We start from the raw sequence: 288,358 nt of genomic DNA on the forward strand, positions 1-288,358 counted from the left end.
CAGATGACGAGTTGAAATACATTTAAATATCACCATATATGAAACTGGCATAACTGCTTAAATGCACAGATAGAAAACATAAGATATTTCATAAGATATTTTGAACTGGGTATAAAGATCACACCTGAGAAAATATCTATAATCATTTGTTGAAGATAATACCGTGCTTGATATTTCGTTATGTAATGCCACAGAGGTTTTTAAGCGTGTTGTAATCATCTTTTTAGGGCAGTGCATATGAGCCATCTTATTAAAGTTCCTGCAAGCCACTTACTGCCTTCTGGGTTATGACAGCTGCATACTGCACACAGTACCAGTTTTCAAAAGATTTAAAACAAGCACGAAATGTGCTACAAAAACTGCCAAATGAAGATCTACAATTAGAAGAATCACACCCCACTAAACACCCAGCACTGAAAGAGAAATATATCCAACAGTTGGCTCTGCGTGAAAAAGAGGTTTCAGATGGGCACAGCGTTTATGAGGGGGTACCTGCTGCTCCGTCATCTGCCAGATGGAAGTCTCCAGCAGTCAGGCATTCAAGGATCCACAAACTAGTCTTTGCAACAATGACAAAGTCACATAAAGTTCTTCATTAGAGTTTGTTTGTGGCCCACTTCAGGCAATCATTTATGCAAAATCCACAATATTTCGAACAAGCCTGTTGCGTTTTAAAAAGTGGGGAACATTTCAGAGAAGCATGCATCAAATCTTATTTTGATATTTCTATTATCTAATCCATTTGACATTTAGCTTTCAAATATAAAGAATTGTATGTAGTTGATAATAAAGTGTTATTGCTTTTACTGCTTAAAAAAGCTTGTCTGTGGTTTTGCTACACAAATTCTCATATTTTGAGAAATATTTTGAGGTCACTTTAAAAAGTGTCTGCTAAATAAGTAAAAGACTGCCAATTTATTAACTTTCTATACTTTTACTACAGGTCAGATTATTTATGTATGTATGTATGTAGATATGTATTTATTTGTTTGTTTGTTTGTTTGTTTATTTTGAGCTGTGGCATTAAATTTATTACAATTTTTGAGCTATTTTTTATTTTTTTATTAAAAATAACTAAATTAAAAAATAATAATTTTTAATATGTACATACACACACACACACACACACACACACACACACAGTATGCATAATCTGCACAGTTTGCAACGTTAATTGTCACACATTCCTCTTAAATTGTAAAAAAAAAATAAAAAAATAACTTAGTTTCCATCCATTTGTCTTGTAACAATATTTTTGCCAGTTCTATTTCCAGAGTTTTAGAAACGAAAAAAATTGAGTTCAAAGTGATTGAAGTTTGATTAAAAAAGGCAGTAACTGAAGCGTTAGTGGGTTAAAACTTCAGTTCTTAATTCGTGAATCTAAATGTCAACTTTTGCTGCCTGCAAACTTACTGAACTCATCCAAAACATATTAAAATGGAGATTTATTTAACATTTACTCTAAGTAAATATCATATCTATTCCACGTGTAGATACGCCACGCAGTGCTGAGCAGGAAATATTAAAGATCAGTCAGGAGATTATCCCTGGAGATTGAGATTGTATCTGCGCCAGGATTCCCAAACCTACTGGAAACAGAGGGAGGGGCAAAACTGAATTTGCCCTGCAGTTATTAGGTGTCATTCATATAGTTAGTGCCTCTGAAAGGTCGAGGTTGTCATTAGACGGGCCGAGGTGCAGACAGGCATGCAATGGTCTATTGATTTTCTCCAATGCGCTGTCAGAGGCTTAAACTTTAGGTCTGACAAAAGATGTCAAAATAGCAGGCTGGTCTAGCTTGAGTACTTTCAGCATTTGACACTGGAAAAACTGATTGAAAAAAAGTGGTAATTTAAAGAGGAGATACAGCATTGTGATCATGATATTGCATTTAAAGGCAACTTATGTTTTGTGTATATTAATATAATGGTATAGACAATCTGCACCCATAATGCTTGTACCTTAATCATCTGAAAGTTGATGTATGGTTTGTTAGGATCGGACAATATTTGGCCGAGATACAACTATTTGAAAATCTGGAATCTGAGGGTTCAAAAAAATAAATAAAAATATTGAGAAAATCGCCTTTAAAGTTGTCCAAATGAAGTTCTTAGCAATGCATATTACTAATCAAAAAAGGTTTTTATACATTTACGGTAATACATTTACAAAATATCTTCATGGAACATGATCTTTACTTAATATCCTAATGATTTTTGGCATGAAAGAAAAATTAATAATTTTGACCCATACAATGTATTTTTGGCTATTGCTACAAATATACCCCGTGCTACTTAAGACTGGTTTTGTGGTCCAGGGTCACATATGATGCACGGTGTCTAATGAAGTGGCTGGCAACAACAAAAAAGCAGCAAGTGTCATGCACAAAAGGTTTGGTTCAGCCAAAAATGAAAATTCTGTCATTAACTAAGAAATACTAAGCTACTCTTTATGAAAAGCATTCATTACTTTTTATCACCTGGGCTGAGCTAGTTTATGTGTTTTTTTTTTTAATAACTATATATATATATATATATATATATATATATATATATATATATTTTATATTATATTATATTAGATGGTTATATTTTTTTGGGCACTGTAAAAGCCCTTTCACGAGAAAAGTGAAATGAATAAACCTCAGGCTGAAGGAAGTGCCGATTTCTCTCAACACAGGACAGGAGAGATGTCAGTGAATAAATGGGAAAGTGAAGTACAGTAACTCACGTTATGCATTTGAAAAAGTTACTCAGATATTTTGTAGTAGATTTAAAAGTAACTATTTACTTAACAAAAGTAATCTGACTCCATAATTTGCGTTAATTGTAATGTGTTACCCCCAACACTGCCTCAAAATATACCTTGCAAAGAAGAAAAACTTGGGCCAATTTAATCTCAAGAATGTTACATTGATACAAAATAGTAAACTTCTTCATAAAGTATTCTTGGAAAATATTCTGGAACTTCACTCAAGTATACTGAATAAAATGAACAATATTTTTTCCGTTAAAAATATTATATATTTTTAATCAATACATTCTGGTTTTGAAGTAAAAAAGAACAATGCAGTGTATTTCTTTCCTTTGTAATTTAATATTTAATATTTAATGCATCAGATTGATAGAACACATATAACATCTTATAATATATATATATATATATAATACATATACATGGTTGTGCTTTTAAGCTCTTTAAAATAAGAAGATGTTTGTTTTTAATACCTTTCATCAAAAATTTAGTTTGATCAAACTTTGTTATTGAAACATCTTTGCTTGGTTTCTCACAGAGGTTTCCTTGTTCTCAAGAGTGATCTTCGCCTTCAGTTTCCAACATCCATTTTTCACAATCCAGTCAATTCCAGATATAAATAAAATAAAGTCCCCCACTATTCTTTTCTCCCATTAGATATCCAGATTCACAAACCGTTTAAGAATTCAGTTTCATGCTAACAGACTATATGCCATGTACTATATAACATCATTTGTGTGTTTTGAGTTAACATGAATAAATAATAATTAACGGATTACAATATGAGTAACGCTGTATGAATAACTTGTAATTACATGCCTCACTGGAGCTCAGTTGCAAAATGAATGAAAACCTAAAAACTGACTCGGATTCTACATTAAAACTGAAACAGGCAGGTCTATGATGATGAAAACGCTTCTTTGTGGAGCGCAAAAACATTGTTAAAATTGCAAAGTTTTGTGCACAGCCTTTGTGCAACCTCTCTCTAAAAATATAAATCATTTCTATTCACTTCGCAGACATCTTGATTCAACTCGTTTACAACAAATCAGTGCTATTTCATCTGCCAATCAAGATGCCAACAGCGAGCCCCACGAGCACCAGCTGTGTCAAAGACGTGCTTCTGTGCGAACCGACTGGCATGCTTAAAAAAGCCAAAAAAGCTCCCTAATATCCCAGGCTGGCAGCTGTCCATCAGAGAACTCAAATCTATAGCCCCCATAACTAACCCAGCCTCTCCCGCTTCCCCTGAACGCTACAGGCCTTGCATGGCCGATCAGTCATCGTAATGCCTGGCTAGACGGCCGTTGGAGACCGCGAGCCTGTGAGCCATTGATTTTCCTGTAAGTTTCTCCTCTCCCTCACCAGCTAATAAGGGTTCTTGAGTCTGGACTTTAGAAGACTTTAAGTGAAGGGTAAGCCAACGGTGTGCCTCCGGGTGTACAGACAGAGAGATTGATGCTTGAAGGAGAGTTAAGGTTCTCCCAGACATACTGTAGTAACTCACATCTCAGTCGTTCGTGGACAAACCTGAAGGAAATATGAAAGAAAATACAACAAGGAAATGTTCTTTTCTCTTAATGGAATAGTTCACCCAAAATGAAACTTCTGTTATCATTTACTTGAAGTTGTCATTTGCTGTTCCAAACCGGTATGATTTCATTTCTTCTTTGGAACACAAAGTTAAAAGGTAAAATATATTCCCTCAAATATGGTGCCATTGCAATTCTGAGACATGTTGGAATCAGTGCTGTTTGGTTCTGGGTTGGCTTCATTCACACAGCTGTATATGGTCATCATCAGTCCTGTATTCGAGTCCAAAATATGGTTAAATTCACTCATTTTATGGGAATAATGACCACATTCTATAATCAAACTCACACCAGTGCTCGTAACCGTATTTTCAGTGTATTTACATATTTACATCATACAGTGCACTAGAATCTGCTCAAATCCAAATTGTGAGATATAAAACTTGCATTTCTTAGAAAAAATAAATAAATATCTGAATTGTGAAATATAAATTCTCAATTTTGAGAAAAACATGGTTGAGACAAAATTAATTCAGAATAGTGAGATATAAATTCACAATTGCAGGAAAGTCAAAGTCAGCACATTAGAAAAAGTTTGAATTGTGAGATATAAACTTGCAATTCGGACGAAAAAAAAAAAAGGTTGTAGTCTAAGATTAAAAAACGCAATTTTGAATTTTTTTTTTTAAATTGTGAGAAAGTCACAACTGTGTTGTCTTGCAATTTTGGAAAACAAAATGCTGTTATGGTGAGATGTTAACTCAAAATTGCAAGAAATAAAGTTAGAACTATTATAAACTTGCAATTTATACGAAAAAAGTTTGAATTGTAAGATATAAACTTTCAATTTAAATTTTAAGGCAAAAAAAAAAAGGTTGAATTACAAGATGCAAAATGAACTCAAAATTGCGAGATATAAACAGGAAATTTTAGTCAGACTGAAAATAAAAATGCACAACTTTTTTTATTATTATTATTTGTAATTATTTTCTTTCTTTCTTTCTTTCTTCTTCTTTGTGGAAACAGGCTTTATAGAATCAAGCTGCATGCAGTCATTGTTTCCACTGAAGCTGCTTCCGTCAGATTTGTGGTTGGATATCTAGTGTAATATAAAAGCTGCTGTTGGTCAAGTTTTGACCAATGAACTCACATCTCAACTGGACTCTTGTTGAGTGAAATGTGATGAGACATTACAGTTTAATGGGGTCGACCATTTCTGATATTACTTTAGTAAACTGTCCCTATGGTTGCATGCGATAGTCAGGCTCGACTTCATGCAGACAATACTTCTTGTGAACAGGACATTTTAATACTCACACCTGTAAGTAAATGTGGTCGCCAATCCCAAATACTGACAGTCTGAATGTAGCTTGTAGTTCATTTCAGAGCCGACAGGAGATATTCGTCTCCTTACAAAAATCTCTTCTTTGGCTTCAGAAGACTTGTTATATAGCGCAAAACTTTTATTGTACTAACCTAACAGTGCTCTTGTTTTATTAGAAGAAAGGTCATGGGTTTTAATTTTTATTACTAATTTCTAAACTACTACTTTAACAGAATGGTATTTGCATAAACACAAATTACAGCCTATAAAAAACATATGAAGAAAAAAGTACCATGGACCATTTATATAAATTACTTCAGAGTGTTTTATGGTTTTATGGATGTTTTGCAGAGACACAGGATGCTTTAATTGAACGTTTCGAATGCCATCATCTGTAATCTTCTTCAACCTCATCTTCCAGTGTTAGCTCACAGTCAAAAGAAAACATTTATCAAGAGACTTTATCCACACTCTGTAATAGTCAGAAGGGTGGCTTATATTAGATCAGTGCTTCTCAAATGGGTCATGACCTAGTCTGAGGCTGACTGACGGCTGAAGGTCTGGAATCAGGGCGTTTCAGGGCGTGGAAATGTCACCACAATAACAGACCGGTGTGTAAAACTCTCGGATGTATGCCGTGAACTTTACACTTTTCACATACTTTTGAAAATCCAGCGTTTAGTTGATGCTGATAAGCGTTTGTCGTCACAGTTGTAAACATGGCGGCTTTCTACTTTCGTGAGCGGGTTTGGCATCACAGCATCTTTGTTTCCAGACGGAACATTAAAGAACGCGACACACGCGTCTCCCGGAAATCCTGTATAATTTAACCAATCCGATGACGACTTCGAAATTCCTGAAGTGTTTCCAGCTAAGTGTGCCGTAGCCTATGCATCAGACGTTTAGCCAACGGTCTGTGGGCGTGACGTCTGAGGTTGAGACCCAACTTTGGGTCGCAGGTCAGTTCTGTTCAAAAAACTCATGATACTGATACTTTTTTACATATTGCTAATATTTTACATTTTGGCAAATTGGTTGCAAATTCTTATAGCCTTACTCATACATTTTCATATGTTTTGCTTGCATCTATTGATAGTTGGGTTTAGGAGTGGACCTTCATGCTTACTGTTATTCAAAAGATTGAATCCATGCGAAATCGGTACCTTTTAAAATAGTTGAGTTTTCTCACAACTCGAGATGGTTCTGGTAGGGTCACGGTGATGAAAAATGCTAAATGCTACATTTTCCAACAAATTAAAGGGTTATTTCGGCCAAAGATGAAAATTCTGTCATTAATTACTCACCCTCATGTCGTTCCAAACCCGTAAGACCTTCATTCATCTTCAGAACACAAATTAAGATATTTTAGATGAATTCCGAGAGCACCCTATAGCGCCATTTTGGAGAGTATCACATATGTAAACAACGTATGCAACGTATGTACGTGGATACGTTGTTTTCGTTCAGATCAAAGTGTAAGCAATGTACATACATTGCATACATTGTTTACGTATGTGATACTCTCCAAAATGGCGCTATAGGGTGACGTAGAGGAGACAAATTGTTGAATAAAGTCATTATTTTTCTTTTCTTTGTGCACAAAAAGTATCCTCGTAGCTTCGTAAAGTTACGGTTGAACCACTGATGTCACATGGATTATTTTACCGATGTCCTTGCTACATTTCTGAGCCTTGATCATGTAAGGACCCTTGCTGTCTATGGAGGGTCAGAGAGCTCTCGGAATGCATCAAAAATATCTTAATCTGTGTTCTGAAGATGAACGAAGGTCTTACGGGTTTGGAACGACGTGAGGGTGACAGATTTATTTAAATTTTTGGGTGAACTATCCCTTTAATTTGTCTCTTGATAAAAGTTAGATAACATTGGTCAATATCCACAAATATCCCTATTTTGTAAAGGATTTTGGTATTGTGTTGGATCACCAATATAAAACCAGTTGAGAAATGCAACACAATCAATGATAGACATGAAAAAGACTGACAGGTTCTACTCATTGTGAAATGGTCACATTTAATGAACAACTTCTCATTTTATATACATCTATAAAAAGAACCCAGATACAGGTTACAAGAATCTAAAGCTAATACATACATTATTAAATAATAAACTTTTCTCATGTTAAAGATACATATCATAGTTTACAAAATATGATCAAGGAGAATTAAGCAATTATGAAGGTTTGAAAAGAAAGAGGAAGAAAAAAAGCAAACCACAAACAAATAAACAAAAAAGTTCTAAGGTTCTAAAATTATATTTTATTCAATGATAAACAAAAACAAAGCGAAACAATATTTCTTGAAGAAGGTAGTATTAAACTGTGATATTGACTAGAAAAGTCTGCAAATACAGATGGTGAAAGGCAAATAGGCAAAGAATGAAAAGATGTTTTCGAACGGTGCTTAATCTTCAGATGGTCTGACACGACACGTTGTTCTTCCGGTTACAAAAGGCGGTCCAGAACAGTCCAAACCAATTTGTTATTTACAGTTTCAACTTTGTGTTCAGGGGCCAAAAAAATGATAAAAGGAAAAGCAGTAAACAAAAAGAACACAATAGATATCAAATGATGGCCTTCAAAATAAATGTGTTACTCCTCAGTCTTTGAAGCTTGTGAAGATTTCGTACTGCCAGTTTCAATCCCTTACAGACACAGGCTTGGGGAAGCTAGGGATCATGGAAAAAGAAAAACAGTCCAAGTCTTTGGCATGATGAGTTAGCTGTATGTCGTGGAAATCGATGTTACACAAAATGAGCTTTTTCTGTCCTTGGAACAGTTTGAAGGATCGAAATGGGCTGACAAATCTTGTGACAAACGAAAATGAGGTGGATGCATTTTGTTTTGTTTGTTTGTTTGTTTTCTTCTTGTGCTGCCAGGCAGGTGAATCTCGTGTCCCCAAATATTTTGCTCCCCTGGGGTTCGCTTCCTGTGTCTGCATCTGGTCTGTCATCGTCAGAGATGTTGAAGTGTTTTATTGTTCTTTTGTCTTCCTTTTGTAAATGTCAGCGTTTATTAATCTTTCTAGGTCTTTCTTCTTTCGTGAGAAAAAGAACTTGAATTAAATTATCAATGCACGATATCTATTAACATGTGCAAAATAGAAATAGAAGACTCCTCATTTTTTTTCCACAGGAATGAAGCTTACACATCTGGAAAAAATGAAGAAAATAAAATATATGTTAGCTTTTTCATCTCATTCATATCTTTACCTGAAGGGCAAAAATACATCTGGCAAAAATGTTCAATGATAACCATAGAATCCTCCAAAATAACATTTATTTATTAAAACTGTGATAGCTAGCTGTAAGCATCATTTAAATAAATAATATTATAGAAAGTTTCGAATAAACTTTTTATTTGAAAAACTGTATGTATAACCAGTGCTGGGTAGTAAATGTAATCTGGATTATGTAATCAGATTCCAAAAAATAAGTACTTGTAGTTTGATTATATTACATTTTACAATGTATATAATCAGATGACAGTTACTTTTTTTATGGATTATGTGATTACATATTCACATAGGGGCACTATGCATAAAACAAATAATTTTGAAATGTATTATTGATTATGAATGGTAAATTTAAAACAAGTTCCATGAAAAATAATCTAAAAAGTAGTCAGAATACAGTACCTAAAATGAGTAACCTAGATTACGTTACTAACTAAAATCTTCATCTTGATTGTCATAATATTCCTATTTTAAAGTAATTTTAACTAATTTATTAATTTTTTTGTTTGCATAAATTATAGTCAATACAACAAACATGGTGTATAAATGACATACATTTTAAATAATACACCTTTTTCATGTTAACATAACGACAATTATATTTGTGGCATAACTGTAATGAAAAATGGAGTGGAGAAATATGTGCTTAATTGTCATGAAAATAATTGTTATAATACAAAAAGTAAGCTTCCTTTATGATTTGATGTGAAATACGACTTGGACATGAACTTGACAGATTTTGCATTTTGCATAACTTCTGAACCTTGGAATGGTTGCTAGATTTAGTCACCATGTTAGTGTATCTTCAAATAAATGACAGTCAACTCCTTAAACGAATTTGAAAACATTCCCCAACAGAGCACTTTTATACAGTGGTCAGCCTACTACAGTTTAAATTACCAACACAGTATTGCAAATGAGAACAAACAGGGGCCAATGAGAGCAATATCCAAATGGCTCCCACTTCATGCCAGTGGGAAGATGTAATTGGTGAGCAGCCACCCGTGATGTTGCCTTTAATTTTGTCTTGGCCTGTTACGGGCTGACCAATTAAATCTCGCTCAGAACGGCTGGCTGCGGCAGTATAAGGCGAAGGTATTTCTGCGTGTACGTGGCCGTCTCGGGAGGGCGAACACATCCTACCCCTGAGGCGCTATCATACACTTCCTCCTGCCTTTCAGCTCCATGCATGAGCTTGCTTTAATTAGAGATAGGCTCGTTATGCCATGTTGCTGAGTTGGAGATAACAGGCATGCTGTAAACATATGGCCCGAGTGCTAATGAATCTCAGGCTTGTTACTCGACTATCTCCTCCGGCTTTCTGACTCGTGCAGGGGATCGATGAGGTTTATTTGGCTGTAAGCACCAGTAACCGGGTCTGTCCCTCAGTTTCTCAGAGGTTCTGGGTGGATCGTGCCGGTCTAATGAGCCGATGGTCTCTGGTTGGGTGTCCTGTATTGTAACCGGCTGTCAACAATCTCTACAGTTTTTCAGGATGGAAGCCACACTGTAATGGTGTTCATTTCACATAATTACCAGAAAGCCCAACAGTCTTTGTTTTGAGAGGGAAACTCTTCCAGTAGTCTGCCGATATCTAGTCCATTAGGTGTAGTACTTATGACTGTCAAGAGCGATACAAAAATCACATTCTGGAAGTACTGTGAGCACTTGGAAGATGCATAAGTCTGAGTGGAGTTAAGACGACCACCACCTTCAAGACTCAAACCCAGATCCACTAAGACCTAAATAAAAACCAGACCCCCTGAGACTACGATCAATACCAGACTTCTTAAGACCCAGAACAATACCAGACCACTTAAATACCTATATCACTAGTACACCACCAATTACCCAGACCTCCTAAGATCCAGATCAATGGCAGAACCACTAAAGCCGAAAATATACTTGTTCGCGTTCTGCTCGGGCTCACGGACTGTTTGCATGACATAAATTTTGTCATCAGTTCTGTCTGTTGATGTCTGCGCACACATCCTAGTTTTTGCGTCCGTGTGGACTTGTGTAGAGACAACAGCGCATGTGGGAGTGATTTTAGCCCTTGAAAAGAATGGTCTACAAGATGGAGCTTAAAGACCCAGACCAGACCCCCTAATTCAATACCAGCCCACTGTGATCCAGATGAAAAGCAGAACCCTAAGATCCAAACCTAGACAAATACCAGACCCACTAAGATCCAGATCAATACCAGAACCAATAAGATCCAGATCTACACTAAGACTAGACCTCTCAACGTCTGCAACACGGTTTTCAACTAAAATTTTTATTTTTTATGCACTTTGTCTGTTCATTTACATAACAACAGCATTTTGGGGGCCTGAAAACGTAAACTTTTGAAGACGGCTTTCAAAGTGCAAGTTTTTGTAAAGGATACCATTATCGTCTCCATGTAAACTATGTAAACAATGATGCCATATGCATGCTTATTACGTATTCAGTCTATAGCAGGGATAGGCAGCTTCGGTCCTGGGGCCTCATTTACTCATTTATAAAGCGTGCGTACGCACAGATTTGATCGTAGAGTGTGCGTACGCTTAAATCCACGCCAACGCTCATATTTATAAAAACGGTCTTTGACGTGGAAAAGTGCTTAGCGTCACGTCAGGGTCCGAGCAGACATACGCACTTTTTATTGTCGGAGTAATGCAGAATTTTTCAAATGTAAGCTGTTCTTGCAGGTCGCTGTTCTAAATTATGATGATTGGTGATATTTTAATATGCAATATGTTAATGATATTAATTAGGAGTCGTTTACAAGGCAGAGAGCTGAAACCATTCAATTGCGCGCAAGTTCAACATAATTTGCAATTCATAGATTTCACATCTGAAATAGGCGCGTACGCTCGTTTTCTGTTTGTACGTTCATTCTATGAATCGCACGTACGCATTTCTGAGAAACGACCGTAAGATCAAATTTAGGACGGTTTCTGCGCAACATTTTATAAATGAGGCCCCAGGAGGGCCAGTGTTCTGCAGAGTTTAGCTCCAACCCTAATCAAACACACCTGAAGAAGCTAATCAATGTCTTTAAGATCACTAGAAAGTTACAGGCAGGTGTGTTTGATTAGGGTTGGAGCTAAACTCTGCAGGACACCGGCCCTCCAGGACCGAAGATGCCTATCCCTGGTCTATAGGAATGCATAAAATGCATATATGCACATAATGTTTCTTTACATCGCCAACTACTGGCCTGAAATGCATAATACAGCATTTTTACAACATTTTTATCGCAAACCATTTTGACAACATTGTTATCTGTATATGAAACTTTTCAAAAATGCAAAGATGAAACTTTTCAGTTTTTTAGTACATTGTTGTTGTGTAAACATACGTTAAAGGGATAGTTCACCCAGAAATGAAAATTGCATTGCTGTCTATGCAGGATCAGAAAGCTCTTGGATTTCATAAAAAAATATCTTAATTTGTGTTCCAAAGATGAACGAAGGTCTTACGAGTTTGGAACGACATGAGGGTCGTTAATGGAGTAATTAGGGAGTAATTAATGACAGAATTTTCTTTTTTGGTGAACTACTTTAAGACATGAGAAAAAAGTTGTCTATTTCAATGAACTGAATTGACAAATTCGTAAATGTATTGCAGCACTCATTTACTAATATAAAGACATTTTGTAAATGGGCTGCGTAGCCATTGTTCTGAATTCTTCATAAGGTATGGCAATACAGTGCCAAGTAGTGGCTGAGTTAATTATCACCATTAGTACCTTGGAAATAGATAATTGGAAATAGATAATTGTGTCTTGTCTGAGAGCCAGACCCCGACTAGAGGGGCCGTCACATTTACCTTTATAAACTGCAGTCATTTCAATTGAAATCCAAACAATTGCTCATTTTGCATGAAGGCGAAAGGTTTTCCCATTCAGATTTCACAACAGGTTCAAGTTGGTCATGTGAATTTGTTATGTTGACCAACAGAAACCTGCCTGTGTGATTTTTGTGTGAGCTGTGCTTCATGCCTCACTACACTACGGCGAAATTTTGCCAAAAATGTGACCACGACTTAAGCCTAATTGAACATTTATAAGTTAGGTGAACTTTCAGTGAACTACTTCAAGTTTTAAGACCCAAACCAAGACATTGAGTAATGAGACCCAGACCAAGGCATATTTTATGTGGTCTATAGAGGTCTGAAGACCAAAACCACAAAATCAAGACTCCAACTCTGATAATGAGGGGAACAAACATGACACTGCTTTGGTTACTCACTGTGTTACAGTATCTCTTTAATAAACTATATGTGCATAAGTTCTGACTATTAGGTAGTTATTGGTGTCTCAAGTGTAGTGTGAGCTTGTATTGTACATAATTAGTAAAAGTGTAGTCCAGCTGCATGAATAATGTGGTAAGCCTCTTATGATTTATAAATGCTATGTCAGAGATTATGCTCGTACATTGCTCATTGTTCACACCTCATGCATTGTTCGCATTGTTTCACTGAAAGCTCATGATCCTTTCTCACATAAGATCAGTGAATGAGATGCATGGAAATAGCATTGCAGTGAGGTCACGTACCACATGATGGACAGCAGGACGCAGGCCAGGAGCAGGTGGGTTGACCAGAGAAGGGTGGAGCAGGCTGCTGTGGGTTCACCCACTCGTGGTGCAGCTGAAGGTGGTCCAGGGGTGGTTTCTGCCAGGGGAGAAGAAAATGGTCATTATTTCTAAGTATTTTACCAGGTACGGGTTTGTAAATCCATGGTTCTTGTACAAAATATGGATGAATGACGAATGACAAAATTACATTTGATTAATTTGTTAATTCCTTCAAAAATACATTAAAAAGCAACACATTCAATGACTTGAATACAATGAGAATGCTTTTAAATGTGATTTTGATCTTTTTTTTTTTTTTTTTACTTTTTGGCTCTATATATATATATATATATATATATATATAAAGAAAGAGTCATGTGGTGCGACCACCAATAACTCCCAACAGACCCAAGTGTCAAGTTGAATAAGTCACTTAAAATATTGAATAATTTGATCTTTTTTTATGACTAGGCAAGGTAGTTTCAGGTTATTAAATGTCATATGGTGCAACCATGATGGTGCATCCAAAAAAATAAAAAATAAATAATAATAATATAATTTAAGTAATAAGATACAGTATATACATTCATTTATTTTCATAGTGTAAGAAAAATATCATATTGCTTTTTACTTTGATTATACCACTTTTGTTTGATGGTGTATAGATATCAAATGGTAAAAAAAGCCATTAAAAATGAATGGATAGATGTTGGAAAACAATAAAATATATTTACTCACCCCTAACAATACATAAAAAACAAAGTGAGCTGTGATTGGTCACTTTACATATCAGTTAGGCAGTCTCTTCCTGTGTAAGTGAGTGGGTCTTGGCCCAATTATTGGACCCGATTTTAAACCAAGAGTCAAAAGTCTGCTTACATGAGACATTCATTGTAATAAAATAAACTTTATATCTGTAACTCATAATACAATACCATTACAACAATATTTTGAGTTAACTAAACAACTGCTCCACTGCCATCTGAACATTTTCATGCTGTGCAGTTTTAAATGCAATTGACTTCACAACTGTAAGCAGATATTAGTTATTGTTTTTATATCACGTTTATTGTATTTTTTCATGCAGTGTGACAATGTGTGAAATGACTCCCTGAAAAACACTGCAGATAAAGTAGAAAGAGCTGTCTTGCGCAATGACTCATCTCAAATTAAGCAAACAAAATGCTGAAATAACAGGCAAAGGAGGAATTATTACAAGGACATTCTCCTGTTTTACCCAGGAGAAAAGAAAGAAAAGCTTTTAGAGAGAGTGTTTTGACACACATCTCACAAAACTAGCATGCAATTCTGCTGACTTTTTGATTCTTTCCTCCGTTCCAAGTATAGTGTGGATTAAATACGCTGAGTGCATGGAGGGGGTAGAAACTCAATACCGTCTACTGGATCAAACTGAGCAGGGCAGCCGTCACTAGATATTACTTCTAATAACAGTCATCAAGTTGTCAGTGCTATTTATAAAACAAAATGTACATAGGCTATTACTAGGGTTTTCAAGTCAAGATTCTCTTTGTCTGCCCTGAAAGGACCACAGTATCAGTACTCTTAAATCCCAAACTGGGATGCAGTGATACTAATATTGCATATAGGCCATCAGAACCTCAGCTTTATTTATTGTTTTCTCTTTTTGGCCACTGAATCACTCAAAATACGAGCATAAAGACAGTTTGTAAGCAAAACTGTACAAAAGCATACAGAAATTACTTACTGTTGATCTGCACACTGGGTAAACTAATGCTATGGAGTCCAAAAAAATTGCTTTCAATTTATTAATATAATTTTTTTAAAGAGTGTTTTTTTTTTTTTTTAATCTGTCCTCTCTAATGACATGATTTTGTTTGGCAGTAGTACATACACTGCGTCGTCGTCTTCCTTTTACCATCAAGGGCCAATGTTTGCTTCTCTGGAATTGATTTCCAGGAGCATGTTTTACCTTTGTATGTAAAATGTTTAATAATTACCTCCTTCTATGTATCTGTGTTGTCGTTTATGACAAACACTTAAATTTAATCAATTGATTCAATAGTCTTTTACTAATAAAATCGACAAAAAAACATCTTTACACTGCAAAGGTGCAAAAGTGACATATACTGTAATGTAGTCGATTATTCCCCTCAATATTATACTAATGATTATTAATGTATTAATGTTGATTAAAAGAATACATTTAAAAAAGTTTTTGTGTTTGGGGAAACAATGCATCATATTCTGGCTATGCAGGGAAAAAAGGCTAAGAACCGTTTATGAGTTTATTTATTTGGTAACACTTTAATTGGTCACACTTTATATTAGGTGGCCTCAATTACTATGTATGTACATAAAAAAAATAAGTACAATCTACTTATTGTGTTCATATTGTATTGTAAAACACATTTACTGCTATTGAGGTGGGATATGGGTAAGGTTAGGGACAGGTTAAGAGGTATGGGTAGGTTTAAGGATAGGTTAAGGTGTAAGGGATGGGTCAACAGTGTAATTATAAATGTAATTACAGAAATTAATTACAGATGTAATTACATAAAGGTATTATTAACAATATAAGTACAGTGTAAGAACGTGTATGTACACAATAAGTGCATTGTATCAAATGATTAATTTAAATGTAAGTACATAGTAGTTAAGGCCACCTAAGTGGGATAATTTCACATTGGTTATCTTAGCAGGATGAAAAATAAAATGTTTTTTTTTTTTAATTAATTATAAATTATATACTGAAACCATGCAAAGAACGTTCCTCATCACTGAAGCGGTCCATGACTTCAGTCTATCGCAAGTTACACACTCCTGCAAAAACTCTCATTATAATCTGTGATGTTTTCTACACAGAAAAATAAATATCTTTTTACATTTTATCTGCTCGGTTTATGATGAAAGAATTTGCAAGCGTGCAGAACTCAGTTGGAGAACACGCTTAACAAAATAATATAATTTGAATGATGGGGTAGCAGTACAGTTCATAAAATATGTTGTACAGTTGAGAACCTGCGCATTGATCGATAAACTGAAGAGACGTGACATTTAAGGATTCTGTGATTGAAGGGATGAAATAAATAAAATACAGTTTTCAAGATGAAGTAGGATTCGAAAACCATTTACTTCCATCATATGATGCATTTCAGGAAAACAGAATTGTCAGTGAGGGGGAAAAAAATGGAGAACAAAATATTGAAATTTTATTCCAGGAACTGTTTGGATGGTGAAAAGTGGCTGTAGAATGGAGTCAGAGCTGAATCCACATCTTTGCAGTGGATTGTGAAGGACAACTCTCAGTTCTCAGAAGGCTTTGTGACTGGAGGCCGAAGGCCAAGCTACCAAGAAAATCTCATTGTGTTTTCTTTTGGATAAATTAACTGAAGAACTGAGCACAACTTGACCAGGAACATGATTTGAGACTATACATGGCTATTTCTGGTGTCAGATTAAATATGGCATCTCCTTTATAATTTTCATCCTTAAACTCAACAGAACCTGATGTCAATTCCTCATTAACCTCAGAGTGCATCAACTATTCATTTGTTGTTGAACCTCTCTGACAGCAGAGGGCAGCGCGACTTTGAGATGCAGGGCTCCAGACGCCGTCTCTTCATTATCAGCCGCTATTATTGTTTTATGAGAGAACAGAGATCACGGGGGCAGACGGGACCGCCATTACAGTGAATAGGAGAGTAGTGTGCAAACGGTCGGCAGCTCATGCATACCTGGGATAATGTCGCTCTCAGTGGTGGAGGTGATGGGCTTGGGTTCCTCCATCCAGGGGGTGGCATGGACTGCCACGCTCCAGTCGCTCCAAGTGCCGATCTCCATGTCCTTGGCCGCCAGTTGGATGATGTACTCTTTCCCCGGGTAGGCGTCGGTGATGGTGTGGGAGGTGCTGTCAGAGAGCTCCACCTGTCAATCAATAACAAGAGAGCCAATCAGGGATATGGAACTTATGGGAAAGAAGCGTGTTGTTGAGATGATTACATACGAGATGCACAGCATGAAGAATGTTTCATTAGAGGTGTTTGTGGGGAAAGGGTTGATCAGCGGTTTTTGGGTGGGTGAGGGGGGCTTCTTGCCGTAGCTAACAGGAAATGATGGGTGCAGGGGTGGGTTGAGATCATGATGCAGGCTGGATTTGAATATGCATCTTCCACATAAACAAAATTCAATTTCAATAACTGGACTTCAGGAGATTACATGAAAGCAAACATTAATCTGGAATAAAAGACAGATCAATAAATAAATAAATATTTAATAATACATGTTTAATAAATAAATAAATAAGTAATTAAGTAAATAAATAAATAAATAAATATTTAAAATAAATAAATATTTAATAATACATATTTAAAAACAAATAAATAAGTAAACATAAATAAATATTTTAAAAATAAATATTTAAAATAAATAAATATTTATACTTTCACATTTTATAAAATTATCAGTACAGCAAATATCTATTAAAATTATATTTACATTATAATAATATTAAAATTATAATATATTAAATAAAACATTTATATCTTTTGTGATATTGCTGTATTGATCATTTATATATTTAATATAGATAATAATATTATATTTAATATAGATATATTTGTTTTGTATAATAATAATAATAATAATAATTGTATTTAAATAATTGGATGTTAAACTATTTGAATGAATTGACTTCAGTTAAGTATAAGAATTATTATCATTATTACTACGGTTTCTTACCACTAGATTTGCATTTGTACTTGGATTTGTATAATGACACTTTATAATTACATTAATATTTCAGTAAAAATGAAACTTTTTTGCTCATTCTCATAGAAAATCTCATAGAAAATGCAATATGACCAAACAACATGTCAGAGTCCTTAAATCTGTTGATAGTCCACTTCCTGTTTGTGTGCTGCAGTGGATTTGCACACACCTGAGGACCACCTGTGGACTCTTTGGTGCCTGTCGGTAATGAGGGTCACTTGACCACAACAGAGGAGGGGGCACAAAGAGGCTGGGAAGTCCCGTGCATGTCTTGGCCGCTTTGAGGAGGGGGAAATTTGACTAATGCACTGCAGCTGAGGCCTGTGGAGGGAGATGAGTGATGGTAGAGACAGCCCAGCGTCTATGACTCATCCCACGCATCCATCACTGGTCTGTCCTGCACTGCTGAAGCTCCGGTCTGGAACTCAACATCATGTGCGGCACTCAGTCGCAGTTGCTCAATCTGTGCTTTTCTCGCTCTTTATCTGTCACACAGCAGGACTGCGGAAAATTCTGAGCTTTCTTTTTCAATTTATGAGCTGGAATGTGGATTTAATTGGCATTGACCACAGAATGTTGAACTGGAATGACAGGAAGAGGAATTTTAAATTTAATTTAAGTCATAAATTTAAGAGTTGCATGAGTCCAACTATATATATATATATATATATATATATATTAGTGGTGGGCATAGATTAATTTTTTTAATCTAGATTAATCTCACTGTAATCTTGGAATTAATCTAGAGTAAAATGGCTCATTTGAATTCTGCCAACTAGATCAGAATAAGTTTACTACTAGTAGTAAACAACTAGCAGTCATCAAGAATTTAATATTGATAATAATACTGAAGACATTGTATGATTATTCCTTAAAGATAAGGTTTTAATAGTTTTAGTAGTAGTAGCCTATTACGTTCTGCCCAATGTCTTCAAGTGAAACCGAACTTTTATTTTGACGGGTTGCCGTGAGGATAGTTTTTCTCAAATGAAACGCTCGAATGCTCATGAAGTGACTCTCAGAGCAGTTCTGGAGATGTTGTTCATGTATTTATGTCCTCATTTAGTGAGACGACAGACGTTAATATCGCCGCAAGCGTCGCACGCTTCTGTATGAGTGAACAAACCCACGCGTCTGCGCCATACATTAACACAGAGAAGTCATATTTAAATAGACGTTTTGCGGCTTAATATTTACAAATAGGAGTGGGAGTGTGCTCACTTGTGTGTGCGCTTACGTTTGTTTGTGTGTGTGTGTGCGAACCGGGGCGGAACGCGATACAGAGAGTGCGACCATGTAACGTAGAGACAGAAATGACTTGCCGATTTCCATTGGGAAGCTTCTTAAAAATAAATTTTCCTGAAGCAAACCCGCGCTTCATAGCTGCATCCATGTTAGCACGCATACACACAGCTTCAAGACTCGCTCGCCCCTACAGTGCTATTCGCTAGGTATACATCCGCTAAAATATCGAGGTGAAAGTCATCATAGCTTGCGTAGTATAGACCCAGCTCCCAACCCAACTTTGAGAATAGATTAACGGCGATATTTTTTTATCGCCCGATAAGAGTCTCACATTAACGCAGCACGTTAACGCCGATAACGGCCCACCACTAATATATATATATAATATATATTTATTTATATATATATATATAATGTGACGGATCAGTGGCCCTCCCCTCATTATCATCACCACCCGTCCCTTATTCGCCGCCTTCACCAGGCTCCCGACTGGAGTGGGTGGATGAGAGGAGGCGTGGGATCAACGCGGCTGGCGGCGTGTGATGAGGCACAGCTGGACTGAATGAAGCCTCATCACCGCCGCTGTTAAATGCCCAGCGCCTCTCCTCGGGAGACCGGTCTCTTCCCCGCATGCACGCTGGTGTCCTCGTGGGTCCAGGAAGGGTGCGAGGGACATCGCGCCACCGAAGACGTGAGCTGCCGAACCCGCGGTCCGGACGAAAGCCGCACCCGTGACACGGCCGCCGGACCAGGATGTCGGGCCGCATAAGTCCTACCAAAGGCCGTGGACGACGTGTAAGAGCCGCCGCTGTGATGAAGCCGCCGCCTCGCGCCCGGACCCGAGTGGGAGCGTGCGGCCGCCGGACTCCGCCCCTTCCTGGACCCTTCCTCCTGGAACACTGCCCTCCTGCACAAGCCCCGCAGCACGACGAGGACACCAGACCCCCCTGTTTATTTTGGACACTTCTTTCCCTGGACACTTTATTTTGTTAATAAAAGCCTCTCCGAGGCCTGACGCCACACCCACTGTGTCTGTCGTTGGCTCCTCCCGTCACTATATATATATATATATATATATATATATTTTTTTTTTTTTTTTTTGACAGAATGTGACCAGTTTTCATTGTTTATTTTAACTAATTATGCCTTTTTTTTTTTTGTTTATCTGATGTATACATTTTATCAAGTGACAAGGCTTAGTAGTTGAATTGTTGTCAAAGCAATTAAAATGTATTTTTTTAACTCTAAAACATGAAATGTGGAGTTATCTGCTTTTGCTATATTACAAACTTTAATATGTAAAAAAAAAATATATATACAGTATATATACTTTCAATGAACTTTAATTTTGTAAATTACCTGTATTTGTTTAAGTTATTATTACTTAATCAAAATAACCCAACTGCAGTTTGATTAATATTACTTGGAATGCGCAATAAAAACTAAAATAAAATAAAATAACGTGATTTCTGAAAAAAAACAATAAAAAACGCAGTTATTGGTTTTTGCAAATGAACTCTTCATACACACACACACACACACACACACACACACACACACACACACACACACACACACATATATATATATATATATATATATATATATACACACATATCACACCTTCAGCAGTTTTTAAAATTCTGCACCTGTTTGCAAACTCCTTTGAAAATCATTTCAAATTGTGGAATTCAGTTAAAATGCAAAAGGCGTTCTCAGTTCAATTCTGAATGGAGCACAGACATCTCGCACACATGCCTGGTAGAGGTGAAACAGCAGAATGGGAGAGAATTACTTCGCCCACAAAGCGAGATCCCAGTGCAGTATACAAAGTGCAAAGCATATTTTCTGAAGAATTTACTAGTACTTCATTGGCTCCCAGGTCTCCTAAGTACAGCTGTACAACACAGAGAAAGAGTGAGCGGGAAAATTGGAGTGCGTATGCTGTGAGACTCAGAGAATACCTCATCTGCACCTGAACTGCTCACAACAAAGACCAAAAGAGCTTTTTTCTTCGGTGAATTTCCACTAGCAGCGTCTGCAAGTCTTTCCATCTAGCGTGCACAGACAAACACAGCATGTGTGGCGGTTAGTCTCCGCATTTACATTTTAATTGAACTTTATCTTTCATAATTGGAAAAGAGAGCATTGCTCATTTCCCTAGTGCTCCTCAAAACCCACAAAACAAAAGCTGCATCCTTTTCATTTCAGATTAAACCACGTTCTCCGCGCTCTCCCCACAGTGTCCACTGAGCACCTGGGCTGTCAAGTGTTTGATTCGATTATTATCATACTGCAATGTTTCGTCCATCTATTGTACTATATTTCCAGCTGAAATAAACTAAAATGGCTTTGAATTGTAAATGTGTGCTTTTCATTCTCAAATTCCCATTCACCTCAGTGACAGTTTTTCAGCTGGCGTGGCTATTTCTGGATGAATGTTATTGGAGAAAGAACGGTATAGATATGGCATTGACCATGGAATTGGCATTGACATTTTAACTGATACTTTTGAATGTTAGCGTCACATATGTATGGGTTTTCTAATGCAGTAGGTTTGCTCGATAACCCACCCGATACAGCGTTGCACTTGTGAGGAGAAGCACTCCTGTGAAAACTACAGTTCGACCAAACAGCTCAAACCTGCGTAGAAAGAAGTTAAAATAGCAGGGTTTCATCAGCCAGTGCGTTTTTTATGTCACTTTTGCATTCGTTAACACTATCGAGTAGGTTTAGGATTGGGTTTGGTGCTATTTTCCAACACAAAATAACCTTTTAGTGACACTCCCCAGACATTTGAATTATGAATCAGTGCAATACGTAGCTGAACAAACATAATAAAAAGGCTGTACCTTAAGCAACATACATAAAAGTGTGGCCACACTCATCGTTTTAGCGCCACTCACTGGTCATTTCATTTTGAAACTACTGTGAAACATGCAATAAGGTACATAATATCGGTGCTGCAGAAACATAACCACAAACACACATTTCCAATGAGCCTGGGCAGGAAACATGTCTGATAACAGCCATTATTTTTTCAGTTTAGTTTGTTCAGTTACATACATCAGCTGATTTTATTTACAAGGCTGTTTTGAAACAATAAGGAGATGAATGAAACAAATCAGATTTGCTGTAGCCATTCGGAGAAATGCCAACGGACATTGAATGTTTGGTTCCACCTGCAATTCTCCTCCACAAACCATTTCCCAATTACTGTCCTTTTGTGAAAGCTGTCAACACCAGAACTGGTAGTGGGAGTCAAAATGTCCTTCGTAAGCCCTGTAATTTTAGGATACATACTGTAAACCCTCAAATAAAACACAACACAACCATCAGTTAGAAATATCTAGCTGGTGGAAACCCCTAGCCAAAGATGAGCTTTAAAAGCTAGAAAAATCTTCAGCTTCCTGTTGTGCCGAGAAAGACAGAGAGTAAGACAGATATAAAGAGTCGAGACAAACAAGTATGCATCCGATGTCTGAGACGCACTATTAGAGAGAGCTATTTATATAGCCGTATCATTATGTACCAAACACGCTCTGACCCTCATACATGGCTACGCCTCGACAATCCCAGGCGCCTCGCTGCATCCTGGGCATTGTTCAGTGCGGCCAAAGCCCATAAATAAGATTAGGTGTAAGTCTTGTCATTGAAACAGCGAGGAGAGGATTTCTGTCCTATACTGCAGTGAGTGAAACAATGAAACAGCTGTACACAATATCACTGGGTCCTCATGAGACAAGAGCTGCCTTTTCCATGTAAATCTAAGCTTTTGTCCCAACCAGCTGATTGGTTTCTATTTCTGTAGTGTTACACCCATAATGACATTTTATTGGTTCAAAATCCATCTACATATAGCCATCCAAAATGTAGGTGACTTTTTTTTTTCTTTCAGTGGAACAGTTAAGAAGATTTTTAGCTGAAATGCAAATCAATGGCTACCGGCACTTTGAGAGTGCAAAAAAAAAAAAAAAAACTTATCAGGTAAAATTAATACCTGTGGCTCCTGAAGATATATCGAGGTCTTATGAAGTGAAAACGGAACATTATTTACAAAATTATTATGATTTTTGGGTGAACTGTCCCTTTAAGCAAGTTGTAATTGGCTATGATTTCTGTGTAGATTATTGATTTCAATTAAGCAGTGTTGTTATTGTTAGCTAAAAGTAAAACTTTGGGGAAAAAATAAAAAATAAAATAAAATCTGTAACTGAAATAAAGTTGAAATAAAATAAGCTATAAATATTAGATGAAAAAAAAATAGAAATGTTATCTTGGCAACTAAGTGAAATAAATATAAATATATTTGAATATTTGAATACTAAAATCTAAACCTGAAAAAAAAAAAAAAATAAATAAATAATAATAATAATAACTAAAGCTATGTAGAAATAGAAAAAAAAGCACATAAAATTACTAAAACGAAAATCAAAATGTAAAAATAAAATCTAGCTCTAGTATTATTAGATGCTACAATATTACAAATAATATTGTAATAACACTGCGATAAGGACAGGCAAATTACTTACCGTTGGAAATGTTGTGGTGTGGTTAATACACCACATTGTTTAAAAGTAAATGGGTAACCATTGTAATATATGAATTACTTTAAGATTTTAAATAAGACTTTATAATGCATTATAATGCAAGACATTTATAATAAATTACATATAAAGACTACACAGAAAATGTTACAGTATAGAGAAATCATCATTACTTACATGTTTAGGGATACAACTTTATTTTAAGGTCCAATTCTCGCTATAAACAAACCATTAACTATGATCTTTGCCTCAATAAACTCCTAATTTGCTGCTTATAAGAAGTCCATCCCTGTTGTCCTTCACATCGAAATTCACCAACATACTGTTGTTGTTTAGAGCTGTTTTGGACTGTTTTGACTTGTAAACATAAAGCAATATTATGGATGGAAGATAATATATAATTACTTGTGGATTATTGTGATGTTTTTATCAGCTGTTTGGACTCTCAATCTGACGGCACCCATTCACTGCAAAGGATCCATTGGTGAGAAAGTGATGTAATTCTACAATTCTCCAAATCTGATGAAGAAACAAACTCATCTAGATGCTGGATAGCCTGGAGGTTAGTACACCTTCAGCAAATTTTCATTTTTGGCTGAGCCATTCCTTTAATTTATCACAATTTCCAAACAATCAGTAATTTACACTGGAATAAAAAAATTAAAATATCCTTCCCGTTTGCTTTTAGCTATTACAGATATGGGAACAGATTATAAAATGTACCAAGCGGTCTTTCAAGTGCATTAATTTATATTAAAATACAATTATTTTAATTGAGCTTATAATGAAAATCTTTTAGAGTTATGTATGTTATGTAAATGTAAAAAATAGCACTGCATAATGAAACCAGACACAAAGTAAACAGACATTAGAATCTATTAAACAAACTCGTTTTTTGGTCTCTTTTTTTCTGCCCATTCAGGGGATGATATCAATTATTTATTTATTGAGATGCTATTCAGATCTCGTGCATATTTCATTAGTGCTCATATTGCATGAATAGTACAGACAAATGGGTCTCTGGGCTGGTATTTTGCCTGAATTTTGCAACTTGGAACTGTGGATTTGAACCTCAGAGGAAAGCTTGTGTTTACTCAGGGATTAAACTGAATTGGACCACATTAGCACTTCTTTTATTTGGCTAGTCTTAGCTGTTTTTTTAGCTTTTCGCTTGCCATCCCCTAATTCTTTGCTAATTCTTTGTTTACGGATTACATCCTTTATAGAAAACTGCATAGTCTTTATGTTCAGATCCAGTAGAAAAAACTTTTATCGAATGACTTTAATCAGTTAGTTAGTTTATTCCCATCTCTTCCTCTAAAATGCAGAACGCACCCGTGTGTATTCTTGGAACAACACAAACACTTCCCTCGGTGTGTATTTCAAACCATCACTCCATGTAATTCAGGTTAATGCGCATACTTGGTGAACCGCAAGTTCTAAATCGGTTACTTTGAGAATTAACTGTGTTTGTTTGCACTCTCGTCGTTTGCAGAAGATGGGCATGGGAGCTGTAAACCATCAGCTGGAATTAGTCGTCAATGATCTGTGATGCTAATTTTGAGCACTTCCTGTTCTGCTAGACTTCCTGTAGTAATAGGAACGGACACATCAAGAAAAAAGGAAGGTGAACTGACACAATGAGGAAGTTGTTAGTGCTAAGTGCAAATGAAATTAGTCCTGCAAATGTAAAGCTCAAGTGTCCAGATACAGTCACACATTTCCTTTTCAAGAGTTCAGCCTTTGAAGATAAAAAGCTGACTTAGAGTGCAGTAATGAGTCACAGCACACTGAATTTTTTTTATTTTTATTTATTTTTTTATAATCTGGTGCTATGGAGTTGATAGTATGTTTGAGAGCATATTTTTGTGAGTGTGAACTTGTTACACAGAACACTTGAATCACATCAAAAAGGCCACTTATACACTTTAAAGACTTAAATCTGGCACTACATGAATATTTTGGGCCACACACATCCAATACTTATTGTTAATATTATTAGCACCATTTTCCTTTATGCATTATCTGAGCTGAGACAATTTCCAAGTTATTAGAAAGACAATCAGCTGCAGTGTACTTACAAGAACATACCATAAATAAATAAAAGAATAAAGATATACAGTTTTTTAAATTGAATATAGAATGTCCATCCATTTAGATGAAACAGGTTGAACACACACGCACACACACACACACACACAAAACAAAACTGCTAATTTGTTAGTAAATAAATAAATAAATAAATAAATCCAGTATCAACAGGGTTAAAATATGGCTAGCCGTGGAACATGCAATATTCAATGCTGATGATTAATATGTAAACTTGTTTTTTTAGTACTATTACAGAAATCGTATTTGTTTCATTTATGTATAACTGACAAATATGCATCATATTTTTTTTGTACTGCAAATGTACAGACATTTTATATGAATTTCAAAAAATGTTGGTCTGAATATTTTGAGTGCATACTAATGTAAATACTTGTGAATACAGTTTTAGTCTCAAACATTCACGTCAGGGTTTCAAATGTTGGAAATAAATAACTGATGAAATCACATCAAAACATGAGAGATAAAAGAGAGTTAAAAGAATAGGAGAAGTTCCCACCCTGACCTACTGTAAGTCCATTGCACACAACTCTTTCGCAGTCATTTCCATTCCGTGTTCACAATGTACTGAAAGTCACTTTGAAAGAAAACTGTGCAAAATCCTGCTTACACCTGTTTGGCCTAGTCCTCTTTCACTGCTATATTATCAGCAGAAGCTGTTTACGGTCTTTCATGTTTGGTCAAGCAGGCATCAGGTGGGGTGAGCCGCACTCCACTGCCGGCAGCTTTAAGCACAGCTGGGCTGGAGGCATGAATGCGGGGAGGTGGGCAGAATTTAGAAAATATCACAGCATGGTGACAGTAATCAGCCAACAGTGACTGCTGGGAGTCTGGCAGCTCCATTTGCTGCTCAGTTGCCGACATGCAAGTCAGAAATCTTGAGTTATTTTCTGTATCTTTGTTGGAATAGCTTATATGTCAGTGTAGTTGTAGTGTCTTAGCAGACAGAAGGTCTAAAATATTCTGAAAAGCAATTTGTTTAGTGATTTATTTATTTTTCCATGTGTACTATGGCTCATAATAATATCCTAAGTATCTAATATTTAATATCCTAAATAGGTAACATTTTAGTATAGGGACCAAATCTCACTATTAACTAGTTGCTTATTAGCATGCCTGTTATTAACATATTAGCTGTTTATTAGTGCTTATAAAGCAGATATTCTGCATGACCATATTCTATATCCCTAATTCTACCCAATACTTAAATTTAACAACTACCGCACTAACTAACATTATTATGGATTATGGACTTTAAACCAGAAGCAATCTTAATGGTGGATTTGTTTCTTACAAACACACACACAGTTTTTCACTTCACAAGTCATTAATTGATGGACTGGAGTGGTGTGGATTACTTGTGGATTATTGTGATGTTTTTATCAGCTGTTTGGACACTCATTCTGACGGCACCCATTCACTGCAGAGCATCCACTGCTGAGCAAGTGATGCAATGCTACATTTCTCCAAAAGTCTTCCAATAAAGAAACAAACTCATCTACATCTTGGATAATTTTCTGTCAATTTCAGCAAAACTGTTCATCTAATATACATGCAGTTCACATTTAAAATAAATAAATAAATAAAAATTCTAATGTCTGTTTACTCTGTGTCTGGTTACATTAACCAATGCTACTTTTCATGTTTTCATGTATTTTTGCTCTGAAAGATTTTCACTATAAGTTTAATTAAAAATGTTTTTATCTGAATGCACTTGAAAGATAGGATGATAAATTGAGAAAGAAATGTTATAAATCTGTTCTCGCGTCTGTAGCTATACAGCACAGCTAAAAGCAGATGGAAAGGTTATTTTAAAATTGTATTTCAGTATTGTACACATTGATTCCATATGATGTTCTGTCTTCTGTGGAACACAAAAACAATATATGTTTGGAACAACATAAGGATGAGCAAATTATGACAGAATTTGGCACCCGTCCCTTTAAACTGACAGCCTTGTTGCAGTTACAGGTATTATGTTACTCCTCAAGCCTGGATAAAACCTGCCCTTGATAATTCACAGAGTATAACATAATCTCTTGATCTATTAATTGCATGTGATAGCTCCAGCTTTCAAGTTCCCCTCGGCATTGAAAGCTACACAATAGTACCTTCCTCATCTGTTGAGCTATATCAGCGGGGACATTATAAATTCATCCCATTTCTAAAAGGTGCCAAAAGGTGCTCAAAGCAGCGGCACTCAGATCTGCCGCTCATTGTGTATTATATCTACAGTCTGTATTTTCATCTTAGCATCAAAGATGACTGTTGAAAACAGCTTTGCCTATACCGTGAGCGGAGGGGAGGCCTGGAGGAATGGGAGATTTCTACATTCTTGAGAGATTACATAAGGGAGGGCATGGTGACCCCTTTCTCCCCTCAGTATCCTGTCCCATTTAGCTATAGCACCCTGTCCTGACTTAAGGCTTTTGGTATGGAAATCATGGCTTTAAGGGATGTGGATTCTTTTATCAGGGCCTTAAATTCTTGGGCTTTTTATTTGCTGTTGTGTATCCAAGGACAATTCCATATAAGTATCCTAGAAAGAAGGAAGGCAACTTTTATGTAGCTTTTTTTTTTTTTTTCATATTTAGAGTCAGTGTCGCAAGACTGTTCCCATAGAGTCAAAAACAGCAGGGGGAAAAATAATGCTAAAGCTAAATAATGAAAGACAACTAATGACAAATAATAAAATCGTGCATAGATAGGATTGCACAATGAATTGATTTATCAACTTGTAAAAAAAAAGGAGAAAATAATGGAAGCCTGTCTTCAACTTAGAGTGAAAAATAAAAACATCATTGTGGGAAAAAGTTTAAAAAAGGCACGATATAAAGTCATATGATGAGAAATAAAACCACATTGTAAAACACAAAGTCGCAGCTGTGATAAATAGTAGGATATAAAGTCACAATTGTGTTATATAAAGTTAGACTTAAAAAAAAAATAAATAAATAAAAAAAATATATATAGTCACATTGTAGGATTTAAAGTCAAATTACGACAGTCACTTGGTGAGATTTAACGTCACACCGTAGGATATAAATGTGCAAATACAAGGTATAAAATTACATTGTAGGATATAAAGTTACAGTTATGAGAGTTAAAGTCACACTACAAGAAATCACATTATGCGATACAAAGTCACATTGTAGTATATAAAGTTGTAAATACAAGATATAAAGTCACACTGTAGGATATAAAGTTAGAATTATAAAATATATAGTTACATTGTAGGTTATTAAGTCAGAATTATGATATATAAAGTCACATTGTAGGATATGAAGTTGCAGTTCTTAGATTTAAAGTCAAACTACAAGAAATCACATTATGAGATATAAAGTCACATATACAGTTACGATAGAAGGTCACGCTGTAGGATATAAAGTCGGAATGATAAGATGAAGTCACATTGTAGTATACAAGTCACAGTTATGAGATATAATGTGATTTCTTGTAGTGTGGCTTTATATATCACAACTGTGCCTTTATATCCTACACTGTGGTTGCCAGAATAATTTTGTGAAAAATACAGAAAAACTGTAAACACATTTACGGCCAAAACTTTTACAGTATAAAACTGTAATTTACAAACAAGAACATTTGAATGTAAACCAGTAAATTCAACAACGCACACTACTATTTAATCTGTTTTATACCTTTAACATACTGACAACCACCATAATAATGCAGGTGGTAAAAGAGAAAGCCACATGAAGAATCAAAGATCATCACAAGCTTCGCCACGAGCAGAAGTATATACTAATATATAGAAGGTGCACAGAGTCACTCACGCAAACACAAAACACCATCATGCTAGCACACATGATACTTAAATAATGCAATAAACTTTCATTAAACAACAGAAGATGTAACATAAAGCCCAAATGTACATAACCAATAACAAAAACTATAAAAAAACAAAAAAAAACATGATTATTTTAACAAAATACATTCGAATGTGGAGTGTCACGAAGGGAATTCTGGGAATATCAGTTTACAGTTTTTGACTGTAAATTATACATTGATTTGTTCTTTTTTACTTCTAAAAACTGTACAATTAACAGCATTTTACTGTAAAATGAAATGAAATGTCTGGTTAGATCTTTTACAGTTTTTCCCTGTATATAGTACGGGAACTTACTGTTAACCTATGAAACAGTTTTTTTCCCATAGCGTTTTTACAAAATTTTACAGTTAAAATTACAATTATTTTTAACAATGTGATTTTATATCTCATAATTGCAGCTCTATATCCTGCAATGTGACTTTATATCTCATAATGTTATTTATTGTAGTGTGACTGAGATACTGACTATGTGACTGAGTCACATTGTTAGATAAAAAATAAATAAATAAATTAACAATTATGAGATATAAAGCCACACTACACAAACTTGTGTTAAGAGATATAAAGTGACATTGTAGGATATAAAGGTGCAATTATGAGATATAAAATCATATTGTAGAATATAAAGTCGCAATTATGAGATATAGAGTCACATGGCAAGAAATCACATTGTGAGACATAAAATAATATTAAGAGATATGAAGTCACACTGTGAGAAGTGCCAAATATGAAGTCAGTGCAACACATAAAATCACATAGTTGCAACTGAGAAAAAAAAAAATTATACTGAGAAATAAATTTGCAATTGCACAAAATTGACTTTCATAGAAAAATACTTGCCATGTCTTCTGTTTTTGTTAGAAACCAAATTGGTCAACTTCCCTATGCAGTGTACTGTATGTGATGTTAATAATTTTGCATAATTTATGGGTTGCCACTTGATTTCCAATAAAAAAATCCTGGTCCTGAAGCAAAACCTACGATGGCTGAGAGAGCTCAACGCACTTCAAAAACACATGCAAATAGAAAAAGCACCAGCAAATCAAGAAAACATCTTCATCAATTTGACAGCAGGTGCTGCAAATGCTCACAACACAACCAAATAAAGAACTTTATTTGCAGCACATTTCTTTGTTTGGTTGTGTTGTGAGCATTTGCAGCGCTTGTGTTATCAAATTGACAAAGTTGTTTTCTCAATTTGAGGTGTTTTTTTTTCCTTTTGCAGCGTGTTGAGCTCTCTCGACCACTGTAAAAACCACTTGAGAAGCCCTTCTTTAGTCAAACATAAGTCACATGCACATGCACAGGACTATTAGCATACTTAAGGTTACAGCAGATAAGAAAGCTCTCATTTGAGGATATAGCTCTGTATACTCCTCCTCGCCCTCCCGTCAGGGAATCTAAATACGCCCAGTTGGAGAGCGTGTCTACTGTTGTGGAGAGAAAAAGCAATTAAGTGCCACTTCCAAAATTCACGTTTGACTTTCTACTGACGGGATAAAAGAAGCAGGCCAGCGCAGGTTCTGTCACTCAAGCTAATGAGAGCTATTCCCTCAGTCCCCCTTCTGTGAGATCGCTACTGCTGACCAACAGGTTTAATAGATAATTGTTCGTGGTTCCAGACCCCCTTTGATGCCCAGCCAACATCGGTGCAATTAATATCAAAGGTAGTGGGAACACCTTAGCGCTTATCACAGAGAACTGACTGAGTGAAACTAAAGGAATTCCTTCAGCGCTCCTGTGTTGAGTGCACGAACCGTTTTATGCTATTTAAGAGGAACCCATGCAAGCAGGCACTAATGAGATGTGTCTCAGTAATGGGTTGAAAATCAACAAAGAAGATGGACCGCCTTAGAAAAATACATACAGCTAAACACATACCGTGATATAAAGAAGAAAAAAAAAACAAAGAAACAAACAAAGAAAAAAAAGTAACAAATATTACATTAAATATTAATGTGTACATCATTTTTCAGATGAATTAGAATCTCAAGTGAAATCGGTCAGTTTAGATATTAAATGAACAATTTTGGTCAGAACATTTAGTCAGAAGTAATAATAACCCAAAATCCTATTAAGGAGCTGATTTTTGACTACTGCTTGCATAACAGTTTAATCTCAGTTTTTGTAACCATCATTACATTAACAGTTGTTTGGGATCTTTTCATTAGAGCTAAGCTAAAAAATAATAAAATAAAATAAAAATATTACTGAGCTGGAAATAGTTATACATAAAATATACACTAAACATGCTACTGTATTATTGAAATTATTACATCTTAAATTATGTTAAAAATTGTGTAAAAGTCGGTGTCAGTTCATTTTATTATTGACTGATTGTTTATGTGTCAAAATGTATTTAAAGACTAAATTACGTAGGGTTGTTAAATGGTAAAAAAATAAAAATAAAATGTGGTAGCAAAATATTAAATTAACTAATGATATGCTGGTTAATTAATCAAATTAATCACAATTAACTAAAGACACTACATTATTGTGATAATCTACCATAAGTAGATAAAGACTGCAGACTGAAATACTGAATAAATATTACATAAAATGTATTTCCATTTGATGGAACATGAATATTACTGGCCTGCAGTCCACAACAATTCATTTTGCAGTTTTTCTGAGGCAGGGTTATTATAGTTAACAAAAAAAAAAAATGCACACACACACACACACACAAAAACAAACAAACAAAAAAATAATTAATTAAAATTATGTTAAAATTATACAATTAAAATTATATTATATTAACAAAAATATACAGTAGGCCTATATTTAAAAAAAAAGTGGATTTCAGCTAGTTGTAAAACAAAACTAGTGCTAAAATAAACTCAAACTAGAAATAGACATACACAGACATATTAAAAAAATACATGAACAGGTTAACCCTAAAATGTTAACTAAAATTAAAATGAAAATATAATTATTATTAGATCAGCAACTAGTGATGTTATCTATAATAATCTACTATAGATTAATTACTTTTTCCAAATTACAGTTAGAACCCTATTATTAATAAATTATATTACAAATAAAATAATAAAAGATGTTTTTACATCTTTGATCACATTTGCCCCACACAATTGTGATAGGTGTTTTTATCTTTCCATTTGTGTCATCTAACACATTTTATTAACACACACACACACACACACACACACGTTTGTTTTGGTGAAAAGTGGGGACATCCCATAGGCGTAATGGTTTTTATACTGTACTGTATGTGCTATTGCCCTACACCAACCCTACACCTAAACCTACCCCTTACAGGAAACTTTGAGCTATTTCAGATTTTCAATACACTCCGTTCTGTGTGATTTATAAGCGTTTTGAAAAGTGGGGACATGGGGTAATGTCCTGAAAAGTCACCTTCTCCTTGTGATACCTGTGTCATACCCTTGCCATTATACAAATTTATGTCCTTATTTGTCACAAAAACACGCACGCACGCACACACACACACACACACACACACACAGTTATATAAATGTGTGTCCCACACACACTGATCCAGTGCTCCAGACAGATGCTCCCCTCGCTGTGCAGAGTCAGATCATAAGACACCAGCCCTTAGGGGGTTGCGACACTGAATAAGGCGTGTGAATACACAAACCTTTATCCATCGACATCTCAAGGATGCCCCTGCTGATCCCAGAATCAATATGGGCGGCAGAGACGGAGCCAAGGTGCATTTTTCAATCTCTACGCTCTGAGCGTCAAGAAACAGCTTACAGTGCCCGAGGAAAAATAACCTTAGAGCTGAACAAACTACTTCATCATACTGTTGAAGCTGTCAGAGGTGAATGTTAATGTCTAATGCACTATAATGCAGTAGGAGAGATGACTGAAGAGCTCAGATTCAGCCATTGGCTCATGCATGTGTGTGAATCGTTGACATGCAAGCATCTGATCAATCTGTAATATAGGTAACACTGTAAAATCCCGGTTATGAGTCATTCAGGGCTTTCGTTTATTATTAATGATCAAATCAATTTCTTAACCTAAGGCCTGCACTGAATCCCATAGGAATGACAAATCAAAAGTGTAATCTCTTTGATATCTCAATTTTTTTTCTCCTGGACAGAAATGAGATTAATGAAGAATAAAGAGAGGCCTTCATGCTTCTGAAGTGTCTTCCTTCTTTCCATCCTTCCTCACATGCTACATACATTTTCTGCACAATTTGTGATATGGGCATAAATGGTATGTCAATCCTGCAACAAGCAGTTGTGCTAATACTTTTCTACAAATCGTGTGAAAAATCATTTTTAGTGTAACACTGAAAGAGCTGGTTAAGAGCCTCAAAACAAAATAATAATAATAATAATAATTAGAATTATAAATAATTATAACAACAGCAAACAATGATAATAAGTTCAAAGATTTTTTTTTTTTGCAAAAACTTTGTAGCCAAATTATAATTATTATTGTCAACTATATTATTGTAGCATATTATTATTATTATTATTATTATTATTATTAATAGCCAAATATATTATTGTAGCATATTATTAGCCAAATATATTATTGTAGCATATTATTATCATCAACAACAACAACAACAATACTTTATATTGTACAAATTATTTTCTTCTACGTTGTAAACCTTTGTATAATTTTTAATAGAAGATAATCTACAAATAGGCGACAATAACAATTTCAACTTCAAAATGTTAACTTTCAACTGACTACACATTATCCTTTACTTGAATCATTTTTTTCAAAATTAAAACAAAATATAATAATAATAATAATAATAATAATAATAATATTAATAATAATTTGGCAACAATGTGATTTTTTTTGTAAAACAAATATTTGAACATTATCATTATTTGCTTTTGTTGTTATAATTATTTCTAATAGTTATTTATAATTATACATATTATTATTTATTATTGTTTATTTGTTTTGAGGGGCTTAACCAGCTATTAACCAGTAAATAATGTAAATGAAGTAATAAAGTATTTTCACAATTCTTTGAAGTAGCAATTTGATGTTCTCTCTGATAGAGGGGGGGGAAAGGTACAAGGAGAGGATATTTGTGGAGAGGGAATAATGGTTTTTGGCGCAAATGTATTAAACTCAGCATTGAGGAGAAACAGCTTGAGAGCCAGACCCATCAGCACTTACTCGTGTGTGTACACCAATGTGTGTCCATTTGCACGCTAGTGGCATCACCATCCTGATGACAGATAATGATGCGTAATATCACTTGTCTCTGAAATAATCAGAAGTCCAGCATCTCTGATGACAGGCCTGCAATGGGGCAATTACAGCCAAAGAGAAGAGCATCTGTTCAGCAGAGCCCAGAACGTAACGTGCACAATCCGTCTACACTGAGAGCAGCCACACCATACCTAAGATGATTACGCTAAATACATGAGAGAAAGACTCTGATGAGATACTGGATAAAACCTGATAAAGGTGAGTTTTTGAGGTGTGATTACAGTGAACTGGATTTCAGACAGCACACACTTAAATAAGCGGAATTTCAGATTTTGAAGCTTTTTGCACTCACATGGAATTCCAGATGAAATTTGTGAAAAATAGCCAAACTACTACTTGTCATTGGTGTGTATACATTTGTAAGATCTGATTCATATGAAAATTTTTGGACAAAAAAAGAAAAGAAAAAAAAGTATGCATGAAGGTCCACCCTAAACCTAAAAAAAGAGAGTCATAAACCCTAAAGAGTCATAAACAGATTGCTAAAAAAAAAAAGAGATATGAAAACAAAGTACCGTATTGACCCGAATATAAGACGACTCTGATTATAAGACGACCCCCCTTTTCAAGATGCATCATTTGGAAAAAGGCTTTTTGAAAACCAAATTTTCTTAAATTATTTTCATATTACATATTTTTCCTATTTAAATTTTTGTTTTGAAAGTATGGTAAATATTTGTAAAATGTACCACCAATCACAGTTTTAAATATGCACTTTTTGATAAACCATAAAAATAACAGGTAGCCCATCTGAATTATATAACAATTAGGCTATCCATCTCATAGTAGCCCAGCAAATTTTCATTAACAGAAGTGAAATCTTATTGTAGTCTTCAAATCTGCGTACTGTCTTATGTTTTAAAATCACTTACAGAGGACGTTTGGTCCCATCAGGCTAACATGACAGTCGCGACTCATGCCGCTATAATCTTTTCTTTTTCTTTTGTTTTCACTCGTGATGTTCTAACATTACAACACGCATAGGCTGCATCCGAAAACTTATGCAGCTGACTTTGCAGGCAGCGTTTTTGCACGAAGGCACCTCACGAAACTGATTTTGGACAGGCTTCTGAGGCAGCCTAACGGTTTAATGATCAACAAAAAATAGAACGAGTTTTGGTGATAACTAAACTAATATTTAATTACTATAATACTGATTTCTCACTAGAAATAACATCAAAAGTGCAAAAAGTTAATCAGAAGTATACATTTACACACAAACTAATGACCAAACGCAACTTTCAGATGCCATCTTTATTTTGTAGCTCAACCGTCATGGAATGGAACGCACAGGATTGTGGGATATCAGAGGCAGCGAAGGATACATCTATGCTGCCTTCAAAAATCGATCAGATGAAGGTATCTCATGAGACAGGAAGTGAAGCTAACTTTGGATTCGGACGTGCCTTGACGCCTTCCCACCTTGGAATGCTGCCTCCGAAGGCAGCATTTTTCAGTTTTCGGATACAGCCATACAGTACATACGTATTTCTTGGCACACTCGTTTTACGCGTATTTAGCGCCACCTATTGTTGTGGGTGTATTATTGACATGTCAAAGTATAGACCCTGAATATAAGACGATCACATTTTTTCAGATGCATTTCCAAGAAAAAACGTATCTTATATTCGGGTCAATACGGTACAGATGAGATAAGAATTCATACAAACTAGCTGTCGCTTTCCAAAATATAAAATTGTTATGAAATAATAAGATTGTGTTGGCCTGTCAGAGTGTTACAGCAAATAAAAATCAAAACATAACATAAATACAAATAAAAACATAACATAAAAAAAAAAAATGATAATAATAATTATATATATATATATATATATATATATATATATATATATATATATATTTGTTGTGCAGCACTGTTTGCCAAAAATAAAAGGGTTTAAATTTAATTTGATTAGGATAAATTAAATGAATGTTTTTTTATGTCTTCATCTGATTACCAGAAAAATTAAGAACATTTTATAGGGCCCTATTATTGTTTAAGAAAGGACCCTATACAAAAAAAAGAATAGGTTTAAAATACAGGCCTGTGGTTCTTAATGTCTTTTTATTTTTAAACTGATGTTTACTGTTCATTTTGTTAGAAATATCAATAGCTTTTGTATTAAAACTATATTCAATGAATGTAATAATAAATAAAAAAATCGAGAATCGAATCGAATCGAATCGAATCGAATCGGGACATCTGAATCGATACCCAGCCCTACTAGACAGGTTATTTACTTTTTCTTTTTCTTTTTTTTTTAAATAAGTATGTAAGCAGTATAAAGGAATTGCAGCAATTTTTACAATGTTCTATCAACACCTATCTATTAATAAAAATAATTAATTAAATGGTTTCACCATTGCACTTCGAGCGTCCCGAGTTTGAGACCCCCCCCCCCCCCTCACACTTTGCTTCCTGTTAAGCTACATATCCTACTGAAATAAACGCATAAAACGCCCCCCCCCCAAAAATAAAAATAAAATAAATAAATAATGAATGGTTTCTTTATTTGTTCAGCCAATGTTTTCAACTGTTTATTTCTATGGGTCAGGTGTTCAGTTATTATTTCGGACATCCAGCAGAAGTAAAACCCATAAACAATAATACCTTGAGTGACAAAATAACGTGAATTCCCCTCATTACTTGTACACTTGCGATGTAGCCCTGTGTATTCTAACAGAAGAGTTCTAGTCTTGTTGCGCAAAAAGAGCAGCAGCATGTAGAAGTGTTAATGTTTGTCCGGTGTGTATGTGGAGCAGACGGGGGCCGGCTGGGGTGGCGCACGGGACGCTCACCAAAGATGGCTGAATACCCCTCTTTCTCCCTCTAATTTCCTTTACCATGCTAATGGTGCTGCAATGCCGGTGCTATTGATTAATCTAAGTGCGGCTGGAGGATGAGAGGCTCTGCTGGCAGATGCACAAAAGGCCATTAAACGCAGGGCAGCCGGGGGAGACGAGGAACGACAAATCAAGGGCTGAACCAATCAAAGAAAGGAATGGTGGGGAAATAAACACATGGTAAGCGAGACGATGATGACGGCTGGTCCTTCTGCGTAAGAATGAATCTGACAATCGACAAATGTATTGAAACTTGTGCGAAAAACACAAAGCAGGCTTGAAGGGATCATTCACACAAAAATGTAAATTCAGTCATCGTTTATTCACCCGCATGTCGTTCTGAATCCCTACACCATTCTTCCTTCAGTGGAACATTAAAAAAAATAAATAAATAAATTAAAAAAAAAAATCACAATTTTGAGCTTCAGAAAGGACACAAAAGTAACATGAAAGTCTCATAAATGTAGTCCATCTGACTTGTGCACTACAGTCCAAGTTTTCTGAAGTCATATGATAGATCTTTGTCAAAAACAGACTGAAGGTTGTTATTCATTTATAATCTTGGCCTCCAGTGTGCAGTTAACTGTTTTGACCGGATCACTGAGCCTAATTCGTGTATGAATTGTGAATTAACCAATGAAGAAAAAGACGTGATTTAAAATTAGAACTTAGAATATAGTTCACACATCATATGGGACATTTCATGGTGTTTTTCGCATCTCTTTTGAAGTTAGAAAGCATGTTTATTGTCATTACATGGAAAGCAGAGACTAGCACATTCTTATGGTTGAAACCGCCACAGAATTTACGTGTTTCAAGGAAGCAACTTATGAATGGCACATTATTTTTATTATTTTTTGGTGATTATTGTCATTAGATTGTCATTATCTTTCTGGACATAATCTATTTTTACTTTTTATTACATATTATTTACATTACTGTTCAAAACTTTGGAGATATTTAAGATTTGTTTTATTTATTTTTATTGATCAATACTTTTATTTATCAAGGACACATTAAAGTAATCAGTGAAGACATGTATAATGTTACAAAAATATATTTCAAATAATTGCTGTTTGTCACGAATCCGGCCTATGAACCTCCGTTCACCCACCACCAGAGGTCCCTCGCTCACCACATTGTCTGTTGCACTACACTACTGTTGCACGACACCCACGGACTACATTACCCATCATCCATTGCACTGACGACACACACAGCTGATGGCACTAATCACAAGCACACCTGATCCTACTATTTAATCCGCCCTATTTAAACCCTGGACTTTCTTTCCCTCTTTGCTGAGTATTGTATGCACTTATCCCTCTCCTAGCGATAGCTACTAGGAGCCCACTTAGTTGTCTTAGTCTTGCCTGTTTTCTAGCCTGTGTTCCCTGGATTAACCCTTGCCTTGCTGTTTGGACACTGTTTGGACACTGTTTGCACCTCTCTTGGATTCTTGCTCGTGTACCTGGATTATCTCTCTGCCTTACCCCATTGGATACTGTTCGCCGATCGTTGACCCACGTTTGCCCTAGGATTACTCTGTCTTGTCCCTGCCATACCTGTTTGCCATTGTTTCGACCCTGCCTGTATTTATGACCATGCCTTTAAATAAAAGCTTGCACATGGATCCTCATGTATCGTCAGCCACGTTACAGAATACTCGGCCACATGAGGATCCAGCAGCTTTTCCAGCAATGGACCCTGGTCAGGTATGGATCCATTCAACCAGCTGCTCTATCTGCGACAGGGGAGTTCATCCATTGAAGAGTACGTCACTCAATTCTGTGAGCTAGCGTATGATTCCATTTGATGAGGTTGTATTAAGAGACATTTTCCGTTTTGGATTGAGCGAGCCAATCAAGTCATGTTTACCTGAGGGGAAATTTAATTGTAGTTTAAGGGATTTTATGAATTATGCTTTGCTGTGTGCTGGCTCTTTGTTTACTGTGGGTGTCGCGGAAGAGGAACACTACGTCGCGTCTGTGACTGAAATGGCAGACATACCAGAGTGCACTAACAAAATGGCAGCAACACCAGAGCCCGTTCACAAAATGGCGGCCATAACCACACCCTGTCACGTCATTGCTGCCATTCATGAGCTAAGTCACGTCATTGCTGCCATTCATGAGCTAAGTCACGTCACGGCTGCTCGTCCAGAGTCACGTCCGGGCTGACACACCCAGATCATCAAGGTCAGTCTTCCACTATCCCAGTTTGATGTCTAGTTTGAGAGATGTACCGCTGGTGTCTGCACGCGCGGCTGGTATCCCCAAACCAACTCGCTCTAACCCTCCTGTTCTTATGCATATTCCCCTGTACGAGGCACTTCCCCTGATGGGAATCGCTTTGTTGCGTTTGGGCTGCGTACACCACCGCAGAACTGCCCAAGGTGGCGGCGCCTGCTGTAGCTTCTCCAGAGGTGGCGGTCCACGCTGCAGAACCTCCAGAAGCGATGGGGCTCACGTCGGCCCCTTGTATGATGGTGGCACCCAGCAATGAACTCTCCCTGTGTCCTGAGTTTACCGCTGTAGAACCTCCAGAGGTGGCGGCAACCGCTGCAGAACCTCAAGAGGTGTCAGCGGTATACATCAACAAACTCTCGTCCTGTCACGGCTATGGAGGCCGTCAATGAACTCTCATCCTGCCCTGTCATGGCTATGGAGGCCGCCTTTGAACATTTGCCCTACTCTGAACCGGCCGAGGAGGCCATCTCTGAACTCTTGCCCTGTTCTGAACCAGCCATGGTGGCTTATTGGGAACTGCCTGCTTGCTCAGTTGCCACCAGAGCAAATGTTGAGAGACTTCCCATGTTCCCTACCTCAGTCCGTGTGTCTGTGCATGTTCTTTCTCCTCGTGTCTGTTTCCCCTAGGTCGCAGTCTCTGCTGTGGGTTCCTGATTCGTCATGGTGTGCTCCTGCTCTGCCGTGGAGGCCTCCGGTTCTGTCTACTCCGCTCTGGTGGTCTTCTGCTCCACCGTGGAGGTCTCCGGTTCCGTCTACTGCGTTCTGGTGGGTTCCTGTTCCATCCTCTGTCACGAATCCAGCCTATGAACTTCCGTTCACCCACCTCCAGAGGTCACTCGCTTACCACATTGTCTGCTGCACTACACTACTGTTGCATGGCGCCCACAGACTACATTACCCATCATCCATTGCACTGACGACACACACAGCTGATGACACTAATCACAAGCACACCTGATCCTACGCACACACTGACTACATGCGCCATTTAAACCCTGGACTTTCTTTCCCTCTCTGCTGAGTGTTGTATGAACTTATCCCTCTCCTAGCGATAGCTACAACGGAGCCCACTTAGTTGTCTTAGTCTTGCCTGTTTTCTAGCCCGTGTTCCCTGGATTTTGCCTTGCCGTTTGGACACTGTTTGCACCTCTCTTGGATTCTTGCTCGTGTACCTGGATTATCTCTCTGCCTTACCCCATTGGATACTGATCGTCGACCCACGCTTGCCCTAGGATTACTCTTTGTCTTGTCCCTGCCATACCTGTTTGCCATTGTTTTGACCCTGCCTGTATTTATGACCATGCCTTTAAATAAAAGCTTGCACATGGATCCGCACGTCTCACGTCTCGTCAGCCATGTTACACTGTTCTTAACATTTCTAAATTCATTAAAGAATAATGTATTTAATGTTTCCACAAAAACCTGCAGCAGTACAATGGGTTTTCAACATTGATAACAGGCTAATGTTTCCTGAGCATCAAATCCGTATATTAGAATGATTTCTGAAAGATCATGTGACACTAAAGACTGGAGTAATGATGCTGAAAATTCAGCTTTGATCCCAGCAATAAATTGCCTTTTTACAAAATATCAAAATGGAAAAGTTAATTTAATTTGTAATTCACAATATTACCATTTCATTGCATTTTAATCAAATGTAATCTTGGTAAGCAGAATTTTTTTTTTTTTTTTTTAAACCGTATTGCAAACAATATCAATCTACACAAGTAATATATCAATTGCGTTTTACAATAATGAGAAATGTGCATGATTGTCATGAAAATGTCAAAACACTTAAGGTCCAATTCTTAACTATGACTGTCTCAAACTCCTAATTTGCTGCTTATTGATAGTTGGTGAGGTCTTAATGGTCTCCAATGTACTTTATTCAGAATATATATAAAACATAAAATAAATAAAATGTCATCTAGTGCAAGATTCTCAATTTATTCAAATATGAAAGGTGACAGACAGGTTCAGACTGAGGTCTCCACTCAACAACACGGTAAACAGCAATTCAAACGACATTCAACAACTCTGTTGTATCTATTTCAACTGAGAACTGCAAAATAGCAGTTTGAAACAAATCAAACAAAAAGACAGAGCATAATGTCATAAGCTCCGCAGAAGTCAATGTTTTTGTTGGCATGAAGTAAACAGTGCTAGAAGTGCTTGTGTGTCTTCTAGGGAGCATCTTCAGGCTTTATAAACCTTGAATTCTGATGAGATCCATAAATAAGAAGGGGAATAGAGGCTGCGGCCAATGGGACCGTGAGAAGGGACAGGTCATGATAGTGTTCAAACAAAACGCCGGCCCCTGGGCCGCACCACAGCGTGACTGAGCATACTTTCATGAGACTTACACATCTCAGTCTCCAAACACGCACACATTTTGTATATGACCTTTTTTTCCCCTCCATACTGCTGGTTAATTTGCTGTAAGCCGTCTCTGCGCTGTTATTAACTGAGCCCTGAGCCACTATTAGCTACAGTGAGGTGTTTTGGAAGTTCATAATGGCCCCGCACACATACCTACGCACAACCAAACATGCAAAACAACCAAGCAGGCATCTGATTTCCCCCGGTTCACGGCCGTTTGATATCTGCAGCATGGACAGTCATAGATGATATCATAACTGTGACTGCTAACTGACATCACACGCTAATGGCTAATGGGTCCTATGAAACACAGTCTAGTAGTCAATAAATCAGCATAAGTGCACTGTTATTTGAACCTGTCTCTCCATTTAAAAAAAAAAAAAAAAAAAAAGAACAACAAAGGAAAACTAAGGACAAGGCAATTATTGTGCTATGCTGTTGTGCTTGCAGTTTCTTCATGAAATTAGATATTAAAGAAAAGGCTGTTTTGCAAACTGCATCAACTGCATTTTATTCATAAACGTAAACTAAAACATTTGAAATAAATGGGAAGATATAAACAGGAGGGTTATTCACACTATTTGAGGACACATGAATATTGAAGTGTGAAACCAAACAATGTTTTGTTTACAAGAAACCAGGCTGATCCAATGAGTGTTTCAACCATTTTTGTTTAGTAGCAGGTAAGCAATATTATTTTGTTAATGTCCACACAATAATAGTAAGTTATTAATTATGAATGGACAGAAATTCTTTGATGAATAGAAGTTCTTTTGTAACATTATAAATGTCTTTACTTTAGATAAATTTACTGAATTATTGTACAGTAAAATTTGTCAAACACATAAAAAAATAAAGTGTTTGTTTACATAATATATGTATGTGTACTGTTTATTTATTATGTATAAGTACACACATATACAGTATATATTTTGAAAACATTTACATGTATATACATTTACATATTTATAGTATTATATTTTATATAAATATATTTAATATATAAACATAACATATTTTTCTTAAATATATACATGCATTTGCATTTATATATACACATAATGACTATACACAGTACACACTCATACAACCTGAATTCTGGAAATGTTGGGACGTTTTTTTAAAAAATTTGAATAAAATGAAAACTAAAAGAATTTCAAATCACATGAGCCAATATTTTATTCACAACAGAACATGGATAACAAATGTTTAAACTGAGAAATTTTACAGTTTTATGCACAAAATGAGCTAATTTCAAATTTGATGCCTGCTACAGGTCTCAAAATAGTTGGGACAGGGGCATGTTTACCATGGTGTTGTCACGGTCTCTGTGCTGGGCACACACAAAAGTCTCACGACGATGAAGGTTGAAGAGAATAATCCAGTTAATTTAATCCAAAAATGAAGAAGTCCAACACACACACACACACACACACACACACACACACACACACACACACACACACACACACACACACACACACACACACACACACACACACACACACACACACACACACAGGGTAACATAAGCAATAACCAACAAACGAGAACTCAATGGACAGGAACTAATGTAGGGCAGATAACGAGGGGTAGACAGGTGAACACAATGAAGGTAATTAACTAATAATGACAACAGGAACATAACCAAATATGGGCACAGAGGGAGAAAACACAACAAACAGTCCACAGGGGTGTGACAGGTGTAGCATCTCCTCTTCTTTTCAAAACAGTTTGAAGACGTCTGGGCATCGAGGTTATGAGTTTCTGGAGTTCTGGTGTTGAAATTTGGTCCCATTCTTGCCTGATATAGGTTTCCAGCTGCTGAAGAGTTTGTGGTCATCTTTGATGTATTTTTTGTTTAATGATGCGCCAAATGTTCTCTATAGGAGAAAGATCTGGACTGCAGGCAGGTCAATTCAGCACCCGGACTCTTCTACTACGAAGCCATGCTGTTGTAATAGCTGCAGTATGTGGTTTAGCATTGTCCTGCTGAAATACACATTGTCTGGAGGGGAGCCTATTTTGCTCTAAAACCTTTATATACCTTTCAGCAAGCTGCAAGCTGCCCATACCGTTAGCTGCCATAAGCTAACCATTTTCCACTTTGAAACAGTCCATTTTAAATGAGCCTTATCCCACAGGATACGACGGCGGTTCTGGACCATGTTCACATACGGATTCCTTTTTGTATTATAGAGCTTTATTTGGCATCTGCAGATGGCACGGCTGACTGTGTTTACCGACGGTGGTTTCTGAAAGTATTCCTGAGCCCATTTAGTCATGTCAATGACAGAATCATGCCGATGAGTGATGCAGTGTCGTCTGAGGGCCCAACAAAGGTCTTCGGCCTTGTCCCTTATGCACAGAGATCTCGCCAGTTTCTCTGAATCTTTTGATGATGTTATGCACTGTAGATGATGAGATTTGCAAAGCCTTTGCAATTTAACTTTGAGGAACGTTGTTTTTAAAGTATTCCACAATCTTTTTATGCACTCTTTCACAGATTGGAGAGCCTCTGCCCATATTTACTTCTGAGAGACTCTGCCTCTCTAAGACATCCCTTTTATAGCTAATCATGTTACAGACCTGATGTGAATTAACTTAATTAGCTGCTAGATGTTCTCCCAGCTGAATCTTTTAAATTTTTTTTTTTTTGCTTTTTCAGCCATTTGTTGCCCCCATGCCAGCTTTTTTGAGACCTGTTGCAGGCATCACATTTGAAATGAGCTCATTTAGTGGATAAAAGTGTAAAATATCTCAGTTTAAACATTTGTTATGTTCTCTATGTTCTATTGTGAATAAAATATTGGCTCATGTGACTTGAAAGTCTTTTAGTTTTCATTTTATTCAAATTTAAAAAAACATCCCAACATTTCCGGAATTCAGGTTGTATATTATGTAAACAAAAACTTTCATTTTGGATGTGATTAATCGCGATTAACCGTTTGACAGCACTAATACAAAATAAACATCTGTGCACCACTTACTGTTCTAAAAACAATAAACAAAATACTTGTAATGCTACATCCACACTAACAGGTGTCAGTATAAAGATAAAAATACAATAAAATAAATTTAACATTTTACACTTTTAAGGGGCCTCCAAAAAAAACAGATGTTAAATATCTGCTATTGTATATAGTAAATCATTTTGAGTTCTAAAAACCAGACATCTACTAGCAGAGGTTTTAACAAGGCCATGCAAACCAACAAAACAAGCGACACTTGTGTAGAATGATCTACAATGTGGACCAGACTTTATGTTGACAGTCAAAATATTTGCTATCCTACTACACAATTTCAAAAAGAACATTCTAAATCTCATTCAAATTCCATTACTCTTTTAAAACTACTCCATTTTGGCATTGTGCACTCCTGTAGCTTTAATTTTGTCCATCATTGTGATTACCCGGAGCAACAGTGAGCCAAACCCCATTAGATCTACAGTCACATATCAGTCACCTGAAACTGGATGGAGCTCTGAAGCTTGGCCTCTAACACAGCACATTCATTCTGAGCAGCGACTCCCAAAAGCCCCCACTGGTCAAGAGCAGATTGTTTCTCATTTGGCTGAGTGGCACCACAGCGGCTTGTTAAAGCTTGAGTTTAAATACATCATTTCTGGGAATGAAAGGGGTGAAGAAGAAAAATGGCACAGCACACCATTTTTTCTCCTCCGCACCCCCAGCCTCCTTTCATTTTTTCACACTCCATGCTGCTGCTTTCCTGGACAAAAGACAGAGCGTGAAACATATGCAGTCATTTCACAGCTGTCTTGTGTCTTTTCGCCGCTCCCATCTATTTCAATCCATCATTCACATCTCTCTCCAGAATAACTTGCGATAAACAGGATTTCACCTGTTCTTTAAATGCATGTGCTAATGAAATGCATGTGCAACTTTAATACTGCAACTGTTTTTTATTTATTTATTAAGTTTAACAGTGGGAAAATGAAAAACATCTGCACTTTTTAGTCTGTGGTATTTACACACAAAAACCTGCCATTTATACAAACTAGGCACTAAATGCACAGATTTAACATGGTCAAAGTTTTGCTGGTTAGCATTGGCCTTAAGCCCCTGCTGTTGTAACTACACAATTTGTTAAAAATAATACAATTAAATAAAATAAATAAATAATTAAATACATACATACATACAATTAACATTTATTCCTTTATGAGCAACTTTTAGTTAAGGTTGCAACTTTTTTTTCTTTTAGCAATCAATTAATTTTTTTTCTTTTCTTTGATTAGTCTATTAATCTAAATTTTTTTTATTGCTAAACCCTCTGATAAATCTGTTGATTCTTTTCTGATTAGTCCATTGGTCCTTTGTTTAACTTTCCAAACAATAATAACCATAAAAAATTTTAATAATAATAATAAATAATAAAAAGTAAAAATAAAATAAATGGAAATGTATTTCTTCAGCAGCAACTTTTTAGCTAAGGCTGCAACTTTTTTTTAAATTTTAAATCAATTAATCTTTCGATTATTTTTTCATTTAATCTAATGATTATTCTCCCCAAACCATCTAATAAATCTATTGATTCTTTTCTGATTAGTCCATTAGTTCTTTGTTCAACTTACCAAAAAATAAACACCAGAACTTCTGCCATATATCCATGTTTCACTCAAACAATGTGAATTTGCAGAGAATGCAGTTGTGAGTACTGACAATTTCCATCATGCCCAAGATCTGGCATCATTAGGATGGACATAAAAAGTTGGATGTATTCGTGCAATCAATGCAAAACGATGCATTTACATAATTTACACTATTGATTAGGTTGACGCATCATTACGGCAATACTTTTATCCAAAGAGTAATAACATCATGAATAATGTGTCATTTTTCTCATACAGAATGATCACAGACAACACTAAAACAATTCATACGGAACATGCAAATACTAAAAACACTGCTATTTAATAACAACTGCCCTATTTATTCTTAGTGAATCTGGCACTCAAAATACTGATATTTTCAGCATAAATATTCCCACTTCAAACAAACGTCTTATAATCTCTTTTTCACACCTTCGAGCAAATGAAAAGTTTCAAAGTTCATCACTCAGTGGGTGTGAATGTATGCATATCTTTCTTATAATTACTCCACACTTCCGTTGCTCTTAGAGTCGTCTGTTAAATGTCAGTGCTTTTTAAAGCTCTGTTGCACCATATGTCTCTTCAGCTCAGCTCCATCAATTACAACTGAGCAGAAACATAAATCCATTGAATTTCTCAGTCCACTCATTTATCTGAGCCGCTCAACAAAAATGACATTTCTACTTTATAAACATGTATATGTCAATGTGAGGCCACACATTTTGCTTTTGACCAGGTTATTTCTAATGTTAGGTTTCAATAGTAAATCAAGACTGAGCTATTACTTATGGTACATATTTAACGTTTGTTTCTCTGATCTTGAAATATGCCTTTGATATAATAAAAGGAAAGTTCATCTTAAAATTGTAATGTCATTCCAAACGTGCATGCAGTGGGTTACACTTTAGTCCACTTTAGAAATTCTACTAACTATAAGTAACTTCGCAACTATGTCAATTAACGCTCATTAGTCTACCAATACCCCAATGACTGCTTGTTGACATGTAGTTGCAAAGTTACTTCTAGTTAGTAGAATTCCTAAAAGTGGAGTATCAAAATAAATGATTATTGTAACCAAAAAGTGATTTTGTCCATATAATGTTGTTTTGGACCCCATTGACTTACAATATATGTATTAAAACCATTGAAACAATCAATGCTTCAAAATATCTTCTTTTGTGTTCCACAGAAGAAAGTCATACAGGTTTGGAACAACTTAAGGGGGAATAAATGATGACAGAATGTCATCTTAAACAAATGAAAATTTCCAGTAAGCATTTGCGAAAGATTGCATTATTTGTGTCAAAACAGTTGCGAATGAATCAAAAATTAGTCTTAATTTAGTGGATTCACTGTGTTCTTTTAATGCATGATGTCCGAACAGATGGCTGACTGTTGAAAAAAAAAAAAAAAATTCTAAGTCCTAATTACCAGACTATGGATCCAAAATTAACTTATCATACTTTTGTATACGTGTCTATACGGTACTTTGAATTTGTGCCTGTCTGACTATCTATCGATCTGTCTACCCATTCCTCCATGACGAAAGGCCTCTAATAGTTCTGTCAAAATGTATTTTTGTGTTAGAATTGTAAATCTCAAAGAGAAAAAAAAAAAAGTGCGCTCCACAGAATAGAAAAATTGTGTCTATTTAGACAGTTCTGGGAACAGGAATCGGAGGTACTAATATCTGAGCCATGTTTGCATATCCGCACCTCAATTCAACTGGAATTGATGTTATTAATATTAAAAAAGCAAATATAAAACATGTCCACTTCTTAAACCCAGGGACACTGTTGGCTAGCCGCGAGTGCTTGATTGTTTCCATGCCACATTTTGCCGTCTGATCCCAGGCAGCTTTGAGGCATCCATCGCTCAGCGAGGACTGTTCCAGCTGCCATCCCCTCATTCCTCAGCAGAATGAATGGCTTCCCTACACCACGCTCCCCGTGCCGAGCTGGCTCTTTCATCTCTCTGAAGCCCTCTCGCCGTGATACACTACGTGAGTGCACATGTGAGGCGCAGCTGAAACGCGGCCCTGCCGAAGACTGATGAGGTTTCCACCTTGTCGTGATGGAGCTCAATATGGTCTTTGCTGCAAGCTGATATGAGCTTGTGTTCGGGCTGATATGGTTTGTTTCAGAGGAGTAGTGGTCTCAGAGAACTCAAATAGGATTCGTATGGCACTGAGTAATAGTTGTTTTGGAAATTTAGTTGGATTCTTTGTAAGGAGGGATGAGATGTGCTCTGTAGTGAAGTATGGCATCATGACTTCAGCTACATAACATTGGTGTTTGCACGTAGACTATAAGTTTAGTTGCTTTACTAAAAAGACATTATTTTCAGTGCACACATGCCATTTTATGCAAATAAGCCTTATTATAAAATGCAATATATTCACAAAACCTGTTGTTACTGTATTAGCCTGGTGCAGTTAACGTTGGCATGCAATGAGCATTTCTTTTGTAAAAGACTGTTGTAGATGTCATTGCGAACAATTCATACAGTATGATTTTTCTTAATCAACACTGTATCAAAATGTTGTAGCATGATCTTCCAACAGATTTCTCTCTAGTAACGCAAGCAGAAATTGTTTAATCATTTAGTCCACTTAAACCCCACCCCCTCTACAACTAACTGCAAGTTCACATAAATTTTTAATGCCTCGCCCATATCTCAAAATCCAATCAATAACCAGCTGATAGAACCAAGTCCCTGTCCTATTTTTTTTTTCTCGATAATCTACACTGATGTACATCACAATATTGAAGAAGAGATCTGTTGCTAGTAGTGTTGTCAAAAGTACCGACTTCGGTACCAGTTTTTTACTAAAAATAATTTAAAAAAATGTCCATTTCCCGCTAACATTTGAGCGCTGTTGAGCGGATTCTTAAACACCGCTGATTGGCCATTTTGTTCACGTGCTCAACAGATATGACTGTGAATGGCTGATAGATGTGGCTTTCAAACCTCCCGTGTGTTTCTGTGTGAGCGCTCGGTGAAGAGCATGAAGCGATGATCATTGTAGCCAATCAATCACCATCATATCTGTTGAGCGCGTGAACGCAATGGCCAATCAGCGTTGTTTAAGAATTCGCTCAAATGTTAGTGGGAAATGGACATTTTTTTTTTAAAATTTCAGTACCGACTGGTACCGAAGTTGGTACTTTTGACAACACTAGTTGCTAAAGTTGACAACTTTAATGTTGCATTTTTACGTTCCATTTTTTTCCCCCAAGAGTACTAGTGTTGCCAAAATTTTTTACTTTTTGATACATATCAGTGAATATTTGAAACAGCTTCAATACTCATTTTCACCAGTATCAATAAAATTATATCACCTGCACATTCAAAAGTTGAATTAAATGTGTATTTTAATTAAATAAGTATCTGTATAAGGCATTGCATCGAAGTTAGAAGTTCCAGTATCATGGCAAAACAACTCTATACTGCATTCGTCCAGAGCAGGTAGTCTAATTTAAAAATTCCCAAACAGATTTGAAGTATTTCTGAAACGCTTAATATTCTTAGTGCCAGGCAGTAACTAGATTATATAGTGAGATGTGCTCATCTACTTAAAGAGCTTAATGGAAATAACCATGACACAACATCTACTTTCAGCCTTGATATGTAAGAGGAATAAATTCAATAATCCCAAGAGGCTTCTTAAGAAATCTTCTCTGACTGACTGGCTGGTGCTCTCATTCAGTAGTATGGTGACGTATATGAGCTGAAACCATGGGATATAAATCACCCATTTTCAACTGTCCAAAACTCTGATTGACATATTGGTGAGCAAATCAGTTTCCAAAGAACTTGTCTGGTCTCATTCTGTAGAGCTGAGGGACACAATTGGACTCATGAGGAGAGCTGACAAAGGAACCAAATCACAGCAGCCCACTTTGACCCCTGTATTCTTGTACAAAATGAGACATGATTGAAACTCTATTTGAAACGCTGAAGAAATGACTAACATAGCTGGTTACCAGAATATGCCATGTTTTGTGCAATAGACAGTTGGGTTTATCCTCACAAGATTGCTGGGCCACAGACAACTGGCTTGTTGAAAAATTTCAAGCAGTTTGAGCTTGTTAGTTGACCAGCTGTTTGACCAACTTTGCCAAAAATACCTAGCTGGTTGGGTTTATGAAAATGGGCCATATAGCATATGCACTTTACATAAACGTTAAAGATGACAAGAAGTTAGAAAAGCAGTGATCCACACTTACGTGCTGCCACTGGTCTCGGATGAGCGGCCGGTAGCGCAGGAAGTACTTCAGCGGGAAGGTGTCCACATCGGGCCATGTACTGGGACTGTTCCAGGTCACCTCTAGTCTTCTTGCATTGTTGGCTACGGGTTTGGCCACCACCTTCTCAGGGGGGTCAGGTTTCACTGTTGGACCGAAGAGACTGCGATGTAAGCTCATGACCAATCACAGGTATCATATTCAAAGGAATAAATCCCTCCCAAATTAATTCTGTCATCAGAATTTCATTGCTTTCTTCTGTGGAAAACAGATGGAGAAAAGTCCTCAAATCGTATCCACACATGGCCATATTTAAATGGGTCACGTCAAAACACGTCTTGCCAGGTTTGACGTAATTGACATTAAATGGCATGTTTTCTCATGTATCTCATGTCTGGTAGTTTTGAATATCCCAAAAAAATTTAAAAAAGGGTTCTTGCACATTGTATGGCTTAAAAGCAAGATACTACAGGTAAATATGGTAATAAATAATAATAATAATAATAAGGTAACTCGCCATACTTTCCGTAGTTCATTAATCACAGTACTTTAAGACAATTGTTTTGTATTTAAAGTTTGCTAACATTTTGTTTAAATATGCAAATTATATATCATATATTTACATATTCATTAGTTTGCATACAAATCTAGAACATAAATATGAAAATTGGATTAAGCCAGGATCAAAATTCATGTTTTATTTTGCTGACATACAGTTTACATATTTTTTTTTATATCTTTTAAAATACTGAAAGATTTTGAAATATTATATATATATATATATATATATATATATATATAAACTATGTAAATTGTTATATAAATTGTTACATAAATTAGACAAATATAGAATAGACATGAGTAAAACTAAAACTTTCTAAAAATTTTAGGAATTTCAGCGCTACTGAAGTCTAGATTAGATTTCTTGCCAATAAGAAAATATGGTTTGTAATTGAAATCTACAGATGCAAATAGATAAAGTATCATAAAATAGACACTTAAATGTGTATTTTGGATGTTTTGTTTCAACTAACCTACAAGAAGACATGTTATTGAAGCAAAAATAGTCCAACATCTCAAAAGTTAAGATTTGACAAGTGCATGGAAAAACAAAGACTTTTGGGTTATCTTTAAGGTACTTTGTCTTTTTAAAGCTTGAAGCTTGCTTTCATTTGAAATTTGCTTTCACTATATGGAAAAGAGCAGCTTAAACATTCTTCAAAATTTCTCATTTTTTCTCAGAAAAAAAAAAAAAAAAAGCCATACAGGTTTAGTAATGTCATAATAGTCATGAGATACTGTATTTTTGGGTAAACTATTCCTCTAACATAGCTAGGAAGTATGAAAATACCCCGATAGTTGAGATGCTAACGGTATAGGAGTTGTGACAAGGCTCAGTACAAAAAGAACGCAGTTTTAGTGGCTACGTAGAAAGAATCACTCATGACAAATGCCACTAGCGAAAGACTATAATGGAAAAAGAGATGAATGATGAATAGTGCTGAGATCTCCTCTTTATGATCTGCAGCTCGTCCCTCTGAGCAGAAAATCAGTTTGACATAACACACACGTCTGCTAAAGAAGCCACACTGTGACATTTCTCGAGATGTCTTTTGAGCAGCGGCGTCTCCTGAATATTACGAAAGCCTTTTGGAGCTAAGGTTTATGGGAAATAAGCAGAGAGCAACAGAGTGGCCTTTCTCTTCTTCTCGAGCTGCGGTGTCCAAGGATCATTCTGTTTGCTCTGCGGTTTTAGCTTCACTCGCACACAAACACATACACACGAGGACAAAGAGATGTTTCTGAGCCCCGTTCCCTTTACTATTCATAGCAGACACATAGTGGCTTCAGGATTTATAGTTCAGGCCTTGACCTGGCTTGAGCGAAACACTCTTTACGACTTTCAAACACTGTTGATGTTGTTTAGATGTCGGCTATTCGGATGCTAATTTTTATGTCTGGGCATGCTGAGAGGAAGGGCTGGACTGCAAAAATTCATTTTCCTAATCAGTATTTTGGCTTTTTTTTTTTTTTTTCAGTGAAATATCTAAACATCCTGTAGACAAGACAAATTGCTCACTTTAAAAGCAAACTATTTTTTATACCTCATTGGAATATTGTTTTGACCTTGTTTTAAGCATAAACCTCTCTAAATTTGCTTAGATATCTGCTTAAAACAAGGGGGAAAAAGAGGTAAGAAAAATAAGTGTCATGCACTTCACTTTTTAATTAAATATTACAAAAATTCTGATAAAGAAAATTATTTTTGCATTTAGTGTTGCAAAAAAAAAAATAGACTTCATTTTAATTTAGAATATATAGATCCCATGCATCTTGAAATTGTGGTCAAAATGTAATAGTCTGCATGCTTTAGTTCCATTATAAGGCAATTTACTTCTTTGATGTACTTGATATGTTCCCTACTTGTCACTAAAATATATGCTAATCATAAATTGCTTTAAACAAAAAAAAAATAAAAATAAAAAAAAACAAAAAAAATCAAATAGCTGTTACATATGAAATGCATTTTAAAAGGAATCCATTTTCTATAAAATATACACTAGAACCAGAGAGAAAATATTTTGTTGTCAATCCAGTGATCCAGACTGCATTAGCATTTTTATTACTATCAAGTACACATGTAGCCATGCATGTAAGCATTCTATTTAGTTGCCAGAAGCCACTTCAACAACACCACCTCCATCAACCAGACGATACATTGGAAATATTTTCTTCACTTCTGTTTGCCAGCATGGGTTTTGTTCTTTCAAAAAAAGGAGATGATTGTAAGTTACAAGAGTGTCTGGCAAATATGAACTAGTTGTTTTTGCAAGGTCTATTTGCTCAACCCCAGTATATCATGCAAGGCTAATAATGAACAGGAATTTCTAAATGACTCTGGGAATGAGGCTTATTTTCACTTTTTTTTTTTCAAGGAATTCAATGTGTTCACATCAAAATTACCTGTAAATTATATTTTCTGTGTCTGCAATGAAGCCATATATATTATAGCCATATAGAATTTTTTTGCAGTATATTTTACAAGAAAATACTATTTCAGTTTTGCTACTTAAAAAATTCAAAATTACTTGGAGTTTCTTTGTAGTTATTTGTGAAATTTGATAGAAATTCATTAGTGAAAGTACTTTCCAATGTTTTTTTTTCTTGTTTTTTTTGTGTGTAGTATTTACACTGTACCTATTGAAGACTCCTCGAAGCTGATGGCGTTGGAAGCTCGACCCAGCGAGTTCACTGCCGTGACGTTGACCCGGTAAGGAAAGCTGGAGAAAAGTTCTGGAAACTTCACATGGCATCTGTTCTTATGGACTTCATCCTTCGTCACCTCCAAGGGCCTCTGGTTGTGTCTGAAGAAAAATTAAGAAAACTTTATCTTCTGAAGTATCATGTCATTAGTACTTTAATTTTTAACAGAATATTTAATCTAAAAATTAATTCTCTACTTTTCAATACCATGAAAAAGTAAAACACCACAGATTTTAAATTCTTGGATGAATTTGTCCTTATCGGCACGAGTGCAGAAACGGTACAGATGACGAGGAGCTTCAGTAGAATAGCAGTGAACTGCGGTCAGATGAGCTGTTGTCAGGCCATATGTCAGTAAAAACAAGACTTCCTGTCCTGTCAGCCGTTATACTGTGCTCATAGCGCGTGCTCTTCAATTGCATGCACAAATGTGCCGGCACGTGCTCTATTAGTCTACATTAAAGCACTGTATCATATTCAAACCCAAATGAAACTACAGGTATGCAATGTCATGAAGTTAAAAAAAAAAGTCAATTAAAGCTGCCTTAAAACTGTGCATGTAAGTATTTATTATTTATGAATCACATTTAAATCAGTATCAGATCCGTGTCAAGTTCAGCAGCGGCAGCTCTTAAAGTAGCAGCCAAAATAACCAGCTGCTGTGATGTCTGTTAATCAAAGAACAAAATAAAAAAGAGGAAATTATTAACTTCTGTAGTTTCAAGCTTTATCTTTATTTAATTTAGAATTTAGTGTTTGATAACTTTATTAAATTAGGCTATATTTTCTTGCTGAAGGGCACAGGTAGCTATATGTCATTTATTATAATGGGTTTATGTGAAGATTGTTTTAAGTTCAATTAAATTTGAAGTTATTTTTTTTTAAAGTCTAATACATTTTAAATAGATTGCTCTCAAATATACTGTAATGTTGAATGGCTATAGTCAATGGTGAAATATAAGGACAAAATTCATAGAGACATCAGTTGGTATCACTGATACTGGCCTTCAGTCATAAAAAAGACGGCATTAAACAAATATTAAAAATATACTTTCTTTATGTTGTTTCTACATTAATTTTAAGATTGAATTTAAATTTATTCCAATATAAAAGTATAATTAAGAACTTTAATGTTAGGTGGGATTAATCGCGATTAATCGCAATTAATTTCAGAAATAATATGCGATAAATTTTTTTTAATCGATTGACAGCACTAGTTAAAAGTAATCCAAAAGCAGTCTGATCACATTACCTGATCATAGTCTAATCATAAAATGTGTAATGTAATGGATTGCGTTACTAACTACAATTTTATGAGGTGATTTAGAATCAGTAACGGACTACATTTTGTAATCTACCCAGCACTGGCTATTGTTGTATGGAATAAATGTACTTAATTTCTGGAAGAAGCAAACATTATTACTCCATTCTGATGTTCTGCAGTGGTACCATGTGACATGAAAGCAGTAGAATTGTTAAATTAGGGGCTGCCATTTGCCTGCCTCAAGGGTACATCTGGGCCGAGGCCTTGAAGCTGACCTTTAAACCTCCTGATATCAGCTATGCGCGTGCACTGCAAAATCATTTATTAGGTTTTGATGAAGCTTTACTGGGGTTATACTTCAAACGCCTTGCGGCACATTTTCATACATAAATCACTTGTCATGTAGATAATGTCTAGTCCTGACATTATGCTCTTGTATAATTATGTATAATGACCTAAACTGCACAATGTACAACACTTAATGGATTATTAATTCTTCTAAAGTTGTTAAGAATAGAGGTTAATCAAAGTCAATGCTATTTGATTAAAGTCAACTTAATATATATATTTATACAAAAGTTTGTTCTGGTTCTCAAATCTGATTGGTTGAGAACCGTGAGATATTGTACTGGATCGCTACAGGAATGCCCTTTCACAATTTTGCATCACTCCGCTTGTTCTAGCTGGGTCTATCTATGTATCTATCTAGTGTCATGGTGGACTCCCAAATCCACTATAATTTAAAAATAATACTGTTTTGTGTCCCGGAATGTAGTTTTAAGGAATTTTTAAGTGAGAATGTGCTTGCTTGGACTTAAAATATACGGTTTGTTAATAAAGATAAGGTCAGTTCAGTGCTCATTACACCCGCAGAGAGCGCCTCACCGCGGCCAGATCTTCTGGAATTTACCGCTGGTTCTGATGTCTCTATAGTGGTTAAACACGAGATATAAATTCATGTTGGGTAAATCTCGCACAACCTGATATTGCCGAGTGCGACGTGGAACAACATTGTGATTAACCAATCAGATTTCAAGAACCAGTTTATAATTTTTGTGAAGTTTAGGATTACAATCAGTGTTTGGTGCCTGTACATCAGTGTAATTCATCTATCAGTTCCTCTGATTTTAGGGATTACTCATGGGTAAGGTTAGGTTTAGGTGTAGGAATATGGTTAAGATTATATTTTTGGATTAAAATGTTGTTCCAGGGTCAACAAAATATGTTGACCCAGGAACACGTGTAACTCGGCAATATCAGGACGTGCGGTAAATCTCACGGCCAGTCTTTGGCTTAAACTATTATTTGTTCCAGAGCAAATATTTTTGGCAAAATTTTATCATGTTTATGTAAATTCAATGCTGTATCGCGGTGCCTTTGCTTACGGTTGACTGAATTGCCTAGCAACTTTTATGATGGCTGTTGTTGTTGTTTATTAAATATTATTATTCAATTATTAGTATTTTATATAAATAATAATAGTATTTAATAGTGTTTAGTACTGAGACATGGTGTGTGTGTTCGTGATGGTGATTTTAGTTACATTGTTCCGCCATTAGATGGTGACAACAGACTGTTTTTATGAGTCAGCGCTGCAGTAAAGACTTTTACTTTGAAAAATAAACACTTTTCTAAACGGACGATATTTTTACTTACAACAACAGCTTGACCCAGCTAAAATGCACTGAGGAGCGCTGTCATCAGAAATCAATGAAAGGATATTGACGTTACGACAAAGATAACGCTTTCATCAGTGGACATTCAAACTCAATTGTAAGCAACGTTAGGAGAATGAGATGCCTGTATCGGATGCAGATAATCACAGTCGCTCAGTCCATCTCTCTCTCGTAATGCTTATTTTACATAATACAGCAAGCTTTTACTACAGTAATACAAAGCTTTCAATGAAGCAACTCAAAGTTCCTTCGTTACTAGCTCTAAAGTGATGATTTGGAATTAGTAACGGAGACCATCAGCTGTTAAACTTTAGATTTAAATCTGTGGCGGTAGAAAGTAGTTCTGCACAAAAGGGGGCTTTTAAAGATATTCCGTTGTTGTTTCTAAATTATTTAAACACTCGTGCCGTTGAACTGTTGTATAAACGCAATATCACACTCGTAGACGTGAGATATGACTGTATATCGCCACGGCTGTGATTACCTGCGGCCTCGTGCCTACGACATTATATATATATATATATATATATATATTAGGGGTGTGTAGATACAAAATAATTTGTATCTGTATTCGGATGGATCCGGAAGTGGGCGTGGCTTAGACAGGAAGTTCGTCAAATTACATGAACATACCATTTTAAATGCAAATCTGTTCGATTTGTAGTTTTCATTTTAACAAATATGCCTTGTATAACTAAAGAAAATATTATTTTTTATTATAATTATAACTTTGTAAATATCCTCTATTTAAAACTACAGAAAATATTGATCAAAAAAGAAAAATAAGTTTATTCTTCTTGTTTTCCAGTGAAACTTTGTGTACAGATTTGTCAAGAGACAAACATCCACAATCTTAAATAAGAGCACTAGAAGAAAAAAAAGAAGCTGAAAAAAATTTGAAATGGAAAGACAGTGTTCAATACTCATAGCATAATGACAATAAAGCTCGCTTGAACTTGAAGATCATGTGTCGCGGGAGTCTGTGATCATTTACGAGTATTTTATCAACAGAGCGCAACAAATCATTTGAACCCTCCAAAAGCCTTGATCAAACATCGCCATTCACGAAAATGGCTAATGTAATGCGTTTTTTACAGTTGAATTTCGAAAAGGTTTGAAGTTAGGACCGTTTTTAGGATATTTTTGTCGAGTTAGTTGATATAACTCCAGACAAAGCTCTGATTTCTGAGAGACGCGCATAGACCCCAACACGACTATTGATTTGCTCTCATTTCATTTTTATAGGTGATAGTTTACACTCATTCAATTTACACATCCAGGCCCAAAGCCAGCCATGTTCAAAAATAAAATTTGAAAACATATGAAAAATTATTTTAAATCATGTCGCTGAATAAATTCATGTGGCTGACTCGCAGCAGCTGCGAAACGCAGCAAGTACTGCTCACTGCAGAGCCAAATGGCCTCCAGCTCCCCCTCTCTGGATGTCCAGCTCCACCTCTGTGTGAACTAATGGGTGGAGTTATGTTTAGTGATAGGGTAAGGGGTAGGGTTAGGTGTCTATATCCACCCATTACCTCCACTCCGCCATGTTGCCAGATCTAGTTATTATAAGCGTTGCTGGACTTTACATTTACATTTACATTTATGCATTTAGCAGACGCTTTTATCCAAAGCAACTTACATTGCATTCAAGTTACAGTTTTTACATTTTATCAGCTCTTGCTTTCCCTGGGAATCGAACCCATGATCTTGGCGTTGCTAGCGCCATGCTCTACTATTTGAGCTACAGGAAAGACTTATTTTAACACTTAACGTAACAGCATTAATAAAGTAATTAGGGCATTAATGAAGTGGGAAGATGAAGGTTGAGGTTAGATATTCTGTATCTTATTTGGAAAACACAAGATTTAAACTTATTTTGGTGCATTTTTCAGAAGATTGGATGTGTTTGTTTTTTTGTAGCAATATCTGGCAACACTGCTTTGCCGACACTGACAGGCAGCGGACCGTGCAGATTACCGTGCAGATCGTTTTGAAGCCATTACCCGTGCCTTTCCAAATAAGGTATACGGGTTCGGGCACATCCCTAATATATATATACAGTATATTAGTCAACTAATTAGTTCCTTTGGAGCTATGGTTATTTGTAATATATTAAATAGACAAATTTGCCATTAAAAACTCATTTAAAAAAATGCATGCTGTGACATTGCCTGCTAATATTTTGAGCTGTGAGTGATTCTTTTTTTAACTCAAAAATACATATTTTTGTACGCGTCGTTATAAAATACATGTATTCAAGTATCTTACCGTTCAATCGCAAGTTTGGTATCTTTAAGACATTTGTCACTTCACATCTTTTATGTTCATGTTGCATTTATTTGATCAAAAATACAGTAAAAACACTAACATTTTTAGAGTTTAAGATTTCTTTTTTTATACTTTTAAAAATGCTTTTAAAAATGCAATTGAATTTGCATCAGTGTCACATGATCCTTCAGAAATCATTCTAATATACTGATTTGCTGCTCAAGAAAGATTTCTGATTATTATCAATATTGAAAACAGTTTCGCTGCTTCCTATTTTTTGTGGAAACTTTGGTGCATTTTTTTTAGGATTCTTTGATGAACAGGTTAAAAGACATTTAAACAGAAATAATTTAAAATTTATTTTTTTGTAAAATGTAAACAATGTAAAATTTCATGTGTTGGCAAGGCAAGTACAAATCTATACAAATATTATAGAACCCTGCAATACTATAATGTAAAATGCTTAATTAGGGTATTAAATATCTATTATAAATAATGATTTTATTAATATTTTATCCATCGCAGGGCTATAAGCTAGACTAAGCGGTCTCCTATCCAAGCCAAACCTTGCTTAGCTTCCAAAATGAGATCAAATGTGAACATGATTTTATGTAAATATACTAAATACTTGAAAAAAAAAAAAACATTTGCCTTTTTTTTTTTCAGTAAATTGCTTACACTGCTTTCATCTCACTTGTAAATTTTAGATTTTTGAGAGTGTGTGGGCTTTTTAAAAGTATTTTACTCTTTGGGGAACTTTTTTGGTCTACACACCTCAGTTGGATTGTTTTGATTTGAATTGATAACATGATTATATGGCCGTAATTGTGGAAGTATATCTTGCTGTCAAACGATTAATCACAATTAATAACATCCAAAATAAAAGTTTTTTTTTTTCTTTTTGCATAATATATGTATGTGCACTGTGTATATTTATTATATACATATAAATACACATACATGCATATATATTATTAAGAAAAATAGGTTATGTTTACATAATACATATATTTATATAACATACATATACATATATACATGTAAATATACAAGACAAGACATATACTGTATGTGTACTTTTATATACAGTATATATATATATATATATATATATATATATGTAAACAAAAACTTTTATTTTTGATGCGATTAATCGTTAATAATTAAACACTACTTCATACATTAGATTCAGATGAGCTATATGTTCATATATTACAATATCATATTTCATGTGCTCTAAAGTTCCATTTATTCATTGAATTAATGTCTTTAGCTATTTAACATGCAGCATTCAGTGTGATCGTGTTAGTGTTTGTAAGTACTAGTGCACAATCCAACGCTTCCATTTGGTGACTGATGAGGATAAAGCCACTCTACGGTTGTCCAGACAGATGTGGACAGATGAGGGATAGAGAGGAAGAGAGATGGAGCTCTAGTGCGTGCAGGGTTGCTCCGCAGGGGCTTTCGACGGAGAGTCCACTTATACTGCCTTGAGTTCCAGCACTCAGAGTCAGACAGGCCTAATCAGCTCTCAGCAGACAGCGTCTGACCGCACAGATCACTGATTCAGATGAGCTCAGTGTGTCTCAAAGTCTCCACCGAACACGAGAGGGCATGACATGACAGACGGAGCGAGAGGAGAGCAGAAGGAAGAGCGGGAAGCGAGACTTGACAGATGGAGTTGCAAATAAAGAGAAAAGCAGACAAGTAAACATCTTACTGGACGTCGACTTCGAAGTCTGTAGGGATGAACGTGGGATGCTGAAGGTGCCAACTGCAGTAGAAGCCTTTGGGATAGGTGTTTGATCGACACGTCACCTGCGGTTCCTTCGGAGGAACTGTGAAGAAAGCAGAAGGGTGGGAATGTAAGTACTTTGTCAGCAACAACACCATCGGAAATCCATCAGCGGCCCAAAATACAAGTCCCAGGAGGCTTTTTTTTTTTTTACGATATCCCCTGCTTCCGTGGCCGCGTAACCCCTTGAACCTCCCCATTCCAAGCATCAAGTGGGAAAGGAAATGTAATAACCGCCCATGCCCTCCTTCCAGATTAGGGTTCTTTCTTACAGCGCCACTGGACCGTGCCTACCGCTGCCAGAATTGAAACTGATGACTTGGACCGGTTGCCAGGGTTACGCATAATATTACCCCTTCCCATGTGTTCCTGTGTGTGAAATGGAGAGTGATTTAAGCTCCGTTGGCTGCCGAGCGCCGCCTTCTCCTTCCTCATCTCCATCGGCCCCTGGGGGCCTGACAAACTAGAGCCCGCAAGAAACAAAACCACTTCTAAAGCTCACCTCTGGGCTCCAACTTTGAGCTTTGACTGCGCTAAACTGCCAGCTTACACATGCTCTTTCCTTACGTGATTGCGATGAAACAGGCTTTGAGATTTTTGATGGAGATTTCGCCAAAGTATCTGTGCACTTGTGGGAACTCGCTGTGCTCTTAAGGCCTGATATAAAAGGCACAGACTAAAGAACATTTGAAAGTGACTTTAAGCCTTTTCTGAGCCATCTGAGTAGTGGTGATTGCTAAGGTAAACACCATTACTATGGCAAATAAACTAATTATGTGAAACTTTCTCCCTTTTTGTGTAAATTGACATAAATGATACCACAAATTATGTACTGTCACTATAGACAATCAACTTGGTGGACAATAAAACAGACAAAAAAAAGTCATATATACAGTCAAATATACAGAATAAAACTTGAGTGTCGGAACTTTAGACCAATCAGCAACCACCCTGAATAACCCGGCAACCCATGTTGCAACAGTCTAACAATCACCAAGAACACCCTTGCAACCAGATTTTGTCACCACAACTTTTACTATTATTTTTTAAATTTTATTTTATTTTAGATTAGTTTAGTTTATTTTGCAGTACGGTTTACAAATAAACAAGTGGGGGAAAAAAATATAATTCTAGATGATTCTAGAAATGATAAAAAACAAACAAAAAAAAACGAGCCTTGACATGTAAATAAATCATTTTTAGATTTTTTAATTATATAAAAAAAAATGTTTTACTATAAAGAATATTATTTTCTGAAGTGTAGAAACAAATATAACCTAATAACCCCTCCTCTGATAACCTCTCAATTGACCCCTCCACATTTTTACTTTAATTCTAATTATTTTATTTTATTTTATTTTACAGTGGTTAATGAATAAACAAGTGAAAAACAAAAGAAAATATGTGTTCTACAAGAAAAACAAAAAAAACAAACAAAAAAAACAATTGCATTCTAGATGATTCTAGAAATGATCAAAAATTGTTAAAAAAAATTTAAAATTTAAATTGTTAAAAAATAGTGTAGAAACAAATATAACCTAATAATCCCTCCTTCAATAACCTCTCAATTGACCCCTCCACATTTTTAAGTCCAATAAATTTAATTTAATTCATTTTATTTTACAGCAGAATAGAATTATAGAAAATAGCCTGCGGTGAAAACGTTATCCATTTGTTTAGCTTTTTTCAAATCACCCTGCGGTTACTTTGGAGAAACATCTTGTTCAATCTGTTACTCAGCAATGAAGAATCAGTTACCAATGCAATGGAGTTTTACTCTTCTGTTAGGAAATAAACAAGAATACTGATCAAAAAACGAGTAACTGCAAACCACACATTAACAGAATGTTCATTGCTAGACTAAAACAGTGAGATGAAATTAGCTGCGTGGGGAAACATGAATGCAAGAGATAGGAGAAGACTTTTTAGAGGAGAGGAGGAGTCCAGAGTGTGATGCGTTTGACCTGACATTCCATCCGTGAGCCGCGAGCTCAGAGCTTAGACAGTTTCTCCTCAGGAGGTGCATTCCTCCATAGAGTTGGGCCTGCAGGAGGCCTTCCTCACCCTCAGGCCAAATGGGCACACTGACAGCTCACGGACCCTCATCCCAGCTACTAACAACACCGGAACCCTCCCCTTTCACTTCCCCACCCTTCCCCAAAGAAAGTGCATGGCCATCCGCACAGTGGAAGATCTCAAAGACATTCTCCAAAGAAGCAAGAGCGGCAAAACAAAAGAAGGTTGCTTTTCGGAGAGAATTTGCAACCTAGCAACACCTCTATTGTTTCCTTTATGTTTTTTTTTTTTCTTTCTTTCTTTCCCCCCTTTTTTGTAGGACAGAATGTTGTTGAAGTGACAAAAGACATATCTCAGCGTTCTTCCTTACGAGTGATTTCATCCAAGCTACCGGTGCCAAAGGAACAGCGTTAGCCGGAGATGTGGAGAAGCTAAACAAAAGTGTCACTTAAGCCATTTTGATCACACAAGCATTGAAGGAAACGAATGGGAAAGTTATTCAAATAACTTAGTTAGGAGGGTGAATCTCACAAAGGAACATCTGGGTTATAGAGGATTTATTTTATTTTATTTTGCAGTGAAAAACAAAGGAAAATCTGTCAGTTCTACAAGAAAAATATAGATGATTCTAGAAATGATCAAAAAACAAGCCTTTGTTAACATAAATCATAAATCATGTTTAGATTGTTTTCATTGTACAAAATACATTTTCTAAAGTATATAAAAAATACAGTAATTTGAACACAATTTTAACTTAATAAACTTGAATAAACCAGCATAAATTAAATTAAAAAACAGTACTGACATAATTAATTATTTACAATTTGACTTAACATTATTCAATATTTATCATCAAGGTAATCATGTCACAATGACATGAAAAGATGGGATTTATATTCTTTATGCAAAACATAATTTCTAATTTCTCTCTCTTGATTTAGTGGTTGGTTATAAACTGGTTCTTTTCTTGACAATGTTTTATGAGGTTCCCTCTTTTCCCCCTCTCATTTCCTTGTTGGAATATTAAGTTCTCACACCCGAACTAAAACCAATAATGCTTTATGCAAAGTTAATAGTGTGGAACTGTTTGCCTCATTATTGTGAAATTCAGTTACATCATCTGCATTAATAAAGTGTGGATTGATTGATTTAGTGTGTGTGTGTGATTGCATTTGCATTGCACTTGAATGCAAGAAAGCGAAACAAAATAACGATGAGAGTAGCCCCCAAAAATGTCCCAACCTCTGTGATTTCAAAATGGTCAGCAAGACCTCACTTTACATAGCCATACGCCTTCAGAGTGCTGTCATAACTATTTGTAATAAAAGCTGATAATTGCAGAAGTCAATGAAGAGGTGCAATTTAGCTGTCAGACGAAGTACACTTACTGGTGAAAAAAAAAAAAGTCCTTCTCAGCCTTCCGGAGTCCTGTTTTTCTATATTGATGCAATTTAAACGAAACATACGAAAACATTTGCCTTTGACCTTGGCGGCTTATTCTTTAACCCCACTTTAAATCTGATTCCAACATGTCACTCAAGGTGCTAAAAAACATCATGTGTTTAGATTCTGACCAAGTCTTCTGACCTAGTCTTCGATCCCAGAGGCATCAGGTAAACTCTTTTCACACTTTCAACAAATCCAGCTGGTCATACAAAATACAAAAGATAAGGCTGCGCTACTGGCTCCCCTGTGTTGCCGGCTGTCTGCTCCCTAATCTGAGGCCATTAAAAGGCCAGCACAATGAAAGACGCGGTTTCAGGGGTCAGTTGACAAACGTCAAGCCGTCGGGCCACATGAAAGGCGAGCAAGCAAATCCCATGCGACCACCACTATCATCACTAACTGCTGATCTGTCAAAGCTGGGTCGGAGCCCCCCTCCATGACTCGTCTGGAATGTGGACTATGTGTTCAGCAATTGGAAGCAGCGCTGGGAGGGGAATGGGGGTCAAGTTGCATGGAAGGCCTCTACCTGCAGAAAAAGTGGAGATCAGTTGCAGGAAACACCTAATGTTGTTTGGACCGGCAGGCAGCTAATGCGCCGTCTGACACAGCTGACAAGTGTGTTCTTAATCTGGAAGCATGCTGTGGGCGTTTGAAAGCTTGTACAGCCATAATTATTTAATTTGAATACAATGCCTTGAAACAAATACGCGTGGTCTAATGCAGCTGCTTTTGCAATGATCACACATCATTTTTAAACATAGGGTTCTCTATACAACACCTGACCTGTGAAATCAATATGACACTTCCAAGATTCTAAATACATTCTGGTTCACTGGGCAGCAAAATCTAAACAAATCATGATATCTGGTCCATTTATAAGTTCATTTTTATATAAATTATTAAGAATCTTATTTGTGCATTATATTACTGTATTATTACCATGTTATAAAGCAATTATTACAACATTTGTTGTTTCTTTATGCATGTTACACTACAGTGTTTAACAGTGTTGGGGAGTAACTAGTTACATGTAATGGAATTACATAATTTAATTACCAAAAAATTTAACTATAATCTGTTACAGTTACTGATAAAACGTGTAATTAAATTACGGTTTCCTTTTTTCCCCTTTGACTGCTCTAAAATATGAGACACCAATGTTTCAGGCATTTAGGACACAGAATAGGACACATGCTTATTCGATAGCTGTTTTATTTACTATTTGGGTTTATGTATATACTTTTTTCTTTTTCTTTTTCCAAGGCATTGTTAGATGCCAGTGTTTTCTGCCAGAACTATGCAAAGATTTTATTTTAAAAAACATAGCTATCATAGCTATTAAACAGTTTCTTGTTATGATTTCAGATCTGTATTTAACCTCAGAATGATCTCAAAGTAAAAACAGGTGCTAAAGTTTTGTTGTGGCTGTGCTTTAAAATTAAATTAATATAATCTTAATTCAAGTGATGACGGATTTTGAAAGTCTGACAGTAATCAGTGTTGAGTACTACTGTAAGGTTAACCATGCCTGCTTTAAATGTTTGAAAATGATTAACAGTTAAAAACATTCAGTAGAAATTTAGAAAAGCAATCGAATGTAATCAGTTACATTACTTTAATAAAGTAATTGAAATACATTTTAAATAGGGAAACTTGTAATCTTTAGCCTATTACATTTCCAAAGTAAACTTCCCAACATTGCTGTTTAACAAAGAAAACTTTTTAACTGCTATATTCCCCTATTTTTGTAGGTTCTAAGGTTTTAAAGATGTGCTCACATTTAACTACAAAATCCTTTTTTTATATTCTTTTTTTTTTTTTTATTTGGTTACCCCAAATTGTGCTTTTATTATTGCATCTTGTCTAGAAGACCAGGGTTTGGGGAGTAGGGTCTTCAAACAGGCAAAACCATCATCATAAATTAGTCACAGTGCTTGTCCTGTGCAGAAAGTGCCTGGCTGGCATCTTTTCAAGGAGCAGCTTTGCTCCGTCTGTGCATGCATGCAAATTCATCTTATGCCTCGGATCCTAATCGAAAGTCCAATATAAAAAAAGCCCCATAAATCCTCGACAGAGGTGCATGAATCGGAGTGAGGGTGATTCTGGCCTATAGAAGAACACTGCTATAGACCAACTAAATGAATTGTACTCTCACAAGTGCCAATAAATCATCAATCTCCTCTGAGTATGTACTACGTCATGGATGTACAGAAACTGAGCACTAGCTGCAGAGTCTGTCCAGTTCCCCCATTCATGAACAAAAAAGGCGGCACTTTACTCACGCTGTGTTTTGTCGGTAAAACATCTCTCCTCTTGACCATATGTTTCGGCAAACTGTAGAGGCAGACCGAGCTGAGCAAATGGGATAGGAAAAAGCCAGTCAGCGATCTTTAACAAAACAATTTCAAAGCGTCGCATGAGCGAAATCCACCGCTGTATTGTGACAATAAATCTAAGAGTAATATACTGTGCAGCCTTAACAGTCCATGGCGTTAACAATCCGTTTAACAGTGAAGGCTGTAGAAAAACATGGTATATACTTTGTTTTTAAAAACCCTGGTCTCAATGGCTTTGACAGGGTAGGTGCTGTTGTTTTCACTCAACGTGTGTTCGGTCAGGGTGGTCTAGTAATGTAAACCAGCTCTCGACAGCTTCAGATCACTAGATTTATACCATTTTCTTACCTATGAAAAGAATTTAGCATGACATGTTCCCCTCCCTTTAAAGGCCAAATGTAGTAATTAAGTAATAAAGTTGCTACAGGTTAAATGTATAACAACAATCAATTAGTTCAATATTTAACATTACCCCCAGCTTTTTGAACAGGTTGCTATAATTGTCTCTTGTTAACAGCTGAGCTGTGTGATGCTGCTACAACCTTTCCAGACCAATCAGAGCATTCCCAGAAATCCACATCACATCTGGGTCGACATTATCACAAGTCATCCCTTTTAGCCCTCTGTGACCAATCCAGCCAGTATAAGATTATATCCACTTCACTGAAAATACTCCTTAATTCTCTGAGGTGAATTTCAAAGGTAGCAACACAAGCTGTACATATGCAGTGACTAGAGCAGAGGCCATCTGTAGAGGGGCGGAATACATGAATAATACTCCGAGACTGTAAACCTCAAGGCAGTAATTTTATATTGAAGCCATTAGCGTGCGGTGGAAAAAAATAGCAGTTCTGTTTCCACAGGCCCTCTCCTGCACTGTCCCTTAACCATCCGGTTATCATCGAGACAAAGGGATGTTTGAGAGATTTTGAGGACGTAAAAAGTTCTAGTCACTCCCGAGGGAATTCCTCGGATAGGGTTTGGTTCTGTGACCTAGCTCTAGAGTGAATCTCTTCTTTAGGAATACTTCACAGCGTAGTATTGTAAAATTAACAAAGTAGACTAGTTTATCCTGTGACCGCATCTTTACATTTGCAAGTCATGAACACAAAACATTTTTCAGCCACTGAATTTTACCAGTCAACATTTTAGACTTAAACAGCTGTAATCATGGTTTACATCCTTCTGGGTAGATTTGATTTTAAACGTATTATGAAATCTGTGTTTTCCTTAAAGGCAGGGGTGTTCAATCCTGCTCTTTAAGGCACCTTTCCTACAGAGTTGATCTCCAAGGAACCCGGAGACTTTGATTAGCTGGATCAGGTGTGTTTAATTAGGATTAGAGCAAAACTCTGCTGGAAGGTGGCCTTCGGGAACAGGACTGGACACCCCTGCTTAAATGGACTGTTGTGTAACTTTCTTCAATAGAATACAAAAGGAGAATTTATGGACAATATCCTGGCAGCTTAGGTAGGACCTGGGCTTTAAAATGAACCCAAAAAAGTAAAAAAATATCATATAAGTTATTCATACATTTTCTAAAATCATATGATAGCTTGTGTCAGGAACAGGCAGAAATGTAAGATATCATGCACTAAAAATCTTGGCATTCACTCGAGCTCTGCTTGGCGAGTTTATGTGAGAACTGTTCTTTTGAAACAAATCTTTTCAATAAATCAGTTGATCCAATATTTTCAGAGAAGGGGTCTGAATGATTTGTTCATGAACCAGACATGTTCTCAAGATCAACTCACTGACTTGATCCAGTTACATAGTATAATAGCCAAGTAAATGGGAAGACTCTTTGTGAATAATAACTTACTCTTTTGTTTTCATCATATAAAGCTATTGTATGATATTGTATGCTTGTATGAAAATAAGCTTGAATGAAAAGTTATCACATTATAGCACATTAGTTATTTTAACTATTCTTTGTGATATTTATGGTGATTGTGTTTTCTTAAACTTGAAGGTTTGCATCCCCTGAGATCCACAGAACTAGACCGGTAAATCTTTTTGTCTCTTCCACCCATTCAGTCACAAAGTTTAAATGAAATCACAAAGAACACAATGCTTCAGACAAATATCTGATGGGAACAGGGAGGGGGGTAAGTCATCAGGGGGAGTTAGCCTCTGAAGTGGGCCATCATGAGGGGCTAATTTGACAGAAATGCAGGGAGGAAGACTGATGACTGCTGAGCATGTGGTTGAAAAACAAAGAGGGAGGGGCTGATGGATGAAGGAGGGGGTGGGAGAGGTAAATGGACTGCCCTTGTAGACAACAGCATGGACGAAGTAAAGCCTGAACTGTGTTTGGGTGGTCTTAGAGCCACTGTGGACACCCATGTGAAAAGTGTCTCTTTCTGGGAGCTTTTCTCTGCTCTATCTTAACAATACCCTGAAAGACAAGGAAATTGTCCCTTACTGTATATGTAAGTGAGTGTGTGTGTCTATATTTTGTAGAGTTCAATCATTATCATGCATGCCTTACTGGGAAACAAGAGTGTCTGTATTCAGAATAGATGGGCCTTGACAGGGGTGTTATTAATCGAGAACACTGGGCAATGTGTTTGCACTTACTCATATTTATTAGTGAGTCAAATGCCAAACTTTAATGTCTCTGTGTCAAAAAAAAGTATTGCATATTATGCGAAAGCATGAAAGTTAACACTAATGAGAAGCTCTAACGTTCTCCATGTGGTGTAAAGGGCTACAATAGAGTCAATGGTGCAATTATAGAAATATCACATATGCATTTAACAAATTCCCATAAGATGAAGAAATTTAGCTTACACCAGCACATTTGTATTTGCGTGCCAGCTTGGCCAATCTTGTTATCAGATGGTTTGTCTGGTTTTTTAATCAGACCAAGCTGGTTATCAATCTAGGTCAACTCCCAATCTGGCTAAGTTATTATTCAACTGATTTTGCTGATTGGCCTGCCAAGCAATTGCCAAAAAAATACCCTCTAAAACCATCAAAAGTCGACCAGGCTGAGGGAGCGAAGACTTTTTCTTTTTAAGCAGGGAGAGAGGAAAGCATCAGGTTGTAGCTCACAGACCATATCATCTCCAATGTCTCACAGCTCTCCAATTAGTCAAGGATTAACTAGCAGTGAGGATGGACAGGCCTCAATGAAATATCAAGCTGTTCAACAATCCAATATTACCTCTAAATCCCCCAGAACGGTGCTTCAGTTTTTTTTATGAATGTCTGTGAACAGCTGGGAAGTTTGGTCCCGTCTACAGTAGGGTGTGTGATGGTGGACGGCCAGTCTAATATTCTACAGAGAGGCAGGGGATAAATGGTGTTCATTGTGTGGATGGAGCTCCCTGTCATTCCACAGTCATGCTAATGGCTCTAATCTGACAGTGGGCTCTGGCAGTCGGCTCTTTGCTCCTTGCCTTTTCCTGATGTCCCACCCCCCCTCCACCTCCAGCCCCTTCACATTCCTGTCCCCCGTGTCATCCGCAAGGAACGGGCGGCATTACATGCCTGTTTGTTCCCTTTGTCATACAGCCTTCCCAGCTATTAGGGTTTGAGTTAGGAGGGGCAGCGGTTGGGGGTTAAAGACTGAGAAGAGCGGGTGTTGTGAGGGGGAGGATGGTGGGTTTCTGCCTGAGACCACTAAGCTTGAACGCTGGCCCACATTCACTCTACCCCTGCTGATCACCATTGTTTCTGATCAGTCAGGAATTTGCTCATGCAAAGCCCTCTTTGACTGAAAAAGAGGAAGACAGTTCAATATGTAAGCTGGGGACTGGCGGTGGAAGTGCAGACCGTTGAGTTTGATCCATTGAAAATGACAGCAGCAATTTTTCTTTGACTCACTCTGGCCTTAGGGCGATGAACCCGCACATTTTTAGCCACCTAGGTCTGCAGTAGACACCTGCAGATGTGTACAGTGTGGCCGCTGCCTTCTTATTATGCGAGTAGCCTGAGCAATTGAGCTGAAAATTGGTACGCCAAGACAATCTGAAGCCATGTGGGTCGAGCAGGGATGAGAGTGAATCAGCTTAAAATACTAAGGTAATCTACTCTGGCAGGCCCAAACGCAATTGGAATTTAACGCCACATGGGTGCTTCGGGAGCCCATGGGTATGCAGGATTGTTTTCATCCTGTTGTGGTCCATCAGTCGGCTAGATAATGGAGAAGGTTGCTAAGATGTATCTTCAGTGAGGTGAGGTGAAGTAATGGCCTCTAATATGCGTGTCAGGAAAGTCATTTGGCCAAAACAAGCCCAAAGACACGTTGATATCTGTAGACAGCTCAGTTCCTGTCTGGCAAATTTAATCCTGGCACAAAGTTGGTCTCAGGATTTAGCATTCGGTGTTTAATTAGTGACTGTTAAAGTTTAAAGTTTAAACTGGGGATTAGAAGTCCTAGTGAGAGGATTAGTCCAAAATACCAGTCTGGGTTTCAGGAATAGATTTGAGGCTTTAAATGCATGGCAGAGTTTATCTCGATGTGGAAAACGAAAGCCAGAAAGGTGCCATTTCAGGCAATCAGTTTTGGCTGGGCGGTTCTTACGCATGTTGGCAAGTGCAAACCTCACGGCTGCATTTGTCAGGCAGATTCCTGACACAAGCATTGCCTGACAGCTTAATTTATCAATCTGTTAGATGAACACTGCTCCCCAAAGGTGGAATGCCTCGATTTCACCTAGAATTTTAATAGGCCTGACTGCTCCAGGGCTTTTGACCTGTGGGATAAAGATTCTATTACTTCAAGGACAACCCCAGAGTTGTGGTTTGCCTAAGAAAAACGGCTTCAACCGAGAAACACTTGCCAGATGAAAAGTAACACAAGGGTTAAAAAATGGGTGGAAATAGTTCTAATGGGGGCAGCAGGAGCACAAAGTGCTCTCTAATTTCAGTCTAATTTTCTTTGAGTGGAAAATGACAGGTTAAGTTGAATGGTTCCCCGTAATATTTACCGTTTCTCCTGACATTTTCCTCCGCGGTGTTCTTGTGAAAATATCAGGCAGATTAACATTTCTGATGGGTAAGCCAAGAATCCCTGCAGGAATCACATTGGGGACTTAATTTCTACACCGCAACGACAGCATAAACGATCCCTCTGCTTATAATTAGATATCGGGACTCTGTTGTAACTTTGGAACACGCTCGGGCCAAGTGAAAATTAGTCACAGTTCAACAGATGTCTGTAATTTCTGTAAAAAGGATATGAAGTTAAGTAAAGGTTTTCAAGCCAGCTTCAAACCCAACGTAAACATTCTCTCCCACAAAGGCCCAAAAGTGGAGGACACTGTGCTTAGTCTACATTCCCGATCGCAAAGAACTCCGGGGTTCGTCCCAAATGACAAATCACACACTTAGCCGGGAGACAGTGGCCATTTGGGAATGTGTTGCTCAGGGTTGCTCTGGGTGCTCCAGACATAAGAAAGAAGGAATTCCATTGATTCACTGGACCATGAATGGACTTCAGAGTGTTTTACCCCCACCACAGCCTCCTTGCACCCAAACTTCCCTTTGAGCTAAACACTCTTTCTTCCATGCACCTCGTCCCTTGTCCCTGTTTTTGCAGGGAAATTGCATTTTGTAAGACTGATGCAAACGGAAATGCTTTTAAGTAATGGCCGCAAACTGACATTACCACAAAAATGATTGAAAAATTTATCAAACAGTCATTTCAGAGGGGGCTAAAAACTATTTTTGAATATGAGGGGAAGCAAAGCAGTCACCCAGCAGTGACGTTCATAAGCTGAACATAAAATGTAGGGAACATGCTAAAGACATTAAAAAATTGATTATGGCATCTTGTATCTGTATTCGAGGCATGTTATCCTCACAAATACAGGCATTCTTATCCTGATGAGACCAAGAGGTTGCTGGGATCTTAAGGAGGAGAGGATGTTTTAGAAAAGTCCAAATGGTTTTTCTGTTCAATCTCTGCATTAAAATTGTACAGTGCAATTTGCTACACTCACAGAAATAAAGGTACAAAAGCTGTCACTGGGGCGGTACCTTTTCAAAAGGTACATGTTTGTAGCTAAAGGGTCCATTTTGGTACCTTAAAGGTACATATTAGTACTTAAAGTGTACATATTTGAACCTAATAGGTACAAAAGTGTACCTTTTGAAAAGGTACCGCCCCAGTGACAGCTTTTGTACCTTTATTTCTGAGAGTGGATACACTGTTACTTGTGTAAAATGGTGCATATTAGTTTTTATATTTCATTGTGAGTGCTATAGATTAAGGAAAATACTGTCTCAGTTTTATTTGTCAATATGGAAATTTGAAACTTCAACCCCTGAAGTCAAACAGATGTATACAAGCACAATCACTGGAATTTAAGGCTTCAACCAACAGCTCATTATCTGTATACATGCTCCAACACATTTCACTAAACACACTGCAGGTTGCACAAAGCTGCACAAAGCTCAGGATTGTCTGGATCAGCAAGGCATCATGCGATTTGGACAAAATATGCAATTCTCATTAGGGTCTGGAGTTATGGGCCAGCCAGACCCACAGTCTTCTGTCTCAATTAATGGAAGCAATGTCCGCAATGAGAACAAATCACCTGAGCTCTCCAGACAGTCGGCTTCTCCATCTCCAGAGAGTCGGACAGATTCACTTGCAGACATCTGGTCCATTTACAAATTGGAAAATGCAATTTAAGGAACGGGGAAGGAAGAAAAAAACAAAACAAAAAAAACATCAAGAGTGAATTCTGTGCAGACAGAAGATTCTGCAGGAATCAAACCGAATTTCCCACTGCACTTTTGTGTATCTGGCCCATAATTAATACAGTTTACCAAAAGCAAAAGAGGAAGACAGTAGGAAAAAAGCTATAAAATACAAGCTTATTTTGAGCTAAATTTAGCTTCTTTTATTAAATGTTGAATCTCTATTTCAATTACCCCTTCCCCATGTAACAAAGTTTTTTTTTTTCAAAGAGCTGCCTTTAATCTGAGAGTAAATAAAAACAGCCTTCACATAAAGCTGGACCATAAAGTTTTAAATTAATCAGGCTCTGGAGAGAAGACTAAACCATCTGTAACATCATAATTTAAGCTTCATAGATTTTCCCAATATTTGCCAATATGATTTTTGTTAATGCACATTTTTAGAGAGTCTTAGAGATCTGTCATTATTTAACTCACCCTCATGCCATTTCTGCAGAACACAAAAGAAATAATATATATTGAAAGTCAATTGGATCTAAATAAATAAATAAATACAAACATACATACATAACAGACATTTTTCAAAATATCTTCTCTTTAGGTCATACTGGTTTGAAACGAATATTACGCCGAAATATTATGGCAAAATTTTCATTTTTGGGTGAACTATCCCATTAAAGTCACCATGATTTTTAGTTTTAGTTTTTTTTAATAATGGAATGTTGCAGTGTTTATAATAAACTATTTACCCAACCAACTTTTTTTTTCATTCAAGAAGCCATTCATTTCAAATATTCATTTCATTAAAGTAATTACAGTCAAAAACACAACAGAAATGCCTTTAAAACTGTGGTATACTGAGATTATTGTTGGTGAAATAGCCAGTCAAAAACACACACACACACACAAAAAAACAAACAAACAAAAAAAACACCTAAATGTTACATCTCCCATCAAAACTGCTCTTTATTTTTAAGTACACTCACTACAACTGCTACAATTTCTATTATGTTGCCCTTAGGCTATGTACATTAGTTCATTGATCTTTATTGGTCTTCTGCGGTTCATAAAAGGTCAGACTAACAAAAACAGAGCTGTTTTTCCAGTCCTAAGATGTTGATTCTTGAACTAAACATCTAGAAACAGCTTCAGAGAAGCGGAACACCTCAGAAAAACAGTCTATTATTTGTTTCTGCACAAGCTCACAAAAAGAAAAGAACGAAAGGCTTGCTTCCGTTCCAGCGTTGTTGTGTCTCTGAACGGATTGGGTCTTGCGGGGGAATTACGTCGCTCCCCATAATGACTGTGTGTAATAATTAATGGGATTATAAGATTACATAGCGGTTCTTCCAATCTGCGCCCAAGGCCATACCGCCTGCACTATCTCTGCACTTATCTGATGGCATGATCTCAGCGCTGTGTGCCCATGTGTTACAGCAACGTCTTATTCTGGGCAACAGGCACCAGTCTTCAAATACAAGGAACTCTAACAGATGGGAAATAAGGGATAAACAATTCAGCAGAAATCATTACTCCCGTTTGTATAACCTTAACATATTTTTTTAGCATGATGTCTTACTGGAAAAACACATGGAGTCAATGTAAGAGCAGTAATTACACAGATGGAAAAAGATCATTGGTATTGGGGCAGATTGTGTTTTATTAATGCAGCTGCTAATCAGCTACTCAGAAAGCATTGATTTTCAATATGATTCAAGCAATTCCAAATATCTTGGACAGATGCAATAAGGGAAGCTTATAATAACTAGCAACTAGGACACATTCAATACGAGTGCATCATCTGGAAACCCATTCTGTACTGTTTTAAATGGATGTTCAGGGTTTAATATGAGTTAAGCTCTATCGACAGTACTTGTGGCATAAAGTCAATTTAGCAGAAATTATTGAAGCACTTGACCTCTTATTTAAAATGTGAAATATTTGAGCTGTGAACTTATAAAATGTCTAAATGTTCAGTTTTAGGCAGTCTGAACTTCAAGTTATTCATCAGCGACGGTATTTCTGTTTATTTTTTCTCCAATAAAAAAATTGTTTTCTGGCATTCTTTCATAAATCATGTGAAAGTTACTGAGATTACTGGATTTATATGGTCATGACAAGTGTGTGTGTGTGTGTTTGTGTTTAAAAAGAGCAAATTTGTATACATTATAATAAATTCTATACATGAACGTATTTATTTATTTAAAGGGATCCCCGGGTATTAAGACATGTATAGCTTAATATAATGTAAATGATGTCTCTTATTTAAATATGTAATAAAAAACCCATGAAAATGTATGTTATTTGAAAAAATCGACATCGTTTTGGACTATGGGGGGGCGCCATTATTTTATGTGCACAGTACATTCTGCGTCGACGACGTCAAATGGTTGCACTCAGTGAGCTACTGGCACTTTTTACCGCAACGCAACTCAGAAAATAAAATACTGATACGATACGATACCACATTGTGAGACTTTTGGTTGTAATTTTCAGTTGAAGGGCAACAAAAGAAGCGATGTAATGTAAGACTTAACTGCTTTCCTAGCGATAAGAAAAGGAGAAAAGAATGGGAAGATGCCTGTGGACGAATAAAACTTCCTAAAGACCCGCTTCTTTGTTCTCTCCACTTTAGCCCTGATGCCTTTGAGTCTTTTAGTAGACCACAGCTACTGTAAGAGCTTACAAACGGCTGAAATAAGAAACGCTAGATGCCATCTGTTAGGATGTAAACATGCCGACGCGCGGCCACTAGAGCAGTTTCTCAGCGCGGATTTCCCTCGAGATCCGGGGCGTTTACACTCCTTGTGGGGAAAAATCCATGGCACAGCATTTGGTTTAAACCTATACTTATATCCATCGCCACCTTTAAGCTCTTTCAGTAGCTGTGGACATCATATCAGTATTTTATTTTCCGAGTTGTCTATTCCGAGTTGTGCTGTGGTAAAAATAGCAACAGATAGCGCTCACGGAGTGCAACCATTTTACGTCATCAGAAAAATGGCACCCCCCATAGTTCAAAATATGTATAAAACGATGTGTTTTTTTAAAATAACACAAATCTTTAATGGGTTTTCTACTACATATTTCAGTAAGACACGTAATTTACGTTATATTAAGCCATACAAGTCTTAATACCCAGGGATCCCTTTAAGAAATTAATACTATTATTCAGCAAGTATACATTCAACTGATGACAGGTGACAGTAACTTCTACATTCCAAGAAAATTACATTTCAATACAGATAATAATCAGAATTGTTTCTTTAGCAGGAAATCAGCATATTAAAATGATTTCTAAAGGATCATGCGACACTGAAGAACTGAAGAGTAATTACATTGTCTATTGTGGTAGGCTAATGGTTAAAGGTCTACCAAATTAATAAAATAACTCATAATTTCCCATAGCTTGGTACACTGAATGAAACATTTCTGCTATTACTGATGGTTTTTAATTAATGCAGAGAGCTCTCAAATGTAAACCCCAGAGAATATGTTAAAAAGAAGTCAAGGACAAAAAAATACAGCCGTGAAAAAGCCAGTTTGTCGAAGTATTATGCACTAGCATGCTAATAGGCAGAGAAAGGGAGGAAAAAGTCTGTCTGAAAGCACTAAATGTAGCTGGACATCTCTTAAATGAATGAGGCACAAAGGGGATTACCTCACCACATTTCTTCTGTTACTTTTCCACACACATAAAAGCAACTTCTCAATGTGTGTTACTATTCTAATTTCGGCCAGGAAATGGAGGGAGGGTGAAGGAGGAATCAAAAGACGCCGCTCTGGTTTGTGGATAGCGATGGAATGTGACAATGCTAATTATTGCGTGCAAAGCTACATAAACCACAATTCCACCTGATAATGGAAGACTTTTTCCTTTTTCTTGTCTTCAGTGTGAAAATCACTCCCACATTCCTTTCACTGAATACTTCTTTCTTTGTTTGCAAAGCAAAAGTATTGTCTAAGCAGTGTCAAACATACAATAAGAATATGTTTAAAATGTTAGTCACGATGGCAGGTTAGTCCAATAATACTTTACAAAAATGAAAACAAAACAGTAAAAAGATATACTTGATATGTATTAAAATTGCAGTTTATGGTTGAGTACACTAGCTTCAGCGGATTCAATTTCTCGCCATGTTGTCCTCATGTATTTATTTATTTATCTTTAATCAGAAGGCTTGAAATAAGTGTTAATATAAATAGTGTCTATGTATGCATTTCCTTAAACTAAATATTCATTCATGTAACATTTCACCATTGAACACAATACAGAAATGCTTTTTTTTTTCTGTCAAGAGGAGATGTTTGTTAAACAATACACTAGCTTTAAAGACATTCAGATATTTGTATTTGATATTATTGCATTATATCTTCATAATAGGCATATTTAAAGATAACTGTGAAATAATATACAACTAATTAAACAACTGGAAAGCCAAACGGAGAGATATTAACAACCCAAGCTCTCTGGAAAAATGTAGCCTATCTGTGGTGAACGTTCTGCTAAAAATTATATTAAAGTTGCTTCTTTCATGTTTCATGTCACTTTCAAAATGAAATAATGTGAACAAAATGTGAAATAAAATAAAACTATGATTGCTGAAGCAATCATGTCATTTTAGCTTGCTTTTACAATCATTTGAGCACTTTTATCATGATTTGAGTTTCATAGGACTCGTAGCAGAGCGGTTTGTATCATAAGTGCAATGTACCAGGTGCGCTACCAAGCAAGTTTACTACATCATATGGAGCTGTATATGCGATGCAAACATCATAATGTATTAGTTTGCAAGTCATGTGCTAAATGCGTGAAAATAAGTCTTTGTTAATCTATAATCTGCCCCTATAATCATAATTTGTGTGAAAAAGAATAAAAATGCTTGTTGTTTTACTGTCACTAGTGGTCCTTTCAGCTAAAAACAGCAATGAATTGCATGTAGGTTCATTTTTGGAGTAGGTAGATTGCCTGTTTTTCCAATGAGACTGGGTTTGATATTAAGCAAAAGAAACAGCAAGAGAAAGGGTGACCAAAATAATCTTCTGAAAGAAACAAAAGTTTTTTGAAGGCTTCACAGTTGGAATGTACAGAAAGATACAGTGAGAAGGCTGAAAGAGCCACATCAATGGTGCCATATATACAAAGAGCAGCGAACAGAAAGAAAATGAGGTACAAGAGCAGAGGGAGATGATCACCAACATGTTGGAGAACTTCTACATGAAGCGAACTGATCTGTTGGGATAGAGTCATGAATGCTGTCCTGCAGAGCCAGATTTATTCACTCGCTGCTCTTCCATGCTGTGGCTCCTCTGGATGCTCTTCTTTTCATTTGACACTAAAAGACAGCCACTGACTGAAGCCTTTCAGCGCACATCACCATGCCTTTGTGGAGCATAATCAAAGGACATGAATGTGCACTACAGCCAGGAATCGCCATGATTTGCCCGAGCATTGAGTCTGAAAGGACAGGTTTTGCCACATAGTTGGCTACAATAACCACAAACGTTTTGGAAAGGCAATAGACTTGGAGCTTCAGAGATATTCATGTGTTCACACATGAAAATATTTATGTAAAAAAGAATAGTTCACCAAAAAATGAAATACTCTGGCATTATTCACTCAACCAAATGTCATTGTAATTCATATGCGGTTTTTTATTATTATTATTATTTTTATATATATATATATATATATAGTGACCATGTTTGCCACACAACAAACAAATGAACAAACAAACAAACTCAAATTTAAATAAAAATAAATACATTTGTTGAACCATTTCTTTTATTGCTTCCTATGATCATTGTAGCCACTGATGGCTGATTTTGCATGCTAAGCACAGAAACGACGTGCTTCAGTTTTACATAGACTTGTTTAATTAAAAAGGCCTGTGTCCTCATGTGACCTAACTGTATTCAAGACAACAAATACTTTGGTTTGCCAATTGGTGTTGTTAAGAGAATCTAGTTCCCTTGTTATTATACTAATTAAGTCATCCCAGGTTTAAATTAAAGCTTAAATTGAGGTCTTAAATTGATCGATGATAAAATACAACTTAAGCCGTTGGGACTTTATGAGTCATCTTTCATGCAGATGTTGCTATCTACTACCATCTTTCATCTCAAAAAATACTCTGTTTCCATATTCTGGGTTATTGCTGTGAGTGGGGTAACATTAGATCTTGAAAACGGAAGAAAAAAACAGCTTCTTATGAAATATTCATCATTCATGCGTTTGCCTGATGATATACACTGTGTATGCTTTCCACATGTGTGTGCATATATTTTGCTAAACACACCAGTAAAGACTTTGAAGATATATACAGCCTTGTTTAAAACAAAATAAAATTAACAGAGCAGCAAAACAGCATAAAATATTATTAAAACATTCTTTTCAGAGAATGTAATTAATAAATTAAGGTTAATTTTTAAGCATAAAATCAAAATTTTTGTGATATTTTGTGTAAAAACTATATAAAATATTTTGCTAAACACCCAAGTCTTTGAAGACATGTCTTGTATGACACCAGGTATTCTTAAGCCAAGATAAAATCACTTGAGCAGCATCCAATATAAAGACTTGCTTTCAGAGAAAAGTACAAGATATTTTGCTAAACACCCAAACAGACCCTTCAAATATACATAATTATATTCAGAATGCAATAAAGTGCATAAGTGCATGCAATAAAGTTTAATAAAAAAAAAAAAATCTTAATATTTTTGACTAGTATTACAACATCAAATATCAAGACTCGTTTTCAGAGAATATAACATTCTAAAAAATTAAGGTTTATTTTTAAGCATGTAATCCATTTATTTTTGTGATATTTGTTAACATATTTTGCTAAACACCCAATAAAGCCTTTGAAGACAGATACATACACACATAATGTAATTATGTGCATGCAATAAAGTGTAATACAGTTAGACTGCCAAAAAAGTCTTAATATTTTGTCTTGTATTGCAACATAAACAAGATAACAAGATAAAACAAGACAAAATTCCTCGAGCAGCATCCACTTTTAAGACTTATTTTCAGAGATTCTAATATATTAATAAAATAACACTAATAATAATAAGTTAATTTTAAAGCATAAAATTCACTAATTGTCATTATAATTAAGTATAAAAAATATGAAATGATAAAAATACTTCAACATTTCAATATCATAGTCATGTGTGTTCGAATCTTTTTAACGGAACAAAGAAACAAGGAAGGTTGTTTTTGCTCCTGCCCAAAGGTCAAGGGGAGGTTGTGAGCTAATAGTTTTAAATCGGCACTGCCAACACAACAGTTTCGAGTTTATCGACAATTACGTGATTCAGCGGTGAAGAATTATTGAAATCGCAATTCTGCTTTATTACCATCGAGCCGCCACTTAACCCCGGGAAACATTCCTTGATAGATGATACTGTCACTCCGGTTGAACAGCATTCGCTAAACAGCAAGTACCAAGGTCGCTACCCGACGAATTTTTGCAAGTGTGTGTGTGCTTTGTGTTTTGCATGATGATGTCATCAGCGTGATCAATACTTGAATGGCTTCCTCACTCCTCCATTGTCAAGGGTCTATTGCCATTTCCCTAATCACAGACATTATGAGCACAACGAACAATTTCCCCATTAAAGCACCATCAAGGATCTATTGAGAAAACAATCTGACCACATAATCATCACTCCTCTGCTAGATCACTGCCAAACCCTAATGAGAAACAGAATATACCCAATAGTGAGGGGTTACATCTGAATAAACATTAGTCTGAGCAATAGGATTTGTAATTAGGTTAAACTGAGAAATATTTGCTTATTTAATGGCCATGTGCTTTTGGATTAGATATAATTAGTATGTCAGTGCTTCCCAGAGAACTGATTTACACATCAAAAGTCATTTAATCGTAAAAGTGGTACAACTAGATAACCTCTCCTCAATTTATCTTAAAAGTGCCGAGCTTCAATGGAAACCGCGTCTAAACACATGCATTTCTGGCTTTCTTCTTTGCAACGTATGTGTTGTCTAAAAATAAAGGAATGATATTAAAACTCCTCCTAAACAGAGATAGAAACAGATTTTGTCAACATTTTCTCATCCTTGCGTCGTTCCAAACTCCTTTTATTTTCTTTTTTCTGTGAAAATGTAATGTTTAGGCAGAATGTTCAAGCTTTTTTCTCACAGCAAAAGTTGACAGTGGATTACAAAGGATAAAAAAGCATCACATCTAAAGTTGTAAATGATGAGAAAATTGTCATTTTCTGAATAGGTTATGGTCTATAGTTCTCAATACAACACAAAACATCAAGTATTACTTAAACAGGCAATTTGAGCAACATTAAAACTCATATTCAGTGCCTAGCAATTAAATCTTTACAGTCTGAGAAACTCAATCTTTTATTTCTAGCCTTGTCATTTACTTAACATGTCAAACCCTCTTTTTAGCCTAGAAACTTTCAAATGAAGTCAACCTTTATCTAGGATTTCAGTTAAACCACAACTCCTTGAAATCACAGAAGTAAATTAGGATCAAACCGAGGGCAGTCGAAGAGATAAAATCTCAATGAACTTCCAGTCGATTTGACTGACTTAATAAATTGTCACCAACTGCCGACAACATTGCATCGACTGGTCAATCTCAATAATTACTCTGTCTGTCAATATCAAAACGTGTGGCACATTAAGTTCTCATGCATTCAAAAGAGATGCTTATTTTCTGCAATTTTAAGCAGTATAATAAGTAAACTAACCTGGCTTCCGCTTACAATAACAAGATTTTTTACAAATCCAGTACAGTATATTTGATAATTTGGGTAAACAAAGACTCTATTTCAAGGTCCTTGCCTCATAATTGTATTCGTAATGAACTTTCACATAATGAATATTCATTCACTGCTTCACATTCTAGGATTGTCTTCTGGCTACAAGGCCACTAATTGAATTGCTCGTGTGCAGAGGACAGCCGACTGCTCTTCCGTTTTTTCTCCTTCACATAATTATGTTCTCGGCTGCCAATCAAACCTGCCAGTCCTGTTTGTTTAGACCGAGCCAATTTGTATCTTGTGTCACCTCATAGATCTAATTTACAGTTAGCTGTATATATATACAACCAAAATTTAGAGTAATTAAAAGCACACACACACAGCACTCACAGTTACAAATAACACTGAACCGTCACTGCCCTGTGTGTGCTTTACTTGCACACTAAACTTTAGCACACAGCCATGCATTGATGGATTTATTGATAGCAATTAATCAAATGTCCTACTGAGTCACTTGTGAATATCATGGAGTAGAGCGAGCTTGTGTTGGAGCTATAAAATCAATACGACGAGACACACATGAGAGAATATGTAACCTTGGAAAGGTAGTTTTCCAAAGATTCTTATGTATGTATATAAGTAATATAAATTATATTCATAAATTGTTGAAACCAAATGAGATCTGTCAAAATATTGAAACTGGAGTTTTATTATGGAGGTAAAAAAAAAACATAAAACAAAACATATAGGCACTTTTAAAATAAATAAATATATTGGAGATTTATGTAAACTTTTTGAATTCATGGGAATTGACTACTTGAATGCACTAAAATGAACCCCCCCCCCCCCAATAAATAAGCCAAACAAGCAATAAATAAACCAAAAAAAAAAAAAAACATTTTACATTTTACTCACTTGTTTTTAGTTAAATCAGGACCATATTACTTTTTATTTGCCACCAATATCTTAATTTACACACTCAAAAAAATAAATTAATTAATAAAAAAAAATTAATTGTGGGTCAATTCCGAAGAAAGAACACAAGGGTCTCAAGGCCTTTTAACTACTTGAATGCAGCAAAATGGATAGCAGGCTGCAGGCCGGTGTTTTATTTTTATTTTTTTGCAATGTCTATACTGTGTTGTTGTCTGCCACAAAAATGCAATGTTTTTCAGTTGTCTGCTAACTGATGAATCAATTGACTTGTTTTAAACGATTATGATTTTGAAAATTATATAGCTTAACGAAGTGCCCTAAGTATAGCAATTACAATAGTCCGGCTTCTCTGCTCTGAAAGAAAATAGTCTTGCTCTTGTATGGTGGTGGATTTCCGCACACGCTTTGTGGATATGGCGTGATTTCAGATAGATCACTTACACGTTGGCTCAGTCATGCGCTGCTCTGCGTTTATCATCTTTCATCCAGACCTGATTTGACTTCCATGCTGGTTTATGAGGTTGGATCACATGGAGCCAGACAGACGCAGGAAACATCTAACTACTTATTACTGCTTGTTCGGAGCTGCATACTGGTGTTTAGCATGAAAAATAACAAGCTGAAGACGTTTAACTACAGAGTGGGATGTTGGCGTAATTCTCTCAAAAGTTGAAGAGGGTGTCTGTACTTTGAACTCTGAGTTTTAAGAGCTCGGCCAATTCTGAACCCTCATTTTGGGCATCAAGTAGAAGCAACTCATCAAAATTGCCAATCTTGCGTTAAAGCTTTCCGTAAGCATATACAGTGAGCTTGTGTACGTCTGTGTGTCAGAAGAGAGGGAACTCTAACCTCATGCCGTTACTGTACACAAATTAGAGACACATTCTTTCCTCATTTTGCAAGCCTCTACCAAGAATTTCACTGGAAATCCAACTCCAACAAAGTAACCCAGACCTGTTAGGTCAAACCACAGAATGTGCAAATCTAGCTGCAAGGCATGGAAGTCTTGACATTGGAAAATGGCAACCATTGGGACAAACATCAAACATCAAACTCTTCCTGCACTTAAAATATTGCATAGATGCATACAGTATATACAATGCCATTCCAAAACCAAGAACCATCTTCAACCTAAATGGAACTTCAAATTAACGTGTGCCTCTCATATGACCTGATTAACAAGAATAGAGAATGTTCAAAATGCATGAGTTCATAAGTGCACCATTCAGTAAACAAGAATAATTCATGCTAAGAAATCAAAAGTTAACTGGCAATCCACTTTAAGTGCAGAAACGACCCAACCTCTGCACATTTCAAACACAATCAGAGCCAACACAGCTTATGCTAATAGCCATTCTATGGCATGTAGTGTAATTTTTGTAATTGCTCAGGGTTTTAATAATTCACAGTATGAGGCCAGCACTGCCCTCATTACAACTGAGGTGAAGGACCTCTAGGGGGAGTAGCGATAGACTGTACAGCATTATTCCTACATTATTTATACTCTTGGCTAAGATCCTAATCATAATGAACAGCATTTATTTTTCATCTCTAAATGAAGGCCCTTTTTTATCAGGATGAAAATAATGCCATCAAAACGCAAACGGCATTTGCATTGCTAGAGAGTGTAGTTATTACTAGGTTATCATTACTATGATGGCCCTTGGAAATGGCTTAAATCCAGATTTAGGATTTGTAGAGACTATATTTGTGGAAGGGTTTAGTATTCAGCACATGATTAATCTTTTGTGCGTGAATGAGGTGTTGTATAGCGAATCGCCAGAGTGTGACACTGCGTTCCATTATTCCATCTCTGATGAGGTGGTGAGGCGAGACGAGACAAGAGAGATTCCCAGTGGAAATGCTCTGAAATCATTTTTCCTTTTGGAAACGCAATAACACTAAGAGCCTTAGCTGCCACACCTGTACTTTTTTTTTTTTTTGGTGGGCAGCTTTAGTAATTGAATTATTCATAATTTAATCCAGCCGTTCTCCATATTCAGTGAAAGAGAAAGCCATTTTGGTACATTTTTTGAAAACAGAGAACCTCTGAACCTAGCTTTTGTCTGTTCGCTTTAACAGCGTCTATATGATGGTATATGGCTAAACACTAATAAAGCTAAAACAGGAAAATAAACCAAACGTATTGATGATTTAACTGACCACCCAGGTGCGTATGTCCAATGGCAGACTAATAGCATCTGCCCCAACTGTCTTAATAAAACTGACATCATAACAGGAAAAATATATATTCTTATTGTTTATTGGATCATTGTTTACTGAGGCATTTCATGGGGTCTTTAAAGATTTCAGTTGAAAAAGAAAAAGCAGTTCACACAGCTTGCTTTTATCTAGTTGAACTTCAAAAAGAATTTCAAGAGTGTTTCACAGCGTGGGAGTTGTTAGACCTTCCATATCTTATTATCAAACTTACTCCTCACACGCTTTACAGCTGTTTAATTCCCAATTTTGTGGAGAGGGCACACCCAAGGCATGTGCCATACTGCAGGGAACAGGAAATGAGTGTTGGCACACACATCTTGCTCAGAGTGAGTAGTTTCCTCTGTAGAGGCTGCATTCTGTTGTCAATTTTGATGCAAGCAGGTGGTGTGTGTTCAGGCTCTTTCTGAAATTCTTAATTAATCAGAGCAAAAATGTTGACAAGCGGCAGTCTCAAAGAAACTATGATCGAGGTAGAGGCGGCTGAATAATGAAAGGGCTTTTGAGTTATTTGGCTTAAGGTTCTGCTGGGTGTGAGAAAGGTTATCCCATGCCCATTCGTCACGGCTGAACAAGCTGCAATTCCAAGCAATTGCACAATGGCCTTTCTCAACTGAAGAACAAATAACATTTTAGAGAATGCAAGTATAGTTTGGGTGGGTGAGGCCATTAAGTAGTTTGGGTGTTTGGTAGGTTAAGTTAGGTTGGGTAGATAGAAGGATTTATGCATAAAGTGTGATGGCTGGTAGGAGGATGGTTATCTTAGGTAGATACAGTAGGTTAGATTGGTGGACTAGAGAAAGAAGAAGTGGGAGAGGTGTATAGTACAACCCAAATTCCAGAGAAGTTGGGACATTTTGTAAGAATGCAATAAAATCAAGAATCTGTGATTTGTTAATTCTCTTTAACTTATTTGACAAAAGTACAAAGAAAAGATTTCCAAAGTTTTCACTGACCAACATAAATGTATTTTGTAAATATTCTTTGCAAGAAAGCTATACATCTATGCAGCGATGCTGCCAGGTTCTCTGGGCCAGAGCTCATGTCAGATAGTCAAAAAGACAGTGAAAATGTGTGCTGCACTCAGATGAGTTCACATTTCAGCTTGTTTCTGGGAAAAATGGTCCCAAAGTCTCAAAGACCAAAGGGACCATCCAGACTTTCATAAGCGACAGAAGCAAAAGCAAATGTCTGTCATAGTATAGGGGTGCAGCAGAGCAAACGTCATGTGTGACTGGAATTGTGCGAAGGTACCATTGACACGGAGGCATACAGTTATGGCTAAAAATATCGGCACCCTTGGTAAATATGATCAAAGAAGGCTGTGAAAATTAAGCTGCATTGTTAATCCTTTTGATCTTTTATATAATACACATTGTCCACAATTAACGGCACCCTTTTATTCAATACTTTTTTAACCTTCATTTGCCAGTTTAACAGCTTTAAATGTTCTCCTATAATGCCTGATGAGGTTAGAGAACACCTGACAAGAGATCAGAGACCATTCCTTCATCCAGAATCACTCCAGACCCTTTAGATTCCCAGCTCCATGTTGGTGCTTCTTCTCTTCAGTTCACTCATTTTCTACAGGGTTCATGTCAGAGGACTGGAATGGCCAGCAGAAGCTTAGTTTTGAGCTCAGTGACCCATTTTTGTGTTGTTTTTGAGGTTTGTGTTTGGATTATTGTACGGTTGGAAAATCCAAACATGGCCCATTATAAGATTTCTAACAGAGTCAGTGACTTATTGATTTTTTTATCTGTTGGTATTTTATAGAATCCATGATGCCATGTGACTAAACAAGATGTCCAGGACCTCCAGCAGAAATATAGGCCCACAACTTCAAAAATACAGCAGTATATTTCATTGTACACATGGGGTACTTTTTATACCTGTGTTCACCAAACCCTTCTGGAGTGTTTGCTGCTAAAAAGCTCATTTTTTAGTTCCATCTGACCATAGAAGCCAGTCCCATTTGAAGTTCCAGTCGTGTCTGATAACTGAATATGCTGGAGTTTGTTTTTGGATGAGCTAGGATAAATTTTCTTGAAACCCTCCCAAACAACATGTGGTGATGTAGGTGCTGTTTGACAATTTTTTTAAAGGTTTTTTTTGACCCCAAACCTCAACTATTTTCTGCAATTCTCCAGCTGTGGTCCTTGGAGAGTCTTTAGCCACTCAAACTCTCCTCCTCACCGTGCATTAGGACGATATAGACACATGTCCTCTTCCAGGCAGTTTCCTAACATTTTATGTTGATTGGGAATTCATAATTATTTCCCTGATGGTGGAAATGGGAATTTTCACTGCTCTAGTTCTTTTCTTAAAGTCACTTCACTAATTTGTGAAGCTCAATTATCTTCTGCTGCACATCAGAAATATATTCCTTGGTTTTTCTCATTGTAATGGATGATTAAGGGAATTTGGGTTTTGTTTTCCCTCCTATTTATATTTCTGTGAAACAGGAAGCCATGGCTGGATAATTTCATGTTCATAATCTCCCTGCAGTGCTCAAAATTGTGAATATGAATGGGAATATACTTCAGAAATATTTTACTCATAAGAATTTATAGGGGTGCCAATAATTGTGTCCAACGTGTATTTGAGAAAAACATTTATTTCATAATGATATTTCCCCCCATTTTAAATTCTTATTATCCAATGCAAGTTTAGATTTTTATGATTATTTTTTAAATAAAAGATCAAAAGGATTAACAATGCAGATTCATTTTCACAGCCTTCTTTGATCATATTTACCAAGGGTGCCGATATTTTTGGCCATGACTGTATACTGCCATCAAGATGATGTCTGTCATGGGAAGTCCATGGTTATTATATCAAGACAATGCCAGCTCTCATTCTGCATGTGCTACAACAGCGTGGTTTCGTAGACAGAGTGAATGTGCTAGACTGGACAGCAGATCTGTCTCCTATTGAAAATGTGTGGCTCATCATGAAAAGGAGAATCAGACAACAACAATCACAGACTGCTGAGCTTCTAAAGTCTTGTATCAAGCGAGATTGGACAACAATTTTGCTTACATAACTTTAACAATTAGTATCCTCATTTCATAAACAATTAAATATTGTAATTAAAAGGACTGTTGATGTGACACAGTGTTAAATATGCCTCTGTCCCAACCTTTTTGGAGTGTGTTGCAGCCATCAAAATAAAAAAATTTTCATATTTACAAAATATATTTACGTTGGTCAGTGAAACTTTGTGAATCTTTTCTTTGTACTTTTGTCAATTAAATAAAAGTTAAAAGACAATGAACAAATCACAGATTCTTGATTTTATTGCATTTTACAAAATCTGGAATTGGGGTTGTATAGAAAGGTGGGTGGCAGGGTAGGGCAGATAGGTAGGTGGGTGATTGCATGGCTGAAAGTTAGGTTAAGTGTGTGTGGTAGGGTAGGTAGATGTGTGGATAGGTGGGGTGGGGACTGGATTAGGTTAGGCCATGTATGGTTGGTAGGTGGGTGAATCAGTAGGGTGGGTAGAAAGTGGAAGGATGAAGTGGAAGATGGTTTAACGTTGAGCAGGTAGATACGCTCTAAAAAATTCTGGGTTGTTTCAACCCAATATTGGGTCAAATATGGACTAGGTGTTGGGTTACATTTTTAAATAAAATTTTTAACCCCAAAATTGGGTTAGTCCATATTTGACCTGAAGTTGGGTTGAAACGACCAAACTTTTTTTTAGAGTGTAGATAGATACGTGGTTGGGTAGGGGGGTTTCTAGATTAAGTTAAAGGGCTAGTTCACCCAAAAATGAAAATTACCCCATGACTTACTCACCCTCAAGGCATCCTAGGTGTTTATGATTTTCTTCTTTCAGACGAATACAATACAAATACAATAAAATAATAATAATAAATAAAAAATAAATAAATAAAAAAAACAGCATCATTACTCCAGTCCTCAGTGATCATTCAGAAATCATTCTAATATGCTGATTTTCTGTTCAAGAATTATTATTATTATTATTATTATTATTAATATTAATAATATCATTATCATCGTCATCAATATTTAAAACAGCTGAGTACTTCTTCAATGAATAGAAAGATCCAAAGATCAGCATCTATCTGAAAGAATAAGCTTTTGTAACATTATACACTATAACATTCAACAGCTTGGAGTCAGTGTAATTTTATTATGATTTTTTTTTTTTTTTTGGGGGGTGTAAATTATAGAAATTAATACTTTTATTTAGCAAGGATGCTTTAAATTGATCAAAAGTGATGATAAAGACATTTATAATGTTACAATTTTTTTTAATTTCAGATAGAAGAAACCTGAACAATTCTACTCATCTATTTTATTAATAATAATAAAAATAATAATAATAATAATATCAATGATACAATTATTATTATTATTATTATTATACATGTTTTTTTGAGCAGTAAATCAGAATATTAGTATGAAGGATTATGTGATCAAAATATTTCAGAAGAGAAGGTGAGCAGAAGAGAGAACACCATTCACTGCCATTATAAAGCTTGGAGGAGCCAGGACCTTTTTTATTGTAGTCATCTGAAAGAAGAAGTCATATACACCTCGGATGGCTTGAGTAAAGGGGTAATTTTCATTTGTGGGTGAACTATATGTATGGGTGCATGGGTATGCATCACAGGTAGCTTGGTAGTTAGGGTAGACTAGGTAGGTAGATCGTTTAGTAGACATTAAATTAGGTTAGGTAGATCTGTGGATGGGTTGGGAAATTTAGCTTCTACACTGTAAAAAAAAAAAAAAAACTATAGTTTTTACAAAATAATTTTGGCAGCTGTGGTTGCCAGAATAATTTTGTAAAAAATACAGAAAAACTATAAACACTGTAATTTACAAACAAGAACATTTGAATGTAAACCAGTAAATTCAACAACAAATAATAATGCAGGTGATAAAAGAGAAAGCCACATGAAGACTCAAGGATCATCACAAGTAGCTTCGCCACAAGCAGAAGTATATACTAAGGTGCACAGAGTCATTCACGCAAACACAAAACACCATCATGGTAACACAATAAACATTCATTAAACAATAGAAGATGTAACATAAAGCCCAAATATACATAACTGATAACAAAAAATATTAAAAAACATGATTATTTAAACAAAAGAAGAGTGTCACGCAGGGAATTCTGGGAATATCAGTTTACAGTTTTTGACTGTAAATTATACATTGATTTGTTCTTTTTTACTTCTAAAAGCTGTACAATTAACAGCATTTTACTGTAAAATTACATGAAATGTCTGGTTAGATCTTTCACGGTTTTCCCTGTATATAGTACGGGAACTTACTGTTAACCTATTAAAAGTTTTTTTTTTTTTTTTTTTTACAAAGTTTTAGAGTTAAAATTACACTTATTTTTTACAGTGGTTTTCTTTGGCTTGCTCACTGGAGAATTTGTAAGACTCTATTTTCTATAAAGCTGTAAAGCTATTATGAAAAGCGCCAAGCAAATATAGTTTGATCCTGCTGGTATGTGTTTGTCCTGATGGCCTTTTGGAAACTGATGTCATTAATTTTGTAATAAATCAAGTTTTTCCTAAAAAGAACATGGTCAGCTTTGCTTTTCACTGGAATGAATGAGCTTTAGTATGTTTATTTACATTTCCTGGATGTTCAGCTGTGACAGGTGCCTAAGGTATCCGAAGCTTCCACTACATATAAACACACACATACATATATAACCCCAACCTGAGTGTGTTTGCATGCATGTGTGTGCGCTGTCTTCTGAAGTTAAGCCTTCACAGATAAACAGCTTCAGCAGGTTTTCAGCGTGATGAGCTAACTCAACGTGGGACACACTCCGTGCTGACGGTGGATGGAAAAAAGCGAGCGCCCACCACTTAGAATTTCCAATCGAGCCAAGATCAATAGCGATGTGTTATTCCGCAATAAAACAGGCTCATCGGAAAGAAGCCGCTCTTGTGTTTTGTCATGTTTGATTTATTTCATCTCGCCGGAGTACTTCTGCGTGGGTTCTGAGAGGCCGAGTTCTTGTTGTTTGTTTGGAGAGAAAGAGGGTATAAGTCCAACGGCTCCCATTGTTTCTCTGTTAAGATTACGCAGACCCTCTTAAAGCGGTTGCTAATCCGACATGGTTCATCTTGGTGGCACACGGGGTGCGTTATGTAATGTTTAAAGCTCAGCTACTGTTTTCGAGCCAGTCCTGAAAATGTTCTGATGGGTTGAGTGGATGCAGATGTTTCGGTGGAGGGCTTGCAGATGGTTGTCGAATTATTTTTGTCGCACTTTATGCCAGCTATGTATTTTGCAATGCATTACTCTATGAATTTCCTTAGACTTTCTGCCGCAATTCCCAAGTACTATGTTTTTAAAGCCTGATTAAAAACATAGATTCTGAATTTCAAGGTATACACAAATCTCCAGATGCCACGGCCATGTTTGGTCTGTATTGACATTGTCTACTTCAGCTATAAATAACAACGCTATTATGCTACTAGGGAATAAGGTTATGCCTGAGGAAATGAACCACAAAAAAATGTAAATTACTTATTGATTTTCTTGCTTTTCAGACCCACATCCATCTTAGGCTTGAAAATATGTTTGACAGTAACCATATTCAAGCTGAATAACATAGAAAAGCTTTGCTAGAAATTACCGCTGGTCTGGAATGGGTAAGTGTTTAGCAATGTGTTCTTTTTCCCTTTTCTTTCTGCATCTGTCTTTCTCTTTGAGAACACGCAGACAGTATGGAAAGAATGGGGAAAATTTGATTAGAGAGGAAATCCTGGAGAAAGCTTGTAAATTACAGCTAAAGTTCAGCAATCCTTCCTCCCAAAGGATGAGACAAGCTGCTAAACGCCATAAATCTGCTGCTGAGAACTTCAGCATGTCACGTCTCTATAATTCTCTTTCCTTTTCCTCTCACTCCTGCGCAGTATAACTGATCAGCATGGAACATTTCAGCTGCAAATCTGATAATGAAATGTTCTCCATTTACCCAGAAACCTTAATGATTTAGTCGTTATAGGATCGTAGCAACGAAATTCACGTCTAAATGTTATAATACCTGTCTGTCTCCTGTATTTGTAAATGAACATCTTTTTAGTAAATGATATCTATACATTTTACAATCTATACAATTCCAAAATAACGATCTATTAATAATAATGCAAGTTTTATGTCAACATAATAGACATAACATAATTTCAAATGCTCTTGTCAAAACAAGTTGTTTTTCTTTTTACTGAGAATGTTCTGCAGAGAGAATCGGAGATAAGCAGACCCTTTAAAACAGAAGTAAATCTTTGCCTTTTATGCTGTTGAGTCTTATCTAGGTTTGTCTCACAGAGCTTTTTCTCCAGCTCTGATGTAATTACTGTATTCTACATTTGGCCGACCCATTCTCCACAATCCCAGAGGATCCCAATGGTAAACAAAATATCACTCGCAGACAATAAAGCTGGCAGGGGAAAGGAGCTCAGCCTTAACAAAATACAAACAAGAACTAGAGCCATCTCTCATAGAAATTAACCAAAAAAATGTTTTGACCAAAGCAATGATCAAAAGTGGCCAGCACATGGCAATTCAGACTTTTTAATAGGGCGTGTAGTTGAAAGCAATTTTCCTTTCCCGTCCCATGGGGGGAAGAGCAAAACTACGTTTCATGTTCTGCTAATGACACAGAATTTATATTAAAAAAATTAGTTGAGCACAAATAGTTGAGAAAAAAAATTAACTGTGCATGGATCTACTTTAGGTGAGCCAAGCATTTGATTTTCACTTTGCTGAAATGCATTAAATGTGACAAAATTGTTTCGCAACATGAAACAGCATTTTTGGTTAATTTCTTAGAATATAGTGTATATAGTGAGCTATATACAACACATCTATGGTTTTTAAACTATAGAGTTAACAATATTAAAGCCACATCAACAGACTGTGGATTCTGATTGGCTGTCATTGTTTTTACCCTTCTTCAGCTTTAGTTGTGTCTGTGTATTTAATTATGTGTCATTATCATTATAGCTGTGATATTAACAGTTACCATTACAGTCATTGTCCTTTATACAGTTTTCTTTTTCTTCAAGGCTTGAAAGCCTAAAAAGACAATATACTTTCACTGTATGGAAAAGAGCAGCTCAGACATTCCTCAAAATATCTCCTTTTGTGTTTCAAGGATTGGAACGACATGAGGATGAGAACTTAACACAAGGTATCATAAAAAGTGGAGGAAAGTTTAAAAAAAAAGTCACTATAGCAAGTACTTTAAAGCTTTTGTTTGCTTCTGCTTGCAGTAAGGTAATGAATGTTTAATTGATACGGCATCATGTGCACTCGAGTAAAGCGGTGATGACCTTGACATATGTCTTCTCTCCAACCTCCTCCCTGACAACCACCGCAAAGCAGCCCAACACGAGCTTGCTATCTCTGACAACGGCTCCGCTCGCTTCCCCTCGTATACTTTGTGGTACTGCCTGAACCCTCAGCATTGCTTACTGTAGACCCAGCACTTTGTCCTGCAGGAAAGCAACTCTATCCCAGGGCAGACAAAACATGCCACTTTAATGGCTTTCTCTTGTTTCTCACAGCTAAATGAAGACAGACCACAAGCAACAGAAAAGCCATAGCAGTGAAAAGTTTTGAACTTTACAAGAGGCAACTTGCTGGTGAATGTTTTTTTCATGTCCTTATACTTCTTATGAACATTCTTTTCAGTCTGGCATTACTCTCTGTGTGATTTTATGCTTTAGTTGTTATCTTGGCACTTAAGGCCAATACTGTCTGTTTCTTCATCTTTTAAAAGACAACTCTTTGGCAGGTAGTCATTATTTTTGTGCAGGATTTGACCTGTCATCGATTTCAATCCATGGACACATCTAGTGCACGGGAGACATTTGGGATAGGTACCTTTCAGAAAATAATACAGGAAAGTCCAACATTTAAGTAGCAAACAGTGCTCACAAGAGGTAAGCATTATTAGTAAACTTTTCTATGCTTATGCATCATATTTCCTGCCAGCCAATAATGGTACAGAGGACCGTATTAATCTTACTGAGTGTTTCAAGACAGCGTTATGAAAGTATGATAGATGAGGTCATTATTTATCCCAAAATCATGGGGTTGCAAGCACCCAGTGATTAAAAAAAAGTTAGAATCTAAGACACATATGCAAAATAACGTCAATAAAATCCAGTCACATTTAAGCAGTTTAGTCAAAGGTTGAATTCTTGAAGATTTTTCACTAAATTTACTGGGGCTTATCTACATGGGCCCATCAGACAATGCTTTGAAAGCAACCCCCCACAAATACTCCTTGATGATTATCATTCATCATCTAATTTTAGCAATATTTTTTTTTTAGTCGAATTGCTTAAATAGTCTCATTTTTAAACAAAATGTACAGGATTCCCAGACTTTTTTGTCATCTGAACCTCTTTCACCTAATATATTTAGTTTAAGTACCTCTGAGATTTTAAATAAATATTTGAATAATTAAGAATCACATTTATATGTTCACAGCATGTGACATGCAGGTGCACAAATAAAATATTTTTTTCTTATTTTATTTTTTAATGACGTGTTTCATTTTGATTGATGTTATTTTTAAATTATTTATTATAATTGTACATTGTTATAGTTTAATTAATTATTAGCTTTTCATTAAACTCACAAACCCCCTGCAGTTCTATACAAACCCCAGTTTAGGAAACCTTGATGTAATGTAATGTTTAATGCACTTCATGTTGTTAATTGCAATGGATGGATTTTTTTTTAAATTTTATTATTTTTTTTTTTTTTTGTATTTTTAAATCAATGTGATAAACAAGTTAGGTCAAAAGTAATCTAAAAGTAGTCTGATTATATTACCTAAAATGCATAATGTAACATATTGCGTTACTAACTACATTTTTTTGTCATGCAATTGGAATCAGTAATGGATTACATTTTGTAAGTAATTTACCCAGCTCTGGTCATAATACAGACAATGAGATTTGCTATTTCCATTTCTACACTTCAATTTCCATTTCCACTTCCATTTCAACTTTAACATAACCAAGGGGGTCTCGCTATTTGTGGGTAAGATGCCCACAAAGATGAACCCAGGGGCCTTCTGGAAACTCGATTAAATCCTGGAGTTGTGGTGCAATAATTAATGTAAATATGCTTGAGAAGTTAAGCCACGGTGCTCGTATGGGTGAAATAGGTTTGAGTCCAGTTTTCTATGTTTACTGATTCGACTCCTCTTTGCTCTTCGTAGAATTTCTTAAAATGTCTCGTTTCCATCTACCAGTCCACATTAAAACCTGAAATGCATGGACATTGAGAACATATTTAATATTTATACTCTGGAACCATTATGATTTCACTGGGGGTGAGGCTATCTAGTACAATGCTAGAAAGAAACAAAAAAGTTCACTGCAACTGGATCCTGCTATCTTGAATCATCCGTGGGCACAAACAAAACCATCATAATTATCAAGGAAACCATAACTTATTTCCTTTGGTTTGTCTGTGAAAGTTGACCTACAAGCTGTTTTGGTTACGACAGACCACTAAAGACTGTTTAGAGGAACTACAGGAATCCTTGCAAATGGCCAGAGCCGATTCTTCCCTTCTAATTCCTGGCAAGCGTTCCTGTCACAGATAGGCAGAGTGTTTGACGTACTTGCGGAGGGGCCTCTCCCTGTCTGTGGGATTGGGACCATGCCATTCTCATTCAGGCACTTAGCTGCAGAACTTATCTTGTTAGCTGAGCCGGCTTGCCCGTGACCCAGGCGCTGTGAGAGAGAAACTGCGGCCACAGGGCCACCAGCCCGCCAGGCTAAGCTCAGAATCAGTTTTATGTGCAGCAAAGTCACACAATGAAATATCGTTCTCACCTTCGCTTGGTTAAAAGATTCTAAAACGGGACCATCTGCTAAACTGTGCTGACTTTTTAAACTTTTTGTGCTTCATCGACATGCAGTAACACACTGATGTAGCATGATGAGAAATGTGCTTCATCACCCGCCACTGCATGCTTCCACGGCTCCTGAAAATAACTTGTACGAAATGTTAGCGAAGTATGTGGTTACAAAATCTGATCATAAGAGGTCACAGGAGATGCATTTAGGATGTTACTACCAGGTGTAAATGGCAATCTGTCTCGGCTGATCGCTTGTGTTTAGATCACCTGGAACAGATGTTAATTCCAGAAGTAAACAGAGGAGACACGTGTAGGATTAATGTCTTAAAGGGATGTCAATTCTGTCATCATTTACTCACCATTGCATCTTTTCAACCCTGTGTGAAAGTGATTCAGGCTTGGAACAACTATCTCTATCCCTTTAACAAAAGTCTTACTTTGCTCTCTATTTTATCTTACGAGAAACAATCAAGATATTAAAGACATTTAGCTTTCAGAGACAGAATAAAAGAAACAAAGTGGAAATCTGCTGTAGTTTTTGCCAAGAAAATCTGCATGCTCTTGAAACCATGCATTATTAAAGCATGCAAAATTAATTTCCTTTAGAGGAATTTTAAGTAATCGTGTGATCTCGCTAACATTTCGTACAAGTTATTTTCAGGAGCCGTGGAAGCATGCAGTGGCGGGTGATGAAGCACATTTCTCATCATGTTCTCATAAGAGGACTCATCTCCACTTTTCCCCTCTTCATTCGTCTAATTTGATTAGTCAATGAAATTGCTGTCAGGCGGCGTTACGGGTAGCATCTCGTCACATAATATTGATTACGGTGCTTTGCAGCGTAGCAGTTCATAATTTAGCTTTGGGGTTATCAGAGAGTTGAGGAAAAGAATTTAAGGGTAAGATCACATAAACCATGTCGCCTCTGTTATGCATGTTCATGAAGTGCACAGCCTATCCAAAGACATTTAATGTTTTATATGCAGCTATATCAGATATTTTAAATGTTTCATATTCCATTTTATTTATTTATTTTTTGTACTTCGGTACCAAGTTTATACTAAAATAATAAAGTGTAATCAGAGCTCAAAACATCAGGTTTTCTTTACAAAAGCTTTTCTTTACAAACAGTCAAACAAACAAATAAATAAATAAATGGAATTTATACAGTTCCAAAAATGTGTACTTAAAAAAAAAAAAACACACATAATAATAATAAAAGGCAGCAAATTATAGTTCCAATGTTTTTTTTTCAAAAAATCATACTTCATAAAAAATAATAAAAAAGACAATAAAAAATAATAAAAAAACAATTATACAGTTCCCAAAAAAATCCAAAACGTCATACTTAATAATAATAATAATAATAACAACAACAACAACAATAATAATAATAATAATAATAATAATAATAATAAAGCTGAAACATATACTGTACAGTATAATATATTTTTTTACATTATGCTGTAAAAAAAAAAACATACTTTGTACAGTTTTGGCAAAAATGAAACCAAATTACAACTGTTTTTTTTTTTTTTTTAAATGCAAATGCATATTTAAGAACAACAAATGTAAGATTTTAAGTGTCAATGTCAGTGTCAACACATGACTGAAGGGGCACGTAACTGATTTGTAAACTGGCCAGAAACTCGTATTTTTGAGCCCTGGTAACGATACAAGTCTTTCTACAGTACCAGTAGTACAGTCTCATTTCAGTACTCAACTGCTGTCTGATTTACAATTGACTTATTTTGAATGCTCAAAATTTTTGTGATTGAATTGTTTTTTTTGGAGGGCCACTCAGAAGCTACCAAAGGACCCTGTTGTATTGCGCACATCTGGACGTCTACCATCTCCTCTCCCATCGTGTTGTGTGTCCTCATAAAAAAGATCTAACACGACAAATTAATCCAGTTGACAAATAGATAAGACATAAAACTTGCACCCCAGTGACTCCCACACAGATAGAAGCAGCTGTTTGCTGGAGAAGACAAGGCTTGGGATCAGGGGCCGGAGGAGAACCGAGGAGCGGTCAGGGTCAAACAATGACGTTTGTTGTTAATAATTAGACTCTTCAAATACACAGAGGAAACATCCAAACAAGAAGTCACCGGCCTTTATGAGATGACCGGGTAGCAAGTGGCGGAAACGAGCGCAGTGCTTGTTTAGAAAAATAAGTGTCGGGGTAAACACTGCGCAGGGTTATTCTGAGTTCTGGGAAGGATGTAGTGAGTATGAGGAAGAGGAAATCGAGATAAATAGACACAACTTACGTCCGACGCGGAGATTGATCTGGTCGCGGCGCTGGCCATCGGGGTTCTGGAAGCAGCTGTACAGGCCGTTGCTACTCATGTTCACTTCCATCAGGATGAGCCGCGGTCCTTCTTCCCGCCGACGGGCCTTCACGTCCGTACCGTTCACCTTCCATGTTACCGAGGCGTCGTTGTCCAGCGAGCCGCACTGCATAGTGACATCACTTCCTATCCTTTCATACTGAATCCTGGCACCTGAGGAAACATAACAGATGGTCGAATTCAATTACAACACTTACTTTTTTCCTGAGTTGAAAAAGTATCAAATAATGTGTTTCTGTCTTTCCTAAAGCATACAATAAGACATTCTTGTCCAGCACAGAAGAGTTTTATTGGTTTATTGTGTAACCGAAATACCAATAATAACCAGAAGAGAGAGAGAGAGAGAGAGAGAGAGAGAGAGAAAGCATAATGTTGGACTTTTAATTAGAAACAAGCATGAAAATCAAAGGGACTCTTATTTTGAAATGTCTATGCTTTACAATTGCTGGCTGCTCATTCTAAAACACCAGGGAGAAAAAATATGCACTACTCGTACAACTTAACCATCATAAATGCTCTAAAACCTAACCCGATGTCATAAAAGTGCATTTCAATGGCACGGTTTTCTGTTTCTATTTGGTGTACTATATGCAGAAATGGACACGTGAAATGGACAGAAATGTGCATATGATACGCAATTGGTAGGTTTAGGGGTGTGGGGTAGGTGCGTATTATATGTATGCAAAAATGCATATTATATGCACGTCAAACACGTGTGGAATGCATGCACGCCAAAGTCAGTTTAAAAAAAAGAAATAATAATAAAAAAAAAAAAATGTGCTATTGATATGCATTTTCATGAGACCGGGCTCCTTTTCAAGTTTAATCATCACATTATAGGCTATTTCATGATTCCTTTTATTCCATCCCAAATTTACAATAAAATATTTATAGACTTTTTATAGACCTCCCAGGAATTCTTGTTTGCACACATCCACTATTATTTGTAAATGTGAGTGAAATGCTCACACCGTTGAGCCGTGCAACATACTTTTAAGACCAATACGGATTGCATTTCTGTTTTCAATAATTTTTCAAACATGCTCTAGATGGACACATTTGACCTCTGTGTCTGCATGTCACATCTTTTGTGGTGTTTTGCAAATAAAACGTGGTGCTCAAGATTTTGGGCCCCTAACCCTAATTCAGCCATTCTTTCAGTCGTCACCACTCCCACTCAAAACCCTGGGCTCAAAGATAATCCAGTGTTTCCCATTGGTATTTAGGACATTCTGGTGGTGTTCATGTGCGCTCATCTCAAACATGATCATTTCTTCATGACTTGAAGGCAGCATGACAGAATGTGAGGAGAACAAGGTATTTTTAAAAGCTTGTTTCTGTCACATTGGATTATATGAGATTGAAAAAAATGAAAAAAATAAAATAAAAATCTATAAATGAATTGGCTATGAATATCAAGTCAAATATCGAATACAATTGGCTTTCTGTGATGAGAAAATAGCAGGGCTGTTTGTTTTTCTACTTCCAATCAGTTCAGTCATTACTGTTTTTCACAGGAAAAAGGAAGATGTGGTTGTTTTCTTACAGAATCTTTTTTACACCCCGAGGCATGCTGTTATGGGCTTTGACATCAAACGAAAATATATTTCTTCATGTCGCAACAACGAGCAATGCCCTATAGATGTCCGCTGTCATGCGACAGCTGCAACAATGAAAGAAACATAAGAAAAAAGTAGGTTCAGAATGCACAAACAGGCAAACAAACAAAACTCGGAGAACACATCAATGCTCTTCTTTGACTTTCATTACGCCGTTGTGACTCCCACAATGCACAGAGGTCGGAAAAAGCAATTTCTCTTTCTTCCACTGACCTGACTAACTACCCCTGTAGCTTAATCCACACGCTCTGGGCAAACCAAATCCATGAATTTTACATTTACTCCGATGTCAAAGCCTGTGATACCACAGTGTTGAGTAGAATAGAAAGCGAAAGGCTGTTGCGTTCAAAAGAGGAGGATGGCAACAGAGGTGACTGTCAAAGAAATGCCCAATAGGACTGGTTCAGTTCAGATAATATGACACGCAGTTATACATTTGGCTGCAAATTTTCTGCTTAAAGCAAACATGTTTCTATCTTTTCAGATAATAACGTATATGCTTATAAGCAATGACAAAATTGTAAAAAATGATATTAATATCTTTGAGATAGGAACGCAGCGCCAGTGTATATAAAGGGGAAACTTCCTCTATCCTATAAGTCGATTTGATGTCTGCTATAGCAACCAAAAACTTATGCCTTTCAATCCAAACGGGACATTTTTATAATGTGATCTATCATTTCAAAATGACAGAATGGGAATAGAATATATTTTTGAATAAGTTCTGTGTTCGTTTTAGCTCAAAGAAAAATCTCAGGTCACCTTGTACTGCGAACTAACTTGAATGTCTGTTGATTTCATCATCCTGATTATCATTTTATAGATTCTTTTCTACTTTAAAATTAAGGGTAATTATATTCTCTTTGCTTTAAACTAACATGTAATACATTGGATGTGATTGTACTGTTTTGTATTCAACACAACTCCCCCTACACACCAGGGGCAGTTCTAGACCACTGGGGGGGCAGACAGGGGCCACAATTTTAAAATTCATCCTAACCTATTTAAGTATTATTCATTCAGTCATTTTTCACCATGTCATGTATCATTGCAATTTCTAGAAGTAATCTATAACAATTTCAACTAAAATTAATATTTCATCATGCTTAATTTATTTGACAAATAATTTTGTATGTCACGCATCTCATGCTTTTCATATGACACACAGCAGCCACAGTACCACTGTATAACTGATATAGGCTTATGTATTTATATATATACAGGTATATATATATATATACTGTTAGTTGATCTATAATGGGCGATGGGCAAAGTAGCCTAATAGTGTAATCTATTAACTTTGAATAAAAATCCGTCTTTTTACTTAAAGCTGCAGTCCGTAAGTTTTGCCTCTTTGTCGCCATCTCTGTTTGAAAACCTGGAATTGCAGTTACTTGCGGAATTATCTTCTGTGCGTGGGTTGTACTCTGGCATGGCTCCAGCGCGGATGAATCTAATGTTTTGAGGAGTATGTGTGTCAGTCTGTCAGTCACCGCACCGATGTGGATACTGTACTTAGGAATCACAGATTCTAGCCTACGTCTTGGAATATATGACCCAAATAAGTATTTTCACAGTATATTGCCATCTGAACAAGTAAGTAACAAGTCTGCCACGTTTGTTCTGACCAACTGAGGAAAAATAGCATTACCATAAATCACGCTACCAATGGTGATTTAATCTAAAGATCAGTTAGCTCATATCACATCAAACTGTGCAAATTATTATTATTGTTATACTTTATTCTCAAATTATTAATGTTAACAACATCAGCATTGCGTGACTATGGGTATAGTGTGTATTAGCACGTAGATTTAAATTTCTGTACAGTCTAATCTCTAGTTGCCATACCATTCTAATTTCATACCAAGAAATTATTTTAAGCCAAAAAGCAAACTATGCTCCCTTCGAACTGGTTCTTTTTAAAATACAAATCTTGTGTAATCCCAGGCTATCTGTAATCAGAAGCACATTTAAAACTGGAATATAATTTAATTTCACGTGTTTCATATAATCCTTTCTGGATTACAATCCACCATCAAAATTATTTTTTGACATTTAATTATTCTAGTTGCTGTGAGAAAAAGCTAACCGATCCGGCACCTGCAGGATCCTCACATGCGATAGCCTAGAAGCCGGGACAACTTCTTTATGTTTACAGACGTGACGTAATGACGCCCTCGAAAATATACCTGTACCACTCAAATTAGAAAACATTATTATAAGCCAAACTGTTGTGAATCGGGCTAAAGTAAGGCAATAGTTTTGAACACTGGCTGGTTATGTACTTGCTCAAATATTGATTTTGAATCATTTTTAACTGAAAAAAGTTACGACTGCAGCTTTAAGTACCAGATATGAGTGTCATACCATAAAATATTTTTAATACGACTGACTTTGTATTTTATGTGGATTTAATAAAAACATTGTAAATTACTAATTAGCCCATAACACTTTCATTGTACAGAAAGAGAGCAAAGAACGTTTACATTATCAAAGAACATTTTCACTGTCCAGCGACTTCAAGCACTCTCAAAAACTCCAATGTAATCTCTAAAGCTGTTTACACTGTGAAATTAATATCTTACTTACATTCGTACATTCACTTTGTTGTTTTTGATGAGAGAATTAGTCAGAGAATTCAGTCAGAGAGCGCGCGCGGTGACGAAATAGCGGCGCTTCGGCGATGACTCATCTGAACACTTCTGATTGGTCATTGCATTCATAAGCTCAACAGAATCGTATGCACAGTGCTTTAAAAACGTGTGTGTCTCTGGCTCTGTGCCAGCCAGTGAACGCAGATTTGAATTTATCAGCTGTTTTTCTTTTTCTTTTTATATAGTTTACAGGACAAACTGCGCATTTCACCCAAAATTGTTTGGTATGATATGATTCGAAATTTAGGCCCCCACCGCCCCTTCTACACACTATCATTTCTTTGAACCAATTTAATTGTGTCCATTGACCAAACATAATTATCATTTGCAAACACATGTTAGATATCAAAAAAGAATAATTGCAAGGAGGTTAAATGCATGAACTTCTCAAAAGCCCATTTTATAGCTCTATTTTTTTCTTTTTTGAGAAACCCTCTGAAGACAGTTCTTTGTGGGGATTCTCAGTTGTGTAAGCCTGTGAAATATCTCCTCTCCAAATATCTTTAGCACGGGAGTCATTGCTTTGCCCTCTGCCTTGTTCCCTTTGAGGATTCTCATTAAGGGGTTGTCTCTCACTTGTCGGCCCACTTTTGCCAGACCGTGCTGTTACGGAGCATCAAATAAATCCATTTCTTGTATCCTGCCTGCTTATCTGTTGAGGCGGTGGGCAGGCGGCGATAGTGCGCGTAAACGGTGGCGCATTGGCATAACACAACAAAGCCCAGGAACAATTGCTCATATCTGCTACCTTTCGATAGCTCAGAATACCCAATTCCCATTATGTAATTAGCAGGTACTTCTTTTATGGCCATATCAGATTTTAGGTTTGCTTTCTTTACGAGTGTTACCACATGGTGGCATAGCTAATGCTTCGCAACTCAATATTATCTTTAGGACAGGAAATTAGGGTATCAAGTTTGATTCCGCAAGCCAAAAAACGTACAACACATGCAAATGTGCTATGAACATATACATATGTTATATAAATATCTCTATGTGCGTAGAGTTTCAAGGGCAATGGGTTTGAAGACCCCATTAGGAATAGGATGGAAGGGGAATATGGCTGGAGTTTAAAGAAGTAGTCAAACTGACACTTGATAATGTAGATGTAAACTGGCCGCAGAGGTTAGTGGAGGCGTCATGTAGAGATGAGAGGAGAGGGACTTTACACCCACATGGAAGTGCTAAAGGTTTATGAGCAGGACATATGCAGTGTTGCTTGTGGAGGGAATTCTAGACCGGCCAACAGAGGACCGGATGGACTAGAACTAGAGGTCCTGGCTAGATGAGGAACAGCTGTCCTTCTGAAACATGCGGCAAAAGCACAAAGCAGTTAATTGGCTGCGCAAACAGAAGCTGTCTGTGTAATTGAGTGTCCTTTGTTTTCAAACTTTCAGAGAAAAGGCAGTTCATGACAGTAGAGTACGTATTTAGTTGTGAGTGAGAGCACGGGCACAGCCTCTGCTGTGTTGCCAGATGTCGCTATTATAAGCATCTTTGGACTTGTCTATTGCACATAATGTAACACTTTAAAATAGTGGTTCCCAACCCTGCTCCTGGAGGCACCCCAACACGGTTCTTATTTATTTTCATAGCAATATCAGGCAACACTGCATCGCTGGCACTTAAAGCTGCAGTCTGTAACTTATTTTGGTTAAAAATGATCCAAAATCAATATTTGAGCAAAACCAGCCAGTGTTCAAAACCATAACCAGCCAGTGTTCAAAACTATTGCCTTACTTTAGCCCGATTCACAATGTTTAGCTTATAATAATGTTTTCTAATTTGAGTGGTACGGGTAGGTTTTTGCGGGAAATTCAAGCATGGCACTGCATTATTACGTCACGTCTGTAAAAATAAAGAAGTTGTCCCGGCTAGTAGGCTATCGCATGTGAGGATGCTGCAGGTGCCGGATCGTTTATAGCCTTTTCTCACAGCAGCTACAATAATTAAATGTATAATTTTGATGGCGGATTGTAATCCAGAAAGGATTATGTGTTTATGAAACACATGTGAGTGAAATTAAATTATATTCCAGCTTCTGATTACAGATAGCCTGGGATTACACAAGATTTGTATTTTAAAGAAAACCAGTTCGTAGGGAGCATAATTTGCTTTTTGGGTGAAAAGAATTTCTTAATATGATTTTCGAATGGCATGACAGAAATTGAAATCTACACGCTAATACACACTATTCTCATAGTCACGCAATGCTGATGTTGTTAATATTAATAATTTGAGAATAAAGTATAACAATAATAATAATTTGCACAGTTTGATGTGATATGAGCTGACCGATCTTTAGATTAAATCACCATTGGTAGCGTGATTTATGGTAATGCTTTTTTCCTCACACTGTAAAAAGTGATAAATTGACATAACTTCAAAAAATTTAGGAAACCCGTTGCCTTAAAATTTTTAAGTAAATTATAATTAAAAAAATAAGTTAAGTGAATTGTCAAGTTTATTTCACAAACATCTACATGTCTGTCTCTCTTTAAGTGTTTAGTGTATATAATGAGTTGTATTTGTAGGGGTTATTACAGCACAATTCTTAACCCCAACCCAGACCTCACTAATTTTCAAACCCTGGTTAAAGCAATGAATGAAACTTACAATTTATCAGAAAAGTGCTTTTTTGAAAATGCACAGTGCAACCAAACGTTTCATGCCAGACATTGCCTGCTGAAAACCCTATGGTAGCAATACTGTCATGTTTGGGATACTGGTGGTGTCCATATGGGATGCTGGTATGCTGCTGTCCCAAGAGGATTCTGAACTAATTTAACCATCAAAACTTCACCAGTCAGCTTTACCAGCTCCAAACCAGCTTAAACTGGCATCAAAATAGACCTTAACACCACCATTATTCAAAAAGTTAGTAAAGGTTTTTCAGTGACTGATTCTTAAAATGTAGTTCCCCCAATTATGAATATTTGGTTCCATCCTTGATTCCATGGCATTAGCATGCGCTCAGAGCTGCCAGAGTTTACAAGGACTCATCGCACAGTAGCCATGCCTCCAGGCTGCGGGTGGGCTGGGCAGAACTGCGGCATATGGAAGATTTCCCTCCCTGATTGATATTGTATTGTAACACAGAGGGATTTTCACACAAACAAAGGTCATGAAATGCTACATAGTCTAGAAAGGTCAATAGGATTAGAAAGCATCAGATTGATACTACATGGATCAGACAGCTTCATCATCAGGCTCCTGGGCTTAGACGCTCCACATTGGGAATGTGGGTTCGGCTACTTGGTTTATTTTTTTTTACACTTGTCGGGGGGGATGCTTGCTTACTCGTAGCCACTGGCGCTGTTCCTCATTCTCTCTCCTCCCAGACCTCCCGTGATGCACCACATGCTTCAAAGACTCTAGCTGAAGACCAACACTCTTTCTACAAGTTTCGCTTTAGCTTGTGACCTAAGAAAACCTCTACTGGGGCTGTGCTTAGCATACTAACTACAATTAATTATTATCCAATTTATATTTAGAGATGGATTGTTCAAACCATGTTCAAAGCCAATGTTCGATCCTTGCCCACAATTTACTGAATTATTACTGGAGCCATGTTTAATGTCCTTGTAAAATTGCTGCTTTACGCCCACCAGTTGATTTTCATACCAAGATCATAAAATGATGGTTGCATTTCTTTAGAACTAGTCATAAACAGCCCACAAAGACTATTATTATGAATGCATACAGGGATGCCACTATGTGTTAATGCAATATAAAACTATAGGAATTGTCTATAATCAGTGCTGGAAAGGTTACTTTGGAAATGTAATAGGCTACAGATTACAAGTTTCCCTATTTAAAATATAATAAGTGGTGTTAACTATTTCAATTACTTTATTAAAGTAAGGTAACTGATTACATTTGATTGCTTTTAGATTACTTTTCTAAATTTCTAACAAATGTTTTCAACTGTTAATCATTTTAAACATTTAAAGCAGGCAGGGTTAACCTTACAGTATTACTCCACACTGATTACTGTCAGACGTTCAAAATAACAATGAATAATAATATTGTATTAATATGAATAATAATCATTAAATTTTAAAGCACGGCCACCACAAAACCAGACTTTAACACCTCTTTTTACTTTGAGATCATTCTGAGGTAAATACATATTTAAAAGTCTTAACAAGAAACAGTGGGGGCTCTGTATGTGTGTGAGAATATTCAGATGAAACCCCCATTGTAATCGTTAACATTTTCACAAGTAACTGTAATTTAATTACACTTTTATTTTTTTTCTCAGTAACTGTAACAGATTACAGTTACATTTATTTAGTAATTAATTCCCCAACCCTGTGTATTATTATACAGTAATTTCTTCTTGAACATTGGTCACAATCTTTCTGCTTAGCGTCATGTCTAACAGTGTCCTTCAACTGCAGTAAAATAATAATATCTGTTCCAGGGATTCAGTTTTGTACAGCTCTGATTTATTTGTAACATTTACATAATATCCCTTTATATAATATTTATATAATAACTTTAATAGTCAGAAGGAAAACTGAGTTGGATATAATGATGTGGGCATTGTACTGCCATGTGCAGGTGTGTGTTTATAGAAAAATGATTCATACCATTAAAATAGCCATATTACCAGATTCCTTGCATCATTCTATGATTTATTTTTAAATAATGGCTTATTATTTTCCCCATTCATTGCACAATGGAACTTTTGATAAAAACTCAGTCTCACTTTGTTTCCCCAGACACATGAGAAGCCTGCTAGAGGAGATGAAACAGGATGTACAACTCAACAGCCCCTTGTGATGGAGAGCAGCATGAGGCAACGCTCCAATGCAAATCGGCACCAGAGGAGATTAAAGCACCCCATCCCACTCCCACCCAAAGCCCTAATACACAAAGGCAACCCTGATTGAACTGGATCCTAATCTCAGAAATGCACTCAGCAGCAATAGCACCCCCTCTCTTCATTTGCTAATACACAGTAACATGCATCCTTGGCATTCCACATGTGGAGCTGCTGCTGACAGGCTGTGTAGATATATGGAGTTGGGCTCGCTGTGCTTGTGTCATTGATTTGGTGCAATTTCGGGAATCACATAAGTATTGTAAGATGGCCTATCGAGTTGTGTATCTCAGGATCTGAGCTACACTGTTAGAGCACGGCTCTGGCAGCATCAGACTATTCCAGCAATTGGTGCATACAGAATGTTACCATGGTGGTGGTGATACTATGCTGTGGTTATTGTGATTGCGAAGTATGCAGGGCACTGGTTTAGTCTTTCACCGTGTCCCAACCAACCGGGTGTTTCCAGTGTCAGGTATTTATGCTTTTATGCAAAAGCAAATTAGAACATACTTAATGTGTAATGTTGCGTTTCATTCAAAGTTGGATGTGGGATATATCTCCTCACCTATACTTCCAATCAGAGGCATTCCAGTGACTGATGGAGGTGCCAATGTTTCGAAAAATGACGTACAAGGAAACAAACTATATCATAGCTACTGTTAGCTTAGCAAATTTTACATTTTCCACTAACTAACCAGCATTTGTTCTATATTTGGTGTGTTTTTACACACCTGCATTGCAAATATTTGTATAAACAACCTCAGGGATATATTTGGTTTGCTAAAAAGTCTATGCTTATGGATGTTGCTATGTTTGTATGATGCCCAACTTCTGATCATCATGTTGACAAGAAGATGTTTGAGTTACCACTCTTCCAGCTTAGAATGTGTTGGAAGTTTACCAGCAACCAAACTCAAACAAACATTTGATTGACATGTAGAGAGTTTTACAAACTTTTTAAAAGAATTGCAAAAAATACCAATGGATGCATTTGATTTGCTAAAAATATGTATGGAATTCCCAATCAGTTTCCAAAATTCCAAAATATGGCGGCGCTTGAGAAGGGGTTAATTGAGGTTCTTTTGTATTTTTCCAAGTGTGAAGTAAAAAAATGTCTTTCCAGGGCTGTCTTTGTTGGGATTTTGGACCAATGAGGCTTTGCAGCATCAAGCAGATGGTAAATTCCATTTGTTGCAGACATAGCTTGAGAAATGTGATTAATTTCTTGTCGCTTCATTATGTTGCTTTGTGTCAGGGAACTCCAATATAACTTATGTAAAGGTCATGGCTTGGCCTTTTGGAAGAAGAAGAAGAAAGAAATGCATTGAACACTGCTGTGTAGCTAAGATTTCATAGGGCTGGGTTTTCATGCAAGCCAAAAATTCCATCCAACTCAACAAGCACAGTGTACAGTAAGTTTAAAGCTTAAAACATATCTGTTTCCAAACCAGGTTTCATTCATATTTGAAGGATGACCATGGGCCAAGATATTCTAGAGTGCAATGTTCACTGGTAACAAGCCAGATCAAAAAGCATTAAAAAAATCAACTGAGAGTGTTCTGGAGTCTTCAGGTAAGTCACTGAGGCTTTCTTGCAGTGCCACAGGCATGGTATAAAGTCCTCTAGCTTATAAATATGTGTATACTTGGACTAACAACTGATGTGGCTGAAAAAATAAAATAAAGTGTGGCAGAAATAAACTGATCAAGTTTCAAGAGCACTTTGCTGCCTGGTGACCGCAATTAGTTTCTAATTCATTCTAGTATGAAGTAGATGACATGAACCTGCTGCATTGGCCCCAGAGAAAGCAAGCCATTATATATCCAGATTACTTGCACATTTATTCTGCCGCTCTACCTCAGCTCTGCTTTGAATGAGGGAATTGCGTGGCCTTGCTGGTGGAATGTAAACATCCCGTGGCAGGTCTGTGTCTGCAGCCCCCTGTCCTCATCAGAAGGAGGAATGGAAATCTGCCTGCTCTACGCCTCCCTCTCTTACTACATCTCCACCGGCACACATGTCCTCCAGCACTGATCACAGATGAGCCGTGCAAAATGAAGAGCAAACATACCTGGATGTCATTACAAAGCACTCCCATCGTTTACAGGAAGTACACTGAGGCCTAAAACCAACAATCGCTCCTTCCCTGTTCCCATTCCCCTTGCAGGGTGGCAGCAGGAGAGCGAGGGAAGGAGCAAGCTCCGGTAGGGGTCAGAAAGAATCCTGCCGTTCATTTTTTACGTCTGTTTTGACAGCCACTCAGAGCACTAACATCGCTTGGTGTAATTTGTCTCCATTTGCTCAGCCGTTGTTATCGTTTCCCCCAATCAATCCCGATGCAAAGGGTCTTTTGAGATGCTGATGTGTTTATGTCGACAGGGGAAATTCTTGCGACTGGAATTTGATGACTTGGTGCAAAGCATGTATTCGGATTTGAAAATGTTGCTATGCTGAAGGGAACACAAAGCATTTCTGAGAAGATACCAGTGTCTCGGCTAGAGTAGCACTTTTAGATCATTCATCATGTCAGGCCTAGGCGTCTCTCTGAAAGAAAGATAAATCATTCTTCTGATGAGAAAAATCACTTTGACCAGGGTTTACAACATCTCTCTGGACTAGAGAATGAAATGGCCTCTGGTGAACTGCAATCAAGAATATTCCTACATATTCCCTATAAAAGAGGGAACAACAGGGGATGACTAAACTAAACATTTTCAAAGCTGAGTAGTCTCTAGGTTGTATGAACAGCTACTTCACTCATCAATCTTAAGGACAACTTGTATAATTAGGGTCATGTTTATTAAACACCTTCAGAAGAGCTAAGTGAATGGTTTATGCATAATAATAAGAACATGTTTCAGGGCAGGTGATCTGAAGTCCGATAGTAACTGTCTTCATTTGTTTTGTTGAAAATGTAACAAAAGCGCTGCTTTGATGATGCAGAAGTTTTAAAGGGAATAGAATTAAAAAACGCAACTTCTCAGAGTTTTATGATGCTGACAGTTTCACAGCGTGTCTATACTGTAGCAAAGAGCAGCAAAGAGCAACTTTGAGATCTAGTTTTGCTCACTTACTGTATACACACATCTTACCAATTATGATTAGGTTCTTAACATGCTAACAAACAGCACACTTCCCAAAATCATCTTAGAGAATTTGTATTTCAAAGTTCTTGCAAAATATAGCTTTAACAAGTGACCTCATTAATCAATTGCTGTCAGAACTGCTGTCCAATTTCTTGATTTACGGTTTTGGCTTTGGCAATTTTGCATTACCTGTTGTACTCTTACATCAGAGGGTGTCTATTGACTGCGAGTTTACAATTCATCTTTGATGCAAAGCCATCTTGATCAAAACCTTATACCTTCATCACAGCATCTCTACTACAGGTTCTCGAGAGAGAGAGCAGTTGAGGTAACAGGGCTTGCGGATTGACAGCAGACAGGAAACTGCAGCTGTTTGCTACGGGACGCTCTCGTTTACGAAGGGTACACGTTCTGGCAGGCCAACAGGCTCTTCTCTGACAAGCCTGCTTTGTATTCCACACTATTACTCCCCATGAGAAAACCTTTCATAACACCGTCTTATGCTTCATCCTTATCTGTCCTACCTCCTTTCCCGTTTACTTTTCCTCAGTTGTATCCATCTCTCTCATTCCTTTCTCTTAACAGCCCTCCCTAAACTCACACCCTGGGTTGGAGCCTCTCACTGCAGGGCAACCAAAAGCTGCCGTGACTTCATCCAATTTCTCTTGTTACCTCAGGGTAATCCCAGCGTGATTGCCTTGCTTAGTGGCCCTTCTTGCTCCCACAGGTGGCACGCTACTCACCAGACACTGCCACTTGTGAGGAAAACAATGTGCAAGCCTTGTTTGGATAACACTCTAGGATAATCTGTCCGGAAAGGGAGGGTCTGTTAGTGAGTGTCACTGGAATAACAGGTCCGTTTGAAGAAAAGAACATTTGGGTGGTTCCTCCAGCTACTAGGGACATAACACCAGAAAATGTTTCCAGTGGTGTAAGGTCTTTGTAGAGCAGGCGTGTCAAACTCAGTTCCTGGAGGGCCACGGCCCTGCAGAGTTTAGTTCCAACCCTGCTCCAACACACATACCTTGTAGTTTTCAAATAAGCCTGAAGGACTTAAATAGATGGATCAGGTGCTTTTAATAATATGGGTTGAATCTAAACTCCGCAGGGCTGTGGCCCTCCAGGAACTAAGTTTGACAGTCCTGTTGTAGAGGCAGAATGTGTGATGGATCGTGCTGACCTTCCGTTGGTGTTAGATGTTACCTTGCATGATCTTGTAGCCTCTGTTGCAGCAAGTCCGACCACGTCATCAGTAACACATGACTAGCTACCCTGAGTTTTGAGTTCCTCATGTTTCTACTCTGATCTCAATGGGTTCTGAATGTGAGGACATTACAGTCTTCACATCATCTTTTCTGTGTGTCAAAAGTGGAGAAATTCAAGGACGACCAAGTGCAGGGGTGTCCAATCTTGGACCTGAAGGTCTTGCAGAGTTTAGTTCCAACTTACCCTAACACACTTGTCTGGAGGTTTTTACTCATATTAAGAAGTGTTGTATGGTACAACTTTATAAATTCAACAAAGTGCATGCTATTTATTTAATTCTAAGAATCACTGATTGGCTGGTTCAAGTGTGTTTAATTGGGGTTGGACCTAATTCTACAGGACAGTGGACCTCCAGTAGTGTTAATTTCATTAAGAAAAACTGTGACGAAAAATGTGTTGACAAGCTTTTTCCCCATGACTAAAACGAGACAATGACAAGACGACAATGAGGTTAATAAATTATAAAATTATATAAACGTACAATATTGTTAAAATATGAGACTAAAATGTATTTTAAAAAATAAAAACTATTTCAAAACCTCTTTGAGACAACATATGATTGTGGACAGCTATACATGCCTCTGCTATGCAAGCTTTCTTGTATACGGTTGTAAGATATCAGGAGTTCAAATCCCCAAATCAGAGCTTCTCTGTTAAAAGGATACATTTTCTGTCTGGGTTTTTTTTTTTTTTTGCAATCTGGCAACCATGCGCACGTGCTCGGTCTTTGTTGCGGAAGCATTATACAGCATGGCGAAAATATGATGAAATGTTTTCATTGACTAAAACTACACTCTAAAAAAAAAAAAAAATGGTGCTATATAGCACTAAAAGTGGTACTTTGGCTCGTAATCATAGGGGAACCACTCTTGGTGCTTCAGTGGTTCTTTAGCGGTTCTTCATCAGTTCTTTGGCATGACTGAGGGGCTATACAGCACTGCTACCATATACAGAACCTGTTAAGCTCCTGTATGGTTCTTCAGCGGTTCCTCAGTGGTTCTTTGGGGTGATTAAGGTACTATATAGCACCACTGCCCTACAAAGAACCTGTTAAGCCCCTTTAAAGGTTCTTTGCGAGCCATTTTAACCATCATAACCATTTTTGTTGAAGATACAATGCAATATGGCACCTCTTACGGTTCTACATAGCACCATTTGACAAAGGTGCTGTATAGCACCTTTAAAGATATGGTGCTATATAGCACCAAAAGTGGTTCCCCTATGATTACGAGCCAAGAACCACTTTTAGTGCTATATAGCACCATTTTTTTTAGAGTGTAGACTAAAACGTTCAGACATATAGTTGACTAATTCTTGTCTAAACAAAAACAGGACAAGATTGAATACATACGATAACTTAAAAAGTAAATTTGACACAGGTCTAACACTAATTTAAAAGACTCTGAATAACTAAATTAAAAATGGCTGACACAAGTAACACTACCCTCGAGAAGCAGGAATGGACACCCCTGGCAGTATGCAACACATGAGTCACATTTTATGATATGCATCAGGGGCATCAGAACCTTATGGGGGGTTATATGTCCTTCACATTTTCAGAAATGTATAAGTTGACTTCTCTCTTCTTTTGGTTAATCACTACATTTTAAGTTTCGTTTTGAGCTTTTGTTTTAAGGGCCACCAGACAGCTGCTAAACCACACAGGAAATTAAAACTTATTGCAAGCATTAGTTTTTTGAAACAACCATTCCACTCCAATGTTTGCTTCTTCGGCACAACCCGAGCACACACACACTGAAGCTCAGAATCTAAGAGAGCAATCTATCAGCAGATTTACCGCCACTGCCACACATGCAAACAGAGACATTAGATCATGTACAGTAATTGCACTAATATTATGACTACATATACAGTCGTGGCATTTATGGTGATATTAAAACATAATTATATTTGCACAATTTATCTCAAAGTATATTTTATTTCCATACTAAATTGCAGCTCAAGGAGCGGAGGCTCAGAATGACGATATGTTTTTATGCATGGCGCATCTCCTTGATGAGCATAAGTCAAGTAACATTCATTAATTGTGATGACATTCATAAATACAACATAAAATATATTAATATGCACTTGACATGGAATGTGACCTTCAAAGACTCATTTAGAAGCTGCTAATTGTGTATACTTAGCAAAAGCCATACCATCTATCAGCCTGGAGGACAGCTATTGACCTCTAAAGTTGTGCTTTTCTATTGAAGTGTTCATTGTAAAACAAGTTTTGCATTGGTATCATAAGCACTGAAAAAAGCTATTAGTTGTATATTGAGTGTATCATTGTGGTGAGAGCCAATAACAAAGGTTAATACTAACAACCATGAATTTCCTGACCCAAATGCTCCAACACACACCTCTCCGAGAGTGCGTGCAGATGGAGGCGTGAAGATTAATGCCCAGACTTTGCCGTTTGACATATGTGGGCTCTCTGTTGCTTTGCGTACGCCAATACCCTATTTTCAAGGTAGGCCTCACACAAACACAATGCTAGCTTCAATTTGATGAATTAGCATGGCTAGATGGAAATGAAAAACAAACGTTGGGGACTGCTAGTGTCTTTAGAGGAGAACGCACCTTATAACTGCAAGTGGTGAGAAAAAGTGAGTTACAAAGACGGTGAGGGTGTATTGTACAACTATCAACACAGCATCTGATGAGCTACTCTGTGTTTCTATGCTTGTGGGTGTAGTGAATGGGGCATGATACATCAAATGGAGTCTGAAACAGATGGCATGCATACTTTTGTTGTCATCATTTGGGTCAGTGGGTTCTGTTGGAATGCCTTAGTGACTGGTATAGGGGCAGCTAATGCTGAACAAGCAGATGCACTCAGCTGAATAGAGAAAGAATATCTGACTGTTAAAAAAATAAAAAATAAAAAAATCAGAATTTGAGAAAACTCAAAACCTTGAGAAACCAACTTCAGGAGTTTGATTATACATAAATAAATAAATAATCAGAATTTGAGAAAACTCAAAATCTTGAGGTAACCAACTTTAGGAGTTTGATTATACAAAATAAATAAATAAAAGTTGAAAGTTTACAACATATGTTCAGGTTTGCAGAAAAGAGCCACTTGAAACACTCTAAAAAAAAGTTTAGTGGTCCATGAAAAAGAAAAAAATCAACCAATCAATCAATAGATAGATAAATAAATATTGAAGACAAGTTTAAAAGTAATGACTTTAAAAAATATATTTTGAGTAAAAGTTTAAATATATCACTTTCAATATGTGTATTTACAAATTAAAATAATTATTTTCCAAAATATGTTTAAAAATATTCAAGATAAGTACTTTTTACAAATAACACAATGTTAGACTGATTTGTAGAACTGAAATTAAAAGGCATAGAGATCGAGACCATTAACACTAAGTGAAAATAGCTATATATTCTATTTACACTATGTTAAAATAGCAGGATTTTCTGCTATTTATACTACCTACTGGCAATTATCTGCACCTCAGTATTGTAGTACATTATAAAACAACATGCAATAATAACATATTGAGTGTAAGTTATAATTTTAATTCAAATTATTAAATGGATGCCATCCTATTGGGACAATAAAACCCTCCCTACACCTACCTTAACCCTACCCGATACTTTATTTTCAACTTTTTGATTATTTCCTTTCTACTGAAAATAAATGCCTTTACGATGTGATATGAGATTTGAAAAGGGAGAAAAAAAAGTTTGGCAAAAGGCAGATTCGAACCCGGGCTGATTGCATCAAAAAGACAATAGCATGCATTTTATCATCAACACCACTAGAGCTATTGTTAAACTATTGTCTTTTGTAATGTTGACTACCCCAATCACGCATTGGTGTACTTAGTGAATTAAAGCATGCTCTTAATAGAAAACGTGTATTTAAGTCAATGTATGCATTTTTGAATACATTAAAGCAATTAAGGCAAAACAATGCATTGTGTCATTGACACATTAGCAGACCTGCATACGCTTTCAGAATCAACTCTGCAAGAACGCTCACGTTTACACCTCATGCACAATCTGCAAGCTGCGACCCACATTTTATTCTCCAATGAGTCCACTTGTCAGCAGCTTTTATCCTCAACGGACCACAAATAGCATTTTTTTTTTCTTAATAATGCATCATAAGACAATGAAAGTCTAGCACTTTCATCAAGTCTCGCATAACTAATTCCATGATATACTTGGGGAACAGAGCGCAAAGCTCAAAGTCGTTTGGGGAATGTTTTTGTCACCGTCACATCTTTTGAAGGATTAATGAAGGGCAGAAATAGAAAGTATCACCAGACGGATCACAAATGCTTCATTTAATGTGTTCGGCTTAATGAGCTCATAGAGAGTCAACAGCAGAGACGGAAGCAATGAAAACGTGTGAAAAACAGAAGTAACAGTTAGAGTCGCTCAGGGTATCTTTAGCTATTTTCGCACTTGGTTTGATTGTTTGTTTCCGTCTTGACAGTACGTTTGCATCATCATCGTGAGGACGGTCATGAATAGTGTCAGCTGTACACCACTGCATAGAAGTAACGATTCAGAAGGAGATGATGCCATCTGCACTGTTTTATTCATGTTTTTGTCCCTTTGCTTTTCTGACCTACACAAACACAAACACACACACACACACACACACAATCGCACTCGCATCAGTCAGCTGTGGATACATTCAAAGAAATGTGAAGAATGTGAGCTATACTCATCAAAGATCAGTAGCCATGAGAAATACATAACAGGAAAATGTCTCATTATCAATGGCTTTGTGAGCTAAGGACTAATATTTCACTTTTAGATGATATTTGCTCTCAGTTGTCAAAAAAGGGCTAATTTCAGGTTATTATTTAACCAAACAATATATATAAAATATATTTATTCATAATATATATGAATATAAATATAGACATGTAAATACATGTAAATATTTTCAAAATATATACTGTATATGTGTGTGTGTTTATATATACATAAATATACACAGAACTCACACACATATACAGGTGCTGGTCATATAATTAATATCATCAAAAAGTTTATTTATTTCACTAATTCCATTCAAAAAGTGAAACTTGTATATTATATTCATCCATTACACACAGACTGATATATTTCAAATGTTTATTTCTTTTAATTTTGATGATTAGAGCTTACAGCTCATGAAAGTCAAAAATCAGTATCTCAAAATATTAGAATATTACTTAAGACCAATATAAAGAAAGGATTTTTAGAAATCTTGGCCAACTGAAAAGTATGAAAATGAAAAGTATGAGCATGTACAGCACTCAATACATAGTTGGGGCTCTTTTTGCCTGAATTACTGCAGCAATGCGGCGTGGCATGGAGTCGATCAGTCTGTGGCACTGCTCAGGTGTTATGAGAGCCCAGGTTGCTCTGATAGTGGCCTTCAGCTCTTCTGCATTGTTGGGTTTGGTGTCTCTCATCTTCCTCTTGACAATACCCCATAGATTCTCTATGGGGTTCAGGTCAGGCGAGTTTGCTGGCCAATCAAGCACAGTAACACTATGGTCATTGAACCAGCTTTTGGTACCTTTGGCAGTGTGGGCAGGTGCCAAGTCCTGCTGGAAAATGAAATCAGCATCTCCATAAAGCTTGTCAACAGAAGGAAGCATGAAGTGCTCTAAAATTTCCTGGTAGATGGCTGCGTTGATTGTGGACATCAGAAAACACAGTGGACCAACACCAGCAGATGACATGGCAGCCCAAATCATCACTGACTGTGGAAACTTCACACAGGACTTCAAGCAACATGGATTCTGTGCCTCTCCACTCTTCCTTCAGACTCTGGGACCTTGATTTCCAAATGAAATGTAAAATTTACTTTCATCTGAAAAGAGGACTTTGGACCACTGAGCAACACTCCAGTTCTTTTTCTCCACAGCCCAGTTAAGATGCTTCTGACGTTGTCTCTGGTTCAGAAGTGGCTTGGTCGCCCTTTTCCCGAATACGTCTGAGCGTGGTGACTCTTGATGCACTGACTCCAGCTTCAGTTCTCTCCTTGTGAAGCTCTCCCAAGTGTTTGAATCGGCTTTGCTTGACTGTATTCTCAAGCTTGCGGTCATCCCTGTTGCTTGTGCACCTTTTCCTACCCAAATTCTATCTTCCAGTCAACTTTGCATTTAATATGCTTTGATACAGCACTCTGTAAACAGCCACACCTTTCAGTAATGACCTTCTGTGACTTACCCTCTTTGTGGAGGGTGTCAATGTTCGTCTTCTGGATCATTGCCAAGTCAGCAGTCTTCCCCATTATTGTGGTTTCAAAGAACAAGAGATACCCGGAATTTATACTGTAGGGATGGTCATTTATTCAAACTCAAATGTAAATATTCTAATATTTTGAGATACTGATTTTTGACTTTCATGAGCTGTAAGCTCTAATCATCAAGATTAAAATAAATAAACATTTGAAATATATCAGTCTGTGTGTAATGAATGAATATAATATACAAGTTTCACTTTTTGAATGGAATTAGCGAAATAAATCAACTTTTTGATGATATTCTAATTATATGACCAGCACCTGTATTATGCAAACAAAAACATTTATTTTGTATGTGATTAATCGCGATTAATCATTTGACAGCACTAGTTATTACATAATTTTCACCACTACAGGATTTTGTATTTATAGTAACAGCAATATTTAACTTGATGTTGAAAACAGTTGTGGAATAAGAGTTTTGAATCTGTTTGAGCTGAAGAGCTGAATTTAACTGTAAAGTTCAATTCACTAAAAAAAAAAAAAAGAGTTAAGTTAGGAATCTTGAACTAAAAATTAACAATTTATTTTTGAAGCATTAAGCTTACTGTAATTATATATTATTGTATATGTTAATTAACTTTCATTTAGGTAAAAAAAAAAAAAAGTTAGTCATACATGCAAAACAAAAATCAAAACCATTAGCCAATTTCAATAAATGATAAATAAACAAATTAATAAATAAGTAAATTATATATATATATATATATATATATATATATATATATATATATATATATATATATTTTTTTTTTTTTTTTTTTTAAACCAGAAAAACAGTTGCCTAATTTTATAGGCAATAAAATCACCCTGACCACTGTTTTCAATCGGACTTTGTTGCAGTTTGCACACACAAATCTCTTACATCAAAAAGACTTCAAAAGCTGCAGAGTGAAATTGCTTTCAGTCTGATCTGCTTACAAATATGGCTGGTACAGTGTCACCTTTGATAATGAATGAATATTGAAATGAATATTGAACAGGTATTGTTTTTTTTTTGTTTGTTTTCCATCCACTGATAGAATGAGTGGAACGATACTTTTTGAAACTGTTCAACTTAGCAGGTGCATTAAAAATTCAGGAAATCAAAATCACAGCATGATTCACATCATGATGCACAGCTTGAGTTATTGCTGAAGTCATTTCTGAAGTCTTTGTCAGGGGTGACTGACTAAATTGTAAGTATTGTAATAACTCCTCCAAAGTTCACACAGACTATTTTATTTCAAACTGCAAATATAGGTTATTCAGAAATCATGGCATTGACAACATTAACATATCATGTTTACATTTCCATGACCACCTGATGAAAAATACATAATCAGTGTAAAATACATAATTGCTCAAAATTTATTAAACAAAGTAGTCAAAACAGCTATAGCTTAATTCAATTAATTTCAGAAAGATGGTGAAAATTGTTCATGTAAAACAAAAATGGTCCAAGATACCATTTATCTTCCCTGATATAATGCAGTTTTATTTTGTTTGTATACAGTGTCTAACTAATGATTTTCAATTACTCTACTTTCTACTGTCTGTTGTTATCGAGTTTGATAAAATTATTATCAGCTAGACCATTCACATGAATCTGTTATGAGTTAAGCATAATTTACGCCAGGGCATTTTAAGAAGCAATTCATTTTTCATATGAGATATGAAAGTGTTATGCTAAGTGTGATATAGTTAGCTAGCGAATGTATCTACAGTAAGTTACATGTGTTTTGCCTCTAGTTACAATTAAAGTGTAAGGACTGCATTAGCAGGAGTAAAGAGTATCGGCCCATTACCCCCCTCTTTTACATGTTTGCCAGCATGATATCTCGGTTCCAACAGTTATGTATAATTTGGGCAATTAATTGAATGTGATTATTAAAAAAAAAGAAAAGAAAAAAGACCTACATGGACATTCTGAAATAAGAAATGTCCTTGTTTTCACCAATCAGCAGTCAGCGCAACCCTTTTAGCAAGAACAGGAAGCAGGTGTTCTTGAATTATCTTTAATTTCTCAGCAAAAGCTGAGATGAATGTACTAATTAATCAGCATATCATGTAATTAATTAATCCCTATTCATAATAACACATTAATCAAAAATCTGACTCAGAAAATAAGACATTCTTAAAAGAAGTGTAATGTAAGCATTGTTCTTCAGGACTTGACAGTAAGAGCTGTCACACTGCTGGTTTCCACAGTCAATGTTGGTAACATAATGCTCTCGAGGTTGAAGAAAGCACAAAGGCAGAACGTGCAGGGCTGGAGGAAGAGAGGAAGATAGAGTAAATGCATCAGTAAGAATAGAATGGTCTAGCTGTCCCAGAGAGCTTGCTGGATCGATACACCCCAGAGGATAAGCAGCCAACCTGCACTGTTTCAGATAATAAGTCCCCATCACCTGAAATCAAACACTGAAACACTGAACATGAGATCCACTCAGGACTTCAGGAGACAGTGCACTTCACACTCAACTCATCCTGGGCTCGTATTACACCAGGTGAAGATTTATCCCTGTTAGGTCCCATAAACCTTTGGGTTGTTGGTGTTGTGTCTAGTTTGCTCGTGTTGTCGTGTTCTCAGGAAATGCTTCGTTTGTTTGAGTCTTAACCAAAGAAGAGAGTTTTTTCAAAGCGAGTAATAGCACTAAAAGATGGAAGTAATCTTACATTTTGTTTCAAAGCGTCCCAATAAAAATAAAGGTTCTTTATTGGCAATGATGGTTCCATGAAGAACCTTTAACATGCATGGAATCTTTTCATTTCATATATATATATATATATAGCCAGTACAGACAGAAACAAAAATATAAAAAAACCCAGAAAGTTTTGTTGCACTAACAAAGGTCTTTTTTTCCACTTCAATTCAATCTTTTTAACAATGGTATCAATGTTTTCCTGAAAGCCTTGGGCTTAAACCTTTAAGGGCAGGCCAAGGGCAACATATATGGCAAAACTGTTTTTGGATATGAGAAAATCCTTGGTAAAAAAAAAAAAAAAAAATTCCTGAAAGGAAGAATCCACAAGCAGAAGCTGCTGAAGGAAAGGAGCCTTTGCTCTGGCAGAAAGATGGACATGTCATTAACCTTCAAGTCATTAAGGTCTTGGAAGAGCAACAGTCCCACACAGACCAAGCTGATGTAGCACAGCTGGAGGTGTGTGCAAGAGTTAAGAGGTCCCATTCTATAAAGCACAGACAGAGAGCTTGAGGAGATGGGTGATGAGTTGAAGACAGGTCAAGCCGTCTAGAAATGAGCTGGAATGGGGATCGTCACCCGGCCAGGAGGATCCTGAAGTAAATTTTGTCCCAGGGGTAAAAATCACAGTCTGGTGATTGAATGGGCTACCTAATAAGCCCCTCGAAACGTGAATTAACTAGTTAATTAGTATAAAATAATATTGGTATGCTGAGCTAACGAATGTATTTTTTGCAGTACAGAAGACACCAGAACAGGGCAGACCAGAATCCCATCAGATCATAGCAGGCAAGCAAGCAAACTAAAACATGGTGTACCCAACAATGAGCTGAGCACACCTCAAGACTGCCCAGTGGACGGGAAATGCTCAAACAAATGGATTGGCTAAAGGTTAATTGTTAGGCCTACAATTGAATGGAATCCAGATTCCCAAACAAAGAAAGATACCTGAACACTGTGACTGCTGAACAAGCTAGATTTCACTTAGTGGAGCTTCTCATAATGGATGGAGCAGGATTTTAAATATATAGGGAATCCTGACGGTTTAAATCATTAAGGCCATTGGACTATTATTATTTTTTTGCTGGTCTAGCTGAGGTCCATAAGGCTCAACAATAATTTTACAATATATATTTTTTAAAACCCTAGTTCAGATTTGTACATTTTTCTTCACTATATCACAACAAAACTTTATAGTTTAAAGGAATGTAGTTTTCACATACTGTACATACTTATAAATTCATACACAATTTTGCTGGAAACTGATGGCATACATGGCACGTCTCAATTGTTTATTAATTTTTGTACCATTCATACTGTTGCATCCAAGGCTATCAAAATTCATTCTTGTATTTTCATGCTGACAAACCAGATCATTTTTCCATTTGTGCAACTAAATTAAAACCAAATGCAAGGCATGCCATATAGGTACATTAGCATTCACGAGTTTAAGGTTGGTAGGATTGTTGTTGTTGTCTGCTCAATTAATGGATCAAAAATACAGTAAAACAGAAACATTGTGAAATATTATTACCATTTAAAATAGCAGTTTTCTATTTGAATATATTAATATATTTGAATATATTAATATATATATATATATATATATATATATATATATATATTTTTTTTTTTTTTTTCCTGTGATCAAAGCTGAATTTTCAACATCATTACTCGAGTCTTCAGTGTCACATGATGCTTCAGAAATCATTCTAATATACTGATTTGCTACTACTTTTTATCAGTTTTGAAATATTTAAATACTTTGTAGACGCAAGGTTTTTTTTTTTTTTTTTTTTAGGACTGTTTTATATATAGAAATGCCAAGTTCTGATGCACCATGATGCAGACTGATGATATTCACAGCATTAAATTACTTGTCACAAGCTGATTTGTTCATGTTGCATACACAGACAATGAGCTTTCTGCTTTACATTTAAATAGCTGGTTAGCATTCACTAGAGAATTTCGCAGCACTCTTTCAGAGTTACTCTAAAACCCTCCACCTCCCCAGCTCCACCTGTATAGAATGCAACGGTTATTATATATGGTATTTGGAAAAGGAAAAAAGGGAAGCACGTGACGTGTGGTCAAGTATGGTGTACCCAGAGGTTGGGTTAGACTGTAATATTATCCGTCACTTTGATGGACAGGGTCGTAAAAAATTCTGTCATAATCTATTTATTACCCGTCATTTTAATTTTCGTATTTTAATTATAATAACCCATGTAATTGCTTTTATTTTTGTTCACATTTTCATTTTTAATAATGAACCTAAAGGACAAGCATATTGGCTTATGCATTTATTTATTTATGAAGAGAACAGATGAACAGAGACTGCGTCAGTGACAGCGTCAGTGACAGCGTCAGTGACAGCGGAGGACACTTAAAACAACAAAATATGCTAGTGCTGGATAAAAAAATAAAAAAATAAAATAAAACCGATTTCTCTGTTTTAATAGATTCTTATTTTCATGAACCAATATCGTTTCTTAATTCCCAATCGATGCTGTTTTCATTTGATGAATGCACAGTAATGTTAGACAATCGGCTAAACTTTGTGCGTTGTTACTTTTGATATGAAATGCAGTCTCAGGTTTCAAATTCTGTCCATTTTATTTGGAAACTCAAGCAATAAATACCGTTTTGGCGCTCTTTAACGTGGCGTGATAGATCGCTGTAGACACCTCAGATCAAGCGATTCGCTTTACTATACTCGCCTGTGAGTAATCAAAGACATAGCAAAAGACCTTTATTTTTGTTCTGGAGACGATCGTGCGCTCTGCTGCCTCACTGGAGCGCACTCGCCACCAACTGGACAGGGGTGGGAATTACAGTTATAAATTACAATAGATCACCCTCAGTGTGTGTAATCTGCCAAAGTGACGGACGGCCTTCAGATTTTTCCATCACTCCTAAAAAAAAATGACGTCAATGACGGAGAATTTTCAGTTAACACAACCTCTGGGTGTAGCATACTTGGAATTTGTGCTCTGCTTTTAACCCATCCAAGTACACACACACACACACACACAAGGAGCAGGAGAAAGTGCTGGACATTCATTCCCCCCACCTACAATCCCTGCTGAACCTGAGACTCAAACCCACAACCTTTAGGTTACAAGTCCAACTCTCTAACCATTAGGCCAGCATAGCAGATTTATTCTGCCAAGACCAAATGCATTAACATTGTCATATCCATTACCATGCTAAAATCTTCTGAGAGTTGTCATCATAGAAATAGAAACAGAAATCTATTATGACATTATAAATGCCTTTACTGTTACGGTGTCCTTGCTGATTAAATGTAAAAAACAAACATACAAACAAAAACACCTTACTGACCCCAAAGTTTTGAAACATAGTAGCAAGATCATTAAATGTAAGATTTACTAACAATGAAGCACCGGCCCAACAAGAGAAAATCACTGTTCCATCAAATGGTCCTAAACTCTCTCACGCTGGTCTCAGGCCAACGGGCCGACCTTTTTATTGAGGCCTGGGACTAGCATAGCAAAGCTGTTCTCAAGAAATACTGAGGCTGGTCAACCAGCACTGTATCTCTTGAAAAGCTTATTGACCAAGAAAGTCTTGCTGGTTAACTGTAACTATAACATTTCTGTTTAGCTGTGCTGATTGAATGTTGAATTAGTATTGTTGAAATGCTTAGTGTTTGAGCTGAACTTACTTTCTTCTCCTGCTACAGGTCTTTCCCGAGTGTCTCAGAAATCTCTTTAGCCCAACGAGCATGTTTAAGGCAGCAGTATCCATCCAGGGTGCTGTAGTTTGGAAATCCAATTCCACCTTCCTTTGAACCAATTTCCTAGCCTGAATCACTTTTGCCAGTTTGGCTGAAAAGGTTACAGACAGAGCATGGGGGTGTTTTTCTTACTCTGATAGCTAACAGAGAGGACAGAGAATATCACAGCAAATCAATTGCAGCAAATCTTAAAGAGCTCCACTCCTTGTGCAAGAGCTCCCAGCGCTTTGCAGTATTTCTATTTTATATATGGCTCGGGTTCAAGTTCCAGTCAGTGTCTCTTCATTCATACCATGCATATAATGCACTGGGATTGCAACTTTTAAGATTTATAGTACAATACTGTAAATGTGGCCCTGTGCTGCAAATATATATCATTTCTGTAATACCACCTGACATCTGACAGATAGTTAATCTGCATATTTTAAAGTGGTGCTCTGAGAACAACAGCAGGAAAAACACTCAAATTCAAGCAGGGCAAAGGAAAGTTAATCATGCAATTACGAAAACGCATATGGAAAATGTCTGCACGGCCAGAGGTTGAAAAATACCTGGTAGATTATTCAAGACACTAGGGATTAAATTTCAAAAATCCTTTTTAATACTCACTTTTTGGCATCTGGGGACCTGCTTATAAATGTTTTGTTTGGGTATGTGTGCATGCAGTGAAGCAGTAATGCACTTTAACAATAAAGGATCAAAAGGTTTAGGCGGATTTGCACCTTAAAGGTGAAGTGTGTAATATTTTTGGTCTTAAAATACTCTCCTCTCTCTGTGGAATGTGCAGAGACAACTATGAGTAAGCCATTCATACGTTGATTTCCCCAAAGAGTGTAAACACTGACAAACTTTCAAAACATTACTCTGTTTATTTGAGTGGTCTAACTAGTCGACGTCTGGCTCTATCAAATGCACTGCCAGGACATTATCCATTGAGTTTACAGACATTTCCTTTAACCCTAAAATGCAACCCAATTCAATGTGTAATTCAAAATACAATAAATTATGAAAAGAAAAAGAAAAAGAAAAAGAAGAATATATATATATATATATATATATATATATATATATATATATATATATATATATATATATATATATAGTAACAAAGTACATGTTTGTGGCAGGATAAAATGGGCTGTAGGAATATTTTCTACTTCTACTACTTTCTACTAAATTTCTACTTTTATTTTTTCTAATTTTTAATTTTAGTTTGTGTTGCTACTAGCAATAAAAAAATAAAAATAAAATAATAAAATAAAATAAAATAAAATAAAATAAAATAAAATAAAATAAAATAAAATAAAATAAAATAAAATAAAATAAAATAAAATAAAATAAAATAAAATAAAATAAAATAAAATAAAATAAAATAAAATAAAATAAAATAAAATAAAATAAAATAAAACCCTTTAAACCTAAAATATATTTATACTTAATGGTGAAATATTTTCTGCACCCCTAAAATAATACTATTGGTGTAGCCAATGTTATTACATACTAGAATAAATAAATAAATAAATTCATTAGATCTTCATGGAATCAACTATTATCTGATAAGCAGTACATTTTTATGATACTTTTATTATTATTATTATTATTATTAATAATAATATTACAAAATATTAATTATATTATGTTAGAAGTATTGTATCATATTTTAACTTTTATGTGTTTTATTGTATGTTGCTTTTATTATTATTATTATTATTATACAGATTTACATATTTTCAAAATCAAACAGGTAAGACATCAAAAGACAATGCCACACACACCTATTCATTTGTACACACAAATTAGTAAACAGAAGGCGAGAGGGGCTGCCACCACATTATGTGGCATTGTTTATTATGCGAGTGATTGGTAAATGGACACAATTTCAAACACTGCATGTGCACCTTCACACACCTTTTTACTTACACAATACAGACCCCAGATTTGATTTCCCCGTTTGCATCTGTTAGGCATTTAATTTCCCACTAAAGGTGCATCCACAGTTAACCGGCAACAGGGAAATAACACACTGTCCACACCAGAAATGTATTGCTCATGTCCTCTGGATTAGTTTCTATTTACAAACAAAAACATCTGTTTGGAAGTGTGGGTGATTTAAACATCTGTCTGGATAGTCCATGAAGTAGCCTTGGGAGATGCACTGATGTGCTGCTATAGACGCTGTTTTAAGAGAGAGAGAAAAATATCAAAGAAAAAAAGAGAAACAAACAGGCAGGATGCTGTGATGACAATTTGAGCTTAATTTTGCCTAGCTCAAAACAATCACCACATTTTATATATTTATTTATTTATTTTTTTTACTTTAAGGCAGGCTACTTCAGTTTCATTGTTAAGATCCGTGCCGTGACGTCTGCTGATGTTGGTCTATTGTGTTTCATCAAGTCCAAAGTCAATGCAGGAGATTTTGGAGTACTTTATGCTTCCATCTGCTGACAAACTTTATGCAGATGCTGATTTCCTTTTCCAGCAGGACTTTAGCACCTGCCCACAGTGCCAAAACCACTTCCAAGTGGTTTGCTGAAGATGATATTACTGTGCTTGATTGCCAGCCAACATGCCTGACCTGAACCCCATATGGAATCTATGGGATATTTTCAAGAGAAATATGAGAAACAGTCAATCCAACAATACAGATGAGCTGAAGGCTCAATAGTGCCTCAGCAGAGCCACAGGCTGATCGCTTCCATGCCACACCTCACTGATGCTGGAATTTGTGATAAAGGAGCCCGACTAAGTATTGAGTGCATAAATGAACATACTTTAATGAACTTGAACTTTTCTGTTTTGCAAATCTTTTTTTTTTAATTGATCAAAATAAATATTCGAATAATTTATATTTTTGACTTTCATGAGCTGTAACCTCTAATCATCAAAATTAAAAAAGAAGAAAAAACTTTTAAATGTTTTACATTTAATTAATCTAGAATATATGAAAGTTTAACTTTTTGAAATAAGTTCATAAGACAATGCTTTCTTAAGCTTTAATGTCTAAAATGTAAATGATTTCACAGAGATGCAATCAGACAGGAAGTAAAGACACATAACTTCCTGTCTCCCACAGAGATAAGAATAAAAGATCATCGTTAATATAACACTGTCACATTATAAATGATGATTCACAGACTGTTCTGTTCTCTTTGTACAAGAAATATCAAATAGTTTCTTGTACTTAAAGGCAGAGTTCACACAAAAATATTATTTGTCATTATTTACTCAGACTCATGACTTTCCAAACTTTTTTTAGTTTTTTTTCTGTTGTGGGGAATAAAAATAAAATAAAATAAAATAAAATAAAATAAAATAAAATAAAATAAAATAAAATAAAATAAAATAAAATAAAATAAAATAAAATAAAATAAAATAAAATAAAATAAAATAAAATAAAATAAAATAAAATAAAATAAAATAAAATAATCTTGAATTTTACATTTCTTGAAGAATGTTGGTCAAAATCTTGGTCAAGTCTTGGTTTAAAAAAAAAAAGAATCTCAAAATATCTTCATTTTCTTCAGAAGAAAGCAAGTCTTGGAAGTTCTAAAACAAGTTGATAAACTACCCTTAAAGTTGAATAAATACTGATGGTTGGTTTTACTTTACATGTAATTAATCTAGAATATATGAAAGTATCACTATTTGAAATAAGTTACAAAAAAGAACTTTTCACAATATTCTATTTTTATTTAATTAAATGTAAAGTAAAACATTTCAAAAGTTTTTTTTCATATATATATATATATATATATATATATATATATATATATATATATATATATATATATAATTTTATTTTATTATAAATAATTATACAATTTAACTGTATTTGTATACTATTTTTAAATGTTATAATTTTATAATATAATATTTGTCTCAACAATTTGGAGGAAGATTACATGTTCTTTGAGATCCAAATAAGAACGTTCAGACCTCAGTGTTACAAACCGAACAGAGCACATCACACTTGGAAAACTCCACAGCGCTGTATGGTGGTGGGAGCTCTGTTCTTTTGTGATGCTACTCTGCGGCAGGAATTGGAAAACTCATAAAGATGAGGAAAACTGGATGAAGCTAACGATGGAAAAATCCTGTAAGGAAATGTGTCGCTATCAGCAGATGAGCTCTTGAGGATAAATACAATCCATTTTTCAACAGAGTCATGAAACATTGGGCAAAAGCTGCTGTGGTGTGGCTTAACAGCAGTGAAAGTCCAGACTTCAATCCAATTAAGCATGTGTGAAATGACTCAAAAACTGCTGTTCACAAACTGTCTTGATGGCTGCTAAGCAAATTTGTCAAAAGGAACGGGCAAAAATTTAAATGCCAAGATGTGCAATGCTCTATAGAGACTCACCGAAGGAAGCTGCCAATTGTTTATAGGGAGTAAGGGAATAATGAACAAGAGAATAGAGTTAATAATCTCCATCTAAAGCAATAATATACAAGTTGGGAGATAATTATTTTTGGTCTTGGAAAAACTGAGTAGTTCATTGCATAGTCTAATCAAGTCATGTCTAGGCACAGTCTTAATGTATCACTTATTCTCCAGGCACAATCACTAACAGCCGTCTGAATCAAACACGATCACTGCTAGCGCAGCATTAGGTGTGTGCTTTACTTTATGAAGTTCATTAAAATTGCAAAGCTTTTTTTTATCTATTAGAGCTTTGATCATTTTGCCAGTTGGGCAGTTAGATGGTCTTAGCACAGGGAATTCTAAATTTTGAATAAAATTTAAAGGCTACACCCACATGGAGAATATATATGTATGTCCTTGAAAGACCACAAAACTTTTAGCAACCCCCCATTTCTTAGGATTGTTTATATGACTGATGGTTGTCTTGGTCTTCAATGATTTTAAATAAATTAATTAATTAATTCCTATACACAGACTAATTAAGGAATGACATCTTAAATTTATCATCTTTATATGACATCTTTATTTTTTTTTCAGCGCTACTACTAACAAGCAGCATAACTAGGAGATACAATTAGGGATTTTAAGTCTTAGCAAGATAATTTACAGAATACTGCAAACTGAATCCCGCTCATCTCTTGGAAACTCTCTTGATCTCACTAAGGAGAAAAAATACTAGATTCTCTCTTGTCAAGCAGTGTTCACTGTACTGAACAAGAACACTACGCATGAACTCTCACAAATCCAGCAGTCTGATCCGCAGTTCAACTCTGCCTCGCCAATTAGATAAATTTAGACACAGCAGAGCGCTGAGACTGCAATGCATTGTGCAGCTCCATTAAGACTTCCAGCCCAGTGCCCGAATACATATTAAGAACTGCGCTGACCTCCATGAGTAAACATTCCCCATTAGCAAGCTCACAAAATCCTAGAATGGCTATGCTATTTGGCTCATGACCAAGGGGATGGACACGTAAGCTCTGTTCCAAAACCTAGTGAGCGGCCAACCAAAACAGTATTTTAAGGCATTTTAGCCTAACTTTTTGCCCAAATTTTGGCCGAACTGTAAGTTAGCATTACTTGCAAAGTACAGCAATCCCAGAGCACAATTCAACAAGTGCAAAATGCATTTTTTTTCTCATTAGGGTATCAAGCTGTTATCTTAGCAACATGCTAACTTGAAATGCTATTAATTTCAAATTAGAATGCTGTCTTAAGCTTTAATGTCTAAAATGTAAATGATTGTACAGAGATGCAATCAGACAGGAAGTAAAGACACACAACTTCCTGTCTCCCACAGATATAAGAATAAAATATCATCGTTAATATAACACTGTCACATTATAAATGATGATTCACAGACTATTTTTCTGTTCTCTTCGTACAAGAAAGATCAAATAGTTTCTTGTACTTAAAGGTAGAGTTCACACAAAAATGAACATTTTGTCAATATTTACTCAGACTCATGACTTTCCAAACTTAATTTTTTTAAAATGTATTTATTTTTCTATTGTGGGGGAAATAAAATAAAATAAAACAATAAAATCTTGAATTTTAAATTTATTGAAGAATGTTGGTCAAAATCTTGAAAAAAAAAAACAATTCTCAAAATATCTTTTCTATATTTTCTTCAGAAGAAAGCAAGTCTTGGAAGTTCTAAAACAACTTTTTTTTGCTTTGTTTTTTGGATAAGCTACCCTTTAAAGTTGAAGAAATATTGAAGAGATTCATGCATATTTCCTCACTCATATTTCACCCCAAAATCTGATGAATAAATATGCATTTTTACTTATTAAAAACATACTTTGTTTCTGGACTGCCCTTGACAGGATTCACAAGATTCCCCTTTATTGACTCATTTCCACAGTTTAATTAAAGGAGGATAACAGTGCAACTACGGAAGGGAAGTACACGACCTACATCTGTAGCTTCACACAAAACAGCTGTTTCCTCAGCGCCGTGTGTAGCCATGCCAATTTTATGCTTTCCGTGTCGGGATTTCCAAGGAGAACATCTTAAGCATTGATTGATGTTGGGAAAAGGAACTTTATTGACAGGGGAAAGTTTGAATGATTTATACACTGTTGTGAGAGGTTTATTTTTGCACATCTTCCGAGGTAAACAGTCCTTTAGACGTTCAACAAGCAAATGTTGAAATGCTGAAGCTCGTTTCCTCGTCTGATGCCCAATGTAAGATGTGTTTAGTTTAAATCTTTGAAGTGGTGCTAGAGCACCTTGAAAATGGTAGTGAAAGAGATATGCATTTTGAAGGCTGCTGACGGTGTTAGCAGTTCATGCACCTGGCTTCTTTCACAAGCTTCTTTTTGTGCTTGAAAATCGCCACCACATTCGCTTTTATTGTCTCTTCACCCCCTGCCGATTCAAGGTATGAGCGTGTGTGATGGTTCACACTTCTGAAGTAAACATTAATGCGCAATTGCACCATAAAATCCACGCAAATTCTCTAGGGAGGCAATGCTCACACACTCTCACACCTCTAACAAAGCCAAAGTTGTTGATGAAATTCACACTTGCACCCCAAAGGGAGTCTGTTTTTTTTCTATTTAAGGAGGACAGCTAGACGGCTTCCAAATGATTCATCCATTTGCCTGAACCATAATCACAGATTACCAACCAAAGACAACATCTTAATCCTGGTTTTAAAATCACCCATTTGAAATGCAAATATCTGAAAATCATCCATTTGCCTTAGATTTGTGTGCCAGCTTCATAATCCAGCAAGTCTGGACATGAGACACATCACTCACCAACATTATCCATTCCACATTGCTATACTCAATACAGATTCGTCATCAAACAGGGTACTTGTGTATTGTGAGGCCCTTTAGGCCACTAGAGACAAACAAGTGATAGATTGAATTCAACAGCCTCTCCACACTGAGCCGGATTGGAAGTGACCAGGACAATGGATGTTCTGAAATATATTTGCTCTCATTCTCACTTAGGGTCTCATGAATAATTAAACTGTCAGAGATGGGCTTGTCTGGACTCAATCTCACTGACTGATGACATAAAGCATGGCTTTGTCTGTCTTTTTCAGATAGAGGGATGGGGTTGGATTGTGTTCTTAGTTCCAGTTTAAAAATATCTCTAGACTTTGTCTTAATTTTTTGTTCAAAAGGATACGGTTTACATTTCTACCACTTATTCCTATTTCTGTTATGTGTAAAACATCTAAATCTTGTGTTTAATTAGGACAAACTTTGAATATAATGTAGGCGGTTCTCACTCAAATCGGATATTAACCAATTAAATAAGATGTCAGATTTAGAGAGAGAGAGAAAGAGAGAGAGAGAGAAAAATCAATTTAATCATGTGCAACCCATTATAGAAAAATAACCAAATCAGTATATTTCATATAGAAATTAAAACTACTTCTAGGTACTTTACATTATTATTAACATTCTATTTACATAAATCTTACACAAAAACTGCGCCAAATGCGTACTGGCACCACATATGTTATTTTGTTAGTTTACATGCTTATATATCATACTATTTATTCTCAGTGATATGCGTAAGAAACTCATGTAACAATGATATACGTTGACATCAACACAGGTGCAAAGTCTCAAATTGTAAAATTACGTTCAACAATATTGCCTTCAAGTAAGTATATAGTTTATGGTGATTTACCTACTAAATATATTTGAATATACTCGAAATATAAGTGAGCTAAATGTCTAAACAGGCTTTTTGTATTTACAGAATAGATGGCAAAAATTAAAGGATTACTAAACTGTCCACCAAAAAATAACAGCTAATTTTTTTTTTCTGTATACGATGGCTTAATTACTAATATAACCAATGTACATTGTTAATTTCACACAATAAATAAATACAATATGAAAAAAGATACTTCCACAAAGGGTTTGAGCATGCTAATATGCTAATCGCAATTAGCGCTGTTAACATTGGTTTCACACAGAGATCTTTAATAAGTATTTTTGTTTATTTGTACAGTGTGTTTGAGTGCATAAAACAATGCAGTTGTGTATTTTACTTTATTTTAGTTGTTTGGGAATTAAGATTGAGGTCTTATAACTCTCATTACTCCCTGTGCAAATTGCGCACTGATGATAAGCCCCACTCCCTTCAGGCAAACTCAGAGAGATTGAAGGACAAATGACCAATCAAAAACTTTAAAATTACATACTGTAGCATTGACCTTTCCAGTGTCCATAGTTAGTGTGTAAAGCATGTGCAAAGCCATTTATATTTCAAATGAACTTTTGAACTCTTTCTGTTTTGTAATACCTTAAGTTACGGAATTAAACTATACAAAATGAATTACATTTTGGTCTGGGGTGCATGATGTACAAGGAGAATGCAGAAAAGTCGAAAGTGTACTGCACTTCAGTTGTCCATACGTGTGCCGTTACATCTAGCACATACTGTGTGTTACATTAATTTCATCATTGTGGGGTCTACAGCAGCAGTGCACAGGGATCATACACCTAAGTTCATGGTCAGTGAAGTGTACACAAACACTCAACTACTGTATGTACAAGATGTATCAGCAGATGGAAAACAAAGCACACTGTTTACTGTTAATAGGTTTAGGCTTATGCTGAGTTCCATTCAACTCGGTAGGAATTTTCTTTAAAGAAAAAAATAGAAAACCACTAAAAATGAAACTTGAAAACTTTGTGTGACATGTGGTCGTACGGTACCAATCAATAAGCTCCAACACGGTGTGATTATTAAACCTACTTAGCAACTGTTTGCGGAGACAGGTGGGTTAAACACTGTAAATGATCAGCTATGTTTATAATCATACACCTGCAGAACATATGATAACATTATATAGCATTGTTTATCTTGTGAAATTAGGATGGAAGGAGGCTTCTTTGTTGAAACACCTGCAAAGCTAACAATAGCATGCCATTCATGAGCATCCAGTAAGTGTAATGTCGGAAGTCAGACATTTTAGGAATATCCCACATCCATTTTTAGATGGAATGCAAGAGGTGATGGAGCTTGAATGACATTCTTAACCTATCATTTCAATCTGCTTTTAGGTTAGGTAGTTATTGTCTAGGTATGGGTTATAGATAGGGTTAAAACTATGTTTGTTTGCCTGGAATGTTTTTCTGCGACTAACAAAAGATGTTGATGCAGGAACACTTTGTTCTTGGCAAAACCAGGGTTTACACCCTTATCCTTGTGATTGACAAGATTATATGAACCTGAAATCTTTGTTTGGAACACCATTTGGTCTTCAACTTTACTTGAAAATCATGGCCAGCAACAGCCCCTGTTTTACACTAACACAACTTGGAAGGTTTACAAAGCTGTAATGCTCTAATGCATGAGAAGAGAGCCACCTGAAGCTGAATTAGGATGCTTTGACAGTTTGTCACTGAAACAAACATATGGTGCAGTATCAAGCTTTGCCCAAAAGAAAAAAAAAAAAAAGAAATAAAAGAAATGAATAAATAAAACCACAGAGATTCCAGAAGAAAAAAAAAATGCTTCTAAGAAAAGGTGGCATGCTATTAAATCTATAATTAGTAAACTAACGGCTAAATAAACTAAATAAAAATAAAGACTTTCCAAGATGTCAAATATAATTTTGTCATAATTAGTCAACAAGAAATATTTTTCATTAAGTCACTGACTGCATGTGTCTTGGTTCATTTCAAAACATATTCATCAACAACTATACCTATCCTAATGATGCATTAAGCAGACATCTTGTATGTGTACACTCTTCATGTTTGTGTACTGTAATATAACAATTCTCTTTTCTGTTTTTGCGTATTTTTTGTTTGTCCATCTGTATTTCCGTCTGTCTATATACTAGAGTTCACTGAGGCCACTTTTAAGTGTGGATGCATATGCAAAAGGCTTAACTGGCATTGCATGGCTTGTGTTTGTGATGACTGCTGTCTAGATTAAACATGATCGGCTGACCAATCAGAACACATGTGGAAGCAGATAAGCAGCACTGCTGATGGATGACGTGGTGATGTCATCCCACCATGACATCATCGTATCAAACTGCCCTGCCAAAGAAACACATGCCAATGACTAGGCATTATAGCGATGTAATCAGCTTTAGTGAGAGCCTCGCTTCAACAAAATGTGGGCCGCCACAGGGGTGTGGGGGGGATGACAACAGCATGAGACATCCAAGAAGATGCTTTATCACTCTCAAACAGTGTTCCCAACTGAAGCTACATCTGCAGTTTTGTCTGGCATAGGGTCGGCAAATCTTCTTTAGTAAGTAGTCATTTAGCTGAGAGTTCTATTGAAAGTGACTTCAAGTATAATATATAGTACAAATGAGTCCCTCTGGGAAAAAAAAACACTGAGGTTCTGAGTGCCCTGTCCTGCTCTCGGAGGGCCAACATCCTGCAGAGTTTAGCTTTAACCTGCTCCAACACACCTGCCTGGAGGACCTTGATTAGCTGGTTCAGGTGGGTTTAATTAGGGTTGGAGCTAAACTCTGCAGGATGTTGGCTGTCCAAGAGCAGGACTGGGCACTCCTGGTCTAGATCAGAGTCACAATGGTGGTACAAGCTTTCCGTTACAAGACCAGGTCTTTAACCACTACACCTCATCCCATTCTCATCCCATTCCAAGTTCTAGTTGAAGGTTCAGTAGAAGTATGTTCATCGACAGTCCAAAAGTAAGGTTGTTTCGCTTTTTAAAATTTTTTTATTTTATTTTATCCAAAGCTAGATTCAAGTTTTATTTATTTTTATTTTATTTTTTTGCATTGCGTCAGAGAATGCTTTGAATCCATTGATTTCAAAAGAGATAGGGCATCATAAGGACATAAAGCAGGGGAGCCAAATTGTGCTCCTAAAGAGCAAATATCCATAAAAGGTTTAGCTCCAACACACTTGGCAGGAAGTTTCTAAGTTATTCATAAAACCTTGATTAGCTGGTTCAGGTGAATTTAAATGGGGCTGGAGATGCACTTCCTAATTTTGCTGAGTTAGATGTGTTCCTATGTTAGCATATTTTGTTGACCCTGGAACATCATTTTAATCCAAAAGTTTAGTCTTGACCATATCCCTACACCTAAACCTAACCTTAACCATGAGTAATCCCTAAAATCAGAGGAAATAATAGATGAATGACACTGATGTATAAGCACCAACCACTGATTGTAAGGCTAAACTTCACAAAAACTATAAACTGGTTCTTCAGATCTGATTGGTTAATCACAATGTTGTTCCAGGGTTAACAAAGATGTTGGCACTTGGTAAAATCAGGTTCTGCGGTTGGAGATAAACTCTGCTGGAAGGTAGCAATCCAAGAGCAGAACTAAACACTAAAGTCTACTAAAGTATGATATTTTGCCATGCGACCAAACACTTTTGCTGCAATGCACTATGATGTAGTCAGTTCATCCAATTAGCTGTTCCTTCTTCAATTGAAACTGTCTCACTCTTTCCAAACCCTTAAAATGTGTTGTATGCATTACGTTCCATCAAACACTTTCTCCAGTGTGCAAGCGCCATAAAATATGTTCTGATTGGCTGTGATTGTGTGGCATTTTGCCTTCACCATGGACAGATAAATTACTTGTTGATGGAAACTTGAGTTGCACCTGGTTAGGAAACGGCGTAATATGCTGTTGTACCCAGCTTGAATAATAACTCAGAAAATGACAATAGCTTTAAAGTAGTAGCTTCCAACGAAACAAGGATGTCTCGATAGCACTTCCACCCCGCTGTCTCACAAAATGACACTGAATTGGAATGCAGAAACAACATAGCTGCTTATTCACCCAAGCATGAGAGAACCCATCACAGCCAGCAAGATAACATGTCTGGTCCAAACTTAGACACATTCATACGCACTCCGAGGATTGCTTTGTTCTGGAGCTCTAGTTTTTGACCCAGTGACAGGCTAGTCTCTGTGTCTCCGGGCAGCCAGGCCATGCGTTAAACAGCATTCACATTCATACACCCCTCCCCACAGTCAGGTGATACTGACCCTCTGCTCACAATGTGACTTCTCTGTTCCACTCCGACAGACAGACAGATGCAAAGAAAATGACAAGTAAAAAGAACGAAGACAGGACACATAACCAAGTAAAGAACAAAATGATCTCTCATCTACAAAAGATCTAACTGATCTCATTAGGAAATTATCTTGCTCCTTTACAAACACATACAAAGGAGACCCGCAACAGATGGAGGAAATATCCAAAATGTAGACTTACCTTGCTGGCTGCGCCTTTGGGCATAAACCACCACCACGGCTGCAAGCACCACACAGCAGAAGGACGTCACAATGTTGGCCATCTGCGGAGACACACACAGAGGTAGATCGTGAGGCTTCTGGCCTGCCCGAGAGAAACTGGGTGGCACCGATGCCAAGACAGCATGAGGACAGTTTCCTCCTTCCCTCCCTCTCTCTCTCTCTCTCTCTCTCTCTCTCACTCGCTTGTTTTCTTTCTTCCAGTGTCTCTGCCTCCTGATTCCCCGCCCCACTTCTCTCTTTCCGTCCCTCTCTCTCTCTCTTCCCTACTTCATAGCATCCCATCAGTGGAATCAATGTCCTCAGGGACTGATATTCTTTCTGCCCAACTGGCTGCGGGATAGACAGACCTAGATGAGAAATAGGAGGAAGGAAAGACAATGCCAGACTGTTTGGATCCAGGATTGACCATCATAAAGTCCTTCACAGTCTCTCTCCATCTGGCCTTCTGTCTCTCTTTTTTTCTCTATTTCTCACCCTCTCCACACACAAACTTCTTTGATCAATGATTGCTATTTCACAACTTGGGACAATGCTTCCTAACCTGGTTCCTGGAGTACCGCCAATTGTAGGCCCTATGTGTTTGTATGTCTTCCATATGTGACACACACATTTCAAGACCTGACAATTAGTTTCGTTCCAAACTCACTGGTTGAGCCAATGTTGTTGGCCACTCAAACATACAGCCAATATATTCCCACTACCTTACATGCAGTATATCATTGAAATATGTGTCTTGATCAATCAACTGAACTGTTTCTGTGAAACTGGGAACAGCAAAACAGCCTACACATCTATAATCGGAAATACTCTAGGCCTGCCAATCATTTTGAGTGTTCATGGGTTTTTGAGAGACATCAAGCTGACTTTGCCTTTGGAGGGCAAAGTTTTGGAGAGAGGACATGTGGTTGGAGTAAGCAAAACATTGGAAGTTTGCTGAAATCGCTTACAGCAACTTTAATAGAGTTCCAGTTTAATTTAAATGTTCCGTTTGTAATTTCTGCACCACAAGTGGCACCGAACAGAATTGCAAAAAATAATTACCATTTTCAACTGAGTTTCAAAAACTCCCTTGCCTGCTGTTAGGTGCAGAATGTGTAGCTGAAGTTTGGTTTTGGAAAAACTGGCGAATTGAGTTCATAATAAGATCTCTGATTAAAGACTTTCATATCTTAGCTAATCTTACCACGGTTTGAGACATTGCTAAGATCACCTATAACCGTAGTGGCGACATTTGTGAGATTACTGGGAAATCTGAATCTAGGAATATCTGAGTAGGAGAAGACTTCCATTTAATTTCATTTACGTTGAGGAGAAATAATTGAGATATTAAAAGGATCCCTTTGGTGATTATCTTTCCTATGGGAAGACTTCAGAGTGAAACATTTGAAATCCAGACCAAAAACAACACATTTTAGGGTCAGGAAATCAATTTGTCTCCCTAAGCACACCAGAATGTAAAACATTAAAAAAAAGCCTGCAGTTAAAACAAACACAAAGAGAGGCATTCATCAGAGCGAGACAGGGAATATTCATAACCGGAGAATAAAAAAAAAAACTTTCTTCTGGATGAATGCACACATAAAGCCACGGATGGAATACAGGCATTATTTTTTTGTATACTCACTTGTTTAATTGTTTCCCATGATCCCAACAGTAGTTATTCATTAAAGTTAAACAGGAAATTATAACACGCCCCATTATCAGGATGGTTAACTTGCTAAAGGAAATGTATACACACTTTATTTATATATTTACCATAGCAATCACAACACCGTCTCACTAATTGTGGAGAACCTAGCTCACACTGCAGCAAAAGTTCTTGATTGTTTTTGCTGGCAAGAACGTCCTTGTCTTGGCTGGCGTCGAAGTCGTAAGTGGGAGTGATGTGCATATAATATTTGCACAATAATTTTATTGATGTGGGTGTTTAATATTGTGGATATTTAGCTTTTGTCAGCTACTTATTATGTTCTGATTCATGGGTCTGCATACTTAGGGTGTCTTTTATCAACATGCCGTATTTACCCAGCATTCGTCACTCACTAAACACAAGGTTCACATACACACAAGTGTGAAGATGAGAGAGCAAACTATTTTCTTTGTTTGATCAATGTCGCAGACTAAAGTCAATATTGTACATTCTCGCTGAATAACGTGTTTGCAGTTGTTTGTCTCTGTGTGTCATTCATCAAAAATCCATCATAAACATTGCATGAGGTCATAATTTACATAGAGATGACAATAAACCCTCTAAAATCAAGCATATGTCTGGATATTACTCAAATATTGTTGCACAGCATAATATCTTTAGAGGGTACAGTTGATAAATCTGTCACGTTAAACTAGTTGATTAGTATATCCAAATTTAAAGTATGTCCAAAATTACTTTCAGTATTTTTAGTGCACTTTTCCATTTTTCAATTATCACCGCTTATAAAACCAAAGCTTTCCTCTATTCCGTTGAGATTCTTGAGTAAAGCAGAGAAATACTTTAGTCTGTTGACTGACACTTCATATTTATTCCAGCACTCGAGAAAAAAAAAAAAAATGGACTGACAGGAGTGAAATTAAAATTGTATCTCTCTGTCAGTTCTTCAAAAATTCTCCACTTTCTGGAGGCCATAAGTAGCATTTAGCCCATCAAACTAGAGAACAATACATTTGATATCTGACAGCTCAGGGTTCTTTTCTTAATGACATCCCATGGCACTGCAGATTTTATAATAACGCTGCTCAATGAGACCCATTTTGCTCGTCTTTATCTCCTGTCTTATTTATTTATTCTTTTCTTATTTATGGCCATTGCTGCTGAATAGACGCATTTCCCTCACTGCTTAATTAAAATATATAATTCATCGTTGGTGCCGAATGATTTTTTGCACCCGTCTCAGGTTCCTTGTGATGTCCTGTAAAATTTGCATTTAAATTGGAAATCCTGAACTGAATACTCGCAAAGAAGGTATGAAGTATCACAAAACAGTACCAACCAGGAAAATCCCACCACACCTTTGACTGACAGATGGACGGAAATCGCAAAGACTTTTTTTAATCTGTTTTATTTTTTTTTTACTATCCCTTCAGAAAAATCTCTCAACTTGCCAACGCATTCTCCAATATGAATCAATGTGGCCTAAAGGATATGGAGATTGGTCTACATGTTGAATACAAATAGCACTGCCAGTGGCAGTGAACTCTGAAAATCTTCAGTAGCATATCAATGCTTTCTAACAGTGAATGCTGTCTCCCTTGAGTTACAAAGACGAGACATAAAGCATTTAGCTTAAATAGCTCACCATTACATGCATGCAGTTAAATTTGTATACCTGCACTAACACACATGCACTGGCAAATCAGTTTTTGAATCCCAATATCACTACTGATACATAGGAAACAAAATAAAAGCATTTTTACATTTGCATCAATTAAAAATAAATGAATTTTATTTGAACTTACCAACCTTAATGCCCTTTTCACTAATGAAGTTAAAATCAGATGCCACATTAAAGCATCTCTGTCTTAATAATAGTCACGATGCGAGAAAGGATTGTGAAACTAGTCTAATGACACAACTTGAAGAATGTTAATGGCCAAACAAAAAGCTTGCATTCAAATCATTGTTATATTCATGATGATTCCTAATTTTGCATTTCCGGCAAAATCATTCCAAATGTATCATAAATATTCAATATTCAGCCCTAAATGTGACTGAACATTCAAAGATAAAATCTCAATCAATTTTCCACAAAGACTCCAGTCTTCTTAATGACACACACACAAACTCTGAGGTCACATCCTGTAATTAATGTCTTGCATCCAAGACCCCTCTTGACACTAATTCCCTCCATCAATCCAGTCGTATCAGAGATCTCTCAGATTAGCACCCATGCAACAGCGCACATGGCACCCGGCCATGCACACATACAGCCAGTAGCTCTGACATTTCAACCCATCACATCACCCCTAATCGCATGCAAAATGCGATGTCAATCCTGTCAAAGCCTGGGGGCTGTGATCTGCAGGCTGCTGTGCTGGTGTTATTTTAAAAACAGGCCAATGATCAATACAGGATCAGAGCTTTAGCACTACGCTACAACACTTCTTGTTTAGTTGGTTGGTGCTGAAAATGTATTCACTGAAAATGTGTATGGGGGAGTGTGTTTAGACAAAGGGAGAAGACAGCTCATTGACCAGTTTTAAATGTACTAGTTTGTTTGAAAGTATATTAGAAATACAATCCATACAAATAATTATTCTTCTGTGCTGCACATATTTAAATCATTCAATTGATAATTTGTATAAATTACTAATTATAAGAAAAATATAATAATAAAAAGATGTGCATGTTCACATGTATTCAAAAAATAATGAAATTATGTTGTTACCTTTTACTCAGTGGTTACACCACATGAGATTTTTGGAGTTATTAAATCTAAATTTGATATAAAAAGATCACATATTATGGTAACACTTTAGTATAGGGACTAATTCTCACTATTAATTAGTTGCTTATTAGCATGCATATTAATAGCATATTCTGCATGACCATATTCTACATCCCTAATCCTACTCAATACCTAAACTGAACAACTACCTTTACTAACTGTTAATAAGCAGCAAATTTATTGAGGCAAAGTGTGACCCATATTATATTGGTAAATAAATAAATTGATTAATAAAAACAGATAAATAAACAAACAAACAAACAAACAAATAAATCAATTAAAAAATAAACATAAAACCAACATGAACATTTCCAAGTGGCATATTTGATTTAAACTAGATTTTTAATATATTTTTTCCTTTTCCTTATCTTAATTATCACTGATCTACTTACAGCGTGTATGCAATGCAGTGTTCATTTATGCTGGGCCATTCTATTTTTTTGCAATCTAATTATGAACCCATTGTGTTCCCCGTGCCAAGTTAGCACAGCTGTATTTTAAAGCATGCGGCGTAAAGAGTTTATCATGCATATGGCACCTTTAACAATTTTATGATAAAATAGTGCAGATGGACCTATGCAATGAATATTCATCTGTCAATGCCATTAAAGAAGCACTTTATGACTATATTACCCAATGTGAATACGCAGGCCATCAACAGAATTGGTTTATAGGCTGTAATACAGATTGTTAGGTGTGATTTTACACTGTTTTTCTCTGCCATTACTCATCTGTATGACATGTATCAGCCCTTGTGCAAATGCAAGTAGAAATTCCCACTGCAAACAGTATGCTGCTTGTATTTACCCACAATCCCACTTTGCAGTAAATATGTAGTTCATATTCTAAATGAGTAATTGAAGAGAGACTCGTCAAGCTATAAACAGAGCTCTATGTAGGAGCTAAAAACACTCTATTTACTTTTTTTCCACAAGGACCTTAAAATGCAGCACCCATGAATAGACCCTTCCTGCTTTGGGCCTGGTCCTTACCCTGGCCACCCTGTGTGCTAACCACACTGAGCCAACTGGGACATTACGGGGAGACTAAATAAGCAGTCACCCTGTAGCGGAATGCACACATGATGCTTTTACCCTCTGTAAGAGGTCTATGTGTGTGTGTATTGACTTTACTGTGTGCGTTTGTGAAGTACTGGATAAGGATAGCATTGTTTACAGCATTTAACCAACAGATAAACAAAAGAGCAAGTGTTAAGGTACTAGCACTCAGTACTTCAAAGATATTTTAAGGGGCGAATTAAGCATTCCGAGAAGCAAAAAGGCTGGTTTTATTGGGGATTTTGACATTAGGCATTAGACATAGAACTTTGGAAATCTGAGTCTTTCCCGTTGAAGCAGCTGGACCTGAACGATTAAAATGTACCTTGGTGAACACCAAGTGGACTGGCTATAAAAAGAATTTTGATATCATCAATTGAAGTCATAAACTCCCATCTCATTTTTGGGAATGAACAAGTTCTGCAGGCATTACTCTTGCTAATGTCTGTGGGCCCAAAATGCATCAGTCTTTAGAAAGTCTTCTCTAAGAAGGAGCAGTACGAGTCTCTTGACAGTGACTCAGTGATCTGTGACTTGTGATGTAATTATCCTTTTTCTATCGGTTTACTGGCCTAAAGAGGACATCTGTCATGCAGAGCCCAGGCTAATGGTCTAGGACACTTTGTTTCTCCCTTTCTCCCCTCAGAATTACAGACGAAGGCAGCACTTTCAATCTCCAAAGGCTTTGGGAAGATCCATGGATCACAGCTCATTATCTGCAAACTGGCTGTCCAATGAAAAAGCAGAATGCCTTCTATTGCTCCACCCGTCCTTGAAACCTCATTGTTCTGATTGGATGGTATTTATGCTTAACCACATCACAAATGGCCACAGGTGAAAAAGGTTAATTTGTCAATGTAACAAAGTCTATAAATACAAATAACAGTGCTTGGGAGGGAAACAGATGTTTGACAGAGTCAGCCATTCAGATAGTTCGGGTTCAAAGGTTCCAGCTGGCAATTGGCGGGCGGAATGCCCTGTGGTGGTACAGGGGTATGCCTCTGCCACCTCTGTGCAAAAGCAACATCTGTTCCTCAGACAAAATGCTGAAACTGAAGCCAACTGTTTATGATGCTATTCTGATGTGAGACACCAAGCAAGAAACGTGGAAAAGTCACAGTGTGAGGATCTCTGAAAAGAGCTTTAAAGAGAAGTCGAGAAAGGCCAGGAGAAAGAAATACAGAAACACAGAAATAAGAGAAGGAGAAGAGAGCATCAAGAAACTGACAGTTGGTTAGCCCTGAAGCCAGGGCGTTTTCTGCCCACTCGCAAAATAATTATTTGCCTCCAAGAGTCCTTCAAACCGAAATACCACAGTGGCTCTGTCCTTCTCTGATCATTTATGTCCATGGGCCTGGCAGATGTCAACCGTGAAACCTCACCACTTACTCAGTTCTCAGGCAGTGTACTTCTCTTTTCTTTTTTTTTTTTCTTTTTTTTTTTTTTGTTCAGAGGACCAAAGAGGCAAGAAACTGCCAATGACTGAAACATTAGTGTAAGTACAATTTACAAATAAAGATATGAACAGTTGTACAGGAGGATCTGAGGTGGGAACTTAAATGTTGACAGATCAAACCCTGCATGGTTCTATTATCACTGTGTCCATAATCAACAAACTTAACCCAAGTTCACTTAAGAGAAACTGTCCCCTTAAAGTTATAGTTAACCCAAAAATGAAAATTACCCCATTATTTACTCATCCTCAAGCAATCCTATGTGTATTTGACCTTCTTTTTTCAGATGGATACAATCGGAGTTATATTAAAAAATGTGTAACGTTTTATTTTAGGGTCTCTTAACTAGTTGCTTATGCATGCATATTACTAGAATATTAGCCATTTATTAGTAGTAATTAAGCATATATTAATGCCTTATTCTGCATGACCTTATTCTACATCCCTAATCCTACCCAATACCTAAACTTAACAACTACCTTACAAACTATTAATAAGAAGCAAATTAGGAGGGAATTTATTGAGGGAAAAGTCGTAGTTAATAGTGAATCTATTCTAAATAGTGTTCCCTATTCTAAAGTGTCACCAAAAAATGTCCTGGCTCTTCCAAGTTTTATAATGCCAGTGAATAGTAGTTAAGATTTTCAGTGTGCTTTGTGGAGCACTTTTTATGATGGATGGATGCCCTTTTTGGGCTTCAAAATCTTGACCACTATTCACTGTCATTTTAAAGCTTGGAAGAGACAGGACAAATTTTTGTATTCGTCTGAAAGAAGAAAGTCATATACACCTAGGATGACTTGAGGGTGAGTAAATCACAGGGTAATTTTCATTTTTGGGTGAACTAACCCTTTAATACATGTATTAAAGTACTCACATTTTTCTGGATTCAATTTTACACTGGACATCAAGTGGTGACCCAACATTATGGTTAGCACAAGTCATGTTTATTGCAAGCGAACCCATATTTAGTGCAGTCTGGGTTGTATTTTCTTTGACCTCGCATAGGTTTTTAGAGGGTTTTAATGATGAGGGTATGTCACACAACAATGGCCTGTACCTATTTTTTCAATTTTCCCCAAGGCACAGACGAATTTGCACAAAAATATGACAGAGTTTGATAGGAAACATCACCTTTTGTGCCACTCTTTCTACAGCTGTGCTCGTGGGCAAATTACTGTCACTAAATACATTTAAGAATATAAGGTGACTGTGTGGACACTCTGGTGTCATCAGTACTAGGATGTACCAGAATCTGTTTGGTGAACTCTCTCCTTTCACACCTTCATGTTCACACCCCAGAGTCTGGTGTCCTACAGCTAGCTGAAACCATTGGAAATTTGCCCAGGGGCCTTGTGTGAGCTGTAAGGCAGGACCCTGGTGAGGTGCTCCTCTCATCACCACTCTGACAGAGTCATTAGGATTCTATTCCCAGCTTCCTTCTCCTCTCAGTGCTCATTAGCCATACAATCAATTAAAACCAGTCCACACTCACATCGTCTTTCCTTGCCAGATACCTAAATTACACAAGTGGGAGAATATTCCACTGAGGTGGTTGGTCAGTTTTTCCGAAAAAGTTTGAGCTTCATGAGATGAAGAAAAGTTGAGCAGATCCAATATAATAGATACGATTTGTTTTGAGATGAAAAGTCTTGTGGTATCGGCTTCGAAGTCATCATCTGATTGGTTGAAATATACAAGATTTCAGGGAGACGAGTGTGTCACAATCTTTAACATTCCAACTGGAAACAAAGATGCCATGACGCCAAACCCCCTCATGAAAGAAAAAAACTGTGACGATGAGCACTTATGATCAACTAAATGCTGGATTTCCAAAAGTATGTGAAATATGTTCACAGCATAGACTGTAAAGTGGGTTTTACACAATGGTCTATCATTGTGGGGATGTTTCGATGCGGCACAAACGAAACTTGGGGGGCCTTGGCCATTTAAAGCAGGCAAGGTTCCCAGCCCTCCTGCCGTCAGGCTGAAGGTCTGGCTACGTGAGACTAGTTTTGACTAAAACTTGATGAAATTCAGTAAGACCATCAACATAGTGGGTCAAATGATCAATCAGATAAACGCCATGACCAAAATGATGCACTTGATGTGAACTTACAGCCTCATGGCCATAATATGCCAATTGGCAAACCCAGTGGTCTTCATGACCTCATGGACACACACTAACAAAGGCTGTTTGTGTGTGTCCATAGGGTTACAAAGACCACTAGGTGTCCAAATTGGCAATTTGCAGTTCAAAAGGGTGCCTACCAGTGTCTCGGTTGATGCACTCACAATGTGCTGTTTTGTGAAGATTGCACTGTTGTGGATGTCACGGTGATACCCAACAGTCCATGCAACATTACGTCATAGTGGAGTCAATGAGGACCACAACAGAGGCAAAGTTTGCTGATGTGAAATAAATACAAATTGTTTTTCAAGCCATTGTGTATGGTCTTTGCGGACAGTAATAAAATAATGTCTTCTTCCATAGGTGCCATTTGGAGTTTCATTTCAGATTTCATTTTCGCACAGACCCAAAATCACAAACAACATCCTGCTAATTCAACGCAATTACACCACCAACCTGGAAATCGGTGTGTGTGCACTTTTCGCTCAGACAGAGTCCATCGATTTGTGCTGACAGAGACAGACAACTCTCTTGCATCACTGAGTGCAACTGCTGTGGGTCTTTTCACCTTGATGGGCAACTCCTGACTCGACATTACAAAGATATTCATCAGCAACCTCTTTGCTGTGTTGGACGGTACAGTAGATTGAACTACCGAGTCTGCCGTCAATGAAACTGTTGCTGTAACGAACAATGGGTTTGAAGCATGTGAGAAATTTATTGAGCAGTCTTGCTTCCGGAAGACAGGAGGCCATAGTGCAGGCATATTCTGAAAGTAAAGGCCACTTTGGCTCAAAGGAACCTTAAATTCAGTCACTGGCACATATTACAGATTGATTCAATAGACACTGACAGTTCTTCCTCTGAGAAAAAGAGACCCAGATCATGTCTCGCAGTCCGCCCGTCCCTTTGACTCAGTCATGCTGCATAATAACCTCCCTCTTTTTGAGTACAAAGCCTTCCCAAGTGACAGGTGTTTGACTTAGTATGCCCACTCCAGCTGAGCCCCGGCTCACCAGAGTGCAATTGACAATTACATTTCACACATATTGGAGAAGGCCTGTCTAAAAAACTTAGAATTAGGTTATTGATCCACTGACTCTTATTGTCATTGCTCTCAAAGTCAAGCTGGTGGTGTAGTCTCCCATTCATTAATGACCATGTCATGGAACGGAACACCACGACCAAAATCTGAAATGACGACATGCATGAGTAAATAAGTCAGAGATCATTAATATTGAAATTTTCACCACAAAGCTCTGTTGACTTTGGGGAGTTTCAGGCCACTTCTATGATCACGTTCTACCACATATATTATGACTGAACTTAGACAAGGCGCCTGGCATGTTTGCATTCAACCCAGTGGGATGCAACTCAGCAAAATCTATAATTGCTAATAGCATGCTAATAGGGAGGGATAATGGAGTTTATTTCTGGGGCCGCTTTTGTGCATCTATTGACTACGTTTGGCAGGGATAGCCATGCTAGCTAATCCTTACACCACCTCTCCTCGGCCGCCTTCAGTCTGTAGGCTAATAAATAATGAGCTTCAGTGAGTTATTGATCTCTCTCGCTCTCTCATGTTACTCAGAAAGGTCTTTTTCAGAATAGGAAAATTAGAGGGAGCAAAAGCTCCTAGCATTTCAAACAGAAAGGATATTAGCATTTTGATGGTTTGAGGTGAGGATTAGTTCTTTCTTTAAGAGAAATCCAAAAGGCATAGATCAGGTATCGCTTCTATCATTCAACGCGAAAGATGGACGCATGTTCGATGCACGGAATAACTCAGTTCTGAATAATGCTTTTTAAATGTCTTTTTTGATGCAATTACCAACCATGCGGAAATGACATTGATTACAAGGTATGTAAATATTATAATAACCGAACAGCTCTGTTATATTTGTTTACCCTGATTGTCTAACATTTCAGCCATTACTGACAGAAAGCCAAGAATATCTGAATAACCCTTTTCCCCTCGTTCTTCCTGTTTGGTCAGTAATAAACACCACACACAAGCAGAGCCGCTGCTGTCATGTTGAGCAAAATCAGCTCACAGTGCATTAGCTGCTCTATCGGAGAGAGTATCGATCCCTCCGAACATGGTTTACAGCTACAGAGAGAGGAAGAGGGGAGGGAGGAAGAGGGAATGCATGCATTTTGCTTCATATCTTGGCTTACAGCCGATGACTCTGCTTGGCTGTATTGCATAACTATAAACATTTCTTTATAAAGAGAATTGCAATTTCTGTGAGTGCAGAGCTACGTAGCAAACTGAGTGTTTTTATTTGATTGGCTGTTTATTCTTTGTGGTCTTTTATGATAACCACACCATAAATCTTTTTTTTTTTTTTTTTCAGGTAACTTAAAATATTGTTATGCTTTTAAAAATATTAAAATAAATAAATAAATACATTTTATTCATGTAAAAATATTGTTTTTACAATACATTTAGTTCTGGCAAGTCATAACAAGGGTCAGATCAAGTGCAAATAGGTCTTTAAGGCAACAACTACACATATTCAGTATTACAGAGCAATATGTTAATAATCAGGCTTGTAGGATTATTGGCAGCTAAGATCTGATTAAAATGTGCACAAATCTGAGGCTTATTTTCAGCAAGTTTTTTGGTGGACGTTGTAATGCACAGGAAGTGATATGCTAAGAAAGGAAATATATTAAGGTAATGCTCTCACCCAGAGATTACTTCTGTAATCATTATTGACATAGACTTAACTATATATATATATATATATATATATATATATATATATATATATATATATAATTATTATTATTTTTTTTCCTTTTTCCACTTGGCAAATTCTCTTCACAACTGCTCACTGCCAGAGGCAGCAAATATGATGGAGTCTTAGAAATTGAGTAAAAAAGTTGACAATGTTTCTTCTTTTATTTTTGCATTACTTTTTAGCGGAAGTAGGATATGATACTATGGGAAAGAAAGAAACACACACACACACACACACCCTTGGCATGAAACTGATCGATAAAATACAAACTAAAACTGAGGTGTGATGGAAGTAGGGAAACCTATCTTTATCTTTTATGAGGCTAGAAGTTATGTTTTTATCAAGGCCCTTGGATGTAAGTTGTGCTCGCTGAACTCAAACATGGATCGAATGCTCCTGTCATGTGGATTCTGGATTGTTCCAAAGGTGTGAGTTTAGGGAATAGAGAGAGAGACAGGTGAGCACAGGTCTCTCACCCTGACTTCCACTGTATCTTTGCCTGTTGAGACTTGTAACATTTGCACATTGAGTTTGGTCTGGAAGGAAATGTTAGCGTTTTGAGTCCTGGTGTGACTTTGATCGATGCCAAATGGTGGGGAAATAATCGTTCAAAGATTCAACATAGGAAATATGATGTTTTTGTGCTTTTTTTCTGTGCTCTCTCATGAGGACGTTGTGCTGAAATGCACGTTATTGCCATGCCTGCATTCAGCATGGAGCAAGCAATTTACTTAAGTAATGTGACAAATTTCCTAGTGCAACAGAGCATTCAAAGAGTGCAAATGAGGTTGGGACTTGATTTTATCCATGGGCAATTGATTGGGTTTATTTTATTATTATTATTTTTACTTTAGTTACTATAGTCTTAATTCTAAAGCTTAAGCTAAAATTAAAAGGATGTTAAAATAATATTAGATAATTTTAAAATTATTAAAAATAATACTAAAATGTGTATTAACAGCTATATGTGTATAGAGCTATCTTGACAAAATTCAAACAAGATGCACAAACTTGCTAAAGCTAGTCTATTAAAATCAGTGCTGTTTGATGCATATGAGTGCATATATGGCCAGGCCACCTCCAGCTTGGTTCATTCTGAAAAAAAAAAAATGTTGTGGAGTAATTGAGAACAATGCTATGAATAATAAATTGATTTGCTGTAGCAATTGTGGCAGTGGTCTGTTTATCAAAGAGCATGCTTTCCCCCTCCTTAAAATATCTGGATTTAATATCTGTTTAATAACACTAGAAACTAAATCAGTGTCAGATCATATATTATGCCAAACAAAAAAACAAAAAGCCATTACAGATGGAGAAGAAGATTCTTTAAGGGGGATTTGTGGGTAATTCAGTCCTTAATTACTCTTTCACCGACATCCTGAGGGACTTTGGGCAAAGTATGACATCAATTTCAACACAGGTAGATCTATCTACAACATTACGTTTTAACCACACATCTCTCACGCAGAGTTGATTGAACTTGGCTCAGATGTAAGCCTAAATGATGAGGAATTTAAATGACATTTTAATCAATTTGAGATTAATCCATCCCTGTTATATTTACTCAGCGGTATTCCATAATGCACTGTGGAAGATTAGCATACAACTCATTAAGCAGCCAAATAAGTCATTTTCCTATATAACAACTAATGTACAGTCTAATTAAGGGGAAAAAAATCTCAGTTGTTGCTTTTAAAAATGATATTTAATGAATGCAAGAGAAATTCTCGCTTGTGTGATCTGTGAGTGGATTATAAAGGTGGAACCGTCAACTTTCCTCCGTGCATTTAGAATAAAGGCAGGCGAAGCCAATCGAGATCCAGATTTCATGGCGGCTTTTCAAGGATTAGACAGCAAGCCCCTGCCTTTTGCATCCCTGCCTTTCAGACAAACGAAGCCCTTGATCTTTTTCAGATCATGTCGCGCACCATTCATCATTCTGACAAGTTTCAGAGAAAGGTCTCCACTTGCAAAGTTTCTTTTGTTAAATGGAAAATTATATTGGAGCAGACGCAATAATGGCCTTTACTATGTACACCAAATTAAGACCCTGTGAGCTGAAGATGTCTGCCTGTCAAAAAAGCTAAATGATTTTCTGCTATTGGCACATGAGCCATTTTCTAATTCGTACAAATCAGTTCAATGTGCTGCAACGGTACACAGCTTTGCATGAATGAAACTTGCCTCGAAATAGCTTGATTGTTTATAAGATGGTTTTTGGTTTAAAGTCAACATGAAATGCTGTTTGCAACCCATTTTAACTGAGGGAAATCAAGGCATGAAATGGGACAAATGTAGGGCGGGATGACCAGAATGGAGCCAGATGGTTGGAGGAAAGGGGTTGAAAAGCAAAAGAGATTCACAACATCATCCAAACAGTGATGCAATAAGAGGAGGAAATTATTTTGATGAAAGATTATGCAAAATTTTAGTTAAGATAATGTGCCACAATAAATTCATGATAAGTCCAAGAACGTGCATTAAGGAAGTAAACATTTGTTGTTTCATATTAAAATTATACAGATTTTTAAAAAGTGTACATGCAGATAATATAATATTCAATCTGAAATATGAAAGAGAGACACTTTCGTGACGGTCTATTAACTCACTTAAGTGCAATTTTAAAGTGCACTTCGTAATAATGTCAGATTAAACAACTTATTTTAAAGTACATCTCAAATCTTTTTAATATTTTATCATACTTTAAAGTACACTTATGTTGATGTGTTGACTAAAATAATAAAGCACATATAAGGTACTTGATTATAATTTTATTGATATTGATATTTTAAATGTGTAATTTGCAATAGAAATTGCACTGATATATTTTACCATAAATGTTAGTCAGTACATTTAACATGATACAATACAAGTAATTATAAAATTAAATACATATACATATGTATTTAAGTCCTATGTAATTAAGTGAAAAAAACAACTAATTGCATTTAATCTAAATTAATGCAGTTTCATTTTTATTGCATGCAACTAAGTATCTGATAACAATACATTAATTTACACTTAATAATATTTTACAGTATTTTCATAATAAGTAACCATTTTAGAAGTATGCTAAAGTGCACTTCTAAGGGATTAGTTTTTAAGCAGGTTTTTTAAACAACATGTACGTTCCCATCAAAGAAATAACCCCGAATGCAGCCCAGTAAAGTGTCTTATATCTGTGCCTTGGTAAATTCATGTCCCTTTGTTGCATTATTAAATAACCCTTTGAGTTATGACCTTTACTCTCACATGGGGCTTGGTTTACACTCAGGCATATTAGAGGACAGCCCATGGGTGATATGAGACCCGTGATACATAGAGAGCATCATCAATAAAAACAGTAAGGGAGGCAACCGCTGCCAAGACAGCACTCAGAGAGACTGAGGCTAAATCCGGTTTCATATTATCATTACACATCCCAGGCACGGATGAAAGGGAACCCTCCTTTAAATGGGAGTGAGATGGATCCTTCGGCATAAAGGACCACTTGGGACCAGAGACAAGGAAAGCAATTACAGGTTTACAGTGCTGATATTCTGCAAGTCATTGTAAATTAATGCTGGGGAGGGAGGAAAGATGAGGTGAGGGAAGATGACCTGCGACAGAAGGTACTGTAGCACGTGACGGGGGAGCGCGAGAAACCTGTTTACAGCCACACTGGGCTGTGCTTTCTAGATTTACAAAACAACCAAAGCGCCGCTGTGGCTAGACCGCTCTTTCCCAGCCCTAGCGAAATGGTAGGCGTTAAATAAATGTATGCAACAAAGGAGCATGGGAAGCAGTGGATTAAAGACATGGGGGACTTGTATTAATATAAAACGTGAACAGCCCACAAACTTCAGTTGGGACTAGCAGTCTGGAACAATAACTGCCGGGGATTAACTGCAAAAAGGCCTTCGGAAGGAAACCGTTTGACCAAACTAATTAAGTTAAAAGTAGAGGGGGAAATAAATAAATTACTCGATTGAGAGCCATTCAACCAATTCGAGTGTGGAATACATGGGGTGTTCTTGAAAAGCAATGCAATTTGCCTAAAAAAAAGAGAGAGAGAGAGAGAGAGAGAGAGAAAGAAAGAAATTGCTTTAAAAATGTCAAGATTGCGTGAGCAGTCTGAAAAGAGAGAGAGTGCACTGACATTTCATGCTAATGCCAGCAAACCGAATCCCCATTATTCTAGCAAGTAGAATAAAAAAATTTATAATATGGCAAAGACAATCTAGTTTGTGAGAAATATATTGGCTTTCGAACACTTAAATTGTCTTTTTTCTCTTCCAAACAAGCACATAATGAAAGCAAGACAAAATTTGCATTGTTCACAAGGACGCAGTGAGCACTAAAAACCTCCCAATTATGAATATGGTGTCACAACAGAGCAGTTTGTTGTATATCTAGCCTATATGGTCTATGCATACACCATAAAGGTCTAAGAGAAGCTTATACTGAAATATGCTTTTAAAACTGAACAACACTCATATAAAATTGCATATTGTTAATTTGTCCTGTCCAGTATTTTTTAAGAAAGAAAGAAAGAGAGAAAGAAAGAAAGACAGAAAAATATAGAAATGTGTGTGTGTGTGTGTTTATATATATATATATATATATATATATATATATATATATATATTATAAATATGTAGAATTTCTGAGTCATGCATATTTCTGCATTTTGGGGGACTGAACCTTGCCATACATTTTTTTTTCTTTTCTTTTTTTTTTTGATGACTTCACATAATTGAACCATATTCCATACAATAATTGTTCCATTAGATGTGCAAAACTCTGGCATGTGTAGCTGTATTTTTTGCTTTTCAAAAAAAAAAAAAAAAAACAAAAAAAAACAGATTGTGTGATTACTTGACAAAATGATTACTTCTATTATTCAGTGTTTTATGTAGAACATCATTAGCTAATATGCTATATTTATCTCCCCATGTCCCTGAAAGCTTGTTGCATTAAGTCATTATAACATTCCAAGTAATGGCATTCATTTCTTTATCCATTAAAACAAAATATTCTCCATTTATATGTATGTTTTGGTTCAGTTATCTTCTTTGGTTTCACTAAATGCTATGGGAAATTGTGTCGAAACCACAACAACACACACTGAGCCCAGATGTCTTCTAATGTATTATTTCTGGCAACCGGAGGCCATGTTCTGCAGTTTAATCTGGGGTCATTTGAGATATCACTGTAGAAGAGGAGTAAAAAATACTTTCAGCTTTGTCAAATTAAAGTAAGCGGCATGCAACAAAATGACTTTTCCTTGAGCATTGTCTTCACGCTCTGTCAGAGAGGCAAATCAAATCACAAGCCAGATGAAACCTGCTCATGCGTTTGCACTGATGGCTATTTGAGCTCTGCTTAGATAATTAGCCAACTTAACAGCACAATAGTGCATTAGCATCTACCACCACATAATTACCAAGAGAACCTGACAATAACACTTATTAACACTCCCTAAAGTCATTATCATCAGAAAAAAAAGTCAAGTTCCTGCAATTAAAAGTGACCACAAGCCATCCGCACTTGTAGAAGCTAAATATCTGGCCTTGTAACTGACAAGTAGAAGATTCAAACTCCAGAAGGATCGTCATGATGTCCTTGATCAAGATACTTAACCTCAGGTCACTCCTGAGGGACTGTCCCTTTGATAAATAATAAGCATTTACTTGGTTAAACACATCAGATGAATGACTAATTACATCTTAAGAAATTAACGATTCAGTTTAACGATTCCATTTTCAGTACATTCCAATCAAAGATTATTTTAGTACTTGTGCCAATTTGGATATAAACAAAAGTCAAGACTGAGTCAACGTCAACTAATTAAGTAACTGTTCTGATTGATTCATTGGGTAAGACCGATTTGCTTCAGACAGATTAGATTCAAAGTCATTTATTAAAATGAATCTGATAGTCAATCAGACTCTACTGGTCACTGTGAGACCAGATAGATCAATGCAATAGAAAGATGTCTATTCGTTGTCTCTGCATTATTTCACGGCAGCCAGTCTTTCTCTCTCATCACATTCAAGTACAACTCAGTTAAAACATTTATTTTAACGGTGGAAAAATGCAGATGTTCAAGAACCGGATAACCTGTTCTCAATTCCCAACCCTTCAAATTACTAAATGTATATATCTCAGCTGATAGTGACGATGGTACACTTCACACAAGATATATATCTACCGGGATGAAAACTACTTACAGTCCTGGCATCTCTCATCTCCTGTACTTTGCTTCATGAGCCCATGCATCTGGACTGTCATTGTATCAACACACAGTCTTGACCATACAACAGCCATCTGGAGCTTTCGCCTAAGTCTAATTGACACGCTCATTAGGAAGTAATGTCACAGAGAACATTCTGGAAAGGAGAGCCATGGAACCAATGGCAGCGCCGTGTTTGGCAGGAAATAGGCAGCCATCCATTCGTCCCCATGCCAGAGGAATCCACAAGCAACCCATCTGGACTAAACTATTCCACTGTGCAGCGATAGCCTTCAGATCGTTCATTCATTTAACAACCATAATTCGCTTGCTTGTTAAAATGTATTGGGATATTTTGCGGTGCAGAGATAATGCAGAATATTCCACAACAACTGCCTGAGTTGAATTGGAAATTGGCAAGGCACACCTGGCATGTGTGACATGGCAATCAACACATTAACCCTGAATTATGCAATGGGATGCACAGAATATTTGCAGATATAAACAGCCACATGCATGCAGCTGGCACAAATTAAGAGGAAACAACATATGCAAGGTTTCTGAGAATAAGAATTACTCTAGAATAGAACAGAGCACTCAGCCTTTACGACAAACTTGAAAGTAAGGCTGATGAAATGCACACAAGACCTTGCGAGAAAGCTAAAGTCTAAGACAACCATTTCAGATCAAATTTAGCATCTTGTGCATTGTCTGGATACACATTTTCTCCCAGATGCATTAGACTGATTGATGGCACTCTCTTCTCTAGGCTTTCTTGCCTTTGAACTTAATGGCATAAAACTACTCCATTTGTGTACAAAACAGAATAAAATCCCCTTTCATGCAGCTGTCTTGTTTTACAGTAGCTTTGAAGGTAGACTTACACCAATGCACAAAACAACAGACAGGATATGTGAAGCATACCCTGTTTCCAATTGCAAAAGAAACTTTTCACCTACACCTTTAACATTGTCTTCAAAGGATGAAAACCTCCAACTGTCAACATTAAGGGTAGTGTGTTATTAGTGGCAGCTTCTTTCAACAATGTAAGCTTTGACTTTGAAATAATTCTGATCCCGAATCCAGGCTTTTAGTGCTCATAGGCGGTCAGATTCCAGATGTTTTGTTTGTGATAATGTGATTTTAATTACCGTCCCTGAAGTGTGATAGTTTAAACTGGGCGTCAGTCAACTCTGCCCCCCCCCCCCCCTATTTTACAGCTGAGTGGGCGAGTTGTACATCTCAGACTAAGTAGCCTGTCAGGTAGTAAGCCGATCAAGGACACCAAAACCAAATGCTGCTTTTCCCTCCAAAAATCAGTTTCCAGTCTTAATGCAAGTCGGAACAATTTCATCAGCTCTCTCAGTCGAAGCTGATCGTGATGCAGTGCACCTCACCTTATCTTTGGGCTTTTTCTTGCTGTTTGATATTGAACATTTCTTCTACACAGAGGCTTGATCTGATAACTCTGATCCTTGAACCCGGTGTAGTTTGATGCGGGAGTGGACAGAAGTGAGATAAAAGAATGCCTAGTGCCTTAAACAATAAAACCTGTATCTCTGAAAGCTGTGAAACGACAACTTTTCTTTAATCTAGCCCACAAGTGTTCAATCTTCCTGTAGAGTTTACCTCCAGCCTTAATTAAACACAATGAACCAGCTAAATAACCACTGGAATTCTGAAGTGTGCATCTGATAGTTCCTTTTCTATCCCATGAGCAGGGCCACAGCAAGCAATTGTCTAGGACATCCAAAGCCAAAAAAAGCCAAAAAGCTATGAGGCCAGGTAAGAAAATTTGTGAATAGTACACTGTCAGAAGACCCTGGCAGTACCCTCAAAAAGATAACTTTGTGCCTTGTCTACCCCTAAAAGGTGCACATTGGTGCCTAAAAGTGATAATATGTATATACCACTTATGCTTTGGGTTAAATAGGGGTACTGTCCCAGTGACAAGCTGTTTTAAACCTAAGGGTAAGATTTTTGGCTGACAGTATAGAGAACATACTTTTTTAAAGACATTCTGACATTATGCTATTTCGGATGCAGCTCTAAAAACTTCCAGGCAGGTGTGTTGAAGCAGGTTGTACACTATGCGAGAAGGCGACCCACCAAGACTGGATGTCCCTGGTCTAGCTATTAGGCTCACATGGATCATGGTCTCTTGACACCCCTGATGGCCCTAGTGAACAGCTAATATTGTATGTGCTCAGGGGCCCTAATGGTCATCCTATATTTTAAATGCCAAAGGACCTAAAGTATATGCCCCATTTAGATGTCCCTGGTAGCTTGAGGCCCTGGACAATAACTTGGCCCATAATGTAGTCCTATTCAACAAGTGAGATTAACAAGATAATTTTTCATGCACTCAGTAATTTTATGCAGATTTATTCATTTATTTCATTGACATATTGTGACCTTTAACCAAATTTACTATGGTAATCTGAAGTGTCCACAGTCAGAACTTTATAATACTTGCTTTAAGTAAACGGCTTAAAATAGAGTAGCACATATTTACAGGACAAATATTCCTAAACTGTATTAAGGTTGATCTCTCACACAGGTTGGGTTCATGTCCTCATAAGCAAAGCTCCATTATATTCCTTTCCAAATATGGTTCTACTTCTGGAGGAATAACGCTGTGGATATGTCATTCCACTTTTGGCTGCCTTTGTGCTAACCTTATCCCTTGGATTTCCTCCACAGTGTTTGGCCCTAACCGAGACCTTTTCCAGAAATGAATTCAGCTGAAGGGCCCGATGACCTTTTACAATAGAGCGAGCCATGAGACATTAAAACCAGGCATCTGGTGGAAAGGGTAACGCTTTTGCGCATTCTGGGTTCTTGTGATTACGCCGATATACTGCATATTACAACAACGCCAAGAAGTGACATTTCTGGTTGGATGTGATGCCAAGTCACAAAATGTGGTGAATTGAACCAAACAATGTGGAGACAAGGGATACTTTCAGTTTTATAAGAAACTGAACATTTCCTCTACGCTTTAATGCAAAAAAAAAAAAAACAAATCCATTTGTTTATTCTCAGCTGTGGAATATTGTAGTAGCTTTTGTAAACTCTCAAGGACGGTCCACCTTGTACGGATGAGGGAAAGTCTCTGACACAGTTAATTAGAATTGTTCCAAAGGCTGTTTAATTGATTTTACATTTTGGCATTTTATTTTTACCAGCAGGGATTTAATCATTTGAAGGGGGTGGCTGGATAAAGCATAATCATTATTGCACATTTATACCAGCAGAGACACATATAAAGTTTCTTATCTCACTGCTTGTTGGATTAGTATCTAAGCATTTTTACCATATTAACCACTTAAGACAACATTGGGAACTAGTTTAACCCAAGGGGTGAGGGTTTGGAGGGTTAGCATATAGGCTAACTAGTCCTTGCCGATAGATGCCGTAAGTACATCATTCTTGAGGATAAAAGCATCATTCTTTTTACACCCTTGGAACTTTGGATTTACATTGTTAATAACTGTAGAAACATATAATCACACTCTCTAAAAAGGGTCCGTTAATAGCCATTCTAAAGTACCTGTGTAAATCGCAAATATTTAATTAAATTATAGAAGATGTTTTTCCAACAATCAATTTTATTTGGAGAGGTCTTGAAAGCGCGAAATGGACTTCAGTATTTCTTCGATGACTGCCTTTTCACGTCGTAATTCACCTGTGAGTGATTTGCCCATGAGCAAAGATGGCAGCAAGCAGGTCGTGTACTTCCGGTGGGTCCAGAGTAGCTGTCATCGAGATGAATGGGAATGGTAATGGATGGCTTTCTCCAGGTATAATAACCTCCTTGGTTTAACCCTGTTCCTATTATCGACTCCCCACTTTTAATTCATGCCAACCCTAATGCAAATGCAATGTAAAGGAACTGCTGATGTACAAAGTGGATTGCTAAACTGCACAGCATATTTCACGAGCCAGCTCGGTCTCGATTTGAAGGAGCTGTCGTCCCCTATCTGGTTGACGGACGTGTGTGTCAGACTTGTTTACTGGTTGGCGCGTGGAGCTGTCCTAACGGCTGATGCTGTTGAGCTGAGGCAGGCGTCCAGCGTCTGCGGACCGCACAGTAGGAGGGATATCTTAATCATGTAGGCACAAAATCGAAATCAAGGCTCAAACTGAGGGGGTCATTACATTAGCATGATTTAACTTTATGTTGCGCCATACTGTAGTTTGTTGTGCTCTTTTTGGTGCGGACAACATTAGTAGGATGTCTTAACAATCTAAATAAGCAATTGGTACATTCCTCTTCATGTCAAATGACAACTGGCAGAATGACTGATGTGTTATTTTCCCCAAAGAGATCTTGGGATTATCCTGTTTAAATTATGAAAAAATCCAAGGTTCTGTTTTCCTTTGTAAACACTTGTATCACAGACTGAAAAGCTGATTGCAATGCAACACTGACTCTTTCTTACACCTTCTCCCACACCGACTCATCTACACGGCAGATCCTATCCTGTCTGCAGGGCAAGAGAGTTTTTACACTGCTTTGGAATCGATTATTGATAGTGTTGGTTCTGTTTTATTTGACAGCAAGACTTTTCCTCCTCAGGAGGAGGAGAGGAGGAGTGATGAGAGTGTTTTAGAGGGGAGGCTGGCATTCAGAAGAGGAAATATCCATTGAGAAGGTCAGAGTTTGCTGGATTTGGAAGTTCTGGAGGTGGAGGCACAGTTATGAATGGAACAAACATGAGAGCAGAAAAGGGAGACAGTGGTCATGATGAGGTTCACAGAAAGAGATGGAGAGACACTTGGGATAGAGAGATAAATGGGTAATAACTTTAGCGTAGTGTGCTAACACCTCAGAGCTGGGTTTAAAAAGAAAAGATTTTAAAATAAATTAATTAAATTTTATTGTGTGCCGCAAAAACTAATAGATAATGTGTAAGTAGTTGTAATCAGTTTGAGATTGTATGAAAACCGTCTTAATTATGTTATCTACAATAATTCATTATGTAATACACTTAACAATCCTGAAACTTGTCTGTCTTGAAACTCGTGTCTGTCTTTCTTGAAAGTTCATATTTTTGAAATACCTTATCTACAGAGAATTTTTTTTTCTTACTTAAAGAAAAAAGGGTCACGGCACTAATGTCCGGACACATCGCCAGAGGATCAGAGACTTCCAGACAAAGGACATCAGAGAAAGCCTCTCTCTCCACAACCCTACTTTCTTATTTTTTACCTATATCTGCTCCACAAAATCTACTCATAAAATGTACATTCTGTGCATAAAATAAGTTTTTTTTTTTTTTTTTTTTTGTTTGTTTGTTTTTGTTTTTTGTTTTGTTTAAGGGTATATATTACCTGGGGAGAAAAAAATAAAAAAGAATAAAACTTTATATATGCACCACTGAAGTTTGGGGTCTGCGAGTTTTTATTTTTTTTTTTTTTTTTTAATCCCTTTAATTCAGCGAGGTTGCATTAAAATGATCAAAGGTGACAGTAATTGACTATTAAATTGTAAATAATAAACACAAATAATAAACAAATATATTTCAAATAAATGCTATTATTTTGATCTTTCCATTTATCAAGGAATCCAGATTCCATCAAATAAATAAATAAATCACAGTCTCCACAAAAATATTCAAAATGTTATCAACAAAAAATGTTTGAACATGACTGTACATTGATAAAATAAAATAAAATAAAATATAAAATAAAATAAATAAATAAAACAACCCCTTTTAAATGACTGTCATAGAAAAGAAGATTTTTGCTGTCAGATGGTACTTTCAACATCTACCAGCAGGTGCTAACTGACCCATGCTAATCTCTAGCTTAAGGTCGTAAAGATGATTGACTTTTTTAATTGAAGAGTGTTCCCTACAGTCACTATGTTGTGTGTTGCAATTTCCCTTCTTCATACTTCAACAAGTCTCCAGCTCATGTCTAGTTATCATGCTAATGTTACTCTCTGCTTCACAGGCAAACACACACAGTCATGTACACACATACTCACATTCCTAGCGCACACACAAACAGCCATCTTAACGACCATCTACATTACGCCCTCCACGCGCGTTCAGATTTGCTGCAGAGTTCGCAAGCAGCCTCTCAAGTTTAATGACGCGTAGCAACAGGATCGAGAGAGGATGAGGGGGGTCACGGCACTAATGTCCGGACACATCGCCAGAGGATCAGAGACTTCCAGACAAAGGACATCAGAGAAAGCCTCTCTCTCCACAAGCACATTTCTGACCTCTTATATCCTCAAAGAAACCCATTCACAACTATTTCTGCTGCGATTCCAGTTCTCTAAATAGAAGACATTTTGGACAGATATGATGGATACTACCAAAATGCTGATGGCAACCTATAAATTGTCTCCTCAAATGCATTGTCTTCCAAATCCTTTAGAGATTTGTCCTTTGCTGTCAGAGAAGTCTCAGATATCACATGATGTGGTTCCCTGCAGTACAGCACATCTATTTTCATAAGGCAAAGATGAATTGAATGTATTGAAATAATTGAATGATTGCAAATCACCCCTAACCACATGACTGAAATGGTCAAATCCATCAGTATTCAACTATCCCTGCCCACTGGCTTGTCAGCGTAACCTGATTTTTGGTTATTAATGCAACAATCGCAAGATTATTTCCTGTAACTCTTCATGTTCAGTCATAAGAAATGCCATATTTTTGTATTATCTTTAATATGCGGCTTTTATGGCTCCTAATATTATTGAAGCCCTTGCTAGAATTTGTCTAATTTCGTAATGTTCAGCATGATTACCTAAATACAATCAGAACATGTAAAAATTGAGCGATGACCAAAGCTATTACACATTCATAATGCATCTTACTACTTTGTGTTTCACAAAGAGTAAGTTCTTTCAGTGGAGAGAATGTCAAGTTATACTTGACTGGATAACAGTGCTTCACCTCACTCTGTTGTTACATCTGATGGTGTTCCACACTCCTATGACTACTTATTTCATAGAACACATCAGTAAATTTTCAGATCTCCCTGAGTGCTCATATGCATAATGAAAGTGCATGTAGATGAGTGCTGTCAAGCTGTAAAAATGTCAAAGAAGTATAGAAATGTAGTCTGAACAATGTATACATCTCATTTTGTATACTAAAGAGGAATTATGTCATACTGTACAACTTCGGAACGAATTGAGGGTCAGTAAAAGATGACAGTAAGGTAATTTTTCAGGTGAACTACCCCTTTTAAATGCCTGTTTTTTTATGGGGTGGGGTGGAAGGGGTTTACTAACTTGCCTACTGTTAATTTCATGCTGATAATAATTTACCTTTCTCTCACTCTTACCCTCTTTTTGGTAAAATGTAAACATGTTTTCATCAACACATCGACACTGACTAGAAAATTATAATAAATACTTTTAATTACTAATAGCAGTGCTTATTTCTATGAAAGCAAGGGATTGTGGGTATACCACAGGTAATGTTGGCACCAAACATCAGAAATAGTGAAGGAGAATTGCACACACACACACACACACAGAGAGAGAAAGAGAGAAAGAGAGAAAGAGAGAGACAGAGAGAGCATTGGAAAGGAAAACAAATAGTGGAGTGAGACTCCAGCCCTTAGGGAGCAGCACTTAAGTAATTAATGTTTGAAATTGCTCAAGTTCAGCACGGAGACTCCCAAGAGAGCCAGTATCAGCCACGCACACACACACACACACACACACATGCAAACCACACAGAAAGGAGGTAAGAAAAGAGGAGACCAGTTCTATTCCTCATACGATATCTGATAGATTTGCATTATCCACTTGTTTTCTTGCAGTACACTTTAAGACAATCAAATTGTGATCAATACACTTATGTTGTTGTTTCTAATTAATAACTTTTTGTAACATGTATTATTAATATTAACAGACAATATTAAATAATAGGTTGTTGGTTATTGTGTATACAAATAGAAATGTCAGAAAAACTTATATTCACCTCTCTATTGATTGATATTTTAATATATAGATTCATATTTGAGTTAGCAACTTTTTTTAGGATTGCATAATGTTTATTAATGCTTTATTAAAGAGTAATTATACAGTTATTACATATACAATTTTTTTTTACTATTATTGATAATGCTAAACAGGTAAACTGAATGTATTTAATTGTACTGTATAAGAATTCACCTCAAAATTTGAAAGTTACTAAATTTGACTAGTTACTGTGCTACCTAGTAGCTGGAAAGATATGTTTTCTATAGCAGGTCTCATGAACACTTCCCTTAATCTGGTCAGACAAATAAATATAATTGTCTAAACTTGGTCAGACTTCTCAAATGAACACAGTTAAAATTACACACAGCAAGAAAAATGGGATCATCCATTTCATTTTGTCATTTAATTGGTTCTTGTTACAGGTTTAATGAGCACTCTAAACTCTTGTCTTTATCATCAAGAGCTTTAGTGAAATGCCTGGCTGTAGTCTTTGAACCCTCTCAAATGAGACTGAAGGGACTCTTCAAACTGTCAGCGGTAATGCCACATGTCTTACTGTTCCTAAACCTTGCCATAATGGATTTCTTTCACATTTTCAGCTTAAGCATGGTCACTAAGCTAGATGCAGCCTCCAGCCAGACGTGCCTGAAACCTGACTCTTCTCTCACTGTCCCTTCTCTTAAAGATAAATTGAGGTGGAACGTTCATCGGCACAACGTCAGTTTAGGATGCCAGCTCATTTTTCAGTGGAACTGAGAATCAGACAATGACTGAATTTTAAGAGCGCAGATAAATGCTGTCCCTTAAGACAACACAGACAATTACTATCCTGAGGGAACAAAGGACGGCAGCAAGGCAGTTTTAAGCAGATCTGCTCTCATCAGTCCCAAAAGGATGAGGGTTATTATTGAATAAGACTTTATCTATTTGTTTTACTTAATGCTAATTAAAAATGCAAATGAGCAGAAGGACTTTCATTCCAAATTTGAATACCCTTACACAACAGCTTGATTATGTTGTGGCCTAGCAGCTACAATACATGAGCTGTGGTGTTTTTGTGGGTGTCACAAGGTCAAATCCAGTGACATTTCCCAAACTTATTTCCTGCCATCTTGCTACTCTCTGCTTTACAAACGTGTCAAAAAAGGACATGAAATATTAAATAACTAGATCTAGCAAATGAGGCAAGTGCAGGGGTCTCTAACCCTTCTCCTGGAGAGCAAACAACCTGCAGACCTTGATTAGCTGGTTCAGGTGTGTTTGATTGAGATTGGAGCTGAAATATGCAGGACGGTAGCTCTCCAGAAGCAGGGCTGGAGACCCCCGTGGTAGTGGCTATGGTCTTTAGAGTCCTTGTTAGTGCGCCTGTCTTTCATGCTTGTTGACGCTGGTTTAAGTCCCACTTGGAGTGGAGTAGGACCAGTTAAATTGGTGTCAGGATCTAGTTGAAAGTGAGGTGGGGGGTATAACAGAGGCCAGCTACTAAGGGCTGTGCGGGTAAACCTCACTTACCTGACATCAAGACGCACACTAGAGGCTGCAGTCTTTAAAGTACTTGTTAGCATGCCTGCCTCCTATGCCAGTCGATGCTGGTTTGAATCCCACTCAGAACCATGCAAATAGGACTAATTACATTGGTGCTGTGACCCGGATGGTAGTGAGGCTTAAGGACGTAAGCCTCACTACCACGGATGTAAAGGAGGCCACCTAGTAAGACCTCACTTCCCTGGCTTCAAGTGGCACACCAGAAACTGCATTAATTTGAGTTCTTTTTAGCCATCTGTCTCCTATTCCAGTTGATGCTATAGGAACAGTGAATTCTCAGTTGAATTCCTCTTGGAACAGTGCAAGAAAGACTAGTTAAATTGGTGCCGTGACCCGGATGGGAGTAAGGTTTTAGGGGGTGAGTCTAATGGAGGCCAGGTAGTAAGAACTGTGCTGGTAAACCTCAACTTTCTTGCCTCAATAGGCACACTAGAGGCTGCATTCATTTGAATTCTCACTAGCTACCTGTCTCCTATCCCAGTTGATGCTAGTTTGAATCCCACTCAGAACAACTTGAGTAGGACCAGTTAAATTGGTGCCGTGACCCAGGTGGGAGTAAGGTTTAGGGAGGTGAGTATAGCAGAGGGCCAGCAAGTTAGAGCTGTATAGGTAAACTTCACTTAATTGACTTTAATTGGCGCACTAGTCTTTAGAGTCCTTGGGGACACTTAATTTCTAGCGATTATCATCGATTTGATTGCACAGATACTATTTAAAACTAAACTGAGCTAGACAATGACAACTCTGAATTCGATAATGAAATGCCTTTAACTGAAAATCGAGTGTTTAATCTTATCATTATACATTACTGACACTCTATCCTCCAATTTGATACTGTTAAGTGCTTTGACACAATCTGTATTGTTAAAAGCGCTATATAAATAAAGGTGACTTGACATGTTGACGAACCCGCCTCCTATGCTGGTTTACACTGGTTCCAGTCCCATTCAGAATGGTGTAGTATCAGATAAATTGTGACTCAGATCAGAATAAGGTTTAAGGAGATGAGTTCAACAGGCTAGCTACTAAGTGCTGTGCAGGTAAACCTCACTTATCTGACCTCAAAGAGCACACTAGTACTTGTTAGCGTGCCTGCCTCCTATGCCAGTTCACACGGATCCCACTCGGACCCGTGAATACAGGACCTTGCCTTTTCAAAACTCACTGCCACAATACTAGATTGTTGTGGGAGGTTTCCAGAACATTGCAATGGTCTTATGGTTGTTTTTCAGCATGTTGCAATGCTGTGGTACAGGTGTTTGGATGGTTGCTACCATAGGTGGTTGTTTATTGGCAAAAGTCAAAAGTCAAAAGAGTTCAGTCCACCTCCAAATGTTTGATTTATTTATAAGCGCCTGTCCGTCCTTAAATAAGACTTTCTTTTGCTAGTTTCATCATCCGCCAATCAAAAACTCATACATTTCTTTTTGACAAGTGGTGTGGTTTGAGGTATCATGTCATATCCGTAACACAAACATTGCAGGATTGAAGTTTAATTTCTTATGGCTGGAGTTTTGTTCAAATACCTACTCTAAGTACGAGTGAAAGAAATTGATGTTTGCCTCAGCGAGCACCGCTAAAACTGCTAGACTATATAATCTCAACTACATATCCACTGAAAGATGACAAGACAATCATCATCACCTCCATTCGAATTTCATCACGTCTTCCGTAGTGACATGACATGTTGCGTGAACGTTGTTTTGCAATTTTTCCAGAGCTTGTGTCTGTAAATCACAGCATCTGAAAAGGGAGGCTTCAGTTTTTCTCCAGCTGTTCTCATGTAGGAAGGTGTCAGAGCTCACACATGGCAAGAATCAAACGAAATGGAGACAGAGCGAGAGAAAGAATGAGAGTGAAAGAGAGATAGAGAGAAATTGGAGAAAGCAAATCACTCGAGGGGTCTAGCAGACATCAGTGAGTCCAGCTCAGATGCTCAGAGTAAATGACTTCCTTGTGCGCTCTCCTCTCTGGTATGTATTTTTAAAAACATAATGCGTAGGATCACGTTGCTGCTTCTCATGGTGTTTGTGATGTGCCGAGCTGGGCGAAAGGAAGAGAGCAGAGGCTAGCCATCCTCAGAGGAGAATACGGAGAGGAGGTGATTGCTTGGCATTTCCTTTACAATCAGCTTTTCTTTCATAAAGAGAAAGAGAATGCGCAAAAGAAGCATGTTCAGAAAGTGAGCGGTCAATAAGTTGCTTTTACTACGTTTCCATATTTACATCACACACTGCATTTTCAGTACATTAAATAACAAAATATTGATATTATTTTATAGAATGCAATTAAATTAATAAAGTCTACTCTATGTTTCCCAATACTTTCAGGGGTCACCGGATCAATACAGGACCAACAAAACCATGTAGAACTTACATACAATGTGCAAATAAACTTTAGGTAGCTTTAAATCCATTTCAGTCCTTGAATTGATATTTCCTTTTCACCCCCAAGGGGAAATAAAATGACTGTAGTCTAGACCTGTGGATAGAGGGGACGTTTCTGATCAATAAATGTGAAGCGTTTCAAATCCCCCACAGCCAGAGGACACGCGACTGCTGAGACTCCACTGGATATCATTACAGCAAGACAGAGGTTGAGACGGAGCAAGACCAGTGACGTCAGCAAGAGATGGATTTTTATTATTGTCAAATTACAGTTCTGAGGTGTTTCATTTTGGTGTTGTTATTGGAAGCAGTGCACAGAGATTTTTGTCCTCATATTAGTAGTAGTAGTAAATTTGCTCAAAATATGTAGTGCATTTACATTAAATATTTATTTTAAAGTAAATAATTATGTATATGATAAATTAGAATTAACTAACATTAATATTGTATTTTTTTTTTAATTGAATATTAAATATATAATAATAATAATAATAATAAAATACCAGTATGTTATTATTATCTAAATATTTATTTATTTGAAATACATATTTGGAAATACACCTGTCATTAATGTTGTCTTAAAAAAAATGTAAATTGTAAATTGTTTGGGCTATTGGACATACATATTTGTTTATAACTGTTGTTGTTATTATTGGTCAATTTATTTGGAATATGTAAATATACTTTAAATATATATTTAGAATTATAACTGTCATCGATGCTGTTTTTTAGCCCTTTCCCCTTGAATGTCATGTTTTTCAAGTTTAGTGGCATTTATTTACATTGCAAAAACGCTGACTGTTTTTATTTAAATATTATATGTCTGTCATATAAATGGTATAGGCAGCTGGGTGGCATGCAGAGAAAGGATGGTTCCAGCCAGGCGCGCTAGTCATGTAATTATTAACATTATGGAAGATCTGGTGAAGCACTGGGGATCCTTCGTTTGCCAGGATGTCCCTTGGGAATTGGCAGCATCCGTTATCAAGGGAATGGAATCATTGTGTAAAAGAGTAGTCTGAGATAATGGAAATGGTAGTGAGTGCTTTTCCTCTTTCACTCTCTCTCTCTCTCTCTCTCTCTCACTCCATATCTGGTGTCTGGTTCTATTTCTCATCGGAGCAGCAGACCTACTGACGTCGGTTGCATTGATCGCAGAGTGCTGGTGACAGAATAAAAGAACCCTTAGGGTTGGGGTTAAAAAAAAAAAAAAAATCCAATCCAATCACTTTTAGTTGCTATACGTCTATGTAAAGTACCCATTGTGGAAGTTCTCTGACACACTGCCCAGCTATTCCTGCCACATTATTTTCACCAACTGTCTGTAATAAAAAGATTTTATGTGTGGGAACTGATTGCTATTGATTTTATTTGTTGTATACAACCAGTCAAAACTTTGGAATAATAAAGATTTTTTGAAAAAAGGCCGCATTTGTATGATCAAAATACAGTAAAAAAAAAAAAAAAAAAAAAAAAAAATATATATATATATATATATATATTAGTTCTTATTATTTTAACATTGAAAACTGTTTGCTGTGGGGTTTTTTTCTTTCTTTTCTTTTTTTGGAAACTGATACATTTTTTCAAGGATTTTAGATGAATGGATAGTTCAAAAGAACAGAATTTATTAGAAACAGAAATATTTTGTAATATTATAAACTGTCAAAATATTATAAAATGTCAATTTAATGTGTCATTACTAAATAAATGTATTATTTTCTTTCTTTTTTTCTTTTTAATATTACTTGTCCTAAATGTTTAAATTGTGTTACATCTAGGTTTTAACAAAACATTAAGCAGCAAAAACTGTTCAACATTGGTAATAATCAGAAATGTTTCTTGAGCAGCAAATCAGCATATTAGAATGGTTTCTGAAGGATCATGTGACACTGAAGATTTAATAAATTACATTTTTTAAATTATTCAAATAGATTTTAAACTGTAATTAAGTTTTACTGTATTTTTGATCAAATACATGCCTTTGTGAGCAACTGAACTTTGAACTGATTTAAATGGTTTGTTCCTACCAGTATGTACAGTATATACCAAATAGTTGTAGAAATACTACAATTGAGTTAAATATACAATTTCAAAAGCACAGTTAAAATGAAGTGATATTCTATTTAAAAACAATGGTGTGTTTTCTCTCTCTCCTCCACCTTGACAAGTCACGAGGGCTCAGGACACAACAGCACCATCCCGCTGGTTTTAATTGCAATCAATTAAAAAAACTTTCCGAGCGTGAAATACGAAGCCTGACACAGGACGTTCTGAAGCAGGCCGAGGTGACGAGCCGTGCAGCTTTGATTAAAATCAATATCAAACTCCAGCAGGAGCGTGCTTACAAACAGACCTGACCTTGCGCCTGTAATATTAACCGACAAAAGAATAAGTGCAGGATCGTTGGGATAGATGGACAAAGAAAGGGGGGCAGACGGAGGAAGAAAATGAGAAAGACAAAGCGCCTCCTTGACATCCTAACCAATGCCGCTTTATTATTGAAATTCACATCGCGTTGATATTCGTCTCCAGTTCTCCGTCCCGCCGCGGTGCGGTCCAGCTCTGACAGCTCAGTAATCAGAGTTTTAAAATTGTAACCATTTTCCTTGATGATTCTCAATGTGACCGCGGTTAGTATTAATACAGGTCGCGGAATAATAAACAGCCTGTCAGCACAAATAGACTGGCATGTCTGACCAGCGTTTGGTTATTCAGTTTATCTGCCGTGAACCAGCTTTGCCTGAAGGATAGAGGTTATGAGTTACCTGTTATTTAAATGGGGACGGCTGTGCCTACAGCGGCAAAATCACAGCCGTCCACCTGGCCAAAGAAACATCTAATATTGCTGCAAAGTATATTCCCCATTTTCATCAAAATGGGGAATATACTTATTACAACTGGTTCTTGTAAAAAATGGGTTAACAGCACAGGTCTCAAGATACTCAGACAAGATGCCAAATAGGACGTGTAGCTGTAATATGGTAAACAAGATTTTTTTTTTTTTTAACCAAAAATAGGATATGATTTTTAAAATATAGGTCTGTTTCAACAAGGGGCTTGTTTAAATGCAGTTATGTAGTTTATATGTGCATTTACACATTGAAAATGGTAATGTGTAATAATGAAAGTTGAAACCCTGTAATTTATAGTAAACTACTGATACATAAGAAAAGACAGCTGTGATTGAACCATCAAATCAAGCAATAATAATAATAATAATAATAGTTCAAATTACTTTAAATATTTATTTAATTTAAAAATATATTTATAATAATAATTTTCATTAATGTTGCCTTTTTTTCTTCTTTTTTTTGACAAAATAATATAAACAAAACTATTAAACTGTACCAAAGTTGTTTACTATGTCATTATAAATGTTATTTCATTACTGAATGTGTCTCATTACATCTTCATGATTTATAAATAAATAAATAAATACATATGTTGAATATTAATATCTTAAATACAATATATACAAACATATTTTATTGATTACATATTACATTGTCACAATAAATATAATTTAATTACTGAATGTGTCATTATCATTCTCATTGCATCTTCACCATTAAAATAAAATAAAATAAAATAAATTAAATTACAAAATTAAATTACAGAATTAAATTAAATTAAATTAAACATAAAAAAATATATAATAATAATTATTATTAAGCTTACTGCTTCTATCAAATACCAGCAGCAGCAAAATGAGACAACAACAAAAAAGACAGCAGTAGGTAATTCATAGATGCATATATAGTTCATTATCTTGACTGTAGGCTATTTATGCTTGTACAGTACATATATAACAATCTGTAAATGTGCAGACAGTTTATCAACATTTTACAACACCACCAACAACACTGCTCATCCAATCAGAACGTCCTTGTTCTATGGTCTGAACTATCCGTTAAGAAAACATATATTTTCATGAATATAGACCTTGCAGCCTGAATTTTCCATCCTAATCTGCCCAGCGTAAAACACTTTTAAGCTTGAATCTCAGATGCACTTTTCCTATGACTGACGCATGTAAGTGCTCAATAGATCAGATATCATCCAGTGACATTTTCTGCTTATCGCACGAGCTCTGATGTGGCGTGAGCGATTCTTACCCCGCTAAAAAGAGCCCAAGAGATGGCCGCAGCCTTGAGAAGATTAGTGAGCACTTTTAAACGTGAGGCAGGGACAGTGCATTATCAATGACAGTGCATTACTGTAGCACTGCCGTGTACAACAGCAGACTTACAACTGTTAGCATACTGCAGAGCAGATGGTCCGAAAGACTACTCAAACGGTCAACGCAGCATGACCACACAAGACTGATGATTATATTTAAATAAATCCAACCGTATTTGCATTATTTCCAGGAGGTATATTTAGCTTGTTGTTTATGTGTGATGGACTGCAGTGCGCATAAGATCTATCTTTGTAACGGAGATTCAATATTCATAACTAGACACACACCACACTGAACATTTCTCATTACACATGCTCATGCATTCTTAATGCATATCCTAAACTCTACTCTATATTCAAACTGTGAGTGTTAATAGTAGGTTTTTATTCAGTGATTTATTTTATTCATGTTTTTTTTTTTTTTTTTTTTAATAAATGTTTATTATTCATTTATTATATTTTTTCCACATTGACCTTCTAAAATGTCTCATTGTACTCTCACTTTATTGTTTTGTTTTAATTATGTTTTATTTATTTTATTACTTTTTTTTATTCATTTTTATTCCACTTTCACCTTCTAAAGTCAAAAATAACCCTGATATATTATTTGTTTTATTTAATTTTATGACGAGGACAAAAATATGTACATCGTGAGTTTTATTCAATAATTTTTTTTATTAATTAATTAATTGTGTATTTATAAATATTTATTATATCTGCCTATCTATCTATCTATCTATCTATCTATCTATCTATCTATCTATCTATCTATCTATCTATCTATCTATCTATCTATCTATCTATCTGTCTGTCTGTCTGTCTGTCTGTCTGTCTGTCTGTCTGTCTGTCTCTGTTTGTTTATAATTTATTTGTAATTTGTTTGTTCATTTTTTTTCTTTCCCTCCACGCTGACACCTTCAGTAAAAAATAAGCCTGCTATTTTATTTTATTTTATTTTATTTTATTTTATTTTATTTTATTTTATTTTATTTTATTTTATTTTATTTTATTTTATTTTATTTTATTTTATTTTATTTTATTTTATTTTATTTTATTTTATTTTATTAATAAACAAACCTGGCTTTATTCATTTAATGTCACTTTATTGTTTATTTTATATATATATATTTTTTATTATTTTATACTTTTTATTATATTTTAATTTATTTATTTAGGATAGGGAATAGGGATATGTGTGTGCTGAAATGGGTGATGTAAAGTAGAAACCTGGATACAATCAGACAAGCTTTGATAATCCAAGGTGCATCACAGCATCCGAACAGTGTATCAGCCACAATATCAGACCTCTTCCTCTGATACTCCCGTCCCCCAACATGACTGGCAACAACAAAGACCCCCGGCGAACTTTGCAACGGCATTCGGGACAATTAGTCACGGCGGCGGGGTAAGTGCCTTAACTGAGTTTTGCTAAAGTGAGCGAGACAAGAGCAGGAGGATGGATTACACCATGTATCAGCGCTCAGGACAGAAGGGCTATCTGGCCAGGGATGTTGTAGATTACATGCTAGAACACCGTAAACCAACAGAGCCAGATGGACTCAAAGAAATGAATCACGTAGGCAGTAAAAACAGTCCGTCAGACGTTCCCAGCTAACACAGCTAGCCATTTTCTCATCATAGTGTTTGAATATTCAAATTATACAATGCAACCTTTGAATATTCAGTCACTATGATGTCACAAATTATCTACTGACTTTCATTATAACAACCCTGCTGAAATAAAATTGCTTAACTCTTTGCCCACCATTGACGAGATATCTTGTCAATTAAGAGACAACGTTTCCCTGCCAAAAACGAGTTTTCACGACAGTCCGTGTTCTAGGTGTATTACGGTAAGGAAAGTCCTAGCGCATGCCCTGAATGAGTTATGGGTCTTCTGGGTGCGAATACAAGACAATCGGCATAAACGGAAGGATCAGAAAAAATGTAGATCATATATGTAGATCATAAATGAAGAGGTATACAGCTGAACAGGCACTGGAGGTGTTGATGGGCTCGGACTCCGATCACTCGTGTTTTGACCATTTTAAATCTGATCAGGACGAAGTAGTCAGTGAGGGAGATGCCTTTACAGACACAGAAACCAGACCCTATTGGAAACATCTCTAGTTGTGTCGTAGATAGACCGATAACCTGTCGATCTGAATATGTAAATGTATGTGTCACGAATCCGGTTCATGGTCTTCCGTCTACTCGCCAGGTCGCCGTTCCATCATATTGATTCTTGCACCACACAGACTGTTACACGTCACACTGGACTGCATTTCCCATCACCCATTGCACTGATCACACAACTGTCATCAATCACACGCTACACTGATCACACAGCTGTCACCAATCACACGCTCACCTGAGAGCTATTGCACACACCATATAAACACTCAGATCCTGATCTAGTTCGCCGAGTACTGTTCTGCGTTTAGCACTCTCCAAGTGTTAGCTGCCTTACCTAGCCATTCTGTGTTTATGTTTAGCTCCGAGTATTGTTCTGCATTTATCGCTCTCCTAGTGATAGCTGCTTTACCGAGCCATTCTGTTTGTTTGGTTCCAGTATTGTCTAGTGTTTATCGCTCTCCCAATGATAGCTACATTACGGAGCCCTTCCTTGTTTTCTAAGTCTAAGTTTAGTATATTTTGTTTATAGCCTCGTCCAATTTCAATTATTCATATAATTATTTACAGGTGAAAGAATATGACATGCATTTTTCTCAGTTTTTTTGTCCAAAATGTTGTATTTCTGATGAAACCTATCTGCATTCAAGTGGTGATAAAACATGAACACATGAAGATAAAATACATTTTATTTTATTTTTTCATATATTCATAGCAGAAAATATTCTGAGGGCCATCAAATTTAGGTGAAAGTCATCAAAAATGCTGGCGGTGGCTGGCAACTTTTTTTTTTAAAAACGCTGCCGGGGAAAGAGTTAAGCTAGCCTAAAATGTAACTAAATGGTGGTTAACAAGTCCTAACTCGTCTCCCAGAATGGTCAAGCTGGCATTTAACTGGTTTAGCTGGTCAACCAGCTGATTTCCCAGACTAAAAATGATCCATCACACTCTCATGGAATTCATAATGATTTCACGTTTTGGCAAATTGGTGCCTAATTCACATGAATTTGTACAATCTGATTTGTACCTTCATGCTTATTTTTCTTCTAATATCATTCATTTCTGTACAATGTTATTTGTATTAAAACATACCAATTGAGAGAAAAAAAAATAATTGATTGTAAAATTTATACCAAATCACCATACCATAAAACATGCTTATTTTTCCACATGAATTTTGAATGAATGAATGAGGCATTTATATAGCGCTTTATTGTGTATTGCAATACACCCAAAGCACTTTACAATCATGTGGGGGGTCTCTCCTCAACCACTACCAGTGTGCAGCATCCACTTGAATTTTGGTGCGACTAGAGGTGCGTTTCCCATACAACAATGTATCTCATTGCTGAAATACCATAGTATGATGCATCGTTGGAGAAATTACCTAGCTAGTCAGACCGTTTTGCAAAACTGTATTTCTGTAATGACACCTCTTGGCAAGTTTAGCATGGTAATTTACATGACAAAGTTAATATGTTTGGTCTTGGCAGAATAGATCTGCTACGATGCTGCCCCATATATAATATACATGATATTACCGCATAGCAGTTTTATACAGGTGGAGCTGGCGGAGGAGGAGGGTTTTCGAAAAAGCACAGCAACTGCTAGAGCAAGCATGGCCAAGTATTTTAATTTTGAGCAGCAAGCTCATTGGCTGGTGATGTGAAAAGTAACCAATCAGCTACACCATGTGAACAATGTTGTGATTCTATCAGATTGAGCTAAACCTATCGGTCTGCTCCATCTAGAGTTTCACGACAGAACTTTGTATGAACATATTCGCAACTCGTAACATTTGAACCAAGTGGGTTCAACAATATAAGACTGTCATTAAGGACGGCACAACTAATGTCAGATAATTAATAGTTAATTCACACAAAACAACAGAACAGTCATCTGTTATTATTATTTTATTATTATTATTATTATTACGCTAACATGCAACATATAATTGGTGTGTACGCTTTACTCCCATTTGCTATATATGCATCTGATAACACTAGTTTTGACTGTGGGCTCCCTAACATGTTCTCATACATGCACAGTTTCACATTTTTCAAAAATGGTGCTTTGACACACTAAAACATATAGATGGAAACTTTGTAGGTTTAGTGGTGGGATTAGGCCATGAAGCCAGGTCGTACAAATTTGAATGTTTCGAGGAAAATTGTTGCAAATTCGTATGAATGCCCACCACTATCCTAAACCTACCTCTCACAGAAAACGTACAAATCGTACGAGTGAGGTCATACGAATTCATACGAATTAGCCATCTTGTAAAATGCATACGAATTGGTCGCGAGATGGTGTTGGCTAGTTTAAGTCGTTTTTTTCTGCAGAGTAAAATTTTCAATGACCAAAGTAATCTCACAAGCTACGACTGTGAATCCGACACAACCATCTCAAAAATGTGTACAAATGACACCAAGCCTTACCCATCCCAGAAAAACCCATGTTTAGCATCTTCTACATGCGGTCTGCTCTGGTTACAAAGCGAGCACACAGAGAAGCTCTCGTGGCAGCCAGCCGTCACTGTCATTCCTCTCATTTCAGGAAACGCAATACTCTGTTTAAGTGCTTTCATCACTTGCCAAGGCAACAGACATAGAAACACAGCCAAACAAATGTGAGCATGACATCACATGATGTTGGCTTGTAGACAACCATGTAACGACAATCTTCCTCTCACCACCAGCTGCAAATATCAACACTGTCTGGTGGTCCATGAGCAAAACGACCCGGCAGAGTTCGGTTTATGTTAATGCCATCATATTTTGAGAACATGTTTTGGAAATATGTTGGCATACTTATGTTTCAGAAGACATAACAAGGTCTAGATTTTGTCTTACCTAGCAACTAGTGCTGGGTGGTATGACTAAAACCTTACTACTGATTTTTACATACTCTATATTACAATTTAAATTTACAATTTACAGTTTTCAATTTCAATACTTTTTAAAATGCAATTTATTCCTGTGAAGCAGAGCTGAATGTACAGCCTCATTACTCCAGTCTTCAGTGATCCTTCAAATAATTATTCTAATATGCTGATTTGCTGCTCAATAAACATGTCTTATGTTGAAATATGTTTTGTGGAAACCATGATCCACTTTGTTTCAGTATTTCTCAATGAACATAAAGTTCAAAATAACATCATATAATAACAAATGACAACAAAAGCAACAAAATTACTAAAGTAAGGTAAGATTATAAAATATAAATATATAAAAATAAAAACTAATTAAACATATTATTTAAAAAAAAAACTATAATGGTATCTTAATTATACTACAGTAACACTGTTTTAGTATTGTTTTATCAGTCATTGTATACTTAGTCATAATTCAAAACCTAGAAGATATTATGGGAAATGAGAGCATAAAAAAGTGAAAGAAATAGATTTATTATTATTATTATTAGTAGTAGTAGTAGTAGTAGTAGTATTTAATGTGTCCTTGCTGAATAAAAGCATTAAGTTTAAAAAGTATTTATATATTACTGATATTAATATATAAAATTAATAATTTTTCAATAATATGGTATATTACTGATGTTATAGATATTATATACACACATTTAATTTGTCTGCTATGTTTAACCAACTGAACATAATCTAATGTTTCAAGCAAAATACCATTTATTTATTTATTTGATCAGCTGCGGTCATTCAGTATGCACTGAGCATCAGGCAGGAAATGCATTTGTCCCTGCCTGCTCATGTTTGGCAAGAGAGAGGGACAGAAACAGCTCAGAGCGCATTTCTTCCTGGGCATGTTACATTTTTTGTTTGACATTGAAGCAAACACATTTTAATGGATGTTGGACCGCACGTATCAGTGTGTCACTGCCACTGATAGAACTGTAAAGCAGGTGAAAGTGCTTAGTGCAGAAAGACTGGGAGGGAGGCGCTGATACGTCCGGCTTTCTGGAACACTCAGCTCTGCCGAGACGCGAGCAGACACTCACCTTGCGGGTGTCACCAGCTGTGCTTTTCCACACGAGTGCTTCTGCAAACATTTCAAACATCATTTGCTTTTTTTTTTGCTTTTTGGATAAAGACACTATTGCACAAACAACAGCGCAAACAGAATTGGAAGAGTTTACACCTGAACCAGACAGATGGACCGGATGGCAAACACTTTTTTACGCTGCCTTTTGACAGCTCAGCGTCTTGTGTGACACACAACAGTGTTACTCTGTGATAAATGCCAAATGTGCAAAGAGACTGGCCGACAGTTGAGGTTTGGTGTTTTCTTGCTATTCACAGAATTTAGTAAAAGCAAAAAAGAAAACAAAACTACCGAACCAATCAAAGCAGAAAGTGCTGTGGGTTATTATTCTAATCAGCACATTTTACAAAGGATCTACATACTTAATTAGGTTGCTAGGGTGTGCTGCGTTGTTGCTAGGGCATTTCTATGCAGTTGCTATAGTGCTTTAAGTTGTTGCTAGGTGGTTTCTAAGGTGTTTGCTGGGGTATTTCTACAGTGTCCTGGGTGGTCCCTAGGTTGTAGACAAATGTTTGCAAGGTGTTCCTTTGTATGTGGTTGCTAGGGTATTCTAGGTGGTTGTTAGGGTATTGCTATGTTGTTGCTATAGTGTTATAAATGGTTTCTAGGGTGTTTTGTGTGGTTGATGGGGCATTGCTACTGTGTTCTGTGTGGTTCCTATGTAGACAAGTGTTTGCTAGGTATTCCTTTGTATGTGTCTGCTAGGTTGTTCTAGGTGGTTGCTAGGGGATTGCCATGCGATTGGTATGATGTCCTAAATGGTTGCTAAGTGGTTTCTAGGGTGTTTTGTGTGATAGCTGGGGCATTGCCACAGTGTTATGTGTGGTTCCTGGGTTGTAGACAAGTGTTTGCTAGGTGTTCATTTGTATGTGGTTGCTAGGGTGTTGTGGGTGGTTGCTAAGGGATTGTCATGCGGTTGAGAGGTTTTTTTGGTGGTTTCCAGGCATTTGCTAGGCTGGGTGGTTCTTGCAGTGTAACTACTGTAGGTGGTTACCAGGGTGCTGTGGCAGTTGGCAGGGTGTTATTACATGGTTGCAGTTGGATTTTGGGTGGTTTCTATGTGATTGCTATGGTGTTCTGTGTGGTTCCCAGGGTGTAGCTAGGTGGTTGTTAGACATTCCAACATATTTGATTACTAGGGTGTTCTATGTGGTTGCTAGGGGATTTCTATGTGGTTGATATTGTGTTATAGGTGATTCAACTGGGTGTTTATAAGGGTGCTCTTTGTGGTTGCGAAGCAGATGGTAGGGTACTGGGTAGGTGGTTGCTAAGGCATGATCATGCAGTTGCTATATTGGTCTAGATAGTTCTGGATTGCTGCTATGGTGTAGATAAGTGGTCGCTAGGTGTTCCTACATATGTGGTTGCTACGATATTGCAGGTGGTTGTTAAGGGATTGCTTTGTGGTTTATTTGGTGTAATTGGTGGTTGCAAATAAATTGCTGGGGTGTTCTGGTTTATTCATTCTCTGTTACTGTGTGGTTACCATGGTTCCTACAGTGTAGCTGGGTGGTTGCTAGGTGTTCCTATGTGATTGCTAGGGTGTTTTAGTTGGTTGCTAGGGGAATTCTATGCAGTTTATATTGTGTTACAATTGTTGTAAAGCATTTTCTAAGGTGTTCTACTTGGTTCTTACGGTGTAACTGGGTGGTTACCGGGGTACTCTGGGTAGTTGCTAAACATTTGGTAAGGTGTTTTGAGGTGATTGCTTGGGCAATGCCATGTGGTTGTTATAGTGTTCTAGGTGGTTGCTCTGTAGTTTCTGGGGTGTTTTGGTGTAGCTAGGTGGTCCTATACATCCTTTGCGACTGTAGGAATGCAACCAGCCGGGGCATTACTATGAAGTTCTGGTTGGTTTTTAGGGTGTAGCTAGGCGGTTGCTAGGCATTCCTATGTGATTGTGAGGGTATTCTTGTTAGTTTATAGGGGGCTGCTATGTGGTTAATATTGTGTTATGAGAGTTGTTCCACTCATAACAGGTTGTTCCAGGTGGTTCTTACAGTGTAACTAGGTGTTACTCTATACAGTGTTACAATGTACAGTGTTTCTATAATGTTTTAATGATTGCTATGGTATTCTGTATGGTTGCTTGCTTTATAACTCATTCCTCTTGTAAGTCCCTGGGAATTTTATTTATTTATTTTTTGTCTACCAGAGACTAATCGTCCAATCACCTTGAAAAGCAATAGTCCCTCAACAAGACACATTATTTTATGTATCGGTCATGTCCAAAGCACAGACATTTAATACTCAGCAATAGGCTGACATGTTGGGTATTACATACACCATCATCCAAGGCCGCATAATCAATAATAGAAAGAGCATGGGATCAGTTGGATCCATGTATGACCTGTGCAAGGCTAAACACAAGCAGATTAATAAATCCATTCTGTTAAACAGGAAAACACTGCGAAAATAAAGAGCGCTGTGATCCAGACACTCGCAAGTGACTGGTCGGCAGTTGCCCCACTGTGAGGCCACAGAAGGTCATCATGGACATATAATTGATAGCCAATGCTGACCTGCCCTGCGCAAGACATCCCTGCTCGGCAAGTTTACGAGATACCCTGATTTAATAGGACCATTTATGGGGCGATGCAATGTCAGTTAGGTCACGGCTGTTGAGGCGAACCGGTGGGAATCAATTAATGAGTATACAGGTAGATGCCAAGTCTATGATCAGCAGAGATTATGCAGCAGCGGTGGGTGAAAAATGCTATTGCGCTAAACATCTGTGCACTGAGGGATGCTGGGGGCATTTGACCTTTCCTATGCTGTATGTTAACTCAGTAATGTTTTTGACTCCGATTAAAGTTTTAAGTTTTTTCAGCAAGAAGCCCGATGATGGAAATGATGCCAAGTTTGGCTGTTTTAGATCCTGAGTTTGAAGTGGTTTGTTTTTGATGCTGTGATATATACCTCATATGTTGCCAGATTGATGTCTCACCGCAGATATTGGTTGCTTTGATGATTTGCTTCAGATAAGAAAGATTTTTGTATACAGTTATTTATTTTGACATTTTAGTCAGCTGCTGCAAATCGTGATATCAGAGTAAAATTTTCAAGTCATTTTTATCATATTTAGATGGGCATATATTGGGAAGTTAAAGGAATGTTTCAGGTGCAATACACATTAAGAAGCGCGATGAACAGCATGTGTGTCATAATGTAAATAAAAAAGAAAAAAAGAAATTTATTAAGTGAAGCTCTTCAATTGGGAAATCAATGGGGCCAATTATTGAAGGATTTGTGTCCCACTTTATGTAAGGTGGCTTTAACAAAGATGTACTTACATTTAAATTAATAATTTGATACATTGCATTTATTGTGTACATGCATGGTTTTTATTGAACTTACATTTTAAAATACCTGCATGCAATTACATCTGTAATTAATTTATGTAATTACATTTAAAATTACACTATTGACATATTCCTCACACCTTATCCCACCCTTAAACCTACCCATACCACGAAACCTGTACCTAACCTTACCCGTATCCCACCTCAATAGCAGCAGAAGTGTTTTGCAATACAATATGAACACGATAAGTACATTGTACTTATTTTTTTGGTGTAAGTACATAGCAGTTAAGGCCACATAATATAAAGTGGGACCCTATTTTGTTATATAAGCACTTACATTGATTATTCTGTAAAAATGTGTGTACAGTATTATTTGAGCTGTAAAGCACCAAAGAGAAAATATTAGTAAATTATTTTTTTAATGCTAAAATCATGTCTTGTGGCTATATTATTGAAATCTGTGAATGTTTTAACCAATTGGCCCCAAATACTGCCATTGGAAGTGTCTTGCTGTAACTCCTTTTTTTTCAATCTAAGAAGACAAGTGGAAATTTATTTTTATGGTAGTCAACATTATAGCATACGTGGTTGTTCTGAACCTAGAATATTTCCTTTATTGCTTTATAAAACATCAAAAATAATTTTACAGCTATCCATTTAAACGTGCATTTGAAAAGAGCATAAACTTGTGACATGGCAGATAGCAACAGTTGCTAAGGTGGGATTGGTCAGCAACCTTTTTAAGGGTCAGCTGCAGGTTCAAGTTAATTTTTCGTGATATATGGAAACATATATTGCCAGTTTGCCCAATTTTGTATCCAAACATAGGAAGTAAATCTGGGAAGCTAACTGGAATGGGAAGCTAATGGCTTGTCCAGTGATATTCAGTGACACCTTTTCGGTCCAAGCTATTTAGCTGCTCATCTCTGTCGCCTCTTATTCTCTTCTTCATTAACTTCTCTGTCGTTCTTTGTGCAAGCTAAATAAGCTCTGTTCTCTTTTCCTCATTCTTCTCTAAAGCTTCAACTCAACATTTAATTGCTCTCTGTGAAATAGAGGTGAAATGTGAGTGTCAAAGATCTAATTGGATGGAGAAGGGAAAATGCTCAAATTGGCCCCAAACTTGCGCTGGTAGCCACATTATTTTGCCAATGTAACTAATCTCAATCTTATTTAAAATGCTAATGAGACAGCTAATACTGATCTTCAGTTACAGCTCTATCCCGGTGCTGGCACATTAATTACATTGGCGCCGTGACAAAGAGTCTGATTGGTTCTCTTTTAATACGGCCATTTTGACTATATGCCATTATGCTTTAAGTGATATATGTGCATTGCCATCACATGCCACCATAAATGGCAGTTTTTTTTGTGGTTTTCTGTAGTTGTGCTATTGGCTTGATAAAGGTGTCATGCTCTGTTGTTTTTCAATTGGTCAGTGTTTACAAGGACAGCAAAATATGAGGCTGTCAGCAATGTCCTTCATCTAGACAAAGCATTCCCCACCCTCTGTATGGTCGACGCACAAATGAAGACTCAGACAGTGGAGGATCTGCTCAGTAAGGGGATTTTAAGGGCATATGAGAGGTAGGCACAGGAGGTGCCCATATAAGATCATTACAAAGTGCATTAAAATGCTATTTAATCTGCTAGCACTGCATTCTCTAAAGTGGTGTTCATCGGTCAAGTCCAAATCTACACTTGCACCTCAGACTCCGGAGCTTTGAGTTGAGTGAGTGAGAGAAAAAAAAAGAGACAAAATACAAAACTCAATATAACAAAATGACTTATGGGCATGCGATATGTATCTTTTCTGTGTAAAGTTATATCCAATTTTGCAACAAATATGACTGTATAAAATGATTTAAACAACTCAAATATTACAATAATTATATTGCACTGTTATTGTTTTTTTATTAAAAGGATCTGGCATAATGTTATGCATCAACCCTGTTACCATTATTTATTTTTTAATAGCATTTATATGTAATATCAAATCATTAGTACACAATTAAATTACATAAGTAACCACATTAATTTCATTTTATATTACAATTTTTGACACAAAATTTGAAAAAAAAGGCTAGTAAATATGCTAAATTGTTACCCTCAACCATGTCACATTTCTGAAACTGAATGCAAAATTATGTTAAATGTTAAATATGCACATAAAACTTTGTTTATTTATTTATAAATCATTATTCATTTATTTTTAACATCAAGGGATAATTCACACAAAAATAAAATAGTCATCTTTTACTCAATAAAATATATATTTTTAAGAATGTTGGTAACTAAACATTTGCTGGTAGCCATTAACTTCTACAGTATAAGAAGTAAATTCTATGGAAGTCAATGGGTACCGTCAACTGTTTGGTTATCAACATTCTTCAAAATGTATTATTTTGTGTGTAAAAAAAAAAAACTAAACTTATGCAGGTTTGGAATGACTTTCCAGTAAATTACAGAATTTTCATTTTAGGTGAACTATCACTTTAAACATTATTTATCAAATATGTCTTTTTTTTTACTAAAACTGAAAATGACATCCATTTTACTGATTAAGCCATTAACTGTTAAATCTTATGCCATCCAGGACAAGATTAGCATCACATGAATAAACATCATATAGATTGCATCTCGCATATTCCAGGTTTGAGGTGCAACCTAATCGCCATTTTTTGACTTCCTCTTATCAATGTGAGCATACCTCCATGACTTATTTTCTTCTCATTAACACACATCTCCTCCCTAACCACCATCCTCAGCCAGCATAAAATGTCAGTAAACAACTAATTTATCATAGTTTGTCAGCGCTGCCTCCTGCTCTGCTGAGAACATCTAACCTTGCTTCAAGAGTTCACGTGTGATGTGGAAAGCGATAAACAGGTTTGGCTTGCCGTCGGTAATAGAAGGTTCCTGCATTAGATGCAATTGAAGTTCAAAGCTTCCTCTTTGACACAGCAGCAGAGAAAATGGAGACTGAGGTTTCGGGAGCGACGCTAGATAGATTGTTGGGGTGAGCTAAAGTAAGCAGCACTTTATGTTCAAGTTTAAGGTTGTAATTAGGGTTGCCAAGCGTTCCATATATCATTCTGTATTTAAGGGCACATAATTATGTTCGGGATTTAATCCAAATGGATGCAGTTTGTCCAGTATATAGGCATTTGAATCAGTTTCACATACAGGTGTTTAGGTTACAAAATACAAATTAGTCTGGGGAAAAATTTTTAAAATAAATGAAATAAATAAAAAATTAATTAATTAATAAATAAATGAATGAATTAATTACTGCTGTCAAACGATTAATTGCATCCAAAATAATATTTTTTGTTTGCATAATATATGTGTGTTCTGTGTATGTTTATTATGCATATATAAATACACGCAGATACAGTATATATTTGGAAAATATTTACATGTATTTAGATGTCTATATTTACTGTATATTCATACAATTTATATTATAAATAAATATATTTAATATATAAGCATAACCTATTTTTTCTGAAATATATACATGCACGTGTGTGTATTTATATATACATATTTTGTAAACAAACATATATTACATATATTATGTAAACAAACTTTTATTTTGGAAGCGATTAATCATGATTAATCGTGTAATGAAGCCAACGAGAGGTGAGACATGCGGATCCATGTGCAAGCTTTAGTACAAAGGCATGGTCAGAAAACAAGCAAGGGTCAAGCAGTGGCAAACGGGTATATCACAGGCAAGGCAAAGAGTCATCCAAAACGGGCATGGGTAAGTCGACAGCGAACAATATCCAAAGGGGCTAGACAAGAGAGGTAAATCCAAAACGTAAGCAATAGTCCAGGCAGAGGAAAACACAATCCGAAACAGGCAAGGCAAGGCAAGACTAGGAAAACTATCAGGGGCTCTGTAGAGTAGCTAAAGCTAGGGGAGCGATAAACGCTATACAATACTCGGCAGTGAGGGAGAGAAAGTCAATGGCTTAAGTAAGGCGTTTCAAAAGGGAATCAGCTATGTGTGATCAGTGCAATCAGCTGTGTGTGTCGTCAGTGCAATGGATGATGGGAACTGTAGTCCAGAGGTGACGTGCAACAGTGCAAGAGTCACTGTGGTGAGTGAGTGACTTCTGGTGGTGAGTGAATGGAAGTTCATGGACCGGATTCGTGACAAATCGTTTGACAGCAAAAAAATGGCAATGAGTTTTGTGCATGAGTTTTGTGAGAGCAGTAACATTTGCTTTTCATAAATGAATGAACAAACAAACACATAAAAAAAATCAAATTTCCAGTCAGTTTTTGTACATTTAATTCAAGCATATTTTTTTTAATTGGATTTGTTGCTTTAAAAAAATGTATAAATCAAAGCCAGAGCACTTGAATGTTTAACTGCGAGTCTGTTGATCTTTAAATATTTATATATTCTCTGTTGTAATTTGTGTAGATAGAAGCTAAAGTGATGTACAGTATGAGTAATTGTGGTTGATATGGCATTAAAATTTATTTATTTATTTAGTTAGTTAGTTTGTGTATTTATTTTTTTTACAAAAGATGCAATAAAGTTGTATATCAATAAAACAAATTGATCACATCTCATATTTTATGTTTTAACACTTAATTTAGTCTAGAAGTGTTTTTCTTTCTTCACAAACTTTTTCACAAACTATCCCTTTAATTCTCACATGTGATATACACACTGATAAATTAAATTAAATTAAATTAAATTAAATTAAATTAAATTAAATTAAATTAAATTAAATTAAATTAAATTAAATTAAATTAAATTAAATTAAATTAAATTAAATTATGAAACAAATATTATTGGAATATGCTTTACACACTTCTTTTTTTTTTTTCTTTGCGAATTGTACTAGGAATTTATGAGTACAAATTGTTCCTAGACCTTTTTTCAATGCAGAAATGTGGTGTCCTGTTATTTTCAGTGTTTTTTTCTTTTCTGTTGAGGCTTGCATCCCTAGTTGTGACTAGCAAGATTCATGAACAAGCTCCTATATAGCTAAGATAATCAATCTGCAAATCATTTTTCAACACTTGTAGGTTTATCCATCTGATTAGACCATGCACTAAAATTTGCCATCAAACAAATCTCCGAAGGCTGTGTCTCAGGTTGACAAAATCCCTCAATCCCATCTTCAAAAGTGTATTGATGTTTCTCCAGCACCCCGGAGGTGAAGCAAGCTTAAGTGTAAAGTCCCTGTCTGCACCTCCTCCATGCTAAGAGCACCACTGTCTCGTAATGTGCCGTCTTAACGTTAACTAGGACAAACTTGGCATTTACATGCTCTCAACTTTGTTTTAAGCTGATTTTAGTAGTGAAGCGTTGATACTTTAGACTAATGCATCTGACAGGTGTATCACATGTCAAAGACAATCCGAGTGCCAATATGCATATTAACATGACAACTTAGCACAATATGAGTTATGTTTGTGAGCCTTGATGTTTATTGCCCACGTAGGCAACGTCCTAACTGAACCTTATAAGTGACTGATTTGAAACAAAATCAGCATCATAGACTTTTCAGTAAGGATTAGCATGTTGCTAAACAGATACTTTAAACACCAAAAATGCAGTAAAATGTGTAAAATGCACCTTTTAACCTCAAAATCTGATTGAGGACAGCTGTTTTTTATGATTTTAAGGCAATGCAAATTGGACAAACATCATGTGGGATGCATCTTTCATTCTAATTTTAATTTGTGGAGTGATCTAATCATCATCTTCCCACATGCGCTCTTTTTTCTTCCTCTCCTGATCTGAAGTCTGTTGAAAAACACAAGCTGCTTGTGTACCTTTTGAAACAGCCTTCACATTGGACATGTATCTATGGTGATTTAAAATGTTGCCTATGTAGGTAGCATACTTGATTTTGAAACAAAGCCTACACGTGAGCATTACCTTAACAAATCAGCCAAGGGACTGGAAGAAGAAAAAGAAAATCTTTGATAGAACAGTTGTTAGTCTTAATTAGTCTAATCACTTTTGCATCATAACTTGCATGTGTTGAATGTGCACTTGATTACCTGAGAGCCCAAGATGTTGAGAGGGGAAAATCAAGCTCTTGCCAATTAAGTTACTTTAGGTTTTTCAAATGTAGCGCACTAACCAACTGTTCACTCAGCGTTAATGTGATTCCTTGTTTATATATTTGTGTGCCATTTCACATCACAGTTCATTTTTCACTAGATCTGCATGGCCAGACTTTTGCTGCCTTCAAGTCATGTTGGAAAGATCATATTTATGAGATGAATGAACATTGAAATGTTGTAATTATCAAATTTTCTTTGAGTTCGGAATATGCAGGATGTATCAATTAAACAACCATTTCTGAAGCAAACTGATATTGGTATTAAATAAGATTTAATTGTGGACGTTAACTGATGTTATGCTGGTGCACATTTTATATTTTGCTGGAGATGAAAAGATATGCTATGAAGGAAGGAATGAAGAAACAAAGAAATTGTGTGAAGTTTATGGAAAAATAAAATAAATAAATAAAAAGTCTCACTGTTTTTTTATTTAAGGCTTTTGGCTGGAAATCAAGACAAATCTAATTGTATTTTTTTTAAATATATATATATATATATATATATATATATATATATATATATATATATATATATATATATATATATATATATATATATATATATATATATATATATATGTGTGTGTGTGTATATTCAGATGGATGCAGTTTGTCCAGTATTAATGCATTTGAGTATCACAGTTAAAAATGACAGATTAGATTATTATTATTATTATTATTATTATTATTATTAAATTTACATAAAATGTTACATTTTCATTTAGACTATAAATGAAGGAAGAAAGAAAGAAATTAGATTTTAGTAAGGTTTATGGACAAATAAACCTGAAAAATACATCTGGTTATCTATTTAGTTTTACTGGAATATTTTTTGTTTGTTTGTTTTTTGTTTTTTGCTGTGAAGCTATTTAGCTGGTTATTGAGGTAACAGACATTATCAAAATAAATAAATAAATACTTATATGAACTGTCTGTAACACTTTATTTTATGGTTTCTTAACTAGTTGCTTATTAGCATGCATATTACTAGAATATTAGCCATTTATTAGTAGTAATTAAGCACATATTAATGCCTTATTCTACATGACCTTATTCTACATCCCTAATCATACCCAATAACTAAATTTAACAACTACCTTACTAACTATTAATAAGCAGCAAATTAGGAATTTATTGATGGAAAAGTCGTAGTTAATAGTGAATAAGTTTTCCCTATTCTAAAGTGTTACCGACCTGTCTTACAATTTTAAGACTAAAATCATCTAAATGCAGATGGCATAATATCTGGTGACAAAGACTGATGGTTTTGTTAAAATCCACTTTTAACGGTTTACACAAGGTTTAAATCTTGGCTGCACTCTCTCTCAGGTAAATTACACGCTGTTATATTTTCCACAACACCAGCATCTAAGCTGTCAAAGCGCTTAAATTACACACGCTTTAATGCAGCCTTGTCAACTGTTTTATTTTCAGCGACCATTAGCGCATTTGTTCCTCGCTATCTTCGCCACTCGCTACTTAATCAGGATGTCTTATTATTTTGGGAGACATAAAAAGGACAAGTGCAGGTTTTGCAAGACGGCTATAAATTCAGCCCAGATTCGCACCTCCACCTGAGTTAAGCATTTGTCAAAAGCGGCTCATTTTGGAAACAGGAAATCAGCAGGAATATGTGGGGAAACTATTTGCGAGATAAGAGTTACGGTTTGTGTCGTAATTAATGAATGTCTTAAAGAGACTGCCTCCCAATGGAGTGAAGGAGGAATAATTATGACTATAGAGACAGAGAGGAGGCCATTTCACTAAGCAGATTAACTGCTTCCAATCATATTGCCCTACTTTATTATGGTGATTAAGATCAGATGAAACAGTAAATAATTGTTTATTTTGTTCACTGCAAAGTTCACAGAGGCTAAGAATCAATAGAAAACATACAGTGAAAGACACAATAACTATTGTAAAAAATGATGAAAACTGATCTTAGTACTGACCAGCTATTTATTTATTTATTTATTTATTTGTGTATTTATTTATTTATCTGTTTGTTTATTTATTTGTTTATTTGTTTATTTACATGTTTGTTTATTTGTTTATTTACGTGTTTGTTTATTTGTAATTTTTAATTAATTAAAGTTTAATTAATTTATTTATTTGGATGTTTGATTATTCATTTAATAAAATGTTTATGTATTTATTTATTTACTTTGTTTTTATTTATTTATTTTGTTTTTATTTATTTAATTTATTTTTTTTAGAGAGAAAGAGAGAGGGAGATAGAGCTTCACGGGAATTTTTAGTCACTTTTATTTATGTATTTTTCCCCATGGTAGCTGAATCTTCTCTGATTGGTGGATCTGTGGATGATGGGTAGCGTATAATCATTTAAAAACTTCTTAGATCATGGTAGGTGTGTCGTTTTAATATTTCATTATTGGAGGATCCTAAGTTTGATACCTGGGTCATTCTACAGAAACGTCCACTTTTGGTACGGCAAGATGTCTTAAAATGTATTTATTTTTCTTACAAACGTAGACCACATTATTAGATTACCTTTTGACTTTATGAATACATATAAATGACAGCTTTATTTTTTTTTCAGATTTTTTGTGCAATTATTTCAAGACCACATGTACTATTTATTTATTTTATTTATTTTTTTGTCACTGGTGTTACCTTCTTTAGCGATATTAAAAGTTTTTATGACATATTATTTATGTGCTGAAAAAAAAATAGAGAAATAATGTAATTAAAGTGCACGAAATAAGGAGATTATATTTTATTTATTTAATGTGACAGACAAAAAAAAAAAAAAACAGTACAGTAACACAGTAACACCAGTGACATACATTAGACCTGATATACTGATCGTCACTGGTGTTATTCATAAGGAAGGTAACACCAGTGACAATTTTCATAAAAAATGCATTTTACAAAATGTCTGCTGCAAGGTATCAAGCAACATGTTGTCAATCATGGTATACTCACTAAATTAATTAGTTTAATCAATTTGTATTATTATTATTATTATTATTTTTTACACACTAAATTAATTAGTTTAATACATTTGTATTACAGTTTTTTTTTTTTGTTTGTTTTTTTACAATTCCCTAACAATAAATAGGTCACACCAGTGACTTCAACTAAAAGCTTCATATGAAATCTTGAGATAAATGAGAACATTTCTCTGAAAATAAACAGTGGATTTATCATGGGCCTTTTTTCATAGATGTTTAGAAAATAGGAAGGAAGAAGTCAAGTGATGTCATCAGTGTGATTTTTATTTCAAAATAGCAGATTTTTGTTGAACGGTAACACCAGTGACACGACTCCAGGGGACACGACTCCACTGTTTTCATTATGTATTTAATCATATTTATTCAGCATTTTGTTTTATTATGCCATTTACATCATATATTTGATAGTTATGAATACATTTTTGTATTTCAAATGGTAGAAAAACGGTTTATGACCTCAAAATAAAGCACTTTTCCTCTGTACATGGCTGTGGGGCCGAGCAGTTTTGTGGTGCTTGGAATTCTTTATATATAATTAAAAAAAATATTGCCACATTGATGGCTCAAGAAGGTGTAATTGTTCAAATAACATATTGTTTCATTTTAAAATATAAATAAATTGTAACCTTGTTACAAAGTGTAATATTTCTGTAAAGGCTAGGGACATAAAAATTGACATTTCCATAGAATGACCCACCTATATTAGGAAAGAATGGGACTTTTTTCTTAAAGATAATTTCATCATCTGTGTTATGGGAAACTTGGAAAGCGGTAATTAGGGGAAACATTATCTCATATTCATCCCAAAAGAAAAAAAAAAAAAAAACAAGAAATGATTTTAGAAAAAAATATATATATATTAATAGATTTATTACAACATAATAGAGAAAAATCAATCATAACTACTATTAATGATTCGTAGGGCAAGGGTAAACAATCCTCAGGAAAAATAAATGAGATTTTTCAAAATATTGTATCATGAATTATATTCCTCAGTAATAATAAATAAAGCTCCAGATCCAGATGGGTTTCCCGCGTAATTTTTTAAATATTTTTAGGATATATTGTCTCCATTGTTTAACAGAATGATTGGAGAAATAAAGACAAAAGGTAAGATTTCATCTCACATGAATATGGCTTTAATAAGATTATTATTGAAACCTGATAAAGATCCAACTTTGCCTTCTAGTTATCGTCCATTATCCTTGATTAATACTGATATTAAGATCATTTCTAAAGCTCTTGCTTTTCGTCTGGATTCAGTAATTTCTTCAATCATTCATAAAGATCAAACTGGATTTATTAAAGGTCGTCACTCATCAGGTAATTTAAGAAGACTTTTTAATATAATCGATGTATCTCAACATAATCAAATACAGGCAATACTAGTGTCCCTAGACACTGAAAAAGCTTTTGACAAAGTTAATTGGAAATTTATTTTTGCGGTTTTGGAAAAATGTGGTTTTGGAAATTCGTTTATACAGTGGATAAAGACTATTTATAATGAACCTATGGCATCAGTAATAACGAATAGAATGTTGTCACGTAGTTTTTTATTGCAAAGAGGTACTAGACAAGGATGTCCTTTATCTCCTTTGCTGTTCGCTATTTTTATTGAGCCATTGGCAGTCCGCTAAAATGTAAATATACAAGGCATATCTATTGGAAATATGGAACATAAAATAAATTGTTGTATATTCAAGATCCATTTAACTGCTTAACGGAACTTTTCATGATTACACCTATAAATTGCCTAAATCAACAATTCTTCCAGTTAGAGTTAATTTGTGGAATTCTGCCCCCAAACTTTATTCTCATTGACTGTTATAAATTATATTAAATATTTGGGTGCAATTATTTCTTCAAATCTTTTTGAAATTGCTCAATTAAATTATTATTCGGTATTAACGAAAATTAGTAATGTTGAAATACTCTGCCTCTTTCTTTAATAGGGCAAATAGCAACTGTCAAAATGAAAATACTCCCTAAGATTAATTATTTATTTTCAATGATCCCATTTGAGCCTTCTTCTAAATGGTTCCTATCATTAAACTCAATTATATCTGTTTTTTATTGGAAAAATAAGAAAGTCAGAATTAGTTTGTCCGCTTTACAAAAAATAAATCACAGGGGGCTTAGATGCTCCAATTTTTTTAAGTATTATTTGGCAAATCAGTTACAATTTTTTAATAAGTGGATACATATTGATTCAGATAATGAGGCCTGGATGGATTCAGAACAATATGATGGTAAGGATATTAAATTAAGTGATCTACCTTTTATTGGAACATCGATTAAAAAACATAATTGTTTCAAAAATAAATTAATTTCTTCAACTCTTAAAACTTGGTGGAAAATTTTAAATATAACTAATTATTCAATGGACCCATGTGCATACTCTCCAATCTGGTATAATCCTGATTTTTATTTCAGTAATTGGAATCATATCTCATCTTTATCATTTATTTTGTGATAACAAGTTCATTTTCTTTAAAGATTTAACAGCTAATTATGCTATTTCTAAAGGAGAATTTATTCAATATTTACATATAAAGGTAAATACTAAGGATAATACGCTTCGACCTTCTGCATTCGTTACTCAGTTCAGAACACTTGCACCATCAAAAAGAATGTTATCTAAATTATATAAATTATTATTAAATATAAATAATTTGATGCATCTACCTATTGGAAAATGGGACTTGGATTTGTGTTTTTCCCGTGAATTTGATACATGGACATATATTTGTAAAAATATTTTTTCTTTGATTGATTATTCCAATTTGCAATTTATTCAATATAAGATTCTGCATAGAGTACATATTACACAACACAGGAAGTATGAAATGGGTTTTACCAATTCACACATGTGTTCAATGTAATCTTGGTAGTCTAGACACTTACCTCCACTCCTTATGGTATTGCACTCCTGTTCAGATTTTTATAGACAAATTGTACATGTTACTTGATATAGAAACACCAGTTTCTCCATCGCTTTGTTTGTTAGGATTAGGTTTGGAGATAGAGGTTGCATCACATTATGTAAAATCGGCTTACATTGCCCTGATTCTGGCTAAGAAATCTATTCTCCAACATTGGTAAACTAAGCAATCATTAAATATTAACCATTGGTTAAATGTATTACTAGGGTACATGGTTATGGAACGGATGGCTGCTGTAGCTAGGAAGAGTATTAGCTCTTATTTGGAATTGTGGTCACCTTTCATTCATTTTTTTGGACTGGAGGAGTGATCACGGTATGTGTGTGATGACGACACTGGGTAGTTAGAAACATCTGTTGAAGGCAGGATTTTATATCCTATAATCTATGCAATTGCTGATCTATTAATTATGTGAATTGTGAAATTGGCATCATGTGTTTTATGTGTCTGTAAAAAAAAAAAAAAAAAAAAGGATTATGGTAGGTCTGACTGGAAAGATTTAGACATCATAACTAAATATCGTTGTCCCTATAGAGAAAATTAATATTTATTTTCTGATTGCATCTGTTCTGATGAGTCAAAGGAAGAAGAAAATAAATAAATAAAAAATAAAAAAATCAATTTTTATATTTACTTATTTTGAGGTTTTCATCTAGCATTAACATTTTAGAGCTAATCTGAAGCACTCAAGATGATCCTTAGAAAATCTGAAATAATGAGTCCAAAATGTGTCTTTCTGCACTGGCTAAAAGTTCTCACTTTCAGCATTCTATTCTATTCTATTCTATTCTATTCTATTCTATTCTATTCTATTCTATTCTATTATGTTATGTTATATTCTGTTCTATTCTATTTTATGCTATGCTGTTCTGTTCTATTCTATTCTATTCTATTCTATTCTATTCTATACATTTTCAGTTGCTAAATATTTTTCATATCTGCATGTTTTCAGTTTTAATTTCTACTACTATTCTAAAATTTGTAAAATAATAATAAAAAACGACTGTGACCAAGGCCATTTTATGTGTGTGTGTTCAATATTAAAATTAATTTATGCACACATTTTTTTCTTTTTTAAAATGACGCTTGCCAAGTGAAGCCATGTTAGTCAGATAAACCCCTAATGAGCAAACGGCAGGGGGTCCTCATTTTGAAAATATCGTCAGCTGATGATGTCAGGGTGCTCAGCATGACATTTCACTGTAATCACAGTCCAATTATTTCTAAAAACACAGCAAAGACAGACTCAAAGTAAATGACTTTCTTTTAACATTTGCCATCTGGTGACGAGATACAGTCATTTGGTGCTCGTTAAGTAGGCAGTTAAGCCACCTGGACACCGGCTCGCTCAGAGACGTCCTTACATGACCAACATATCGGCAGCACTGTATATCACCCATATGTTGTGTTTTGATGGCATTGATTCGTCTCAGGCCTGACGAGTCAAAATCCATTGCTTTCAGAGCAATTAGAATTTCAGTATTTATTTGCAGATCTTTATATTGCCAGCAATTGTGATGAAACTATTAAGCAAACAGCAAAAAAAAAAAAAAAAAACTGTAATTACCACATGAAATATTAATTTCACACCATTAACTATGACATTTGCCTCAATAAACTCCTAATTTGCTGTTTATGAATAGTTAGTAAGGTAGTTGTTAAGTTTAGGTATTGGCTAGAATTATAGATGTAGAATATGGTCATGCAGAATATGTGATTTACATGTACTAATAATCAGCCAATATGTTAATAATAGACATATTAATAAGCAGCTAGATAATAGTAAGAATTAGTCCCTTTAAAGTGCTACCAACATTAACTTGCATGTGTTTCCCCTTCCCCATAAAGAAGTCATAAAATATTAGTATTTTATAATTCATTTTTATTTTATTTTATTTTATTGCTAAAATTGCAACTGCAGTTTCTAGAGTTGCAAAATTATTACTTTTGGTGAAAGGGAACATTAATCTTATTTTATTTATGTATTTATTTCTTTAATTTTATTTTAATTTAATTTAATTTAATTTAATTTAATTTAATTTAATTTAATTTAATTTAATTTAATTTTATTTTATTATTTAATTTAATTTTATTTTATTTTAATTTTATTTTATTATTTTATTTCATTGCTAAAGTTGTAACTGCAGTTTCTAGAGTTGCAAAATTATTACTTTTGGTGAAAGGGAACATTTTATTTTATTTATTTATTTATTTATTTATTTATTTATTTATTTATTTATTTATTTTATATTTTTAATTTAATTTAATTTAATTTAATTTAATTTAATTTAATTTAATTTAATTTAATTTAATTTTATTTTATTTTATTGCTAAAGTTGTAACTGCAGTTTCTAAAGTTGCAAAATTATTACTTTTGATGAAAGGAACATTTTATTTTATTTTGTTTTATTGCTAAAATTGCAACTGCAGTTTCCAGAGTTGCACAATTAATACTTTTGATGAAAGGGAACATTTCATTTTATTTTGTTTTGTTTTATTGCCAAAGTTGCAACTGCAGTTTCTAGAGTTGCAAAATTATTACTTTTGATGAAAGGAACAATTTATTATTTAATTTAATTTTATTTTATTTTATTTTATTTTATTTTATTTTATTTTATTTTATTTTATTTTATTTTATTTTATTTTATTTTTATTTTATTTTATTTTATATTACATTACATTATATTATATTATATTATATTTTATTTTATTTTATTTTATTTATTTATTTTATTTTATTTTATTTTATTTTATTACAAAGTTGCAACTGCAGTTTCCAGAGTTGCAATATTATTACTTTTGATGAAAGGGAACAATTTATTTTATTTTATTTTATTTTATTTTATTTTATTTTGTTTTGTTTTGTTTTGTTTTGTTTTATTGCCAAAGTTGCAACTACAGTTTCCAGAGTTGCAAAATTATTACTTTTGATGAAAGGGAACAATTTATTTTATTTTATTTTATTTTATTTTATTTTGTTTTGTTTTGTTTTTTTGTTTTATTGCCAAAGTTGCAACTGCAGTTTCAGAGTTGCAAAATTATTACTTTTGATGAAAGGGAACATTTTATTTTATTATTTTATTTTATTTTATTTTATATTTTATTATTTATTTTAATTTAATTTTATTTTATTTTATTATTTTGTTTTATTGCTAAAGTTGCAACTACAGTTTCCAGAATTGCAAAATTATTACTTTTGATGAAAGGGAACATTTTATTCTATTTAATTTAATTTAATTTTTTATTTTTATTTTTTTTGTTTTTGTTTTGTTTTGTTGCTAAAGTTACAACTGTGGTTTCCAGAGTTGCAAAATTATTACTTTTAATGAAAGGGAACATTTTATTTTATTTTACTTTTTTATTTTATTTTATTTTATTTTATATTTTATTTTATTGCTAAAGTTGCAACTGCAGTTTCTAGAATTGCAAAATTATTACTTTTGATAAAAGGGAACATTTTATTCTATTTTATTTTATTTTATTACTAAAGTTGTAACTGCAGTAGCTAGAGTTGCAAAATTATTACTTTTGATGAAAGGGAACATTTTATTTTATTTTGTTTTGTTTTATTGCCAAAGTTGCAACTGCTGTTTCTAGAGTTGCAAAATTATTACTTTTGATGAAAGGGAACATTTTATTTTATTTAGTTTTTTCACTGCTAAAGACGCAACTGCAGTTGCTAGAGTTGCAAAATTATTACTTTTTATTATTACTTAAAAGGGAACATTTCATTTTATTTTATTTTATTTTGTTTTGTTTTGTTTAGTTTTATTGCTAAAGCTAAAACTGCAGGTGCTAGAGTTGCAAAGTTATAACATTTAGTGAAAGGAAACATTTTATTTTATTTTATTAATTGCAAAAACATCTTTTTTTTTTATATCTTTTTTTTTAATACAGTACTGTATATCACCTATATGTTGCGTTTTGATGGCATTGATTTTACTTGTGCCTGACAAGTCGAAATCCATTGCTTTCAGAGCAATTAGAATGTCAATATTTTTGAATCTTTATTTTTCAATAAGAACTTGATTGTGATGAAAGTACAAAGCAAAAAAGCAAAACAAACAAACCAACCAACCAACCAACAAACAAATAAATAAATAAATAATGTTTTTATTCTTAATGTATGAATATATATGTATGTATTTAATTATGTAATTAATTAATTAAACTGTATGTTTAACTTGCACATAAGCATAATGGTATTTTGGAATGGACAGGGTTTATTTTATTTTATTTTATTATTATTATTATTATTTATTTATTTATTTAAATTATTTATTTATTTTGAAAGTTAACATATGTTTTCACAGTACAATGAACTTGTTCACCTTAAAAAAATCAAGGAAAATTCGAGTCCTTATGATATGACCCCTTCAAAAGGTCATTCGAGGAATTCACACAATTTTCCAAAGCAGCCGTAACTATTAAGCCACATTAATGAGATGAAAGTATTTCTCTTGAAGGAAACAGCTCCTTGATGGAGGCACTAGCAGCTGTGGGCAGCAGGGAGCACAGCTAATTCAGTATGGTTAGTGAAAACAATCGTATCACACCCAGACTGCTAGGATTACAGGGCAGATTGAGTCCACCTGCAGGGCTTCACAGCACTGTTAATAAAGCCACCGTTTTCAATTAAAAGCCTTTTAAACACTCTAAATCTAATCATGCTTGCAGGTGACAATGCAAGTTAACTTGGCACGTTAAGTTAAGAATAAGAAGAGAAGATTATTTTAAACGGATTTCACAATATCTAATCACCCAGGTTTGCCGATTGAATAGCTGCTGAGCGAAAGGGTAGACTTATGCAATATTAAACAGTCTTTCCTCGCCATTAAGACGGTTTAATAGTGTTGTTCATTGTGAAGATGCATGGCGGTACTTGAGCTGCATTTTAAAAACACAATTTGCAACCTTGTTGTGGCGGAAACTAAATGTAAAGTACGGTAGTTCTGTATGTAATAGTGGGCAGTAAAAGCAATGTCATGATACATATAAATATTTATTGTTAATATAAAGTATATCAGGGTTGGTAAGATTTTTTTAATATGTTTTCTCCTGCGCACCAACGCTGTATTTATTTGATAAAATATATATATATATATATATTTTAATTGTGAAAGCAGTTGTGCTGTTTTATGTTTTCATGGAAACTGTGATACTTTTTTTCGTCTTCTTCTTCTTCCAAAGAAAAACATTAATTTTAAACATTTTTTAGAATGTTTTAAATGATGCAAACCAATACTCAAAATAATACAACTTATAAAACATAAAACTCCAAATTTTGCAAAGATTGAAGACACCGTAAAATAGCTGGCATATGCAAAGCATCAACTGAAAGCTATATTAATGCATCTGAGAAACAATGTGAATTCTGCTTGATCCTCCTTTAGAACAATCTCAGCTTTATCTTGATTTGATTGACACGCGTCAACCTCTTTATTTTAGCATTTCTTCATGTTTCACTTTCACAAGTTCACTATGCCATCAACAGGTTACGAAAGAGGTACAAGATGTTGAATTCGCAAGAGGAACCAGGCAGCTTGTGCAGGACTAAGTCACCACAAATGTGGCATGTCCAGGGGCCCTCAACCTTGAATATCTGCCAGGGTTCATAGTAGCCCATGCCGGGGCGTAAACAGAGAAATGTACCCTGGCATTTTCCCCAGTCCACTCCAATCAGAGGCCAAATGGGGAATGCTAATGCAATTAACGTTTCCCAGTCAACACAACGCCTCCCCCCTCGTCCGAATTCTGTAAACCCCCTTCCCTTAATAACCGAGCGTGCTTGCTATCAAAAGCAGTGGTACTAATAATGCAGACATGCCATAAAAAGCCAAGGAGATGGAGGGAAATTGGGCAAATAACTCTGCCCCAGAGCGCTAACGCGATTTGCAATGCACACGCTAAGAAGAGGTCCGTCTGTGATGGTTTTCCAAGTGAAGGAGGCTGGCCACTCTGACGGCATGATTTATTTATTCATTTCCCTTTCTCGTTTAATGGAAATATAAAAGCCTGCATTGATTAGAGTTTAAGGATCAGCAGTTAATAGATTAAAAGCTTGCGACGTGGCCAGAGAAGAGCTCCAGCATTTTTCTGGGTTGCTCTTCGCTCAAGGGTTGTTGTTTGGGTTACTATTTTCTGGTCGTCCTGTATTTTGCACTATGCCTAGAGATACGGGTCACCCTTGTGCCCTGACCTTGGACCGCCATTCCTGGTTTAAATCTTCATCTACAGGTGCAAAAGTGATAGAGGTGGTCAGAAAATGACACTCGAAAGTTCAGGAACCAAATTTACCTCCAAGGCAACGGCAAAAGCGTCAACTCATTGACCTTTCGAAGACATGCTGGTGATCTTATGGCCTTCAGTCTATAAATAAGCATGTATACTCTGTGTTTACTTTGGCAAGGGTCAAGATGTGTCTTTAAATAGAGTCTGGGATGGAGGACCTGGATCTGGTATTATAATGCTTCATGAACAGGAATGGTGCCATTGAGGAGAGGACTAAGATTAAGTCACACGCTTGAGTTAAACAGGTTAGTTATGATCCAGGTAGCCCGATTTGGTAATCGAGGACGCTTTGTGGACAGGGTTAAATGGAAGAATGATAGATTTCATGCAACCCAGGGATTAATTAGTTTCAAGCAGAGCCAAATCTTGAAGGCTCCTTTGGGAGTTTGGTAGAGTCGGTGCATTTGAATGTTCATAAGAGGAGGGATACTTTGATCCGAGGTTGACCCAAAGGTGTCAATGAACAAATATATAGATGGATTTACAACCCCTATACGTGTTCAGCCCACCTACAGACATGAAAATGAGTCGAGATGTCGGGTTTCCATGCAACATGCAGATGGATTCATCTACAGCGTATAACATATAATTTCCATACCCAGGCAGAAACAATAAATTTCAATCAGAGCAGCAAGGTGCAAAGAGACATTTATAATTAAAATAAATTTGTATGCACTATGTTCTAAACTCGTGATCATAATTGTTATGTTTCTGTAATTTCTACCTGAATTTCTTAATCACTAAATTCAAACTTTGTGCTCTATATCTTTTCAGGCTTAGATGTGTGGACTATTTATTAATGTACAGCACTGTGATGACATCATTGTGACATTTGCATACTGTGTTCCCATTGGTCCTCACATCGCAAAGATGGTGTCATGTTGTGAATTTGATCTTCTATACAGCCAACAGGAAACAAAGTAATGCCATTTAATTTTTCATTCCTAAAGCTGAACTTGTAAACACTATGTTTTAAGGCAAAAGTAAATTTCGCTTTTGGTATGAATGCTTAACATATACGTATAGCCGAGTGCTAGACTGTCTTTCTAAAACTTTCATGATAGCATGCACGAACATAGACACTTGACACATGCACACAAGAAATTTTCATCTTTGTCTAGTGTCTGTGCTATTTCTCTCCAGACGTTATGACTGATAAAGATATCTATGTACGTTACTAGAGCTGTATCTATCTCATAAGCTTGTTAATGCTACCGTCAATTGTTATTGGTTATTCGATAGCATATTGGATGTTTATTAGAACTTCTAAAGCACATGACCATATTTTAGATCCCTTAATCCTACCACATACCTAAACAGCCTTACTAACTATTAATAAGCAGCAAAATAAGGAGTTTATTGAGGCAAAAGTCATAGTTAATAGTTAGTTAATAGTGAGAATTGGTCCACAGTGTTTTTCTTTCTTTTTTTTTTTTTCTAATTAAAAAATTCAAAGAGCATATGTGAACTGAGCAAAAAGTGGTTAAAAAATTAGACTGCGTTCAATACAACATTGATGACAATTTGCACCACACACTGTACGAGCCAAAATATGCTCTAGGCTTTACTGTCTTGCAAAAGCACTAGTATTTCCATCAGAAAATGCAAATCTACTCCATACTGTCTTTCTCTATATAAAAGTGATATAAATGTTCATTTCCACATAAAGACCCATGTGGATTCAAAACAAGACTTCTCGCATTTAAATGCATTTTAATGAATACTAATACAGCGCATGGGGTTGGCGGCATTCACACTCTCAATATCAAACGGTGGCAACATCACATTAGTTAGCTCAGTGAAGGGCTAAATTAGAAGAGTCAAGAAAATAACATAACTGCTCATCTCGAAAATTCTTATTTACTGCATAAAAGCCACAGGCTTCAAATTCGCACGCAAATGAAATGATAAATAAATCAATCAAATGGTAATTGAATGAGCAGCAGATTACCAACACATCACAACAGCTTTAACAATTCAGTTCATAAAGATCACAGACTATTTCATCTCAGTGTGGCCCTGGCTCTGAAAATGGGAGCAGTGGGAAGCGTTTTCCTGGCGGATTCCTCAAGCACCAGCTTCTAATTTGTAGAATTTGTGTATGTTGGGGAAGAAAGCATCGGCAGCCCCCGTTGTCTGTGATCAGCCTGCGTTCTGACATCTGTTTAAGGATGTTTATCCAAGGGGTAAGTATGTTAAGGGAAATATTATGCTGGTGTTATTTTACTTTTCTTCTGTTTGAATCATAAACACGGCTCCGGGGCAGGACGGAGAGATTAGAGCGAAAAACGCGAGCATGGGGTCTTGAATCACACCCCGCGAGACGAATCCCTACAGTGATTCCAGACCTAAAGACGTCCTGCTTAATCTGCCAATAGGAGTGTATTCATTTAATTAAGTCTAGCATAGCACGTGCACCGCACTTTAGCTCTTTTATTGAGCTGGCAACATTTTATTTACATCCACACGAGCTCCCGGACCGGCGCGTGTTGCTCTTTTACTGCGTTTGTGTGGACGGAGTCAAACTAAAACCAGGTGCCAAGCTACAGGCTGCTCAGATGACAGCAAGAGCCCCTTCGGTGAAGGCTTTACGAACTGAAACGCTGCACAGAGAAAGCAGAGACCCTCATTTAAAAAAGAAAAGTAGGTGTCCGGCAGCCATTCAGTCACTGCTCTCAATAAGGCATGAAACAGGGCGTCATTAAGGCAGTGTCAGCCCTGCCAGAGTTAAGCTGACCCCCCTTTGGGCTAATGTGAGGAGGGCAGAGTCTTTAAAACCAAAGAGAAAGAGCTTTACCCCCGCAGCATGTCCCTGTGTTGCAGATAAAGAGTTTTAGCCGACCAATAAATGGATGTTGCATCCCAATAAGTCAAAAAGACCAGTAGATATGCAAAATGAGGATGAACCTCATGAAACCTTTCAAGAATGTGTCCAGGTCATATTTTAATGTGCAATCAAAAGGAAGTAATACAATTTTTTTACTTTGCTTAATGAAAATTGATATTTTTTATGACATTTGTTTATTTTAAAATACATTTGTTAATATTTGTTAATAAATTTGCTGATATTTCTTACTTTTTATTTCTTATTCTAAAAATTTAAATAAAATTAAAACAATACTTAAAACAATAAATAAACATTCTATAATTCAATCAGCATGCATTATGGTGATTTAATTTGTATACATAAATAAATAAAAAGGCATAATAATAATAATATCTGATGTTTTCTTCATGCAAAATATTTGTAATTTTTTTTTTTTTTAAATGTGACTCGGACACGTTTCCTTGAGATGTACACCCACAACGAAAGTCCAAGAGACAGATGAAGAAAGTAAAGGCAGGGAAAGCGGCAAGATACAAGCCCAGCCAAAGAACAAAAAGCGGCAGCCCGAGCTAGAGGAGGAGGAGGAGATGAGGAGATTTCCGCTAAAACTAATCAATCAGGTCTTGATAATGGCTTCCATGCAGGAGTGTTGACACTGGGTCAGCTCTTCCCTTGACCCGCGCCTTCAGGGCAGCGGCTACAGAAAAGGCACAGATAACAGAAGCTGGGGCTAATTGTCTGCCTAGTGTCAGGGCTTTTCAAAGCCTCTCCACTTTCACTCGGTCGCCCGTCTTTCTCTCCCATTCCTCCTTACCCTGATCCTCACCCCCGTCTCTCCTCTCTCTGGCGAACTGGCCACTTTGTTTGCCTCCTCTTCCCAGAGCGAGGCTGCGTGAAACACATTTCTCGCATGGTGCGCGGCTGTCTAACACACTCGCTCGCATCCTTCTAACACGTGCATAACAGGCAGCGGAGAGCCGGGAGACGCTGCGGCTACGTGAACACTGTGACACCGGGTTCAACCTCAAGCAAACAGGAAATAATCCATTAGGTGACATTTGCCAATCATTTGTTGATCCCAACAGCTTCCAAAATAGGAGCTCCAAAAAAAATCTGTCCATCTTTGCATGTCCCTCAAAGCACAAAAACAAATGGCATCGCATGCAACAAAACATTCCTGTTAAAAATGACTGACAGTTTATAAAGAAGAGATAGAATTAAGGTACTTACTTAAAAGCGTTTGCTTCCGTCTCTTGCCTTATCTTCCTCCGCTCCTTAATGCCTGTGTCTTGTCCTCTGTAGCTGCACACAGATGTGAAAGTGTATGCGTGTGTTTGGGTAGATCAGAGAAGCTCCAGTACAGAAAGTTGCTGTTCTGTAGGCAAAGGCGTGTAGTGTGTGTGTATGTGTGTGCGTCTCAAGCAAAGGCTCACACTGCACTGGCTGAAGGGAAACCAAAGCACTTTTAAACTCGCACTGGCTCCCCATGTGACCAGCTCACAGCAGCCAGTGAGGAATATATTAGTGTGGCTTCCTCTGTCCACATGCACCCCCTAGCCACTGTTGCAGGAAGTGTGCGCTGCCAGAGAGACACACACACGCGCGCAGTGACATATGCTTGCAATACCCAGGGCACGATTAACAAAAACACAAATGCAACCACCCAAAGAGAAATTTCTGTTGCTCAGAGTTTGCTCTTTTATTGCTCAGGAGACTTAACAGGGTTTTCAGTCATGCCTTATTTAAGTGTCCGCTTTTTCTCAGATGTTCATCTTGAAGTTAGGCAAAAATTAGACCTTTGGAACAATTTGATTTTAAAAAAATTTGCAGACTGAGCACAATTTGAGACAATGTTGAAATCTCTAAATCAATTTTTTAATTATTATTATTATTATTTTATTTATTTTTAATCTCCCTTTAATAATATTATTGTCTAGAAGAAAAAACTGAGACGCAAAAGAGATCTCATTAGACATATTTCCTCACTCTTGACACTTACTGGGAATATTTTGGCATAGGTTTGTGGTTACTGCATTTTAAAATGCGCAATAGCTCAACTCTCCCGATTGGTATTTGGGTTGTTAAGATGAATCACTTGCTGGATGCATTTAAATTGTCCCCTAAAAGAATAAAATATAGGTGCTAAATAATATACATATATAAAAAATATAAATAGCGATAATTGTAAAGATTTGTAAGATCATCATCTTTTTTTGTTGTTTTGTTTTTTTGTTTGGTGTTTCTGCAACTGTTTATCTACAAATTAAAAATCAAAGGGAACTTGAGATGAAGCAAATAACTAAAAACAAACAACAAATATAACAAATAATGCACATTAAACTAAATATAATAAACAGTGCACACCAAACAATGCAAAGCAACATAAACAGCCTATACACCAAAAAAAAAACAACAACAAAAAAACACATAAAACGCAACAATCAACAAACATAAAAACAACACACCCTAAACAAAATATAATAAACAGTGCACACCAAACACAACAAACAATGCACAACAAACAGCATATAGTACACTAAACTAAACAACAAACACAGGTTTACCATACTAAACAATCAAAGAGCGCACTTGAAATGCAACAATTAACACACACCAAACATTAAAAAAAATGCACACTAAACAGAGTGCAAACCAATCGCAATGGAAAATTCACACCATAAATAACAAACAGACAACCCAAAAATCAAATAATAAACAATGTACAACAGTGAATGAACGAATGAATGAATGCTACAAAATGGTCTTTCCACCGATCACAATAATCAGCAGCTGAAACTTGCACCCCAGTTTCTTTATCTGTCTCTCTCCGTTTATTTTACTTATTATTATTTATTTATTTTTTCTTTAAAGCACATCTGAATTACAGCTCATCACCACTTTATTCCCCCTCCTCCTCCTCTCTCTCTCTTTCTCTTCTGGGCTCTTGCTTCTATGCAAATGTGCCTCCTGAAACAATGGTGAGAATCTTAGCCGGATAAACACACATGGCGTGCATTTACAAATCAATACTCAGAGCTCAGCAGGGCTGTGCATTAAACATGAGCTGCTCCACAGAAAAGCAAAGTCACTACTAGCCCTCCTATCAGTCTGCTCACCGTTCAGCCAGTGGGGGAGACTACCCACAATGCACTGCAGGAACACAGTGTAAAGTTACAAGATGAGCTGGGATCGACAGTGATACTGTTAAGTGATTACAGAAATGACTGGCATTTTGGTTCAGAGGACAAAATGGTTTCGGATGCAGTAGCTTCAATACTGAAATAGCATAAAAAAGAAGAAATAGGGGTCAGTTTCTTTATACCGAATACCATTAAGTCATTAATGAACATTATACAATGCATACCAGATCAGTAGTTATATATTCATATATGGATGGGTATGAAAAATTCAGAGTTAAAGTTTTATGAAACTATTTGAATGTAAATGAACTTGTGATCTTTTATGCACCATATAATATAACTAAATTGTTACATTTTTAAAAGAAAATGGTGCTTGGCCATGCAAAAACTCATAGCCACCATGCTTACACTTAGAATTAAACTCTTAAAAATAAAGGTTCTTTATTGGAATCAATTTAACACATGGAACCTTTCCAAAGTTCTTTGCAAACTGTTCACTGAAAGGTTCTTTAAGGAACTCAAAACAAACTTTAAAGAACCTTTGTCCACTATATAAAACATTTTGTCCGATTGAAAGATCGCATGGATGGAGGTTCTTAATGGAACCATCAATGTCAATAAAGAACCTATAACATAATGTAACAAATTAGCCTCATTTTTTAAAAAAGTTTCTTCTGTAATTATGTTGTGCTATTTATGTGTTTATGTATGTATGCATTTATTTTTCATGTATCATCAATATTTTGGTAAATAATTAGGTCAGGTATATTTTAGAACTCATACATCATGAAACATTGGTTTAGTACAGATACTTTTTTTTGTAATAATTTTGCATGTTTGTTTGTTTATTCATTTAGATATGTTTCTTTTGCAAGGATGGGAACATTTTAGAAGTTTCTGTAATATTTTCGAATATTCTGGAATATTATAGTGCTTTCTGGAACATTCCAGAATATTATGGGACTAATAAAAAAAAATACATAAATCATCCAACACACACTTCTAAAGTTTTGGAAGACTCACTTTTGTTGTTATCTTAGAATTATGCATGGACAATGTCATTTTTATGCATGAGTAATAAGAGATTAGCTTGTATAAGTTGTCAATATATATATTTAGCTTCCATCAACACTGTTATTGATATATAAAAAGTAATGTGATTTTCATATTCAGTGTGTGAAACTTCATAAACATTAAAAATAAAAGTGAAACAAAACATTTTATTTAAAACAAAAAAAGTTTCACTGTGTAATAGTTGCCTTAGCACACAATAAATTAGTTTATTTTTTCCCCTTACGAAATAAATCATGGTATATGAACATGATAATCATAGAATATCATATTTCAAAGTACCACACACTGTATAATCATCTAAGGTAGAACCAGGCACAGCACTTTAATTAATAAGTTATGAAGTGTTACCATTATACTTACTGGTTTCAATCTACAAAGACTTTAATAGTACAAAGTTACAGGCGTTTTCGCTGATTAGTTCAAACCCTTGTTGTGTGTTAATGTGTGTGAGTTTTAAAACTATCTCCCTGCAGCTTGTGCCAAAGCTGCACCGCATCTGGTCAATTAGGTACAAGTGATTCATGGACTTGTTCTTTGTTCGCCCAGCCTCAGATCTCTACTTTCAGGATTTGCTCATTATATGAAGTTTTTGAGAAATGGCAAAAGAGTGAGACATAATCATAATCAGTTTATTTTTTTGTTCATTTGATAATAGAACTTGGCGAACTTCTCTGGAGGTAATTACAATGCTTGCAAGGCAGCACTGAATTGATATTTCTCCAATATTCTGTTTCGGTTTTGTTCTAAACATCTAACCCAAAATAATAAACCTCGGCGGTTACTTTCGTCCAAATCGTTTAACATGCAAACTTTGTACAAACTTTGGTTTGCAGACAAATTCAGCCTTTTTCTATCAATTTCCATCTAAAGTGTAACTAAGAGCAATGAAACCATGACAATATCTGCAGACCGACTTTCAACTGGTCTTTTACTTGTTTTAAAAGCTAGTCTTGTAAAAGCTCCCAGAGGAACCCTGAACATGCAGGAAGTAACTGGCTGTGAATGTTCTCGCCTTCCCCACCGTGAGTGTGAGTGCTAGTCTGATTAGTGCTATTTCTATGCATGTCTCATCATAGCATGTTGTATTTACGATATGAAAATGTTAATATGAGTGTGAAATCCTGTAGAGGCTCGTCTCGGGTTCATGGTCACTGAATGGAGTGAAAACTGTCTGAGGCTGTTTGTTACTCAGAAGAACTTCTGAGAGGAGTAAGATCACAGGCAGACGTATTCCCTGAGGCATGTTTCAGATGACCGGAATGGTCAACCAATATGGGAATGTTGAAAATGTGTGTTTACCAAACAGGAGACTATTTTTTAAAGAAAATTTAATTAAAATAGACCCTAATTACTTCTTAAAAAATGCTGGTAGTTATACTGTGCATCAAATCAAATCATATAAATTTCCATTTCATCAACAATTTGAAACGTGTGCGTTGTTAGTACGTTGAGATGCAGTTTCTAGGGTGCTGTAATTCAGTGCCAAGGCATTTTTAGTGCACTAAAGGTGCAGAACAACTTAAACACTAATGCTTAATACTTACGACTAAAAGGGAATCTTGTTTTGCTCAGATATGTAGAACATCAGCCTTAAAATCAGTATTTGGACACATAAGCCTCAATTAAAAATGTAGGAATGTATTTACGTGATTTAACAAAACAATACAAAGTAGCATTTATAGCATTTTTGTTAAATCAGCACAAACTGAAAAAAATATATATATATATGTAACATTTTCATATCGTAAATACAACATATATATATATATATATATATATGAAATCCTGTAGAGGCTCGTTTCAATGAAACTGGTTTGGTTCCATAATATGAAACAATCAAGGTATTGAATAGAATTTAAATTTAATAGAAATTGTGAAATTGAATAGAAACTTTATCTATCAAACTTTGTGAAACGACACTGATGTTACTTGATGAAGTGAACTGTGTGAACCTGAGGGGAACTGACTTTATACATCCCTGAAAAATGACCTTAAGACTTGTTGCTGAGACTTGAGATTCCAAAATAAAATAAATAATCAGATTACAGTTACTTTTTATGGATTACAGCATTACAAATAATTAACAGTAATTAATTTATAATTTATTGATTTTTATTTTATTTTTAATTTTCCTTTCTACAAATTCTACTGTGTGTCATATTGAATATAGTAAGTATTTACAATATAAAACGACCATGCAAATTAATTTGCAATCCATATGTCTGAATTTGGGGACAAAACACCTCTCAGTCCATTATACCAAGTTTGAGATGATAATTATGCAATTTTTTAAACACTGCCAAAGTATATCTGACAAAAATATTTAAAACCTGAAACACTTGGGAGTTACTGTATGTATGTGTGTATACATGTGACATATTTATAAACAATTTACTCATTTTAACTTTTCATTTTACATGAAATTGTTAGCTTTTTATCAAGTTTTTCATTTACCCCAGTTTGGAAAACTCTAGAGTAATGTAATGTTTGAGGCATTTCATGAAGTTGATAAAAAATAAAAATAAAAAATAAAAATAATTAAAAAGAATGAAATGCAATATAAACAAGGTAATCCAAAAGGGGTCATCACCTAAAATTTTGACTACAATTTATAATTTGTAAACAGACTGCAATTTGTCAGTAATCTACCCAGCAGTGTTTAAGTGTCAAAAAAACTTTTTTAGGCTCACTGTATGTCATAAAAAAGGTTAAAACATTTTGAGGTCACACTTTACAACTGTTGTTTTTGTTGTTGTTGCGTGAGTTTGAGCTCCATATTTTCTTTTATCACTCTATTACTAAGAAACAGACAAACAAAAAACAAACAAAAACACTCTTTTAATTGTTTTATTCTGACTTTTATTTCATATTTTATGGATTTACAGGGTGTATTGTGCATTGTATCTAAATGTTAGTGCATAGCTGTTCGAGACACTTAATATAAGGTGGGTCCTATTTTGCCAATGTCATGTCATGCGATCTTCAAGTGTGATTTAAGACATTGTTTTTTCGCATTGTCATCGACATTTATTTTCCTCTAAACTGACACGCCAACACCGAATGAACTATGACACTTCACTAAAAAACGTCGCGACTAAACTTTCAGATGAAACTGTCATTTTGACAGCAGTCACTTTTATAGTATGTGCTGTCTGTCAAAGCTCGTGTCTATGTCAAGGTGAAAGCTTTGAACTTTTCCCTAAAAGCCTTGTGTAATCGCACAGGGCACATCACACCACATTTCGGTTCATGTTGTCGGCTTGTTATGACAAGAGCATCATTCAGCAATCATTCTTGGCCGTTATCCACAACTTTGATAGAGTGCACCTTAATACGCACAAACCCTCGCTGGTGTTTCAGCAGTGTTGCATCATCAAAAATCTTCACCACAAGAGAAAACATAGCTTTTTTGCATGTAGTTCAGGAACTTTGCAGACTGGCAAGTTAAATACAACATCCACTGAGAGTCTGGTTTGTCTGCTTCACGGATTTCAAAGTCTAACCTGAGGGCTACTAGTCGGGTGGTGCACTTCATCAATTACATCAAATGGATTTTGCAGCCATATATTTTGACTATAAACAGTTACTGATGCATGACAAGCCTTTTCAGAGTTTCAGAACGACTCATAGCCAGCGTACCACTCTGCATGTTTAGTGAACTAGTGACGCCTGAGATTGTGTTCCTCGAGAACTGCAGGATACAGGACACTGTAGAGCAGGTCAATTGCTTGAGTCAACAAGGCAAAGCAGATCACAAAATGTATCTGACCCAATTCGACATATAATATTCTACTTAAAGTGCTACAGAAGAGGTCAGACATCTCAGACAGTTTGGATAGCCTTGGCATTATAAACAACGCTGACACACGAAAGACGAGACTGCTATGCACTAACATAAATCATTTACAAGCTTATAAATCATTACTATTACTACAAATTATCATGGTTTTGTTTTAGTGACAGTAACTGGTTTCATGATGCATTATAGTTTATTTTTATCAAACCTAATTGGTCAGTAGTAACATTCTCACTCATCTGGGTAAACCAGCATCTTGTAGTGAACTTAAGTAATATTACTATAAAAAAATGTGTCAGTGTTTTTGTTTGTTTGTTTTATTTTGTTTGTTTTAAAGGGACAGTAAATCCAAAAAAGTTAATTCTACATACATTTCTCAAAATATCTTCTTTTATGTTCCAAGTGACCTCTTATTTAATCTAACAGAGAGAATCTATTCATCTTTACATTACAGTTTTCACTTTCGTACAAATAACGTATATAACGTACAAAAAAAACAACAACTTTTATTTCAGTCTGGCTAAATAAATAAATACTTTTATTTAGCAATGATGCATTAAATCAATGTCATAGTAAAGATATTTTGTTACTATATAATATATAGTAAATGTATAAAAAGTATATACTATATACTTCTGAGCTTTCTATTCATCAATACACACACACATACGGTTTCTAAAGAGTCATGTGACACAAAAGACTGTAGTATGATTTGCGGGTCGAAAGATAAATCTTGACACATGAGCGGTAGTGAGAAACTATATAGAGCAGTTTGAGACCTCTAGTTTAGTTGTTGTGTTAGGTATCGGAAAGTCTGGCTAGTCTTTGAACAATGAAGAAAACAGGGAAATGCATTACCCAGCCTTGAATCTGACAGTATGCTCTACTGTCAAATGAGCAGAACAAAGCATACATCATATGTTAAGATAGTGATGATTGATGGGTAATCTCAGCACTGGTGTGGGCAACACTGCATTCATTCTCAGGGGAAAAACAGCTTTATCTAAATAAAGGGCCATTTTTGGTGACCTTGGATCGAGATGAAAACTTTTAGATATAACGGTATCTACAGAATGAGGCAGTTCATCTTACTTTCAGGCCTGTTTCCCAGACAAAGATTAAATGAGAACTCGGAGCAAAAATGTGTTCAATGGATAGTCACCGATGGCAGGGCATAATTTAGTCATGGATTAGGTTTCATCCATAGACAGGACTTTATCCAACTTCCTCTTTATGTGAGCCATATTATGGCTGAAGGCTAGAACAGACTTGCCTGAATATGGCTGGGCAAGCGGCCACTTCACCTTGATTCCCTGCACCATCTGGTGACGGCTCAATAACGTCTGGCTATGAATTGAGTGATCATTACAAATTCCAATCTAGTTAAACAGAGCTGGGCACTGAAGCCGTTTTTACAGGAAGAATATTATCAAATACCATATAAATATCTTTCATGTGCATCAGAACCATCGGAAATGTGTTAGGATTGTCCAGTTTGAGTGTAATAATTTGCTTCATAAACCGCATGTTCCTCTGTGCCATTTGAAAGTTTTAAGGAGATTGTTAGATAATAAGACTTTTTAATTTTCAGAAGAAAATGAGAGGATCTTGACCATGCAAAACACTATGCTAGAGATTGTTTCATTGCTATGCAGTTGCTAGGCTGTTCAGAGTGGACTTCAATTCATTGTTATGCAGTTGCTAGGCTGATTTGCGTGGTTGCTTATTGGCCTAAACAGAGCACAAAGTCTCAGAGTATCTACGATATTCTGGCTCAGGTCCTCAATGTTTTGTGCATTTTATCATCTGTCAGATAAGAATTGCATTCCCAGTTGCTAAAAAAAATCAATCCTAAATCTTTTAACATTTAACTGGACAAGTTTAGGTATGATTCATTCAATATAAATAAAACAAAAAATAATAAAACAAAACAAAACAAAACAAAACAATGGCTCGCTGACTGAATACCTCTTTCTGGTGAATTATCTCGTAAGAAACAACAAAGTGCAAATGCGTGTACGAATCTGTAAGTAAGATATTCATTTCATAGTGTAAACAGCTTCAGTGATTTTAATGGGAGTTTTTGAGAGTGTTTGAATTAGACTGTCAGTGAAAATGTTGTTTGATAATGCAAATGTTCTTTGCTCTCTTTCTGTACAATGAAAGTGTTATGATTAGTAGCCTAACTTACAATGTTTTCATTCACATTAACTTTCAATGTTAAATTCACATTAAATATAAAGTCAGTCGTATTAAAAAGATGTTATGGCATGACACCCATATCTGTTAATTAAGTAAACAGACAGGTTTTTATGCATAGTTGATAGATTACATTAACAGGTTACTTTGACCATCGCCCACTAGATCAACATAATCAATAAAGGTAAGAATCAAGATATTTCATGATATAGTTAATGAGTTTGGGAATGTTTCGAATAAAAATGAAAAAATAAATAAAACATAAGTGCTGTTTTGGATGCTGTGTCACATGACGACCCCCATGATATTCTATAAAACATTTAATGCCCTGGCTGACACAGATCAGCCTGATTCACAACCCAGCCAATACCAGCGCACCTCATCACCAGATTACTGATCACACACCTGTCAATCATTAACTCATTCACCAAACCAGCTACTTAACTCCCAGCACCTCACTTCAGTGTCCTATCTTGTTGACGCATATTGGACCCCTACTTGTTCCTAGTAACTATTCCAAATGATCTTTAGAAAGTATTGACTCCTGTACTTACCTCCTGTGTTTACCCTAGAGTGTTCTCCTCATCTGCGTCCATCCACATATCCTTGTCCTCCACGTCCTGGATTCTCGGCACTGGTACACCTCCATCTCCTGCAAAGCAAGCCCCAGTATCACCCTCCTTGCAAGTACATCTAAGGATTCATTGTTCCTGTTACTCACCTGGGGCCTGTACCATGATGGCAGATGAACAAATTCAGAGTTATAGGATAAGTTTTGACTTGACAAATGCAAACCACTCCAATCTGGCTTTGTTGGTACCATGAAGCTGATCATCAACTTTCTCTGTCAACTCAGGCTTGATCCTGAGTTAATGGAGCACGTGCACATGAATGTGTGACATCAGCGGCGAACAGCCAATCACAACACAGATCAAGCGTGATTCACTTCGCGAGAGAGTCAGCGAGATACAAAACTCTTTTGTTAAAGGTTAAGAGATTAAAGAATATGAGGAATTTAAATGCATTTCCACTGAATTACTTGTCCATGAAAGAGGACAAAAAAAGGAAATTATCTTGCTCTATCAGTGCAGTCACAAGTGAAACTTGTAAAGTTAGTTTATATAGTTGATAATATATAACGATAGAGACTCAAACATGTAAGGTCACATGTAGCCATTTTTAAAGTGTTATCTATTAATTCTACCACTTATTTATATTACATATGATCTGTATATATTAATATTCATTTAAAATAAATGCTTTATAATAATTGTTAAACTAAAAGTGCTTGTGTAATGGAGTAATAATAATATAAATCATATTAAAATTATATAAATCATATGTAAATTGTAATTATCATATAAAGCCAGACAATTTTGTTATTGTTGTTTTTTTTTTTTTAAGGTACTTCATAGTGACCTTTAATTTGTAGGAAGAGAAACTGGGGGAGTGACTTTTGTTTGTGTCAGACGTGTGTCACTTTGCTCACATCCGATTGGCCCAATTTCAGTTTGCGATCTCTAACTCAGAACATAACCTACCCCGGTGCAGGTTAGCTGTGTAGTGTAAGTTACTATGGTAATGAACGCAGCTAAAAGCCAAGCCACTTTTATGGTACCTAAAACCCAGGATTGGTGCAAACTAAACTGAAACTTACCTGGCTAGCCAGCTAATCCGGCTTCATGGTACAGGCCCCAGATCTATCCTGCCATTCAGCAGTGTGTAAATAAATTACCCTCAACCGTCTTGTGTCCTGGTATACTTCCGCAACACTGGCAGTGGCATTATATTTTATGGCATTGTTTTATATTTAATTTGATTACATTAATGTTATAAGTTGAGATTTACAATAAATATTTTAACTGCTACTATGTAAAAGGAATACTGCTGTAAAAAAGCACCTTGTTTGTTTGAAGTGTTTGCAAACCAAATGTTATTGCACTTTTGTTCATATAGCAGTATTTTTAAATGGAAAAAAAAAAAGTGCACAATACACTATTTTGAATGCATTATTGAATTGTGTGCATTCAATCGTGATTAATCGCAACCAATCATGCGATTAATCACGATTAAAAAATGTAATGGTTTTCCAGCATATATATATATATAGGGTTGCTATTAATCACTTTAACATTTAAAATGTTTTAAAGTCAGGTGCAGGTATTGTTTCCTTACCTATATTAATAAATAATTTCCCACCAAATACAATTCAGGATATAAAATACTTTCACTCTTGACAGCAGCAGCAGTGGACATAGGAAACATATACAATGTTTTAACACTTTAAAAGCATTGATTAAATCATAGGTGTAAGAAATTCTTTACATTTGACAGCATCTTTACCTGTCTGCACTAGTATAAAAGGCAAGTCATTGGAGAAATCTCACATCCAAACACAACGAAAAGCTTATCTTGGCATCCGAGCGCTATGTACGTGACAGACGCTGCTCTTGTTCATTCCAAGAAGAGCTGAGAAACAGCAACAATAAATAACAACAAAACTGCACTCACACAATGTCAGACAGAGACAATGATGTTTTACCCAGTGGAAATCACTCAAAATTATGTTTATGCACCATGTCCTTGGATGATGAGAGAGAAAGATTAATGTATGCAAATGTCTTCGGCAAATTTATTGACTTTTTGGCTTGCAGGTAAGTGCGTTTACAACGTGTGACAGGTTTGACTCCAAATGTTAACCTTTCTATCCAGATAAGGACAGTTCATACAAAGGAGACCTGACATTTTGCTCTCAGATATGTGACTTATTCAGTTGGCTTTCTATAAATACTGTGTGGAAGCTGATTTGAAAAATTATAAAAAGTAGAATGTTTTTGTTCAAAGTAGCAATAATAACAATGCAATAATTTTATTACATTTGCCTTCCGTTAAGTCAGTCTTTGAACTGGTAAGTTAAGATTAAAAGAATACAGACAGTATTTTTAAGCAATACTGTATACAAGAGCATGTGCTATATTGAAAATATTGTCAAGGTTGAATTATGTTTTTAGAGACAATATGCAGCCTGTTCAGCTGTGACTATAGTCTCACAATAATGCACAGCCTTGAGTGTCTTTCTCAACACAATTAGTCATTACTATGCTATTTTATCAAGCAGTTTCATTGGCTGGCATTCTTCCGATACAAGATATACTGTATTCTACAACACATAAACTACGGTTAACTGTTGAGTGATATACATAGATGTTCTAGGTAAAAATATGTTTAATGGATTAAAATGTTACTGGGAAACAAACTAATTTTCTTCACATCCAATACAATAATGACAAAGGAACTTTAAATAAACTAATAAATGTTTTTGCTTTAAAAATATTATTAAAATTTGTTAAAAGATACAAATAGAGAAGATACAACTTGCTGTGCCGCAAACTCATGGATTAGAATCATCATGAGATTCTTACCTCATGTCTAAAAACTTGACACCAAGACAAGCTGAACAGTACCTGAAAACTTCACTGAATGTGCTGTATTAAGTCCATAGACTACGGTGCAACAAAGCAGACCACCGCTTTGGGGTGACTGACCGCTGGTGCAAAGGGTGCAGATTTTGTGGAAATTCAGCTCTTCGGATCTCCTGCTTGAACATATTAGCTGTTAGCTAGGTGCTGAACATGGATTTAATCACTGAAGATTTCAACCTTGAAATTGTTGAAAATGGAAACATAGTTGTAATAGAGTTTTCAAAGTCTGTAAATCAGGAAGAAATGAAAGAGCATGAAAGAGAAGCCAACATGTTCTGAGAGACAGGACCAATTGACCAGATTCAGAGAAGAGGTCAGGAGGTCAGAAACTCAGTCTGCTAGAATCTCAAAAGTGCCTAGATGAGGTTTTTGAAAATATGGAGACCTTCAGAGCTGACCAAATGAAGCAATTTTAGCTAATTAAAATCAGACCAAACCACCAAGATTTTAACACCCATTAGATGTCAACCTTAATAAAGTGCTGCAGTGATGAAGTATATTTATTGGTCAACCCAATCATCACCCTGGTTTCCTCAACAAACAGGATTTTTTCTTTGGCTTGAATTTTTTGCAGAAAATAAGCTCTGTGACCAACAAAATATTTAGTCTTACACATTTTGTTCAAGATAATCTATACAAATGAACGCAAATTTTATGAATACTAAAACCTAAAAACAAATTAAAAAGCTAAATTTAAGGTAAAAATGAACTACACCATGGTCACATGACTTCAGTGTCACCACTCTTTCAGTCTTTATTTGAAATCTACAAGTTGGAAAGTTAGAATAGTTGGCAGGAGCACAAGTATAAACACAATGCAGCTGTGAAAGCGGCAAATAAGTAGACGAGTTTTCTTGTTCGCCGTTATGATATCTAATGATCCCTACAACCTCTGCAGTCCCATTTAGTCACTTATTAGCAACTGCCTAGCCACAATTTTCCAAAGGTTTAAAAAAAAAAAATCCTGGAAAGTTTCTTGAAATTTTCCACCTCTTTGTAACCCTAATTTTGTCATAGGATGAAACATAAATCCTTAGCCTGCTTTCACCACATACCTTTTTTCAGGCATTTCACCAAAAGCTCATTTAAAAAAAAAAAACCTTGGGATGATAGAACCAAGAGTGCATAAACATGTTTCCTGGGTTTTAAGACTATACAAGTGCATTAGGTAACACTTCAGTATAGGGACCAATTCTCACTATTAACTAGTTGTTTATTAGCATGTCTATTATTAACATATTGGCTGTTTATTTATAAGGCGCATATTCTGCATGACCATATTCTACATCCCAATACCAAAACTTTACAACTACCTTACTAGCTATTCATAGACAGCAAATTAGGAGTTTATTGAGGCAAACGTCATAATGGTTTGTTAATAGCGATAATTGGACCTTAAAATGAAAGAAAATTTCTGATATGAGCAGGGCTGGACTGATAATCTGGCATACCGGGCATTTTCCCGGTGGGCTGACGCACTGAAGAATTTTTTTTTTTTTTTTTTGCCAAGGACCATCACGAGCAGCCAGTGGCCCATTGGTTTGTCTCCTGTATTGACAGCGTAAACCACCCAATCACAATGCGCTATAGACAGAGCCATGAAGTGTTTTGCTCCACCTATATAAAGAACGCTTCACCCCAACTTCTTCCTCGTTGGCTTTTCCCATGTTTTCACAGCAGCTTCATCAAGAACAGGCTTGCTCTGCGGTGAGTGATGCGGCGTAAAGAGCCAGGAGGAGAGGAAAGGAGAGCAGCTGAATCGGTAAAGTGCTTGATCGGGACTCGGAACGGAGGCAGGCATCTATCCTGTGTGTGTGCGCCATTAGTGCAGAATACGCAAACACTTTTTAATAAAACGTAAATTCGTCCACTGCAATTTTTTGGCCAAGTCATTTCAAGTGTGTTCACTGAGGTTTCCATGGGCCAATACGAATAAAAATAGATTTCAATTCGAAAAGACACGATATTGTCAAACTTGACGTTTTTTTATTATTCAAAACAAGTAGATGCAATGATACATATCTACACTACCAGTCAAAAGTTATTGAACAGTAAGATTTTGAATGTTTTTTTTAAAGAATTATCTTCTGCTCACCAAGCCTGCATTTATTTTATCCAAAATACAGCAAAAGCAGTAATATTGTGAAATATGTTTACTATTTAAAATAACTGCTTTCTATTTGAATATATTTTAAAACGTAATTTATTGCTGTGATCAAAGATGAATTTTCAGCATCATTACTCCAGTCTTCAGTGTCACATGATCCTTCAGAAATCATTCTAATATACTGATTTGCTGAGTTGCTTGGCCAGGGCCGATTTTTTTGTCCCAGTCCAGCCCTGGATATGAGGCAGGATCATTTGAACAATGGGGAGAGTAATAATTAATATTTCCAAGTGATCACTTCAATTCATTCATTCAGGACCTACACTTATCTATACTGTCTTTCTAACCTGATCACATCCATGTTACAATACGTGAGATAAGCTGATCATAAAAAAAAAAGTCCAGTGAAATCCTGACAAACTGAAAAATTGGTTCAGTAAAGTCAGGTAACCTGTGAAAAGGTCACTGAAGAACCACTAAATGTGGAAGTTACACAATCAAATGGAGCTGTGCATGAGACACATGAAGGCATTTTATGATGAGAGCCTACAGTTAAGAAACTATGGAGGAACACAAAGATTTGACAAGAGTCTCTTTATCATATCTGCATGACATGTAGGCCAAACTCAACATCTCAAATGAGCTGTACCCAAACACCTCAGGTGGATCTCTGGATGAAACGACCACTTGTACAACTCTGTGGTAAGCACAACCAGACCACGGGTTGGTGATGAAACTTTAGACGGAGTAATCACTTGCTTCAGGGTTAGTTGACACTTAAAGTGCATTTCAAACCAGTCACAGGACACAAAGGGTGGCCTACATACACACATGGTGGGGCGGCACGGTCTGTTTTCCATATGTGCTACATGTACTGTGTGCTTTTATAATCTGCAAATCATTTATGTGAATGTATGGACACATTATGAAACATCCCACCACTTTTGACGTGATAGATCAGTCTAAGACCTTTGAAGAAAATTTCAGAGAATTTCTTGCTTGTGATACGTCTGAACGTGGTGATATCTTGCTCTTGATCTGCTTTAGTGGTCGCTCTCATTTTGCTGATAATATTCGGCTGCGGTTGTGATGGGAAATAATCAAGTTTTGTGGAGTATTTTTAATAGCGCTGAGCCCATCTTGAGAAGCTGCTGTAAAAGATTAAATTCTTGTTAACACCGAATATGAAATAAATCTTTGTCAGGGGCAGACACTGAACAGAATTGCTTTCAGACGAACTTCTGTATGTGTCTGCTAAGGCAATTAATTCCCTCTCACGGCTAATCCTTTGTCAATTAAGTTTCCAATTAGAATGGGGGAAAATAATTAACTATATATGCTGACATTCATTAGTGGAGGTAAAAAAGTGTAACAGTTCCACAACTTTCACAAGGTATTGTTTAATGTTTTTGTTAATTACGCAGACATTTTGTCACAAATCCAGATAACAGCAATTGTAACAGATCAAACAGATATTACATTTTCTGAAGACAATTCAAGTGGTGCTTGCAGGTGAGGAGGAAAAAAAGAGAGGGAAGGTTTTCTGAGTCTCCACCAAGTATTGACTGGTTGCTTTCTGGGAAATTGCAACACAGTCGCTAAGGTGTTCTGAGTAGTTGAAAAGGCGTTGATAATGTGTGGTTAGATTGTCACTAGATTGTTCTGGATGATTGATAGGGTGTAGATGGATCTTCTGGGTAATTGCTAAAAAAATTGTGTGGCTGTTAAGGTATTGCTTGCCTCTTGCAAGAGTGATTGTCATGGTATCTATGAGGTTGTTATGGTATTCATGGTGGTTGCTTGAGTTTTGTTTGGTGGACGCAAGGTTTTTCTGGGTAGCTGCTAAGTTGTTAGTAGGGTGGTCCTAGGCCAGTGGAGTCCAATCCTGTTTAGATCCAACCCCATTTAAACACATGTGAACTAGGGGCCGGATTCATGAAAATCTTCATAAGAAAAAATACTTTTCTTAAGCTAAATTCCAAAAAGATGATAAGAATGTTCATAAGTGTAAGTAATTCTTGAAAAGTTCTTAAATATGTTTTACGTAAAACATCTCACATAACATGGATGCGATCAGGTTGGAAAGACAGTAGACAAGTATAGGTCCTGAATAATTGAAGTGATCACTTGGAAATATGAATTAATACTCTCCCCATTGCTCAAATAGTCCTGCCTCATAACTTTTCTTTCATTTTAATACACAGTCACGCTTTATTTTAAGGTCCAATTCCCACTATTAACAAATCATTAACTATGAATTTTGCCCCAATAAACTCCTAATTTGCTGCTTATTAACAGTTAATAAGGTACAGTAGTTGTTATATTTAAGTATTGAGTAGGATTATGGATTTAGAATAATGTCATGCCGAATATGTGTTTTATAAGTACTAATAAACAGCCAATATGTTAATAATATGCATGCTAATAAACAACTAGTTAATAGTGGGAATTGGTCCCTATACTGAAGTGTCACTTTTTTTTTTTCTAAGAAGAAAATTACAGTCTTTATCTGACTGAATAAATGGCAGCTCTTGCTGAAAACTCACTGATTAACTAAATGTAAAAAAAAAAAAAAAAAAAAACTTAAAGGGTTGTAATTTTTGTACTGCCTGCAGATTACTGTAATAATCATAAGCGAGCACACTATTTTTTATCACAACCAGCTTTAAGGGCATTCAGCTTCACGTTTTCAATGTGTCATGTTTTTGAATAGTTACTATTAAAGAGCCTGTTTCAATATGGAGCAATCAGCTTCATTCTTTTTGCACTCTCTCTACAGTGAACAAGTCCTCTATATGTTTGTGCGTGCTGTTGTAGTAAACATGTCCTGATTAAGGACGTGCTCATATGTGCTGATTGCTGTCAAAGATTGTTTAATTTATTGGCTAGAACTGAAAACAAGCTCCCTATCTGACTCTTTTTTTTTTTTCTTTTTTTTTTTGCGTGTTACTGAATTTTCGAATTTAACAAAAGTCATGTTACACATAATCATGACCAGTCATTGTTTACATAGTCAGTCATTGGTGTTACTTCAGAAAATTCATGCACATCACCATTAATACTCCTACTGTGTGTTACATGTAGCTAGTGTTATGCTGTAATGCTTAAGCACAACAATTAATTTGAAATAACCCAATAAAATTAATTAAATAAATCTTACCTTTGGGGATTTTAGGGGTTCCTGAATTTTGGTTCAACCAAAAATGAAAATTCTGTCATCATTCACTCAACCTCAAGTTGTCCCAAACCTGCATGCATTTCTTTGTCCTTCTCAATACAAAAGAAGATATTTTGAAGAATGTTGCTTAAAGCTGCAGTCCATAACCTTTTTTGGTTAAAAATGATCCGAAATCAATATTTGAGCAAGTACATAACCAGCCAGTGTTCACAATTATCGCCATACTTTAGACCAATTCACAACAGTTAGCTTATAATAATGTTTTCTAATTTGAGTGGTACAGGTACAGTAGGTTTTCGTGGGAAATTCGAGTATGTTGCTGCATCATTACGTTACGTCTGTAAACATAAAGAAGTTGTCCCGGCTACTAGGCTGTCGCATGTGAGGATCCTGCAGTTGGCGGATCGTTTATAGCCTTTTCTCACAGCAGCTAGAATAATTAAATGCATCATTTTGATGGTGGATTGTAATCCAGAAAGGATTATGTATTTATGAAACACATGTGAATGAAATTAAATTATATTCCAGTTTTAAATGTGCTTCTGATTACAGATAGCCTGGGATTACACAAGATTTGTATTTTAAAGAAAAACAGTTCGAAGGGAGAATAATTTGCTTTTTGGGTTAAAATAATTACTTAATATGAAATTCAAATGGCATAACAATTAGATTAGACTGTACAGAAATTGAAATCTACATGCTAATACATACTATACTCATAGTCATGCAATGCTGATGTTGTTAACATTAATAATTTGAGAATAAAGTATAACAATAATAATAATTTGCACGGTTTGATGTGATATGAACTAACCAATCTTTAGATTAAATCACCTTTGGTAGCGCGATTTATAGTAATGCTCTTTTCCTCAGTTGGTCAGAACAAACGTGGCAGACTTGTTACTTACTTGTTCAGATGGCAATATACGGTGAAATTTTTTATTTGGGTCATATATTCCAAGACATAGGCTAGAATCTGTGATTGCGAAGAACAGTACACCGGTGTGGTGACTGACTGCCACACATACTCTTCAAAACTGCACTGGAGCCGTGCCGGAGCACAGCCCAAGCAAGGAAGATAATTCCGCAAGCAGCTACAATTCCAGGTTTTCAAACCGAGATGGCGACAAAGAGGCAAAATTTACTGACTGCAGCTTTAACCAAACAGTTGCTGGGCCCCATTGACTTCAACAGTATGATTTTTTTTTTTTTTTAAAGATTAAGCTGGGAAAACATCTAGCAACTAATTAAGTTAATTAACATCAGGTCTGTAACATGATTAGCTATGAAAGGGATGTCTTAGAGAGGCAGAGTCGTTTAGAAGTAAAGATGGGCAGAGGCTCTCCAATCTGTGAAAGAGTGCGTAAAAAGATTGTGGAATACGTTAAAAACAACGTTCCTTAATGTCAAATTGCAAAGGCTTTGCAAATCTCATCATCTACAGTGCATAACATCATCAAAAGATTCAGAGAAACTGGAGAAATATCTGTGCGTAAGGGACAAGGCCGAAGACCTTTGTTGGATGCCTGTGGTCTTCGGGCCCTCAGACGACACTGCATCACTCGTCGGCATGATTCTGTCATTGACATTACTAAGTGGGCCCAGGAATACTTCCAGAAACCACTGTCGGTAAACACAATCTGCAGATGCCAACTAAAGTTCTATCATACAAAAAAAGAAGCCATATGTGAACATGGTCCAGAAGCGCCGTTGTGTCCTGTGGGCCAAGGCTCATTTAAAATGGACCGTTTTCAAGTGGGAAAGTGTTCTATGGTCAGACGAGTCCAAATTTGACATTCTTGAGGGAAATCATGGATGCCGTGTCCTCCGGGCTAAAGAGGAGACAGACCTTCCAGTGTGTTTTCAGCATTCAGTTCAAAAGCCAGCATCTCTGATGGTAGGGGGTTGCATAAGTGCAGACGGTATGGGCAGCTTGCTTGGAAGGCACTATGAATGCTGAAAGGTATATAAAGGTTTTAAAGCAACATATTCTCCCTTCCATACGACGTGTATTTCAGGGAAGGTCTGTGTATTTCAGCAGGACGATGCAAAACCACATACTGCAGCTATTACAACAGCATGGCTTCGTAGTAGAAGAGTCCGGGTGCTGAAGTGGCCTGCAGTCCCGATCTTTCACCCATAGAGAACATTTGGTGCATCATCACAAAAAAATATGTCAAAGATAACAACAAACTCTTCAGTAGCTGGAAACCTATATCAGGGAAGAATGGGACCAAATTCCAACACCAAAACTCCAGAAACTCATAACCGCTATGCCCAGAAGTCTTCAAACTGTTTTGAAAAGAAGAGGAGATGCCACACCATGGTAAACATGCCCCTGTCCCAACTATTTTCAGCTCTGTAGCAGGCATCAAATTTGAAATGAGCTCATTTTCTGCATGAATTTGTAAAATGTCTTTATTATAAACATTTCTTATGTTATTTATATTCTACTGTGAATAAAATATTGGCTAATGTGATTTGAAATTCTTTTAGTTTTCATAGTTCATGCAGGTTTGGAACAACTTGAGGGTGAGTGAATGATGACAGAATTTTCATTTTTGGGTGAACTATCCCTTTAAGATAAGTCCAAGGCTATTCTAACTTTAAGAATTCATGATGATTTTTTAGAAGTTTATTTTCAAGAATTTGAATTATTCTTAAATTTTAAGGATAGTGGCCATGGCCTTGGTAGTATTTTAAGGGTGGCAATTTTAGATTGTCCTGGATTTTCTGGGTAGTGGTTACTGATGCATTACTAGATAGTTGCCAGAGTATTCTAGCTGGTGGCTACACCAAGATTTACTGGAAGGTTTCTAGAATATTTGAGGTAATTACTAGGATGCTTATGAGGTGGTTGCTAAGGAATTGTAACATACATGTTAAATACATACATGCCTCATTAGCAGCTGTTTCTATGGGCTGCTATATGTTATCCATCCACCCTATTTGGAATGGTCAAAGCAGATCCATGAACACTCAAGAGCAAGTTGACTGTGGGTCTGCAACACTAACAGTGATGCCGCTAAAGTGTTTAGTTGTTCTTGTTGTTTATTCTTTTTTAAGGTGCACTCTGAACATTTCATTACATCGTTCCTGCTCTGTACGATTCTGAAGGTCATCACACCCCGGAAGGTGTCTGCTCGCTAATTGGTTTTCTCCTTTGTTTTAATTGCATGTCTTCATCTTAGACAGCCAAAAAGGAAGAATTTTCAGACCTATTTCTTCGTCATTGTGATAAAAGCGTACAACTTCACGCTTGGCTGTTTGAAATAAATGGAATACATTAGCTGGAACTGTTCTTATATTGGTGACACACTAACTGGACTGCATCATTTTTCCCCAGGATGAACTAGGATCTCGGAGGGTCATGCGTTACATGCAAACAATGAAGAAATATCAGAAGCGGATGTGGACGGAATTTATCTTTGAAGAGGCTTAGTGGAATACAAATATATACACTTGAAGTCTGCAACTGCTGAACTTCACACATTCTGTGGCATGCGTCTACTGAAAGGAAGACGGCTAAGGAAGAGAGTTGTGTCTGAAAATATTTAAAGTTTGGTCCGAGATAAAACGCAGGCCTAACCTCAACAGAAGAGCAGGGGGCGGACAGGCGGGAGAGATAAATGCATACAAACTGCTCTTGAAGATCAGATCTACCAAAGACTTGAGCCACATTTTTTATTAGCAGACTGACTTCCCATCCTACAGCTCGGAAAGCATATGAATCCAATCTCAGAGTTCTTTGACTTGAATTTGTCTTATGAATGTCAATATTTGGGTAGCTATGAATGCATACAACAAGGCTGTTTTGAAGCAGGGTTGTGTGTCACTGAGAATTGAATTAAGATTGTGTTCTAAGTTTCGGTTCAGAGCCATATTTTAGTTCAGTGCCAGATATTGAAGATGTCTCTTAACGCAATGATGCTTTGGATGTAGTTGGCAAGGTCAAGGGTCAAGATCCTACACATGCACATCTTAAATGTCACACGAAACCCTCAATAAGAGTCATGTGCTATCCTCTGATAGCCATGTTTTACGAGTAAAACCATGTGTCCAACAGTGATCGTACAAAGGGAACTCATGGGGAAGAACATTATTTGAATGCAATTGAAAAAAAACAGGAGTGCTCTCTAATTTTTCAATTAAACTAAGTGTAGGGTTAGAGGCCGTTATGAGCATTTTTGGCTGGAAAAGTAAGGTCAATCTCTTGCCAGGTTTATCTGTGGCCACTTCTACTGTATGTGCTCTGGAATTAATTGAAATGTTGAGTTTTGTGGGTTTTGGCACCTCGAAACATGACGACTGACAGAGTAAATCTATCTTAATACATATAAACTGCATGATTAGTTAATTAAAATGCTCTGTGGATACAGTCAAAAAGCAAAGTCATTCACTCGAGTTGCTTTTCTCTTTCACATCAATGGATATTGAGGTCAGAGATTTATAAACCCCATTTTTTAAAGGAAGAAAAGACATCCCATCTGGATGCTATTTATTTACAAAGAATGGGAAAGCGTTCAATTGAGCTGAAGTGAAATTTCGGTCTATATTCAGGCTTAAGTGCAGACAGTTGGCACCTCAAATCTTTTTAAATACCATTCCATGGCCTAGAAAGTACTCTGTTGTAAGACTGCCATGAACTCATTTTCAGTTTAATTCAAGGGAAACGCTTTAAGAGATAAGAGGATGCAGAAATATAAGAAGATTGATTAAATTTGAAAGCGGTCATACATCTTCCTTTTCTGTGGGTCCATAACAAACAATGCCCTTGGGTTTAAACTTTTATCTGTTTTCAATAACTTTAAGAAGATATTATAATAGACTTGCATTGAAAAAGTGAATAAACTAAGAATGGTCTTTTTTCTTAAATTAAAACTCATTCTTCACGGTGCAGACTCTGTTGAGCATTAAATGTATTTGAATGATATATATAACCTTGAGCAACTCTCAGTTTAAACTCAACAGTTTAAAATCATACATACACTATTTATGGGGAATGGTGTCACATTACACACATACTTTGTAGTCACAAATAACCATGTGTTCTAGACAGGGCAACAGTGAGTTAATACAGAGTGACAGAGCGTGTAAATGCATGTTTTATTCTCGGTATGGTCACATTAATCTGTGCGCTGCTACTCGAGTGAATCACGGGGCCTGTCATTCATAATAAATATATCAGGAATGTTTTTGGTTTTTTCTTTCTTTCTTTCTTTTAACTGATCAAAACATAATCAACACTGTTGTTAATCTTATTATTTTACAAAAGATTCCAGAGTAGACATTTCACACAGAATACATTTGTACATTTTGTGTATATGATTGTAATCAGCTGAATAATTCCTGTAATCAAACGAATTGTTGGCCAGTTATTTACCAAACTTTAAAATAAAATGTGACACTTGTGGCTAAATGTGAGGTTATATGATCCGTAGCACTATATTTCAGCAGTGAAACTAGTACAAATATGCATACAATATGCATATTGTTTTTATTATTACAAGGTTACACTATGGTTCACATTATGTTCTAAAAATGAAGCATTTTACCCGTTGTATTTGTGACTCGATGGATAAGAAAGGAAAGTGGAAAATGAAAAGTGTTGCTACAGTATATGGTCAAATAAAAGGAAGACAGACAGACAGACAGACAGACAGATAGATAGATAGATAGATAGATAGATAGATAGATAGATAGATAGATAGATAGATATTTTAAGTATCTATATCTACTCCAATTGTTTTTTTTTTTTTATAAACTGATTTAAATCATGATTTAACCTGATTTAAGTCATTTACCATTGTATTTTTTAAAAATAATTTCAAAAATGAATTTCAGTGTGAACTAAAAACAATAATAATAATATATTTTTTTTAAAAAGCACTTGGAATAGGCATAATGAAAAAAAAAAATGTTCTTTTGAGCTCATCTCACTCAAATTATTTTGCTTTTATTTAGTATTAATAAAACACTATATAACAACCTCTTTTGAAAGATCTTTTCATTTCCATTTCTCTTGTTATTGTCACATTTTTACACAATGTCTCGCTGCTAAAGAACAGAAGCACACATGAAAAGTACACATTGTCCGAGTAAGAACAGAACAGAGTGAAATAGCCAAGGAGGTAAAGGTACATACTGACCATCGCAAGTGTGACACCAGTGCACTTCTCTGATGGATAACAGCATGTAAGTTCCTTCAGCCTTTATAGAGATCCTTAGTAACTTTATTCTCCACAGGAGATGTTTTTCTCAGCAGGCTGGATGGCACTTTCTGGGTTTTGAGCTTATTGGTTGGTCATTTCAGTCTAAAAAAATATATATCTATGTGGCGTTTTAGACCTAGGTGGGAGCTCTCTTGCAATAAAGTTTGTACTTGTCATGTTAAACTTGACTTTGGTCCACTTCACAGAACATTAAACACTGAAGTATTGTTTGACAGTTTGCATTACACAACTTAAAACACATGAATCACTCTCCAGGTACCGAATTTGGTTGGCATTGGTTCTGCTGGTAACCCAAGCCCTAGCTAGGTTCTTAGAAGGTTATTAAAATATTCTTTTTCCCCCCTTCTTTATTACAGTGTAGGCTTAGAACAGCACTATCTTTAGACGAATCTTAAATCTTCAAATATTAATGACTATTCCTGCATATTCAAATAGCATAGTCTAACAAAATAAATGTCAAGGAGAAGCTCCACATATATTTCTGTATTATTGGTTTGTCATTCAGCAACCACTTGAGATAAAAACACTACTATCTGAGATTACTACTATCTACATTCATTGGCTCGTCTGCATGGCAGAAAGCTACATTTTGCCCCGGGCATTCACACATGTGTATAATTGCCTTCAGGAGCAACACACATTTTTGTTAGCATGTTAAGGATTAGGCAGTCATGTGAGGCGTCTTTTTGTAGTGCCTGCTTATAACGCTGGCCTCTCTTGGCCTTTGCAAAACACAGCCCACTGTGTTGAAATCACATTTTTGACTTTTTAACATTCAGTCGGGCTGCTGTGAAGACGCACAACCAATCAGAGAGCAGCACAACGTTGTCATGCCAAGGATTTTTCTTGGAACACAATTAACCGAAGATTATTCGTTGTCTAAAAATATAATCATGCTGTAGTCGTTTCAATCTCTTTGAAGCCATTCTCCAGTGCTGAGAAAATTACCAGTGTGGCCCAGTGTTAGGAACAATTATAAATCAACCTGTTATCTCCTTCCAAATTAATTTACATTTGTTTTCACTCTTATGAGGTGAACAAATATCTTGGAAACCTCTTCCAGGCTGTTCTGGGGCAGCGCTAAATCACTGCAGTTTTCTTTGCGCAGAGACCTCCAGGTTTGCTATATAAAGATAATAAAATAGTTCCTCTTGAGATGTCGAAAAGACTTTAGATTTTAAGAGGCCAACAGTTTTAGTGTGCCGTTATGAATAACAAATTACAGCAGCTTTATGTTCGCACTGAGGAACAGGGTTACTAGCAAGAAACAGATGTGTGTGTTATCAAAATATTTCAGATACACAACAACACTAATTTAGCCTTGAGAACGAAACAATGGGCGTCTAGAGGCATCTACGGGAGAGAGCGCAAAATTCAGGGAAGTACTCTAAATATTTACATACTACTTATTTCCTGTTTAAATCCACAAGGAAACAAATAGAAAACTCTTACTGATATTTTGCACACTTTTTGGGTTCTGGCACTCCAACAATCATGGCCTAATGGATAGAGAGTTGGACTTGTAACCTGAAGGTTGTGGGTTCAAGTATCAGGTCCGGTAGGAATTGTCAGTGGGGGGAGTGAATAACCAGTGCTCTCTCCACCTTCAAAACCATAACTAAGGTGAGACCCTTCAGCAAGGCACTGAACTCATGGGTGCTGCAGCATTGGCTGCCCACTGCTCTGGGTGTATGTTCACTACTGTGTGTGTGCACTTGGATGGGTTAAATGCAGAGCACAAATTCTGAGTATGGGTCACAATATTTGGCCTCATGTCATGTCACTTCACTCACTTCTGCAGCATGGATTACAGTCACATATATCCCTAGTGAAAATTAAAAGTATTTGAAATACATTTATTTCATGTTAAGTATACTACAAATACATTTTCATATTTATGTACTTAATAAAATGTCCTGCAATTGTACTTTTAGTATACTAAACTGGTATATTTAAAGTCTGCTAAATTCTACCTGGTCTCATGGAATTTGGGTGTACTTTTTAGCGTGACACGAAATACGTACCAATAAGTACATATGACTGCAGTTTCCAAAATAAATGAACACTAGAGGCAGTAAAGCTGCTACACCTTTTATTCCTTTTCACACAAATTTACAGAGTTTCGATTAATAAAGTGTAATTTTCGCACAATTACTCATGCACATGAATAATCATGCTATGACTTCAAAACAATATTAATATGCTGGGAGATTTGAAAACTGATGCTTCTGAACGTTAGCATCGCACACATCCAGCTTCATATCTATGGGTTTTCATTGACGGTAGGTTTGTTCGGTAGATCATGGAGTACAGAGACGGACTTAGGAGGTGAGAAGCACGAATTTGAATCCTGTAAAATCTGTGTAAAAGGAAGTTCATATGGCACGGTGGCATCAACTAATACGTTTTTATATCAGTTTTGTATTTGTTAACACTATCGGGTAGGTTTAGGGCTGGATTTGGTGTAGGGCATATTTCCAACACGATAGAGCATTAACTTTTAGCGACAGTCCCCGGATATTTGAATTCTGAACCGCCACAATGTGTATCTGAAACAACGTAATAAAAAAACAGCAATACGTACCAATATCTACGTAATAAATCGTGCCAGGGTTCACGTATTGAACCTGTGTTTTAGCGCCACTCAGTGGACATTTCTATTTGAAACTGCGGCAAAACGTGCAGTAAGGTACGTAAAAACGGTGTCGCACAAAAAGTGCGCAGAGGTACGTATTTTTATGAGACCAGGTTGGTCGCAACTTTAATTGTGCAGGATCATACAATCCTCATCAAAAGTGACATTAAAATACATTTTAGACTTAATATTAAGAAAAGTGCATTGTGCTCAAGTAGTATGCCAAGTAAAGTTTAATTATAATTTTTATGTCAGTAAGTCTCGAGTTATCTGTCAGTAAATATGTTATAATAATAAAAAATGAAACAAATTTAAAAAGCTAGCTGCTCCTATTAGAATTGAGCAGGGTAATAGCACATGGTACAAATGAGCATTTTATTATGTTTGTCTTAGCTAAGGGGACTCTGTACAAGGACCCTGAAGGCAAAGTTTGGAGTTTGTTTTGAAGACAATGAGATTAATCAGATATAATTTGATTGCTTTCCTAAGCACCTGAGTTGTAAATATGTCTGACAGCCCAGGGATTTTCACCCCTTGCACTTTGCTGCAGTTATTAACAACTTTTGGAAGTGTGTTTTTTGTTTGTTTGTTTGTTTGTTTGTTTTAGGGCTGTCGCCGACTAAGGATTTTCATAGTCGAATCGGAATTTTCGAATCTTGCTGACAGTCGACTGATAGTCGAATCATATATTTGGGGGCGGGGCAAAATACATTACCAAGAGTCAAGTCAGACATTCGACAGTCATAAATACACAGGGAAAATGTGTAATGGACGCCTCGCAGATACAAACGGAGTGAATAATGTTTTATGTTTTGATTAAAAGATAGTTAACATTAAACGTCAGCGAAACCCTAAGAATTCACAACATTTTTTACAATAGTGCTCTCATTATGTATATGACAGTTCTGCATTTCTGTTTTGAGCTGCGCGCGCTGAATGACCAGTAGACCAATTCATTTATCTCATATAAAATACGCTTCATTATTTATACAACATAACGTTAATATAACAACTTATAGGCTATATGCATAAAACGCCCCGATGCATGAACGTGTCTGCGCGGCTCTGAACTCCTTTTGTGGACGCGTTCTTGACGCAACAACGTGCAGAAACACGGGAACTAAACTCTAAAAATTCACAGCGTTTTATTATAATAGTGTTCTCATTATAATGTTATGTGTATATGACAGTCCCAGTCATAGTTATTACTATTCTGCATAGTTGTTTGTCCTGCTCGCGCTGCGCACTGAAGAGATAATCGCTGTTCAATATAGTGCTTTACTGCAGCGACTCAACCAAATGCATCTTATACGAGATAAATAATATATACACGATATATATAAACCGGCTGAAATGTTTTGAAATAACTTGTATCCTACCTGATTGAAAAAAAATCCAGTCTTTCACTCTGCGTCAGTTTGAGTCTTGTTAAAGTTTTAAATCCTTGCCGGCAAAATGCTCCTCTGTCGGTCACGGATTATGGAAAGTGAAACTTAAATCTATAGGGGTGGTCGGATTTATTCACGCACGTTAAAATATTTATTTTTTTTCTCAGATTCTTAATTACAGCATTATCATAATAGGCTGTATATTAACTTATTGGGAGAAAACCGGTAGTTCTATGTGAAATCAGACATTGAGCACCCCCATATAGCCAAAATGGTATGATCATAACACCCCGCGAATATTCGACTGTGAGATTGGAAGTCGAATCAGGCTCCTCGACTCGAAGCATCGAATCGCTGACTATTCGGGGTCACCCCTAGTTTGTTTGTTTGTTTTTATTTACTTTTAGAGAAGCAAACCAACAAATAAATGAAAACATAAGAACAGATGCAATGTAAGCTGTATAAGAAACAGTCAACAATGTCTTGTCAATTGTCAAACTTACTTAGAAAAAAAGAGTCTTTGCTGATTAACTGTACACAGACTATCTGTATTAATTTTATAATTTAACTAATCAATTATTTAACCTAAATACTTTTAAATACTAAATACGTTTAAACTTATTCAAAGGCTTGGTTTTCTGTAATAATAATACTTGAGGTTACTGTATGATTACGCTGTAAATCAATGCACATTATTATCACCCTGTTGTCTCACTTCCACAAACATATCCAGAGAAAGAACTTCAGGATGTCACAACGTCTACAGGCCTTGAGATCAGTACCCTGAGGCTGTGGTTTAACACCAATCAGAAAGCTCCCATCATAGGTGGCCAGGCAATTGTAGATGTCAACCAGTTAATCTAACCTAGTAGCATCACCACTAAAAAAAGGGCAACAGAATAACAGGTGTGGTCCAGCTAAAGCTGGCCATGCCTTCAGCATCCTGAAGCCAGTGTGGAGGGAAAAGAATCTCAGAACTACACCAAAATGAGACAATTCAAAACTAATATCAAATTGGTAATGGACCACAAGCTGCAAATCTTAAACAACACTTGCTTACAACAAATCCTACGTGATAGATGGCCAGGGTGTATTTAAAATCAGGAACTCTGGCATTGCACCGACCAGAAGCCCATCGTAAACAACAAGTGGATTGGGAAATCCAGTATTTGCATGCCATGCTCTGGAATGAAATACCCAAGAGAAAAAGAGGAGCTCTAACCTGGAGAAAAACCATTCAAGAAGAGCTTGAGACCTCCAATATATCTCGAGGAGAGGCACAGCAGGCAGCCCGAGACAGACAGAGAGATGGAGATTTGAAGTCGAAGCCTTATGTTCAAGAGGGATATGTTAAGTAAGCTAAGCTACATGTTCACCAAAATTGGCTCAGATCATCTTCAGCACAAAGTGCACAAAAGTCACCAAATATAAACTGAAGATCAACACTATTCTTAAGTTAAGCCATATAATTAACAATATCTAACAATATTTTTCACTATTTGCTGTAAATACAGTCCACTGAATGAGTGAAAGAAAACAAGAGAGAATTCAGACACTGAGTGTAGACCCTTTACAGTTGTATTTGCTTTTTTCCCGATGTTTAGAAGGTTTCAACCGTTGTTGTGAACCTGTATCGCTGTGGTGGGTATGAGATTTGAGAAAAGCTGCAGATGTCAGACCACATCCTTGACATCACCCAACTTTAGGAGGCACTCATGCCATATAAACAGAGCAGGACACAGCCAATGGTAAGCCACGGTTGTCACAAACAGAACCCTAGAGCAATTTACTGTAAAGGTCAAGTGTATTAACAGTCGTTTTGGTCATGGACTCAAATGATTTACATACCATGTGGGACACAAGCTGTCTGCTCCTTGCTTACAAACAGATCTGTTGCCATTGCAACGATACTGCCAACATGATGGACAGCTTAAGCCTGTAATTACTGCGCTAGTTATCATTTTGTTGCTTACAGTGGGGAAAAAAACATGAACTTTGCCTGTAATTTTACTAAAGTGATATTATTGGGCCACAAAAACTCATAAACTCATAAAACGACAAAAATACAGCAATAAAGCTTCGCTGTCTATGACTTCATTATGACATTTCTATTTGCTTTGACAATATCCTGTTGACAAAATCCACTGTTATTTATATTGCACCTCTGTAGACAATAACCCACTATGGCCTTTTTCTTTTCTGGTTTATTTATATGCTCAAATGTCAGATTTACAGGCAGGCGGAAAATGGAACAACTGAGATTACTGTGTGTAGCTGCTGTTAGTTTGTACAACTTACCATCTCATCACCATGCAGGCAAACAGAGGCAAATGTGCCCCACTGCAGTTCAGCATATTTGATCCATAATATATTTTTATTATTTGTAGGTGACACGAGAGAACAAAAAAGATTTGTTTAGGAATATATGACAAACCTTCTCTGTTCTCAGATTGGCTTTTTCATGAATATTATAATCACGATTTTACTTTAAAGTCAACAATAATAAATAATAATAATAATAATTAAATAAATAAATACTTTTTTTTTTTTTTTTTTACGCACATCTCTGGCATGATTTATCAGCACACCTTATTCTAAATAAATAAATACATAAATAAAACCGTAGCCAAATAACTAATATGGCACAGTAAAATGGGTTGTGAATGCCATGTCATGCTGATTTTAAGCAGTAGATGTGAATGGCACCTAATTAGCTATTCAAATATCTGTAACCAGGCGACATCTTCCAATCATGTTAGAATCATACTCGCTTGATTAGGATGCTGAAAAACATTCAAAAAAAAAAAATAATAATAATTAAAAATTAAAAAATAACGTTCAAATAAACTCAGAACTGACCCTTGACAAAAATGTCCCAAGTGATTCTGCAAATAATTGGCTGGTTAAATGTCCACACATGAATTATGTTAATTACTGATAAATGAAGCATGGAAATGAGACTAAAGCACCACTTCAGGTCTGCAATATGAACTGACTTTGATGGAGTGCCATCATCACAAAATATCAACCATTAGCATTAATATTGGCGCTCATCAGCAGCTCTTCTGGGAGGCCTGTAGAGCTGCGACTTAACTCCAAATGTTAATGCTTGTTTTTTTATGCATGTGGGCAACTTATTTATTCTCAGAGGAATGTGGGTCTACATTTAGAGCCTAGTTTGCCTCTACGACCATCAATTTCAAACATCTTTGAAAGGTTAAACACACATCTAAATGAGTTTTTGTTTTTGTTTACTCAAGTCTTGCTGAAAAACTGTAAATTTAGAGCACTATAAACTTTCTTAAATGACAAAACGTCCTTTCTTTGGGATCTCAACGGAAAAAAATATGTCAGGCTTTGCAGAAACTCTCAAAAACAGAAGACAGCTTTCACCCATAGTTTTCAGATTCTCTGAACTCGAATCGATGTTCGCAGGGCAGTCTCATAAGGAAACGTCGCTGCAGTCACTTTTATCCTGGACCACCAAAATGTTCAAAATGGCATTCTCACCTCAGTTCTGAAGAGTCTGTCAAAGCTTCAGCTTTATATTTTCTCATATTATCGCATGTTTGAATGACTAAATTTAATTTATAATAGCCTACACTAAATCTGCATTTTGAGTCCCAACAGCCAACCCTAAGCACTGCACAACAATATAAAACCATAAGAGTACCACAAAAGGAGTCAAAACAAACTGTTCATTACAAAATATTCGCAAGCCATGTAATAGCGTTGTTCTGATATTCGCTAAAAAGTCACCATGGATCTCAAAACTAATTAAAACAAACTATGTGCTATATTTATGACACCTTTATGCAGTTGTAATTACTTGTGGAGGTGAAAATTTGAACAAAATCTTTGAAAACATTTTTTCAAGCCCGTTTCCACCACTGAAAAAAAAAAAAAGGTAATTGTGACTTTTTATCTCACAACTGTGACTTTTTTTACATGTTTACATCTTCAGACTTTTGTTTTCCAGAATTGTGAGATTTAAACTCGAAATTGCAAGTTATAAAGTCTAGATTTGAGGAGAAAAGACACTGTTGTCGGAATTGCAAGATGAAAACTTGCAATTGTGAGAAAAAAAAAGTCATAATTGTGTGATAAAACATCGCAATTACCTTTTTTATTTTTATTTTTTATTCAGCAGCAGAAATGGGTTTCCATACCAACGGGTTTACAATCCTTTGAAATTACTTAATCATGACTGATGCATTTTGGTGATTTCGTCTTGACTTAAACATTAAACCTACACAAAAATTAAGTTACCAGTTAGCTAATCATAAGATGCATTACTGTTTTCTTACAACAGTATAACATTAAATATTCATTTTCATTAACATTCATAGATGGAGACGCAAACAACAAAAAAACTGCACATAAATGGCTCCCTACTTCAGAGCAGTTCTCTTCTTTTTCCTTGTCTTCTTTTTTAATGCTGCAAAAGTTCTTGAACCAAACTCGTACATCTCTGTAATGGGTGTGTTTGCTGTTTGCCTGTCTGAAAAATAAATAAAATCTTGTTTAACAGCTGTTTAACTTCGGATGGCCTCCTATTGTCGGAATAGCGCAGGTTGGAATAGCACGTATTCATCAATGTCAGAGCATCTTTATTTCAGAATAAATCAGTTTCTTGAAACTACCCCGAAAAATCTAAAGTTTAAGCAATTTCATATTTGTTTTTGTGAGATGGAGTTTTGTTTGTGGCATGCGACCTGATTGTTAATGCGTAAAGTGCTATTTACTGTTCTTCTTGACTCATTTACATTAAGCATACACTACCAGCCCTTTGTGGTCCTGGAGGCGAAACTAATTTGCCATACTTGTGTTACTTTAGTTAATTAGTCAATCCCTGCAGAAGAAAAGATGCACAAGATCTGCTTCAATTTTAGGGAAATTGCTAAACTTGTGCAAACAGTGAGGCACATTCACCTTTTTGATTATCATATTAATTAATCTTGCTTACTTACTCGTGTAATTTAAACATTTGAAGCTTCCACCCAGAAAGGCAGTCATCTGATTTAATTAAGTTAGAAGTCAGATGTAGAAAGCTTATCTGGCTGATGGTTTAGCAAGGCAGGACATCTTGGTCGATCATTGCGGCTTCATTAGTTTTATTTGTACAAAAGAGATTGTGGTCGTTAATGCGATATAGTATGATTAGGTCAAAGAGAAAACTACAACAGCTTGCAGTGAGCAAATATCAAACACAACTAATATCAAACATCATGCCAACTGTTTCTTGCATACGGTACTGAAATGTACAATTTACAGAGTCAAAATCTGGCTAGTTCTTAATCAGCTAATCAAGGGCTAATCCAGCTTTGGCATTTACAACTACTGCTTCAAGTAATCGGATCAACGTATAAAGATTTCCACTGCACGTTTTTGAGGAAATTTGGAAAAAAGCAGCATGATCATTCTTCAGAATGTCTCCTTTTGCATTGTACTGAAGAAGTCACAATGTTTTGGATTGACACAGTTTGTGTAAAAGATGAAAATTAATAATTCCTTCAACTTTGTTTGTCTACAGGTTGTGCTGTCGAAACAAGAATCACTAAATATAACCTGAAGCTCTCTTTAGAAATTAGCAATGTCACATTTACATTCACCATGAGACCTGCAACACGGCAGCAGAGCTTCTTACCTCTCAAACGTGAGCTACAACTCTCTCTGGATGTGGCAGAAGGCCAACGCAGAACCTGTACAAACATTCTTTGACATGTAAATTTTAGTTCCCGTGTCAACAGATCATCTTTGCAGCGTGAGACGCAGAGAGTCAGCTCTCTGAATTATGCATCACCTTGTATGATTAGCTCTCCCAGCTGCTCTCCAGGTAATTGAAAAAAATCAGCCTTTTGTTTATGGGAACAAAATTGATTAATTGTTTGGTTTGGCAATGTGGCAGAGTAAAACGTTCAAGAGGAAGTTTAGGGCCTACAGTGAAGTTGTTTAAATGATGCTTGCTTAACCATCAAAAACTCTTGATCTTGATCAACAAATTCAACTAAGTATATTCTAAAGTTTAATATATATTTCTATTTAATTTCTATGAGGATTTTGCTTTATTTATTTATTTTTAATTTTTCGTAACCCTGTTACTAAATTTTGAACAGTTGACACAGTTTGTATAAGGATTGACTTGGTTTGATGAAAATACAGTAAAAAATTAAATACTGTAAGAAGTTATTACAGTTTAAAACAACTATTTTTCAATTTGAATAATTTAAAAATGTAATTAATTCCTGTAATACAAAGCTGAATTTTCAGCATCATTACTCCAGTATGCAGTGTCACATGATCCTTCAGAAATCATTCTGATATGCTGATTTACTCAGCATATCAGATTTTTTTTTTCTGATTATTATCAATGTTAAAAACAGTTGTGCTGCTTATTTTTTGTGGAAACTGTGATACTTTTTTAGAAATTTCAAAAGAACAAATCATTTGCAATATTATAAATGTATTTACTGACATTTTTGATGCATACTTCCTGAACAAAGGTATTAATTTTATTAAAAAATGAATAAATAAAAATACATATATACGTAGAATAAAAACAAAACTTCCTAACCTTAATATAGGGGCTAACTAAATTAGGTTTAAATATTGGCTTGTAGTTATTAATAAGTCTATTTTCCATAAATTAATAAAACTAATGGTATTTTTCCTACAAAAAAAAACTTAATGTAATTGGTGTACAAACTACAGTATTCCCTTCATGCTGTAGAAAGGGTTTGAATGTTGTCACAAAATGCAATCTTACCTTTTTTTGTGTGAAAAAGAAACCATGTGGTAACAGGATTGCTTGGGGAAAAAATGGGACACAGGTAAATATGTATTTAATTTTTAAAATAAATTGTTTTTCTACAATAGTTTGGAGATCAATTTAACAGATGATGTTAACCTCCATTTTTTTGTAACTGCATGGGAAAGAGTGACTGCATTCTTCAAAACACCTAATTTTTGTGTTCAGAGAACAGAAGGAAGTTGTAAGAGTTTGCATTGACATATGGGTAACTACATGATTTTCCATTTTTGGGTGAGCTATTACTTAAAATGAACACTTGTTGGATAGAATAATGCTGTGCAGTGGACCAGACAGTCAAAAGTCTGTTCCTGGAAGATTACTTACATTCTTTCTCTATAGAAGAAGAAAAAAATAAAAATAAAAAACACTGGTGAATCACAAAGGTAGTCATTATAATAAAATTCTAATATTTACTATGTGATATAAATAAATATTTATGTCTTTGTAATTTGATTGGAGTGACCCTTACATATTACTAGTCAATTACAAGGGCTGTTTACTCCAGCGACAAAGCTGTGAGCTGAGAGCTGAATTTATGCATTTGACTGAAGGTTACAGTCATTCATCACAGCGCTCATCTGAGTTCACACTGGCTGTGTCACGTCATTATACTCCAACATGCTCTAATCACAAGTGCGATCACAGGACAGATGAGGTGCTCTTACAGGTAATTTAAACATGTTTACAGTTCTTTGTTGGTCAAAGAAGGCTTTAAGCAGTTTATCCACAAACCTCCGTTATTACACTTCTAAAAAGTGAATATGTGTGTATGCTGGATTACTATTTTACAATCCGAAATGTTGGGACGTTTTTTTAAAATTTGAATACAATGAAAACTAAAAGACTTTCAAATCACATGAGCCAATATTTTATTCGCAATAGAACATAGAGAACATAACAAATGTTTAAACTGAGAAATTTTACACTTTGATCCACTAAATGAGCTCATTACAAATTTGATTCCTGCTACAGGTCTCAAAATAGTTGGCACGGGGGCAACAAAGGGCTGAAAAAGCAAGACATTTTGAAAAGATTCAGCTGGGAGAACATCTAGCAATTAATTAAGTTAATTGACATCAGGTCTGTCACATGATTAGCTATAAAAGGGATGTCTTAGAGAGGCAGAGTCTCTCAGAAGTAAAGATGGGCAGAAGCTCTCCAATCTGTGAAAGAGTGCATAAAAAAATTGTGAAATACTTTAAAAACAATGTTCCTCAATGTCAAATTGCAAAGGCTTTGCAAATCTCTTCATCAACAGTGCGTAAGGGACAAGGCCGAAGACCTTTGTTGGATGCCTATGGTCTTCGGGCCCTCAGAGGACACTGCATCACTCATTGGCATGATTCTGTCATTGACATTACTAAATGGGCCCAGGAATACTTCCAGAAACCACTGTCGGTAAACACAATCCACCGTGCCATCTGCAGATGTCAACTAAAGCTCTATCATGCAAAAAGGAAGCCATATGTTACCCGTTCTGGCGAAATGAGTCAGAAGTCGCACAGACTAATTTTGAGCTACAGGCAAAAGAAATGAAAAAAGTCAGTTTTGGTCAAATTTGAGGTTTTCACAAAAATGAGTTCATTAAGCCCCCTTCTAGTGATCCCAATGCTCCAAATAGCAATTAAACATCTAAAATGATCTTTATTTGTACGTTTTCTGAGAGGAGTACCTTTTTCTCTGCACACTTCTGGACGGCTACTGCTGCTGCTTCTCACCACAAGTTGTAAGTCTGTTGTTACAAAGCGCAGCATTCCAGCTTTGTGAATATTCATATCGAATTCTCCATGACATGAGTCCAAACCAGTGAAATATTATTTTTAAACCCATGCTGATGAAAACAAAACGATCGCGCTGAATGACATTTGTAAATCTCCCTCATAAAGAACATTATTGCGAAATATGTATTTGCGAGATTCACACAATCATAATCTGTTATGTCTTACATGAACGTTTAGTTAATTGTTGGGGGGAAATCTGATGTGTAACATTATATTTGATCCATGCATTACAGTAGGTCTTAATATAGACCCTTTTTGCGCCGACGTCACGATTACGTCACAGCACTAGCTGGAGGCAAAACAAAGGGAAAACTGGAGGCGGCCCATTCAAACCAGCGCAGATTCGGCTACATAAGGAGCATAAAATATCATCTTGTTGTGATGTTGGATGCAAGAATCTATGTAGTACAGGCTCCAATTTGAAATTTTAACGCATACCTGCTGCCACTCCCAGACAAAAAAACCCGACGACAGCTGTGGTTAAACGAGATAAAACGAGCGGACTGGACAGAAACTATCGGCAAAATGCTCGCGTTTGCAGCGCACACTTCATAACAGAAAATTGTTGTGATTGATAGTGGCTGGACTTTCTAAGAACTTAGTAAGAAAGAATAATCAAATACAGAAAGTTCAAAATTAATTTCTGGAATTTTTATTTCTAGAAAATATTCACATCTTCCTTTAAATGTACTGTATGTAAAGTATTGTAAATTTAACTTACATAATTTACAGGATGTATATATTTTAAAATAACTATTTGGCCATGATAAGTTACATACATCTTCAAATAATATATCATCACATTGAATGTTTAACTTTTTGTATTTTGGCCCATGCAGTTCACTCTCACGTAACGTTAGCTGTAAAAATAGCCTGCTGAAGTTGAAATGTACATCTTCATGACTAGATAGACACAAGTGAGTTTCTCTTTACTACTCGTCAGGTTTCTCTAACGAGTCACTCAATCGAAGGTAATCCTGTCAGATTGTCCATCCATGAGCGTAGGGTCGGCCAATCTGCCTTTGTCCGTTAAAGTTAACTTATTTAAATAACAATAATGCTCCTGCACAGTGAGTGACCTTACATATGCAGGTAAAATCGGATTTTCTCCAGCCATTGTTAAAAAAACAAGGTAAACAAACTTCATAGCTAGCGTTACTGAAGCGGTCAGTGGAATCTTTCTGCCTCCAGCTAAGCCCTGCCCACAGAAAAACGTCACATTGTTTACTAACAGAAAAAGGGTCTATAGATCTGTCTCAAATTGAGACTCTCACTGCTAATCATACATTAAAAGAAGATGGAATCACTCGCTGCTCTTGATTAAACTACTGTTTATTTGCATCTTTGTTCTTATTTTTAATAACAAAAATAAAATAAAAATAGCTATATTGTGATTAATAATATAGTAATTATTATTCAGAAAAGAATTGAAGGAAAATATGCAACTTTGCTTGGTGATTTTGCTTTGGAATCTTTAACTCGATTTTTCTCAAAAACAGATCTGCTGCCTCTATTGCCTTCAAACGGCTGTAGCTCAGTAATTTTTTATCCGATTCCAACAAGTCATATATAATTTTGAAGGTATTTTAATGTGAAAATAAAAAGAACTAATTTTTGAAAATTTGCGCATTCCGACTTATTTTGCCAGAACGGGTCACATATGTGAACATGGTCCAGAAGCGCCGTCATGTCCTGTGGGCCAAGGCTCATTTAAATTGGACTGTTTCAAAGTGGAAAAGTGTTCTATGGTCAGACGAGTCCAAATTTGACATTCTTGTTGGAAATCACAGACGCCGTGTCCTCCGGGCTAAAGAGGAAGGAGACCTTCCAGTGTGTCATCAGCGTTCAGTTCAAAAGCCAGCATCTCTGATGGTATGGTGGTGCATAAGTACATACGGTATGGGCAGCTTGCATGTTTTGGAAGGCACTATGAATACTGAAAGGTATATAAAGGTTTTAGAGCAACATATGCTCCCCTCCAGACAATGTGTATTTCAGCAGGACAATGCAAAACCACATACTGCAGCTATTACAACAGCATGGCTTCGTAGTAGAAGAGTCCGGGTGCTGAAGTGGCCTGCCTGCAGTCCAAATCTTTCACCTATAGAGAACATTTGGTGCATCATTAAACGAAAAATACGTCAAAGACGACCACAAACTCTTCAGCAGCTGGAAACCTAAATCAGGCAAGAATGGGACCAAATTCCAACACCAAAACTCCAGAAGCTCATAACCTCGATGCCCAGACATCTACAAACTGTTTTGAAAAGAAGAGGAGATGCTACACCATGGTAAATATGCCCCCGTCCCAACTATTTTGAGACCTGTAGCAGGCATCAAATTTGGAATGAGCTCATTTTGTGCATAAAATCTCAGTTTAAACCTTTATGTTATCTATGTTCTATTGTGAATAAAATATTGGCTCATGTGATTTGGATTTGAAATTCTTTTAGTTTTCATTTCATTCAAATAATAAAAAAAAAAAAAACGTCTCAACATTTCCGGAATTTGGGTTGCAGTCTATTAGTCTATTTCCAAATTGTTACTTGGTATTGTGCACTCTTTCAACATAAATACATATAAATTCATCTCAACTTCACATCCAATCAAATATTTTAGTTTCAGCCAACATAAAATTTCCGTTTAAAGGGATAGTTCACGCAAAAATTAAAATTCTGTCATTAATTACTCACCCTCATGTCGTTCCAAAACCGTAAATCTTCGGAACACAAATTAAGATATTTTTGAAGGAATCTGAGAGCTCTCAGACCCTCCATAGACTACATTTTGTGCGCAAAAGAAAAAAAAAAAGCGGAGTTGTCTGGAACCGAGGTAGAGCCGGCAGGGCAGGAAACCTGGGCGGAGCAGGTGGGACTGGAGCCCACCAGGGCCGAGCAGGCGCCCACCAGGGCCAGATAGTGGACCACCACAGCGGAGCAGACGGAACAAGTGGAGTAGAAGACCACCAGGGCGGCGCAGACGTATCCGAAAACCACCACAGTGGAGCAGATAGAGCAGAAGCCCACAACGACAGATCAGGAACCCACAGCAGAGCCTGGGACCTAGGGAGAATGGAGACATAAAGAGGAGAGAGAACATGCACGGAGGCAGGGAACACAGAAAGTTCATTGACGGCCTCCATAGCCGTGACAGGACAGAACGACAGTTCATTGACGGCCTCCATAGCCGTGACAGGACAGAACGAGAGTTCATTGGCGGCCTCCATAGCCGTGACAGGACAGAACGAGAGTTCATTGACGGCCTCCATAGCCGTAACAGGACAGAACGAGAGTTCATTGACGGCCTCCCTTGTCGTGACAGGACAGAACGAGAGTTCATTGATGGCCTCCATAGCCGTGACAGGACAGAACGAGAGTTCATTGACGGCCTCCATAGCCGTGACAGGACAGAACGAGAGTTCATTGGCTGATACCGCTGACACCTCTGGAGGTTCTGCGGCGGTTGCCGCCACCTCTGGAGGTTCTACAGTGGTAAACACAGGACACAGTGAGAGTTCAGTAATGGTTTCTTCGACCGTAACACAACAGGCTGAGAGTTCATTGCTGGGCGCCACCACCATACGAGGAGCTGAAGTGAGCACCGCCGCTTCGGGAGGTTCTGCAGCATGTACCGCCACCTCTGGAGAAACTGCAGCGGGCACCATCACTTCAGGGAACACGGCAGCGAGCGCCACTACCTCAGGAGGTTCTGCAGCGTCAGCCGCCACCTCTAGAGACATCATAGTGGACGCCTCCACCTCTGGGAGTTCTGTGGTGGTGTATGCAGCCCAAACACACCAAAATGCGATCCCCATCAGGGGAAGCGTTTCAGACAGGGGAATCAGTTCAGGAACAGGAGGGTTAGAGTGAGTGAGTTTGGGGATACCAGCTGCGCGTGCAGATACCAGCGGTGAATCCCTCACACTGGATATCAGACTGGGATAATGAAAGACTGACCTTGATGATCTGGGTGTGTCAGCCCGGACGTGACCCGACTCTGGACGGTCAGCGGAGACGTGACCCGACTCTGGACGGTCAGCGGAGACGTGACCCGACTCTGGACGGTCAGCGGAGACGTGACCCGACTCTGGACGGTCAGCGGAGACGTGACCCGACTCTGGACGGTCAGCGGAGACGTGACCCGACTCTGGAAGAACAGCTGTGACGCGACTTGACTTTAGGAGATCAGCTGAGACGTGAAGGGACTCTGGACGAGCAGCTGTGTCGTGCTGCTGTGACTCTGGACGAGCAGCTGTGACGTGCTGCTGTGACTCTGGACGAGCAGCTGTGACGTGACTTGACTTTAGGGGATCAGCTGAGACGTGAGGTGACATTAGGGGATCAGCTGAGACGTGCTGCTGTGACTCTGGACGGACAGCTGTGACGTGCTGTGACTCTGGACGGACAGCTGTGATGGGGCAAGATTCTGGGAGATCAGTTGAGACGTGACTCGGTTGATGACGACCAACTGTGACTTGACTGGGCTCTTTAACAGGAACTGTGACTTGACTGGGCTCTTTAACAGCAACTGTGACTTGACTGGGCTCTTTAACAGCAACTGTGACTTGACTTAGCTTGTGAAGATCAGCTTTGACTTGGCTTGATTCGTGGCGATCAACGGTGACTTGACCTAGCTTATGAAGATCAGCTTTGACTTGGCTTGACTCATGAAGATAAGCTTTGACTTGGCTTGACTCGTGACGATCAGCTTTGACTTGACTTAGCTCTTTGGCATTAACTTTGACTTGACTTGGCTCTTGAATGGCAGCAATGACATGAAGGGGTGAATTTGTGGCCGCCATTTTGTGAGCGTGCTCTAGCGTAGCTGCCATTACATGAGTGAGTGCAGTGTCGCATTCCTCCGTGACACCCACAGTGAACACTGGGTGATTTTATGGACTATGCCTTATTGAGTGTTGGTTCAGAGACGAACGGGGACCTTCAAGGGTTAATAGTGATTTGAGCGGCTGGTTAATACCCTCACAAAAAAAGTCTATCAGTACACAGTCCGGCAGATCAGAAAAATAGGCTATATCTAAATACTCCTGTATATAATCCTCGAGCGATCGCACTCCCTGCTCGAGGGTTAATAACAGTCTCGCAGTGTCCATACCTGGCCAATGTCCACATGAAAAGCCGCTGGATCCTTGCGTGGCCGAGTATTCCGTAACAGGGATGACGAGACGTGAGGCGTGCGGATCCATCTGCAGACTTTTATTTACAAGAGACGTGGTCATAACAGGCAGGGTCAAACAGTGGCAAACAGGTATAACATGGACGAGACAAAGAGTGAACTAAGACAAGCGTGGGTCGATGATTGGCGAACAGTATCCAAAGGGGCGAGACAGGAGAGGTAGTCAAAACGTCAGCGATAGTCCAGGCAGCGGAAAACACAATCCAACAAAGGCAAGGCAAGGCAAGGCAAGGCTAGGGAAACTAACGGGGCTCTGTAGGGCAGCGATAATGCATACAATACTCGGCAACGAGGGAGAGAATGTCCAGGGTTGAAATAGTGTGTGTGATTAGTGATGCTGTGTGATCAGGTGTGCGTGTGATTAGTGCAATGAGTGATTGGTGACAGCTGTGTGCGTGTGATTGGTGATATGGCTGATGGGAAATGCAGTCCATGTGATGTGTGGTGTGAAAGTCAATATGATGAGCGAGTGACCTCTGGTGGAGGGTGAATGGAAGTGCAGACCAGATTCGTGACACTGACACGGCTTTATTCATCAGAGAAGATAATTTATGTAATTTATTCTTACCTACATAGTTCACGTGTTATTTTTTACTAGTTTTTACGGATTTTACTAGTTGGGCTTTTCCTGAACATCTTGCCAAACTGAAATGTATTGTTTAACTTTTCTTAAGCTTTTTTGTTATTCATATATTTTGTTATTCAGAATATTTCTATTTGTTAACCAAAGAAGGTTAAATTTTTTATAAAAAAAATGTTTAAGTATTACAGTTGTTTTAAAGCTAAAAGGCTAAACTATTCTATGTTTGACTCAAATTGAAAGAATAAAGAGTTTAATTTATATTAAGGTTTATAGGGATTTTAAGATGTAGCCTAATTAGCGATTCGAATAATTAGGTTACTTATTGAGTAACTAAGTTACTTTTCAGACAGAGTAATTAGTAAAGTAATTTAAATACAATATTGATGATGTAATTAGTAATAGTAATTAATTACTTTTTGAAAGTAACTTACCCAACACTGCTCATAAGCAATCTCAGGAGCACTAACTAAGCCATCTTACAAAAACAGAGGGCTAACCAGAACAACGCCGTTCTCACAAGGTTAAATCGGCATCATTAATAACAACTTCAAAGCTTTGAATAGATGTTCATATGCAGATAGTGTATTCATCTAGAATTGCTTATGTCTTTGCTGTAAACAGGCACATTTGTTAAACTATATTTGTGCATTATGGAAATAATTTGGCCGACTCGACTCAATACGATACTGACACATGGCTGTTTTCAAATGCAACCTGTATTATTGCATACATGCTCTGTGGTGAATGGTCAAATACGTGCTCTCTTTCAAAGTCTTCATACTTGCCATTAAGTACTGAAATATTACTTCATGATGTCACTAGGAGTACGGCATTTCTATTTTTAGCTCAAAAATATGAAGTCCTCCCTGGACTATGCAGTGGTCCAGTCAAGGTGCCTTTGTTTTGCAGACCAGTCTGGTTTGCATTTACCCCCAAAGTGGCCTCGCCACTGCGCAATATTATTTTGATTTATGATGTTCCAGACATATATTACTATGGAAAGTCTGACATTTATTTTTGCAGGGGAAAGTCTGACCACGTTGCATTTATTAGGGTCTTTCCAGACCCTCACTAACACTTGACTTATTTAAAGTTGGGGAAATTGGAAAAATAATTGCGTTTTTCATATCGTTTCTTTAGGTCTATAAGTTTCATAAGATCAAAGATGAAGGCTGCTACAGGTTAAATCAGCGCAAAGATGAAGGCAACCGCTATAGGTACCTAAGACAGCATTTTTGGGCATTATAGGCATATTGGGACACAATGCGTATTTAACATGTTCTCATACTGTGAATTAATAAACATCTAAGCCTTTTTCAAGAATGTCCATAATGAACCAATGGGCAACATTATTCGAAACAAATCAATGACATTTGAGTTTAAATAAAGTCAAGGACAGAATCATTGTCTTTGAAATAAAGTGCAATATCGGTAGCACTTTATGGTTACACTTTATTTTAAGGTGTCCTTGTTACAGTGTAATTATACACTTAAGTACTGAGTAATATTAATTAACCACATGTACTTACTATATGGTTAGGGTTAGGATTAGGGATTGGTTTAGAGTTGCTTGCGTGTAATTATGCCTAATTTATTGTTATTATAATAGTAGGTGCATGAAACGCATAACAAGAACACCTTAAAATAAAGTGCTACCCACTTTATTTTAAAGTGTCCATGTTACACTGTACATTACATGCATTTACTATAGTAATAACAGTAAATTAAAAAAGCTACTTACCTTATAATAAGTACATGTTTGTAATTAATATCATTCAGTACTTATTTGTATTTTTGATACTGAAAAAAATGACATCATAGTTTTAATATAGATTTATATATTTTATATAATTTTAAAGTTTTCTAATATATCTTTTTTTCCTCATAATATGTGACCCTGGACCACAAAATCAGTCTTAAGTCGCTGGGGTATATTTGTAGCAATAGCCAAAAATACATTGTATAGGTCAAAATTATCGATTTTTCTTTTATGCCAAAAATCATTAGCATATTAAGTAAAGATCATGTTCCATGAAGAGATTTTGTACATTTCTTAACGTAAATGTATCGAAGCTTAATTTTAGATTAGTAATATGCATAGCTAAGAACTTCATTTGGACAATTTTAAAGGCGATTTTCTCAATATTTTGATTTTTTTGCACCCTCAGATTCCAGATATTCAAATAGTTGTATCTCAGCCAAATATTGTCCAATCCTAATAAACCATACATCAATGGACAGCTTATTTATTCAGATGTATAAATCTCAATTTCGAAAAATTGACACTTAAGACTGGTTTTGATGTCCAGGGTCACATTTGATTCTTCTATTCTTCAATAGCTTGATTAAATGCATCACTGTATCTTGCAATAATTAAAATTATTAAAATTATATATATATATATATATATATATATATATATATATATATATATATATATTATTGGTAACACTTTAGAATAGGGAACACTTATTCACTATTAACTATGACTTTTCCTCAATAAATTCCTAATTTGCTGCTTATTAATAGTTAGTAAGGTAGTTGTTAAATTTAGGTATTGGGTAGGATTACGGATGTATAATAAGGTCATGTAGAATAAGGCATTAATATGTGCTTAATTACTACTAATAAATAATGGCTAATATTCTAGTAATATGCATGCTAATAAGCAACTAGTTAATAGACCCTAAAATAAAATGTTGCCATGTTATTAATATTATTATTATTAAAAATAGTTATTGCAAGATACAGTGATGCATTTAATCAAGCTATTGCAATTAATCACATATCAATATTTGAAAAAGTAAAGCCCTCAGATGACGATACAATGAAGACAAAAATTAAATGCTGCAAATATGTAACAAAAAAATGAGTGACAGCTAAATATCAAATATTTTGGTCATTTTTAGTTTGGTCATATTTTTAGTTAGTCAAAAACACTGCATGTTGAATGCTTTAAAAAAAAAAGTCACACAAAGGACACAAATACACACCATATTCTGTGAAAGTACCCTACTAATACAGTATATCAAGGCCCAATACACAATGACACACAACATGAAATTAGAAGCACAAAACCTGGACATTTAAAACATGAGGCAAAGCAATTTTGATGTGGTTGTATATGTCATCTTTCACTTTATTTCTAGCATCCAGATTGGTTTACATTTGAAAGCCGCAGAATTCCTTCAACCGATGTCTGTTGTAGGTTTTTAATCATGGTGTGGAATCTGTAATGGTACTGGCAGCCACCTCATGGGACTCATTATGTCTGACGTTTGCTTTGCACGGTCGCAAGACGCCCTGAGGAATATCAGGCTGTGTTACAGGACCACGACTGCAAACGCTGTTCTCCTTTGATGTTACAATATCCCATAAACACTACTAAACAAGTCTAAACACTTTAAGGAAACCAAGATAGAGTGACAAACCTTCAGTTTAAAAAATGAAAGCTATTTCAGTTTGTTTTCTTCCTCCCAACTTGTATAAATGTATAGTATACTTGTAAAATGTCAAGCTGTCAACAGAAACAACAACAACAGCAGTGCAAAATGGTCAAACAATGCGACCATGTTAATTTTGCCCCAATGTATGCTGGGACTTGGGTAAATAGGACTGAATGATGCGCACACTTACTGAAGTAATAGCATTAATCCAACTCACCTGCTAAGCTTGTTGGTTTGCCATTGGCTAGTAATCTTTTTAGCTAACAATAATACTAATACTGCTACCAATTCTACTACTAATAATAATATAAATGCTTTAATGTCTGATAAGCTGCTGGGCTCATGAATGTTAATGACATTGTTTTGTGTTCACTCGAACTGATTTGCTGCTATCAAAACATGGATGATAATAGGTAAATGGGATTGCCACTTTCACATTATTCCCACAACCAAAGGACATTTGTTTTGTTTTGTTTTGTTTCATTCTTAAAGGCCGAATAATTCCAAATAAACTCAGTCATTTTGGGGGGAAATAATGTGATTGGGTTAGATTTGATTAGCAATTACGCTGGTTTTGTTTTGCAGACCTGGCAATATTTCGGGGTCAGCACATCTACCTTGGGTTGTTTCACCAAGTGTAGTGTAAGGCTGCAATAAACGATTATTTTCATAATAAATTAAACTAACAATTATTAGAGCTATTAACTGACTAATCATCGATCATTTCACAGAATAATCAGTAGGCTTCGATTGATTATTCAGCATTTACACTATAAATATTCAAACTAATAAATAAAAAGGTAATCACTTCAGATTTAGAAAGTTTTTACTATACTTTAACAATACAAATACATACATGTGGCACACAAAATGAGATGACAGACATAAAACATTATCATTCACCATTTAATTAACTATATGAAAAAGTAATTGACCGATGTATCATTTTGCCTAACATCTATTTTTTGTAAGTCATATGGATAAGGAACAAAACGGTAATTTACAAGACGTTTCATTTTTGAATTAATTATTTTATTCACAACATTCGCACTCAAACATCTTATAGTGTTACAATAATCAAAACAGTATGTATGTATGTATGTACATAGTTTTTTGCTTGTTCACTCACTAATAAAAAAATATTTTATTATTAGCTAGCTCCAATCTGGAGAGCTGCTTTAGAACAGAAAATCAAGTTGTAAGCGATACTGACACTGTGTTTTTTGTTGTTGTTTTGTTTTGTTTTCATATTAACTATTGTAAAGCTGACATGACTTTACTGGAGTGTCGATTGCAGAGCTAATGCAGACATATTCACATGGCTATGATCAGATGCTTTCTTAACAGCTGTTTTCTCACCACTTTCATTTTTGTTGTTTATTTCATTATTAGGAGAAAAGAAGAAAGCACATATTTGCATATTCCTCGGGGTCTAAACGCCATTCTCAGCTGTGTCTGGTCAGCTGTGTGTGTCTTCTCCTTTTAGATTGTAGCCAGGAAAGCTGAATTAACCGCTTTATTGCAGGTCCTTACATTAGGTCATATGAGACCTAATGACCTAATGATGTCAATTCGACAACAAAAATATTTGTTCACAATTTGGTCAACGTTGTCAATAATGTTGAATATCCCTAGTGTAAATGCAGATATCAGATATGGGTCACTCACTTTAAAAAGATGATGTAACCTGGTCATAAAAAAATAAATAAAATACAGTATATATATATATATAGTCAAAAAAATCAAGATGAAAGGGCATGTCAATACGACATGGTATGTAAGACTGGTTATCTCTCTTGCTGCATGCTGCATTATCTCTCTCAGCCAAGTGATGGTGTACCAGGCGCCTACACACTAGAGTTTATTGTGACTCAAATGCACTATACATCCATTAATATCAACATGAATAGATATCAACTCAATGTGCTGTAAAGAAACAGGCAGTGGAAGTCTCAAACACTCAAAAGAGTGCTCAAGTGTAGGTGTGTGAAAAACATACTATATATGTGCTAAACTTATTCCTAACCTCTAACTTAACCTAAATCTAACAATGTCTTAGCTAATGGCTAATGACATTGAAATTGAGCGTGAAATTTAGTCGCATATGTGAGTGATTAACTCGCATTGTAGAGGGTTGCTTTAAAACCTATTTTATCCATGGTACACTTCACAATTTTTAATGCATCCACATGCTATACATTATAATGTGTATACATCGTATTTATTGCCACATGCCTCAGGCTGTTAAGTTACAGAAACAGCCTTCCTGGAACAACCAGGGGTAAATTGCCTTACTCAAGAGAATAATGTTGTCAGCTCCAACATCTAACCTGCAATCTGTCTGTAACCTGCCCAGATCTTTAACCACTACACCATACAGCAGCAATGTAAGATTTACTGCTTTAGTAATTTAGCATGTGTGATTTTGTGTAGCAACAGTACTGCTTCACTAAGGTCTTACGTGTTATTGTGTAATGCTAGCACAAACATTATGTAGTCTTTAAATGACTCACCAAGCTCTGTAAAATCATTTCACCTCAGAATAATAATGAGTGGAGGTCACTGACACGTTCTTTTCAGTGATCACATCACCAAATATCACCAAATGCAGATGTGATGCATACAAGTTCATTTTTAGAGAGGTTTTCTGCATGACTGCACAGGAATACCAGAAGCCGGAGATGATGGACATTCAGAAAGACAATTTACAAATCATCTGAAATGGGCTTAGACAAGCACAGCTGGTAGCCAATTCATTCTTGGCTTTTGAATATTTAACAAATAATCACATTTGCAAATATTCACAACACAGCTGACATTAACGCATTCAGGCATGAGAGGATTTTCAAATGCAATACGGTATTTTAACTAATAGAGTGAACTAGGCTATTAATATAGTAATAAATCTAAATATGCAAGTGACAAAAGTGTTGTCATGGTGCAAGCATGCACAGGAGACAAAAGGACTGATAGACATTTTACAAACAACCACAAACAGACACTAACAAGATCACTTTCAATTCACACAGAAACCAAACTTATTTAAAGAAATATCCATTTATATATTAATACAGTATGTATGATAATTATTAACACTATAATTACTACAAAACTATATGGCTGGGGGGAGGCACACTAATAATTCTGGTTTGGCAAAAAGCTACACTTAAATTTTATTAAAAAAAAATAAAATAAAAATGCTTAGTATTTTAAACAGATATGAGGGAGGAAATGAATATATTTCAAAAGCTCAAGCTCATACACATACTTCACGCACTTAAAATACTTTAAATTATGTGCTGCGTCTCGTCCTTGAACCATGAGTTGTTTTTCCAGAGAAATACAGAAATCTCTTATTCCAGTAACCCAGTGCAAATACCAACTTTGAAAACATCTAATTATTTTTACATCTCTTTTCTTCATTTTCAACAGGAATGAAAAGAAAATACTCCATACATGTCTCAACACATTCAACTCCACGATACAGAATAATTCTGTAAAATTAAAGTTGTTAGTAAAGTTTTTTTTGTTTGTTTTTTTTTGTTATGCCCAAAGCAATCATGTGTTTTAGTATGTATTTTATTTTTTATTTTTTTTATCTTTTTTTTTTTTTTTTTTTGACGGGTAACATTGGGTTTTAAAAATGACACACATGTGCTACACACACCCACAAAACACCACAAAGTTTTACATTTACTACATGTTCCTCTTATTATTAATTCTTCAGATGTTTAGGAAAAATATTGACTTACTATTTTACTATTAGTTTCTATTACTATAGTATTCTGAACACTCAAAATGTATCTTTGAATTGTAAACGTAAGCGTTCATGCACTGATGTATTCATCCGTGTGATGTCAAAAAGGAGCAGACGTTCAGATAGAGTCCATTTCAATTCTTATTCTGAACTGTGAACAAGGTCTGAGTTATGAAAGTTACAGCATTTTTATTGTACATCAAAGCATTCTTTCAACTCTAAAGATCATGGGCAATTACATTTCATGTGGCATGGATGCTATAAGAGACACCGCCTGTATATATCGCTCACATTTTATATTTACAAAATACATTCATGTGGAAGAGAAAACTATCGAAATGAGGGGAATAGCCCATTATGGCACAAGTAAGATGTATTTATAATCTCAGATAATCCTCAGAAAGTTCTGTTACTGTATAATAACCACACACATCATTCACTGTCACAAATTTGCTAGGATTTCAACCTAATATTGAACCCACACTTAATTAATAGGAATGGTACCACTCAGTTTATTTCCAGAGTCAGATATGTGCAGCCTTTGTTTGTGTCTAAATAACAGCGGAAAAGGTCACAGAGCCTATAATTGCAGACTGAAAAAGCCTTCAGCTGTAAACTGCCGCTCAGCTTGGATTATGCATTATTGTGTCAATGCCATTTGAACAGATACCAGGGCCTGAGGGAAAGATAGTGATCTAATGCTTTGATAGTGCAGCAGAATCAGCAATGGAAGTCTGAGACGAGACATAATAGTGAAATAATAGTGTTCATTTTGTTTTAATAAGACTTAGGGCTGCCGGTCAATAAAAAGGTAATCAAATTAATTACATAATATGCTTTAAAAAATAATCACAACTAATAATATGTATATCAATCAAGTCCCCCGATTTAGGTAATTATGTGTACATCTCATGTGAACGGCTCCGTAAGTGTGATTTGATGACAAGTTGCTAAATAATGTACTTATTAAAAGACATGAACTAGAATGTGGAATGCATTTCATTTGGTTTTTAGATATATTAGTTATATCTGCTGTCCATGGTACTGAAAAATGTCAAAGTAGAATTGAACATTTGTCTGCGACTGCATCTCAGTTACAGATACATGAGCATTCTGACAGTTCACAGACAGAGATAATACTACACAGAATTTACACACCAGTAAAAATCAACGGTGAGTAAACAGTATTGGGTTTTCCACAAGAACCGGCTGTGCGTACATTTAAACACTTTGAAACAATTCAAATGTGAAAATAGCGAGATTCCCTACAGCTCTACTAAGAAGGTATTATTTATTGCATTATTTATTTACCGATTCCCAATCAGGAGTAAGTGTACCACAGGGGGCATTTTAAGCAGATTCAAGATTGTGCTTTGTTAAACCTGCAAAACAGAAATTCTGACTTTAAAAGAAAAGTATTAGGGCTGTAAAAAGAGGTTTAACAGATTAGCACATTTAGTCACTTTTTTTTTCTTTCTTTCTTTTTTTAAGGAAAGGCTTAAGTCTGGCAATTCAAAGTGAAACATTTGTGCATACACTATACCATTCAAAGGGTTAAGGTCAGTTAAAAAGAAAAATAAAAAAAAATCAGAAATGAATGCTCTTATTCAGCAAGGTCACATTGAATTGATTAAAAGTGAAGACATTTACGATGTTGCAATTTTCATTTCAAATAAATGCTGTTATTTTGAACTTTCTAATCATCAAAAAATCCTGAAAAAAAAAAAAAAAAAAAGAGAAAAATCATGTTTTCCACAACAACAACAACAAAAAATAAAAATAAAAATAAAAATAAAATAAATATATATATATATATATATATATATATATATTATAGCAATGTTTTCATCATTGATAGTAATCAGAAATGTTTCTCGAGGAGCTAATCATCATATTAGAATGATTTCTGAAGGATCATGTGACACTGAAGACTGGAGTAACGAGGCTGAAAATTCAGCTTTAATTACAGGAGTAAATTACATTTTAAAACATGTTAAAATAGAACAGCTATTTTAAATTGCGATTCTATACTTTTAAAAAATACAGTTTTACTTCATTTTGGATCAAAATCTAAAATTTACATTTAGCAAATATGGTAATCTCATATTTTCATCCTGTTTTCACAAACACCCCAATCAATCAAATCACTATCAAACTAAAAACTAAACAACACACACCTGTTTTAAACCTGCATTGTCTATAAATGATCACCATACCCCAGAAGGCTATGCCTTCTGCCAGCAAAAGAAATACTGACTTAAAATATGCATCCAATCTCCAAGTACAGCATCATTACCTCTTGGCTGTAATTCTTCCAGTACAACTATTAACAACTGAGAAGACATTAACCGAATGTAGCACAATCCATTTGGTCTTAATCAACATGGGTGAGCGTAAGGTTGACTTTGAAAGCTAACACAGACACCCCAAACTCATTTACCATTAGCTGTTGATAATTAGCTGCTGCGGTAAAGTGGTGTGTTTGCTGGGTAAATAAACTGTGCCATTTACATTAGCCGCCTCTCCCTCTGTCAAAGTCATTTAGCAGGTCAGCTAAGCAGTTAATGGTTTGCAAACATTTATATAAACATCCCGGTTTTGCACTGCTGGGAGTCAAAGTGGATTAATCTGAACTTGGCATATTAGTGTAAAGATCAACTCCGCAAATATGTTTGGATTTCAGAGTTTCGGATATTAAGTTTCACTTAATGTTTTGAGACAAGATGCTGATAGAAGAAAAGATCACTGTGCAAATGTCTGAAACTGTTTGAAGAACATCACATGTCATTTTAGAGGATGTTGTTAAAAATGTATCCAAAAAAGTTATTCTATCATTATTTATTTAACCAGTATTTACTTGTCATTCCAGACGTTTGGTCTTTGGTAAAGGTGAAAAAAGAGACATCGCTACAGCCGTCCTTGTATGGAAAAGAGCTGCATGAAAATCCTTTAAAATAATTCCTTTGTGTTCAGTTACAGTACATTCAGGATGAAACAGAAGTGGCAGATCTTTTCTTCCGTATTGACGTGACGTATATCCAAGTTTAAAAAAAAATTAAAAAGAACAAAAAAGTTGGAGGGATATTGAATGGAGGCATGTCTGAATGTGAGTTTGCATTTGATTGGAAGAAAGAGGCGGATTTTAAGATGACAAAATAATTCATTGTTTCACATGAAAATTGATTTGACACTTAGAAAAATTACAAGGTCAAAAAAAAAAAAAAAAAAAACATACATATGAATAAATTGCATTCACATTAAAATAAATGTTAAAACAGATAGGGTGAATTTTCATTTCATGCAGACTTTAAATTAAAAGTGCATTTAAATAAATAACACCATAGGATATTGGAAAAGCATGACAGCAGGAATATAAGACTGCTGTCACTTTAACAGCTGCCCGGATCCAATATATTGTTACACATGTGCTTTCTCAGATGTTTTCCAAGCTCAGCTGTTTTAAGGCCTAAAGCATTGTGTTTACAAGGACACTTGCAAAGATGGGCATTTTGACACAAAACAACTGCTTGTATTTAAGAAGGAAAAAGAAAGTGAGCAAAAATATGCAATTTGGTGCAGATGCTGACAGTTATATGACCAAGAAGTAAAATGAAATTCTGACAGCTTGAAATGTAAATCAATGAGATCGTTATAACAGCATAACAGGCTACTTATATCAAATTTATTTTATATCACAAAATAATGTCTTAGTATGATGATATTTAAATGCTCTGCATCAAAAGCTCTGCAGATTTTATTGTGGTAGAGCAAACATGATGCAACAATACAATGATGATTGAGAGATGAAAAAAAAAAAACAACAGCCTGATGATCATATTTGATACATTTTAAAATGTATCTTAATGTATATATATATATATGTATGGATAATTAAGTAAAGGTAAGTTGCTTCAGTCAAGTAAGTGTTTATCTTGATATATTACTAACAATTAGTCACATTTACTTTATAAAAAGCTGTAAAGATTTCAAAGCAAAAGGAAACGTGAACATTTTTAGAATTATACTAAAAGGCCTTTTTTCTTGCTAATAAAATAGACTACCAACCAGATGACAGAAGGCATGTAGTAAATTGTGTATAAGAAGCTTTCCAGCAAAGTTTTGATCATGTTGATCATTCAGAGACCTTATAAATTAGCGTATCAAATATGATACAGTGGGGTTAATCATTTTTGGGTGAACTAATCCTTTAAACATTTTGTCTGATTTACACACAGTCTAATTTTTGTTCCATTAATATTCCATTTCTCCAGTGTCACGGCATATCAAATTACTTTTAACATATTAGCTTTTAATTCATCTAATTATATTAAGACTAAAAATATCAGCTCCTTGAAGCCCTTTGGTCTTATTTCAGACGAGATAAATTAACTTCTCAATTAAAAAAAAGTATTCTCAATTGTTTCATTAATCGGCGTGCAGGTGAGCCATGTTGTTTCTCTTGACTATAGGAGGGCTGTTCAAGGCTCCCCTTAACTCTGACAGCTAAATTACATTTAATGAGATTTTCAAAAAGGTACCTGAATCTTGTTAAGTTCAAATAACTCTCATTTCAAAGTAACAAAGTTCTAAACACTTTGAAATTGAAGGGAAAATTGTAAATCTATTCTTGGAGCGCTTAAGGCCCTTTCCTGAGATTCGCGTCAGAGCTTCAATGCACCTTTCAACATGAGCGTCATCCACCGCTTTGACCTCCACATGAAAAGCATTGCAGATAGCATCACAGAGAGAACGATTGTGTGAGTGAAAAGGGAAGGGAATGGAATTTTTGTGTGAATTTTTAGGTATGATTCAAATCCAAAATGATCTTTGACGATATGAAGGAGAATAGAGCTGGGATTCTTTGGGTTTATCACAAACCAATTTGATTAATGATTTTTATCTTTTTTTTTCTTTTTTTTTTTTGATTCTATCTATCTATCTATCTATCTATCTATCTATCTATCTATCTATCTATCTATCTATCTATCTATCTATCTATCTATCCATCCATCCATCCATCCATCCATCCATTTATTTTTGCATGCATTGCCTGCATGCAAATTCAGAAATGTTTTAATTATATTTAAATCCAAAAAAGTATTCATACTGATTTTACAGCATTGAACACCACTTTGCTCTTTATACTGCATATATTTTTCAATAACTGGATAAAAAAAGAAAGGGAATAAAAATAGTTTTTATAGATAGATAGATAGATGTGTCTTTATGCATACGTAATAAATATACACAGTACACACACATATATTATATAAACAAAAACTTAGTAACACTTTATTTTAAGGACCTATTCTCGCTATGAACTAGTTGCTTATTAGCATGCATATTACTAGCATATTGGCTGTTTATCAGTATTTATAAAGCACATATTAATGCTTTATTCTGCATGACCATACTTAAACTTAACAACTACCTTACTAACTATTAGCAGCAAATTAGGAGTTTATTGAGGGAAAAGTCATAGTTAATAGTGAATGTGCATTCCCTATTCTAAAGTGTTACCAAAAACATTTATTTTGGATGTGATTAATCGCCCAGCATAAATAAAATAAAATAAATGAGTAAATGAGTAAATGAGTAAATCAATCGAACGAACAAACAAATAAAATAAATACTGATAGTTTGCTAATATTTTAACTATCAAGTCTAGTGACAGCTTAGTAACATTGTTTGCACAGCTAATTGGTCATTTTTTGTCATGCGATGTGTTTATAAGGCTTTGGATGATGAGAGTGTGAAGATCTGAAGCAGCGGAGGCCAGCTGTTATTAACACCTCTACTGGACTGCAGCTTCCACTCCTGATGGAGATGCAGATGTGATGGAGGCCAAGTGGAAAAGCATGGTCAGCAGTGAATGTGATCTCAACTTGTGCTTGCTTCTCCCGTCTGAGAGTGTTATACTGCAGGTCACCACAGGCTCCACGAGAACGCAGCACTGTCTGTCTTCCACTACACCTGCTCCTCTTTCCAGATCCCTCCAGAGGATCAACAAGATCAGGCTGTTGGCGTGTATCTAGCACAGCATTCACCATTTAACACACTTCAACAACACATTAGTGGGATACCCAGACTGAAAGATTTTTAAATGGGTCAGATGGTATATTTTTGTTTCGGTAGAATGTTTTGTGCATCTATATATATATATATATATATATAGTAACGGGTGGAAGAATCACACGACAAGGTGAGATCAATAAAGGACCCGAAGGGTGCGTTTATTGTGATAACTGTCGTGCCGTAGTGCTCAAGTGACGTGTCTTCGTGCTCCAGGATCTGCGTCTTTCCGTGCTCCAAGTGCGTGATGGCTCGGTGTCCGTGTGCGTCGGGTGCTTCGGGCTGGCCGGTTACACGCTGCTCTCTGGCGGGAGAAGGAGAGGAAAGTTAGCGATACTGCAACTGGAGTCATCTCTCACCCATCTGCGCCTCTTGGCGTTTTATATAGGCGTCGGGTAACGAGGTTCAGGTGTGGCCGGCCAGCCCACGTTGATGGCGTGCAGGTGAATCTCCTCCGTTTCCAGGGCGACGCTGATGAGGTCCCGGGACACGCGTCACAATATATATATATATATATATATATATATATATATTTGTTAATTAACAGCTGCAATGTTGTATTTTTGGTTGGATATTAATAGTGCTATGAAATAACATTTGTTATGATTTAGTGCTGTATAAGTAAAACTGAATTTAATTAACCATAAATGCAGATATGCTTGATATACATCTAATGTAAACTTCATAAACAAGTTTTTATACAGTAAGACAATTTGTGATTGTGATGATTTTTTTATTGATGGTCAACAAAATGGGGCCATTCAAAACCTCCTTCCTCTGTAAACTATCTTCTAATGTCAGATAAGGGCTGCTCAGAACACCACAGGCCCAACGGACAACTTGTCTGTATGCTGTCAATACTGATTGTCTTATACCAATGGCATCAAAAAGTGACTTACAGGTAGTTGTGACCTACCTAAATATAGGCAACTTGTAATTGAAGAAAACACAATTATTCAGATGGTTTTCAAATCTTTAATATACTATGTATTTATACATACAAGTATTTAGCTCAGAGTAATAAATGATCTCTGCCCTAAACACACTCATGTCTGCTGGTCTGGAGAGGTCTATACTCCTGTCTGAAGTGCATATAGGCTATCTGTAGCACATGGGTTCAGACCTGAATACACACAGACTCATGGGGACTCGTGTCATGGTGGGGACCTAAATCGAGGTCAGAAAGTTTCCTGTAAGGGGTAGGTTTAGGTGTAGGGTTGGTGTAGATTAAATGTGTTCCCAATCTTCTGCTACAAACCAAAAATATGTACATGTTCTACACAAAAAGGATACATACTGTTTAGGGCATAGTATAGGTGAATTGGGACGGGCCATACATATCAACAGCATTCGATCATTTTAAACAAATCTGAGTTAAAGTTGTCAAATAAACCTAAACAAAATCATTTCCCGGTGTATACCTAACGTCCATCAATACTCCGATTTTAATACGATTAAGACAATACTCTGATTAAGAGTCTACCATGCAAACAGATAACGTTATATTTGATTACCTTAATCCAGCTAAAGTAATAATCGAAGTAAACAAATCAAATTAAGACATGTAGAGTATTCCTATTTTAGTCGCATTATTGAAGTGCAGTACAGACATGACTTTTCGCTGCATTTTGCGACAGGATACACACACGGCAGTGTTCAACCGTTTGACGGCAAATAAAAGAGCTTCAACACCGCCGTCGTCTGTGCACGTACATATAATTAACTGCACTTGAAGCTTTCATAAAATTAAAAATGAAACACCCAAAACGGCATATGGCATCATCATGAAGAGTATGTTCGTATATGTTTATATGTGAAATTCTGGAGGGGACGTCGGATAGCGTCACGTGTTGACGTAATGACGCATGCCATTAATCGATCTATGTACTATAACATGTAAAACGGGAACATGAAAGGATTATTCTAAAAGCAACTCATGTAAACACCTTAATCATAATATTGTCTTATTCAGAATAAGGTAAATAATTAGATTACTGATGTCCATGTAAACGTAGTCAATGACTCGCGGAGCAACTTCTTTCGTCTTTCGGATGAGACGTTAAACCGAGGTCCTGACTCTCTGTGGTCATTAAAAATCCCATGATACTCATCGTAAAGAGTAGGGGTGTAACTCCGGTGTCCTGGCCAAAGTCCCGCCACTGGCCCTTGTCAATCATGGCCTCCTAATAATCCCCATCCACTTGATTGGCTCTATGACTCTCTCTCCTCTCCACCTGTAGCTGGTGTGTGGTGAGCACACTGGCGCCGTTGTCCTGTGGCTGCCGTCGCATCATCCAAGTGGATGCTGCACACTGGTGGTGGTTGAGGAGAGACCCCCCACATGATTGTAAAGCGCTTTGGGTGTATAGCAATACACAATAAAAGCGCTATATAAATGCTTCATTCATTCATTCTTTCCGCCATGATGGATCTACAAACTCCCGCCAAACTGTTCACTGCAATATTTCATACAAGGTTATATATTGCGCAGGCAAACAATCGAATGCTGAACTTTTATAACGATCAACCAATGGTGGCATAAAGACCGTCTTCTCTGATGCTTGATAGACACCCCCTCATTAGCATGTTGAGTTGAGGAAAAATAAATACTGAACTACATTCAAAAATGAATAAACATTTGAAAGGGGAGGGAAAAAAAACTTTCAGTTTAGCATTTCCTTTAGCATTTTTTTTATTATTTCCCCCAACATTCGTTTAATTTATTTAATTATTTATTTTCTCGCACATTTAATTATTTATATATTTATTTATACAGGAATATGTGGATTTATATATTTATTTATGTATTTATTTGCACATTTATTTGTTTATATATTTATTTATGTATTATTTTGTGGATTTATTTGCGTATTTATTTATTTATTGTTTTTGCAGGTTTGGTCCTCCATACGCCTGCTCTGAACATCGTTATGCACATGCTGCGCACAGACACTCACAAATAAAACGAAGCACTGGTTCATGCGTGCAGCGCGTGCATAACGGTCGAGTGCAGGCTGTACCGGTGCTTGAATAAAGCACAGATATGCTGTTCTGAAAAGACGTCGGGAACGGGATACTGTTAGACCGCCCGCTCCCGTTCAAACTGCACCAGAGTTACCGACCGCAACCGCATTTTATTCGGGAATTTAATCCCGCATCGCCAGATATCTGGTCGGGACAGCCGCGGGAATGCAGACCTCTACTTCAAAGGGCCTTTAAAAAAGAGAGTTAAGCTATTAAACTACTATACACAAGTATATGCACAAGCATTTTTATTCAAGGACATTATGGAGCTCATTTGGAAAAAAACTAAATGAATTTGAATGTAAGCCACATGGCACGATCATAGATTTGTCTAATTTGTTTAAGACTTCTCAGCCTTCAAATTCAATAAGCATCACCATATGTTCAAGCTACAGCAATGCCTTTCTCTTTCTGAGTCATAAACTCTCATACACTCTGATTAAAAGCAAAAACATGCAGAAATGCAGAAATACAGAGTATGTGCGACTATGACGAGAAAAGACCATTAAAAAAAACAGATTTTGAACGCATATTTTATTATTTCTAAATACATGTGTGTCTAGTCAACTTCATCAGCATCTTTTAAACTTTTGCCATTTTTACATTTCAAGATTTGTTTTTTGTTTTTTTTGAGGCCATACTTTGGCCATTAAGTAACTACCTAGCATCCACCCAGAACACCATATAATCTATTTAGTAATGCCACATCACAGCATTATGCCAACTACCCAACACCCACGCTTCTCAAAGGTAGCTTTTTCAAACTTTTTCAATGGCAAAAAGGACATTTTTTTCCCCCCATTCTTCTTCTACAGTGCTAAATAATGAGTTTTCTAAGTGCTGTAAGTAGCACAATTCATCTGATGCTTTTTTCACACATTTCTTTCAGAAAAGTACACTGTAAAAAATAATTCCGTAAAATTTACGGTAAAAAAACGGCAGCTGTGGTTGCCGGAATTCTACCATAAAAAATATGGTAGCAATGGTTTAAGTTTTACGGTTTTAACTTAAAAGTACAGTTAAATACCGTAATTTCATTAACTGATATAATGTTAATATACCAACCTGTTGAAGTACTGAAATCTGTTTTGCACCTTTATAATACACTGATAACCACCAAATACAGGTGGTGATGAGAAAGTCACATGATGAACCATAGCCCATCACAAGCAGCTTTTAATTATTAACATACATAGAAGGTGCACAGTGTCATTCACACAAACACTAAACACCATCATGGTGAGACTTATTAAACTGAAATATGCACTAAACATTAATTTAACAACATTAGATGTAACATACAACCCTAATAAACATAACTGATAAGAAAAAACTAAGAAGAAACATAGTTATTTCAAAGAAAAAAACATCAAATTCAAACAAAATTTGAAATGCAAAGCAGGGAAATCTGGCAACGTCAATTTACGATTTTCCCCTGTAAATTTTACATTCTTTTTCACTTCCAAAAACGGTATTTCACTGTAAAATTGTCTGAAATGTCTATTACAGTTTTTCACCGTATATATTAGGGTAACTTACCATTAACCATTTAACAGGTTTTTACTGTAGCATTTTCACAGTTTTTACCGTTAAAATCACGGTCATTTTTTACAGTGTACTTAAACTTGGATGATTGAAGGTTAATGAGATTGTTGCTCCTGTACAGAATTGACACACACTGAACAAACGTTCTTTGATTCAATAATACGAAAATGTGTTAGAGCCAATTAAAACTTCCTCTTGTTTGTGGTTCTGCACACAGAAAATGCCTTGTCTGTTGACAGAATGAGAAATCCACACAGAATGTGTTTTATTTCAGAATGTAACCAACTGTATTTGCTGTGCCCAAACACACTCACACTCTTCCTCAAAGTAAACGGCTGATCTCAGTATGTGGTCCAGCATCAAACCTACAAATCACTCCAAACCTCTGAATGCGGTCCAAAACCCTTTCTACAGCCTTTGCTAAACCCAAGGGCATTCTAAAGATGTCACAGACCAAAATCAGCACAAGTGCTCGTCTATGTTTGTGCCAAAGTACCACCACAGTAATTACGGTTCTGGATTGTTTATAAATACGTCACCTCCATCCCATAATTCTTCATTATTCACCCAGCCTCTGTTAAAAATAAAAATAAAAATTATTTTCTTTGCAATGGTTTAATTAAATTTGAATAATCAAACAAGCAATTAAAATCAAAAACAATTCATTAAACAATATAATTCATAAAATTTTAACATTTTTAAAATAATAGTGTCCTACAAAAATGTGCTTTGTTTTATCAGAAATGTTTTGTTTTAATTTTTATGGAATCTATGTTTTGTGATTTAATACAAATGTATTATCAAAAACTGTGTTAATTAAATTAATGCATAAAACATAAAACCAATTTAATTAATCTTTTTAAATGTAATCAAGTGAAATTTGAATAAAACGTACATCATGGAAATCATAGGAGTGACTATATTACTGATATAGCATGACATCAATACAAAAAAATAAAAATAAATAATAAAAAATTAAAAATATAAAAAAAAAAAAATGTCAAGGAACCCCAAAAAGATTATCCACTTTCATTATGACCAATGACAAATAAGGATAATTGAAATGAAAAAAAAAAAAATAAATAATAATAATAATAATATTGAAAAAATATTGAAAACTTTAATTATACAAGAAGTGTATTCAAGTCATCATCTGTAAATTGCATTTTTAATGTAGTTTTTGAATAACAATGTATACAATTTTCATCTCTTTTTAACAGAGAATTATGTAAGTGGGTGAGCTGAAGGAAGTGCAGTTAGAGATGACACGTCAAATTTCATTACATTTCAACCACTTGTTTTTGCCAAGTAAGTAATTATGGAGAGAAAAAAAAAAAAACGCCGGGCACATTCTGATGGAATGAGTTATGCTGAGTTTAGACCTTGGGTTGTGTTACCTTTCTCATAAATAAACAACATGTCCAACTTTTCATACGCATACGCATCAATTATGTTTTTCACGACAGGGTGGAAAACACATGTCTGCATTCAAGAAATACATTCCTGTTTAGTTACTTTCCAGATACAGTATGAAGCAGAGCAGTATAGGTACTGTTTAAGAGTAATAATATGTCATTATGCTGAGTGGAGTTAAGAAATGAGCATCATGTAGCCGCTGTTTTTGTAACTGCTGTATTTTTATGTCCCATGAGTTTCTTTCTTTCTTTCTTTCCCATTTTTATTGTGTCTACTTTTCAAAGGCATTATGTCTTGTATTAGCTTTCTTAAAATATAAAAAAATGCATCCTAAAATCTTATTTATATAATAAATAATTGTAAACAATGAGTGAAATCACACAAACACACACACACACACACACACATACACATATATATATATCTTCATATTCATATATCCTGAATATATATATATATATATATATATATATATATACCTGTAGACATTTAAATAAAATAGAGATTAACAAAATGTCAAATTGTAACGAGGCGGAAGCAGAGTTAGAATCCATATGCGGTTGTTAATTAAAATCCACAGAAAACAAATCCAAATCGGTAGGCAGATAGAAATAAACATGAGGCAGGCAAAGTTCAAATAAACAGAAAGGCAGTCCAATCCAAACGTCAAAGCAAGAGACAATTCGAGACAGTAAACAGGAAGGCAGGCAATGGTCATACACTGACCATTCATACACTGACCATACAACGGCCTGTTAGCCAGGCCCTGCTAAATATCTACCAAACAGGAAGTAACCTGTGTAGCAGAGGGAGCTGAACTCAGTCAATACTCGGGAGAGGGCTCCCTCTGCTGGTGTGGCATTACAGAATCCCCACCCCAGGAGCAACTCCTGGCCCTTGACGAGGACGCCCCCGTGGTCGTGGTGCTGGACAATCAGGTCTGGCTCAATGAAAATCCTCAATGAGTGATGGATCCAAGATGTCGGGAGCAGCTACCCAAGATCTCTCCTCAGGTCCGTACCCCTCCCAGTCCACCAAATATTGGAGCCGCCCCCCTCTCCTCCTGGAGTCCAACAACTCCTTTACCGCATATGCAGGAGATCCATCAATGTCCAGCGGTGGAGGTGGCTTCTGATTCTCGGCGTTGGGGTCGGCACCCGGGTGAACCAGTTTGAGGAGGGAAACATGAAAGGATGTAGAGACACGATAATTAGCAGGAAGCTCCAACTGGTATGTGACCTAATTAATCTGTTTTAAGATTTTAAATGGGCCTATATACCTTGGGCTGAGCTTCCTGCTTGGTAGCCGCAGTTTGTGGTACCGTGTAGAGAGCCAGACCCTCTGTCCAGGTTGGTAGGGAGGGCGTGGGCGACATCACCTATTGGCCTGGATCTCCTGGTTCCTGACAGCCCTTTGCAGACGTACATGAGCACTGTCCCATACCCTCTCACTACAATGAATCCTGTCATCGACTGCAGGTACCATAGATGGCTCTCCTGACCACAGGAAGATAGGGGGTTGGTATCCAAGCACACATTGAAATGGGGTGAGACCAGTTGAAGAATGCCTTAACAAGTTCTGTGCGTACTCTGCCCATGGTAGAAACTCTGACCAGCGCTGTTGTTCACGACCACAGTATGACCGTAAATACCTGCCAATCTCTTGGTTCAGTCTCTCCACTTGTCCATTGGACTGAGGATGATATACAGAGGTTAAGCTGACGTTGATGTCCAGTTGTCTACAAAAGGCCTTCCATACTTGTGAGGTGAACTGTGTCCCTCTATCTGAAACAATGTCTTCGGGTATGCCATAAACTCTGAAAACATGATGAAACAGTGCTAGAGCGGTTTCCATGGCAGTGGGAAGGGCTTTCAGGAGTATGAGACGGCAGGCTTTTGAGAAGCGATCAATGATAACTAGAATTGTAGTGAATTCATTTGATGGAGGTAAATCAGTGACAAAATCTATTGAAAGGTGTGACCAAGGAATGGCCAAAGGTTGTAGTAGACCCGAGGGTAGTTCCTTGGGTGTTTTGGACTGGGCACAGACTGAGCAGGACTTGACATAGTTAGCCACACATAACAGATGGTGGTAAGATGGGTTCTGGCTTGGATTCTGTTTGAGGATGATCATGTCGCCTGGATAGTGCATCTGCCTTGCTGTTTTTGCTGCCAGGTCGGTAAGTTACGGTAAACTGGAATCTTGTGAAGAAAAGTGACCAGCGCGCTTGACGAGGGTTTAATCTCTTGGCACTCTTGAAATACTCCAGATTCTTATGGTCTGTGATTACCTGGAATGGGTGAGTGGAACCCTCCAGCCAATGTCTCCATTCTTCTATAGCTGCTTTCATGGATAGGAGTTCCTTATTGCCGACATCATAGTTACGTTCTGCATCTGTGAGTTTTCTTGAGAAATAGGCACATGGGTAGAGCTTGCCTGGCTGTCCATGGCGTTGAGAGAGCAGTGCACCGATTCCTCTATCTTAAGCGTCAACTTCTACGACAAATGGCAGGTTGGGATCTGGGTGTTTGAGAATGGGTGCGGACGTGAAACTGTTCTTGAGTTTGGTGAAGTCTAATGTGGTGTTTTCTGACCATTCTAATTTTGAAGGTTTACCTTTCAGCAGGGATGTCAGTGGTGCAGCAATCGAGCTATAATTACGGATGAAGCGTAGATAGAAGTTAGCAAATCCTAGGAAACGTTGAAGTTCCTTGACTGTGGATGGTTGGGGCCATTCAGTGACTGCAGAAATCTTGTAACTGTCCATCTCCACGCCTTGATGGCTGATGTTATACCCCAGGAACGAAGTTTGCTTGACGTGGAATTCACACTTCTCTGCTTTTACATAAAGTTGGTTCTCTAATAGTCTGGACAGCACGTTCTTGACATGATCTGTGTGTTCACTTTCTGTCTTGGAGTAAATAAGGATGTCATCAATATATGCAATTACGTACTTGTTCAAGATATCTCTGAAGACTTCGTTGATAAGGGATTGGAAGACTGCTGGTGCATTAGCTAGACCATACGGCATTACCTGGTATTCATAGTGCCCCCTAGTGGTCAAAAATGCTGTTTTCCATTCATCACCTTCTCTAATTCGGATGAGATTGTAGGCACTCCGGAGGTCTAACTTGGTGTAAATGGTCGCCTCACGGAGTTGTTCTAGGGCAGCAGGCACTAATGGTAGTGGATATCGGAATTTGACTGTGACATTGTTCAAACCACGGTAGTCAATGCAAGGTCGAAGTCCTCCATCTTTCTTTTGCACAAAGAAGAAGCTTACCGCTTGGGAAGTGGATGGACGAATGGAACCAGAACTGAGAGCTTCCTCTATGTATTCTTCCATTGCCTGGATTTCAGTGCATGACAGGGGATAGATCTTACTTTTGGGAGGTATCGCATTGGGTAGGAGATCTATGGCACAATTCCAGGGACAATGAGGTGGAAGCTGGGTAGCTTTAGTCTTGCTAAAGACTTCTTGATATTCCTGGTAGGACGATGGAATGGAGACTGGTTTGGAATTAGGGCTTTCAACACTTGTGGATAGACAAGGCTTGGCAACTATGGGGCTCAAACAATGGAAATGGCAGAATCGGGACCATTGTGTAATCTCACCATGATGCCAAGAGACGACTGGGTCGTGAACAGATAACCAAGGGTATCCCAGGATAACATCGTGGCGTGGGGAATCAATCACATAGAATGAGATGGTTTCATGATGAAATAATCCTTCTTGCAGTTGCATGGGCAGAGTTTGTTAAATGATTCCATCTCCAATGGGTTTATTGTCAACAGCATTAACTTTGAGTGGTGGATCACAGGGTTGCGTGGGCATGTCAAATTTTTTGATAAGGTCTTGATGGATCAAGTTCAATGCAGACCTGGAGTCAATTAACATGGTGAAATCAATAGAATCATTTTCAGTAGTAATCTTGATGCTGACAGTGAGAAATTTCGTAATTGGGAGAGAAAGACTGTCAACACTCACCCGGCTGGTAGTTGTGGTGATCCTCCGGGCTTTTAGTGGACACACAGCGTTAACATGGCCTGCCTCTCCGCAGTAAAAACACAGGTTGTGTATCAGCCGGCTTGATCTTTCCTCTGTAGAGAGTTTTGTAACTCCTAACTGCATGGGTTCCGGGTTGGATTGGACAGCAGATAGGGCTGGATTGGGTAATGGAGAAGTTTGGTTGGCTGGAATGATTCTTGATGGTGGTGACTTAGCTTTAGTGGGGTTGCTGTGCATGAGATTATCAATCTTGATAGCAAGTGTCACATATTCCGAGAATGAGTGGTTTTCTCCCTTGCACGCTAGCTCTGCCTGTAGTTCAACATTCAAACTCCGTTGAAACACGGCCTTGAGTGCAATGTCATTCCAACCGCTCTGAGCTGCGAGAGTTCTGAATTATATGGCGTAATCAGCGGCTGATTGAGATAGTTGTAAAAGTTGTGTAGAGACATCCCTGCCCCCTGCTGGATGCTCAAACACATCTTTGAGTTGTCGAACGAAATATGCGTAGGATCTTTGAAACAAACTGTCCATTTCCCAGACTGCCGCGGCCCAATCGATCGCTTTACCAGTTAACAGTGACATGAGAAACGCACATTTCTTCTCATCAGACTCAAAACCTTCCCCGTGGTGGTCGAAGAAGATTTCTACTTGCTGGAGGAATCCTTTACACTGCTCAGCTGTACCATCAAATTTATCGGGTAAAGCAAAGCTTACCTTCTTGGGCATGGTGGGTGGTAGCGATGGGATATACTGCGTCAGGTAGTCGTTAGCAGCTCGCAGGTTACCCAGCTGTTCCTGGTATCCCTTGAGAATGTCGCTCTGGTGCGGGAACACCGCCTGTAGATTAGAAACTTCCACTGGATCCCTCAGAGGCTAAGTATTATGTAACGAGGCAGAAGCAGAGTTAGAATCCATATGCGGTTGTTTATTAAAATCCATAGCAAACAAATCCAAATCGGTAGCCAGATAGAAATAAACATGAGGCAGGCAAAGTTCAAATAAACAGAAAGGCAGTCCAATCCAAACGTCAAAGCAAGAGACAATCCGAGACAGTAAACAGGAAGGCAGGCAATGGCCATACACAGAATAGGACAAGGCAATGATAGTAGAACACTCAGTAAGGCAGGTAGACTGGTAATACTTCGCAACGGCCTGTTAGCCAGGCCCTGCTAAATATCTACCAAACAGGAATTAACCTGTGTAGCAGAGGGAGCTGAACTCATTCAATAATCAGGAGAGGGCTCCCTCTGCTGGCGTGGCATTACACAAATACTAAATCTTAAATAAAATATATTTAGGATATATGAAATGTTAGCAATGGAATTTGAAACAAATGATCCATTTTATTTAATTTTATAAAAGGTTTGAAATGTAATTTACTCTACGGCCAATTCATCTGAAAATAGTTTGATATGAAAAAAAAATAAAAAATACTTTACAAAGCATAATGTTACAATTAACTAACGAGGATAAAAAGTGTGATTTAGCAAGTTTATCCACAGGGCCAAAAGTGCCCATAGTTGAAGAAGGAACCCTGTAATATTTATGTAGAGACTCACTGATCATTTTCAACATGATTTATCTCAAAGAGCTTTAAGGTCCTTGAACGCTCTTCAGCAGACACGAGAGCAACATTACACATTGAAATGCTGTGTTGATTACGCTGCTAAATCACAGCAGGATGAGCAAAAGGATGACGGGAAGCATGTTATGACAGCACAAGCCATGCAACAGCACATGCATGGATGGTTCACAGACCACTTGATGTATATTACACACAAAAATGCCAAGACATGGCTGAGATCACCAGCTGCAATGTGATTCTGATTAGCTGAACGCTACACAACTTCATTCAGGATATACAGGTGTTTATCAGTTTTAAAAATCTGTTTACAAGGTAAAACGGTCCAATGGTCATATGTACAATAGCCTCTAGTTGTGTAGCGTTCAGCTAATCAGAATCACATTGCATATATATATATATATATATATATATATAGGGATAATCAACGGTTAGCTGTGCATTAAACGATTTGAATGCACAACGTGGATGCGAAGAACCACCCAACACGCAGCAGAGCAATATTTGACCGGAAAGATAAAAATGACGGTTAATTTCGTCTGTATTACTATTCAGCTGTAACTGTATGTTACTATGGTTACCAATGTTTATAGGAAGCGCATTAATATAGAACGTGATTAAACAGACCTGGAACTACTTGTGCAGTTAAACGAATTTAATCAACACCTGCCAGCCAATCAGAATCGAGTATTCAGAAAGACCATGGCATATATATATATATATATATATATATATATATATATATATGTTGGTCAGATACTATTGGCAGCAAAATACCAACTTTCAGGTCAAATTATTGAACTGTCGCCTCTGGCTTGCTCAGTTGGGGACACTTAATTTCTAGCGATTATCGCCGATTTGATTGGACTATTTAAACTAAACTGAGCTAGACAGTGACATCTCTGAATTCAATAATGAAATGCCTTTAACTGAAAATTGAGTGTTTAATCTTATCATTATACATTACTGACACTCTATCCTCCAATTTGGTACTGTTAAGTGCTTTGACACAATCTGTATTGTTAAAAGCGCTATATAAATAAAGGTGACTTGACTTGACTTGACTTGACTTGACTTGACTTGATTTATAAAGACTTATTTTGTGTGGTTCCTTGCAAAATTCTATATCATGACCCCAACACACTTTTGCCACAGTGCATGATTTGTAAACTAACACATTTTCAGCCCCATATGTTTGGCTTTTCTGATGTAGAAAACTTGCTTGGTAGCACACATGATACAACATTGCACTTGCAATAAAAAAAAACATTCAGGTACGAGTGACAGTAAAACACCTCAAAGGCTTGTAGAAGCAAATTTGAGCATTTTTCTCTCACATATATCCTTGAGGACAATTACATATTCCGCTTTGTTTTCAGAGTTAACATGATATAATCAATATTACTCTTGGATGGTCTGACATTGACCACAATGTCTACACACATATGGATGTACAGAAATTCTGACCACAAAGTCTACACAGTATTTTTGGCTAACAGATTTTGTCTCCAGACAACTGCACTATTATTTAAATGGATTGCCAATTTTGTGCCAATGTTGGTCCATTATTGTGATGTCATTAATTTCGGATCAATAAAGGAGGTCTATAATAAAGCTATTTGTTTTATTTCTGCCAACATTGTTCACTGGACTGCAGAACTTTTTAGGCAATCACTTAAAGCCACACTAGACTTTGAGTATGAGACACTTCTTTAGACTCGCTGGTGATTTTTTTAAACAAACAAACAAACAAAAATCATCATATATCAAATAACAAATACAAAATGTTAAAAAAATATACAATGTACTCCACCTCCCTGCAAAACTTGAATTATGGAATTCAGAAAAATGTGAAACCTCATTGCATGAGCTTGCATTTTCCAGTCTCCCACATTTCCATACACATGAAAGTCAATGGAGCGAAAATGTCATTATGCAATGTCAATGGCACCACAAGAACATGCATAGTCCTAAGCACTTTACTAGTGCCTATTCTGAGTTGTGACATCAAAAGCAGTAGTCATTTGTATGTCTGTTTTACATTTTAAGTGTCCTCTGCTGTACTATAATAAAATATCAGCGATATGGTTCAATGACCTGAAGCTGATATTTTATCCTAATAATTCATTCAAAAATACATTAAAACTACAATCCATGTTAAATACTAGAACTTGAATACACATCTTCTATTATAAGCATTTTGTTTTATTTAATGAATTAAAATACACTTTCATATTTCTCTGGAGGCATGAAGTCAAAATTGTCTGGGAGCTACAGGTGCTATATCCTGATACGATAATCAAGACAAAAAAAAAAAATTAAAAATGGTCTTGAAAAGAAAATGTTATTAAGCAGTGTGAACCCTTGGGATTTACCCACACCTAAAAGTCACATTACAAAGCAACTGGGATTAGTTGCTGCGTGCTAGCTAGACAGGTGTTCCTGACCAAGTGGGAAGAAAAATGAAAATTTGACCAGACTTTACTTGGCCTTCACAAAATTCTTGTTGCTGGAAACTTGTTCAGGACATGAAAAAATCTGGTTAAGACACAAAATTTCTTGTTTATGCAGTGGTAGCTCATGAATAAAATGTCAGTCAATTTCACTTTTGGGAGTAAGAGAATGTCTTTGTTCTGTCTTCTTGTTTATTTAAGCATCTTTCCATCCTTTGTGATGCATCAGCTTCTCCAGTATATCCATTGTTAGAAGCTAGTTTCGGCCATGCTTGGGTACGGCGAGTTCTTGGTGTCTCTTTGATCTTCCATACACTTAAATATCCCTCTGAAGTGCAAAAACTGGGTATATGTGAACGAGAAATTTTCTCTCCCATTCTCACCGTCTTTATTCTTTCTTTCTCTCTCCTTTCATCAGTGTCAGTCTGACAGGATGTTCTAGCTTTAATGCGTCAGTCCTTTCCAGAAGACCAAATAAAATATTTAAAGTTATTGTCCCAGTTTCAGGCACAGTTAAGGCCTCCTATTAGGGCCAAACGTGGGCAAGGTTGTTTGATCACGGCCCATTTGTGGTCGCGGAGTCTTTTGCAGGAGTGAGCTCTATTCTGACGTGTGAGAATATAAATTGTGCCGCCAGGACGGTGTTGGCCGCCGTTAGTCAGGGCCTATTACAATCAGTCAATTGGATCAGCGCTTCCAACTTCTCAAAGACTGATGAGCCGACATCATTACCGGCTTTAAAAACTTCAGCTGCTTCCACTGCAGGCTGTTGTGACAGACTGCCAATTCTATTCTTTATTTCCTAAACAAATAAGCCGCAAACAGACCGGAAAGCACGATTCAATTTGATGGATAGCTTGGAACTTTGAAAAATTGATAGCACAAAATGCTAGTCATTTATGTTGTGGATGTAGGAGGTCAAATGTGTCATTTCTGCATCCCTAACATCATCAACAGAATCGCATTTCACATAGCCAGACTTCTGACTTGCGGCATAAAGAAGGGTACAAATATCAGATGATCCTGGCCGAGAGATACCACCTGCCCTGACGATTTCTTAGTATGTGCCGTTTAGGGCAAAGTTTAAGGGATAGTTAAGGGACACCCAAAAATTTAAATTTACTGCTAATTTATTTACCCTCAGGCCATCCAAGATGTAGGTGACTCTTCCCTTGAGAAAGCATATCGAGGTACACAAAATTAATACCAGTGGCTCCTGACAATATATATAGAGGTCTCATAAAATAAAATGATCGGTCTGTGCAAGAAACTTAACCAGGGCCGCTGCTGGCCAAATGGGTGCCCTAAGCAGAATTGTATTGTTGTGCGCCCTCCCTCAAATATTATGGTAGTAAAAAACAACAACAAAAAAACACCTACTACTGGGGTCAAAAGAGAACTTTAATAAAATATAAAACTAAATCAATGAATAAATTGTAATTAAATTGTATAATTTACAAATTACAATTGTAGCTCTAGACAGTTAGGCTACCTATGCCTATGATTTTATTAATACAGTTGTCTGATTGATTTTATAGTCTCAAGCATTCAGAAATCACGCAAAAGTAAATGAAGCAATTTTACTACAATAAAAGGGTTGTGATTTCCACATGTTTTTGTTGAAGAAATTATAGAGGCTGTGTCATCTATACCAAAAGGTGGCCAAAATGAAAGATTAAGTGTATATTTGAATTAAATGTTTGGTCAGTAGGCCTATTAAACAAGGATATGATCGTCCTATAAGTGTAACAGCAGCAATTACCAGGCATTTGGCTCCCTTTGCAGGCATTTTTAATAATATATAATGTACATAAATTATTATTATTATTATTATTTTTGTATTACATTATGTATTTTAACAGTGCAATTCAATGAAACCATATAATTATTAATTAACCAATCATTATTGCCTCATTGTCTTTATATAATGCATTTTAAGTCATTTTAAAGGCTGTTGCTGGCTTAGGTCTGTTTTTATAGTCTGTTTTAAAATATTGTCTTAATAGCTACTTCTTTGTAAATGATTATTTGAAGTAACAAAACCATGGTTAATTTGTGGTTACCATGGCTACAAGAACCATGATTTTTGGTTTTATTCGTAGTAAAACCATGGCTAATTTTCATAAGGGAACATGGAAACTCAGCGAGAATATTAGATGTGTTGGTGGTGGTGCACTCTAAAAAAGTAAATACAACCCAGTGCTGGGTAAATATTGGACAGAACACATGGGTTGTTAAATGTTTAACCCTACCTTCTGAGCAGTAACCCAACCGCTAGGTATAACAACGCCAGCGCTGTGTTCGTCCATATTTTATGAATCACCAAGGAACGTGGTTTCATCTAAAAATCGTCATTGTTCTACTGAAGAAAAGAGTCGCCTACATCTTGGACAGCCTGAGGGTGAGTAAATTAACAGCAAATTTTCATTTTTGGGTGAACTATAACTTTAATCTGAAACTACTGAAAAAAAAAAAAAAAAACTGGTTGATGAGCTCAAAGCGAAGCAATTCTTTCAAAAGTCATTTGTATTTCAAAGACATGAAGCAGAATATACAGTTCTGTTTATGGACATCTACATGTTGAACTATGTGAAAACACACTAAAAACCTATTTATCAACACAATATTTCACAATATAGGCACAAAACACTGCAGAAAACCACTCATTGTTTGAAATAAGACATCTGGAGTACTTGGTTCCACACAAAGTGACGGAATCCAGATGATATAAGCAGTTTAAAACAACATTTGGGAATTGTGAATCAGTTCCTTATAGATCAAATACCATTTGGAAGTAAATATGGTCTTTCTCCTCATGCAAATTTGATTTCACCATGACACACTTACAATAACCATTTATTAACCATTGAAGGCACACTTACAATAACCATTTTACAATTTATGGTAGCTGTTAAAAGAAATATTCAATATAATTACTCGCAGCACAGCAAAAACACTGTCAGTGTGACACGAGCATGCTGTTGTAGGTACGCCGATGCTTCTTTTAGACCATGGTGTGAACCAGACCTCATGCATATTAAACAGAGATAAGATGAAGCATTTTAAAATCATAAAATTACACATAGCCACTTTGACATTAAGCACAAAAAATTACAGACATTGTGTTTTGTGTTTATTTGCAGATGTTTATACTGCACAGCAGGGAGTTTTGCAGTCTTTCCCGGGTTTTGACAGAGCGAGACCAATGCAGTGACAGCTGATAGATATGAATGAACACACAGATACCCCATTGTGCCGTGCTCTCTATTAGCCCTTCAGCAAATTGGATTCTTTATGGCCTCAGTAACAGACAGAGAGAGCTGGATCTGAATCTCAGCGTTATAAGATGGTTTCCAATTCATTTTCATTACTTTACAGCCTGTGAGAATGTATACTGGCAAGCTATACTCCAGAAGAGAATGTTTGCCTCAACGTGTGAAATTAATTCTTCGGGGCAGCCAAGAATGTCTGTGGATTTGGTGAATTTTTATGCCACGAATAATTGTCCGTCTCTATAATTTGGATATAAAAATAAAGACATAATTGTAAGCCTCAGGTCAGGAAATGAAAGGATGGCTCCCGCTAATTTCTTTATATGGAGCCACTTATGAATTAATAGTCAGAGAGCTGAGGGAAAAGAACCGTACATTTTGTCAATGTGCATTATGAAATTACCAACCACCCATCCAGTTCTACAGATATTTTCAGCAACCAGGGGAATACTAATTCAAACGTTGTTTTGTTGATACTATCTCCTGTAATACATGATGTGTTCTGACATGAGAGGAGTTTGATCAGAGCTGATAATCAGAGTACAAGACGAGACAAATCAAGCACAAACAAATGTGGAAAAATGTCCAGTTTTATCTTTTTCAAAGGGATGAAATCTAGAGTGATATCTCTATGATGCACATCAGCGGGTGTCTGATTAGAGATCAAATAATCCGAGAAAAATATTATGTATTAGTGATGCTTGCTGAGGCTCAGAATTTCATTTAGTCCATAGAAAATATTTATGGACTAATATCATAGAGACTTGAGGGTGGGTTTCTCTGCCTTGGGATTGTAAGTAACAGCTTCCTAATAACCACCCAGGACATCCTTGCAACTGCCTAGCAATACCCTAGTAACCACCCAGAACACTTTAGCATCAGTCTGGCAATAACCTAGCAACCAGGCCTACTATTTGCCCTAGCAAATACAAACAACAGCCTAGAATCATGGCAGTAAGTTTTGCACATAGACAAGCAATGCTCAAATTTTCCACAATTATTTATTATTGTTTTAATAAATTTATTGGAATGTAAATAATTAATATAGACCATCTTTATAAAATAAAGTTTATTATTATTATTATTATTATTATCATCTTAATTGCATCTTTACACAACATTTATATGTATTATTTTTTTCCTGTTCCTCTAAGTTATTTTCATTTTTTCATGGTTAAAGTTGCTGCTTAAATGCATGGTGGTAAACTTTAATCAAATTAATTTCAGAATTTAGATTTATTTATTTATTTATTCATTCATTCATTTATTTATTTTGCAGAGGGACAGAATAAAAAAAAAAAGTGCATTTTTATCTTCGTAATTTAAGTTTGTCCTTGACTTTTATATAGTTTAATTTATGAGTACAGTTAAATACAATGCACATATTTACACTTCGAATTGCTTTAAAAATGTGTTACATTTTAGATTACGGTTGGCTTCAATATAAATACATATTATATATTATATAAGTATATATAGCACTTTCCTGATGTGTTGATGATTTCAGCACACCACACTTGATGAATGAACAACCTCATCTCTATGCTTTTGAATATCCTCACAAAGTTCATATGCATAAATACAAAAATGGAAGTGGAGACAGCCAGCTTCCTCAGATGGAGCTATAAAATTAAATGCTATCAACTGTATTATCAGCTGTGTAATTACATTTGTGGGTAATTCATTTTCAAGGTGACAGTATTGTACTATGTATAATTACAATTAGGGACAAGTTGCAGGCCGAGCGAAAATAGCTAATTAGCAGTATATCAAAGAAGCGTAAATTATGGAAGCATCAAGCATCTTGGTTTAATAAGAACGCTGGACAAAACTGCCAAAAGTATGAGGTCAGTGTTCACTACACTACTTTAAAAACATTTCTCACACTGCAAAAGCAGTGTAGTAGGTTATCCAAGTATTCTATGAATATGAACTTGTGCATACTATAAACTACAGTTTAGTATGCATACATATAAACTAAACTTTAAACAAAAATAAAGTAGTTTGCTATTCCAAACACACATATTGACATAGAAGACCGGAAGTGTTAATTAAGAGATGTTTTCTGGGAAAGTGGTTCATGTACTTGGATATTTCCTCAAAAGAACTGTGAAATTTACTACCAATAAACTGTTATTTATATGTATTTACCGAACATTTTAAATACATAATTTCTTACACTATTCTCTTTACATGTGACTCATATGCAAGTCATCTCAGAAGTAGACTCAATGGGAGGTCCATTAAGAGTGGTGGTTTGCCAAAGCCAGAACTTTCATCCTTTTTTAAACGATAAAGCTTACAGAAATCCTGTAATTTGTTACCACTGAAATTTAGTGACTTTAACCCTCAAGGCGTGTTTCTTTTTTCATGCTGTCGTTAAAAAAAGCCAGGCCATGATCTGTTTCCCACTCTTCATGCAACAGGCATGTTCACCAAACCACAGAGATCTTCAGTTCTAACTGTAGCAAAGACTGCCAAGCGAAGACTAAGAAACCATTTCCCAAAGTAAGTCCGCAACTGGCAATTAAATATAAGTTGACACATCAAGTCTCTCGTGACAGAACACTGACAGAATTTCATTTAAGCTTGACCTGACTTGCATTGCTCATTTCAACTTGCAGAGTTCATTTCAACTCTCATGAAGACAACACAAATTAGTTTTAATTAACCAAGCTGATTACAAACATAATTCACTCGAAACGCTTTTTGAGTAAACGTCCAATCATTTAGATAGAAATTAGACAAATTAGACAAACCTGTAAGATTTGTTTCTCTCAGTTGCTTGAATTCACTGTTCAAAAATAATTTACTCCACTTTACAGTAAAATTTACAGTACAATTACATTTCTTAAAATTAAATAAACTCAAAGGATCCATTTTCAGACAATATTGATATAACTATGCACCCAGCCAGTTGAAAATCAATAAAAATGTGACAATTCAAGTCAGCTGAAAAATTAATGAATGTATCTCTGAGGGGAACTGACTGTCTTCAGACAAGTTTAGATGGCATTCTATTTTATTTCTATAATGCATATTAACTCTTTCCCTGCCAGCGATTTAAAAAAAAAGTTGCCAGCCACCGCTAGCATTTTTGATGATTTTCACCAAAATTTGACGGCCCTCAGAATATTTTCTGATAACATGAACATATATGAACATATTATATGTCAAAATAAAGAACCGAGCCTCTGCTTAAAAAAAAAAAAAAAAAAAAAAAAATATATATATATATATATATATATATATATATATATATATATATATTTGGACAAAAAAAATGAGATTTTTATCAAAGTAGTGCATTTTCAAGCAAAATACATTCAAATGTCATATTCTTTCACCTGTAAATAATTATATGAATAATTGAAATTTCATTCAATAAATAGAACAAACAGACACGCACACACACATATAGACTACATACATACATATACATATATACTGTACACACACACACACAGGCAGACACACACACACACACACACACACAGAGACATATATATATATATATATATATTGTGACGGATCGGTGGCCCTCCCCCTCATCATCATCATCACCACCCCGTCCCTTATTCGCCGCCCTTCACCAGGCTCCCGACAGGAGTGGGTGTGAGAGGAGGGGCGTGGAAACAGCGAGGGCTGGCGGCGTGTGATGAGGCACAGCTGGACTGAATGAAGCCTCATCACCGCCGCCGTTAAATGCCGAGCGCGCCTCTCCTCGAGAGACCGGTCTCTTCCCCCGTGCATGCACGCTGGTGTCCTCGTGGGTCCAGGAAGGGTGCGTAGAGGGACGTCGCGCCACCGGAGATGTGAGCTGCAGAACCCGTATTACAAGTCCCGCCAAAGGCCGAGGAAGAAGAGGAAGAGCCGCCGCTCAGAAGAAGCCGCCGCCCCTCGTAACCGGACCAGAGCGGGAGCGAGTGCGGCCACCGAACTCCGCCCTTTCCCTGGACCCTTCCCCTTCTGAACACTGCCCTCCTTCACGAGCCCCGCAGCACAACGAGGACACCAGATCCCCCCCGTTTTGTTGGACACTTCTTGCCCCTGGACACTTTATTTTATCACTTTTGTTTAATAAAAGACTCTCCGAGGCCTGACGCCACACCCACTGTGTCTGTCGTTGGCTCCTCCCGTCACAATATATAGATAGATTACGCTCACACACACACATTCAGATCGACGGGTTTCTGTGTCTGTAAATGCATCTCCCTCACTGACTACTTCGTCCTGATCAGATTCAAAATGTTCAAAACATGATCTACATATATGATCTACATTTTCTCTGATCCTTCCATTTATGCTGATCATCTTGTATTCGTACCCAGAAGACCCGGAAGTCCCGTAACTCATTCAGGACATGCGCTAGGGCTTTCCTTACAGTAATATACCTAGAACACGGATTGCCGTAAAAACTCATCTTTGGTGGGGAAGCGTTGTCTCTTAATTTAGACCCAGGTGCCCCTGGGTCTGATCAATCACGTTTTCTTTTAGATCAGGTGGATGAGCTTTACCTGGGGAAGAGATGGCAGCAGGATGCACTATGGGAAGAAGGCAAGCCAGTGGGGGCTGTGTTGTGCCTCTGCTGGGAAACTTTGGGTCCTGAATTCATGTGGATATTACATTGACACATACCACCTACCTTATGACTGTTGCAGACCTTGTAAACCTTCATGGCAATTGTGTTCCCTGATGGCAGTGGCCTCTTTCAGCAGGATAATGCACCTGCCACACTGCACACATCGTTCAGGAATGGTTTGAGGAACATGACAAGGGTTCAAGGTGTTGCCTTGCCCTCCAAATTCCCCAGATCTCAATCCGGCTGAGCATCTATAGGATGTGCTGGACCAACACATCTAATCCATGGAGGCATGCAGACTTAAAGGATCTGCTGCTAATGAATTGGTGCAGAGACCACAGGACACACTCAGAGGTCTTGTGGAGTCCATGCCTCGCCGTATTCAAACTGTTTTGGCCTACAATGATATTAGGCAAATGGTTTGGGCCTACATGATATTAGCATATGGTTTTAATGGTGTGGCTGACATTAGGTCTTAAAGTAATATATCAGCCTTTTATATTTGTCATTAATAGTAATCAATCAACAAATGGGAAAATTACTCATCGCTCATTACTTAATTTTTTTGTAAATTTAATAAAAAGCCATGTGTATTTCATTTATACAGTGTTGCATTTTATATTTGTGATTATTCAATTTCTGTAGTATTTCCTACCTGAATATTGAATATTGAAAACAGATTTACCTGACAAAAATTAGAGCAGTTGCATTGTATACAAAAAAATAGTATCTTTGTTCTATTGTTCTATTTACGCGTCTTCAGTAAACTTGAGACTCTTGAGAACGTTTTACTTTTATTAGTTGTAGGGCCTAATAGTTTTTAATGGTCAGTATCTAGCAAAATAGTCATGAAAATAAAAACAACAACAACAATTAATTCATTATGTTTACAATGAATAGGAAAACAACATTGTTTTTATTTTCCATAATTACAAAAAATATATATTTATTACTTTCATTTATGAATAACAATTATAAAGCATTATTAAGTCAAAAAAATATTTATAAAGTTGACCACTGTGCAGTAAAAAACATATTAAAATAGACATCAAAAACATACAAAGTATTTGTACACTATATATACACACCACGATGCAATTTAAATATTATTATTATTATTATTAGTGTTGCTTGCCAAAGGCATGGCATCACTATTGTTATATTGCATACTTATTATTATTCTGCTTCTTCTTATTCTTCTTCTGGACAAAACTTCGGTTCGCTACTCCTCCTGTTTGTCACAGACCCATGAAAGAGGCGTCAAATCATGCGTCTTATTGAGGAATGGTGTGCTATGTAAGGAATAATTGACGACGGGCCGTTGGATTATTAGAAAAATAATGCAACAACACTCCGCTTTTCAATTATTCCGCTTATACTACGGTTGCCACACCTCAAGACTTCGATCAAATGATATATTTCAAGGCATTCGTCCGGTATTTCTACTTAAATCGCTATTGTGAGTAGGATTATTTATTCCGCATTTCATCCAACGCCTCCATGCTAATTTCAAAATGTCATTTTAAACCTAGTAACGGAGGCTTGAGCCGTTGATAACAGATTAATGCAGTTAATACAGTTAATAACTAAGTTATGAGAGAGAGAGAGAAATACCTCTGTGCGTCTCTCAATAGTGTTCGGCAGCAATGTCTCTAGTTATAGTGAAACTTAGTTCCTTTTGTTCACGAACAGCGCCGTTGTTGTTACCTCGCTTGTGAGAAATCATGTAGTTTTTAAGTTGTTTACTGATAAAATCGTCAGAGTAGCGCTAACAACATTAGCACAATGTATGTTAGTGTGTGTGCAAACTGTAACTGTTATGTATATGCGGTCTGTGAGGGAGAGAGAGCGGGACAGAGAGAGTATGTGCTTTCCGTGCATAATAAAGCCTAATTTTGTGGCAAAAACATGGACATGATCTGTCGTTTTTATCATATTGTTTACTATATTTATTTATTTGGCCAGTGTCGTTGTGGGTTTTGGTTATTTTGCTGTTGTAAGACCTTTGAAATAACAGAAATCATTTGGCGAAGTGATATGGTCATGTAATGCGGAACTAAGTTCGCCGTGCGTTTACCTGAAAATAATTGCACACCTTAGAACGTTCGGGAGCCAATCAGATTCAAGCATTCAACGGCCCCGTAGTATAAGTAAGGGATAATCAATGGCTAGCTGTGCATTAAACAATTTGAATGCACGACGTGGAGGCGAAGAACCACCCGACGCGCAGCGAAGTACCCTAGCAACCACTCTGAGAACCCTAGCAACCACATAGCAACAACCTAGCAACCACCTCAAGTACTCTAGAAACCACCCCGGTTACCCTAGCAACCACTCCGAGTACCCTAGCAACCACATAGCAACACCCTAGCAACCACCCCAAGTACCCTAGCAACCACATAGTAACATCCTAGCAACCACCCTGGGTACCCTAGCAACCACATAGCAACACCTTAGCAACCACCCTGATTACCCTAGCAACCGCATAGCAACAACCTAGCAACCACCCTGGGTACCCTAGCAATGGCCCTAGCAACCACCCTGATTACCCTAGCAACCGCATTGCAACAACCTAGCAACCACCCTGGGTACCCTAGAAACCACCCTGAGCGCCCTAGCAACCGCCTAGCAGTGCCGTGGAAAACACTCATGCCGACCTAGCAACCGAGGGCAGAGTTTTGCCACGGCAAGCACCATTCATATTTTCTTCAGGAAATGTACATTCTAGTTATTATTGTTGTTGTTGTTGTTGTTGTTGTTATAGTTTATGTATATTAATGATGTTAAATACCTCAATGGCTAATAAGACAACTAAGTCACCATTCTAATCTTAAAGGATATGTCATACCATACAGAATGTTATATATAATTTAATTTAATTAAAAAAAAAAAAAAAATGCCTTTCATAGGCTAAATAAGCAATCCATTCCATAAATCATCCTTAGGCAAAGAAAGAACATCTTCAATTTGCAGAGTGCTATGATTTTTCTTCCTACCTTGAAGCTTGGTGATGTCTTCTAAGAGTGTCTGTGATGTAATACATCAATCTGCATTATTATTTTATCTGCGCTAGCACGGAACATTAACACACACACAAATCTGCAGTGTTTAGTTAGACATGTCAAAGGAGTGGCTTTGATGTCAAGAGATGACTTTGATATGCACAATCCATGAAAGTTACCTTGGATGAGACACTTATATTATTCCCTACGAACACAAATCTCTTGACTTTGGGTCTCCACAAACATCGCCTTTGTACGTTCTGCCTCCCGTTTATCTAGAGGTAAGACAACAAAAAGCTCCTCCTGTCTTCAAACTTTCATCTGCAGAACTTCAAAGAGACTCGTACCTGAGACACGGCAGAGGTAGACTGATCATCAAAGTGTAGAGTACACTCTTGTGTGTGTACTTGGTTGTCTGATCTGAAGAATTCTTGTTACTGCCATGAAGACCTGTCATCAATAGAAATAAGAAGTCAGATGTGACTAATCTCTGCGACCTCATTGGTTTTTAATTATTGATTGTAAACCTCAGATAACCTCAGTATTGCATCCATAGCACTACATTAAATACAAATTTTGTTCACATTTAGTGAGCTTTAGACTTACTCAACACCTAGCTTAAGTTTCTTAAAATTACCTAGAAATGTGGCATCCAGAATGGAATATACAAATGTACTTAAGTTTCCTCTATTCATGTCGCTACCACGATATTTACAAAGCACAGGTTCAAAATAACGTTAAAGGTGTCATCAGATGCCCATTTTCCACAAGTTGATATGATTCTTTAGGGTCTTAATGAGAAGTCTATAACATACTTTGGTTAAAATTTCTAAGTGGTAGTGTAAAAAACACCTTTTTTACCTTGTCAAAATCAGCCCTTTTTAGAGCGAGCCGTTCTGTTGCATTTGCCTTTAAATGCTAATGAGATCTGCTCACCCCGCCCCTCTCTTCTGTGGGCTGACGAGCCGTAATGTTTACTTTAGCTGCATTTAGCCACGAAAGTTGCTAACTAGCACATTATATTTGCAAAGATGCATAAAAAACTCGTATACTCATTTCTGCTGTAGGTTAAGCTGGATCACAAATGATTTGCGCGAGCATAAACACATTTATGTAGATCGCTGGGCGCATTTCCTTCAAAAACGATAGTAACATTAATCCTCTGCGTCTTCAGCGGCTCAGATGTCAGGAGTAAATGACGACTGCTATGATCATTATTACATCCAACAACAAAACACCTCAATCGCTTAGGAGGCATTCTTGTCTTCCCCTGCACCGAAGTCGACACAATGGTGGTTGGACTGTTTACAGCTTACTTAACTCACTTAGCTCATTTAGGTCGGGACTAAGGTAAAGACGGCCGTGTCAACTATCGATCAACTATCGTGGGAGCAGCCTTGGTCGGTGTGATGTCACACCGACGAGAAGCTGTGAATGGCCTGATTTGAAAAAGGGGATATTACTTATAAAGATTACAAAAATACCACTGTGTGGATTTTTATCATTATAGGGTGGTTATGTACACACACTGCCAACACACATTTATGTTCAAACAACATGTAAAAGTGAGTTTTGCATCCGATGACCCCTTCAATGTTACAGTACATAACAGCTATGCGTTTTGATACGCTTGTGAATATAAATTGTCTTTACCTGCAGTACAGTCATTCACAAGCTGTAAGCTGCTTCATCACGATAAAAGACGTTTGTAAGTTTTATTTCCCATCTTATAAAGTATCTAATTACAAATACTTTTGTTACAGTAGCCTACTTGAGTACATTTTGACATCTTGAGTATAATTAAATTGTGGTAATTTTACTTTTACTTGAGTAGAATAAAACTAAAGTATTCAACTTTGCTACATTTATTGTTCACCAAAAGTACAAAAAAATAAATAAATAGACAAAGAAAAGGCGCCGATGGAAAAACAGAGCAAGCCGGCGTTTGACAGGCACTTTTCAAACTCCTGGGGTGGAGCCCTGCACTTCAGTCAATAACAGACTGTTCTGACTCGGGTGCAAAACCAATCAAAACTTCCAGTTTTCACTTCCAACTTTGCTTTGACTGTCAATCACCGGCGTAGTCGTTTTGAATCATCATCATTAGCGTTTCAATAGTTTAGTGAATGTGAGCTATACTCTGATTTTAAATCGTAATTTTGTCAGTTCCTGAAATGGGCCAGACCTACCAGAGCTCCCAGCAGTATAAGAAACTCTATACAAAAACTAGAAACTCGGAATCTCTATCACTGTAGCTAAAAAAAAAAAAAAAAAGTATTTTTAGGTAATTTCCAGGTAATTAATATAGTATATGAATAATACAGTGCTAATTGACATTGATTAAAGTATAGAAACTATTCTGCCTTATTATGTGTTTGTATAAACCAATCCTAAAATTGTCATTTGGAAAATGCAGAAAAAAAAAGATATATATTATAGAATACAAATTATCGGTTATCATCCAGCAGTGTATTTGATTTCTTAGCCAATTAAGAGACATAAGAAAAAATAATGCCTGTCAATTAGACAAAAGTTTTTTTTTTGTTGACATTTTTGTCCCCCTCATTTCTGAAATGATGGCTACGCCCCTATGCGTGAAGTACAGAAAGCAGAGCACGAGTCTTCTTGTGCTTGAATGGTTTAAAGTCATTAAAATGTGCACACAGGAATCAATAAGAGGATTCAAAATTTTAATTTTATAATAAGTAGATGATTCCTGACCTTAAGCATCTTATTCCAGAATTGGAATAGATTTTGAATTCCCAAGCCTAGGTATGGGTTAACGTTAAATAAAATGCTCTTTTTTCCAACCTACCGAAAAATGTACCTGGAGTCCACCTTTGTTATTATAACAAACTACACTTTCAATGTGATTTTAAACAATTCAAGTCAAGAAGACTCACAGGCTGTTTTCTCTGCTGCACACACATCGGCTTTCAATTCCACATATTGGAATTGAAATTAGGAATTGACAAGAATCGGAATCATTAAAATTCAAACGATGCCCAACCTTACCCATACCCCACATTATTTTTTACTGGCACCTTTCTATTCACACGGTTTTAAACCATTTCTTTTCTTTTAAACCTTCGCTTACCCTTCTTTACTTTTGCCCTTCTTACAAACAACCACATAATCTTATACGTGAATGTACTTTTCAAAATTAGTTATAAAACAGTTGTTCTTGGCAACAGGAATAGGTAGTATGTTTGCTTAACATAGCGTCAAACATGACAATATATGAGACTAATATCATGTTTTGCTCCAAAATCACTATATAGCATCAGTTGTGTTTGAAACAGTTAGCTTATGTGATTCCATGTTGCTTCTTACCACAGTGAGACAGAAAATATATTTTATAAAATTCTATACTGCGATACAAGCTATGTCAATTAGCATTGCATTGCAACTGTGTGTTTATTGTCTCCTATGTTTCATCAGTCAAAGCATCTCTATCTGCATGTTATTCAGCTGTAGTGATATCTGATGCATTTGTCCATATAAAGGATTTCTTGGGTCTCAATTGTGAAACAGACATTACAGTACATGGGTGTTAGGGTTAGGGTTAACCCTGCTCCATAATGCTCACATCGTCTCATTTTGGGTAAAATAGAAAAATAATACTAAAGTACTTTGTAAAAGCAGTAACTTGAGTAGTTTTTCAGCAAA

General features: G+C 36.2%; 1 protein-coding gene across 3 annotated transcripts; it reads right to left on the bottom strand.

The window, feature by feature from the left end:
- Nucleotides 1-7,631: 7,631 nt before the first annotated feature.
- Nucleotides 7,632-213,774, bottom strand: cntfr (ciliary neurotrophic factor receptor). 3 transcript variants are annotated; one of them, XM_058789387.1, is made up of 10 exons: nucleotides 213,690-213,774; nucleotides 204,157-204,228; nucleotides 138,179-138,260; nucleotides 99,286-99,519; nucleotides 61,691-61,808; nucleotides 54,694-54,860; nucleotides 51,478-51,641; nucleotides 17,143-17,332; nucleotides 13,406-13,523; nucleotides 7,632-8,778 (listed from the first exon to the last, which is right to left on the bottom strand). In XM_058789387.1, coding segments are annotated over exons 3-10 (1,074 nt in total). In that variant the 5' UTR covers nucleotides 204,157-204,228; nucleotides 213,690-213,774; the 3' UTR covers nucleotides 7,632-8,777. The 3 variants fall into 3 exon arrangements, with proteins under 3 accessions (XP_058645370.1, XP_058645372.1, XP_058645369.1); XM_058789389.1 differs by lacking the exon at nucleotides 204,157-204,228 and having other exon boundaries at nucleotides 213,690-213,773; XM_058789386.1 differs by lacking the exon at nucleotides 213,690-213,774 and having other exon boundaries at nucleotides 204,157-204,365.
- Between the last annotated feature and the right edge of the window lie 74,584 nt (nucleotides 213,775-288,358).

The sequence above is a fragment of the Onychostoma macrolepis genome, chromosome 10, assembly GCF_012432095.1.
Source record: "Onychostoma macrolepis isolate SWU-2019 chromosome 10, ASM1243209v1, whole genome shotgun sequence".
NCBI lineage: Eukaryota > Metazoa > Chordata > Actinopteri > Cypriniformes > Cyprinidae > Onychostoma > Onychostoma macrolepis.

Bases quoted from the DNA above. Each gene is read 5' to 3' on its own strand.
- cntfr (XM_058789387.1), bottom strand. From the start codon at position 138,260: ATGGCCAACATTGTGACGTCCTTCTGCTGTGTGGTGCTTGCAGCCGTG. The intron at 17,333-51,477 runs GTAAGTGTGGAT...ATTGATTGACAG, and splicing joins TCCGAGACCAGTGGCAGCAC to GTGGAGCTCTCTGACAGCAC. The intron at 13,524-17,142 runs GTATGCATGAGC...CTCCCCTGGCAG, and splicing joins TGAGAGCGACATTATCCCAG to AAACCACCCCTGGACCACCT.